Source organism: Calypte anna, chromosome 2, assembly GCF_003957555.1.
Source record: "Calypte anna isolate BGI_N300 chromosome 2, bCalAnn1_v1.p, whole genome shotgun sequence".
In the NCBI taxonomy this organism is placed as follows: domain Eukaryota; kingdom Metazoa; phylum Chordata; class Aves; order Apodiformes; family Trochilidae; genus Calypte; species Calypte anna.
This window is the reverse complement of record NC_044245.1, coordinates 23,828,438-24,110,533: the sequence shown is the minus strand read 5'-3', so window position 1 is coordinate 24,110,533 and position 282,096 is coordinate 23,828,438. Positions and strand designations below refer to the sequence as shown.

The following is a 282,096-nucleotide window of genomic DNA, read 5'->3' as shown; positions in this document are numbered from 1 at the left end:
TTCGAAACAGCAGATGAGGACAGTTAGAAAACAAGATTCCATTTGAAATTCTTTTCAAGTGTATCTGACAGACACAGCCAAATGAGAAAAGGTTTTAGAAGCAAGATGAATGAGAAAAAAAGTTTAGGAAAGGCCCAAAAAGTGTTTTATCTTAGTGAGAAAAGATACTGAGAAAGATTAAGTAATTCTTCTAGTATGCAGAAAAAATTCTTCTAACAAAAGGGGCTGTGATCTTTTCTCCATCTCTGGTAATATAAAGAAAGGGAAAGGCATACTTATTATATACAGGAGGACAATAAAGATGGGAAAAGTGCTGGAGGTGGAGTCCTGTGAGGAGCAGCTGAGGACTCTGGGTATGTCTACTTTGGAGAAAAGGAGGCTGAGGGGCAACCTCATTGTCCTCTACAAGGAGGGGCCCTTCCTGAGGAAGGGAAGTGGAGAGGGAGGTGCTGATCTCTTCACCCTGGGGTCCAGTGCTAAGATATATGGGAATGGTTCAAAGCTCTTCCAGGGGAGGTTTAGACTGGACATTAGTAGGACATTAGCTCTTTATTACATGTTTTAATTTTTGTCAGCCCTGAACTGGTCAGGTAGTTGGACTAAATGATCACTGTAGGTCTCTTCCAACTGAAATAGTCTACTTTTTTCTGTTTTGTTCTAATGTTATGCTATCACAGAATCACCGAATTGCCATGGTTGGAGAGGACCTCTTAGATCATTAAGTCCAACCATTAACCCAGAACAAAACACTATAATGCTATGCTATTCTATACCAAATAGCTTGGCTCTTCTGAGAAGTCTGCAGGTTCTTTGCCATGAGAGACCTGGTACTGCAGCTTCCTTCTGTTATCTGACCCCCCAAGTGCCTCAGACACTTCAGACACAGATGTTCAGTGCTGGCCACATAGCTGAGGGAGAGCCTGAGTAACACATGTTGATCCAGCCCCTCAAGCATCCTTGCTGCCTGTCTGCACTTCTACCAGTACTCAAGCAAGCTAATTCATCTAGGTTAGCACAACCTGCAGTCATAGCAGCATGTATCTTTACAAAAATACTACTGAGTTTCCTCACCCATCTCCATATGCCTGACAGCAGAGGAAAGGTACAGAGAGGGCCAGTTGTCAATCATACATATTTAGGAAATCAGGGGAAAAAAAGTATTCAAGAAACACCTCTGCTCTGACTTTATCATTAAAGGATATTATCTGTTTAGGAGCTCCACCACAAAGAATCAGAAAAAATTGTAAATGTGTAGTGGTGAGCTTACTGTGTTGGTCAAAGGTTGGACTGGATGATTTTGAAGGTCTCTTCCAACCAAAGACAGTCTGCCATTCTGTGAATATGAATAAGGGCTGTGATGTATAATTTTATCACAAAAGACATAAATAAAGAGGGAAATTGTGAGAGTGGGAAAGGAGCTGCATATTTAGTAGAGAGGCAGCTAACTAGGTTAACAGCCTTTTTAAGTAGTCAGTTACCTTATGAAAGATAAGCAAGGAGCAAGGCAAGTAAGGAGCAATCCGAGCCATTTTGTAGTTACCTATTAGAGCCTTCCCATACTTTGGCTGACATTGCAGAACACAAAAGAACATTCATAACAATTTCAGCTCTGTTGTTTGTGTAGATTTTGATAGCCTGCAAATGCACATGTCCTGAAAAGTATGTGGTTTTCAGCATCTGCCACTCCTTCCACTGGTATGCTCTGGCAAGCAGGTAACCTCACAGAAAGTTGGCCAGATCTCATCTGTTTACAGACTAAGATGACACACAATAGAGTGCTCCAGGTCCTGGGACCAGCTCACCGCACAATCATACAAGGCAGGAGAAGAGATCAGAATAGGAAGAAAGTTGATACTGCTTCAAACCCCACTTAGATCACAACCTGCTGGCAAATATCAGGTTAAGATCCATCTGTTAAATATTGGTGTGGGGAAGGAATGGCTGTCACATCAGCCCATACAGCACAGTTCAATGAACTCAGTATCATGCCCTACAATCAGGAAACAGACAGCAATTTAAGAAAATGAAACTAACACCCATGGAGTGGCTCAGCAGATAACTGGCACACAATAATCAGAGGAGGACATCTGCTCTTTACACGAGCACTAAAATTATGTAAAAACAGGCTTATGCTGGCAGAGGTTCCCTCAGGCTGTGAGCTCATCAGAGTGCACAACTGAGCAAGGCTGGTGTGAGTCCCTATATGAACATCAATTCTGCTGGCTGATAAACCAAGATCTACATGGAAATGAGCTATGCTGACCTGCCTACTGCTTCTAAAACACTAGCAGCTCCTGCTGTCTCTGGACAGGTTGCTATAAGCATTACAGTGCTCGAAAGTCTCATCCCTGGGGAAAAGGATCCTTGCACTTCTCTCAACTTTCCCTATTCAGCAGCCAAGTATTTAAGTGCGTGCCAAGGAACTTCCTGTGGACCTGTGACAGTATGAAGAAATCCACAAAAAATACAATATAGTGATTACTGTATAGGTATTTTTCACCTATATTCATTTTCATTTCCTTTCTTTAAAGAGAAACCTCAGGAAGCACAGCCATAGAAGGAAGGAGGGTGATATGCAGAAGTTTAGTGAAAGAATAGAAGGGAGGTTGATGGGCAGAGGAAATAGCCAGTCATATCAGCATCAGGAAAATACAAGCCTATGTGATTAATAAGTCTTTTTTAAAGAAAATGTGAGAGGTTATTACCACAATAGACAAAGAGGTTATTTGCCTCTTGAAAGAAAAGGCTTTGAAGGCTTCTGTGTGACCTCACCACCTAAAAACCAGAGATGTTTCTGGAACAGATGATATCGTAGGTATCAATAGGACAGCAAGGAGAAACAATATAAAAAATGTCTGTTTAGTAATTTATGGAACAGAGTAGAGAAATTTGATAAATGTTACAAAATCAGAGGAAACAGCGGATGCTGCACTTTATGGCACTTGATGATGTGCTGAGACAAAGACAGTATTATTATTCCTTATAACTTCTCATACCAGAGTGCTTAAAATAATGTCAGATCTGCACAGTAGCCTGGAAAAAAGATGTTTTTATTTCATCACATCAAGCATTAGTTTCTATAAGTTGGCTTTGACATGATAATACATGGGATCGTTTAATGTACAGCTTTACCATTCTATCTGCAGAGGATGTATTCCTAAGAAGTGCAGCCATTAGGGATTCAGCAGGTAATAATTCCATTTTTCAGGCAAGATTTTGTGCAGTGACAGACAGATGCATGCCAGGACTTAAGAAACACACATAGCTAAAGTACATGAGCAAGCATATAAGGATAGAAAGAAAGAGTACTATGACGAGCATCAACAGCTGGAAGAGATGCTGGCTTTTCTACAGCTGGCTTTACGGTGGCTGGAGATGCTGTTTGCTTTCTAAAATTTGCAGTACCTCACACAGTTGTTCTCAGAACAGAAATTCTGAAGGATTATATTGGGTTGGACTTGGCTGGCTGCCAGGTGCCCACCCAGTCACCCACTCACTCCCTTCATTCAGCAGGATGAGGGAGAAAAGAAGATGCTTACATTTGTGGATCACGAAAAAGACAGGGAGAGAACTTACTAATTACCATTATGAGCAAAACAGACATGACTTGGGAAAAAATAATTTATTTTATTTCCAGTTAAATAGAGTTAGATGTCAGGTGACAAGGAAGAAAACTAAAGTATATTTACTCCATTTTCTCAGATTCAATTTTTCTTTTCCTTTCCCAGTTCTTCCACCTCCTCTCTCTGCCACTCCAAGCAGCACAGGGGAATGGGAAATGGGGGCCTGTGGTCAGTTCATAACAGTTTGGTCAGTCCATGGATGTTCCTTTCGGTTGCTATCTTCTGTGCTCCTCACACATTTCTCCTGTCCCAGCTTGAGTCCTTCCTACAGGGTGCAGACTTTCATGAACTGCTCCAGTGTGAGTCCTACACAATGCAAGGATTTTCAGTCTCTTCATCTGTGGGACACAAAACTGCTAAGTTGAGCACACTTGCTGACATTCTTCGAAATAAATGTGTTTTAATGGTCACCATTGTCTTCCTCAGACGTCTCCTGTTTGTCACAGCTTTTCATGACAGTGAAGGGCAAGCAATGAAAGAACAGGGTCAGTGGAGTACAATAATATAAGATCAATGTCAGTAGTGTGAAATATGGGAAGCAAAAGCAGTCAATAGCAGCAAAATAAAGCTTGTTCACTGGGCACTGGAGTACACTGCCTAAGGGAAAACTTTTCTGGAGTAAACTATCTACAGAACTATACTATATACACTTCAAATCGAAGTAGTTGTTTGGTCCAAAGAAGGAGACAAGGAATAAATGCATTTGCAGTGTGGAGTATCAAGCAACCAAGATGAAGAGCAAGTCAGTAACCCTGATTATGCAAAATTATTAAAGAATAGTCACATTTCTCAAAAGCATCTCTTGTATAGTTTCCCCTTTTCTGTCATTCCAGGAATGTTCTCTGGTTTAAGATCTTATGTCTAATTAATTGCATTTTTTTAGCCAAGTATTGCTCAGACAGTATTTCCTAATTTCTCAGGTTTCTTGATAGTAGCTCCAGACAGTGCTGTGCAAATGTTTTAATAAAGGCATCCTAAACAGAATTCTTCCATTAATTTCCTAGCAGACCGCTGATTTCCCCAATAGAAAGTTAGGAAGAGGCAGACTAGAAGAAACTGTGGTGGTTGAAAGAGAAAGCAAAAGGAGATAAGAGCACTAGAGCCTCCCAAACACCCTACACCTGTCTCCTCCTACTTCTCTGCAACACCCAGCTTCTGTCTAGCTCAGTCTACAGCATTTGGCCATCATGCTGGAAGGGTAATCTAGAAGCATGCGAGAAAGGTAAGTAATGATACGTATTCTCTAGCAGGCACTGTCATTTCTGTTCTCTAGAGATGGGTGTTTCCATGGGGTAAAACAGATCATATGTCTGTCAGTGGTCTTTCCTTCTTACTATTTCTGATCATAGACTTCTATGAGAAGGTTATCCACTAGTTTTAGCGTTTTGGGTTTTTTTCACATACTTTTAGACTGGCTGTTCAGCTGAATTTTAGCTGTTTGGTTTCCTGTTTGAACAACATACGCGTATTGAACAGCTATAGGAATAAAACTGCAACCAATAAAACCAACTCGTTCATTGGTTGGTTTGTTTTTTTGGGGGGGCTTTTTGAGACATTAATTTTAAATGTAAAATAATCTATAATCTGCTAAAATAAGCTTTTCCGAATCTCTTAAATGTCTACATGAAAGGTGTCTATGAGATTATGGGAAATTATCTAAATCATTTCTCCTCAGAGAAGCAATTCTGCAGAAATAATATAATAAAGTTGTTGTGTTTGGAAAAGGACATTTTTAAAGTATTTCAGCCAGCCAGAATCATTAACTAGCCAGTAACATGAAACACAGAAACAGCGAATCACAGAAACACAGCCTCAAGTCTAGGAAACGAAACTATCTCAGTCTGGAGAGTTTGGTCTCAGTTTCATTAAGGATCTGAAAACTCTGAAACAGGTAGTAATATTTTTAAAGATATGTTTCATTTTATGTTAGGAGTAAATTGCACCTCTGTTAGAAAGTATAAGTTTGATAGGAATTTAAACTGTACTTTAACTTTGCCAGGTTGAACACTGTCTCTGAGAAGAAATACTTTAGTTTCAGTTTCTTTTCTCAGCGATTGGGTACTGTGGGTGGAGTTTCTGGTGAATACAATAGCTATTTCAGTCATGGAATAAGAATATTGGGCATCTACCCCCCTGGACCCTCAATTTTTGACAATATGTTTGTACCATAGTGGCATTTAAAGACCTAGAAACTAGTTTTGCTGTAAGTGAAGGGGAAAGGCTGTTAAGACAAAATGCAACTGCAGCTTCTGTAACCCACAGCCCCACATTTCTTCTCAGCTCTCATGGTTCATTAATTAAATCAGGAGTCAGCTTGGCCTGTAGCACAAGACAGGACAGCTGTTTTCCTGCACTAGCTCTAAGAAACCTTTGCTATTGCTTCTCACTAAAGTTTGCAGTTTAGAAAGTTAAAGAGTGGGTTGAGGAAAGCATGCCACTAAGGTGGTTTAAATAAACAAATGTTCTTTCAGAAAAAAAAAAATCACAGAAAATATCTAAGTAGTCATTTTGTCTCAGGAGCACATCTATGAATAAGAAAATGTGAGTGGAGGAGGCCATTACTACTACTGCACCAACTGTAGTTTGGTGCAATTCCATGAAGTAAAAAATTCAGATGAATGAATAAACTTCTCCCAAAGGGAGTGAGAGGATAAAGTTAGACAATATTAAGGGGACTTATTTGGTTGTATTCTACTTTTTTATTTAAAGTTTTTGCAAAATATCCACATTTACTAAGACCAAGTGAGCTGTAAGATGTTCTTCCTATCACTTATCTCCACAAATGCTGCTGAACTATTTACTTTTGTTTAACTTAAGAAATCTTTGTGAATGTAAAAGGTACTGAAAAGGTAATAAGGAAAAGATTTTCACTTCATTTGCAATAGCAGGATCTAGGTAACCATAGTAGTATCTTTCCACCCCAATATATGTTTGCAGCATTGTTCAAGCAAATTCTATGCCTAACTGTATCTAAGGGTAAAAAAAAGAAAGGGTGGATTTCTTTGTGCAGTTAATTTTTCTTCTTCACCAAACCAGAAACTTAAGGAGAGCTATTTGTGACATGTACACAACATGATGGGTGATCAGCTGGCTGAAAGATTGGACTCAAAGTATCACAGTAAATGCAGTAATATCTGGCTGGTGGTCAGTCACTAGTGATGTTCTTCAGGGCTCAGAAGATGCCTCACCTGAAGTACTGTGTGTAGTTTAGGGGTCCTCCATATAAGGATATAAAATATTAGAATATGTCCAAAGAAGACAAACAAAGATGGTCAAAGGACTAGAGGTCATGACTTACTAGAAGCAGCTTAGAAGAAGATGAGACTGAGAAGTAACATCATGGGTGTCTACAAAGTCCTCGTGGTGGGGAGCAGAGAGGGTGATGCTGATCTCTTCTGTCTGGTGTCCAGTGACAGGGCAGGGGAGAATGGATTAAAGCTGAGTTAGGGGAAGTTCAGATTGGATATTAGGAAAAAATTCTTCACCAAGATGGTGATCAATCACTAGAACAACCTCCCCAGTGAAAAGGTCACAGCCTCAAGCCAGTCAGTGCTCAAAAAGTGTTTGGGCAATGCTTGTAGATGTATGGTTTAACTTCTAGGTTTTCCTATGAGGAGTCTGGAGCAGGACTCAATGATCCTACTGGGTGTTCTCCAACTCAGGATATTCTATGAATCTGAATTTTTTTCTTACTATTGGATGGCCAATACAATTACAAATAGGTGTCCAAGTGACTAGAGATAGTTATCAGTCACAAATTTTGTGCAGTATCAGCTACAGAAAAAGTTTTAAAAACAGGATTCAAATAAAATAACTATATTAAAAATACATCTCTTATAAGTAGTTAATGCCTTACAAATATCTTACTTCACGCTCTCACAGTGTCCCCTAATTGAACTGTGGTGTTCCATGCAGCAGATTAATTAATTAAGCACTAATAATTAAATTAATGGCTGATAACAGCAAGGAAAATAAAAACTGTGTTTTCAGTTAGTAAGCTATTATAAATCACTTGTTTACTAATTTTGTGATTTTTTTCATTAAAGAATGGAAAACTTAAGCACTGAAAAGCATGAGAAATCATATTTATGTAAACCTCTTAAACAGTGGACAAAAGAAGAAGTCAAACAATGGGCAATTGAAGTGGTCAAGATAGACCACCAATATGCAGAAATCCTGTTTAATCAAAAGGTGACTGGTTGTTCTTTGAAAGAGATAACTAAAGCAGATTTGGTGGCAATGGGCATACCTTATGGGACTGCTCTTCAAATAATGTATTTCTTGAAACAGCATGACATTCTACCAAAAGTTTCAAATCAGACCATGGAACAAGAAGACACTGCAGAGTGCCTCGATGGAGAAGGAGAAGACAGAGAAATTGAGAAGAAAGAGAGCAAGAAGAAACACGATTTATTTAATTCCAGTACACTGCAGGATTCTAAGACAGAGCCCACTGTAAGAGAAAAAGCATTCAAGTCCATTGACAAAGAGAATGGATCAGAAGATACGCTGTCAAGCAGTCGGGACCCAACTGGAAAGATGTGTATGCCATATCCTTTTGACAGTTTCAGTGATGGTACTCGATACATACAGTACAATATTCTTAAAGTGCCTGAAACAGGACCATCTAATCTCATTGATCCAGCACATGAATTCAAATTACTTACCAACACAGACAAGGCAGCAGAAGATGACATCCTGAAGAAATTTACCAATGACACCTTTAAATTTGCTGCAGCCTGCATGAACTCCCGCACAAATGGGACCATTCATTTTGGAGTACGTGACAATCCACACGGACAAATTGAAGGAATAAAAGTTACCAGTAGAAATAGCTACGTTGATCAATTGGATAAATCATTCAAAGACTACTTCAATAAGGATTACGTCAATATTGCACGAGATTGCATCAGACAACCTAGATTTGTGGAAGTATTATTACAAAATGGAGATCCATCACATACATTTGTCATTGAAGTGGATGTGGTTCCCAAATATCACAAATGTGACACAAAGTATTTCTCTACCAGGACATACAGTTATAAAAAAAAGTGTTGGCAAAAAACTGTCTTCATCCGGGATGGAGCTAGTTCCAGAAATATTTATGGCCAAAAAGAATTTGAAACTTTTAAAAGCAGCTTGTCATCTTTAGCAACTTCTCGTAAAAAAGCAGAGGAAGAATATAACTTGAAGCAACACAGGCCAGTACTTGAAGGATTTAAGCTATCTAGGCTGCTCACGGGTAACAAAGACTCACTAGATGACTCTTACTATGACTACTACATTTTGGTAACAAACAAGTGCCACCCAAGTCAAATTTCTCACTTAGACTTTTTACAGGAAATAAAATGGTTTGCTGTGCTTGACTTTGATTCTGAATCAGAAAAAAATGGTGTGCTCAAGATTTACCAAAAAAATCAAAATGCCAAAATTCACTTCCCATATCATTATGAAAATGAAGTGGGATCAGTTTCTGAACAAGCTGAAAAGCTGAAACTGTATCAGGAGACCAACTGGATTTTTTGCAATGGTAGATCAGACTTCACAGGCAATACTGAACCACCACTAGATCCTTCTTCATGGCAACGAGACAGAGCTGCTAGTGTCAGAAAAATGATTTCATTTCTTTCACACAAAGATGTAAAGCAGAGTGGAAAGGTTTTAACAGTGTTTCTTTTGCTTTCGAAAGTAGAAGACCAGGCGGATCCCCTTATTGAGACATTTGTGACATTTTACCAAGAATTAAAGGGACTAGATTACTTGACCTGCATTTGCATTGGTCCAGATACATACCAGCTTTGGAAAGATCTTCTGAAAGCTAGAGGCATTAGTGAGGAAGCACTTTCAGACAAGTGTGTTTCTAATTTAAGCCTGGAAATGGTAAATGGTACCATCATAAAATTAAACTCAATGACACAGTCTTCTGAAAGACTTCTTCCCTCTATCGGTCTTTCTACCATTCTTCTAAAGAAGGAAGAAAACTCCATGGCAGCATTGGAAATACTCTGTGTAAATGAGTGCAAAGACACAGAAATAGAGAAGGATGAAGAAAAATTTAAAAATTTCATGAAAGAGCGGGAAGAAAATTTTTATCGAGGTGGTAAAGTATCATGGTGGAATTTCTATTTTTCTTCTGAAAAATATACTTTAGATTTTGTCATAAGAGACAGTTATGAAAAGCTTGAGCACCTAATTGTCTCTTCATCTAGCAAAGCTAATGAGTCTCCTGTAAAAATTGTCAACCTTTACCACCATCCAGGCTGTGGCGGGACAACATTAGCTATGCATATCCTTTGGAATCTCCGGGCGAAATTCAGATGTGCTGTTCTGAAAAGCAAAGCAAGTGATTTGGGAACACAGCTGACAACTTTGCTCACGTGTGGAGCAGACAATAACACAGGCTATTTACCAGTGTTACTCCTTGTGGATGATTTTGAAGAGCAAGAAAATGTCAATTCTCTGCAGAAAGATATTGAGGTGGCTATAACAGAAAAATACATTCCATATGTAGAGCCTTTAGTGATCATTCTAAACTGTATGAGATCTCAGAATCCTGATGAAAGTTCAACAATCAACTTACTGAACAGTGTTTCTTTAAAACATGAGCTTTCTGGAAAAGAGCAAAGGGCTTTTGATCAGAAACTAAAATCTATTGAAAAGGAACATCCACAGGCTGATGATTTCTATTCATTTATGATTATGAAGGAAAACTTTGACCCACAATACATCGAAAGAGTGGTAAAAAGTACCTTGCATAATTTAGATACTGCATCTAAACCAGTACGGCTTGTTTGCTATCTCACACTGCTAAACTCATATGTGAAAACGTCTGCAGTTTCAATATCATTATGTGAAGCATTCTTAGGAATTAATTCTCAAGAGATTGGCTGCAGTAAAGATAAATTGATAGAAAAGATGAGAATTTGTTCCAACATTCTAATATATGATCAGGTATGTGAATACCCAAGATGCAAATGTCTTCGTATCGTTCACCCACTGATAGCATCTCAATGCCTAACAGAATTGAAACTAACCTATGACTTGCCTAAAAGTGAAATTACATTGCAGTTATTGAAAGAAGACTTATTTTACAAGACCTCATTAGAGCAAGACAAACTTATTCGTGATATACAAACCCTGCTGATTACTAGACAGCGCAAGGAACATGGCAATGAGACAGACACATTATTTTCCTCCTTAATTGAGGCAATTCATAAGGAAGAGAAGTGTAGTAAAGTGCAATGTGTATTAAAACAAGCATCTGAGAGATTTGAGGAAAATGGTTTCATTTGCCAAGCCTTAGCAAGATACTTCTACATTAAAGAAAGAAATTTTGACTCTGCATTATTTTGGGCTAAAGAAGCCAAACGAAGAGCACAACACAATTCATACATATCAGATACACTAGGTCAAGTCTTTAAAAGTAAGCTAAGAAACTACGTAGAGTTTGAGCGAAAGAGTGCAGCCCTAACACCTGAAAAACTGAAATATTTGCTAGAATTTGCTAAGAATGCTTCACAGGCTTTCAGAGAATCTCAGCGGCAAGCTGAATATGAACAAAAATGAGCCACTTGAAGCACCATAACCTTAAAAAAAAGATTAAACCGTACAATACTGCTGGGTATCAGGGAGAGATAGAAAACTGGTCTTTATGTTATTGATGTCCTTTGCCAAGTTCCTTTTTTCAGCAAAAAAGGCTTACTGTGTAGAAAAAAATTGACAAAGCATCTATCAGGAAGTAATATTTTGAATGCAGATGACCCTCACAGACAAAGTGAAATGTTCAAGGTGCTTGAACATTATTCCAGCTTTCTATGTCATTTGCAATCACAGTTGAAAAGATCATTTGACTTTATTGAAGACTACTTTGTGTTTTTCAAAACAAAGAACAAAGAAAAAGAAATTGTGGAAGCAAAAATATACCAGAAGGCTCAAGAATGTTTTACCAAATACAAAGAAATATTTTGTAATTTTGATTTTGAGCAGCTGAAAAGTAAACAGATGTCAAAGCTGTCCATGTCTCAGCATATAGAAGCATACAGAGAAGCTGTGGAGGCTTCCAAAGCAGACTCCTTTTCTGGAATTTTGAAATACCTCCACAGAAATCACAAAAATGCTGATGGAGAAGTAGAAGACATTGTAAAAGCTTATACATTTTTGTGTGAGGAGAATGAACAAGCAACTCTGAAAGACAAACTGAATTTTATTTTGGCAAATATTGTTCTGAATTGCATTAAACCTAACTCCACTACTTTACATACTTCTAATAAGTTGGAAAGTCTGCTTCGAAGAATTCTACAGCAAGTGGAACAAACTTCACAATGTATAGAGCCTTTCTTTCTAGCCTCCTTACTGTTCTGGCCTCGGAACAGGAAACAATTAAATGAAGATTCCAAGAAAATGGAAACTTATATCCGATGCTTAAGGGAATCTTTCAAAGAGCTATATGGAACCCTCCGCTGTTCCAGGCACCCTATGGCTCTTTTCTATCTGGCAAAAGGAAGTGATCTGAACAGATTTGTTCACAAAGGAAAAATAGACCAGCTTTTTCACTCACTTTCAGAACACCAACTCAATTATCTCTGGCAGAGTGGAGATATCTGGAAGGAACAAGCTGTTCAAGATCTTTTGCTTCCTTTGGATGGCAGAGCTGAGGGTAAGGTTATCTACATTAGACTATGGCAGCAATGAAATCTTTAGGATACCAGCACACCCTGTTCCTTCGTACCTTCTGAAAAAAGGCCCTAACATAGAAAGAGTGTCTTTTTACCTTGGGTTTTCCATTAATGGGCACTCCCTTGCGTACAATATACAAAGCCCTGAAACATAAACCAGTAACCTATTGCAGTTTCCTCAGCTACCAAGGTTTTTCAGGGCAAATGATATACTCTGGGTTTGGGGGGGTGGGATGGTGGGCTAGGTTGGGTTTTTTTAGTCAAACAATTGCAAGTTGACAAACAATCAGGCTGTCTGTTTATATTTCCATTCCTCAATGTGGTAGTCTTTCTGTGCCATGCGAGAACTGGCTCTCTTGCGTCAATCCAAACTGCCAATTTGGGCAGCCAGTCAAGATGGAAATCGTTGTGCAGCCAATCCTGTCAGCTCCCGGGTCACTACTATTCAAAGTTATTGGGCTGATAACAATATATGAAAGCATTAAAATAATTTTTTTTTTTTAACTCTAAAAATAATATTTTGAAATGTATATTTAGATACCATCAACTTTTAAGAACACTGTTTTCTTTATAGCTTTTTGCCATAGTTTGTAATGAAAGATGTTAACTATGATTAACTTTCTATGATTTTATATCATTTATATATATGATTTTATATCATTTTATATCATTTTCTATGATTTTATACCTTTCTCTAAGTACTGCACGAAACAAGGAATATACTGTTAGGAAAATATGTATCATTAAATGTTTCCTTGATGCCCCATTGTACCTTGCTGTCATCTTGGCACAAGGGAGAGTAGAAAGCTACTTAGTTGCAAAAACAGCTTTTTTCTCTTTTTATTCGTATGTGCTTGGATAATATAGTGTATTTCTATATGTGGCTTCCATTATTAGCCAACCTGTACATCTGGTGGAAGGACTGAAGCACTGGCAGGGCTGTGTGATTATTAATGTATTATTTAATGTGTATTATTTAAAGACACCACTACTTTCTGTAAAAGCATGCTCTATTTGATATTTAGTGTACTTATTAAATAGATTTTATTCTTTTGTGGTGTGTTTGCTTATGCTTTTCATTAAATTGATCCAGTTTGGTCATTCCGTTCCTCAGTGACTCTGTCAGTCACATCTCCTAAGAACCGCAAGGATTTTTATGTGATCAAAGTCAGCTGAGATGTTTAGAGTTGCACACTGGGCACACCCAGCAGGGTATGGGGGCTGTGGGATGCCCCTTGGTAGGAGGCCATGCTCCAGCACCTCAATGAGCACCTTATCACCCACCAAACCTTTGTCATTCAGGGCAACCAGACAAGTTTAAGAAAGAGAAGCAGCTGTGAGGGGCAGGTAAAATGGCGGAGGAGATGCTGTTGGAGACATTTGGAGGGGGACATTGTTGGGGCATGTCTGAAGACACACTTCTTGGAAGGGGTGACCTATATCAGGTCTGGGACAACTTTGGGGGGCTGCAGCCCATGGGCAACCCATACCAGGGCCAGGGACACCCCTTAGGGGACTCGCAGCTCACGGGGGCAACCCACACCAGAGGCAGGGAACACCCACTTAGGGACTGCAGCCCAGGGTAACCCACGACCAGGGAAGGAACACCCCTTAGGGATTTGCAGGCCCGATGGGTAACCCACACCAGGGCATGGACACCCCTTAGGGACTGCAGGCCCCATTGGGTAACCCACACCAGGGAAGGGACACCCCTTCAGGGGATTGCAGCCCATGAGGTACCCACACCAGGACGGTAAGCACTTCTTTGGAAAGGAGCAGAAGAGAAGCAGAAGAAAGGAAGGCAGAAGCTAAGGAGCAGCAAAATTTTAAACACCCACACACTTGACATAGACCTCACTTCCACTGGGCAGGCTCATGTCCTCAGCAAGAAGATGGGGAAAGGACTGGGCAAAGGGCGAAATAAACAGGAGGTTCGCTTGCTAGGAAAGGGAGAAGAGAGAAGTGGCTTGATGAGAGTGTTAGGCTGGAAGGGAAAGAAAAGCATTTCCCATGAATGTTTGCCTAGTTTTTGTCTTCTTGGTTTCTCAATACCCAGATTTAGCAATAAATGTTTATGTTTAATTGGCAATAAATGAAGTGAAAATTCTCCAAGCTGAGGCTGTTTTTGCCAACAATGCATGTACCTTTACTAATAAACCTTAGGATCTGGCACCAGTATATTACATGATAGACACTGCACAATATGGTTGTGTAAGTTCACAGGAGTACAGATTTTATCATTTACTGTATATATGGCTGTTTGTTATAAAATCTGTAATTTTTATCAGAAGTAGCTCATAATTGATACAGATATTTGATAGCATCCTTAATTGCTCAGTGTGAAACTGTATTTGATTATACATATTCACACCAAAGGGCTGGTAGAATTGCTTTCAACAAGTATTTCCATTTACTTTGCAAGACCAATTTTCATCACTTACAGCATGGTTAATCTTTGTGCTTGAAAAAAAGCTAGGTCTTCCATGCCAAATATCTTCCTCAGACATATTTGTGTTACTTAAAGTGCCAAAGGGCTGGTAGCTTTCCAAGTGTGAGGTCAAGAAAAAATATTTGTACAGCCCATTTTAAACAACTCTACCAGCTTTTCCCAGCATGCTCAGGAATTATTTGTAGAGGTGTTTTGAAAAAGGGTTTTACCTTCTGGTAGGAGAAAAAAGGTAGGGTGTGAGGGTAAATTTCTCTCCCCACAAGTCTATTTGTATCAGGGTGCAGGGCCTGAAAGGATTGACATTTAAGTGTGGGCAGATGCCAACAGAGTCTATCACAGATGGAAGCCCAAAAAGCTGCAGGTCTGGGCTGTGGTGGAGAAGTCACAGCTAAGAGCTCAGCCCTGCACTGTCAGTGCTGAATGTAGAAACCTGGAGGAGATGAGTGGTACAACCTGATTGAGGAAGAGCCAAAGGACAGTTCTGCAGGAAGGGGGAGAGGCAGGGAGGCCCAGGAAAGATGTTTGATTTTACAGACAATTGTGCAAAGGCAGTTGGATGACATCTCACCTTAAGGAGACAAAGCCAAAGTTTCCTCTTCCTTGTATATTCCCTAAACCAAAGTGATACAAAAAGATAGATTATCAAGTGATCTAGTGCCCCAACATATAGATTAGCAAATTCTGCACCATGTGTTTTCTTTGTTGAGATTTCTTGGAGACTGTTACTGCCATGTGTGTTTATCATGACAGACATTTTTGTTAAAATTTCCTCTCCCACCAGTCAGATATTTTACTAGCTCAAACCTCAAAAGGAGAAAACCAGACACAAAACAGACCCTCAATAATCATTAGATTTCTCTCTTGAATCATGACATTTTAAAAAATATATGGGTTTAATCTACTTTTTTGGCTTGAAGGTACTCAGGAGGTAACTGATGAACCAAGCGTGTAACAAATTACTTGTGTCAGGCTGTAGCCATGGAGGTTCTCTGTCAGTAATAAAAAACCAAAAAACAGCGCTTGAGGCCTTGTCAAGCTCAGGATACAAAAGGGAGAGGAGAGGAGAGGGAGAGGAGAGGAGAGGAGAGGAGAGGAGAGGAGAGGAGAGGAGAGAGAGGAGAGGAGAGGAGAGGAGAGGAGAGGAGAGGAGAGGAAGAGGAGAGGAGAGGAGAGGAGAGGAGAGGAGGAGGAGAGGAGAGGAGAGGAGAGGGAGAGGTGAGGAGAGGGAGAGGTGGGGAGAGGAGAGGAGAGGAGAGGAGAGGAGAGGAGAGGGAGAGGAGAGGAGAGGAAGAGGAGAGGAGAGGAGAGGAGAGAGAGGAGAGGGAGAGGAGAGGAGAGGAGAGGAGAGGAGAGGAGAGGAGAGGAGAGGAGAGGGAGAGGAGAGGAGAGGAGAGGAGAGGAGAGGAGAGGAGAGGAGAGGAGAGGAGAGGAGAGGAGAGGAGAGGATGAGGAGAGAGAGGAGAGGAGAGGAGAGGAGAGGAGAGGAGAGGAGAGGAGAGGAGAGGAGAGGAGAGGAGAGGAGAGGCTCTCTCCACAGTCTGTCGGCTGCGCGGTCAAGCGTCCAGCAGGGCGCACTGCGTGCCCCGCTGTAGTCGCGCTTGCGTTCTCCGCCATGCGGGGCTCTCTCTGCGGGGATTCTGCGGGGGACTCTGAGAGGTCAGCGGGGCTCTGTGGGTTCATCTCCCCCCGCTGCCAAACGTGTCCCGCTGAACGGTCAGAGGCCAAGGGGAAGGGGCTGGCTGCCATCCCTGGTGCCAGCGGGGAGAGGAAGGGCGCTTTGGTGGCAGTAGGAAGAGGCCACGGATTCTGCGTGAGAGAATAAGGAAAACGTCAGGCACATTGGTGCGGGGATCACCTCAGGCGCAGTCCCACAGATGTGGGGAAATTGATCCAGAAGCCACGCAAGAGCAACCGCAAGCAAAATCCATCCGAGTGTGACTTTGTGGGGCCTTTTTTACCTCCTCACTCCTAGGTCACAGACCCACACCAGGGCTGATCACCAGCAGAGTCATAAGATGACCACGGGACCTGTCCAAGGGTATCACCTTGCTGCCACTTTCTTGAGCAGATGCAACAGGTAACGATGGGGTTGCAGTGAGCAACCTGGGGTCTGTCAAACCAAAAAACACCTACACTGCAGTCTTTCACACAGAGGCCCAACGCAGGCAGCAGTGTGGGCAAGAGTTAATGCATCCTGAGTGAAAAAAAAGGCAGGAGAAAAAGTGTCTGGGCTCAGCTGGAGGGAACTAACCTGGGGGACTGATGAAAGCCAGCAGCACGGGAGTTTCTAACTTTGGGCTGATCCCAGCTAGAACCACAAACCCACCCTCCAGCGAAGAGAGTATTGGGCAGCGACAAATCCATATTGCCTCAAATTGAGGACTGCTGCAGAAGGCTTTTTCTGGTTTCCTTTTTCCTGCCGGAACCACAAACCTTCAGTTTATGTAACCTGTCACAAGACAGCTTCTGACTTCCTCTTCATAGGTACTCGCTTATTCCTGACTGATGCTTGAAAAGATCAGAATGAAAAGATGCTCTTACCCCTTACACAGCCACTGTGTTCCCCGAGACGAGCTTAGGCTCCACCACTTCTTGCTGAGCTAAACTGTAGCACCAGCTTCAGTGCAGCTGTGGCTGCACTGCAGGTAGATTGATGGACAAACTTGAAATACCAGAGAATGCAGTAACACGAATTAGTAATGATAATAATGAGAAAGAGTGAGAATCAAGCAAGAAAAAATTCTGTCCTCTTTCTAGCTTCCTGCCTTCAACAATAATTAAATCTCTTAACTCGGAAATGAGAAAAGAGCACGAACTGACTGTTCTAATTCAAGCAGTCAAGACAGATCCAGTTTATCCATATGGTGGGATGTGTGTGCTCTAATGAGACAAAACATAGGAAGAGTTACAAAAATACTTCAGACATGATCAATATTATGAGTGTGATATTGCATGATTAACCACCTCATGATAGTCTGACCAGTGGACTGCAGAGCAAAGGAACATAAGAAACAACAGGTGAGATCTTTTCTAAATTTCTTATTGGCAGTAATGTATAGGATTTCAAAATAATGATGATCCCTGGCCACAGGGATCATTTGGGTGTTACATGTTGGTATATGGACATGCCAAGTAGAAGGCAAAGTAGAGCAGGAATGAGATTCTTGTTAGAAGGAGAAACAAAATGGTGTTTTAAAGTCCTGCCTGGTTAAGCTGCTTGTAACAAGTCTTGCAAGCTGGGTTTCTACAGAAGAACAAGAAAATATAACTTATCTATATAGGTAAGTTTCTTTAGCCTGCAGTTGTCAGGAAAAGGCAAGTATCAAACAAAACAAATAGAGCATAATAACAAAGAGAGTTCATCTTTTTTGAGAATGAGCTGAAATGTCAAGGATTTAGGCTCTACAGTATGCTGATTAGACACACCAATGCGTGAACTTTCCCTCCCAGAACCATCCATCTTTATTATCACTGCCTGGAGATGGTTCTGTGTCAACTTTGCATCTGCATCAGTAACTCATTCTGTTCAGCCATCTGTTCCACAGACATCAAACTGTTAAGAAGCCCCAGTACAGCACAATCTAGTCCAGTAACACAGAAACAGAAAAGAAAAGATCTCATTACCATTTGAATTCACAGGCTCTCCTGTGGTAGACATACAATATTTTTTTATATTGACATGAACATGGTAATTTGGTAAGTAAATTTTATGCTATAAAAAAGGGGATTAAAAACAAACAATGTGCAACAGCTATGTTCAGAGGCAAAATAATTATTGGGTTAAACTAGGATTTGAGATTCTTTCTCACTTCACAGTCTTTAACTGAGTTAAGAAAACATTCCACTAACTATGATGACTATTATAACTTGCCATTTTAACTACTGAAGAGTTCACCATTAAGCTGTAGTCTGAATGAGATAGGTTTTGGTTTAGTTTTTAGTTTGTTTTCTATTCAAATCCGTATATGATAGAAATTTAGGATTTTTTATTTCAGTTACTGAAAATTCCATGTTGGCTGCCTTAATTAATGTGTCCCAAGAGCTTGTAAAGTTATAACTGCCTATTTCAGTGGCTTTAGTATTTTTCCTAGGTTTTTAGCACTATAGAGCTGGGATAATTAAGGGCCAGGGAGGTGGATTCTACACTGGCCTGTAAATCTTCAACAGAACTGGTGCTGAAGTTTCAATAACAAAATCATTATTGTGAATGATTACTGAGCCAGAGAAAACCATTGATTGACATTCAGATTCTTAACTGAATTTGCAGATGCTGCAAAGTGAGAAGATTTGGTGGGAGGTCTGCAAGAGGCATTGAGACCAGATCTTACCCTCACATTTTCAGACAGCTCTCCTACAGGGGAGCACTGCACTGCTTTTGGGCTCAGGGAGAGAGGGACTACAGATTCATGGGGGAGCAACATTCTCAAGCCTTGTTCAAAGGAAAATGAACACTGTTTAAAACAATAACCCCTTTGGCTAACTTTATGAAGATTTTGCTACCACAGCTCAAGTATTTTCAGTACTTAAAGGCTTTTATTTCTTTAAAAGGTAATGCTTCTAGGAGAGAGGCAAAGATTCTGCTTATACATTGACCCTGGGTACTCTTTAATATAATAATCTGTTGTGACATTATCTCCAGTGAAGGGATACATTTGCAACCCTATAGCATGCATCCCATTAGATATACTATACTCTAAGCCACGCATTCAAGTCTATTATGTTCTAAAGGTTAAACACAACCTCTCTGTTTTTACATGATACTCTGATCTGCTCACACAGTAATAGTGCACAAAACCTGAAACTCGCTCAGCCTTGTTGCATATCTTTCATTTCACCTCTATATTTGTTTTATGTAGCTCTCCCCAAGCTGCCTCCTGGAAAGAAATGCACCAGACAGAGAAATACACCAGTCCTCAACAGAGCTGTGGTCTCTAAGGAAACTCATGCATTAATTAAGGAATAGTATAATGGGCATGGTTTTGTTTTGTTAACCAGTACCCCAAGGAGCATTGTTTCACTTATTTTACTCCTCCCCTCACTAGCAAAAATCAGGATGTTTCTGTTAACTGTCATGTAGATATTTTCAAAACAATACTTAGGAGATAAAATTTTGTCTTTTGAAATAGCAAGCAAATTGGCACATGTATCAGCTTCTGTAGTAATTTGGCACTGTCTTCTCTGGTTACTGGTTCTTTGCCTTTTCCTCAAAATGTTCTAGTATTGAAGCCAACACCCATTGCCACACACTGGGTCTGTTTGGCAGCTGCAGGACCCAGATGCCAGCCACTGGAATGCATTTTATGTACCAATGTCTCTGCCTGTGGCTTGGTTTCCTGTCCAGCCTTTAGCAAAGTGTCTTCTTTGGACTCATCTGGCTCCAGTGCTTGCTGCTCTTGCAGCTGTGGAACTGAAGTAAAAGGAATTTACAGATGAGCTGTTTCACCATTCCATGAACTGTGTGCCTGCACTAGATCCTGGCAAGATACGTACACTGAGTCCCTTAGCCTGTGAAAAGGTGATGTCCCACTTGTCTCTTCATTGTGGGAGACCAAGTGAGTGGACTGACAGGGGTCTGAAAGGGCAGAGCACTCTGGTAAGCCTAACAGGTATTTCTTGAAATTAGGCATGGAAACCACCATCCACTGAACACCCAAGAAAGGCAAACATGCAAGAAAATCAATTTTTTCTATGAAGCATCTATTTCAAGTTCCTTTTAGCTAAGTCTCCTGAAAAGCACAATATTGGCATAACACTTATATAGACTTCCATCACTCTCCTCAGTAATAAGAGTGATGATCTAGGCATAGGTTTATATATACTACTCACAAGGATTAAATATATATATATATATATATACACACATATATAAGATAAAAAGAAAACCCACCTAGTCAAGTAAGCTGTCTCACTGTCTGCATTGTCTGGAGATATTTAAACAATACTTAAGCAAATTTAAACAAGAAGACTGTATTTTCTATTATATATCACAGATGATCAGTTTATGCTGCATGCACAAGTACAGCTTATTACCCTATGTTATCCACTGAGTATCTTTATGTAGGATAGTTATTAATATTTTGTATTTTGCAGGGCTTCCACTCTTAACTCTTTGGTTGTAACATTCCACTGTGGTTTCTCTGCTACAGGACCCTCCCAATACCATCTAGACTTTCACATTTGTCTGGAAAGATGAAAGTTCACTGAAGACATTCCAGGCAGAACACTAGAGGTGTGTTTTGTTACATGCCCAAAATACTGTGATTGACATAGCTGCAGTTAAATGCATCCAACTCCTCTAGAGAAACATACCCAGCTTCTCTTAAAAAGCTACAGTAAGAGAATGTTGAAGTATCAGATACTGAAATACACACCAAGCTGAGACTGAATTGCAGCCACTGACAGAAATATATTTAGATATATACAACACCACAGGGAATAATTTTACACCCCTTAGTGTACTTGCTTTGGTGTATACAAGGGTAAAGTCATAGAAGAGTAATCTCTCAACTTCACAGATTGTATTTAAAAATGGTTGTAACATGTAAAAGTGTACAGTTAGTCAACCACCTCCTCTTCTGAATTGTGTTTAAGATCAAGTACATTGACCACAGAGGAAAACACACCTAATACATACACTTTTAGGAATTGTTTACACACATAGGAATGAACATGATATTACTATATGCTCATCTGGAAGGAGTCCTCTAGGAAAAATATATGAATTTAATTTACAGCCTTTAGATAATATTGTGCAAACTGGTAACCAAATATTATGGAACTGTCTTAGCACTGATACAGCTGTGTCTTGTAACTGTATTTACTTCAATGCTGTAATTTCTGATGGCACTGATGATGTCACTGAAAGCACTATTATCTACTGGTGGTATAAGTAATGTTTGTGCAGATTTCTCAGTACACTTTTTTCAGGAAGTAATTTTTTAAATTAACATTAAAGTATAAAATTCTGCAGTATGGTAATATTTGGTTAGGACTCTCTGAGATCTTATTCTAAGTGAGAGTTCCATTCCTGATGTTTAAGCTGGGGTGTAATAAAATACAGAGTCTTACAAAACAGTAATAAGCATTGCTAGAAGAGGATAAAGGTTCAGTGAAATGACAAGAGCTTAGTGAAAAACTTCAAGGGAAGATAACAAATGTGGAAATGATGAAACAGATAATTCATTGTAGGTAAGTCAAGGAAATCAAATTACATCTGCATAATGATGTTCTATAAGTCAGCCATGAAAACTTATATATTATAAACTAAAAAAAAAAAAAAATCCACTCCATTTTTAGCACTAGTTGAAAAGAGAGCAAGAAATTAAGTCCATCTAAGAAAAACAGTGAGTGTAAAACAGCATTTTAATGTCACAGAGAATCAGTTTTACCTCTCCAGCCTGAGTGTTAAGATCACACGAGCTCAAAACCAATATGGCAAACATAACTTGATTTCTACTCTGTCATTAATTCTTACTAAGGCAGAGGACGATTTCAACACAAAAGCTGACTGAAAACTTTGAGACAACTTAGTTTAGGGAGAATGGATATTTGATAAGGGGAAGTGTAAAGAATTATTTTGAAGAGAAAGCCATTTAGGCATCTGTATTTTGCTTCTTTTATCTCAAAGAGTAAAACAACTAAAATTAGTAGTGAAGAATTAGAATCAGTGGGTGACATTCTGAAGTGGGTGACATTAGAATCAGTGGGTGACTATCTGAAGTGTGCTATTGGAATGGCCACTGAGACAGAAATCCTTGTAGCATTTTTTATAAAATGGCTCAAACATTTTTTTGTATCATATAGATGTTCTCTATGAGGTTAAGCAAGAAAAAATCTGTCAGACATATCCACCTTTAGTGTGTAAGAACCACATAAGCTAGCTGTGGGATACATTCATCTGAAAGGCCTGTTATGACACAGCTCTCAATGATGAATGTTCCCCTTCTGTAAAATTAATTTTCAAGATATTCAAGTATATGCCCATCATCCCGAAACTGTTTATCAAGGATTATGTTATATGTTTTCACTTCACTCATTTAAATTCCTGAAAAGGAAAAGTCTAGGTCTGTGTGAATAGAAGCTTCTTTTCAACAGATAAAAGTGAGATTTAATGTAAAGCTACTTGTGAGGGCATAAATCCTGCTTGTAGCCTGTGCCAATTGATTACCCAATCATTTCCCTTAGACAGAAAAAAAAAAATAATAAGTCCAGCAAAATCCTGATAAATTTTGGGGAACTTTGTTGAGTGATTTGCCAGTGACAGGAGTGTTAAACTTTTCATTGCATTAGCTTGTTGAGGTTTGACAGCCTTAGGTTCCTTCTCACTATGATATTTCACCTGTTCTTAGAGCCTAGTGCATCTTGACTTGTATAGAGACAAATGACACATGGGTCCAGTACTTTAAGCAGCAGGTGGGAAATAAAGTGGAGAAACTATAGAAATGTTATAGAGAAAGGCTAGGATTAAGTAACAGTCATATTCTCTTGGTTTCTGGTATTAAGAAAGCCCATCTCATAAGCAGGCCTACTTAGTATTTTAAACATATACTTCTGAGCAACTGATACTTATGTTTCAGTGAGTGGTACCCTGATATCATACCATGAGTGAGATGGAAAACAGTTTCTTTTCTGTTTGAGAATTACTGTAGAATTCACTGTGACATTTTCTAATGAGTATATGGAGTGGAGGTCTGGACTTGTCTGGCAATTTTATCAACACAGTGGTTCAACCAGTTTAAGAGGGCTGATTTACAATTCCACTTAACACTTCCTTACTTACAGTCTTGTTTCATTTCAGTAATGTGAAGTCGTCCTGCCATTCACACATTTGAAAGAGTAAAACAAAATCCTACCTTCAGGGAATGTTAGAATGGAGACTCTGGGGTCTCCCTTCCCTAGTTTTAAATCTGTCTAGTTGCATTCCTTCAGTGGTTTCATGTAGTTGTAATTATTTGAACTAGTAAGATTTAAAAAACAGGCAAAGCACTTTAAAGATATACATCTGCTTTGCAAGTATGAAGGAAGAGTCTTCTTTACGTGTCATATACAGTAAAAATCAAAGTAGATACATTTCTTTTTCATACCTATTTTTCATACAAATTACAGAGGCATACACTAGTGGTCAAATTTGAAGATGAAATGTTGTGTTTATTCTAAATGATGGACATGAAGGATCTCAGCTCATCTTCTACTAAAGTAAAATTTGCTCATAATCCTTGAACAAATTCTCCTTCCCTATTAAACAACACAACTATCCATTAGCAGTTGTATCTGCATGCAATGTAGATGGTCAGAGACATCATATACGTGGTGTACCTATGTATACAGTTTTATGCTATGTGGATAGATATTGTGCATACATACAGTATTATCATGATAGATGTGTGTACAATGTCTTGGTGCTATTAGTAAGCAAGGACAAAACATATCCTTTAAGTTGTGTAATGAAGGAATGATATAACATGGTGAATAGGAAATCTGTCATACTTCCAGCAAAGTCAGTTGCAGCAAGACAGCTTGCATCCATCTCCTGTTTCTCAGAGGCAGCAGCAACAGTGGGAGTAAATCTTCTAGAAAGTCTCTATAGGCAAAGATTACATTCCCCTTCTTCCTGCCTATCCCCATTCATTTTTCTCCACACTACTTAGACAAATTACTTTTCCCTTTAAAATGTCATTTCATCCAGTCCAGAACTGAACCTTTACTGATTTTGCATCTTCTCTGACATTGTCACTCTGGAACTTTCTGCTGAGTGTGCAAGCGTATGCATGTGTTTGCATATGTGCAACTGTCAGAAACGTTCCTTTATATTTCTTATGTTAATGAAGCTTTGAGACAAATTACTCTTGAAAAGAAGGAGCTTCATCTAACTGCAGTCTTTTAGAGCCCTGCATAGTTTTTACAATTTGCAGGAACATGCAGTATGCCCATAATTTTCTTCTTTCATTGAAGAATATTGCATAGTGTTTGTGTTTACTAGCGTTCACAACTCAGGCAGCAATTCAAAACAAAATGCAAAGGCAACTAATATGTTACCAGAGAAAAGAATATAGAGAAGTTAAACAGTTAATTTTTAGTCGGCACAAATCACATTTCCATCAAGTGCAAGCAGTCAGCTGTTATTGTAGGTCACTAAGATACAATGAATTATTTTCTGCAGTTCGTGGAAAACATTAGGCAGCTGTAATAAAGTCAATGGTATTTCCTTCCTTACTGAAACATTACTTCAGCAAAACCTCTTGTTTTGTTAAAACACAGTTTTATGCTTGATAAAATATCATTGATTTCTTCTTTTTATTATTTTTTGTTCGTTTGTTTGTTTCTCCTCTTGATAACTGCAGAGAGAGAAAACACTGAGGGAAAAATATGAGATGAATGATGATTGATCTAATCTAAAAAGGCTATAAATGGAGGGGGGAGGGAGCACTTCAGTGGCCTCTATATAACATAGATCTTCAGTACAAGGAACATACCACAACATAAATGTATTTTTAAGACATTAAAACTTTACTTAAATAAAAGCTAGAGTATTTCATATTATAGTTTATCACATTTATTTTTCCTTATGTACTTATCTGTAGTTATATGTACGAACAATGTTACGTGTTTCAGTGTTTATCTTACTATATAAACATCTGTTTAAACACTGCATAACATATCTTTAATAAGGCTCTTTATGTCAGACAGTCATGCATCTTCTACTCTTGTTTTCTTTTAAGATCTGATGAGCCTGAAGAATTCCAGGCTTACTGGAAATTCTGAGTGAATCAGTTAAAAGGTGGTAAGTTTTCTTTTGGGACACTGATCAGTGATTTATCTCTCAGAACACTGTGAAATGAAAAACAATAGACCTTGACAGTACATTTGCAAAAACTGGTCAGCCAGCTGGGTGTGCACTGTGAGGGAAACACTTTTACTTTCTACAGAGAAACAGCAGCCTCAGTGTTTCAAAAATTTGCACAGCCCTATGGACTGGCTCACAAGCAGTAGCAGCTGGATCTTAAATTAGGTACCCACATGTTAGTAAGCAAACTAACATTACAACAGAGGAATGAGAAAATTGTAGAAATTAGTGAGGGGCATATTTGGATGGGAAGTTATAGCTGGACAGGGAAACAGCATGGATAAAACCTGCAGACCTTTGCAAGTGTTGTATTAACAATTGGCATTCTTTCTTTTTTTAACATTGTTATCACTGTATCAGTATGATAGAGTTTCCTTACCCTTGTCTTGATCAAAATACTTGAGCTATTTCAGATGTATGTCCAACTAAATATGAGTTTGGAAATGCCAGATCACACAGGCATTCTTTCTAAAAATTCAGGAGTAATATCCTTGATCCTGGAGAGCTAGGAATGGCTTGTAAAGGTTTTTAAAGTTCATATTGCTGGAGTTGAAAGATGGTGACCACATCATAAGAAAAGGTATTAATATATCTCTCTCTAGAGAAATGGGTCATATTTGTGCCTAGGGAAAAAAATTACCTAGCCTAGGACCGTTTTTTTCTCCACCCATTTGCACTGTCATAGCATGGTGGCTTTCAGGAGATTTATCCAACAGCAAGGAGCCTATATTTTAAGGAGTTAATTCACTTGGCATTGCACTTATCTCTGGTTTATGTTTGGCTGTGAATAGCCTGTCATCCCCAGACTAGTAAAACAAAGCAACTGGTGAAAATTGTAGAAACTGTGAGGTATCTACCACCCAACTGAACTATCTCAGAGACTTCCTGGGTTGCTGCTAACCTGAATGTGTGGATTTGCAGTCAGCAGGTAGGTAACCCAGCTTCTAGTTCAATCAGCAAGATTTATGTGTCTCGACAGTTGCAGCATTTTTTAAGCCCTTACTTCCAGCCTACTTGAGACCCTTAGGTATTTTTTAATATCAGTTCTCAACTTCTTATCTCACCCTAGTGAAACAAGACCTTCCATCCATCACACATCACAGCTTTTCTCCATCTCAGCTGCTTTGTGACAATCAGCTCTTCGAAGAAGAGCTCTCTCTTAGTCTGTTTGCACAGTTTTCAACACCCACCCTGGCTAGTGAACTCTATCATATCCATGATCAGGTCTCCACTTGGCAACTTTTTAGCATTGGGAATACTGGGTAGAGCCATGGCTGTCTACCTGTAAGATAAACTCAAGCATGGCATAGCTGCAGAGAAGGACTGGAATGGTCTGAAAAGGAAAAGAATGAAGCACAGAGAATGGCTAACTCAAGTTAGCAAAACAATGGTTGATATTCCAAACAGGAAAAACAGGAATACAAAACTGAGGGGGAAATCATGGAAACTGGAGGACAATGCAGCCTCCTTTTGGAAATTTTTATTTTCTGACTACCTCTCTCATTAACATTCAACTGCATGTTTTAGAGTGGGACTGGTTAATTTAGAAAGAGTTTAAAAATGTGAGTAGTGCTGGACTAGACATGCATGAGGAGCAGCAGTGAGACAGGGGTAAATCTGTGTACACATCACATTCAGATATGCTTTTTTCCAGTCTTTTTTTCTCACTGCTGAAATGTTCATTCCCTATTACCAGAGTTCTGTTCATGTTCTACAAAGTGATAGTGGCAAGTGGCTTACTATATCTTGATGCTGCTTTCTGAGTGTGGTTCCCAATCTTACATATTTTACAGGGCCTTGCATGTATATATGATGAAGTTAACAAAACCAAACATACTTTTGCATGATTTTTCTGCTCTGGGGTATGTTTGTTGTTTTGGGTTTTTTTAACTATATACTTTTATATCATCTTATTGAGCACTGAGGATATGAATACAGCTTGCTGCAATTTCCTAGAATGAAAACCATAGGAGGTTTGTCTATCAGCAGAGCAAACAATTCAATTGAAGTGTCCCATTTTAAGGCTGGAGAACAGGAGCACACTTCAGCCCAGTACTGAAGTCTGCATGGGCAAACCTGTACCATCCTGCACCACAGAGCAAGCCTGCAGAGGTACAATTCCAGCTCTCTTGGCACACTTGACAAAGCTGTGCCTTGGTAGTACATTATTTGATGCATTAGCTGCACAAAAAGTTGCTTATCTTTAACCAAACATTTCCAGAATATAGGTAAGGGATAATAACTAAAGCAATGGTTAGAACTATTTAGTTAAGATAGGTCAACATGGGAGTTACCTGCCTTTAATTACTACTAATTTTTCACCTGCATTCTGAAAAACTCCTACAGAGGGGTTTTCTGATCTTCTACGGAACCCCTACTCCAAAATAAGACCCTGTCTGTGCCATAGCTTTAGCACCGAGCAGACCCACAAAAAGCAGTGAAATTTAGCAAAGAAAACAACCCCAAATGCTGGTAACAAAGTGGTAATAGACTGTAAAAGACAGGTCTGAAGCTTGTGATAACGAGCTTTATTTGCCAATGAATGTGCCTCCATTCTTCTATTGAGAGCATTTCTACATCAGAACCTTATCTTTCCTGCAGTTAAATCGAGCAACTCATTGTCTCATCAGGGTTAAGATCACAAGAGATCATTAGTTCATACAGTCTAATCAGTACATCCCAGACCACTGCCTTTGACTCATTCACTGCTGTTGTCTATCTTGGTTTCAGCTAAACTCTAAGCAGACATCTGACTGTTCTTCAGACAAGAGATTTCTCCATTTCCCCTTTAGTAGTTTTTTTCCCCGTTTAGCTTATGCTTTTATTAGTCTGTCTCATCTTTATTCTAAGTCATTTTTCATCCTTGTGATAACATAATGAATTGTGGATTCCTCTTGTACATTCTTGTACATTATTCTCAGGCAGCTTGTAATAACCTTGCATGACCTCCAGTTTCTGCATATTTTTAAAGCAGCTAACACCACAAATGGGTTTTATTTAAGCTAAGGAGAAGCACCTACAGAGTGCCAGACAGCCACCTTCAAGCTATTATAGCTATTTTAAGATGCCTTCAATAATTACAAGTATCACCTTAAGAAAACTCATTTCTATTAACTATGAAAGCCATGTAGAAACTAATATGGAGAAGTCTAATGGAGAAACTAATATGAAGAAGACTGTGAGTGTGTGTGAAGTGAGACAAATTCCACTGCAGGGCTGTACATAGTATCATAAAGTCTGCCACACCAACGCAATTCACAGCAGTGCCATCATCCTTCTAGTCCTGCTCAATACTCTAAATAATAAATGTATCCAAGGATGGATGTATCACAGCAGGTGTTGGTATGAAACTGTAACTTCTGAGTGTTTCTGCTTGAATAGACATTGTAGATTTCCAGTCCTGACTTAGTTAAGCATATCAGCAAGATAAGGTAGAGGGGAAAGTATTGTCTTCTTTATTAGGACAGCTAAACTGGCCTTTTCCATATGAAATTTTCTTTGTGGTTGCCCAGATAGAAGGTGATGTTGTCAGGCCTTCTACTTCCAGGTAAGTCTTCTATTTAGCTGTATTAAAATGTGTCTTGCTGGGATGAGATAAGCTTAATGCTCATAACATGATTATATTAGTATGGTGCTGAATAACGTAATAATGACAGAACGAGGATCCAGGGGAAAATATGTTCTGATTTGTCAATTACTTTTTAAAATGCTTGTTAAACTTGTTCATAAATTGGTTTACTGAATGAGGCACTGAAGAGTTGCAATGCCCAGCAGGGTGCCAGGTAAGACTTAAACATCTTCTGAATTACATTGTTTCACCTGACAAATTACCTTTACAAAGCAAAGTTGTAATTTTGTTTAAAAATGGCAACAGTTTAGTGTAAAAGACTCAACTTGATACAGTCTCAAGATCCTCAGGAGAAAAACCGAAAAAGTGTAAAACATGCTTCTTCAGCCTAAACAGCCCCAACTCTCTCAGCCTGTCTTCATAGGAAAGGTACTCTAACCCTCTGATAATCTTCCTGACGCTCCTCTGGACTTGCTCCAACAGCTCCATGTCCTTCCTGTGCTCAGGGATCCAATATTAGGCACAGTACTTCAGGTGGGGTCTCAGAGCACAGGGGGATAATCACCTCCATTGACTTGCCAGCCATGCTTCTCTTGATGCAGTTGGTTGATATAGTTGGTTTTCCAGACTGCAAGTACACATTGCTGGCTCATGCTGATCTTTCCATCAAGCAACAATACCCCAACTTAATATTTATAGGAAGGAGATCTATGTCTGTGGAGAAGAGACAGTTTTAGGTCGATTGGTGGGGAAGGGAATGTGCATTCCAGAAGATTATGGGCACTAAAGATATAAAAAACATTAAGGAAAAATCTTGTATATCTAAATATTTTAAATAAAATTATCAAGGAAGACCTGAACTTTTGACTGAGGCAGGAAAATGACTGAAAGGCAACAGGCATGGAAATAGGTGAAATTCTGAAATTAAAATGTAAAAATTCACTGGAATTAGGAGAGGTTCCTGGAAACTATAGTATTTTTATCAGTTCATACTTCCAAGACTCACACAGATGAACTGGGAGCAGTAGATCACTGGACTTAAGAAGGATATAAGAAAATCTTGGAAACAGTCTTAAACAACATGGTAGATGGAAGAGGTGGATTACCACAGCTTCTGCCTCCTGTGGCCTGAGCTAAAAGATTTTCATCATCATTGCAGTAGTGTTTAAGCAACTAGAAATACAGTGCTTTTGCACACATTTTTGCACAACTGAGTATACTGCTGAGGTCTTAGGGAAATATCCTCAGAAGATGTAATGAAAAATGGAGAGCTTGTAACTATACTGAGGTCACCATTTCCTTACTCCAGTGAGAGAACAGTTCATACCATCTGGTATTACATATATGCTGAACAGAGTATCTTATGTTCAAAACTGACATCAAACAGTGATTCCTTTAACAGACTGACCATGTTCTTTCACCATGGAAATTTAAAAACTTCCTCATAAATATTTATCACTCTTCCAATCTGAACCTCTGAAATAGCTGCTGCAAAGAAACTTGTTGGCCTTGCCTACTAAGTCCACAGTATTTGGATTAGTTTGCCTCTTTTTATGTCACCCCTCCACTCCATATGGTGCATCAAAGATGCCAACCTTTGTTTTCCATTTTTCTGCCTCTCACAAATCTGTTTTCCGTGCTTTCCTCCCTGGTGTTTCCAGTGCATAATCTTCATAAGCTTTGTTCCTCAGAAGGGTCAACAGGACCTTTATTTTCTGCGCTGTAACTCCACAAGACCTCTTTGCAGAACTATTTCTGTATCCGAAATTAACTAAATAGTTGAAAACATCAAACCCAAGGGACTGTTTAGAAGTCTCTTTGCCTTTAGTTTTAGAAAGACATTTTCATAATTGACATTGGCAAGATTTATTTAGTTGCTATATGGCAACTTGTTTGGTTTTTTTTCCGTCAGACTACCCAGTCAGTCTTTACAACAGGGCACCTTCTCTGTTTTTTGTCTAGTATTCATGAAAAAAAATGTCTGTTTTAGAAAATAGCTATGAGAAATAAAGAAATCCTCAACTATAATAACCCCAGAAAAATGCAGGCTCAGTCATTTATATGGAAGCCATAGAAAGAGCAGTAATTTAAAGCCTTCAGTTCCAAATGTGGTTTTTCAGACTTCCTGAATTACAGTTTGCCCTGAGCACTACACAGTATCTGAACATTACTTGAAATCATTGTTACAAATTTATCTTTGGCCAAATTTTGTGAGTGGAGTTAGGCCAGATATTGAGTTGGCTCTGTGTTTGTAGTCCTGGCCTTCCTGGAACAGAAGTTTAACACCATAACAATTTCTATTAAAGTCTTGGATTTATCTTAGTCATGTTCAAAAGAATCAAGGGGCAGCTATTTCTCTGAAATAAGAAATAATTGAAATTACCATTAAAATTTCTTCCTACCAAATATAAGCACAGCGTAAGGGTTTTGTGGGGTTTATGCCAGTTAATGCTGTTGACTTCTGTGAAAGATAGTTTTAAAAACCATTCCCTTAACTATCAAAGTGAAGTTACACTGAAGACTCTATTATACTAAAATTTCTCTGAGACACAGGTATTACTGGCTTACTTACTTCCTAGAATATTTATTGATCACTGTTGACATTATAGCAGAAAATTTGATTATTTTTGTATATGATTATATTTGAAATTGTGTCCCTTTTCTATCTTTAACCTTACCACTTGAGGAGTTTTCACTCACTGCCATAGAATCAATATTTTATCTATAAGATGTAATGCTAATTCTAGTACTCGATATTTTAACTTAAAAATAAATTACATTATTAAAAAAGAAAAAGAGATCTTAACCTTACATTGCATTTCAGTAGAGAAGCTGAGAAAGATGGCTAAATCTAAGTCTCTCCAGCCATGTGAATTGTTGTTCAGTTTGACAATGCAAAGGCAAGCTGAGAAAACTGTCTCTCAAAATCTTATGCCATAACAACTGGCAGCTGAATTTTAGGGAATTATTCTTTAATTTAGTATAATAGAATCCATTTCCTAAAATTTCTGTGGACATCGTTCTTCTAGTCATAGCCAAATAAATGAAAATATTCCCTTTTTTATTCTCACATGAATATTGATCTGAAAGTGAATTTGTGTCCTTTGTGGTTGCTGTGAAGTTGTACGCATTAGAGTTTTGTTGGGATTATTTTTTAGTTATTTGTATTCATTCACAAGATCTTTGTTTTCTCAACAGCCAGTGAGAAACAGATTTTCTGGCAAAACTGTCAGAAGTTGCAATTGACTTTTCCAGGTAGGGCTACAGGGTTTCAAATGCAGAGTTTTCTAGGGAATTTCTTCAATGTTGGTCTCTTAAAAACATAGTATTACATTTTGGTTTAAAGCAAGAATTCAGCCAATGCTTGCTGATGTCTATTGATCTATTAATTATGTCTATTTGTAGTGAAATGAGGCAACCAGGTGCCACCAATTCCCAGGTAGTGGCATGAGCTTGTGTTAAGCCACCTGTGCCTGATTAGGGCGGGCCCCCACTGCACATGAGCAGGATTAGGGGTCCAATAAAAGGTGAGGCTCAAAACCACAGGCTCAGCTCATTCCTGAGCAAGCCAGCAGAGAGGTCAGTTGCTCTTGGAGCAATAGCACTGATCCAGACTAGTCAACCCTGAGGGCTATAAGCTTAGAGCTCTACTTGTGAGTCTCTGCTGGAACACCTGGTTGGACCTTGAAGCGCCGTTCCCTAAAAGAGGTTTGTTCTTAACATCTATTAGTACAAGAAATTCTAGGACAGCATTTAGTAGTAGAAACTCAGCAAATATCCAACATCATGCTCAGAGAGCATTCAGTTAAGCAGCAATTTGAGCTTGTTATTCTAGCACAGCTTTCTTAGTCTACATATGCTGCGCCTTTTCCAGGCCATTCTTAAGCAGCACTGTTCTGTATTATCTTAAACAGCATTTGAAGCATCCAGCCAACCAGTGAGCTGAACCACAAAAGCCATGATATAATTTGTTGTCACATTTTGCCTTCAAATGCCAGCACTTTTATGGAGGATGAAGAAGTGTGAGATTAAAAACTGATCACACACATCACTGTTTCAATTAACCATTCACAAAATAACCACTGTGATGTTGAGCGTATTCATCCTACTTCTGTGAATGACCTTCAGGGTCATTTGTTTTCTCAGTCACCATTGACAATAGCCACTTCTGTTACAGAAGTACTGTGTGGCTTTGGCTTTTTGGTGTGATGCAGTTGGATGTAAACCCAAATCAGATAGGAAGAAAATAACATGCAGCTTTTTGTAAGCTTGTATCACATCTCTCCAACAGCAAGTCACACTGGACCTCTACAAATCACCATCACCTTAGACAGGAGTGAAACTTTCAACCAGAGAGACTTCTGGCACTGGAAACAACAGAATAATTGGTAAAAGGAGCAAACTGCCATCCTCCAAAATGCAACTTTTCAAATGCAGTCAGTTGGTTATAGGAAGGATTAGACTTTTAATCTTCAACTATTTTTAACTCATCCTTATTACAATAAAGCTGAATTGCACTGAATACTGTGTACAGTTCTGGGCCCCTCAGTTTAGGAAGGAGATTGAGATGCTAGAGCAGGTGCAGAGGAGGATAACAAGGTTGGTGAAGGGACTCCAGCACCAGTCCTGTGAGGAAGGGCTGAGGGAGCTGGGGGCATTCAGTCTGGAGAAGAGGAGGCTCAGGGGAGACCTCATCACTCTCTACAACTCCCTGAAAGGAGGTTGGAGCCAAGGGGGGGTCGGTCTCTTCTCCCAAGAAGCTACTGGTAAGACAAGAGGGCATGGAGTTAAGCTCTGCCAGGGAAGGTTTAGGTTGGATATTAGGAAAAAACTTTTTACCGAGAGGGTGATCAGGCATTGGAATGGGCTGCCCAGGGAGGTGGCAGATTCTCTGTCCCTGGAGGTTTTTTTATAAGAGACTGATATGGCACTCAGTGCCATGGTCTGGTAACCACAGTGGAAGTGGATCAGGGGTTGGGCTTGATGATCTCAGAGGTGCTTTCCAACCTGGCTGACTGTGTGGTTCTGAATTGCAAAATCCCAGTAATCTTTTCATAAAGGATTTCAGGTTTGTAGTATGTCTTCTAACTGCATATAACACTTTTACTGCTATACCTAAAACCAGGTGTAGCACATTCCATTCAGGTCTGTAGCATATGTATAATACTCATTAATTATTTGTTTGCTTTATAATCTCTTTATGAATGTTCCCTTTTATGCAATACATGAACAAACCGAAGACCGGATCAGAAAGTTTACATTTCTGCTCTGTCATGGGTTATGTTTGAAGAATTGGATGTGACATGCAATTTTCAAGATCTTTTTAGCAGAATTTTGCAGTTGTTTTTTCCACCTCTTTCTGCTGCTTGCTGCTTTTATCTTCTCTTTTCTGTGTCCATTTCACTTCCTTTTCATTCCTGTCTCCACATCCCCTTCCCACTCAGTTCTAAAAGATGCTAGACAGAGGGACAGTGAAAGAGTTTGGAAAGATTTTTGTCAATAGACAACTGGGTTGTTGTTTATACTTGTAATTCTTGAGCTAGTGTCTACAACTTGATCTTGCAGAATCTTAGACACTGTCTCCCAGATAGCAGTTGGTATTCAGCTGTGTTTCAGTACATACAAGAGGACAATTGCTTTTTTTACTCAAGTTAAAAATAGGACTTGGTTGCATTCCCTGATAATGACAGTCACTCTGGAAACAGGCAGACAGGTGAAAATGAAGGGGCACTATCTCTGCCCTCTTCGCATTTGCTGCATCCTCTGTGTTCCTTTTGTAGACTTGTGTCCATCTACATCACTTTCTATAATCCATTCTAAGTCAGATCAAGTAAAGCAAAATAATCCAGAAATGGCAGGTTGACTGCCACATGCTACAGTAGAAAGCTCTAACATGATGAAAAACACCAGAGCATTTTCAGTCGGGATCATTGTTTCTTTGCAGAAAGAAAGTCAATATATATTATTCAACCCATACATTCAGAGTAACTCAAAGCAGTTGTATTCAGGATTTGTGTGAGGATAGCCAAGGTCATAACTGGGATTTTTCTGCCATATTTGTAGTAATTATTTTCATACAATTGCAGTCAATTTCTGGTGTGAAGATCGCTTCCTCTCCCCCAAAAATAAAAAAAAAAATCTTTCTGCAATTATCCTCTCAGCTGTGGATGGAGATCTGCCAGCTGAAGTTCATAGATTTTACTCAGATACGACACAGAGGAATTCTGAGCCTAGTTGTGTGACTGGGCATGTGGTTTAAAATTAGTAATAAACACATAACAGGACACGAGTCAGTTCCCACTGAGATAGGGACTAGAGAGAAAAAAAACACCGAGTGATAACATTTAAATAAAACTCCAAATGGAAAGATGTCACCCTTCTCTTCCACAAAGTCCCACATCTAGTTTTCAAATTCTGGTCTCTGAAACTTTTGGGTCTGATTCTGTGCTTTAGTTCTAATAGCAAGGAAACAGAAAAAATAGAAGTTCATAGGTACTCCCATGTTCATTTATAGTTCCTTTATACTCCCGTGCACATTTATTATTTGAGTCTAGATTTTGAACCAAAAAGCCAAAAATGGACAAATATTGCCATCATATGCAGTCCCGGTCACTGAATTCTATTTAAATCATGGAGAAGAAAATTAATTGGTTATTGTTGGATTCTTTGCAGTTCAATGTGTCCCAAACTGCACTGAGATGATGTCAGAAAATGCTACATTTTTTCCCAATTATGAGATGAATTATGGGGAACTAGTTTACTGCAGCCAGAACTGCTGAAACAATTATTTTGTCTGATACACTGTTGTCCAGCCAGAAAACACAGGTGCTTTGTTTATAAGCATTTGTTTCAAGTGCTGTGTTTCCAGGTTATATTGGCCATCTCTCATTCTATTCAGATTTTAAACAAAATTACCATATGTTGAGAAATATCTGAAGAATTCAATCTTCCACTCTTTTCTCTTCTAAAAACAGATGAAAGGAAAAGCTAGAATGCTCAAACAACTGGTAATGTCTGTGGTGGCCAGGGTAAATTTCTGTCTGACTGTTTAGAAGACAGTACAGTGTTTTAATAATATTTAACTCTTCAGCTCTTTTAAATATGAGATGTGAATTGCATGTGCTTCAGATTGACTCACAAGCTCCTTAAATGGGTGACATCATTTTGTCAGAGGACCTTCAGCTCTGTCCTGGCCACTGCAACCCAGAGAATGAGAATTCCAGTTAGAGTTACAGCAGAGATGAACTTTGAACTCAATGATGACTCAGATTTTTTCAAATCAGCAAATTCAGTTTCCTTAAAAATGTTTTTTATGGTCATTAAATTAATTCAAATCTTCATAATTTCTTGTTATTTTTTGGTTTTGTTTTTTTTTTTTAAATGCCATTTTGATTTTTCATTAGCTTCAAGCCATCCGTAGATGAGATGACTGGGTTGGGTTCATCCATTTTAAGGATTCACTTTTCTCATCCAGTTATGTCATCCTGAATCATGCCTTAGTAGAATATTTAGGGAATTAAATAATCGTGTTTTCAAAACCAAAATCATTTAATCATTTAAAAACAGGCAGCAAGTACCTCCTGGTGTCTTCCTATATAAGGAACATTGGACCAAGTCCTATGCCTGTATAAATCAGAACTCATCAGAATATAATCTCTGGCTTTTATCTGTAGAACCATCTCATCATTCCAAATCATCCCAAATATCAGAAGAACTCAGACAGCGAGCTTGTTATCTCTACAAGCAGATGGTGACTGCTGAGGATGCAGGCTACAGTCTGAGATGCCATTTTCCTGCCTCACAGAGAAAGTGAGACTCTAACATCTAAAGACACAGTAAAGAAAAGATAAAACCTCTAGATTCAGCATTCTTCTACACCTTCTTTATTCTCTATCTATAAGGAGTGAAAATCTCTCAGAAAAAAAGTCTATGACCCATAAGTGTTTCTCCAAAGAACATCCTGTCCTTCTTGCTGAATAATGCACAGGATTAGTTCCACTGTACCTGGGGAGGAGACAATATCCTAGTCAATTAAGAGATACTGAGATGAGGTGAGGGTGTTTTTTATTGTCTTCTGCAGCCTTGCTTTAAAAAAAATAGTTAATTGTCTAGTTGCTTTTTACCCATGTTTTATTTTTATCTTCCTGTGACTCCAAATGGGCTGTATATTTTCCTAAAACTGCACCATTAATGGAAATAACATGGAAAACTTCTGATCATCCCTTCTCTATCTGCCCAGACCTTCCTGATTCCCATTTTACTCTGTGTAAGAGGTAATCCCATTTTACTTGCCTCAAATTTTCCATCCTGTTGTAATGAGAAACATGTTGAGTACCAACCATGTAGTCAGTAAAAAAACATATATCTGTAGAGAAAGGAACCTCTTCTATAAATTTCACACTGATGCTGAAATCCTGATTTTACTAATATCTGTGAGAGGTGAGGAACTGAAATCTGGGATGTAAAGCTGGAAATTTGCACCAAGAAAAAGAAAAATATGTTTTTTCTACAAACAGGAAAACAGAATGATCTCCGTTCAAAATAAGGACCTAGGTATCCAAAGCTTTCCTCCTTGTATTTTTCCTGTTCTAAACAGGGTGTGTCTTAGTCTCACTGAGTAATAATTCGATCAGTTTTGGAAGAAACTAAAGTCAGAGATTTTTCTGATCCCTCCCTGAAAATACGGTGGCTGAAATAAATAATCATGACAATCATTGGCAACGTTCCTCAAGGGGGCATTCTAATACATTATTTATGCTGTTCACATAGGATAAGAGAAAACCATCAGGGTATTGGTTCAAATACTCACATTAAGTTCAGAGTAATTAATTTTTCTACTAAGAGTGTAAATTATTAGGGGAAAAAAGAATAAACTGGAAAAAAAATGTAAAATGTGTACAAACCATATAATCAAAGCCCAAATATTGAAATTATGGTGGCAGAACTGTACTCTTTTCGGATTTTGTCGAAAGAAAAACTGCATGAGTTACTGGATTACAGTTTTACCTCTAATAAAACTGTGTTGATCATGGATAAGGAAACAATTTAATATTAAGACATTAGAAATATTCTTCTATAGACCCCACAGATAAAGTACAGAAGACCACAGTTTATTTATATTAATAGAATGTCCATGTCTAAAAGAAGACAAAAATACCTTTCAAATGAGAACATAGCAGAAAAAATAGGGATGCAATTAAATCTAATAAAAGTAGGAAAATTTCAGACTATATAGGATCCCAGAGAAAATAAATTAGGTTTATAAATTAGTGCTAAATGGCTCTTCTTAGAAAAATTAGCAAATTAGTGTTGAATGTTTTATCTTTACAACTAAAATAAGAAAAATATTCCTAAAATAATTCTAAACACTGGAGGTACATGAGAGGTATTTGCGTAAACAAATGACCACTGTCATAAATAAATGCAGTGTCCAACCTATGAGAAGAGAATTTTGCAGTTTTGAAATTGTCCTCAGGAACTTTATTGATCCCAGCCAAGTAGAATTAATTGATAGTAACTTGTTCTCTGGTATGGTGAAACAGATATATAAGGAAAAAAAAAAAAAAAAGCATAACCCATAACTGTTGTCTCTTGATCCTAAAGAGCAGTTTGAATAAGTCAGCTTGAAGTTTGTCTTCTACATTTTGCAGTGGATACAGCATCTTATGTTGACCAGTTTCTCACAAGAGCTTCATTCATAGGATTTGACTTCTTTATAACAAGCATATTCATGTCTATCTGCAAAGAGGCTACTACTGAACCCTTTAGTCCCTATATAAAAACATGCCAAAAACACCAGTTCCTCATTATCTTATTTTATATCTCCATCTTTGCATAGAATTACTGAACAGGAAATTAGCAATACCCTTACAGCTTTGATTAAAAAAGTGAGTGTTCATTTAAAGGGTGAACACAGGCCAACAACACTTAAGAAAGTAGAACAAATGTTCCCACAGCTCTGGCTATTTACAAATTAGTTGAGCTGCATTAGACTTTCTAGCAGTCTCCAGTACTTGAAAGTATGGATTTCCACTCAGGTTGGAACAATTTAAGGTATCTGGTTTCTCAAAAATGATAAATATTGACTAATTTCAGTTGGGTTTAGGCAATTGCAATAAAAAAAATAACAACATCTCTTAAGGCCAAAGGTATCATGAGGTAAATACTTTCCATTTCATGGGACTGATTCCGTTTTGCAGTAGAACTGCACCTAGCTAATTGAAAACATCCTGAGTAAGCTGAAATCAAAGTTCTTTTCATACCTCTTTACAAGTTCTGCACTATTACATGAGGAAGGTTACACGGCAGAAGAACTGACCAGAAACATTGGATGTGTCAGCTCCACTGTATGTATCCAATGCTATTTTACAATAGTTTTGTGCTTGCAAGTGCTTAGGAAATTAAAGTGGATAATCCTTGCCTTTCATATGTGTTCCTGTACACTTACTTGAAGGGTTCCTAAGAAATAACTCCACAAAATCTAACAATACCTTCAGAAAGTCTTCAGGCTACTCAGGAGTCCTTAAGAAAGTCCTTTCCTGGGTGACCTACGTTGGGTGATGCTGCTCTGGCAAGGGGGGTGGACTCAATGATGTTTTGAGATCCTTTCCAACCCCTAACAGTCTGTGATTCTGTGATTAAGTTATCCTTGGATGAATAGGTATATTTTCTACTAAAAATTCTAATGACTTGGAAAAAATAAGCCAAATGTCAGCTGGATCTCCTGCATTACAAATTCCCAGCCATTTTTGAACTGGTAGTCAGGATAAGGGAGGACTCTGCTTTGAGGAATACCAGAACCAGAGCAGAACCAACCTCAGAATTAAGCAGCAGCTTAATTGGACATAGCAGATGTACTTGCAGCTATTGTATAATACACCAGACAAACAGCCTGCAACTGCCATTGAATAGAGAAAAACAACCCAACTTTTCTTTTAAAAAAAAAAAATTGACTCTTCAGAGAAGTTTCTGAACTTGGTGCATTTTCTGATGGTCTTTTGTTGCCATTTCAAAAGAAATACCTAGTAAATTATTAACATAAATAGACTTTTTTCATCAAATACACTCAGTATAACAAAGGTCTAAGATCATTACATTCTCCTGAGAAAGCATCACTCCTGAAATCTAGAACTATACTGCATAATGCACACTACCAGCCAGACTCAGTCATAATTTGCTTTCTTAGAATACCCCAATGAGTGCAGCTAGTCTGAATTAAACCAAACAGTTCCATATATGAAGATAGCAATTGGACCCAATGCATCTTCTCTTCCCAGCCTTCTCACATAAACGTTTTATATACAATTCTGAACTTTTTAAAATCACAATCTTTGCTAATTTTGAATACCACAGTTCTTCTGCAGTGTTTTAGCTTCAGCCCTGCTGAAACACTACTGGCATGATAGGATGAGAGCTGCTTTGGTTAATGTACAGGTGAGGAATTCTGTCTTTTCTGAGGCCTTTTAAATATACATGGTAAATTGCATATCTGTACTACACAGTGCAATGTCACCCAAGAATAAGGAATAAAGAGATCACATGGTTGGGAAATACATAATCCAATAATAGGGACTAGACTGCAGAGTCCTCCCCTCTGCTTTAATTCCAAGAAATACACATGAATAAAAATTTCCATGGGCTGTGCTTGGAGCCTGCTCTGTGGCAGGTAACATCATACAGCGTCAGAGGGTCATCATCAATGAACCTAAATGAAGAACGCAGTATATAACAAAGAGTCTTTTGAGATGCTCTGAGGAGGCAGTGTGAATTATAACTTCAGGTTCTTGCAGGAGAGAACTTCACTGTCTCCACTAGACTAACAGTTTTCCAGGTATAAAATACCACTATGTGACTGTATCTCAGGAGTTAGAATGATTGTGAAGTTGCTCAGGAAAGTTAAAATAATGCTTTTTCTTTTGTTGTATAACTTGGGGTTTTATCTAGACCTGTGTGCTAGAACTAAAAAACTTTGTATTCATCTAGCAATTAGTAAGATTGAAGGTATATTATTACTCTTTCAGGCCCTATCATGCAATACATTTAGTTTCATGTCAGACCTTCAAAACCAGTGACAATGAAGCTTGTCATAATTAGAGCAAATACCAGTCATGTCTGGCTAAACACCTCTTCATTCCAAAAGTAAGACCATGTTCTGAGCACAGAGATCCAGCGTTGCAAGTTATTCCTGTCCTAGTTCTATGCAGAAAACGTGTCTTGTTCTAAAACATAGCAACTGCATTTAGCAGAGCTTGCAAGACAAGTGCTGAAGGAGATGTAGCATTTAGTCAATGTAGAGAAGCTTAAATACATTTAAATTGAAAGTATGAAATTATTTTTTGTCTGTGTGTGGTTTTGTCAGCTTTGCAAAAGTGGCTACAGCTTCAAAATTCACACTGGTAAATTTGCTACTCAGCTCCATAAAGAAACCACAGCATGATGTAACACTGCATGACTTGACTGGGAGCTGAACACAATGGACTAATTGCTAAATGCCAGTTCAATAAATGTGAGAAGAGGGCACAAACCAGGAGGCCAGCTACAGATATTTGTCTTGAAATGTTTGATGCTTTTGCTTTATGTTTCTTTAACAAATATGAAGTTACCTTAGGACAAAACATTTTCAGGAAGAATAACCTAGAGCTAGTGAGCAAGAAGGGAAATTCAGAACGCATCTTTTTAAAATAAGCATCAGACAACTGACATAATGACAAGACCCAAAGACCTCTTAGTCACACCTACACTAACTCTTCTTTTTTCATCTGTCAAGGCTCTCAGGCTACTGAGATGAAAAATGTGACAGTAAGTGTTCTACTTGCAAAAAAAAAAAAAAAAAGAAATAAGGATGAGAGAAGTCTCTATCTAGTGCCTCTCCTCTTTCTAGGGTACTTCTTGCTGTTCTTAGAGAATGAATCAAAGAAGTCTATCTCCCTGCCTGTGCTGAGGAAATTTTTATTAATACTCAAAGAATGAATGAGAAGAGAGTTTAAAAAACTTTAAGTCTGAGGGAATGGGAAGAGCTGACTTCAGTCTCGTGGGATTTTTTAGATAGCCTCTGAATCTGTCACCACAGATTATGTAGTTTAGGAACCTGATCAGAGCAAACTGTCACTTCCCTTCTACCAACATGGTGATGTCTTTTGCCTGAAGAGGGAGGTCTAGGTCTGGTCCCTGTCTATGCCTTGTCCTAATACAGATTTTGTGAGCAATTACATCATGAACACAAACTGAAGAACACAGAAGTGCTCTACGAACCTCTGCTGGATATAGCCATAGTACAATTTTTGTTTTAGAGAATTTCACCAGAAACACAAAGGTTTTGTTTTGGTTTTTGTTTTTAAATGTCCCTAAATTGCCTAGTGCAATTTAGGCAAATGTTCATTTAATATTAACCAAACTAAAAAATCATCCAAACTAGTTGTCATGCATGATTTTTTTCACATGCTTGAGATATCCTAGATAGAAGGAATTTCCTTCCAAAGGTTGTCACTCCTGTCCAGGGAGTCAAAGGTGCTTTGATAACCAAAATCATGTTAAATAAACCTACCCATGACAGCTGAGACATAGGCCAGTGAATCCAATAGAAAGATTGGTGAAAACAGATAAAGTCAGCAGGGCTGCTGAAATTTAACCATCTGGCCTAAGTTTTCATGGTTAATTTTAAGAGCAAGGCTGTTCAGCATCTTGCAAAACCATTACTTGTTTTACACCTAAATCATACGTAAAACTGTAAGTACATAAATATTTATGTGCTGAAGAAAGATCAGGTCATAAAGACTTACAAGAAGTGCTGGAGCCCAGCTGTCAAAAACTCCTGCTGAGCTAACCATCTGTCTATAATCACATATCTATCCATTTTCTGTCTGTAATTACACGTCTGTCAATGGCCCCCTCATCCCAAAAGCAGACTTCAAAGACTTCAGGTTTTCCCCTGCATAATCTGATCTTCTCTTTGCTTCCTCCTTCTCCTCTCTTCCCCTCCCCATGTAACTCTGGGTACTTTGATTAGTTCTGCTTTTTATTTCTTATTTTGGATTATTACACTGAGGACATAGAAATGGAGAATCTGTATTTACACTGAGGAAAGAAGAGCCTTCTGAGGATGCCAAGACAGTATTTATTGGTAAGGTGACATTTTCATGGCTTCTGCTTGCCTTCTGCTTACAAAAGTACTGCTAAGAAACCAATTGGGCTTATATGAAATGACAGTATTTTAAGCAGTTTTCTAGGGTCCTGTTACATTTTATTATTGCTTTATGAATCCTCAGATTCACTGAGACAGAAATGTAAAGGTAACAAATTAGTGCTACATAAAGGTGATCCAGGCTGTGAACAGTTGTTAGTAATTCATGTAATAATAATTCCAGTGCTGACAGGAGGTTATGCCTTATCTGATTAGAATTAAGGGAAAGTGTGGACAGCAATCAAATAAAATCAAACATATGTTGATTTATTGTTACTTAAAATATACACTGTGTGGAGACAGGATCTTCCAGAGTCTTTTTCTTTTCCACCTGGTAATCTTTAGCTTGCTCAGTCAGTGTAGGGTGCATGTATCTCCAGTACATCATTAATACAGATGCCAGAAAAAAAGCTGAGCTTCAAGCATCTACCACATTTTCTCAGTCTCTTACCAGTAGTAAGGAAGCAAGCCCAGGGCTATTTTATGCCTCCCATAAGACTCCTGATGGCTTGTCCCCTGTCTCCTGAGTTTTTAAAAGAAACTGAGGTAAACTCTGTTTCCTAATGATTTGTGTTGGATTCATCCTGAGAAATCCCAGTTCCGTGCCTGCCACTTGGATTGTGAGCAGTGCCAGAATTTCTCTGATCTAGATCCACACCCTTCATTAGCTCCAGTCCTCATTTTTAATGACTTTTATTAGCCCATGCATGAAATTGCTACAAACATTATTCTGTCTTCTTCCATATCTTCAGCTTGTGTTCCTCCTTCTTTTTAGGGCCCCCTAACATTTCTAAGAGACACTTCAACATTTCTAAAAGATGTTCTGAGAACTCAAAGAGCTGAGAAATAAGGAAAAAATACTGACATCTAATTCGTTGCAGAAGAGCATCTAGCCTCTAGCAGTAAAGCATAAGAAGCCAAGTAAAACCTAGAATGGCAGAGTGTTTTGTTTAGGATAAAATGCTGGAGTAAGTACAGATAAGAGCTTCAACATGCGGTAATATGCTGAAAAGCAATCCTGTTAAAAGGGTTCATTCACCCTTGTAGTTGTGCAGCTCTTCAGTCCTCCTTAGGAGATATGGAATATAAGGTTATGTTGTGTACAACTGAAAAGATTCCTGTCCTTCTACTCATTTATTCTAGGAAGAAAAATAGGAGAGAAGACATTTATTCCATTCTTTACTTAGAGCTCCTCTTCAGCAATTAGAGGGAGGTGCACATGCTTGTTCCAAATTAATTCCACTTTTACCCAACTGATGTGTTAAAATGAAGCTTTTTAGAACTAGGCACTGAAAAGTCAGTCTGGGAATTGAAAACCGTATAGCCTCATGTAGAAGGAACACCATCTTCCACAGCTGAATGACAATTTTTTTGGTTCATGGTGAAGCTACAAAATTATATTCATGTATTAAAAAGTTGGTAAAAACACTGTATGATTTACAGCACATCTATAGCAAAAGCAATTGGTTCCTGCTATACCTGCTAAACCTTTCCCTCCTATTGGACTTGAGGATTATGGAATAATATTAGAGAAAGTGACAGCTAGGAGTAAGTGTGAGCTTGTGTTAAGCCCACCTGTGCCTGATTAGGGCAGGCCCCCACTGCACATGAGCAGGATTAGGGGGCCAATAAAAGTTGAGCTTCCAAACACAGGCTCAGCTCAGTCCTGAGCAAGCCAGCAGAGAGGATGGTTGAATTTGGAGCAGTAGCACCGAGCCAGGCTACCCAATCCTGAGGGCAACCAACTCAGGGCACTGTTTATGCACTTCTGCTGGAACACCTGTTGGACCTTGGAGCGCTGTGACCTAAGAGAGGTTCATCTTGCAACACCACCTCCTGGAGTTACCCGTGTTTTTGCATTGACTGTAGGTCTAGGTGCCTGACTGGTACAGCTCTGAAATGGCTAGAATTAGGCATAATAAATTGAATCAGTGAGAGGTCAGATTCATTGCTGCTGCTCAGGGAGAGGAAACTCACCTAATTTTTTGCAGTTTTATCTTATGATGATTAGCTGTTTTGACCCCACTCCGTCTACCCAGAAGAAAACCAAACAGATAAAATCCCCAAATGTGCCTGTGTAGCAGTATGAATAAAGAGGTATTCAGAATGTAAAGGGCTCTGCACAAATACTCCTTGCAATATTCACTCAGCTCTGCTGATGTCTATGTATACCTATACTGACTACATGAGTCAGTAAATTTTTCCATGTGATGTTGTTAACATCCCTCAAGCCTGAATGGCAGGGGTATCTCTGAGGAGTAAACACAGATCAATTTCCATGTCTGCTTTTTTGGGTTTTGACACAGAGAGGACTGCCAGAAAATATGGGGTAGTTCTGGTTTTTGTGATGTGGACACTTGAACTGACACATGTATTTAATGTTGCTGCTTTGTGCTCATTAGCTACCAATAACTTTCCATCAGTGTTGCACTGTTCTACACTCAATACTGCAAGCAGGAGGAGAAAGTCCACAGTCCTTCACGGATTTTTGAAGCAATTCTACTTCCAGTCAATAGCCATTCACCATAGGAAAAAATTGATCTGTGCAAAGAATTGATTTTACTACAAAGAAACTGAAAAACTGAATGTCCTTATTTGCAAAAAGTTTGTGTTTGCATTTACTTGCATAAATATCACTTTGGCTTTAATCAAATAGCCAAACTTTGTCTAGGCATCCGTCTGTATTTTTGTCACAAATTAATGGAAAATGCAAACCACATAAAAACAAGACACTGAAAACTTTAGTCTGCTTTTTCAGATTAACCAAAAGAAAAGGTTTGGTTTTTTTTCCTCTTACATTATACACTCTAGTTCAGTTTAGGTTGGTGGAGAAACAAAATTGTTTTCCAAAAGAGTGAAGAAAAATAATCAAGGCCTAAAAATCATGATATTCGTATTAATTGGACACTCTATTAAAACAGGGTTTTTCTCCAAATCTTTATGGTCCCAGATCTACTTCACATTTCACCTCATTCCTTGCTCTCTCTCTCCATGGAAAGACCTCAAAGGTTTTAAAGGAGTTTGTTCAAATACTCTGCATTAGAACCACTGGGTGAAGAAAAATGAGCCCTTCTGGAGTGCTTTGTGAACTATGCTCATATTGGAGCAGCTGATTTAATATCTGCAGCTGCTGCTAACAGACAAACCTGCTCTCCTTTGTAACTTCATTTTACTGTATGTCAAACCTCAACTGCAAATATTTTATTTTCTTTTTTAATAATCAAGTGCAATCTGATATACCTGAACAGCAGCATTTTATTGCCACTTTATCAGCCAGGGTTACTTTGAAGTGATACTGGTGACCAAGATAATTTGCCAGATCAAAATGGTTATAATTGTTCACTTCTTTAATCAAGTACTAAAACAAAACATGTAATTGTATTGCCAGTGATATATCATTAACAAAACATTTTGTTGCTATGCACTTCTTTCTGCCTTATTAATGGTTCTTTTCCATCTCAGATTAGCAATAAGCCATTCAAGCAAATCTTGCATACTTGAGATATTAAACATAGTAAATCTACTTGGCAGATACATCTTTGTTGCTTTTATGTATTTTTCATTGACAGCTATTTCCAGTTTAAGTCTCTCAGAGTCATCATACTGCAGGTAGGTCATCGTGGGCTTTTGCAAAATGTTCCAGGCAGCAATGGACATTGTGCTTTCACTTCCCTCTGTGATTTGACTGTCATACTGCAGGGTTTCTGTTTGAAACATAGCAAGGGCAGAAGCATGTTTGTTTCTCTAAAATTTTGAACCATTGGGATTTTTGAAATTTACCCTGTGTGCACTCAGAAAACCCCAAAGCACAGTTCAGGCAGCTATCTAGGTTGCTTCTCTGCATTTTCAAGTCACGTTTCCCAACATTTCAGAGAGGAGAGGAGAGGAGAGGAGAGGAGAGGAGAGGAGAGGAGAGGAGAGGAGAGGAGAGGAGAGGAGAGGAGAGGAGAGGAGAGGAGAGGAGAGGAGAGGAGAGGAGAGGAGAGGAGAGGAGAGGAGAGGAGAGGAGAGGAGAGGAGAGGAGGAGGAGAGGAGAGGAGAGGAGAGGAGAGGAGAGGAGAGGAGAGGAGAGGAGGAGGAGGAGAGGAGAGGAGAGGAGAGGAGAGGAGAGGAGAGGAGAGGAGAGGAGAGGAGGAGCTCATCACAATATAAATAAAATATGTATTTTTTAATACTCCTGTCACTGAAAAGTACCAACAATAACTGAAGGATTTACACAGAAGAAAACCAGGTCTTTGTCCAGAGCAGCCAGCAATCTGAAGTAGGTGTTTGTATATGCTGGGGATTACAGGCAAGCAAAGTAAGCAAACACTGAATTACCAAAAGAAGGAGAATTAAATAACATAGCTCATTAATTCTGCAGTCTTTACTTTGTTACAGTTCACTATTAATTTTCTCTTGTTGGTTATGTAGGCTGGTGTATGGGAGACCTCTGCTAAGGCTATGTTTTGAGAAGGTTTAAGTGTGGAGAATTACTGGTAGCTCAGGGCTTTAATGACCTAGAGAATGACATTCACATCATGAGTGTCTAGAACTCTCTTCAGTGTTGGGGAAATGGGAAGAACTGGTTCACTGTTGAGATTCATTCTGAAAGTTCATTCTGTGTGTTCAATTGTGCGTGTTCATGACTATCCAAAATCTGCACGATTTCAACCCACTGCTTTTGAGTGGTGCTCACTGCTGAATTTTGAAGTCTGTACAAAGACAACAGAGTAGGCTGTCAATTCTTATTATGATTCATGTCATTCTAACTGATTAATTCAGCGAAACATGGCATAATCAGAGCAGGCTAGACATATGTCAGCAAAACAACATTTGTGAAAAACACAGGACAGCCCCAGCTTTACCCTGGCTCAGGGGTTTTGTTTTTGAAGGGGGCTGAGAGAGCTTTCCTGCCTTCCTTATTTTCCTGGTTCTGTTTCACCAAAATAGGAAGCAAATCAGTCTCTCTCCAGCGTGATGGCTATAATGAAAAATAAGAATTTCTTGTATATAATAAATTTGATTTTATCTGTCTCAATCTTCCTTTCAAGACAGGTACAAGGCATTCCTTTTCTTAAAGTTAACTTTGAACAGGGACAAAAGCAAAGAAGCCTCAGCAGCCTGCTAAACTCCTTTCCCACATTCTTCTTTCCTTCCTATCCATAGCTTACACAGGGTGATATCAAAGGTGACAGCTCCTGGAATTTTGCAACTAAATGTTTCTAACATAGGACCATCTCTTTCATTTCCAAGGTTGAAAAAGAACTTTTTTTTTTCAGATTTCTTTCCATGCAAGGGAAAATATTGTTTTAAACACAAAAGTTTTATAATGAGATGTGTCCTCTTTGCTTCTGCCTATGGTAGACAACCATCACAAACACATGGCTTGAGCACTTGTTTCCTAAGAGCAAAGTGTAGGTTTTACTGATAAGGAGAGTATCTTGTCATCAGGAATTACTCTGGATCTTTCCTTTACTGCTTTAGATGTATTTTTTGACTTTTTAAAAAGGAATAAGGTTGGAATGTTAATAGCAATTGTAAGCATTTAAAAAAAAAGGAGAAACAAGAGAGAAATCTGTGACTAATTGAGCAAAAAGGTGTTTGAGGCTATTTGTAGTAACGTAAAAGCAGGATTCCAAATAACAACATGAAACCTCATACATATGTTATTTTTGATAGAATAAATGAGAAAAGTGGACAGATTTTTTGTTCCATATCTTCATTTGCTGAATCACTCTCAAAAAAAGAACTATCTTGGATAAAGATAAAAAATCAGAAATGTTAAAAGTATCGAGAGGCTATGAAATTAGCATAAGAATTTAGAGTATGAATTCCTTTCAAAGTCTCAGCTAAAGCTTCTTGCCATGATATTTTGAAAGACTGGAACCTAAGAACTGGCAAGCTGTTTGAAGACTAAAATACTTATTAATATTATGGCAAGAAGTTTTTCTGTGATTCTGATGACCAGCCTCTCACCTCACCTAGGCTGAAACAAGTTTATCTATTAAATCTTGCCCTTGTCACTTCCTAAAATGTGCACAATGTTCCAAAATGTATGCAGAGGAACAGCAGAAGGGGAGAGAAAAGGAAAAGGGGCATCCTATCATATAGGACACAAGAAAAATACTTGCTGACCTCAGGCTGGGTTATCAAACAAATCTCTCAAGGTAAAAGAAGCCCACTGTCTAATGCTGTAGTGCTTTCAGCCTGCCTAAGATGCTTGAAGAATTGTGAAATGAAAGTTCTCTCACTTCTAAGGCAACAAGAACAGCAGCTTCCATTCATGAGAATGGAAAAGACTTTGGTCCAGGGCCTAATATCCCCTGAAGGTTAGGATATACAGAGCTGAGCTCTGTCTCTTCCAAAGGCCACTCAGCAGACAGGGACAAGGGCACTGATGGAGAACTCTCTTCTTAACATTAGCCATATGGATGGACATTTCTGTAAGATACTAGGCACATATTCAAAATATCCAACTTTTGTCATAACTGAAATAACTGAACTACAACTTAATTACCGTTGTTTAATCTCAGTTCTAACTTCTGGACGAAGTTCTGCTCATCTAAGATCTAAATTGCCCTCTAAAGATTCCTAGGTCTTTCTGGGACAGGAAGCTTAGCCTGGTCTCCTACCTTAAGTCTAAGGTTAGATCCCAAAAGTCCAGTCCAGAACCCACAGACATTCACTTTTGCTCATGGAAAATGATCCAGAAATTGGCCATCATTGGCTACTTTACTCTACATTAAGAGCTATAGAAACAATGTTGGTTCTCTTTCTCTTTTCCTTATGGTTTCCTTCTTTTAAAATGAGCTTTAAAATGTCATATTTTTAAATTAGTTTTTAAAAGATCTCTTATTTATAGTGCTTGCTTTGTTAAGTCAGAACTCCAAAACTTTTGACAGCCATTTGTCCTTTGTATACCACAAACAGCAGACAAACTGTGCTGTGCAGTATTTAACATATTTGGTGCTCTTCAGGTATGAAGCACTGCAATGAATTCTGAGCAGTTCCTGCTTACCTTTCTGGTATGTTAACTAAAGCCATGCTTTATTTCTTTTGGAGTTTTGTTTCAGCAGGTGTATGTTCCTTATTTGAGCAAAGAACGTTTTTCCAATCATTTTTATGGTTCCTTCTTTGAAGGTGACTTCCTGGAGATAGAACCTATTGCAAAGAATGATTCACGGGGTCCTTGACAGTCACTAACAATTAAAGTTACTGATAGAAAACTGATGTGGTCAGAAGATGAAAGAGCTGTTTCTTCATTTTCCTGGGATCTCCAGGTCTTTTGCTTTTATTGAGCCCCTATATTCCTTGTATTCCTTCTTACATCTCAGAATTACAACTCTGAGGTCAGTTTGTTGCTTTTTAAAATAAGATAGTATAATTTAAGCAAAAAATTACCTCTGAGTAACATTTTCAGAAGCAAGTCAGTCACTTTGGAGCCTAAAAGGAAGGATGTCAAAGGCTCAAGAGACATAGAGGATACTCCTATTAAATTTCACGTACCTAACTAACTTTAGTCATTTCTTAATAGTGCAAGGGGAAAAGGCGAAACTCCACAGGGACTCCACAGAACTTATGTTTGTATATTGACCTACACAGTGTTCCCTGTTTATGGATGCAATTATTTTAGTTTAAACTTCCTAAGGGAAGTGAACTAGGTGAACTTAGACTTTAGCTACCCAGAATCTAGACTTTCCCAAATAAACCTCACAGTGACCTCTGCTTTTAAAATTTAAGGGAACGATTTAGGAACTTGTTTAGACTGAATTCAATATTGGAGTTTAACAAATTTTAAAACCTAAAAAAAATATTTTTAATTCTACACCGTAGCCAGTCTTTAGAAGTATTTGTTTTTTAACATTTAATTTCAGGGAGAGTTTGTAATCTCTGTTCTTGGTCAGATTTTGAGATATGTTAAGACTGTATAATTTAGCTTAGTGAAAAAATTATTGCAGTGTTTAAAATCTAATCTGTTAGGTTTTAGTAGGTTTTTAAGCTTAGCAGTTGAACATCATGGATGAAAAAAATCCACATATTTCAAATACAGGTCTTAACTAATTTCAGACCTTACAGTATCTGGAAAGCAGCTCTTGAGCTTCCCCCTGAGGTGCTGGGAGTTGCGGCAATAGATTTATCTCACCATCCATGAAACTAAGAAAAATAAAAAACTAAGTTACAGAGCATGGCAGTGAATGTAATAAAGGGAAGAAGGAATTGATTTATGAGGGAAAAAATTTTTAATAAATAGAGCAGGAAGGAAGAACTTCATGTAAACCAAAATGGAATCAAGCTGCTGACACTAAGAATAAAAAAGTTCAAATGGAATTTTTTTAGGGTTTGAAGGAAAGCTGGCAGGTGAAGATTTTGGAATGCTCCATCTTCCAGATATGAAGTTAGAAAATGCTGTATCCTTGACTAAAAGATAGAATAGAAGTTGATACAACTAAAAAAGGAAACAGGGAAGATCAGGTACAAGTTTTGTTTAAGCAGAGGATGTAAAAACAGACAAGTGGGCTGACAAGAAGCTTACATGCATCTCAATATACATGCTTCTTAGAAGTCTAAAAATATCTGGGTGAACTGGAATACTAGATTATAAATGAAGACACTAAAATAGGAGGTAGTAGAGAGAAATTGGTGAAAGTGATGAGGCAATGAAATATTGAATCAGGGCTATCCCACCAGTCATCCAGCTCAGAGAGTGACAATGACTGTGACATACCAAGGGAGACAATGGGGCAAAACCCACAGTAATAACTAGAGAGTTCATTTATGTACATATAGACTGAGTAAAGATCTCAGAAGGTTGCAGTACAGAGTTTGAATGGTTTTTTTACCCTCCTAGATCAATAAGTTAGCAATTCGTAAAAGACAAGGCAACTCTTGATGTATTGCTGATCTGTGCAAAGAAAACCAGTGAAGAATCCACCAGGTAGGAGGGGTAACAACATTCTTTAGTTAAGGATGCTTCTTACAGCAAGAGTCAAAATATGTTAACCTCTTCAGTATCATTTAATTTCATTAAATTGAGAGCACTTTATATTTAAAAGTTAAAACCATAATCTAAAATGCTTGCATATGTCATGCACATTGTTTTCAGTCCCAAGAGCCTTTTGAAAACCCAACAGACTCTCCCCCCCAAATCATGTTTAAACTCTAGAGGAGAATTTCATAACTTTAAAGAGAGTAGTTTTCCCTTAAAAAGCAGAAGTTGTGTTTTGGTAAAGAAAGTCTTAGAAAATATAAGATTTAGGCAGTTAACTGTAAATCCATAATAAAGCAGGCCAGGTAATAGTCTGGTAATATTCCTATTCTGTGGAATAACTAATTTTGCAGATAATAATGGCTAATAAAAACTTTTTCAAACATACCAGAAGCAGACTGTCAAAGAACACTGTCAAAGACTGTCAGACTCTGCCAAATAGGTGATTAGAATTTAAAAGAAGAACTGCAGAATGATACAGCCATGGCAAAATTGCTAAATGAGTTATTGCATTGATATTCATCACAAAGAGCCTTAGGGAGAATCCACACAGCCTTTCTTCAGAAGAGCTTGAGGGACTGTATCAAATTGACGTGTCAGCAGAAGAGGTTTCAAACAAATCTATCCAATAAGCAGGAACAAATCACCAGAACCAGATGTTCTAAAGGAACTCAGATTTGAAGTTGCTGAACTGGCAGATTTGATGTGCTATTTAGCCATGTCATCACTTAAGTTCCACTAATACCAAACTAAATTAAAGGAACTAAAGCTGGCCAATATACTGCAATTTTTAAAGGGGTTTTAGTAAAGATTCTAACACCTTTTTCTTCTGTACCAGAAAAGGGGTATAAAAATATAAAATCATTGTGTTGGATTATATTAGAAGAGATTAGAAGAGGCTTTAACACAACTTTTGTGGGAAAATCCCACCTCTCCAGGCCATTGAAGATTTCTGCAGGACTCCATGTTAGAAAAGCATTGGTGGTTGACGTGGCTTCAGTGGATTTCCAAAGATTTTTGGACAATGCTCCTAGAAGGAAATATTTACAAATGTCATTGGAAGAAGGTCATGAATCAAAAAGTAGTTAGCAATCAGGGGTCAGAAGTTTGAGTGAACAGTCAGTCTTTACTACATCCAGAGCCTCTAGAGAGTTGTATTACTAAGAGGAACAAAGAAGGCTGTCATGATACCACTAGATAAAGTAACTGCACTAAAAATCACACTGTAAAGAGAAAACTTGAGTCCCTTTTGGTTAGTTCCCTGAAAGCATTGGATCCATGCCTAAGATTGATCAAAAAAAGAAAATACATGCTGGTAAATAAATCAATAATACTTGGGGTAACAATTATGCTAATATAAGATGAGTTTGTGCACAAAAAACTGAGAATTATTATCGTTTTGGAAAGCCTTTTCTAAACTTTTATGAAAGAACGAAAATAGGCACAGGGATACAACACTGAAAGCCAGAGGTAGAGAAAGGCATCTAAACATGGAGAGATTGCACACATTTGAGCATTTAGATCTAGTAAAGAATGATTAATGGAGGACAGAGTAGGAGGGTAGTGAAAGGAAAGGATCAACTTACTCATTTACACCTATGTCAAGAATAAGAAATCACCAGACAGCAGATCTAAAACAAACAAGAGGAACTCAAAGGAGATAATTTCATCAATGTCCATGAGCATTTTAAATACCAAGCCTGAGTGTCTTCAACTAGCCTTAGCAGAAAATCTGTGATGAAAAGACATCATGTGGCTGAAAAATTCTCCAAAGCACAGATTTCCAAAAGCAACAGTCCCGTGAACCGTATCTACCCATAGTCCCCCATTGTTCTCTTATTTTCCATTGTCATTTAGCTTTGGTCATGGGTTTAGTGAGACCATTGATTAACCCAATGTCCTGATGTTTTTTCTGAGGGATCTCCACACACTAGAACTCAGTTATATATTCTTCATTGCCTTGCATCTTTCAGGCAAAACTTGCTCACTAGTGACATTCTATGCAGCCTATAAACCCACAAGTGGGTTTATAGATTGGCTTGGTGAAGGCCAAAAGAAGGAAGAAGGTCTCCAAAGTCAGCAGCTGCATTTTCAAGAAATGATGCTTCCACTATAGATTTTTCTCATAAATTCATTGAAGCCAGGGCTGCTTTCTGCTTCTTTCCTGTAGGGGCCCTAATCCTGAAAAACAAGAAGGCATCAATGTAACTCCTCAAGGTACAGAGAGATGTCTCTGCTCCTCCTGCTCCCAAATGATGGTGCAGTTAGGAGTTCTGTTTCCCAGGCCTTAGCTCAGAGCTGACTGTCATCCTCTGCCATGGCAGGACTGCTTGGTGACTCCGAATGTTGCTGAAGAAGCAGAAGTACATAGAGTCAAACCTAAAACCAGACTCTGCTGAGCATTTTGTATATCAAACATGAACTTTTCTTCTTTTAACCAATCTACTCTGCCTCCAAGGAAGTGTATTATTCTGTTTTACTTTTGGCCTTCTTTCACTGGCTGACCTCCCCCTAATTAAGCCAACCCACTGGAGGGCCAGCATCTTACAGCTTCTAAGACATGCACGGCCAGAAAGCCATGTGTCTTTTCTGCTTGATCTGATCTTACAATGAGAAGAAAAAGATTACAAACGAGCAAAAGTCTCTCCCAAGAGAGAAGGGAGAAAATCCAGCTGCTGGCAGGCACGCAGCAGAGCAGGAGCACACTCCCCTTTGCCTTCATCCTGGGCCTCTGAGAGAAGACTCAGAGTGGTCCCTGCAGAGCTTGCATGGACACCAGAGTCCACCCAGCACAAACTCACTGCCACTCCCACTCTGCAGACACAGAGCAACAGCACTGGGGTGTTTCATGAATAACTGCTACGTTACATGATGGTGATTTTTTTTATGTCTATGTCAAAAAATATTGGAGAGAATCTGTTTAAATAATTGAACTAAGTCATGCAGCACTGAGAACAGCTGAAATTACAGGGCACCAGGTTTCGTGTTGGCACTTCTGCCAACATGTGTTGGAGAGAAAGTATTTCTAGCTATCTTCATACAAAGAAAAATCCAAATATAGACACAATAAATGGGTCATCTTTGATTTGCTTGTTTCGATTTAGGAAGTGATAATAAATCTAGAAGCCAAAGTACCATTTTTACTAGATTCTGCCAGTATCATGGTCTGGGCATACTCATATTTGAGTATGGATGCAGACTGATGTTTTCCTGTCAAATATAACTTTGGTCCTGTACTTTTAATCAGCTTGTCCAGGGAAGACAAAGAAAAACCCCCTTTTCATGTCGATGTACCTGTTTCAATGAGTCATGGCTTTGTCCCATTATTTAATCTCTGCTCTTATCTTTATCACAACCATGGAATAATTCTTGCAGAACCAAGTAAATTCCTGGTTTGCCTATGTATTTAAAGTACATAAAGCCACTGAGAAATTTATGTACTAATTATAGCAAGCACATTCTCCAATACTTCTCTAAATACAACAGATAAAGAAAGGATATACCTTTTGCTTGAAATAAGCATTCAATGTTTCAGACCATTTCAAAACTGTATTTCTTCTCCAGAAACAACGTGCTTTTGTGCCAGCTCCTAAATAACCATACGTTTCTTTTTTATAAACCTTGATGAATATTTGGCCAAGATGCTGTATCTATTGGCTTCTACCTTTGAGCAGAAATGAAAAAAAAAGTGTACACTGGGCAAAATGGAAAAAAAGATCACATGAAGCCTAATGTTGTGTTTTGCATTTTATGTGAGGGAAGCCTTGTGTTCATGGTGTTGCTGTTTTCAGTGTTTTTAATCTTAAAGTGGCTGATCAATTTAAGGTAAGTGACAGGCATTTGGCCTAGTTCCCAGGCTCTGCTTTCCTCCAGAAAAAAAAAGGATTCAGTCAGACACACAGACAAGAGGCATCATCGGTGGCTCTCACATTCCAAGCATTTTAGCACAGATTAAGTTGGAATGGTTTTACTGTTTACTGAAATCTCCTAGGTGTTGCATTTTATCCCCCTCTGGCTGTGGTTATCCAGGTTGAGCTTCTCAGGTCAGGACCTTCATAAGAAAAATGGCTTGCAGAGCCTCAAAGGCAAATACACAGCACAGGTCAAGACTCCTTATTAAAATGCAATTTCAGCAGCTTATTGCAAAATGTAAGTCCCCAGACAACAGGTAATTTAGCAGAGAGCTTTTTTCCTAAAGCTTGCAGCAAGGCAAGAGCTGTTTTACATGCATTCCAGAGGAAAAAGCGAAGATAATCTTCTTAACAAGGACAAAACCTCAGCACTCTGTGTGTCTGGAAATAACCAGCAGATAATTAAGTGTTATTTTTAGCCTTTCCCCCCCTCTTTTAGGGGCAATAAAGTATAGTTTTCGGTGTCTCATAGTAAATTCAAATTTGGGTTTATTATACACTTGTTAATATTTATTAGGTCCTTTTAAGAGCTTGTGTCTTCAAACAAAAACTTCTTATAAATATGAGTTACATGTTTTAAGATAGTCACTCATTTTGGAAACACTCACGGCCAGATTTCTGGAGTTATTAGGGTGACAAATTATCCCAGGCTTCCTAGAATTGCAAAGGGCCCTATGTGGGAGAGTCCACACTACTCACACTCATAGGAGTTATAAGATGCACAACCATTTCCATAATTAGGATCAGAGGTATGAGTGTGAGTATAAGACAGTTGTTGGCTGTTTTCTTACTGAAACCTTTATAGTTTTGCTCCTCACCTACTCCTCTTTTTCAAAAAAATTCTTTATTTTATTTTATTTTTCCCAGTTAATTATGCATTTGAAATTAAACTGATCACCAGATTGAAATGGCCAGTATTTTTCTGCCCAAAAGTGAGCTGGTGGCTTTGGAAAATTAAGCAGAACCAGAGGGTGAAAAAATGAAAAAATAGGGGGTACACATTTACACATTTTTTTGTATGAGTGAAGACATTTCTCATATATATACTCTAGACAATTTATATAAACAGTTTCTCTTGAAAATATCAGTCTTTCCACAGCTTGGGTTTGTTTTAATGACCCCTAATAACAGATTTGAAGGCATTCTGTTCCTTGGATGATATATTGAAGAATAATGCTCCAGATGTATACAAAGCATGCATGTACATGTCAGTGATTTGACTGAGCTGAAGTGACCCTGCTGGGTGGCTCTGGAGTCCCAGCCTCACAGAAACATTCTGGGAGGTATCAGAGCATTTCAGCCAGGTGCAAGCACCTTTCCTAAAAGCATCATTAGGTAGTCAAAGCCTCAGTTATTAATGCCTTTTCTCCCCAAAAGCAGGGCGTAACTTCAACCCTTGGTTAATTAAGCAAGTGGAATTACAAGGGGATACAAGTCTTTAGCTAGGAGGTGATGAAATGCTGGTGCAATGGGAGTTTGTGAAGGCTCAGGTAGCCATCCAGAGCTGTGTGGAGGCCATGCACACCGAGAGGCAGAGAATGAGTTAAGCAGCCCCTAGGAGGGGCAGGAAGCTGAGCAGCTGTATGCAATTGCAGCTGCTGCTATAAAAAGGCTTTGCCTTAGAGGATAGGGAGTCACACTAGAAGGGAAGGAAATTCTTCTTGTGAACTTAGTTCAATTTTGAAGGGAAGGAAGTGGGTTCCTGATGATTGGGTCCAGGGTCTCTGAAATTCAGATCTTTCAAGTATCCGGCAGGTTGGATAGATTTGTTTGGTCATTGGGTTTTGCTTGAAATAGGGGTTGTCTAGCCAAGGTGTTCCAAGGTTTTTTCTATGCTCCTGATTAGCAGAAAGTTGTTGAATATAAATATAAAATATGAATATAAAATATAACACACTTATCTGTCTACTGCTGTGCAGAAGGCCAGTGCTGACCCTTCTGCCGTAGGAGATCATTTTCTTATGGTACTCTGCTTATGATGTCTGTAAAAGAGAAGTAGGTTTAGGTAGAACAGGAAAGGGTATAAGATGCTGACTGGATGAACTTACAGCAACACTCTCCCAGAGCAAGGCTACCCTTGATAGAGGGTTCAGCTGTAAAAGGAAGGAAGCATCTTCCTGGCAGTCCTTGAGGAAATTACTTAACCCTTCAGGGGATGAGAGCATAGGAAAAAGGCTGCTTTATATAGCACAATAAATACTCTCATGCGTATAGAGAAGTTTTAAAAAGGCAGTCTTTAGACCTGACATTGATTTATTCCATATGTTGCTGTCCTCTTCCTCCTCACAGCATTTGTATAAAGTCTTCTGTGAGTGAAAACCTCAGGTCAGCATGGACTAGTAGTATAAGCAGATATTTTTTTACCCCAATAAAATATATTATCATATTAGCAGAAACTACAGGTAGATGCTTTCATTTCTGTTTTTAAGGTGAAGGTGTGAGTGCAGATCAAAAAAAAAACAAAACCAAAAAAACCCCCAAAACACTGGTATGGGTAAATGCAAATGGGTAGACTTCTGACCATGATGCCACAGTTGAGTTGCTGCAGGTAGAAAACTGCAGGTATATCATGTCACAGAAACCCCTTAGCCATTCTTGCTTTCCTCTGCTGGCTCTACAGGCTGTCTGGCTCTTACTTTCCTTTGGCCAGTCTGTGGAAAACAAAGAGGGTTTTATTAACCAAGATTGCACACCTCAGGAATGGTTTGTACTTTGCCAAACTAATCATAGCAAAGTGTCACAAGATTTGATTTGTCCTGACAGACTAATCCAGGCTCCTGAGAGACAGAAGGAAAAAAGTAGCCCAAAAGGAGTAGGACAAATAAGATCCAAAGAGGAACTAGGGCAAATTGTGCTGAAGGGTGCAAAAGAAAGTGCAAGTCTGATATGCATTTGTATTTGAGATCCTCTGATACCAGTAGAGAGTGTAATAGAGTCCAGCACAAATGAGACACTGATCTTTGCCTCTCAGATTTCTTGGTCTGTAAGTGTTCACACATAGCTTTCTCAGAGAGAGTTTTAGAAGTCTGAGCTCCTTTCTCTTCTGCCATATATTAATCAGCAGATAATTGTACCTCCAAGGTCACATGAAATGGCTGTGGCTGAACCTCCTTGTACAAAGGCACAATATAATGGTAAATCCAATTGCATCTTTATGGTGTGCAGGGGATGTCCCAGTTTTACTGGCACCATGAATGGCACATGGCATGGTGGTTGTCATTTAAGTAGATAAAAGCAACTGACTGGAAGTTTTGGTTCCTTCGTTCTTCAAGCCCAGATCTTGAGATAGGGCACATTCAAAAGAATTTTTTGAAGAAGGCTCCTCTGTTTGTTTGCTCAGGAGTTGTCTGCACAAAGCTCTTCTGTGCCTAAAGGACTGTCTGGTGACCTTTGTTTAGTACAAGCATGCAACTGGGATGTCATGGATAGGAAGACATTGCTAATCAGTGAAACTGTTACACATCCCACATGAATACAGTATTTGCCCCATATATAAAGTAAAATATGAGTTAATGTATTTTCTTAGTTTTATTGTGTTCAATCAGCTTATTTCTGGGCATACAAAATTGTTCTAGTTAAACTTATTGCTGTACAAATGTCAAGAACATGAGGAAAAATAATTTTGCCCTTAATTCACATCCTACTTTCATCCAAATTAGCATTCATCTGTGGACAGCCTTGAGAAACTCTGCCTAATATTCCTATATTGTGGAATGATTGCGCTTAATAAATTATTATTTAGAGAGGAGTGGAAGCCTACACTCTCTTAAAATTATTTATTCTTTTTGGTGGTGTTTAGGGTATGCAGGTTATGCTGAGGTATCATGCTGTCTTGCAGACTTCATCTGAAGTTACAGGCTTGGTGAATGATACCAACAAAACAAATATTAGGTCAGACAAATGCTTTAATGGATTGCTTAACAGAATAGCAGAATAGCTGCCAAAAGTTTTTCATCTAATCCCCAGTTAGGTAATTTATTACTATTTATTTCTTGCAAGAACATCATGATTAAAGAGGATACTCTCATTTGAATTGTGTAGTTCAGTCACTCATTTGAAGAAAGCCAAAAAAAATGGGATTGTTGATTGCTAATAACTGAAGTAATCTCCCTAGCTGTTGGCATGGCAGGCAGTTTTCTTTTTACTTAACCCAAAATTTTCTACAGGGAAATCCTATGGAAGTTCTCTTTCTTCTGAGAGCTTGCTAGGAGCAATGCTCTCTGGACATCTGGATTGCAATCATGTAATCAGAAGGTGATTTAAATCTTTACCAAGCTCCTGTATTATTTCAAATTAGTGTGTGGCACCCCCCTCAGAGGTAGCCCAGAACATAATGCACTGTGTTTGAAATCTAAACCCATGATTCATTTCATAACCTAAACCAACATTTTAGCAATTGCCTTTGCTCTCACAAGGTCTCTATGATTGGTCACAAATAATTATATCCATATTTGAATCTATATTTTGAAACATAGATGCCTCTTACAGGCAGTTTTCCATTAGTTTTGTTTTGAGGCTATGTATCCTGACATTTTTTATGCTGCAGGTCACAATGCACACTTTCACAGGAATCCATGAAGTGTTTGAGTAAGATTGGTTTTAGAAACACATGTTGATTTTCTGAGTAAATAATACTTACCATATTTTTAAGAGAAGGTATTATATTAGAAGGAGTTTTGTGTGAAGAGGAGGATAGGAGGAAAGGTTCAAATGCTCACATGCTTGAAAGTAAATTAAATAGGATATTTGTTAATTAACTTCCACACCAAAAAGCTGGGAGAGTAACTGTGAATTTCAGATGTTAGTTTCGTTTTACTGTAACTGGACCACATATTGCATCAACTTTTCCAGACAAAATTTAGCGGCCAAAATCTTAAGACTCCTGCACTTAGCTAATTCATTCAGTGGATAATTTCCAAGTAAGTTTTTATCTATTAAAAAAAAAAATAATGAATTTCCCTAGAGTATTCATAAAACCTTCTGTAGATCCCACCTGTCTGTAGTTCCTGTCTTCATTGTTTTCCTTTTTCCTCTTTCTTTTTTCTTTTTTTTTTTTTTTTTTTACAGCTGAGTTTTTACAGTTTAATACAAAATCAGGGGGAAGGGAGATAAAAAGAGAGAAAGAAGGAGAAAGAGAAAAGTAAAGGAATGAAAGAAAGAGAAAAAAGAGAAAAAAAAAAAAAAGGAAAGCATTGTGAAATTTTTAAGGTATCTGATAAGACCCATTTTCTCAACAATTATATTTATTGAGTCTAATTCATCCTTTATCTAGTTCAATGGACACTAGCTAGGAAATTTTCAAAGGATGGAGCTACTATTGGGTGCTATAAAATGACCTTGCTGAAGTTCTTTTACAGACCAGTTTAATAATATCTCATTGCTATTTCTGTTATTACAAACAGAATGTTATCTTTATGGTCACCATTTATCTGCAGAAAAATACAGATGCAGCTGATGTCATCTGGGTATCTGTCTGAGTGGATGGTAGATGCCTGAATCTAAAAATCAGATAATTACTTCTTTCTTTCACTGTCCCCATTCCTTTATTCTGCCCTCTTCTAATAATAGCACAATTCAGAAAATATTGGTAAATATGCTTCATTTAAAATTTAAGTCTAAAAAACCTAAAAATAGATAATTCATCCTTTTTCCTGCCCTGACATTTTGCAGATTTGTACAACACACTCAGTAGCCTGCTGGTGAACTGAATCATAAATGAAGATGTCAGAATTGTCATGTGCTCGTTTTCCTCTAAGTGACATTTTCTTGATCTTTAAAAAATTGATCGTCTGTTGTGTAGAGCTGGGATTTATCTAGCTGGTTGATCTTGGTCAGGCAGTCTTGAAAGGAAATGGACGAAAAAGAAAAAAAAAGTAAAAAAAAAAAAGCCAAAAAGTTATGAGTAGCATAAAGAAACAAAACCTTTCGTTTCCTAATGTCATTAATGCAGACAGAGAGCTTTAGGAGTGCTGGTTAGATTAAAGACTCCATGCCACTGTCCATGGGAGCATGGCTGCATTTTGTCCAAATCTCCATCTCTTGATGTATCTAAATAAAAAATAGACTTTTTAGTGAAAATTACAGTATTGTCAAAACCAAGGCATTACGTTCAGCACAGGTAGTGCGATGCAGGTACTCTGATGCAGGTAGTGAGAGTGAAAAGCTTACGTTATTTCCTTTTCATGTCTTATCAAACCCTTTTGAAAGATAAAAGAAAAGATAAAAATAAATGTTATGAGTTGAAATCACAGATGCAAATTCTCAGTTGAATTCTTGTACCATTGCTGGAGGTGATTGAATACCAGAAATTACAACTATTTTTGGATAAACATATGAAAAGTCATAGTTAATAAAGCACCTTTTGTCTGACTATGCCTTTGCAAAGGAATACACAGAATTACAATAAAATGTATTTCCATTATTTGTCAGCAACTAATGTTAACCATTGTGATTTGGGTGTGTAGGAATATTAAATGCAATACTATCTTACCCCATTGTTACAAGTTGTAATAAAACTTGCCTGTTGTTCAAGACACAGGCAAAATACTGGCAAAGATGTGATCAGCTCTGGTAAGGTGTCCTTTGTGTATGAATTTACCTTTACAGTCCTCTAGTACAGAGTGAAAAGATGTATAACAGAGGGCAACTATTCTCAGAGACATAGTGAGTTTTAAAGTTGAATATGATTTTAACCCTGAAGAACACAAAACTTTTAAAGGCACCCAACTGAAATATTAAAAGTTCTCAAGGATTCCTCTGAGATAGGATCTATTGCCCTGTGCAACGCTACACCAAAACTATGAAAAATTTGAAGTGCATTTCTGACAAAGAAAACGAAGCAGTGTTATAGCCAGACTGGAATTCAACATTGCAGGAGGTAGTTGCAAGACTGCTACAGATGGATTTTACAAAAGGTTTGCTCATTAGTTGTTTTTTCATTAACATTGGTAGCTATACAACCCAACCCTCTTATAAGAGTGTACAAACTTCCTATCTCAGGGCTAAGGAAATCAAGACAAAACCTCCCTGCATACGTAGTTTTTAGCAGTGACAAGCAATGCATAGTTGGGAAGGTTCTTAAACTACTAAATTTAGTGACAGCTTGCAAAACTGATACTTTTCTACCTTTAAACATGCTCCTGAGGCCAGAGCACCTGTGTAAATTGCTGCAGCAGTAGCTCTCAGAGTTCTCCAAGCTGGACTCACCATGAATCTGACCTGAGTCTTCACACTGTCCCTGTGTTGTAGTACAACTGTTTATGAAACAGCAGAGTTCTTAAGAAAGTAAATTTAGACTTCATAGGAATTGAATATCTTTTTTTCAGAGCTGTTGCAATGCAGAAATAAACAGTATATTATTACAACCTGGTTATGTGTTATGATAGACATATTCATCTAGAGATGATTGCAGCGGTGGAAAATACAGGTTGAAGGGAAGGGTAAAAGATAAGTAGACGTACTGCTTAAACTGAAACTCATTTGAGTCAAGAACACTTTGTTCTCTATTAATATCAAGCAAATCAGGCAATGCAGAGGGAATTTGCGGTGAAAATGATCCTTTTCAGTCTATATTTCATGGTTCTCTGCAAGGAGGGGTTCCCTCTTTTCTTTTATTTTAAATCAATGTCTTTTATAGCAGTTATTTTGTCCCTGTTCCCCCCACTGAAACAACAATATGGGTTTCAGTTTATCCCACTGGGAGCCCAGCAGCCTGGAAGTGAGGTGATGGGTTATCTGTGTAACTTCTTGGCAATTCCAGTGAGGACAAAAGTTCTCCATCAAGCTAGAAAGATGCATTCAATGAGCAGGGAGGCCAAAACAAGCCAACAAACATCAGCCATTTCAGTCCCTCAGCATGATTTGTTGGGCTTTAGTATTACAGAGAAAAAGAGTGGATCTGGTACATGATGTCTGGCAGAAAGAATACTGACCAGATTTTCAGAGATGGCTACAGCTCCTACAGACTCCTGTGGGAGAGATAATCACCCACATTCCAGAAAACCTGGCCAGCAATTAACTGTAAATATTCCTACAGTATAAGATGCTTTTTAAAATTATTTTTAAGGCACTTTTTAATATACTTTAAGATTTATCAAATCTGGGAAGGAGCTTCTGAGGAAAAAGAACCTGCAAGCTTGATCTTTTAGCTGCCATGTTAAGTGGAAAAAAATGAAGTCTGTAGCTCTTTCTGTACATATATGAAGAACTTTGGGAGTGAGGAGCAGTGTCTCACCCAGAACTTAATTTTTCCTCAAGCAACCACCTTTTTTCTGGGTGGGTTTTTTTATGACCAGAGAAACAAAATGTATTGGCATAGCTAAGTCAAATACACACCTTTGCTCTGCTGTGGCTCTGGGCCATTCCCTCTTTGATTTGACTAGTTTTGTAGTTATTATTATGTTTTTCAATCAAAATAAAGTTCTTTCCAACTTCAAAGAACAGATTTACATCTTCTAGGCTTCAAGATGGTTTGTTATGGTCTACTGAAGTCACTGTGGGAAAAGCCATATTTAAGATACAGAAATATTTCTGTCCCAGTTCAACTGTTAATAATGACTGAATCAGAGGAGCTGTAGAGGGATATTGGTTTATTAATTTACAGGATCTAATGCATTACAGCTAAGACATTCATCATATCTAACATACAGCATATTGTACATTTTCTAATAACTAAGAGAACACTCCTGTTCTTTTTAAATTGCTTTTAACATGACACATAAAAAATACCAGACTTTTCTTGGGTTATCAGATTCTGGTCTTCTGTAGGGCTAAAATGAGATTTCTCCTATTTCCCCAATATTTCATGTTTTTATTTTTGTGCACTGAATTCATCATTCAGTTAACAGAAGTTATATTATTCCAGTACCAATAGAAAACTACTAGTCCAGAGCCAGGAGAGGGAGCCTAGAGAGCAAAATATTTTTATTATTTATTTGGTACCAACTGGTTTGGTTTTGGGGGTTTTTGTTGTTGTTGTTGTTGTTGTTTTGTTGTTTTTGTTTTGTTTTGGTTTTGTTATGCTATATTGTTGGGTTTTTTAAAAATAATTGTTCCACAATAGATCTGCATAGGGGCATAGAAATGGGGATAATTGGAATTGTCCTCCTCAGGTTTCACTGTTATGCATCGATCCAGCTGCTCTGGATTCCATCAGAGACACAGACGATTCCCTGGAGCTGTATTTGTGACTCCAGAGGCACAGATTGCTATTTTGTGTGGTGGGAGCCAATGTTGCCCCTCTAAGAAACAAATATCTTTATACTAAATGTGAAGCTAACTAAAACAGTTTTTCCTCTGTCTTGGCACCATTAAGACATCAGTATCAATCAAGAGAGAAGAAGAGGTAGATGGAAAGAAGCAGGCAAGTGAGATGTGGGTTTGTAGGTACAGGTAGGAACTAAGAACAAAGTCTTTCTTTTAATCAATTTATTTTCATTCATTTGTTTTCATGAACAAATGATAGAGGTTGCTTTGGAGAGTCTGTGAATATCCTTGGAGATATTCAGAAGTCTGGCCATGGTCCTGGGCAGTTAGCTCTGGGTGACCCTGCTGGAGCAGGGATGTTGGAACTGCTGACCTCAAAAGGTACCTTTCTACCTCAGCCATCTTGTGGATATAATAAGAATTAACTTTACTTTGCAGACATAATTTATATTTAATTTAAAATAAAAGGTAAGTATTGTTATTCTCAACTTGTATTGGTTTATGGTTTTTACTATCTTTACTATCTAAATTATGTTCAGCCTTCTCTTGCTTTTTATTTAGTTTTAATTTCTCTACTTAGTTTCCTTAGATCTCAGATCTCAAAATGCCACTAGAATGATTCTCTGGCAGTATTTCTGACCCAAATGAAAATGCAGAACACCTAGAAATCTCTTAATTCTTCCATATTGCAGGGAGATTTTTAGATCAAAAGGATTGAGAAAGAATATGGCCCAACTCTATAGCAAGACCCACCTGGAAAATAGCTTCTCTCTCAAGCTGATCACAGATTGTGATACCAACGTCAACTGTATTTCAGATGGTCAAAGAAACTGACCTCATGATTTAATACAATTTTTTTTGTGTTTCCTAAACTATGTTTTTTAAATTACTACAATACTTTGCAATATCATCAAATTTTGCAAGACTATCTCTTATCAAGAACTGTTAACCTGTTTCACAAAAAAAACCCAAAAAGCCTGATTGAATCAATTTTATGAAAGTCTGGTTTCTACACCACTGACAAAAGGCTCGAGCTGTGGGTCCCTCTGGTTTAAAGGCTCTTCTTAATTAAATAAGGCCTGTTTCAGTCAAAAATATCAACAAAAAATTAAATGATTCTTAACCTAATTCATACAGGTTATTGTAACTCACACTTTTTACGGGAATAGGCACAAATCAAAATAACTTCTCTTCATACATTAGATGGAGCCAACTTTTGAGTTGTGCTCATTCCAGCTCTTCCTGCAGTCAATGGGTCAGCCTGAAATGTAGTCAGTACATAGCTTTGCCCATAGAGTGCTAGTATTCAGCTACCTTTTTTGGCATGCTCTAAGGGAAAGTATTTTTTCCTGTTTTTTAACATTAATCACTCACCCCTGTAAAAACCAAACAAACTCAAAAGGAACGGAGAGTCCTGGCATCCGTTTCAAAAGGTAGTTTGTGGACTAGGAGCTAAAAGCAAGCCTTTGATAAGAAACAAACCATGCTGCTTTAAAAGAATGTTTAATATAATAGTATATTTCCTGTAATTCATAATCCCTACTTCCTTGAGTCTCAAGTTTTCCTTTGCATTTTATAATTCTCATTTTCCCTTCTGGGGTTCATGAAAGAAGATACCTTGTATCATTATTTCTCTTTAATTAAAATCAGGAACAGCCCAGAAATGAGAGATACACAAAAGGCCAAGGGGACATAGCACTATGGAAGGTTTTGTGCACAGGATCCCAGAGACTACTCTGAGCAGCCTAATTTTAGGCATTTAAAAAATCTCTTTAGCTTTGGACAATTTTCAGACTGAAGCCACTAGTAGCAATTTTTTTTGCTCTGGTGTAGTGATGCCTCCTTTGTTTTTTGATGTTTAAAAATTTCCTGTGGCCAAACTTACCCTCAGAGTTTCTCAGCACAGTCTTCTTACTGATACCAGAGGTATCAGGCTTAGGGTCCAGTGTGTGATGATAAGTTTCCAAAACTGAACTACTTAAGTTAGTTTACCATTTAGCCACAGTTTAGCCAAAAAATGAACTCGTTGTTTTTAATTGCCACTCCCCACTCCAGCTTGCAGCCCACAGAGCACTCAGGGTGGTTTTTAGTTAGGTACAGTTCCCTTGAGAAAAGGCAGGTTCTCCTACACCAAGGAGGGCATTCATCTCACCTTAATTAATTAACTCATATCAGACAGCAATCTGCAATTATAGAAATAACATTCTGAAGGTGCCTCTGCCTGATGAAAATGGTCTTTGCTTGTGTGGCAGGGAATGATCAGCTCCCAAGCTCTCACGTTTGCATAACCATGGCAAATTCCTTGTTAACTTGTGTATCTGCTGTGGTGGAATACATCTTAGAGGTCTATTCTTACTCCTTTACATATCAAAATCCTTACTTATTTAATAATGATATTTATTTATATTGCATTTTCAATCCATATGAGGAAACTGAGATTTAAGGAAATTCACATTTTTCCTCCATGTCAGTTGTTATGCAGTTCCAAAGCCTATTTCAAAAAGGTCTTTAAGCTCAGTGGACTTCAACAGACCTTTTTTACCTTATGATAGCAGCCTGGCTCTCCTGTTCCATTTTTTTTTCTCATACGTTTACCCATGGGTTCAGCTTTCACAGTTGCAGGCTTTTAAATAATATGATACAGTTCTCCTGTGATATTGTTTCCAGTTGGAAGACAGATAATCATTTGCTCAATTCTATATGCCAGATTCCTGATCTGGTATGGATGTACTGCAGGAATCTTGTTTAGGCTTCTTCTGTTGCAAAGTAAATTGCTAAATTCACAGTAACCTTGTTAATTTACTTTAAAATTATAAATTTACAGATTCATTGAAATGGGTAAACTTAGCAGCAAACCAGAAAATCCATAGTTTTCAAGAGCAATGTATATATTCCCTTCTGCTAAGGGGCCTAAATAAAAATCAGTTTCCAAACATCCGAAGTCCAGTGCATGAGAAGATAAAGTCATTTCATGTCAGTTATTTTTGCTGATCTTTTAGTACCATGATGGATATTCAGAATAACTACTTTGTAGTTTCATTTTAAGTTTGTACATCAGTTATTACCCTCCAGCAACAGTCAGTTGTGTGCTAATCTGATGTGTGTGGCACTGACAGCTTACTTTGCTGAGTCAAATTTCTTGTTGTGTAGCTGATAAGCAATAACCACAGTTACTGGTTTCAGTCCTGTGTTTTTTCTGGGCTGAGTCATTAAGAGTTGATATAAGGTAAGGAAACAATGAGCCTATTGCAGCATTCTTAAATTTGTTCTTTTGCATGATGGGCAAAAATTTTGTTGATGCATAATATGTGAAATTAATCCATAATCTTTACCCTCATTTCTCTTTCTTCTGATGCATGAATAAGTCCTCAACCCATTATGGTGAAATAAAACATGACTTTGGAAGGAGGAGCCTCAATTTAGACATCTAAATAATAGACCTGTTTGGTTTTTTTAATCTTTCTGGTCCTTCAAAGATTCTGAGTTCCCAGTAACTCCCCTGGAAGCTCAAGCAAGCTGTTGGATGGACTTTTGAAAACCGGATATCCTATTTGCATGCTTTTCTCTCTTGAACATTAAACATTTTTTTTTAGAGGAGCTGTCACATATGATACAAAAAGCTGTCAGTTTTGATGGATCCCAGTGTCTGTAGATTTCCAGCTACCTCTTCCTTCTCTCTTTCTTATGGTAGTTCCTACTTAAAAAAAGATAAACATTTAAACCATCATAAGTATAAATACATATTGCCCTATAAAGCAACTGGTGGTTCAAACCTAAAAGGGACTGAGCCTCTTTTAGAGGTGCAAGAGCCTTGACATTCTTTTGCCTTCAGTGAATGGGAGTTCAGCTCCTCCTTACAGTCTGAGACTCCCCTGAGCACAATTGTCTGGCAGGCTGAACCCAGACTCTTCAAAAATTATTCCTTTTACTCTTGTGCATCAATGCTGCGCTCTGTATGAAGTGAAAGAGTCTTTGAACTACACAAGTACCTCTTCCTCTGCTCTCCTGTCACCATGCTGTAGTTTCTGATACTTAGGGATAGTTTGTGTTTGGGTAATGAGAACAGGATCTATGTTCTGGAAAGCATGTAAATATGCTAGAGAAATGCTAAAACAGTGGCAAGGCATCACTAAGACCACTAAGAGTCGAAAATCTTTCTTTAGAGGAAAGACTGAAGGAGCTGGGTCTCTTCAGCTTGGAGGAGTATGATGGGTGACCTCATTAATGTTTATAAATATGTAAAGGGTGAGTGCTGGGAGGATAAAGCCAGGCTCTTTTCAGTTATGTCCAATGATAGGACAAGGGGCAGCAGGTACAAGCTTGAGGAGGTTCTACATAAATATAAGGAAAAACATTTTCACTGTGAAGGTGACAAAGCACTAGAACAGACTGCTCAGGGAAGTTGTGGAGTCTCCTTCTCTGGAGATGTTCAATACCTGCCTGACACCTGCCGTAGATGACCCTGCTCTGGTAGGGGGTGTTCAACTAGATGATCTTTCAAGGTCCCTTCCAACTCCTAACTTTCTGTGATTTCCATGATAAGACAATGTATGGAAGGAAGACCTCAATATATTAATAAATGCTTTTATTCAACAAGCCTGGTATGTAGCAAAATGTCTGTGGCCTCTCTGACTGCTTTGCCCACACCAGAAGAAAACTTCTGGCAGGGAGGGATCATTGTGATGGCCCTGCAAGGGCTACCAGGTGGATGAGCAAACTGGACATCCTGCAACGCACATCTCTGGTGCCTGTGTCTTCCCTCCCCTCCCCTCCCCTCCCCTCCCCTCCCCTCCCCTCCCCTCCTCTCCCCTCCCTCTCCTCCCTCCTCTCCCCTTCCCTTCCTTCCTCCCTTCCCTTCCCTTCCCTTCCCTTCCCTTCCCTTCCCTTCCCTTCCCTTCCCTTCCCTTCCCTTCCCTTCCTTCCCTTCCCTTCCCTTCCCTTCCCTTCCCTCCCTTCCCTTCCCTTCCCTTCCCTTCCTTCCCTTCCCTTCCCTTCCCTTCCCTTCCCTTCCCTTCCCTTCCCTTCCCTTCCCTTCCCTTCCCCCTTCCCCACATCTGGATCCAACTCAGGCCTGCAGAGTCCTGTCCTAGCTCATCCCTTAGTCCCGACACTCCCTTCCCTGTAGCAGGATCAGCTTGCTTGTGGATCAAGGAGGCAAAATTCAGTTTTTCCTCTACTGTCTCTGCCTTCCACTAGTCTTTTTTTCTCCATTTGCTTACCCATACATTTCATGCAGTGTCTTTACTGAGTGTAACAGTTTTGCGAGGCTTCATAGTGTCTCTGTAGAATACATCAAGGTTAGGTATGACCAATGGTTGTCTGGTTCTCAAATCTCACTGCATCTCTATCCAAAACCCAAAATCTAATAGTTTTCATGTGTTTCCCAGTTCTCCATAACTCAGGTGTCTGCCTCAACTTTTCTAATAACAACACTGGAGGGAAACATTGATCTTCTATTGCTTTCTCAACTGAAGTATGGCCAAGAAGAGAGGTCAGGGGATGCATTCTTTGACGATGCAAAGAATGGTAAGAACATCTCCCATGTTATCCCAGGCTTTTAAACTGCTTTTAAAACAACAAAGAAAAAGATTCATATTTCCCAAGGAGATGGAAGCTGATAGAAGGAACCTATTTTCTGTGGTGCCATATGATTTTTTTCCCTTTAGGCATCAATTCAAAAGAAAAGACAATCTTACACAATGTGTTTGTCTTTTAGCCACTGCATGTTCATGCAATAAAAAAGTCAAAATTGCACTGTGATTCTTATCTTGCAATAAATTCTTTGGATAATTAGTCTCTGATAAACAGTGGTTCAAGCATGGGAAAGTAGTCTACAATAAGTATAACACCGTTAGTTTTTAGCTGCAGCAATCTGGTTTCCTCTGAATGGCAGGTGTTACAGCAAAGCTGTCACTTCAAGGACTGTGGAAAAAATATGTAAACGTACACTTGGAAAGAAACCAGTCTTCTGGTTTCTTCTTCTGCCTTCACAAAAACTAATGAGAAGCTGTTGTTCTCTATTGATTTGTAAAATTACTATCTTAATGACTTTCGTACTGTATTACACTAGACATTGATGAAAACAGATGTATCCTCAAATGCACAAATCTGAATTACGGAATTCATTGTACTTCACTATAGGCAGTAGGAGAGTAGGAATTTTCAGGACTGTGATTATAAATCTGGAAATCCAAATTCCTTGCAAGTTCCTTTTTGATGCATTAGTCTTTCCTGGAATTGAGCTGTATGTAAGAATAAACTGAAACATTCAGTCATAGAATCAGTATGGAGAGATTCACTTCTCAACTGTGCCAAAGGGTAGATCTGGTTGATGTTTTCAGATATGATCTAAAAACAGACCAGGGAAGTTTAGTCAGTGAAGTAGAGAGACTCTAGAAACATTTCAATAAAAGCTGCTCTTACACCAATGATGCATAGGCTGGATGAAGCAGGCTATATACACCTATGTCCTCTATTGATGTCTTCTGGTTTATTTTTTCTCTAAGTACTCATATGTGCAGTAATTTTTGGCACAGCAATCCTTTCAAGAAATAATAAAAAAAAATAATTAAATAGTTAATGTTAGAAATCTCAGAACTGTGTCTAAGCTGATCAGCAGTGAGGAAACCCAGTAAGTCACTGGGTTGTGTCTCTCTGTCCTGGTGGGAAGGTGCCACAGGTCCTGTCCAGCCCACAATTCTGGGTTTACTTTCAGCAGAAAGTGGGGCATAGAGAACAGGGAAAGTAGGAGAAAGAGAGAGTTGTACACACCCTGGTCTTGCCCTGACATGGTGTACTGAAGCACTCCCAGATCTCTCAGTCTCGAAGGAAACCAAGTATTTGGTACAATTTTGTTCACAACTTCATCATTAGCAAATCTGATTTCAATGTATTTATCACAAAACAGGCAATTATACAGTTTAAACCTCAGGTAATTAATTTGCCTTTTACTATCATGTGTTTTTAATACTTTGTTTTGTCAGCAATGTTAGGTCTTGTTCAGAGCAAAATATTTGAGCTGTGTGCGTACACGCATGTGCACCTCTGTACTCCCACGCTTGAAAGGTGATGCAATTCCCCATTGAAGTTTAAGGTATTCTTAGCTAGGAAGAGATAAATAATGGTTTTACTTGACTATCATAAATAATATCGGTGTACTCTTGTGTAGGACCCTTCACAGGCTTTGCCCTGTGAGAAACAAAAATAGAGGACTCACATTAGCAATGGCTGGGCTGGCTCACACACTGTTTATTTGCTCAGCTTTATGTGCTAACAGGGAAGGCAAGACTAGGAAGTTGAACTTTGGGGGTTTAATCCCTAGTTTTAGGAATGAAACAATATTCTTTATCTTGAAAAAGTTATAATAGAGCAAGGAACTGTTATTATTATGCTTAAACTCTTCTCCTAAACAGACATTATTAACCACTGTTGGAGACTGCCCTACAGAGATCTTTGTTCTGACGCAGGGTAGCTGTTGTTGGTTTGGTTTTAATTGGCTGTTGCCATTATCTGGTTTCCAAAATCCCATGTTTAGCTCCTCTGCTTGGTATAGAAATTAGAAATGTGCCGGGTCCTGCACTTTGGCCACAACAACCCCATGCAGCGCTACAGGCTGGGGACAGAGTGGCTGGAGAGCAGCCAGACAGAAAAGGACCTGGGAATCTGGATTGACAAGAAGCTGAACATGAGCCAGCAGTGTGCCCAGGTAGCCAAGAAGGCCAATGGCATCCTGGCCTGTATCAGGAACAGCGTGGCCAGCAGGACCAAGGAAGTGATTCTGCTCCTGTACTCAGCCCTGGTGAGGCCACACCTCGAGTCCTGTGTCCAGTTTTGGGCCTCTCAGTTTAGGAAGGATATTGAGGTCCTGGAGCGGGTCCAAAGGAGGGCAGCCAGGCTGGTGAAGGGACTCCAGCACAAGTCCTATGAGGAGAGGCTGAGGGAGCTGGGGTTGTTCAGCCTGGAGAAGAGGAGGCTCAGGGGAGACCTCATCACTCTCTCCAACTCCCTGAAAGGAGGGTGTAGCCAGGTGGGGGTTGGTCTCTTTTCCCAGGCAGCTCTCAGCAAGACAAGAGGGCATGGTCTTAAGTTGTACCAGGGGAGGTTTAGGTTGGATATTAGAAAGAATTTCTTTACCGAGAGGGTGATCCGGCATTGGAATGGGCTGCCCAGGGAAGTAGTGGATTCTCCATCTCTGGAGATATTTAAAAAGAGACTGGATGTGGCACTCAGTGCCATGGTCTGGTAACTGCAGCAGTAGTGGATCAAGGGTTGGACTCGATGATCTCTGAGGTCCCTTCCAACCCACCCAATTCTATGATTCTATGATTCTATGATTCTATGATCCTGACATCAGTGTTGGCTTGGAAGAACTATTGTGCATTGCACACTCAGAGCTGACCATCCTATAACAGGGGTTGTACAAGTAGGGAATACGGGCAGGCATCCATTGTACATAATCCACTGCATAATTACATTTGATAGAAGTTTTCTGGTATGTGTTGATAATAAACAGCTCATATACTTATGAATCTGAAAAAGAGTTAGTGGATGTTCAGCATTATTTTCCCACGTTGTTTCCATACTGTAGTATCACATTACATTTATGAGAGTATTGCAGCCTTAAGGAATACGTTATTCCTGTGGACAAGTAAGGATATTTATGTAAGTAACATTGATTGATTTTAAGAGAAGTTATGCGTGTAAATCCATATGCAATGAGAACATATTATACTCTACAGAATACTGGCAGATTGGCTTTAATCCTGAAAACACCTGCCCACTTCTCTGTTTGAGAAGCTGATTTTCCTTTAAAATAGCAGAGAACATTTGATAGTCACTGCTGTCTGCATGACTTCAGCATATATTGAATGTGAAGTAAAATAAAACTAATAACAGTGACAATTTGCATTTAATAGCATTGTATTTCTAAGCCTATGTTATGGGCAACATTAAAGAATAGTTTGCCAGAAGCAAGCAGTCCCTTCCCTATGGCACTAGGGTGAGATGAAGAAACCATGCAGTCTCCATAACACTCAGAAAAGCAACTGTTCCTTCAACATTACATAGGTATAACTTCAGAGAGATAAGAAAAATGTAGTCAATTTTGTAGGCATTTTAATATATATTGTGTATAAATATATGTCTTTATCTAATAGAGGTTCTAATTTAAGTGCATGAGTTTTTGAGATGTTGGGGTAGGTAAGTATATTGACATCAGTTCCCAACATTCACAGCACTGCCCTTGTCACTTATGACAGTTTATACCCCATTGCCACCACTGCGTGCTTAATACAAGTAAATTACACTGGCTGGTACAATTTATTGTCATTACTACTAATATTGCTTGCTCCTAAAGTTTTGCCTTCCTTCTTATGCCAGCCTTCTAAAGCATGGAACTGCATAAGGCAGAAAAGTTTTCCCCTTTCCAAATCATTGCTTTGTATTTAGCAGCTAACAGAGGTGGGTGCACTGATGTGACACTGTAGGCAGAATGATCAGCATTAAACAATTGCTATTAAATGTCAGAGAAGAGCTACCTACAGGGTGTCCACGTTCCCAGGGTTTTTCTAGAATATATAAAATTACTTTCTTATTCAAAATGCTATGCATTTTTGACAGCTGTTGATGCTTAAAGACTATTGCTGCCTTTGTACTCAGGAACAGTACCTAATCAGAAATGCATACAACCAGATGGGGGATGAGCTCAGAATGACCTAGTCCATCCCAGATCAGGGATCAGTCCATCCCAGGAGCAGGATTAGATCATTTCCAAATGATGTTTGCCTCTTGTGGTTGCCTGACCCTGCTTACTTAACTGTGTGCTTGTCTTTAGAAAGAGGTTCTAATGTTTAAAATAGATCTCTGATGTAACCTAAGCCAATTGTTTCTTGATACAGATCAATAAACAGCACAGATCTGATAGACTCCTACAAATCAATTGATGATACCATGTAACTCCCAGTTATTTCTACGTACTAAAACATGATAGCAGTTTTATACTATCCGGTTTTTCTGCTGTCAAATGCTATGTAATTTCAACTTACTTTTCTTTACATTTATTTTTACAGACTGACCCCAGAGATTGTATGTAATCCTATTTCTATTTGATTTATTGGCTAAATGTTTGTTAACTTCCAATGATATCATACTTTGGGCATGTTCCTATCTCATACACCAGTTTTTCTAGCCCACTGTGACAAATGCTACTGCATTTTTCACTAAGCAGGAACAAAAATGCAATTTTTCTCCAAAACTGGACTATACAGATGGCATGCTGGGGTTCTGGGTGAACTGGCAATTTCCAGATCAAGTTTACTTCATTTCCAAGAGCAGGACTAAAAAGGCTTAGTGGCCACCCACTGAATAAACGCTGTGTGGGCTCTGGGATAAGGTTGGTTCTTTCTGTGTGACAGAAGGAAACCCACAACTGGAACACGTTTAAGAACTTGGTCCATACATTATCTGCGTTCAAAGTCTGCTCCTTTCTGTGAAACACTAACAGAAGAAAAATGTATAAAATCTTTTTTCAGTCACTGTTACCAACAGATAACATTATGTTTATGTGGGGTCAGATCAGCTGAGTAAAGTCTTATTTTCTGTGGTAGACTTTCCTGATCACAACTAAAATATTATTAGTAATTTTTTTAAAACCTGAATGATACAAAAAGTTTAGGACAAAACCCCAAACCAAAGAGGGTTTTCTTTGAAAGTTTCCACTCACAACATCTTTTTTCACAGCTGAAGAACTGTCTCTGCTTCTCTTCTACAGTGAATGGAAAACAGAGATTAATAATAAGCATTTTACAAAAGGCATGAAGAAAAAAATATATGGCCATGCACTGAATATAAATGCATAGATATAAATAAATGCACCTGAAGCACATGTAAAAGCTACTAAAATGAGTAAAGAGAGCAGAAAGGAAGAAGGTGTAATCTTACCCATGGCAAATACTGCTATAAAGAAGTGTAGCATGTAATGCCAATGAACAGTGACTGCAAATTAGGGAAAACACTTGAAAGAAAATAAACACAGGTCCTTTCTCTACTGTGTCACTCAGTTGCTGGCTATTGCCAACTTCAGGGTGGCAAATAATTCTGCCCCTAAGAGCCCCTTTAAAAAAATCTTTGTCTTGAGGCCAAAACAGATACCCCTCTGCTTAGCACTCAGCTGTAAGGAAAAGTGCCAGCAAGAGACCACAGATGGGAGGTGGCACTGGTTCCTCAGGAGTATCACCTTGTGTTGCATGCTATGGGGTCCTGCGATGGGCTGGCAGTGCCAGTCTCAGCAGGTACTTCCCTGCTGTCACTCCTGTCACGGATTTGGATTAAGCAGCTTCCACAGCAGCACAGCCTGGCTGCGAGTCCCATGGCATAAAATGTGCCATCAGGACCCCACCACCTCAGACACTGTCTGCAGTATGCGTGCCACGGTTTATCTACCCCTGTGCTACATCATAGGATCAGGGCTCCAGAAACTTCCATCTCATTGCTCAACTTTATCCCTGCTGATCTGCAGCCTGATTTCCAGAAAATCTTTCCCTTTCTCTGTCCTTCCATTTCCCTGGCTCTGACTGCAAGCGGTTTGGTGCAGAGGCTACATTTAGCATGATGCTTCATAGCATGGAGTGCAAGAGGACACCCAGTTCCTAGCTAGAGCTTTGAGAGAATCATGCCAATACAAATAGTAAATTGGGGGGGTTTTGATAGGTAGGCGTACACAGGTATACATTTTGCACTTGATCTTCCATTCCATAATAATCCCCAGAAGTCAACTTTCTTGAAAAAAGCCAGTGAAGTGTGCTGGCTCTTGCCTTAAGAGCTGGATAAGAAAATATGACTGATGGATTCACTTAGGTTCATTCCTTGGATTTTTTCAGACTACTGGAGTCAACAGGCTTGCAGTAGTTGTAGGCATGCTTTTCAATATGGCACATGGTTTGGCCACTTCTTCAACTGGTAATGACTAAAGCATACACAAAGAAATGTGAGGAAAGATGTGTATGCTTAAATGCCTAACATTATGTTATGGTTTTTTGTACTAAGAAACAAAAGCCCCACAGTGTAGCTTTTTACTGTAACAGCAGAAAGATACCATTTGTAAAACATAATATTACCTGCTATAAACAAAGGCTCTGATTGAAAGAAAAATAAATCAAACAATCATACTGTAACTGGCTTAGATACCTTCATCACTGCCAATTATGCAGTGGCTGCATACATTTTACATGGATTAGACAATATTTTCTCTCACTTGAATTAGGTAAAACATTGTGTGAATGTTAATGAATTATTTTCCTGTAAATGTGCTTTAGATTTTTTTGGTAATCTCTTTTGACTGTCTAAGAAGGTACATCAGGAATGAACCACTAAAAGGAGCTTTAAAATGTTTAGTATATTATATATACTTATATATATATATATACATATATTCATTTATACTTTCACACATAAACCACAACTTATTATAGGTGAAAATATTCTTTTCCCAAGTTCAGCATGAGGTGTGATATCTGAAATATATTTTCAGGAATAGTTTTCTAGGGAGCATAAATACTAATTGTTTATAAAACTGCTTTCAGGTTGCTAGTGGAAATTTCTAAAACCCCATAATTTACACTACCATTTTAAAACAAATTTTGTGGGTTCTAAATATTCATATTCATGATAGCTGACTGATGTCTCTCTACTACAACAATAGTTCAGGTGTTTTCTTGAGGACTAATGCTCAGAAAAATTAGTTTAAACTCATAATAACTGAGACTGAAGATGGAACTTAACTAAAAAAATCCCGACAATAACACCATAATCAAAGCAAACTATTTTCCAAAAGCCTTATGAAAAGCTGTACTTTGAAAAGGCAGTTTCATGCTGTTTTGTAGAACACTTCTTGTAAGAGTAAACTGTGAATCCCCAGCAAAACCTCAGCTGTTCCCAAAACACAGATAAAATACACAGAGCAAAACTATACACTGTGTCTCATCCTTTCTAAGCATCTTAATCTATTCATCACACTTCTTGGTATTGCACATCACTACCATTTTATTTTAATCAACTGCTTTATACTCATTTAGGCAATTGCTTGTTATCCATTTCCACACCACTGCCTTATTCGTTATTTCCAGCAACATATTACAGACCCTTTTTTATGAAATTATTTCTGTACAGCATGTAACAATTTTTTTCGTTGTAATAGAGCTTAATTGGAGTTTAATTCCAATAAAAATAACACATTAGCATTTTCCTTTTCAATTACATTTCATTATAAGTTGTTTCTCTTTTTTCTATGTCACAAAAAAATACTAGAATAAAAAAATGGATTTGAAGATATTGAAAAACATATTTTCACAAAGAAAATGTTGATGGAAAATCAGAAAACAGTGATGTAGAAAGAAATTTATTTTCTTTCTTTTTTGATACACATTCCCAACTTTTTGCTTTTCCATAACAAAAAAAACCACTTTAGAATTAAGTAAGTTTAGAATGAGCAACACATGTTATTCTGAATTCATTTCATAACAATATTTAATAAGCTTCTGAAACCATTAATTTCTCAAAATAGCTGTAATTTTCTAAAAATTAAGATTCTTTCAATTACAAAAGAAATAAAGGATCTATTAATTTCTCCATGGGGATGCCTCTATTTTTTATAGTAAAATAAATTCATATTTAATTATTCTAAATCAGAACTGCTACAAGTAGAATGTTATTTTCATAACTAAAGGATTAAACATTTTTAAAGTTTTTTATGAAAAGAAAAAAACCCTTTCTTTAAAGTGTATTTTTAGTCATTTATAACTAATTCTAAAATTCATGTTGTTTGAAATTTATTGACTCTGAACTTCAAAATAAATGTAGTGGATTTTCTTTTATTAAAGAATTCTGCTGATTCAGTTAAGTAATTTCATCCTCTACAATAAATTATTTGTAATACCTTCCATTTTAGCTGCTGATTGATTTAATCATGTTTGGAAATTTCTTCCTGAAAATGCTTAACTCCTATAAAGAAAACTGAGAAAAATGGTTTAGGTGATTTTAGAGATTTGTGCAGCTTCCTCAACCTCTGCACTTTAAGAGAGACAAAAGTTTGTTTACCTGATCAACAGGTGGAGAGAAAAAAAGCAGTCACATTATATGGTTGGACTCAATGATCTTAAAGGTCTTGTCCACCCAGAACGATTCTGTAATTGTGTGGGGTTTTTTTGAAATCTCAGGCTCATATGAAGGCACATTAACATGGGGCACTTTTATGCTTTAAATTAATTCAGTTTGATAGCATGAGAATTATAATCTCCCGTGGTAATCTCTACTGACATCACCACACAGAAAGGCAAACAAAGGACTATTACATATATTCTCCTCAAAATGCTGGGAGAATATGGGATGAAAGGATAAGTTTCTGTCGTTTTTTAGAATGATAAATCAGCACATTTCAGAACAGGCAAATGTCAGAAAAGTGCAGAAGTCTCCTTTCCCCTTCATCCTGAACATGAAGCTGCACATTTACCTGGCCAAAAGACCCAGTGCCCCTCAGTCCCTTCTTGGGAACAGAGCCCACCTGGAGTTAAAACATCCAGAGATATTTAGGGGAAAGACAGCAACTAAGACTTCACTTCTCTTTCCCCAAAAATGTAGCCTTTTGCATGTAAAGGGAGACAACTCATGACCCTGGAGCCTGAGGAGGGTTTTTTGTACTGAGCTTGTTACAGCTGCCTAAATATTAAGTTTAAAAAATAAAATTTAAAAAAAAATGTAAATACTAAAAGGAGGAAAGACAGTGAGAGAGAAAAAAAAAGAAAGGAAAGAAGGAAGGAGAGGAAGGAAAATAGGGAGGGAAGAAGGGAAGAAGGGAAGAAGGGAGGAAGGAAGGAAGGAAGGAAGGAAGGAAGGAAGGAAGGAAGGAAGGAAGGAAGGAAGGAAGGAAGGAAGGAAGGAAGGAAGGAAGGAAGGAAGGAAGGAAGGAAGGAAGGAAGGAAGGAAGGAAGGAAGGAAGAAGGAAGGAAGGAGGAAGGAAGGAAGGAAGAAAGAAAGAAAGAAGAAAGAAAAGAAAAGAAAAGAAAAGAAAGAAAAGAAAAGAAAAGAAAAAGAAAAGAAAAGAAAAGAAAAGAAAAGAAAAGAAAAGAAAAGAAAAGAAAAGAGAAGGAAGAAACACAGAGATTTCTTAAACCATAAATGTTACAAAACAGATAAACAGAGATAGTGAATGTACATATAAACTTTATAATGTGATATGATTGATCATGCTTTTTTTGTTTTTTTTTTTAAGTTCAATCTGTGTATTTGAATCTCTCACACTTTCACATTTAAAGGTTACGGGGTTTGCCATTAACTTCAGCATCTAGTTCCAATCAATCAGGAGCTTCAGAATTTGTTGAGGAATTTCTGTGGCTAAACTGAAATACATTATGAGCATAAATTAAGTTCTTGCAAAGTCTGCACGGTCTCCTGCACACACGTGACACTGGTGTCCATGCCACTGGCCTTTTCCTTAAGGCATAAGTGGTACCCGCTCCCCCTTTTCCTGTGGGAGACGTCTCCCTCTGCTCTCAGTCAGTTTTCCCTCAGCAGCTCCCCAGCCTCTCACCAAGCTTCCCTAAACCTCTCAGAAATAGGGAAGGCATGTGGAATTGTCTGGGGTCAGTTTTGAAGCCATCCAATCAATTTGCTTTAGACTGTAGGATTTCATATATGCTCAGTAGCACTGTGAGTCCAGGTAGAGTAATTGGATTATATTCTGCTTCCTGATAGATCTTTTTGTTTCTACAGTATTATATATATATTTTATTTATTCTAAATAGTTGGTGCCAAGTACTCAACATATACTTCTCGAGTTATAAACACTTAGTTAAACTAAAAGGGAACCCTACCAGTTAAGCCAACCGAAGAGCCAATTCTGGAGCTGGACCATAATAATCCTTATGGCCCTGAAAAGTATGTGCTGGAGGGTACCAGCTGGGAGAACTGGGAATTGCGTACTCCAGATGTGTGTTTTCCCCCGTGAGGATGAAGTAGATCAGCATGTGGGGTTTTTTTGATATTATTCTTTCTGCTGTAAAGTTTCACTATCTGTAGGAACTGCCTCCATCCAATGTTCCCTACCCCAGCGAAAGGGATGCCGCCGTGCCCAGATCCCCCGCACACCCTGCCCGCCTAGCCCGGCCCCCTGCCCGGTGCACCTCCAGCTGCGAGCCTGTCGGGGCAAAGACTTTGCTTTGGGGGTGGAATTTGCAACTAAGTTTCTTCCCGAAAGCATTCATGGGCTCTTACTTCCTGCCGCAGCTCTGTGCTGTGAACGGAAAGTAGCAAAAAAAAAAAAAAGCACAAAAGAATGTGCGCTTTTCTGGAGAAAAAAAAATTAAAAAGAAAAAAAAAAAAAAAAAAAAAAAAAAAAAAGGGGAAAAAGGAAAAAAAAAAGAAAAAAAAAGAAAAGAAAAAAGGTTATTTCCCAGGGAGGATTAAAAAAAAAAGATAAATAAACAATAAACAAAACACCAATATATAAAAAAAAAAAAGGTTATTTCCCAGGTCCTTGCACAGTGAGCTCTTAGGAATGAGTCAGGCTTCTCAGTGCTGCCGCAGCCGGCTGAGTCCGTGTCCGTGCAGCGCGGAGTACGGCGGCGGGGCCGGGGCTGGGGCCGGGCCCTGCCGGGACCCCCCGGGGCGCCTCGCCCCGGGCCATGCCTGGCCGCGGCGCTCGCGGCGACCCTTGCGGTATGCGGCTGCCTTTGGCAGAGGCACATGAAGGATTTCATTGAGTGTGAAGACAGAGAGCAGAGACAGAAAGCAGAAGGAGGCGGCTGCAGCCTTTGTAGTCAGGGAGGAATGCGGAAATGTTGAAGCACTATGTCAAACTTTTTTGAAACGGGGTCAAGTCACATTCAGCCAGCGTGGGAAAGCAAGGGAAAAAAAAAAAAAGTTGAGGAGAGGGAAAAAAAAAAAAAAAAAAAAAAAAAAAAAGCTGCAAGCTGCTGCTGCTCCCAGGCTGAACAGAGGCCGAGGGAGCGAGCGAGGAGAGGCAGCGCAGCGCCGGAGCAGCGGCAGCACCCGGGGCCGGTGCTTAAGCCCCGCACCGGTGGCTGTGACCGGCAGGGCTGCGGTCGCGGCGCTGCAGCTCCCTGGGGGCCGCCGGCCGCGATTTTTATTTCGCGTTTTCGTTTTCCCCTGGCAGGGTGGGGGCGGGAGGAGCGGGTTGGGGGTGCCTTCTGCGAGCTGCCTTCTGCGCCAAGGTGCAGCCCGGCGGTGGCGGCAGGAGGATGAGAGCCGAGCGCGGCCGAGCCGCGGAGCAGCTACCTGTGTGGCCCGGGCGGCCGCTGCCGGGACCTGCCGGAGACATCGCCATGTGAAGGGGCAGACCCCGGGCCGGCTCTCCACCCCGCCTCGCTCAATGGGAGGTTTGTTTTAGGGAGGACTCACCCCCTCCCTCCCTTCCCCCCCCCTCCCCCCCCCCCCCGGGGCTGAGAATTATTTAGGGATCTGGTGGCGGTGGAGGCAGCCGTGGCGCACACCAGGTAACGCGAGGCGCCCATGTGCTCCGCGCACCCGGCCCAGCGGCGTGGCCCACACGCCGCCCCCCGCCCGGGCCGCGGAGCCCGGGCCGTGGAGCCCACGCCGCGCACCCCCCACCGCGGCCGGGGGCAGCTCGCCGTGCCGTACCGCGCCGCCGCTACCCTCTCGGGGTTGGCGTGGGGGCGCCCCCCGTGTCGGGGGCCGCGCAGGGGGCCGCGGGAGAGGGGGCTGCCATGCCGGGGGACCGCAGGGGGTGTCCTCAGCGTCCTGCCGAGCAGCCGAGCCTCCCCCCCCCTCCACCTCCCTCCCTTGAGAGGAAGTGGAGGGACGCGGTTCCCCGCGTGTCCCCCTCCGACACCCCCCACCGCGTGTGGGGCGCCGGCGGAGGGCAGCTCGGTGCCGAGGTGGGGGGTGGGGAGGGGGTGTTGCGGCAGCGGGGAGGGAGCGAGGGGCAGCCCCGATACCCCACCGTGACCGGGGAGGGCGAGCGGTAACTTTCCACCCGGAGCAGCGGCGGCGCCGAGGCAGGCCCGCTGTCCCCGCTGCCCCCGCCGCCACGCACCGCGCCTGGCGCTGCCCGCCGCCCGGGGGCGCCCTCGGCAGGGCCGGGGAGCGGGAGGGGAGGGGCGTGATGCGGGGCGGAGCGGAGCGGGCTGGGATGCGGGGCGGGATGCGGTGCCGTACGGGGCGGGTTGGTGTTGCTTGCGGGGCCGAACGAGGAGCTGTGTGGTGCGGGATGCGGGCGGCCCCACTGGGGAGCTCCGGAGCAGTTGTACCTCGCGGCGGCGGGGTCGAGGCTCGATGGTCAACCCACGGTGCTGCCCGGTGATGCTGCAGGTGCGGAGGGGCTCGGGGTTGGCCGCTGGACGGGGCGGTGCGGTGGCAGCTGTGGTGTTGGCATGAGAAGCCACTGAGGCAGCCTGGTGCCTCCAGCTGCATCCGCGAAAAGTGATGAGCAGTAGGCACAGGTTTCCTTCCGAAATCTATCCTTACTCGTGTTTTCATCTGCAGCTAAGGTGTAAGATCAGCATAAATGTGCAAAACAACTCTGGCTTTATGCCTGGATTCAAGTTAGGGGATCCTCAGCTAAGCAATCTGGGTAACTTTAATCCTAGCTGATAAAAATGCAACGTAGTTACCTCCAAGTTAACAGCCTTGGAGGTCCCAGTATCATTATACTAAAATGGGGCAGGGAGAAGGGAAAGGATGGATGTGGAGCTTTGAGAGGGGCGATGATTTGCCAGCAGTCCTGCGGAAAGTGTGGATGAAACTGGATGCAGGAAGCTTCTCCTCTCCAGCCTCATGCGCTTTACAGCAGAGCATGCTGTCCCCAAAGACCATCTTTCATCATGCTCTGCAAGCAGCTCCCAGTCACACATCCAGCAGTAGCTGTATCCCCGGACAAAACCTTTGCATGTTAATAAGTTTGCTAGTGTGTATGTTTTAACATTTTTGACATTTTGCTATGTACATACTTCTTCCTACAGGCACTTCGAGGCAGGAACTTGTCTCTTGTGATATGTTCATGTAGGGCTTAGCACAGGGGAGAGCAGATCAAGGCTGAAACGTCCAAATGCTATTATTTACTAATAAATAACTAATATAGCATGGAATATATTTCCAAGACTGCACCACGTGCACTAGAGAAACTTTTGAGTCCTGCAGTCCTGACATGAGTTCCTGGACAAAACTTCGTCTCACATGTGCATTGCTAGCTCTGCTATCCCCATCACCTATGGCTCACACAATTGTTATATTCATCCCTTTGCTCAGTAAAATCCCACTGCTTGTGGTTGCTCTGTAGCCATGTGTTGTAGCCTTCTGCACAGACCATGATAACTGTAGTGTTGTATCAGCCATACAGGGACATTGGTACATCTGTCACCTTGGTGTTTCACATTGTTTGCACCATGGGTTTGCTTTGCATGCAGCTATATATTAGCTTAATTTTCTCAGTTTTTGAACATTGAAAAGTAGTGAAGTGTTAAACTCACTTTTCTTGCTTGGTTTGTCCTCCAGATCTAATTTGCTTTACATAGACAATGCTCCCAAAGACTGTATGATAATTCCTGGTGGCCGAAAGAGGAGGCACGCTGGGGCCCATACAAAAGAGGAGCGAGAACAGGAGGGCAAGAGCATCCTACTGCCTCTCTGGCAGAGGTACCAAGCGTGTGGTCTGTCTGCAGCCTGAGCAAAGTACTGGTTTTCAGAAAGCAAGCGAGACCGAGAGCCAGCCCAAGGCACGTGGGACAACGGAGGAAGAGGAGTGGTGCCAGCATGGATAAGGACAGCACAAATCTGGCTGACCAGCAGTATGAATGTGTGGCTGAGATTGGGGAAGGAGCCTACGGGAAGGTGTTCAAAGCCCGAGACTTGAAGAACGGAGGCCGTTTTGTTGCGCTGAAGCGGGTACGGGTGCAGACCAGTGAGGAGGGGATGCCACTGTCCACCATTCGAGAGGTGGCAGTTTTGAGGCACCTGGAGACATTCGAGCACCCCAATGTGGTCAGGTGAGGAAGTGGGGCAAGTGTCCTGGTTGGCGGGGTCCTGGTTTTAGTACATGAATTGGGCAAGCAAGAGTTTGGGTACATAAATGGAATGGACACTAGTTTGGGTTTGTGGATGAAGAGAGCACTAAACTGTGTACATGAAGTGTGGTTTGAGGTTTCAGCAGGCCAAGGTGCTGCTTGCCAGACCTCACCTCATCCCTGTGCATTGCCTCCCACACACACAAACACCCATCTCCAGAGGCATAGGTGTGTGACTTAAGTGTTTGTGTGGATGGGCAAGGAGCCATCTATGCACTGTTTCCTCAGGCCTAAGAGAGAATGAAAAAAAAAAATTCTCCCTAATTTTGTCTCAAGTATTAGTTCTGGCAGCTACAGCTGACTTTTAGCAGCTCTCTTCATTACTGAAATGGCGAAGACCATGCAAGTGGTAGTGGAATGTGTGTTCCACCTTTTAGATGCTTTTTTAGAGAGCTGTGGATTATCCTGTTAAAGAGAAGTAACAGCTTAAGACTAAAAACTTTGCAGGTGGCTTTGATACTGATCGACTGATACTAATTCCATTGTGTGATGATGATTGTGCTACCAAGAGTGCAACAGTACAGGCATTGGACCTTGCTTGCAAAATGGTGGCAATGGCCCCTGCATGTCCTTTCTGTCACGTCTGTAGCATAAATCCCAGATAAATGACCTGTGTTTTTGAACAGATTCTCTCAATGTAAGGCTGGCTGTACCATAACCTCTGACATTTTTCTACTGCTGGAAATCTCCAGCTATAGAAAAGTGAGCATCTTTTATGAATATTAGGAACTTTAAGAAGTAATCTTCACTTTGCAGATGCCTGGGTACACAGTGATTTGACACTGGTCAGCAATTTGCTGATGGTGCTGTATTAACAAGCATATCCTGGTATTTACATCATTGTACTCACATATGGCACAGCAAAAGGAAAATATTTTATACTTCAGTAACATCAAGATTCTTTCAGTCCCAGAAAAACAGATACTCTGAAGTTAGAGGTGACCCTCAAGATGGCTAGTAGCTGATGTTGTATTTAATCCCACCATCAAGTGGCTTGGTTTACAGAGGAGCTCACACAAATTTCTTGCTTGGGAGTAGAGTGATAATTGCAAGTTCTTAAAATCTCTGAAATCCAGACCAACAATTTGTGGGAGTAAATGAGCATTTAGTTGTCCAGGTTTAGGCAGTTTTGTATTTGAAAATTGTAAACCTCATTTGGAAAGAATTCATCGTAACAATACTTAAGAATTTTTCTGCCATAGAAATTTTTCCAAATGAAGTAAAAGATTTTTTTTTAAGTGCTTTCTAATCCTGAATTCAGCAAAATCATGAAAATAAAATTCTTGTTTTCCAAAGAGCTATTTGAGGAACTGACTATGCAGCTGCAGGCTTGTTTTGCTTGGGTTAGTGCAGTGCAATCTCTACATAACATTGCATAAATACACTGAAGCTTAAAATATTTTTACAAGCTTGAATGAAAATTGATTCTCTGCAAGCACTAAGTGTTTCAACCAGCAATATGAAAATCTGGTTTCAGTATAAAAATCTCTGAAAGTGAGTTCCAGGTCCTCATCGTGGTGTCACAAAGCCTGTACCTTTTGCCATAAGCAGCACTTCGGGTGCAAGGTGTGGGTCTGTGATGTATCAGGACACTTGGGACCTTGGCTGCTCAGCTTTTTTCACAAACAGGCAGGAAAACAGAGGGAGCAATTTCAAACATCATCTCTTCTAAAATTTAAGGAATGCTATTTAAAAAGTCACCTCTGTTGTGCATGTTTTTAGTCTGTAGAGCAGATGAATCTATAAGGAGCACTTTAGAGTGAAATCATATCATGAAAGATTATTTGAAAATACTCAAATGCCCCAGTTCCATTACAAAATACTGTAGAAGAGTTTATAATTTATTGAATTTAGAGGTCTATTTTGTATTATGTAAATTTACTCAGAAAACAAAATGCTGTAAAAGAAGTTCTGCAATTTTAAGTAGCTGACGTAGCTCTACTTAATTATTGAATAAAAACATTAGTTGTTTGGGCATGCAAACTGGTATCATGGCCAGGTAACTAAAGGTACATACTGGATTAAAATGTACATAATTTTCAGAGCACTGGGATAACAACAGAAGTATTTGAAATGCTGCTCTTTTTTCATTATTTTGAGGGGATGTCTGGCATTTTTCTGACTCTTACATGCAACTAGCCTGAGAAAACTAAGTGAGAACTGCAAATATAATGTTGAATATGTTACCTCTGAGTAATGGCATGGGTGATCCACGAGGTGCTTGATGCAAACCAACAGTCATTCTGTGTGTCAGAATTTAGACATCAAACAGATGAGCCACATACACCCTGTGCTCAGCTCTGGTCCTGTGGCATCAGCTGATGGCAATGGCAGAAGTCACAGGCCACCTCAACTTATACTGAATGTCATGGTGAACTCAAGTGGTAGGTCTAAGCATCTCCAGAGACCACATTGAGGAGCTCAGCAGTCCAGGGTTTCTCCACGCAGTGGGGCTGAACATGAAGAACAGTTGGGAAAGGAAAAGACCCAGTACTTGCTAAGCACAGAGGTAGAGCTCTTCCATGGCTTTGTTGCTCACAGAGCCAGGATGCAGGACCAGCATTGCTATTGCAGCTCAGCTTTGTCATAGCAATCATAGATTTTCTTCCTCTAAAATCCTGAGGAACACTTTAGAGCCAAAACTGGTTTCCGTTACTTGGCACTGGGGAAAGGAAGGGAATTTTCTTCACAAAGAAGAAATGCCAAATAACATCGAATAATTTTAAGCAAAGTATTTATCGTATTTTTCAATACTATTACTTGCTCCTTGTGAGAGCTTTGTTTTGCATTCCTGCTCTCCAAGTCTGTCATTTGCATATCATACAATGATATGCACAGTTGCTTTTACAGTGACAGATAACGAAGCCAGGTAACACTTTATTGCAGAATCAAGCAAAATGAGGTGCAAGATAAGTGGAAGGAAGTCTAATCTTCATCAGAAAAGTGATGTTGTTGGAAGTCTCTGGACTATTAACTGTAATGGAAATAAGGACTGGAGGACTGATCTGAAATTCTGTAAGACTGTCAAAAGATAGTATACAGAAAGGCATGGAAAATATACAGGTAAAAGGATGGCTGCTATGTGCTTAAAATCCCTTCATGTTCACATTTGCCTGTGTGTAGAGTTCCTCTCCATCAGGACACCTTACTCATCTCCACAAAACAAAGTAAAAAAATAGAATCTTCAAGAGTAAATCTTACTGTGAACTCCTCTAAAATGAGGTATATTGTGGGTTGTGAAATGTCCTTTTTAACTTTTAGAATGATTAAAGTACTACTCTAGCTCACCTTTCAGGTAATAAGATGTAATGCTTTACTAAAGCTTTACTATATACAATAGTTAAATCTGTCAAAAGTTGGTCCAGCAGTCATGTAGCTTAGTGCTGTTGTGTTTGGGAGAAATGAAATACATGTAGACAAAGGACAGACTTTGCCAGGAATAAATGACATATTAGATTCAGGAAATTCCTGTGTGTAAAACTGGGAGTATTCCCTGTTGCATTATATCTGTAAAAATTCTTCTTGTGATGATAATGCTAAATTTGGCAATTTATTATGTTCATTTTATTTCTCCTGCTGGTAATCAGGTGAATAATTTTGCCCTAATGTTAATCATCCTGTGAATTTGCACTCTGGAAAGGTGATATATAAGACAGAATACTGTAATTCTTGCCATGCTTGTTTTTTAACAGTTTTCATAGTGTTAAACCTTAATCAAGTAGAGCAAACCTTCAAAGCTTTATACTTTTGCTTCCTGGCTCATAGTTTTTTGATTAACAAAATCATTTTGATTTTGATTTTTTAGTATTTTCATGGGTTAATAAGTCTTCAGTATTAAAATAACTAGAATTATATTGCATATAATAAATTAGAATATAATTTAATCTGAATTCTTAAAGATAAGTGTCAAAAATCTTATCATTTGAGCCCATCATTGCCATATAATAAGAAAAGAGAAGTTTTAGTTCTCTCCTTCCTGTTAACTTATATAATAGGTGCCCCAGCTAATTGACTTAGGTTCAACTGAGTGGTCCACCTTGCTGGAAGTATAACTCTAGTCCTAAATCTTTTTGGTAAACAGATCAGCAGGGGGAAAGCCAGTAATTAGGAGTATTTGCACAATAAAGCCACGTTCAAAGCTTTACATTATTTTCTATCCATTGAAATATAAATTAAACTGTATCCTGTCTTCTGTGGTACAGCATACTGTCACACTGTTTTTTCCCTGCTATTGCAGTCCAGAGGTCCATGCTGTTACCTCTTGGTTTTCACTTGAGAACTTGATTGAGCCCATAAACTGGTTCCTTTGACAAGGGAACCAGAGAGGGGGAAGAAGAGGCTGAGGCAGATGTGACTCCTCTATCCCCCTGTGCCTTGACATAAAGACCAGCACTTGACTCTACTCAGAGGTCCCTGAAACATATAATGGATCTGGTGCTTAAAACTTTTTATCAGTGCCACAAAATTCTTTAAGATTTAGAAGATATTAGGAAGAAATTCTTTAATTTGAGGGTGGTGAGACACTGGCACAGGTTGCCCAAGGAAGTTGTGGATGCCCCTTCCCTGGAAGTGTTCAGAGCCAGGTTGGATGGGGCTTTGAGCAGCCTGGTCTGGTGGGAGGTGTCCCTGCCTGTGGTAGGGGTGTTGGAACTACATGATCTTTAAGGTTCCTCCCAATTGGTCCAGAACCATTTTATGATTCTGTGATTCCCTGTCTAACCTGATCTTCAGAACATTTCTGTAGCAGCCCTAGTTAACTCTTTGCAAGAAAATTTGAACTTGCAGTTAGTTGTTCTGCTTTGTTCTGTTTGTTAAACTGAAATTATATGGGAATATATAGAGGGAAAATAATTAGAGGGAAATAATAATTTCAAAATGCAGTTGCTAATTTTGTTTCTCTTTCCAGTTTGTGGTGATGCTGACATTGACTGCTGGCTTTATTACTGTGCTGTTAGTAAGTTTTAAAAAAAACATTGAGGTGTTCCATTCCTGTCAAGTGAAACATTTCTGGGTTTGGGGGTGTTTGTCTCCAGTGAATTCTGTTTCCTTCCTTACTTCCTTTTTCTGCCAAGCTAATGTTAAACTGGTCTGTGGTATCATTCTTACACATCAGCAGTGTGCTGTATTGTGCGATACTTTTTTTTTTTTTTTTCCCCTATAGCACCACTCCCATGGCATCTGGCAGGTCCCTGGAGAGAAAGAAATGGTCACCTCTGCATTGCTGGGTATAGGGAGTGTCTTGCACTCAGAAATAGTAAAGTAAGATGGAGAGATGGAGTGAGGCAGAAGAAACTGAACTTGAAACTTGCCAAGATTAAAGGGATTAATGTGGCAGATGAGTCTCAGCTGGGGTAGATGAGGTGGATGAGTAATGGGAAGGAAAAACTGAATGAGCTTCAGAGTCAGTTTTAGTCTAACACAAACAGGATGGTCTTCAAGGCAGATGTGAAGACGGGAAGTGCCTTGGCGGGAGAGAGGCATTTCCAGGCTGGGGAGCAGTGGTGGATGGAGGGGAAGGGAGATGGTACCTGCACTGATCAGCCACTGCAAAGGTCTTGGGGAGGGAGGGGCTCCCTACCTGGAAATGCAAGTTCTTTGTTGACAGGAGGATAAAGGGCAATGATGTGGCCGACACTGAACAGGGTTTGGCAGTAGGTGGGATTTGGAGAAGTTTTTTGTCAGAGGACATTGTAAAGTGAGTGCACATGAATGCTGGTGCTTCATCATCTTTTTGCAACCCTGCAGTACGCAGAATGAGCACATACAGGGAAAATAAGTTATATTCTTCCTGTCCATATGAATTGTTTATTAGTAATGGATGTGATGATTTAGTTTAAATACATGTTCTGCCAGAAACAGGACAAGATAAGAGCATGTCAGGAAGGAAGGGTTGAGTATGGAATAGCATTCTAAGCCTTAGGAAATTCAGTTTCTGGAATGAGTACAAGCTTTCTCAAAAAGTATTTTATCTTATTCTGAATCTAAGCTTTTTACAAAAAAAATGTTTCCAGTCTTTGTGTGAGTAAATGTTAGTCATTTCAGATAATCTCCAGTGCTCCCTTTCTTCTTGAAGTCTGTGGATGGTTGTGTCTGTGCTGTTTTCAGAGAGATCTGGTCTTACTGGATCCTGGCCAAAATGGAAACCCAACTCATTTCACCAGAACCATTGCTGGAGACAACCTGTGACTGCCAGGCAAAGCGTCAGCATCCCTTGGGTTCATGAAATGGGTTCCAGAGTTCGAAGCTGACCTTTGAAAAGGACAGGACAGTGGATGCTCCACCCTAGCAAACAGGGGACGAAGAAGATTAATTGGGACTTTGCAGTTTGCTTCATGGTACCTACTGCTGACTGACGTGCAGACCAGGGCAGGGAGAAGGAAAGTGCTCACTTTCCAGGTGTTTGAAAAACAGCAGGCTGGAGGCTGTGATTTAGCAAGAGCTGAGTGAGCCTCTCAGGTGGGATTTAAGTAATTGTTTAAAGTGTAGCAGAGATGTAAGTGCATTATCAAATAGAAATAGCTATGATATTAAGTAGGCACTGAACTCTAAAATGCTTTTCTGAATGGAGTTCAGGGACAATATACATAGGAATATGAATCACAGATATTGATTCCCATTCATGTATTACATTAACTGAAGCCTTATTTCTAGAGATTTTTTCCATCAAATGTTAAAACAAATAGTGAAGAATAAATAATATAACTATCATGGTATAGAAATAATATGAATTTGGCATAAAGAGTGGCTATTTGTCTTTGTAGTAATGCTTAGTTGACTTACTACTGAAATAAATTTATTCTGAAAGAAAATATTTTATGAAGTTTGATAACCCTAAAGTTTATAAAGTTTATAAAGTTTGATAACCCTTAGAAGCTGCTGTTCATTCCAAAACTTTGCAGCTGTACATAGAGCATTTGGTTTTTGTTTTTTTTATGAAATGTAGCTGTTTTCCAGTTTTGCCGGACAAGCTGATTCTTAATGATCAAAAAAATTACTAAAAGATTACTGTGCCCATATATATGTGTAACAAAGCTGTTTTTTCATTTAAAAGAGAGGAAATTTCTCATCCTATATCAGTTCTTAATATATTCTTGCTATATTCTGAAAAAAAATTATTTTAAATTACACACATGATTATTTAACAGCTGTACCTTTATACTATGAAGTGTTTGTATTTAAAAAACAACCCAGTTTAGAATTTTCCGATGAGTCTTTTTTTCCATCATGTACTTTGACATTTTCCATTTGGAAAACCTCCATTTGGGAGGCTTTTGATGAGATGATAATCAAAGAGTGGAAACATTGATTTTCTGTCTATTTCAAAATACCTCGTTGCATTCAAATTATCGTATTGATTTTCCTATTTACCCCTAGCCTTTGAAAATATATTCCATCCTTAGAAGCTGTTCACAAGGAAATATTCTGCTAAATAATCCTTTTAAAATCAGTTGTATTTTCTTGATCAGAACAGGGGGTGAGTAATAAGAAAGTCTTCCATGTGATGCTATGAATGTATTTTTAGGTTTTTAGAGGATGGATCTCTGACCTGAAAAACATCCCCCATAATTTAGGACAAGGTGATGATTTTGGGTACCTAAATAGAGGTACTACAGTGTGCCTGGTAGATTTCCCATGACATACCTAACAAACAGTTACAAACTTAGCAAAAAGTGCCATACAGTTTGGAAAGTGTTCATATTAACACTGAGTGGTTATCACTCTGGATTATCATTAACAAGTGACTGATCTTTTCTTAGTAAAAGGAAATTAAAAAATAATTCATCTTCACAGGATATTTAATGACTGTATACTCAATTTTAGTGCAGATGAATCATATTGAGTTTAAATGAAACCTTTTGATTTTGGACTTTTGCAACATCAGTCAGTGAAGAATGTTACATGTTTTGACAGAAACACAGAAAGGAAGTGAGAAATATAATGGAAAAGCCTATGTGATATTTTTCCCCCCTCTCTTTTATGTGAAGGTTTGGCTAGTGTTTTAATATCTATTTGAAGTGTGGCTGCTATGATAAATAACTAAAGATATCTCTTGCTGTTTAACAATGTCAGAGAATTCCCTTCTCCCTGCAATCAATTAATTATAAACTGGGAAGTTCCAGTACTTTGTCCACTGTTTCTTAAGTTAACATATTTCTGGGAGGTTGCTGTAAATGTAGTTCCTAGCTCCACTACTGCTTTTGTTTCTCTTCAGCAGTGAGCCAGAGCTCTACTGTAGGGGTAGAATTCTATCAGGTTTTTTTCTTTTTCTTTTTTTTTTTTTTTTTTTGATGTGGTATTTTGCATACAGCTGCAGAGTAGACAGTTACCTTTGAAAAGAACATTTGGCTGGTTTAATTTGATTAGAGCAAACCACCTCAATCATTTCTTAACTAAGACCGTTTTCATTTTAACTTGGCAGTAGAAGTTGGGAATGTACTCAGGGTGCTTAAATGTTTGGGGGCGGACTCGTTTGGATACACAGCTACCACCAGAGTGAAACAACCTCAGACGACTTTGTCCACTCTGCTCCTTCCCCATAAAAAGGGAGGGCTGTAAAGCCATTGAATGTCACATTTAGCTTGCACTCACTCTTGCAAGGAATTAGACTCCTTGTGAGTATTTCTACAAAAAAATCGGAAACTGCTAATGCATGGAAATACGTAACTGTACATTTAAAAATATTTAAAACAGATATAGGATGTGAGAGCTACCACGAACTTTATCAAAAGCATTTTGGATAAATTTAAAATTAAATCCAGTATATAAATAGAAATGTGGTAGGTTTCTCATGGAGAAATTGTAGCAGTGTTAAAATTGTATCAATTTTAGTAAGTCTTGGTAAAACTTACCCATTCTCTTGCTCCTAGCTTTGACTTTCTAGCCCTTTCCTCATCATATAAATATATTATGTTTGGTTTATGCTGTATATTAAAGATTAAATTAGATTATTGAGATTGACAGTATTTTGTATTATATTTGGTATTTTGTTTTGCAGTTACCCTCATTGGTGATCAAATACATTTCCCAAAAAATCTCTTGTGGAGTTTTAGTGTATAATATCTATGTGCCTCATAGTAAATATCATCCCTTCAATAAATTATAGTCAGATGGTATTCTCCAGAAGAGATGGATTTTTAAGTGCTCTGATTTTGCAGTAATGGATCATCTTCTGGTTACTCTTTTATTATTTTCTGAAAACCAATATGCACAGTTAATTGTTCATCTTCACCAAATGGGTTATCAGGCACTGGAACAGGCTGCCCAGGGAAGTAGTGGAGTCACCATGGTTGTAGTTTATTTAAGGGCCATACAGACATCATACTCAGGGGTATAGTTTAGCTAAGAACTTGGCAGTGTGAGGCTAATGGTTGGATGTGATGATCTTGAAGGTCTTTTCCAGCCAAGGTACTTCTGTGATTCTGTGAGCTGTGAGAGCAGCCTAACAGTTGCTACTAACAGGGTTATTGCATCCACATCTTCCAGCTAATCCAAGAATGCTGATGTAAATTTAAGACTTGAGTTTCCACTAGTGGAGTTAAAGCCCCTAGAGCTGCACTGATTCAAACAGCCTTAGTTGCTCAAATCATAAATTCCTAATGTTGAGATGAACAAAACCACAATAGGACAGGCAGAAAAGGTGTCCCATCAGGCATTCACATTTGAGGCTTTACCATTCAGATTTTAGGTGCTGCAGCTATTAAGTTCACCAGACTGGCATATAAAAAGATTTCGTTCATCAGGAGTTTTTTTATTGATGTAGACTCAAGAGGTTCTGTTGACCTGTTCCTCTCCTCCTAATTACATTCCCTTTTAGCACCACAAATAATTCTTCTCTACCTTAATATGTAGCATCTGAAATATTTGATGTCTATCTCTGTTTTCACCTGAGCAATTTGTACAGTGCTGTGGTTACCTCTGAACTCGAGGTTGCATCACACTGTCATTTTAGTGCTATGCACAGCTCCCATCTTCAGGATAAAATGTTTTTGTAGATAAAATTGGAGACTTTCTGTTTGCTCTACAGCATTGAAATTTTATGTCTAACTTATTCACTACCACAGCATTAGACTCTTATGGATTTCAGGTTTCTGCAGGATGTTGAAAGTTAATGAGCTGTATTATTTTTTCTCTACTAGAAAGTAGGTTATAAGGTGAACCTTGTTTTGTTAATTTTATCTAACAGGATACTTTGCTTGTATTTGTGATCTTTATGACACGAGAGATTGAGCAGCATCTGCACTTTTAATTAGTGTGTTATTTATCCTTAGCTAACCTTTTAGATTGTTAATGGAGATAGATCTACCCACTGATCTGTGTGGTTTCGTTGCAGACATCTCTAATCAATTTGTTGCCATAGTGTTCATCCCTGTTTCTATAGAACACTGAGCAACAGGTTTTGGTGAAAGCATTAATACCTATATCCAGACAGATCTGAATCAATGACTGTAGCCTGAAAATCAAAATTAAACGTCTCATTAAACTTAAAAGATTTGGCATTCTTGGAAGAGCTCAAACAAGTTAGTACTTCTCCAGAACTGAGCACCAGTATCTCTTCACTGCACAGTATCCTGTCATCACATTGTCTTTACATTTGTAGCATCATTTAAAATTAAAAAAAAAGTTTCTTGTCATTACATAATTTTATGCTTCTTGTTAAGCATGTTGAATCTCTTCTTAAGAAATTATGGCTTTATTGCTTTAAAATTTTATTTTATCAGATTAAAGCATCTTTTTTAGACTTGATTCTTTTTTAAGAATCTTTTTTAGAGGTGGTGCATATTTCAAAAGCAAATCTTTATGCAGCAGTGGAAAAATACAAAAAGAAATGAGACTAGACCTGAAGACCATGGCAGTACAACAGTGAGAACAGTTAGGAGTTTCACAGAAGTGTCAGGTCACCCATTTGACTACAAGGTATTTGTGGCTATAGATAAAACCCAGATAGGTGAATAACACGGATGAGGTAGTCTTTTTAGAAGACATTTTAAGTATAATGAAATGTCCCAGATCAATAGGTTATTGTGATGTCTGTAAGAAAATACTTTTCAAAGGTTGATTGGTTTCTAGTAACCCAAGGTTGAGAATGGACAAAAATAGTTTAAGTCATAGAAAGAAAATGTAAATCTTCCACCATTCTCTAGATCAGTGAAAGGATATTTAGCCCATGTTTCTGGAAGAAGCTGGACAGTCATGTTTACTAAAACAATAATAAAGGATAATTTCAATCCTGGTTCATAATAGAGTGGACAAATCAGGTTTGAAGGCAAAACTTACAGGCATCATCAATGAACCAGCTGTTTCTGAAGAACAAAGAAATCATTCTCTGCATAGCCTTGCAGTAGCTGGTTTAAGAAATTATATTCAAGACACACTGTCATAGTGTCTGCAGTAATTAAATCTGGATTTTTGGGAAAGGAATGGTTCCCAAACTTGATGTAGGCTTTAGAAAAGAGATTAAGAAATAGAGGTAATCAAGAATTCAACAGTCAAGAGGAAGGACGTGAAAATACTTAGCTTTACCATAATAGTACATAAGTGGAGATTTGTATCAGCACATTTTGTCACTTGGGTCATACACTTTTCTCTGATGTGTTGCTCTGTACAGCCACTGGAAATCCTGGTTTGGATCTATAGCTTCTGCTTGGTACTAGATGTAGCAGAATAGTTTAAATACATTGATTCCTCAAACTCTCCAGAGCTGGCAAAAATTATGTGCTTTTCCTAATAGCATAGTGGGGGTTTTCTGTGAAATATATCAGCTTCAGACAATCTGTTTCCAGTTTGCACTTAGCATTAAAGTACTAAGGGGAACATGATGTAGCTGGAATGGGAGGGCATTGCCTTGTTATCCTGTACCCAGTTTTAATCTCCAGCAGAAGCCATTTTGGTCAAAACTTTTAAATCTTTTACAAGAGGGAAGGTAGCTGAAGATGGGTGTTGGAGACGTCTAGCCATGCAGCCCACAAGTGGTTTAAGGCCTTTTTCAAAGATGTCTCAGATGTAGTTTCTCCTGTGTATATTTCTGATTTCCCTTCACTGTGCCATACTGGGCTCGTAAAGGATTTGCCACTAAGTGAGCCGAGTATCTCATTATTGATCAAATTCTGGTGCTACCCATAGTTTCATTGCCTCAAATGGCTTTTGAGCAAATGTTGTGATTGTACAATTGCAATTAGTTGGGAAATTGTATTGTCTGACTTACATTTTACTCTGAATTGTCAAAAAACTGAGTTTTTTTCCAAGCATACTGAGTACTTGGAAAGCAGTGCTACCATACTTTTATCTATTGGAATTATTATTTTTTTTAATTTAAAGTTTTACTTTTCAGAAGCTTAAAACATGTCAGCCCACATTGCTCCATAGTAGTCTGCAAAATCAAAGTCAGGCAATAATGCTGGCATATTCTGCTCCATCGTTTCTTATGTTGAGTGTCTTTTGAAGCTAATTCTTTTATAGCTTGACTTACAAAGCTTGAAAACAGCTTTTTTATTATAGAATCATAGTGTATGCCGAGTTGGAAGGGACCCATCGGTATAATCGAGTCCAACTTCTGTCCTTGTGTAGGGCAGTTTGGAACTACTAAAACAATATAGTTGTAGTAAAACAAAAAAGGAGCTCTGTTCAGCTGCTTGGAAATGCCTGTTGCATATGTGTGTGCATGTGAAAAAGAACAATGAAAATTTCAAGAGTTGATTTCATTTATACCAGGTAGTTCAGAATAATTATTTTCTAACATGGTTGAGGATTTCTAGACTTGTAGGACTTCAGTTAATTTAAACTCTATGCTTTAAAAATGTCTGAACAGTTTTCTTATTTAAAGTTAATAGAAAATATTGAAAGCAAATGAGGTCAATCCAGGGAAAAAGAAATCCCAAAAGCTAATTGGTTTTTAAATGTTACATGACATTGAATATTGGAACTTAGAGCTGAAATGTCCTCTCTCTCCTAAATATAACTAAATAGTAAATTTTATTAAATGTGTTCTGGAAAGAGTAAATGAAAATTACAAAGCCTGATGTGAGTGGCAAAGAGCCCAGGCAATATACAAAGAGTAAACATGCAATGGCTTAACCTAACTGGAACAGAGCCTGCTGCAGCAGGCAATTGGGCAGGGAATGTCAATATTGAAAAGCAGCTGAACTAATTTTTTTAATAGATGGCATTTTTTTCTTCTGCTGTTCAGTACAAATATATATTTTTAAAGGCTTTAGGGAATATTCAGATTATGGACTTTGTCTTCTTTTAATATTAATCATGTTTTAAATTTTTCAAATCTTGTAAAATTTCAGCTCACTTTGGTCTTTCTTCTTTCAAGCATGAAATTACTATCCCAAAATTGCATTATTCTCTGAGTTCCAGAACTCATTCATCCCAGACCAATTCAATTTTCATACAAAAATATTGCAATATCATCTTGTCACTTTTAAATGGAGGCTCTTGTTAAAAAAAACTCTTTGAGTTCTTTAAATAATTTAACTGAAATTTTTTTAATGGGCATGATTATCATGTCTGAGAGAAGAAGGCTTAGGGAAGACCTTATTGCCATGTTTCAATACTTAAATGAGAAGCTACCAAGCAGATGGAGATATCCTTGTTACAACGACTTGCCAGAAGGGATGAGGGGTAATGGGTTCAAGTTACTCCTGGGGAGATCCCAATTGGACACTAGAAGAAAATTCTTCCCTATGGTAACAGTGGGACATTGGAATAATCTCCCCAGAATGGATTCCCCACACTGGACAGTTGTAACACTCAGCTTGACAGGGTGCTGGGCCATCTCATCTAAATTGTATTCTTACCTAAAAAGGTTGGACCACGTGATTGTTGAGGTCCCATCCATCCTACCATTCTGTGATTCTGTGATTTCTAATGATCAATGCCATTTTCACAACCTTGAAAAAGTGTTACTGAGCTTTGGAAAATCTACATCCATGTCACTTTTCTGCTTTCTGGAGCAAAATCACAGAGACAGTACTGTGCTTAGATCAGTAATCATATACCTCTGGGGCTTGCATACAGAGGCATTCATGGAAATGAAGAGTACTGTGTCTCCCTGGGTTTAGAAAAAAAAAAGAAATACTCAACTGTGTATGTTTCTCCTAAATGGACTTGAGATGGTTATTTCTTAATCAAATATTTTCATAATCCAGAGACAGATTCTTGTTTCAGAACATGTAGATGCCAGTTGTGACGTCTGAAAACCAAGACAGCCTGCATGCAAAGTAAACAAGGGAAATCATCAGAAAGTTAGACTTCTTCACAGAAAGTAACTTCAATACTGTGATAACTCAGAAAGCAGCTGAATGGACCTTTATGAGACAGATGAACTAAGTCACTTCTAAGTGGAGACAGCTGGGGTCTATTTAATATCCTGTGTAAAATGGTAGAGGTCAGCTTCCTGGAATAACTTAGGAGTTTTATTTCATGAATATCCTACTGCTGCAGGGACCTGGGGTGATCATGAGGCTCTCAAACCAAAATGGACCATAAGGAAAAGCTCCAGGGGCGCAGTTCTCATTCCAGCTTTGCAGGATGGTAGGAAACACCTTACGGCCCACGGCTGCGCATCCTCAGAAATGTCCATTGCATGGGTACTTATTAATGCAAGCAACCAGTCTCTTTTTGTTTGTTTGTTTTTTTCTTCTAATCCTGTATTCTTACATGATTTAGGCATTGAGATACTGATTGAAGATCATCAGAAAGTGACACTTTGGATAATGACTGATTCTCAAATGTAGTGACTACCCTAAATGCCTGGGTTATTTTGTGATTTGGGACCTTGTTTCCTGAATCATCTTAGCAGTGTGATGATGTCTTTCTTTCTCCTTTGCCTTTTTTCCCCTTCATGCAGCCATATCTTTACCAAGATCGTCCGTCTTCTTAATGTGTTCCCTTAATCTATAGAGTTTAATTACTCTTGACTCCTTGAGTTTCAAATCCCATTTTATTTTCTGACTCCTGCTGTTGTGTATTTGCCATGTGGGTTGAAAAAATATGTATTTGTCTTGATAGGCCAGTGCCACTACCAAGTGCTCACACTCAGAAGTTACATATTATGGCAATTGATATAATTGATAGGCCTGTGAGACCTTAATTAAAAGCCCATAGGGCAAGAAGCATAAAATTTTGTGTAACAATAGTACATAAATAATGATGCCTGATTGCTTTACATACATTTCACAATGTAAAAATTTGGCTTTTCCTTGACTACACATTAAATGGAAGCTTTAAAGAAGAACTGTGAGGGGCGCTTGTTTATCTTAGATGGAGAAAAGATGGAAATTGAAAAAATAAATAAAATAGTAGTGTGTCACTGGAACAGGCAAGCTGAGCACAGCCCAAAAAGGCTTTTTTAGACTGTGCTGATTCTGTGAGCCTGTATGGTGTGTAGGGTTGCCTGTTTAGTCAAGGGTACAAAGGCTCAAGATCATCATCTGAGGTGTCAGATGCTGTGCTATTTCTCTGAATAGGAGTGAATAGGATGGTTGTAGGGTTTGAGGATGGATTAGAGAAAAGAGTGAGGAGCAACTCCTTCAGCCCTCAATGTCTCTCGACTTATTCTTGAAATACAAATAATTGCATTAATAAAACAATTCCTGTATGGCTTGGAAAGGTTTAGAACAATTTCCTTCTCACCCAGTGTTCTTCTGAAGTGAGAAAGAGCAGATAGCTTCGGGAATGGCCTAAGAGCAGGACAGACCCGAAGTGATATTTCCTGGCAAATTAAGCCTCCACAGTTTTGCCACGAACTTGCTCTATAATCTTAAGCAATCTGTGTCCCCGGCTTTGTAAATCCATACAGTGTTTGCAAGCAGATGTGAGCCAGCCCTGTCTCCTTCCAGGCAGATGCCCGCTGGCTCTGCCCGGGCTTTGAGCTGGAAGCTGCGGAGCCTCAGGAGCCACCACAGTGCTGTCCTCATCTTCCTCAGCTCAGCCTGAGCTGACACTGGCTGCCTGGGCATCACAGAGCACGCTCTCCTTTGCTTCCAGAGGTAGATGTACTTTGTTTTCATTTGCTTAGATGTCAAAATGTTTGGGCATTCTAGGAACCAGGCCTCGTTTCGCAGGACTTATTATAGTTTGCACATTTCTTTCAGAAATGCAAAAGACTTTGTTGCAAAACAACTGAAATACAGTTTTGTCATGTATTTTTATTTGATGCACACTATAATTTACAAAATGCTTAATTCAGCTGAAAACTAACCATGCACTATAATGTAAACCCTCATCTCATGCTGCTATCAGACACCCCAAAAGAAATAGTTGCCTTTGCCCCAAAGTAATAAAACAGTTGAATAAAACTTACTTCCATCTCAAAATGCTACTAACAGCTCCTCTTTATTGCCAAACTCTGCAAGTAATCCTTTATTTGTTTACTTTTGCATATGTGTGGAAGAGTTTAAAGGAAATACTTGAAAGAGCTGTCCAGTCTGTAGAATACTTCACTCCATGTGCACTCATCTTTAAACGGATGGCTCACAGTAACATGTGAACTTGCTGAAAAATTAAGAAACCTGTGTTAGACATTTACCTGAAGAACTGGAGGATGAAAGCACCTGAGAAATAGACATTTTAAGTTTTCCTTGCATATGCTCTGATGACAGGTTAGGAAAAGAAATTATGTGATAGCCAAGGAGCATGTATGGCCACGTGTGAATGACTGGGAATGGGAAAAAGACCAGCCATGAAGCCCATATTTTTAAAAACTTGTAACATGGAAGGTCTTAAATTCTGATAAAATGTTTACAGAATTTGCATTCCAATGGAAATTAGGATCCCTTTTTATGTATCTAGTGTTTAAGAGCAATTGCCCCCTGGCTAAATTTATTAAGCCAGAAAAATCTTGTAAATTTCTACTGAAGCTTTATTAGTCCCATTTGTTTCTGTTCTGTACAAAATGAATAATAAACTCAATCCTGCAAGTTTGTCACAGGTGAAACTCCCATGCAAATGAAAAGAAATTCTGGACCTGAGCCAAAGCCAGTTAAATGCATATACTGACTTCATGAGCTTCATGTAAAGGCTCTTCTTGTGTGCAGAGCTTTATAGGATTGATCCTCATCTGCGGGGGTTGAGTGAATAGGGCAGAGGCATTTTCAGTGCTTTTTTTCTTTGTTCTTTCAACTTCTCTCTCATTTTGGTATAAGTTCCTCATTAGAAGAAATACTTTTAAATATCTTCAAAAGTCAATTAACATAATCTGGAATCCCACTGAGTAAAATTGCTTAGTTCAGGTCTTCCGGGGAAAGAGTTCTCTCTCCCAAAGTCGGTTAAATTCAAGCATTTTTGCTAAATCAGTCATCTAAGTATCTTCCATAGCTAGGAGAGGCCTCCCACTATCCCCTGAGTGATTCCACTAACCTTTTTTCCCTTGATTATGTGGAGGACATCATGACCCATTCAAAGTAATTGCCAACCCTTGGGGCAGCATCAGCTGTATCTCTCCACGGGAGCTAAGAGGAGAACTCAGTGCTCCAGGAGCACTGCAAGGCAGTTGTGTAAATGGATAATATCTGAACCATCTGGTGATGAGTAGCCAAAGACAACCACATTCAGCAGAGTTGTCAGCTTTCTTGCAAGCCTTAAATCTACTTTCTGTTTGTCCTGAATTTAAGCATTACCATAACTGTGGTTTATATATATTTATATATATATTTATATATTTTTATATATATATATATATATTTATATATCTATATATTTATATATAGATATAAATTGCTCTCTGCCACTCAGGTTTTCCTTCAGAATGCAGCTTAGTGAGAGGAATGCAATGTTTAGGTGCCTGAATCTGGCTGCCTCCCAAAATCTAGCCAAATCCTGTTTGATTTTTTTACCCATGTGAACAATTGCCTTTGTCTTCTTGATTTTTTTTGGAAATCACCTGAGTGCTATTTCCTTTTGGGCAGATGGGATGTGATTCGTGGCACGTGTAGCAATGGTGACAGCACACGGTACAGTGCCTTTGGAAGGCTGGTTGTGCTTATTATGCTCCCATCCAAGTTTTCCTGAAGTGAATGGAGGAATTACCTTTGCCTGAAGTTAATGGTGGCCCTGACATCACAGCACACAGACTTCATGGGAATACATCTGACCTGATCAAAGTCATTCCCATAGCAAGTGTAGTCCAAATGGACTGTGAATTGCATCTCTCTTTATGTCTTTTAACTTCATGCAGGACAAGCATGTATGGGAATCAACACAGTATGTAAGATGCCTTCTGAATTTTTGCTTGGTCTACTGCTGGATTTGGCAGCTGTGTTTGCCACCTAACCACCATGCTTGCATTGGAAGGGGGTGGATATATCTGGTCCATTTTCAGGAAATTTTGAACAGTTCTACTAAATCCATAAACAGATTCTTTCAACAGATATAAACATTATTTAAGAGATGTTTTCATGTGGTTTAAACATCTGATGCTAAATTGCTGTTTCCATTTGTAAGATAATAAGGACTGTTCATATCCATAACTGTTTTCTAGTCTTCAGGTAAAGACTGTGAAAGCAGTGGTTCACAGTGTGGCTCACTAAGGAATTTAAGGGAAAACAAATGTTTTTTGGAATAAATCATGAACATCTTTTTCAGAGATGTATGGCCATAATTAAGCCCTAAAGGAAGGAGGGAGTGTGGTACAGGAAAGGAGACTGAGGTGCAGAAGGAGAGCTCACAGGCAGGGCCTCAAGTTGTAGAGTTCTCACTGCATGGGTAAGAGAAGCCAGACCAGGAACCACAAACACCAACTATGATAGTAGATACAGGTTTAAACAGCATGCATTGCTCTGTCCAAGTAATGACTGAGTGTAAGGAAGAGAAAAATTATCTTTTTTGACCTTTTATCTTTAGTTCTGTGTGCAGTGTTACCTACCTTTTTTCTTTTCTTTTTCCTTCTCTGCTTTCATTTCTGAAAGATACCAGGCATATAAGGGAGAGGAAATTTCAGATGATCTATCCTACCTTAAAAATCACTTAGGTTATTTGGATGCTGGAAGTTGAGCACAATGTAAGGCTAAGGCTAGTGGATCATGCAAAGTCAAGGTTTTCTCTGTGCACTTACTACCCTAACAAAAAAATTGCATTTTTGAACTGACAGATCTAAAAACATTTCATAAAATACCACTCAAAGCTTGTGTTATGTCAACTGACTGTGCTGTCATAGCAATAAACAAACAGACTCTGTAAGAAGCTGGCACCTGATTTCCCAGGGTAATGCTTGTTTCATTCTCTTACCAAAGTTTTTCTTTGCTATAGTGTCATCTAGAGAGCCAAGAATATTGTATTTAAGAAATTATACATAATAATAAACCCAAATATAAGCAAACAGGAATGAGAATGAACCATGCATGTTTGACTGTTTTACTTCTATGTATAATTGCTTTCCGTTTAATACATGGATATACAGCATGTTACCTTTAAAAGCCTACAGATTACCTTAATTATTTCTTGAATACATTAAAACAATGTAGTTCAAAAGACTAAAAAGAATTAACTTGGTTTCCAGATTATCATCTATCTTTACTAATGCACACACTATTTATTTACTTTGTGCATATCACTATTACCAACTTAAGCCAACTTAACCTTTTAGTTTTCTACAGGCTTCTTTTTTTCTTCTTTTTTCCTGCTGTTTTTTGCTTTTGCAGTGGAATCCACAGTATTGTTGATCCATGGAAGTTTTGCCATTTTGAAAGTCAGTTCTTGATCCTTCTTTGAGAAACTCAGACTATTTGGTCCCATCTCTACCTATGAAACATCATAGAATGTATTTTCTTACAAAGCCCTAATGTGCCCGTGTCTCACCGATCACTCCAACAGTACTTTTTTTCTGAGGGTCTTAATCAAAGCTATTATTTGTGCCTGCAAAAGAATCACAGCAAGACATTTTGCAACCAGTGCTCTCTCTCCCCTCCTCATCATCATACCAGCTTTGGCCCCTGTTCAGCTGCTGCCAATACTGACCCTGCTTCCTCCAAGTGGGAGCAGCAGCAGCAGGGCTCAGGTGGATGGGCACCATTTGTCAAGCCCACTTACCTTGCTCCTTCAGTGGCTCTGACCACCAGATTTGCCCTTCAGACATACTGTTGGTCAGGCTTTGTTTGCTTTTATTCCTAAGGCTGGAAAGTTAACTAGGATTTAAACTAAACCTGAGGTTTGCATGCAGCCACCGTTCCCCGGTAGAATTGTGGCTGTAGAATAACCTGGAGGTCATTCAGGAAAAGCAGTCCCTGAACTGATCGTAAGAATCAGAACAGGAGACCTCTACAATACTTGGCTTCCCTTTTTTTTTTTTTTTAAAATAAGAGCTTATAATCAAATTTTCATTGAAATTACCACTTTAAAAACGCCTAATTAAACACATTGGGAATTGCTGTGATAATGCAAGGTTTTAAAAAAACTATGGTACAGGGTATCAAAGAGGACAGTCAGTTTTTTGCTGAGAATAATTTTATATGGAATGGGGGATTATTATGTCCATTGTTTCTTTTGCTATGTTGGCTTTGCAAATTATTTTCAAGTGTAGATAGGTTAGCTAATTAAACTACTAAAGAATGAATTATAATTTATCCTGTTGTAAAATCTTCCAAACATGGGTTTATTTAAATCTAGGAAAAGAGCTGATCAGCTTAGATTTAGATCCTGTTGGTTTGTCACAACTATAAAATCAAAATGTAAACTGAAATGTGGAGTCTGTAGCAACTAGTTTGACTGAACTACACATGAATAAAGACTAGATTTTGTTGTTTTGCATGTTGCACTGAGTACAGCTGAGAATCCAGAATAACTTCTGTGCTCCCTTCATTTGAATAAAAATCAAGACTCAGATACAAGTTTTATTTACATGTTGAGCTATTTAGGATATGTAAAAAGGAAGGTGTTCTACCATAACACTTAATATGCACATGCACTGCCAGTGAAGAGCATCTTTAATTTTTACTCTTAACTGGAAGCTTATGGAAGCTTACTGGAAGCCTTCAGTACTCTTTAACAGCAGTGTGCATGACTCTGAAAGGCAGTGTACATTTGCTTGCTCAAGGATCACATGAGAGCACTATGAATAGGTCAGACAGCTATTGCTGATCCTAAACAATCTGTCAGCAACTGTCTTTGTAACAGGCCACGTTATTTTTCTGATTTGGGGGTGACTTGGCCTGTCCCCTGCAGAGAGAATCTGACAGGCAGCTTGGGATGGCAGCAGGCAGGACTCGGAGCAGGCTCCAGCAGTCTGCTGTTTTCCCTCTAATGGCAATTGCTCAGTGTGTGGCCAGTTTGGATTTAAAATCAAGTGCAATGAGATGAAGCTGTTAATTGACTGGTGAGGAGTTAACTATTTCAAAAATTGGTGAACTGCAGGATGAGTCCTGAAAGTGAAGTTCTGCCAGGCAGGATATTGTTTGAATTACTGAGAACCATCCCTGGTTCTCACCTATTAAAAATAATATCCCTTCACAAAGAAGGTGAACAAGAAATGGCAGCATGAGGGCTAAAAAAGACAGCATGCTGCTACAAACAAAGAGGGGTGCAGAGAGTGTCTTTATCAGGCATATTTTTATTTGAAGCAAATCTCTTTTAACAACAGCATCTTTTAGTGACTTGGGTGGTATAGTGAGTAAACGTACTTGGCCTTTTCATCTTTTGGGCACAAATCATGGCTTCTGTTGCAAATGAAAATTAGATTTGGTGGTTTCATCAGAGCAGACATTTGTCTGCATCACAAAACCATTCAGTCTGGCACCAGAGCTGGTCGTGACTTGAGGGAGGCCCAGCACAGGAGAGCAGGGGTGTTGCAGGTCAGGGCTGCAGTCGGTTCTGAGCGTTGAAAGCTTGCCCAGTCAGCCCACACTATCGGACTTTAGCCAGTGCTATTTACTTTGCTTTCAAGAGCATCTATTTCTCTCTGTCACTTTTTCTGTCTCTCTTCCTCGCACACACTTAAAGAACAAAAACATCTTTTATACAGCTAAGCATTTTAAATAATTTTTCCAAGTCAGAAAGGGAAAAAGACTGGAAAAAATTACAGCACAAAGCTCAGCTTGCAGATGAACGATTGCCTTGTCATCCTAATATCCCCCTTCCTTCCCTTAAGCCTCACTTGTGAGCAGGCTATAAGCAAGAATATTGGCTGGAGTAGGTCTCCAGGACCAGACTTTCTGCTGCCTTGCTTGCATTGTGCAGTTGCTTCTTCACGGTGGCTTTTTCTGCCCTGTGCACAACAGATAATGAATGAGAGCCTGCAGAGTTGAAAACATCTATCTGCATAACATCTGCCTCTCCTAGATAAATTCATTTATTTTATCTGATGTTATGTTCTGCCCTTTTCTGCTATTTGCCTGAAAGAGGTTTCTTCTGAGGATGAGAAAGGATCTGTCTCTTGAAGCCGGAAAACCATTCAGAAAACCCAAGAAACGTAGAGAATAAGGATTTGGGATATAAAGTTTCCATAAGCAGTGTAGAGATACCAGAGCTTATTTTAATTAATCCAGTTTAACTCTAGGGATGTGACTGCTGCTGGAGGGCACTCAGGGTGGAGCAGTTCACCATGCTGCAGGCCGGACTGGACTGACACACTGCAGGGTTTCAGAACCGAGGTGTGTCAGCTGAGCACAGTGTCACACTGCAGGGTTTCAGTACCGGGGTGGGTCAGCTGAGCACGGTCAAAGTGTCTCTGCAATTATGTGGCACTCTGCCTTGGAAGCATATCCTGAGTGCTGGTGCACAGTGGTGTAGCTGCAGCTGGAATGACAAGCACATTAGGAAGGTCCTGAAGATCCCATACACTTCTGAGAATAGAACTGAGGTCTTGCATTAATGCCTGGTTTTACAATTGTTATCCAAAAGAAAACCAGACTTAAAATAGGAGATACTTTGAATTTAGCAGACTGTTTACCTGCATGAGCTCTTTTTTCATCTGAAGTTCTTCACTAAAACTCCTTCGATGGAGAAAAATCTATCCCTAAAATACCAGCTTTCAGAGGCATGGAGGACTAGGTGATTGCTGATTCAGATGAGACAAAGCAGCATGTCCTGAATAAAGAGAAGGAGCTCTGTCATACCTTTCAGTGTGTGAAGCTCTCTTTCCTATTTTGCTGTGTGGACGTGGTTCTTGTAATGCATGTGTTCCACTCCACTTGCCCAGTGATTTTCTTCATTTGAGATATGTCCTCTTTGTTGCAATACATTGGGTGTATGTGATTCCAAGTAGAAACTGGATTCTGTTAGCAGAGATTTTGCCTCCTTCAAAAGTAAGAGAGCAGAAGATATCTGATGTAGTGAAATGAGGCAACCAGGTGCCAGTAATTGCCAGGTAGTGGGCATGAGCTTGTGTTAAGCCCACCTGTGCCTGATTAGGGTGGGCCCCCATTGTGCATGAGCAGGATTAGGGGGCCAATAAAAGGTGAGGCCTAAGACACAGGCCCAGCTCAGTCCTGAGCAAGCCAGCAGAGAGGTCAGTTGCTCTTGGAGCAACAGCACCGATCCAGGGTAGTCAACCCTGAGGGCTGTAGGCTTAGAGCACTATTTGTGAGTCTCTGCTGGAACACCTGGGTGGACCTTGAAGTGCCGTGCCCTAAAAGAGGTTCGTCTTGCTACAATCTGGTATTACAGGTAGGGGGAAAACTTTTTTTTTTTCCAGGAGTACACTGTTTAACAAGTTGAGTTGAACAATGGGCTTGTTGCTGACTGGCTTCCAGAGAACAGAAGAGTCTAAGGCCGCTGCTGAAATTTGAACTCAAAGGATGCCTTACTGTCATTCTTTAATGTTTTTAGGTTGAGAGTCTGAAATTTGCTGTGCCCTTGAAAACCATGGACTCACAGGATTAACCTGAGCCAAAAGCAATGAAAGCAGAAGATATTCAGGCTCTCACAAACACATTATTTGTCAATAAACCTCAGTCATGACCTGTAATAGTCTTGTATCCCAATCTTGTCATGTTTATGTAAACACTGTCAATCACACATAATTTCTGTGCTGGTTTTCTGTCATGTGGTTAAATACATTTTGGAGTTGGGTTGAGACAATCAAACTCTTTCCATCTGTGTCTTTGTCCAGGCTTAAAAGACCTTAAGGCTGTAGCATATTATTATGCTATTGCTTACCATACCACAGTCATCTTAAACTTCTCTACTACTCATTAGTTGATGGTTCAAGTTCTCTTTCTCTTTCATGCTTAAGATAGGAAATAACTCTTCCAAGGCAGACATTGTTTCTGATAAAATTGAAGTAAATCCATGTTATTGAAGAACTGTAGAGGGCAAGGACTGTGGCTTTGTTCAGGGTTGTGGGTGACCAGCAAAGTAAAAAGCTATGTGTTCCTGTTGGATTAGTAGGACTATAAAATAACAATAAGCATTTGGATTCATTGGCAGTAAGTATATTAATTTTTTAGTCTTCCATTTGACTGTGATCTGGCTAATTTTCCAGATGTACTTACTCATCTGTTCTGACAGTAGATGAAAGAGCTGGTGTCCTACAGCTTTTCAGCTCTTACAGTCAGATTTGTTTTTTGGAGTTTCTTGCAGGTGCCTTGGGCTAGTGAGTTTATTGTCTATTGCTGCTCTCTCGGTTTGGTCTGGAAAAAAATGTTTATTCTGTTTTGTTCCACAAGTGGGTAACTTTACAGTGGTTCACAAACAGTCTCAGAAATAAATCCAGTAACAGTCCAGTCCGTAGTTGAAACAGTTTTCAAAGCAATTGGCATAACTGTGTGTTTTCTTATAAAAGCATTAAGAATGCAGACTGCATGTTTTGAAATTAAGATGAACTGAGGTTGGATTTGTCTGATTATGTGCTTTTAGAAGCTGTGGAGACTTCAAGATGAATCATGACTAGATCATCTGGTTTTCTGCATTAAGAAAAACCAAAGGTTTTTTTGCATGAAGGCAGGTATTCTGGTATGTTATAGTAAGATACTCCAGGCACTAGACACATAAAACAGAGATGTAGATGAGTAGCTGATGAGGTTTTTTTACTCTAGAGCAACTAACTGGAAAACATGTCTGTATTAAAACACAGGTACCCTGTAAGTGTCTGCTCAAGAATGTTCCTTTTCAGATGGACTTGTCAGGCTGTGTATGACTCTCAGCCAAACATCTTGTTAAATACTTGCAGGATTTCCCACAGCGGATCTTTCTTTAATCAAATAATTCAAACGTTTCTTTTGTAAGTACAATAGAAGGGCAGGGCTTGTGTTTACAAAGTACTCAGTATGGAAATCCTGTATTAATTGATGTACATTTACTTCACTTAGGACAGTGTCCACGTTGTAACTCTTTAAATAAAAGGCCTTTTGCTGTTGCCTCTTCCGCAGAGGCAATCACATGCAAAATGAATCCATCACGTCCAGAAAATCATGAGGAAATGGCTTGAGAGGTGTGCATTAGAGGCAGTAGAGATGTTCCTAGCTAAAGAAGACAGCTTTATGGATACTTTTCTCACTGTGGATGTAAAAACATAGTTTACAAGAAGTAGTTTTATCCATATGGAAACTACTAAATAAAGAGGCTTTGTCTTTCTTAATCTGTTTCCAGAATAATTAGCACAGGCAATGCCAGATGCTAGGGGCTTTGGTAATATTGCAAATTTATAGAAACTGTGCTTTAAATTACTACCTTTCTAACACAGCAGCTGTACTTTCTGTGAGTAAAAATAATTTGCTTCTACCTACTTGGTGTAGGATCCCATGTTTTCATTATTAACTGTACTACTACATGGGAAGTTTCATACAAAGCATGTATAAAAAAGAAAGAAAATATTATTATTCAGTGATAGGTGACTAGAGGTGCACTCCTCTGAGTTCCTTATTTTGATGTGCCAGAAAATGCTAGAATCAAAATAAGACACATACAGAATTAAGCAGAGAATCGGTATTTCCCTTCACAGTGAGTTAGAAATTACATGTTGCTTGTAGATTCTATACAGTGAAATCTTTTTTTCCTTTTTTTCTTGAATTATAGTTTTGCTGTAGTTGAAAAGATAATCTTGCCAGTGTATTAAGTACCTGGCAAAAAAGGTGTTTTAGAACATTTTTAGGTAAATGTAGGTCAACACAAAGGAATCATACAGTTGGAAATATTTTCCAGTGTTTATATTCAGATGTTCAGACCTGTCTGGCTCCTCTCTATTTGCATGTGTTGGGGTTATAGGCAGTCCGGCTACATTCCACATTGATTTATATAAATATATTGCAGATTATTAACCTCAAGCCAAATACCAGCAAATGTCAACTTTTCAGGAAGGTTTGTGACTTTTCACAAAACTGATTTGTTGTGTACAGGACATCTATCTTCTGTCTACACCCCATTAAGAGAATTATTAAAATAATATTATTTATCTTTATGAGAAATGTGCCCAGACATTTGTTATTATAGTCACTATGTTACCATAATAATTTAATATTAGTTAATGTGATTACAGATGAAGTACAGATCAGTCTTCTAGTTTAGGTAGAGTGACAGTCTCTCCATATTTTCAAACTCCAGTTTTCAAGTGATTACTCACTGAAAAGCTGCTTTAAGCTAAAAGGAATGTGCATAATTCTATTTTCAAAACACAGTGGCTAATAAACAATTTTTTTGTGTCTGACCAAACATTATTTAGGAAATCCTTCCAAAGTGGGACTGCAGCCTTAACTTGTTAAATCTGTTATCTCAGATAAAACATACTGTCATCATAAACCTGGATTAGTCTTCACAGATAGCTGTGCTTATTCTTATCTTCCCTTCTCTTGTGAAATATTCTGAGATTTAAGGTGAGAAGTAAAAACTCAATACAAAGTCTTTTCCTAGCCTGTTTCTCAGATGTCCTGTTAGAATGGTAGTGACCACCCAAGGCTTTGTGTGGAATCTCTTGCCTACATATAAAGCCATTCATCCTGAGACAAAAAACAAATACTACTTGATAATGTTATCAGAAATTTTGCACAAAGTAAAGAAACAGTTATTCTAAAAGGATGAAAGATTCCTGTCAAAGCCACAACTATGCTGTGATTTTGACCAAAATTACTTGTAGTAGCAGCACTAGTTTGTTGTCAATTGTAGGTTCTTCATTTTAACTTTTTCTCAGTAAGTGTATTGCTATATTATTTTAAATTTACTGACATGTAATAAAAATAGCTGTTAGTTCTCTGTCTTACTATAGAGAGGAAGGCTTAATCTTACTTGCATACTATAAAACTGAATTAATATACAAATTACTAAAGTATGTTAGCAGGGAACAAGGGTTCTTCCATCTTGGTTCTTCCATCCATGGTTTCCCACTGTGTTTTGGGAAGTAGGAATGGTACTTGAAGAACAGGGAGAGTTGTTGGTATGAGTATAGGTGTGAAACACAGACGAATGAGCAGACATTTGTGAAGAGCATAAAACGCTGATTAAAGTTGGTACAGTCGGTGAACTGGAGATGAAAAAAATCCTAATTAAAAAGATAAAACAAGAGAAAATAGAGAAATCAGATAGGAATCTGACATTATTATGAGCCCTGCAAATTATTTTTGATTTAATGTTGTTCAACAAAGCGAAATGTTAGAGAAATTTCAGTACAATTATGAGAGAAAGTGATGATGAAGAAAGCTTTGTTAGTAGTGGCATCTTGTGCACAAAGCTTTTTTCCAGACTGTATCCGGACTCTGATGGTATTTCTTGTGTCCAGGAACTTACAAGAGTAATGAGCAAAAAAATTCTGTGTCAGCCAAAGGAGATTTAATTATAAAGCTGTGTAATGGGGAACATGGGAGTTATGTAGGAAGACACTGAATGTGTACGCAAATGCCCTGTAGATTTTTTCTCAAATGTTTCACACATTTTTTTTAAATTACTGTAAGTGCTGCAGCATAGGATATGGATAAATATCAAGTCCTTTCCTGCATCTCTAGCTGCTTTGTCCAAAAAATAGTTTATTTTCATGTAATTATTTTAATTTGAACAGCTGATTAATTCTTAGTACTTAATCCTATTTCATCATTCACACATTAAAGAGTTTTGCTATTATTGATGTATCAGTAGTTATCTCATTAATAAAGAGCTCAGAGATATACTGTAAGAAGATTAAATAGACATGTATGAGCTGCCAGGTTCTTGTATACTGGTTCCCATATCCTTACCTTGTCTTTTTTTAATCTCTTCTCAGATTGTTTGATGTGTGCACTGTGTCACGGACAGACAGAGAGACCAAGTTAACATTAGTGTTTGAACACGTGGATCAAGACTTGACTACTTACTTGGATAAAGTTCCAGAGCCTGGAGTGCCTACTGAAACTATAAAGGTATTTAAGAAAAAAAGATATTGGATAATCAGAAAATGTTAGGTAGGAAGGGCAAAGAGATAAGGATGGACAAAATAAGTCCTGTGTTCCTGTCCCGTTCTCTTTGCCTTTTGTTTCCCCAAGAGGCTTCTTCCATACCAGAAACCTCCAGAAAGGTTTTTATACGTTCCATAATTTTGTCTCATATTCTGCATCTTTAAGGGAGGTTTTCTTCCCAGGATAGGAATTGCTTGCATTATCAATACAAAAATATGATACCAACTCCTCTTCTCTCCTGTGAGCCTCACATTGAAGTGCTACATTGAGGACCATACCCTGAAATAGTTGACAATATGTAGAGGCCTGGGAAGAGAAGCACAGAGACTGATGTTCCTACATTTTGACTGTGTCTGTTTAACAGTTCTTGTGCTTTTTCCTTTTTCATGAGTAGAAATATTTTATGCTTTCAGAGACAGATTGTCTTGCATTTGCATAAGTACTCTCTGAAAATATGTTGTGTCATCTTAGTATGGCAAAAATTCTCAGAAAGGAAAACATGAAGCCTCTCTGAAGTCTAGTTGTTTTAATATTTTTTTCATAACAGCTTCAAGCCTAGGAGCTGTTTGTTCTTCAGTATAAAATTAGACATAAAACTGATAAAGCTCTTGTATCAAAGTAACAAATGTAAGATATCAGTATCATTCCAGCAACATTGCTTTTTAAATGACCTTAGTGGATAAAATAATTTTTTTAAAGCGGATACAGCTTTGATTCAGTCCCAGAATTAGGCTGGAATGTATTGCTTGCATTTGAAGGGCTCTTACATGATAATGCTTTTAGGTTTCTGCTTCATTGTAGGGCTCTGAAGCTACTTAAAGGAACTGTATTTCAGTTTACACTGGGAAAATAATACACAAGGTGACTGGCACATTCTCTAAGTGTATTGAAATGGGTGGGAATTGAGTGGTCAAGCCCCTGGAATCTTAGTTTGAGATATATTTTGAGATGTTTCATTTAAAGAAAATAGAGGAGATGAGCATTGGATTTTCTAAAATCTTGTTCTAAACTTGCACTAGTAAATTCTAATACATATGCATGAATATACATTTCACAGAGGTTATATGCTGGTGAAATGGTTGAGTTTACTTTTGAAAAGCACTGTTCTGCATATGTGGTTTACTAGTTCAACACAGCTGATATATCTGATAATCTGGCATCATAACAGAGAAAAGTGAAGCCACAGAGAAACAGGGATGAGCAGTTCTGGTCTTTTATGTACAGTGCTTAAGTTGTACTGTGGCTAGTGAAATCAGTGAGTGTAAAATTCAGTTTGTGGTACATTCAGCTTTTTTTAAATGGGCTTAAATGTAAAATTGATGTTTATTTTGTCATCAGTGTTGATTTCAACATTTTCACAGTAGCTGATTTGTTATTTCCTGAATTGCTTGGCATGGGACAAAAGAGATTTCATTAAATTAAGTTGTATCCTGTTGCTTCACGATTTATGTGAAAACACGCTTTTTATGGAGGTACTTTTTCTGACAGTCAGAGCTGATCATATGAGGAAGGTTCTCAAGGCTTATTCCCATATTTCTTATTTCTATGCCTTTCTAATGATACAGTCTTTAGGGATATTCCTGGTAGAAACTGAAGCAAAGCACAGTTCTCCTGGCTGCAGGGAAATACTGCCATTTTGCAGCAACTGAGCACATAACCCAGAGCACATGCATTTTAAAATGACTAATCTGACTTTTTATAGTTTGGCTTTTGAGGTTAATATGGATTTGTGCTTCGTTTCTTTCCAGACTTGCAGACAATTTGTGTAGAGTATTTCCCCCCTCCAGTAGCACAGCACAAAACAACTGCCTGTATTGTAAAGCCATCTGTTGAAGTTCTGCACGTGTCAGCAGCATAGAGGTGCCAAATGAGCTGAGTAAGCTCTGGGTAGCTTGAAGTTGAGGGATCTAATACACCTCTGTGGCACCATGGTGTAAACTCAAGAGTTGTTAGTGGAACTTGAATGATTTAAAATTTCTATGAGAGAACTATCAGCCCCCAGAGGTCTTTTCTGAGTGACTTAACTACCATCATTACATACCATTTGGGTCAGGGAGACTCAGGAATTGTTGGTTTGGGGCATGCTGGGGTTTCTAGTTACCATCAAGGAACACATGTGACACTGGTACCATTTTTAAAATTTCCTTTATGTTTAGCAGACTGCAGTAGTTCAGGAAACCTGATTGTATCAATCACTTAAACACAGCTAAAGCTTTTGTCTTAAGCTGTTCAACAATGTCTTTCTAAGATCCTAAGCCCTGCAGCAGAAGTCACCCCAGAGGTTATTTTAGGTACATATCCACAGGTGCCCATAAAATCAAAGGAAAAGCAGTTTCCTTTTGGGGCGTTGCCTTTTAGTGAAAATACTTACCCAGGATGTAGGACAGACAGTGTTCCTCCCTGTCATCAGGAGCATGAGTGCTCCAGTCCAGTGCTGTGGTTCTAGCTCTGGCTACTGAATTCTAGGTTATTCTGGATGGGGATTCTTAAAATCTTTTCTGCTGAAGCCATTCCATTATTTTTTAATGGAGTATACTTTGGACTAGAAGGATGAAGGATATGACTGCAAATACTGAAGGACATGACATTCACCTTCGAAAGAGAACTATGTTCAAGCCCTTAATGTAATGAATATGTCTTTGTAACTACTGGACTGCAGTCCTTGCTCACCCTCTGTGGCTTCCTCTGTCAGACCTGATTAATGTATGTTCCATACAGGATGAATCAGAAACAGCGATGACAACATCTTCTTTTTCCCTCTGTACCACTCATCTCCTCCCTTCTCTTCCTGGGATACTCCTTAAGTTTAGGGCCATTTATGTGGAAATAGAAGGTATGAGTTCAGTTTCCTTAGGACACAGCTGTTGGTCTTTGGTTATTAGCAGCTGAGCCTCCTAAAGGCTTTGGTGTAGTGAAATGAGGCAACCAGGTGCCAGTAATTGCCAGGTAGTGGGCATGAGCTTGTGTCAAGCCCACCTGTGCCTGATTAGGGCAGGCCCCCACTGCGTATGAGCAGGATTAGGGGGCCAATAAAAGGTGAGGCCTGAGTCACAGACTCACCTCATTCCTGAGCAAGCCAGCAGAGAGGTCAGTTGCTCTTGGAGCAACAGCACCGATCCAGGGTAGTCAACCCTGAGGGCTGTAGGCTTAGAGCACTATTTGTGAGTCTCTGCTGGAACACCTGGTTGGACCTTGAAGTGCCGTGCCCTAAAAGAGGTTCGTCTTGCTACACTTTGGTCTTTAGGAAGTTTTGGTAGTTGACATAAGAAAGATTTAAGAAAAAAATTAGTTAAAGCATTTTGATGTGTAAATCTTTGGGACGGAAGCATGTTTAGGCTGGGTGGTCACATATAGATGTGGTGCTTATGATGTGTGGTTTTTTGATCCTAAAGGATTTGGCTATATATGGTTGTTGTAACACTAACTACATGCAAACAAGTTGATTTTGTTAATATTTATTCAAGCTATTGCAACAATATTTAGCTTTAAATTAATGTATGCACCTGACTTGGTATATAGAGCTGTAAGTTAAGTGGTTCAGAACTGGCACTTTGGGGTTTTTCTTGTCTTGTTCTGCCATGCCTAGGAATCTGTAAGAATGAGAGGAACTAACAAACCGTTCCCAGTGTTCTTTAATTTTAGTACTGAACAACATTAACCTTGTGAGGTAATGTCATTATAAGTAAACTTGTGGCTTCTTGCAATAGTTTTCCTATAACTGATCAGAACTTAGCCTGCCCAAGCTGCACATGCTTACTGGACTGTGCCTGTTTCAATGTGGCAGTCAGCAGGGAACAGGACAAAAGTCTCTGATAGAACAGGGAACAGGACAAAGGTCTTTGGTATGAGAGGTGCATATATTATCAATCATGGGATGTTAGAAGAGCAAGGAATGTCCTTCTACCCAGGTCTGTGATCTGTGAATCATCATATTCCTTCCACCCTGGAACAGTGCAGCCAAAACACAGCAAGAACAGGTCTAGGGTACATCCATTTCACTCATGTTTCCTGATTCCTCACTCAAGTGAAGGGCTTCTGTGGATATTATTCCTTTGCATAGGAAGCCAAGATCTCCATCTTAATCAGTGATTCAGATTTTGCTATTCAGATACCTACAACTTAGAAAGTACTGTGGTGAACCTGATCTCCTTTTTGTGAATTTGTCTGCTGATAGCCCAGAAATTGAATTTTAAAATATTACACATGGTCCTAGAACATTTGCATCCATGTGCATTTCCTGTGACTTACTTTACCTGCAATCAAACCAAGCAGACCCATCACATCTTTTCAAGATTCTTAGAAAATTAATATGAAGATGTTTCTCAGAAAGCAACCCAGTGTTCAGTGCTGAGAGGTGAGTCAGCAGCCATCTGCCACGGGTGAACCTTCTCAGTCGATCACGTATGAGATGTGGAGCAGATGTCACACGATTATGCAGTTCTGAAAACAGCACAAGGTATTCCAGGAAAACAGATTTGTCAGTACTGACAGTCTTCAGTGTGTGGCAATACTTCACAACATCAAAGTTAAAAGTCACTTTAAAATATGCCTATTGAAATTAGCAAGGAAGATACTAAGAGAAGAACCGTTACTAAAATTTTCTTGTCAGTGCTTTTGTGGTAGAGAAAGCAGCAAAACTTAGGAGTTGAGAGTCCACAAATAACAGTTTAGATCCCCAGCTGATACTAAGGCATAAATGCATTAGCTTCAGTGAAATTATGCCTGTTTACAGCTGCTAAGGATCTACTTCTTTATGAAGTATTTTGCAATAAATTTTGGTTTGAATCTCTATTATGAATTAAAGAAGTATTTCCACTATAAATAAATGAAAAGCAAAAGGACTAAACTGATGTGTCATTGTGAGGTAAATCTTTTTTTTTTTCCTTAAATCTGTTGCACTACTACCAGGGCTTGGACTGCTGTGTGGAAGATTTGGAGGAGAGAGAGCAGGTGCCCTGCTCAAGTGGCACACTCTGAGGGAAAGAGTAAAAAGGGAAAAAGAGTAAACACCTTTAAAAAGATGATGTTCTCCAAAAGGTAGTGGTTCCCTCTGTTGCAGGTATTGTAATTTCTTTCCCATGCCTGTAGAAAAACAGCCATATCTCTGGTGGTGCAGGTGGTGACGTATGGTCTGACCAAGGGATTAGGAAGAATGAAGAGACTGTTGAGCACCAGTTTCTACCAGATATAATGTGTTTGTACAGTTACTTCTTTAGCTTGGACCTTTTTACAGTCAGCATAGAGCCAGTTATTTTAAGTACAGTGTGTTAAATGCTCTCCAAATCCTTACCATTTCCAAATTCAAATGCAAACATTTTCAAACTGATGATATTGTATATGTCTTTTAGAATTGCTGTAGCAGAGGACTGCATAGAACTCCATTGCTTGCAAACTGAGACCTCATAAAAATGTATGGCACTCCAGTAATTTTAAATCACTCTGTCCTGACTAGGTTGATTTCAAATCATTGGAGCGCTTCACATTTTTTTTCAGTTGTTCCTGTTTGGAAAGCAGTCAAGCAACATTGTAGCATAACGCATGAAAGCAACCTGCCTGAAAAAAAAAGTCATTATGATTTTAATCTTTCAAAACAGTGATAGTGTATTAGAAATGTCACCATGAAAAGACGTCTGTCAAGGACTCTCTAAATAAACAGCTCAACTTTTCTTCTATGGCCCAAACTCTCAAGGCAGCACTACAGTCCAGTAAGGTCCTAAGGGACACATGCTTTTTGAAGTCAGAAGGAAGCCATTGTTTTCAGTAGATGGAGGGCCAGAAATCATCTTCACTCAGAAAGTCCAAGGGAATTAAGAGACTGAAGAGATTCTGAATTGTGGGCAGGGATGGAGACTGAGATTTTGGTAGAACAGAGTTTATGACCAAGTCATTGCAAAATTGCAGTATCACAAACACTGGAAGTGTAATGTTATTATCTTATAATTTCTGTTATTGGTGAAAAAAAATTCTTAGGTCCTACTGCTCTGGGTTTCCTTGGGATATTCTTAGATTGTTAGTGACACTGGGTTTCTGGTACTGGAACATCAGCATTGTAGCAATTGCTATATGAAGTACTTTGACATTGAAAGAAAGAAACTGAGCATGTGGTAGGAGTAATGCTCAAGCAGATGTAAAAGTGGGGCTAGATAGCCAGGCAGCACATCAGAGACAGTGCCATACTTTTACATAGTTAGCCAGCACCAGTTCCTTGGAGCCTTTTTGGGATACTTTCCTTTGTCCCGTGGTGGTGGTGTTCAGTCACAACTTCCTCTGCAAGGAAATGTTGCCTCAGTGATCAACAGAAGCATCACCCATCGTGTTTTCAGTCTTCATCAAAAATGAGATGCCACAGTTAAAGCAATTAAGAGGAAGGTGTTGCAGCTCGTGGTGCATGGAGAGCAGTGACAGAACAAGAGACTGAAATGCCTGGAATTACCCATGTTCTAAATTTTGCTTACAACCCATATGCTGCTTTTGACAAGTAATTCATAGGTCAGACTGCAGCAGATGTGAGATAATGAGGTGACATTCAAAGAGCCATTCTTGATTTTTATGCAGGCAGATAGGAATCACTTTCATAATAGGAGTTTCTGCACTGGAAAGAAATCAGGCCCCTAGGCCTCTGCATACCCACAGAGCTGTACTTCACCCTGAAACAAGCACACAGAGATGGGGAAGAGGAGACAGAAGGACACATTGTGACAAGGTAGATATCTGGGAAACCTGGCCAATGTATTTTTTTCACTGAACTCCAGCTCCTAAGGGCTGAACTCAGCTGATCTGGACCAAGCAGCATTGCAGCAGGATACCTTTCCCACGTCAGCCAACCCAAGTTACAGCAGCTCAGATTAGCTGTACTATAATATTCACAAAATGTTCATATTTATTCACAGCAAATACACAGCTGTAGTGTGAAATAATTCAAAAGTTGCTAGCAGACAACTCATAGTTGATAGCTGCACTATCCAATCAAATAAGGGTGTTTTTATAAAATTCTTTTTTTATATTCTTTTTATAAGAATTTATAATTATAATTTATAATTATATATAATTATACTATAATTATAATATAATTATAATTTATATTTATAATTAATTTTTATAATTCTTTTTATAAAATTTCTTTTTTTCTATTTCACCCCAGGAGAAATGTAATACTCCTGCACTAGCTGTATGTGCTGCTTTTATGCCAGTATATAGGCAGGTTATTGTATCCCACAGTAAAAATTAGTTTGAAGCATGTTAATTTAGTACTGCACTGATTTAATCAAGATATGTTTCTTTTTCTTTGTAATAGATGTATTTAGTTTATGCCAGAGGATAAAGTTCTATACAAAAGGATAGGGATGGAACTTTAATTGCATGTTCTCATATGTAGAACTTAAAATTAGCATTAAGAATTTTAAAATATTTATATATAGGCATGTAATAACACATATAATTATTATAACAGCCCTGTAACATTTGAAGAAAAAAAAATTATTGGAGCAAGTGGAAGAAAGGGAGAGAAAAAGTTAATGATCACACTGCTGTCTGTGGAGTTCAAAATAGCTGTGGGCCAGAAGAATCCAGAACTGGCAACTCAGATGCTTAGAGAACAGATAAAAGTACAGGAATACAGAAGGATTAACACCAGTTCTCCTCCTGTGCCTGCAGAGTGGTTTGGTGTATAGTGTCTTTACATGGACACATGTGAATGCATATTTCACATATGCTGCTGGTCCCCAGACTCCATCCCATAGGCTTGTATTTCAGTTAAGCTGGAATGAGGGCTGTTCCAGTCAGAGTGGGAATAAAATGGGACCCAGCAAAGACTGTGCCTCTCCCTCCTACTCTGTGTGTTGGATCAGAGATGTATGGAGATCCTCATCCCACCTGGCCCTGTAGGTACCAGAACAGGCATGGTTCCTCCCAGCTTTCTGTCCTCTGGCCATAAAGGACAGACCCTCAAAGCACCAGCCAGTGGCATCAGTCAGTTGCACTCAGCTGCTGAAGCAACCGAAGCCAAAACCCCTGACACTCAGAGAGCTTCCAGTGATTTCAACTCAATGTTCTCTATATTAATCCCATTTTTTTCCAGCCCTTTCTTCTTTCTGCCCCTCCCTTCCACCTTCATTTTTTCACCTCACTCTCAGTTTGTATTTACACTATAGCACTCTCCTGTGCTTTCCTTCCCTCCAGAACCTTTCTCTCCATCACTGTTCTTTCCATTTTTCTTATCCCCTCCTAAGTGACTCTATGCCCATAAAAGAGTAATATCATGGAAGCATCACACTGTTTCTCCACCTGGGATCTGTCTTATCCATTTTTTTTGTTCAACTTTTAATGGAAGAGGCTTTGTGGAAACCTTTGACTGTATAATGCTCACCGTAACAGGTCCTCCTTTTTGGCTGGCCTCTACACAATGCCTTGTTGAACATGAGTCATGATAATTAGATCCTACAGGAGGATTATTTGTCTAAAATAGTGCTTCTCCTCTGCTCTTTCCCCACCAGAACCACTTCACACACTTACACAACTACATCCTTTATATATCAGTGCTCTGTAATCAGCGTATGGTTCATGTTACAGGTTTCTCAGGTTTCAAAGCAAAATAAAATGACCTTTCTTCCATTTGGAGAATATCCCTCTTTTCAAGAAGCCCAAACAAAGACACATTATTATCAAACTCAAAAGCAGCTGTGAGAAGACAGAAAAATTAGAGTGGAAATATGAGTGAAGTAACAGAAATACTGTGTTGTTTGCTTTTGATGCAGCAGCAAAGGAGAATTTAGAAATTAAGATTATTAATTTATTTGTAGTTTTAATAAAGCAGACATGGGTTTGTAATATTTGCCAGTGTTGGTATTCCAGAGCACAGTTATGGGTCAGATCTTTCTGTGGTGTAACTGCTGACTTCTTTGAGTTCTCCAGGGCTGAGTGTGGTGCAATGCTATTAGCATCAGTTAGCAAACAGCCTGAACAGTTTGCAATTAAGAGCAAATTACAAAGGCTCAAGCTCCTAGATCAAATCTGTCCTTAATTTTTGTGTTGAAAGCCTTATCCAAAGACTCATGAGCATGAGTTATCTCAGTTATCATAGATACAGAACTCATATGTGTGGCAGCTATACAGTGCTACCATTTACATCCATGCTCACAAAACTTTTACATTCATGCTGGGATCTACAGTTGAACTTTCTGGCTAAACCCTAAAAGAAGCAGAGGCTTTGCTCTAGCAAAGCACTTAAGCTTCTGCTTAATTTTATGTGAACTGATTGCTCCAGCTTTAGAAAAACTGAGGTTGAAAAACTGAGAATTAGAGGCGAATCAGTTCTTATTCCTGACCTGGTGAATTCCAAGGTTAGAGCAAAGAAGAATTGAAACCGTTGTTTCCGTTGTCTCAGATTAGTCATAAACATGTGTTTTGCTTGTGTTTAAATGCTTTGTCAGGGTGAGGAAGTAGTCTTCTCTCAAAACTTATGTGTAAGCAGTGTGTGTGCCTTTGGAACCAGACCCCGACTGTTCAAAGTGTGTCATAGTTGGTCATCATAGTCAACTGACTCAGTAATGCAAAAGGGCTCTGAGGATCATAGGTTTAATGGATTGCTTTGTTGTTAGGATTTTTTTCATTAGTATCATAAATTCTGGCCACAGAATTTATCCCGTTTGCCTTTGGGAACTGTGGGCCTTGAGAATAGACATTTAAAAGAAATTGGTTTTTACCATCATGACCAGCTCATTAGAAGATAACACATTACCTCTTTATTAATGTTGAACAGTGTCTCACACCATAAGTGGCCCACTGAAATTAGTGGCTTAATTGCGAAGAAGGTTACTACTCAACAGGTTTCAGTGTTGCTAAATACATGAATTTACAAAAAGCACCATAGAAATTATAAGTATTTCTAAAACATCCTACTTCGGTCTGTGCAGTAGGAAGCTTTGCACTGTAACTTAAAAATGCCAAAAATACTTAAGAAGACATGTTAGCCATCTCTTAAGAGCATTTAATTTCCAAGCCAATAAATTCAGCTGCTGAATTTTTGTCCTTTGTTTTAGGATATGACAGTTCTGTTGCATAACTACAATTAAGGAACCTTAGAATGCTCAAAAATGTTACAATATTCTGTGGCTATAAATGTGGGGAGTCCTTTTTCATTTAATTTTACAGCAGGGAAGGGGCACTGGAATGGCAACGTGTTGCCTTTTTTTAACATGTAGTTTATGATTCATTCTAAAATATTCTTTCACTTGGAATTAACTTCAGATACTCCTGTTCTGACAAGTAGAGTGAATATTTTAGCAAGGACTTTTTAGAGAGAAATTTTGACAGTAACATACTCCTCCCTTAATGTTACAAAGGAAATGCTTGCTATCCAAAACTAGAGACCACATTTAAATGGAAAAGGTTTCAAAAGAGTACATAGGATGTTGCAAATGTACAATGCATTTAATGAAAGAGTATGGAGCTGTCTTTCATGTCTTTTAAATAAAAAATGTCTAATTTGGGATTTGAGAAAGTCAACAACAATCTCTAAACCCTATCCTTGTTATTACAATAGTATTTGGTGTATCAGTGTCATTCATAGAGAAGCAACAGGGACCAGAAAGTAAAAGACATATAAAAACATGGAGTTAAAGGAGGAGATACCATTTTACAAAGCATTTTTATTATATTTTTGCCTTGATTAGAATATATCCCTTTCTTGCTTTTTATTTGCTCACATAATTCCTGCTTATGTCTATAGGACTTATTGAAGTCATAGGAAAAGGAGAATAGAGGCCAAGCTGCGTGGGCTATAATGAACCAAAACTGCAAAGAGATGCATACTCAACAGAGTTTAAAATAAAAATAAACCACAGTTTCTTTGCTTGGTTTCTGGAGCAGAAAGTCGCAAAACAAGCAGAAAACTTTTGGTTTTTGATGAAATGGGTAGTTTATCTTCCTTACATCAACTGCCTTGAATGTTTCAGACTTTACCCTTCATTTCAATGAAAATGTTTAGACATAATTTAAAGTAAGTTTATGTGTGTGAAACCTGGGCCTTGGAAAATTTTTGGAAGTAGCTTTAGCCTTATGTTTGCATTTTGTTCTTTTGTAAATGTGGCAGAGGTAACCTTGATTTGCTAGTTAGTGGAGTCACACTTTATTGTGACAGAAAACTAAGAACAGTCCTCCAGTGAAAATAACAAAGACCTACCCCATGGTGATTGATGAGAATGTTGTACAAGTGAAATGAGCTGGAAAGTCATTATCTTGTCTTTTCCTTTGCCACAGGAAAAGCATAACAGAGAGATTTCTTCTGGTCCTGATAAGGAATCTAACGAAGCATAAGTAGAGGTTACACAGCATGGAAATGTGTTACACCCAGCTGCTCACTAGCTTGCAAAGCTGCAGTAAATAATACGGTGGCTATTTAATAAACAAAAGAAAACAGAAGTCCTTTGATAGTGACCCCTAGCCTCTCTCATTTGCCCTTCTGAAGATACAGTTTGTTTCTACTCGATTGTCATTTTGGAATAACCTAGAGTTTGATATTGTATTGCATGATTTGTTGTGTTGGGTTTTCTGTTGATAGGGGAAACAAAAGACTTCTCTTTCTGGGACCCAAGTCAGCAAAGCACAGGCACATGGTTTCCAGGTTGTCTGGATCGCAGCTACTTTCATTCTCATAGTTTTTCCATGAATGGTTACAGTGAAGATACACAAGAAGACACGTAGTTTCCTTTTACAAATTGGCTTATATTATCAATAGCATACTTTTTTGCTTGTCACAAGTTACCCTTTTGAGAAGCAATAATGCTTTGGTCACAAGCTACCTTTGTCATGTGCATCACTTGTGACACTTCTAAAAGGTATTTCATAGAAGCAGTTTGTTCTATTGATTGATTGTCTCTTTACAAGCTTACTTTGAGCATACCTTTGGCTTTATATTAAAAAGTTTGTTTTATTTAGCATTCAGGTAGGTGGAGGAATGGAGAAAATATTGTGCCTGTGAAACTTTGAAGGCAATCATCTCCCATCCCAAGAAGTGTATTGACTCTCGTGGTGTACCTTTCCCCCCATCCCCATGCCTCACACTTATCCCTCCTAAGCAGAGCTGATTATTGTCTATTGTGCTAACATTAAGAAATTAGTAGGCTCATTCCTCATTGAGTCACTAGGAGTTGAAGATTCCTTCTTTTTTTAAGAACCAGTCAAGTATTCAAAAGAAAACAAGGTGAGGTTTGTACTAATTTACACTAATGTAAATCAGAGTCATTTTGCTCAGAACTGGAGAGGCTGTGGCCCGTGGCATTTAAGAGAGACTGGGCAGATGTGTGGGACCATGACCCACCACTGCAGCCACAACAAACATCTCAGGCACATCAGTACCCCTTAGAGTTTGATATATAGCAGATCCAGGGATGAGATGCTGACACATGCTAATAGTTGGCATCTTCTGTTGATCTACATTGCTTGGTAGTTACCTGTCCTGTTGGAACCAGCAACCTGAAGAGATGGAGTTGGGATCACAGGGCCGGAAAGTGAGAGTGGTGGAAGAGGAAAGGTCTGAGCAGGATGAGGTGCAGTGAGGATGTGAAGGATCAGAACTCAAGACAGGAAAGGGTAACAGGGCACAGGAGGGGAAGAAAGAGCATAAAGGAAAACCTAGGAAATCAGAAAAGCAGAAAGTGATAGACCACATAAGTGAAAGGGAATGGGCAGCCATTCCCCTAGGTTGGTGCTGTCAGCAGACTTCTCATCCATTTTGTGGAAAGCATTTGTGTACTTGCCTGAGTCCTCTTGCAAAATCTCTTCTGTGTGCCTTGTCTGTAGGCTAAAGTCCTTGCCTGATCCACTTGTAAAGCTGTTGGTTCAAGAGCTATTGGTTTTTTAATTCAACATAATAGACTTGCAAATGAAATGCTACAGTAAATATGAAGACCTCAATCTGCTGAGTGCTTCTCAGGAACAATTTGCTTTTTTCCTATCTTAAGGATACTAAAGCATCAGTAAAATTTGCATCCTGGGGACTATTTTGATAGTTCATATGCTAGCACTGCAAACCTGTACATACAGTTCTTGGATTATGGCTGCTGGCCAACCTGGATCCAGCAGGCCACTGTCCCTTCTCAGCTCTTACTTGAAGCCCATTTCTACCCATAACTTAAGTCTAAGATGTCTTTTCTCTTGAGTATATCCTTGGTTTTCTCAAAGGTTGTTACGCTTTTGTAACTGAAAGCAAATTCTAGATCTTTGGAGTACTTAACAAACATTAACCAGTTAATCTTTGCAACACTCATGAAGTAGTTAACCATTATCCCTGAATTCATAATATGGAGCAAGAGAGTAAGCAAAGTTAAATAAACTCCTGTGACTAGAGCTCATGTAGTAACTGACTCTGATGCTGACCAGTTTCACAGCACTGACGAGTATCATGATAATTCTGCCATGCAAATACGTTGGAAGCAAAAAACCCCCCAAAAAACAAAAAAACCCAAAACTATTGAAAAGGGGCTCTTGAAAAGTGAACCACAGAGCTTCATTTATCATGTATTCACTGGAGAGGCTAGGAAGGGATTGTCTTCTTATTTTCCTCTGTGTTCACATCTAATAAAAACTGTTAACTATTTAAAAGAGTATCTAACTCAAGAGAGTGGCTGAATTTCAATGTCTGGTGTCATGCTGTCACTTTTGTCTCAGACAAGGGTGGCTACATCACTCTGAAGGTCCTGCTGGTTCTGATAGGTGTGGGAGGAGAATGGGAATATTAAAAAACAGTGGAACCAGCTCAGGTCTTTGAAAATTGATGGATAGAGTCCCAGTGACTTCACTGGGTTTTAGTGTGCCTAACATGGGGCTATCTTATTTCATAGCATGCAAGTGCTGTTCATGAATATGCTAAATTCCTAGGATTTTTTATGTAGAAAAAATTAAAATTAATTAGGCCCAGAGTCCAAACTCCACAGTAACCCAAACTGCCAATTCACAGAAATTGACTCTGCTCTCCTGTCAGGCTCTTACACAATGCCTTGAGCTCCTGTGTATCTGTAGATGTCACAAAATATATTTCCTTATATATGTCAGGAAAGGAAGCAGCCCTGTATTACAAGTTCAAACAATTTTTCTATTAAACAAAAATTGCTCAACTGAGGATGTAACTTAAAAGAAGCCACAGGAATTAGGTGCCCATGTCCTATTGATTTTTGTCCTATTGATCTGTTGTATCATATTAACTGCACTTTTTTCTGTTTGAAATAAGCATAACTTATTTTCTTGTTGCTATGCAGGTGTTTCATAAAGAACTCATGCGATTGTTACTGTTTAAAAAAAACATCTGAGAGAGAAATTAAAGGAACCGTCTTGTTGAGCCTTTTGTGTCTAGCCAAGGGTTTGACAGTTTTCAAAAAAGTCTTGGCTGAAATGTTCAAAGCTGCCTTGGCTGTAGAAGAACTGGTCATCCAAATCCCTGGGGATGCTTCTAAAGCCTCATCCTTTGTTGTTATGTATCAGCGTATAAACAAATCTCAGCCTTCTTGATGGCACACTGCAGGCAAATCCGATGAGAATTTCTGCAGAAATGTCAGTAATGTTGCCAAGGTGTTGACAGACCGTTAGGAAGAGAAGTCTGTCATAAATCTCTATGTATTTACATAATTTCAATCTTCCTCTGGACCAGAATCCATGTGGTCTAGGCTGTGACTGAGCATGTTAAGATGTTAGTCTTTGTTCTGAGGTTAACCCTTCCTGTGCTTAGGTGACAGTGTAATGCAGCCATCTTACAGGGCCTTCCCCTTCCATTAGTGTTAGCTTAAGCTAGCAGACTCCAGAAGATAAATTTACAGATCTACTCTTCTAGGAGACTTTACCTCCAAAGTCCAGACCTGTTTGTAAAGCATTTTTCTTGATGTATGTGCACAGCATTGTTTCAGCTTTCTAATCACTGACCAGCTGGCTTGTTAGTGAATAGAGCTGTGGGCCCCTTGCCACATTTCATGTGAGGTCTTGGCTGGGTGGCCAAGCAGGCAGCCTGCAGCCAGTGTCAAAGCAATTCAAGAGATATTGGCACAGCAGTGTCCCCATTAATTTCTGCTTGTCACATGCTGTCATGCAAGTTACACCAGAGAGGAAATGGCCGTTAAAAAAAAAAAAAAAAAAAAAAAAAAGTAAAAAAAAAAAGTGTATGCTTGTGGCACTTGGTCCCCTCCAGACGTTATCCCTGAGGTTAAACAAGTGGATACAATTAGCTGCTATCCACAGACAGCTGCAGGGAAGGAGAAGCAGAGATCTGGGCCCCACAGTAATGTGTCTTTCCTGTTAGAGAGCAGTAGTGGCTGTCAACATATGCCATATTTTTAACCCTTGAAGTCTGAGTAAATTCAAAAGAGCTAGTATGACCAACAGTGTCACAAAGGTGGTGGTAAATAGCTGTAGTGGTGATTGAACAAGGGTTTTGTTGGTGACATTCCTCATGCAGACCAATGAGAGCGGCTCTAGAGGAGAATTGGCTCATCAGGGGTTGATAATTTACTGTAGTTGTAGATTCTGGCAGGGAGTGAGACATTGGTTTCTGTGAATGCTTCTCGGAAGATAGCTGCATGGATGTTCTGGGTGGACAAATTTCTCTGATTACATCAGAAGAGCTTCCGCAAGCATTGCAACAAGTGATGATATGCTTAGGATGTCCCAAAATACAGCATGGGATTGCAGAAGAAAAGCCTGTGGAAAGGAAATTAGAAGGATGTCCCATGATGGGAGAAGGAAATACATACTATTACAGGCAATCAAAAATCTTTTTTAAAAACTGAAAGCATTAAGCTGTATTGAGAGGTGATAGAGATGGGGCAGTATACACAGTGGTCCAGAACAGATTGACTTAGTCTAAGTGAAAGTCTGGGTTTTACCCCAGAGGAAGGAGGCTCACTGCATCAGTCTAAGGAAGGATGACTTGCCTTGTTGAGAAACAGGATCATTAAAGACCTGGAATTACATGAAAAGTCTGTTCCAGAATCCGAACTGCATCTCTGCCCTAGCTATTCTGCTTGGACAGCCAGGGCAGCTTTTGGTAACACTGTCACATTTTCCAGTTTCTGTCAAATTGTTAAAACAAATTTCCTCTCTGATCTCTTTTAATTTGAATGAATTCTCTCTTTACCAGTATCTGGATAGAAAATGTTATGTGTTTTATTTGCATGTCCGGTAATTCCACTTTGGTGGGAATATTGGTACACTGAATCACTGAAAGCAAGTAAATAAGGCAATGATTATGTATGGTTCCTTTTAGTCATGCAAATTCCTCTCGTCAAATATGAAAAATAGCATCTGGTAAAGTAAAACTTGAAAGATCTGTGTCTCAAACTGACTTGACAGCTGTTGAGCTATATACAATGAGGAATTGATTTGGAAAGACTTACAGACACTTAAATTAGTATTGATCTGCCCAAAATTAAATGTATCCACATGTGTGACCATAAATGTGTAGGTATGTGTGTTTCCCACAGATGTTAAGTGCACACTTCATGTACTTAATTTTGTCTTTTGTTCACAACTACTGAGATCAGCATGAAAATTTGGCATTTTAAGAAACTGGTAAAACAGACATGGACTAAGACTGAAACTTTTAAAGATCACTAGCATATTAATCCAGGCCTCTCTTTTAAGGGCAGACAGAAGGTTACCCGGAACAGTTTCTTGAATACAATCAGGTGCTTCTATCTGTCTTAATCTAATCTTAATAGTGTTGTCTTTGCTGTTGGTGAGCACTGGTGTTTGGGGAGTGCTTGGAGCACTCAAATATGTGCTTGGTCAGGGACTCCTGCAGCAGTACAAATTCAGTGGTGCTGTTCTAACGCAGAAGGGACAGTCAGTTTAAGCACAGGGTCTAGAACATGTTAAACCTGCTGTGGTGGCCATGAATTTAATTCAATCTGCAAACAGGAGCATGAGGATAAAAGGAAAACAGTGCCTTGGTGTATTGAAAGCTTTTATATACATCCGTAAAATTCAGTCACAAAGTTACAACAATGCAACAGTGTTGTTAAGCCTCCAGCTTTTTCAAATACTACCGTGGACCTTTATAATTCCGTTTAAAAAGTGCATTTTTCCTTAATCTTTTGCACAGTTGTGGTACTTTTGCTTGAGACTGACATGTAATGTTCATATCACAGAATCATAGAATCATTAAGGTTGGAAAAAAACCCTTAGGATCATCAAGTCCAAACATCACCCCAACACCATCATGCTTATTAAACCATGTCCTGAAGTGCCACGTCTACACATTTTTTTAACACCTCCAGGGATGGTGACTCCACCACTCCCTGGGCAGGCTGTTCCAAAATATACAGGCAGGTCTGTACATAATAGTGACATTTGCTTTTACTAGATTGACTGTTAACTGATTAACTGATTATTGCATTACATAGTAATTTATTTAGGACTCCCTAGTCTTGGTAACCTGGCTACTTCTAATAGCAACCAAAAATAGTCTTCAAAATAGTGTTTTAGAGTGTGATCCTTCAGGTGTTGTATCTTTCAAAGTGTTATGCAGACAGTCCTAGCCATTAAAAAAACAAACAACAAAACCCCAAAATGGTGTAACTATATTCATTTCACTGTTTATACTTTTGCAGTGGACTACTGTGGATTACATTGCCTTCAGTGGGATGATTCAAAACACTAAGATGATTTATACATACATACATACATGGACACTTCTGTGAGTGGACATGTCTGTAGGGTTCTTCATCCAAACAGTGGATAACACATAATCACTTCCCTGTGCTGTGTTTTCTTTATTATAGAAGTAGTTTGAAATAGAGTAGAAACTGTTTATCAGAATATGTATTTAAATATCTATTAACCCACTCTATTAAATTATCTTTTCTAAGAATAAAATAATTTCACAAGTAAAAATAATTTGCATATATTTTACTTCATATTTAAAATATATACACAATTAATTTGGATTAATTGCTTACCTTTAGTGTAGCAGCATACAAAACACCAACAGTTATTGGACCAATGCCTTTCCTGAGCTTGGCAGCTATAAGTTTCCTACTAAAATAATACACTATTAATGATTTCGCTGTATTTTTTCTCTCTGGTCAGCATTTTAGTCTGTGAAGAGAAAATGAAAATTTTATCTTCTGCAGTAAGGTTGATGAGCATGACTAAGTGAACAGGCCATTTGGATTTCTTGTTCTGTTGTCAAACCAGTAAACGTAGTTAAACTGAACATGCTATGAAGTTCACAGTCTCTTGATAATCTGTAATTAATTGACAGCAGTAGCAGAGGGACAACTCTTACCCTGTCAGTACTTTCATGGAAAGCAATAGGACTACTCTGAGATAAACTGTTATTCAATATAAGGAAAAGCAAGAGCCCACATCATGTGTGTATATCGGGTTGGATCATTGCTAGGGGAAGTCAGAGAGCTCAGTCTCCTCCTCCCCTTTCTGGGTGGTGAGAGTAGCTTTCTCCTGAGAGAAGGAAAAGGGCAGAAGGGCAGGGATCTATCTGCCTCTTATCATGTGGCAGCTGTTCCACTGGCTGCATGGAGAAGAGCATCCTGCAGCTCCATAGGCTTCTCTGCCCCCACCATCACAGTCATGGCACTCTAGATATGCTGGTGTGATGGGTTCCCAGCTTAGTGTCAGGACAAGATTTAAAAAATAAGATCACTCCATTTAACAGGGAGTCATTACATTATTACTAATGCCTTTGGGATTCAGTGTAACAACATTAATCATGTCTTTTGCTATTCATGTATCTGTACTGTGTAATTTCTCAGGAATGCCATTGTTTTTTTGGCATTAATTAATGTTGACTGTTTGTTTCAGAGTATAACCATAGAAGTGCTGTAATTACTCTGCTTCAAAAATAGGCCCCAGAGAATGTGGAAACTCTTTAAACTTTCATTCCAGCATGTTTTAAAAACACCCTTTAAAATTAAAGCAATTTGATGGTTGGGGGTTCTGTCTAATTCTGCAGGATATGGAGGGAGCCTCATCCTACTCCTCTTCTGCTCAGAAAAGGTCCTGCTGTTCAGGGAGAGGCAGTGAGCCTTTTCATCAAACTAGCTTGACTGATTCATTACACATTGCTATCTAAAACTCATCCCCTGTGTTTACACTTGAAGTTGTCTCTTACGCAAACACTCCTACAGGAAATGTTCAGGATGAGTATCCGAACACCTGCCATCCAAAATAGGGACATTCCATTCTGCTCAGCAAAAAGAGAAAAATGAGTCACAAATAGATAGAAACTGGGTGAGGGATGAAAGTTGTGCTGCAGGTGCATGAGATACTCCACAGAGGAACAGAAGAAATGTTAGGAAATTCCACAGGATTGTTGTGTTTTACCAAATGTTATCCCAGAAATTGGTCAAGAAGAGAAAAACAGGCAGGTTAAAACCAAAACAAAACCCAAAAATACAAAACAAACAAACTAAAACAAAACATAAAAAGCTTGTGTTAGTACAAATTTAGATTCTGTTCTAGTTGATCAGTAGTGTATTGCTTGTATTTGGTGATACCACCAATTATGTTTGTGGGATTACACAGACTCACTTTCTCTGGTATTAGGAACTCAATGAGCAGCCATTCATATATGAATGTTACCTCTGGGTGCACGTGTTCTCTGAAGACATATTTGGTGTTTTCCTTCAGGTTGCATTGTGTTTTGTCCCCCTTTACAGAGACAAATTGTAGCATCTATATCTTTACCACAGTGCTGGATCAGCCTAGCCCAGCAGCCAAACTTCCACCTCACCATTCTCCCACTTCCCCCAGCTCAGCAAGGAGGCTACAGAAAATAAAGAACAAGGAGCAAGAAACCTCATGGGCTGAGATAAGACAGAGCGATTGCTTACTGCTTACCATCATGGGGAAAATAGATTCATCTTGGGGAAAATTAATTTAGAGTAATGGAAATTAAGATGGATGTTTCATTGGTAATTTGTGTGGTAGTGGGAAAAAAAAGGCAAACATTCAAAGAACACCTTCCCCTGTCTTTTTCCACACCCCACATTACGCCTGACTCCCCAGCAGCACAGGCACATGGGGTCTGAGGGGTTGTGGTTAGCCCAGAGCAGTTCCTTTCTGACGCTTCTTCCTTCCCACGTTTTCTGCCTCCTCTGACATGGGTCCTCTCCACAGCCTGCATTTCCCTTGGGAATATCCACCTTCTCCAGTGCAGGGCCTGCATGGGCTGTAGTGTGGATATCTGCTCCACAAGGGAGTACTTCTCTTCCTCTCACGGTGTTCCCTGTGCTGTTTCTCACTTGTTTTGTTCCCTCCTTCTCTTTCCCTCCAGCCTTTTCTAAAAAAATACGGCACCACCATCTTGGCTGTCAGGCCCAGCTGTGCCCTGCCATGGGTCTTGGAACTGGCTGGAACCGGCTGTGTCTGGCACGGTGCAGTTCTGGGTCTCCCCTGTCAGAGGCCCCTGCAGTCAGTCCTGGCTGCCAGCGCCTGGGCACCACCACCCCAAACAACTTTGTACTTTCTGTTTTCTTTGAGGAGACACTGGAATTATTTGGTTGGCAGCCATGCCATCCTCTTTTGGGTTAGCCAGGTGGAGTCCTCCAGAGAATCCAGTCTTAAACAGCCAGTAAGTTACTGCAGGCAACTGGCAGATATTTGAGCTGGAAGTCAAGATGGTGGGTGATGCTTTAGGGATCAGAGTGTTATTTTGAAAACCAATGACTTGGAAGAGATTTATGGATCAGAAGCTGGAGGAGGGTTAAGAAGGGTCAGTGAAGCATATGGCCAAGAGGGGATAGGACAAGGAGGAGGCAGAAGTCTGTAGGAGACCAGTGGTTTCTGCTCCTGCTGCTTCAGAGTCAGGAATGTGATCCTTGAAGCCCACCTTTGTCAGAGGCAGCAACAAGCTGCTCAGCCTAACCCAAGCCTGTCCCCATCCTCCCTGGCACCAGACAGAGAATATGCAGGACATATTTCTATTTATTATTGAGGCTCATCTCATAATATGGTATTGCTTGAAAAGTTAATTGTAATTTGGTCCTGGCATTCAGTGCTTATAAATTCAGTAAATTGATACCATATATAGTGGAACATGCCAAAGATGCAGCATTTCCATAACACATTTTGCTCCTAACTGTTTCCATTATGAGGCTTTTACAAAAGTAAAGCTACATATTTGCCTCCAAGGATAGTGTATTTGTTCATTGCATCTCAACATAGCTCAGTTTTCTACTGAATTACAGATAAAATTTTTGATTTGTACATAGAGCCCATCAAAAATGTAGCCTGAAATGGGAAAAAATTGAAAATTACCTGAAAGTAATCACGGTATCTATCATCAACTTAGGCGACAACCATTGTAGGTTTTGATATATTAGAAGCATGGGAGAAATCTCTAATCTGATCCAAAAAACGATATTTTATTATTTATGCTTGTAAACATAAAACATTGAAAAAACATCTGATAGGCGTCAGGAGAGATTTGATCATGACTCATTAGAGCTTGTTCCTCAAATCTGTTAAGGCATAAATCTTCTTGTTTGTCAAATAGAATTGATCACTTTTCTATTAACTTTTGAAATATGATTTTAACTGTAATGCCAAAGTAAGGCATGGCTGGCTGCCACAGAAAAATTCACAGGAAAACATGGACATGGAAGAAGCTAATCCTTGAGGCACATGAAGAGTCTCTTGCACTTTTTTCTAGATATTAGTAATTAAGATAATTCTGGGTAATCATCACTAATAAAAATGGATGCATTTCCGTTGGATAAATGGAATTATCCTGATTTAATTAGCTACTGATCTGGCTTGTGCATGTTTACAGCCTTAATCCAATTTGTTAGCAAAGGTTACTATCTTCTGATATTAGTTATGCTATCAAAGAAAACACACAGACCAGACTGCATGTGATGTTTCTTGCAAGTGTCTGGCAAAGACTATGTAGTGATTTTCCAAATGTAAAGCCTAATGTGTTTTGTCTAGGCTTATGTACTGCACAAAATGAATCATTCAATATTGGAGAGGAAAAAAAAAAGTTGTTTATAAGCTCTCTCTTTGGTTTGCTTTGATACTCAAAGTCTGTGCAATCAAATAACAAATTCTGAGCTGCACAGTTTGGTACGCTGTATTTAAAGAGCAGAGTAATAAGCCTTATGTGATGTGATTTTGGTTTCTATTCTTTTTCTAACTGGCTGAGAATTTAAAAAACAGGACAATAATGAATCACAAATAGCAGATTTACATCAAAGTGCCCTTCTTCCCTGCACACATGAATCTTTCAACTGTTCTTATAAGACATTTTGAACTAAAATCTGTTCATACATGTAAGTAATAGGGAGTAGCAGAAGAGCATAATGAACAGTCTAAAATGAATACTAGAGAACAGCCTGTATGGACTGAGGAAATATATAGCACTTTTTTCATAAATTTTCCTTCTTCTTGCTAAAACCTTTTAAATTTATACTTCCATGGTACACTTTTTCATGGCACACTTCATTTTTTATGTGTGAAGAGAACTTCAGTAAATTATATTAATCTTTTGAGTCATATGAGGGGAGGGAAAGATACACCAGTCTTCATTTGCAAGTATTTTCTTTTTTTACGTGTGCCTGGAAGAAGACTCTGAATTTAGAAACTGAAGATATCACTTGCAACTAGTAGAGCAGGAGTGCAGGTTCTGAGCTTGAGGAAGAAAGTGGAAACAAAACCAGTATCAATTGCAAGAAAAAAGTATTCTTGATACATTTGGTAACTGCGGGAATGACTTTACATACTTCACAGATGAGTAGGATGCAGAAATGTCACTAAAAAGGGACTTGCTGGCATCTTCTGAGTAATCCCTAAGTTTAAAAAATTGTTTTTTTATTTTGGTATTATGTCTACCTGGAATTAAAAAAACAAAACAAAACAAAAACAAACTTCCAGGAGATTTAGCTGAAAGCAAAAGTACAAGACAGAAAATCACCTTTATTCTGGCCCAAACCAGGACAAAAAAAAAAAAAAAAAAAAAAGGACCCAAATTCAGTGAAACCAAGTATATACTTAAGATAACCACATGTTTTTGGTATGGTCTTTACATCTTCAAGACAGATCCAAAGACTACTGGAATTTGATTTAAGTTACAATAGCACAGGTAATAGAGCAGAGTGTATTAATTCTACTAACTACTGAAACCTGCAGAGTTATCAATATTAGTTATCAAAACTATCAGGTCTCAGTTTTTCCTGAGGAAGCGAAGGCAATGAAAGGTATCATCTAGAGAATGGGGTTCTCAGTTTACCATGATGCTTTGGTGCTGATAATAATTAAATGCTGTCACAGCATCCATGGTCATGTCTCCATCATCAGGGTCTTCAAATAAAAACTGATTACTTCACAAGCATCTCACTGCTACTACTGTTTGGCAGAGAGAGCTATAGGCCATGTTTTATCAGAGGTTAGATTAGAGCCTCCAGCCAGAGTTTCTATACATTTTATTATTCTTTTGGTTGCTAAAACCAGGATTGGCTCACCCCCTGCTGCATGGTTTATGGGAAGGGCATACATCATCAGCAAACACAGAGATGGAGATCTGTGAACTCAAGTGAAGTGCATACAGCAAATAAACTTTTTCTTTTATCCCTTTTTTTTTTCTTATCTGCTGCAGCGGCTTCTTGTAACTGCCTGTTTTACAGGTATCATTTTCAAGTTGACAGTATCCTTCTAATTTGGAATCCAGGGGATTTCTAGTATTTAGGTTTGAGTCTGTTAGTTCATTCCTTTCATGTTACTAAGACTGATGGGAAAACATGAGTATAAGTGAAATAGTTTCTTCAGCTGGGGAAATGCCATAGATTGCATCAATATAACAAAACAGAAAGCAAAATGAGAACTGCTACTTATTATTTTTACCCTTATTTAGTGCTGAATTTGGTTCTAAAGATTATTCCTGTCCTATTCAGTAAATTCTGTACAAGAAATTTTGTCAATTAAACCTTTCCCTCTATAACATTAAACCTTGGTGAATTTGTCAGTTAGGCAGCTTTTCTTATTGAAAGAGATCTTTGTATTTGTTGGAGTGAATGATAGAATTTCACTTCACTGTGGCAGGACAAAGCATAAATTTGTGAAATGAAAAGTGGTGTACGGTTTAAAACTAAGAATAAAAACCTGCTATGGATTTTTCTTATTTGCACAGCATTCTTTTGAAGTTTTCCTGGAATTTACAGGCATGCTTTTGCTATTTCTTATACGTATGTTTACCAGTCTTTATAATTCCATCCATCAACTCAAATAATTCAACTGGAAACAATACATTAACTTGATAAGGAAACTTGTTGAAGACAGCTGGTTCTAGCAACATCCTGTTCCTTTTTTTTTTTTTAATACATATATATATATTCATATAAAATAACATATATAATATAAAATAACATATATAATATGTAGTATAATATAAAATATTATGCAATATATATACTATATAATATATAATATGTATATATTTCAAAGTCAATAGTTATTCAATTAGTTTTGCAGATTATGACAGGGAATTTACTTCTTTGCCACCTTATCTTGACAACTGCATATTGATTTCTTCTTCATATTTAGGATATGATGCTTCAGCTGTTTCGGGGACTGGATTTTCTGCATTCACATCGTGTGGTGCATCGGGACCTGAAACCCCAAAATATCCTTGTAACCAGCAGTGGGCAGATAAAGTTAGCTGACTTCGGCCTTGCACGAATCTACAGTTTTCAGATGGCTCTTACTTCAGTGGTAAGTTTCTGGAGGCTTTTCTTTTTCTTAAAATGCATCCGTGTTCTTTACTCTTCATGTTCCTGGCTTTTTATCCCATATCATAATGCTGCATCTAAGACCATCTCTGCAGTTGAAGTAACTTTCCAGACAGGTTTGAAGTTGCTGCAGTCACTTTGTACAATTAATCAATTACTGATTACTTGTTCTAAATTAAATCATTACTGGTTACTGAAGGATAAGTATGTGCTTGTGTTCTGAAACTGCATCAGTCTTGCTTATGTTTATACATTGACTTCTGCACCTTAAGCCAAACAGGTAGGGTGAAAATTTCTGCAGTACCTATTTTAAGATAAAATTCATGTTGATCCCCAGGTATCTTGCCTGAAAAAATACATAGATACTTGTGAAAATGCCACACTGTCATGCTGTGATCTTCAATCTATGTGAATGTAGGTTTGATGCTTGCTTTTATATGCTACTGAATGATTCCAAATAGGGCTGTGTTGGATCAAGTGAATCTGGCAGCCAAAATCACCACTATTTCCCAAGGCAGCTGTTTAACAGCACCTCTAGGCCCTCTACCACTATTGCACCTCACCCAGCAGTTCTCCTGGTTGTCCTTGGCTTAGACATGAGTGAATGATCAGAGAAGGTCTGGCCCTTTCCTGTGTTAATTCTGGGGGACAAGCCCTGCCAGCTCCTTGCTTTTTGACCCTGTTTCCATGCTTGCTGGCCTTGCACTCAGAATCAGCTGCTGTTAGCTTGGAACAGCATCTCTGAAGTTTTCTGAAGAGTGACCATGCTGCATGCATGTTGAGTGTCATTTGGTTTTGATGGCTGCTTGTGAATTTTTTTGTTTCCATTTTGCAATCTCAGTACCACGACTGCCATGACAGTATCACTTATGCTAAAAACAGGAAAGGGAGAAATGCTGAGAAAAGAAACTGAAAGGAGTAGTCCACTTTGCATTTTATTGTAAAAATTAGTCTGGCTCACCTTGATAAAAAGAAACCACTTCTTATAATTAATTACTGTAAGAGTCTTCACATCAATATATGATTGTATTATGACATCATGGGTTCCATCTTTAGTGTGAATGAAGGCAGGAAGCAACAGAAAATTATATCTTCATCTTGCTAAACATAAAGTATCCTTGTCACATAAACCATATGTAAACTTGTGGTTTGAATCTGATGCTTTTCATTGCTAGTAGGACATAGCCTAATCCAAAACTGAATCTCTCTGTTAAGATTAGTGAGGATTGATCATGTTGTAACTCAAAACAGAGCTTTGAAGAAAAGGAAAGAAAGGTCATTCCTGAATTGTTGTAATTTTTCATTTCCCAGCTTCAGTGAGTATTTCTATTGACCCATAAACAAAATTCTATAAGCAAAAATTGTAGTGCTGTAAGGCTTCCAGAAGGTAATTTTTAAAAGGTTCTGCATAAAATGAGGAGAAATTCATCCATGATCCTGTGGCCTGCACAGGAAGAAAAGTCAAAAGACCCAGAAATACGAGTGCATCTACTATGGCAAAAACATACCAAGACCTGCTGATAAAAGAACACTACCAGAATTGCCATGCAAAGGATGTATGTGTGTATGTTCAAGTGTCTAATACTTGCATGCTAACCATCATGTTTCAAAACCCATTAGCTGGTACCCTTAGCACTGCCATGAGCAAGAGCTGTTCAGACTAAGAGATTGTCCACATGCGAGTTTGTGCTGTGTTTATGCAAGAATTCAAATGATTTTACAGCTATTCAAAAGGGTATTAAAATAATTGAAATATTCAGGGACCAATGACAAATAAAGTATATGGGCATAGGCATGAATAATGGCTTTCACATCTACAGCTTAATGTATTACTTTTTTCTAATTAAAAAAAGCCAGATGTGGCCATGGCTTCTGTTATTTAAAAATGTCTTGGTTTTAAAACACTTAATGTTTAACACCTTCAAAATCAACTTTTGTCTGGTTATGTAGAAGCCTATAGGGGAGTGTTGCTTACAATGTGATAATAGAGTGTGGTTTTAAATCTCAGTCTTTGGTGCTCCTACAGAATGAATTCTGACTAGAAATATAGTTTACTAAGTGTGTATTAGCTGACACAGGCCATCAGTGCTACTTTTCTGTAACTTTTACCTTTGGATAGCTGCTTGGTGTGAAAATTCTTCGATTTTTTTCTTTCCTCCATTAAAAATCAGTGCAGGAAACAAAACTTCAACAAAACTCAAACCCTTCTGTTTTTTAAACATAAATATATTTATGTCTTTACTGTTCCCAAAACAGTCTAACTTGCGGTCATCAGTAAAGTTTCATTGACTAGCAGGACCCTCTTTGTATTGAGGTGTTTGCAGGAAAAAAATTGCATTATAAAAAACAGCACATATCTACACATATATCAATTCATAAAAAGCTTGCATGGATTTGCTGCAGAGTTTTACTGAAAAGTGATAGTGCAGACAGCCCAGTTACAAGAGACATTGCATGCACTATCACTGTGATCAATACAAGGGCTCAGCAGCATTTCCTCCAGAAGAGAAGTATACTGCAAGATAAACTACAAGAGTCCTCTTTTGAAGCATCAGATCACTCCCAAGATGCATCCTCATTGCTCACAAAGGAAGTCTTCAGAATTTTTGTCTTCAGGGACAAAAAGAGTTTGCCATGAAAGTAATCCAGTAAAAAGTGATCTGACCCAAGTACTCTGGCTGCTGCAAATGGTAACTTCAAAGCAGTCTTTCTCTGGTAGCCAGTTATTTCCACACTACTAAAGAATCCTTCTGGCAGATCGGTAATCCAGGCATATTGCTGTCATTTAAAGAATCCTCTTGATACTTCAGTCAGTGAATGAATAAAAGACTCAAACTAATGTTGCACAGGGTTGGGGAGAGGGGGGCAGGGTGGAGATCACTGCTCGCAGCCCAGACTGAGAACTAATACAGGTTTGAAATAACAGCATTAGAAAGAATGAGGTTGGACAGAAGTGTCTCAGATGGTGGGTTACAGGGTATGCTTTTGGTTTTGGACTCTTTCAAGTGCTGGTCTTGGCCCTTGGGGAGATTTTAATAGGCTTTGTGATAGCAGAGAAGCTCCATAGAACTCAGGAGGTGGATTGATGAGACTGTAATTTTAGAGTTTGATGGAAAAAGCAAATGAGCTATCACTTGTTCTTCCTGCTGCAGAAAAATGGGCACTTGGTTCTGATTTTCACTGAGCAAAGAAGCACGTGGCTGTCTGGAAAAGCTAAGTTATATTATGGAAAAGAAGATAGCCTGTTATCTGTTTTTGTTGACTTCTAACTGCCTTTAAAAAAAAAGGACATGAGGCTGAATCATGGCACATGAGACTGCTGTGAGATAAGGGCATGCAACTGTGATCACAGCATCCAGTGGAGCTGAGGCTTTCCAGCTTTTAAAACCTGACCAGGATCTGAGTGAAACTGGTAAAATGTTAATGCTTGTAATATGCTCATAATACTGTCTTGGAAATGTGTGCTTTACCTTAGATGGCAGCACTACTGATGTTTTCTTCACATAAGATGCTAACGAAATTGGTTTGTCTTCCTTTCAAAAAAACCCACTTGTTTTCAAATTTACTGAACCATCAGGAGAGTAAACAAATCACTTTCTCTGCTGGTACTCTTAGATTGTTGAATATTAGACTTGGCTAAATTGATGATTAAAAAATAAAGAAAAAATTTTTGCAGTTACTGTCAGAAAATAATTTTAGATTATTCTAGCATTTTATTTGAGTGCTTCTTCAGAATAAAAACTTTCCATCCATTTCTGGCAGTCACTTCAGCACAAATGTTTTACATGTCACATCATGCAGGAACTTGGATTTAATTTTGTTGGTATAGTAGCAAGGGAGCATAAAATAATTTTCACTAGCTAGGCTTACTTTGTAAAAATAAATATATAAATCAGTTACAGCAACAAAAACAACAACAACAAAAAAAAAATAAAATAGAAAGACCCTCCTCCAAAGGGCAATAAGTGCTTTCCTGTTTTCTGCCCACTGTCACATTCTAGTTTTTAAATAAATGCCACCTGTTAGTAAATAATGTGAATAGCTCTCCTCTGAGCTAACATGGTAGTTGAGAGCACAGTTAAAGGATTTTTGCTTGCGTTGCCTTGTTGGGCCAGGGTGTGTGTGTGTGTTCCTTTTTTTTTTTTTTCTTTAATGGCCACCTCTTCTCAACACTGTGCTTCCCAAAACCCCCATATTTATTTGTATGTAATACACCCTGCAGAGGCTGTTCCTATGCTGGGTATGTTCCAGTGTGTTGCAGTCTGTTGCAGTACAGCTTTAACCTGAGATCCATTGGCTGTCCCTGAATGGACCTGATTCTGCAATCTGTGCAAAGCTTGCATGTAACATCAAACACAAAAGTAGATCTATGGAAATTGTTCAAGAACCTGCCTCTGGTGAATCAAAGTTAAAATCTGGGCTGTGTTAAAGAGTGCCCTAATCGAATCAGTACGGTGACAGTAGGTTTTATCACATACATAATTTGATAAGAGTATGAATCTTCCTCCTTCTGACGGGTGGACGTGACGTTATTTTGGTATGCACTGAGCCTTCAGTGTTGTACAGAACACATCATCTTAGATCCAAGCCTTGATCTAAGGGCATTTCTTGTGGTGCATTTCTCCAGTCCACCCAAATGTCCCTGAGGAGAAAAATGAGTCATAGACAGATATCCAGAGGATCAAAATATGTGTTGCTGAGCTTGTCAGCGCTGCTGCTGAAAGGTTGTGGCTATTTAGGAATGCAGTATGATAGAATTGGTTGGCTTACGTAAGGAAAATCTGTCTTCCTTACTAACACCAAGTTCTGCATAAAAAGTCTGTGTGTCTGTCTTTGTGAAGAAAGAAGTGAATTTATCTGATATTTTCACATCTGGATAGCCTAAGAAATCTTTATTGCATCCTCCAAAGCATCCTATAGGAAAATTATTTCCATCACATAAAATGAGTCATTTATCTCCAGAGCCATCTTCGGAACAAAATCCTTATCAGCACAGTGACAGTAAAGTCTGAAGCTGACTAAAACATTTAATATATATTTACACTGACTTCACTTAGATCAGATGTTGGCTAAGAGGACTCAGATTTGTATAAAAATTACAATGAAAAAACATTGCAAAATATCACAATACTATCAAAGGGCAACAGAGAAACACAAATGGACAAAGTTAGGAAATTAGAAGTTTCATTTATTTATCTGCATTATGACCATATAAGATCAAAACTGACTTTTGTTTTTGTTGCCTATCATAAAAAAAACTTCAATGTTTTTAAGACTCATCTGGAAGAGCACTACTAGCTGTTCTCAGAGGGAGTCGGGATTTATGGCAAGGTTGTTATTTTTAGAAACATATCCTAGAGATAATATTCTAAAAGTGCTGCTTCCAGGCATAAGGAAATGTAACATTTCTACTGTTTGTGAAAGGATGGTCCTGCTTTTGATCAGACACAGACATCACTTCCTTTGTGTCAGCATTAATGGTCACACCCTTGCAGTCTGACTGAAAATGAGCTCCATAAAAAGCAGCTATTCATTTTCGGGTGGATTAATGGATGCAAATCACTGCATGGCCACATGAGTGAAAGCACTGATACACAGGGAAGGGTGAGTAGAAAGATAGTCATCTATTCAGTAGACACCATAGTCATAGATTTGTTGGAGTCAGTTATGAAACCACATCTGAAGTCCTCAGCTGAGGACTCAAATAACTAAACTAACTCAAAAGTCGGAAATGTTTTTCAAAACCTCATAATTCATGCTGACTTACGCTGTTTTGAAGATGTTAGATGAACCAGTTACTGGTTCATTTAAGGCTTGTACTGTATCTGACTTAAAAAAACTTCTAAGGGTATCTGTATCAATGTCTGAAGTATTTTTTACCCCCTCAGTACAAGGCCTGGGTTCAGGGCTCTGTGCCTCTGTTCTTTCACAGCTGATGCCACAACTTACCCTCGAGACCTGTCAGGAATGCAGAGAATGCAACCCTCATCTCTGATTCAGGCCCAGATTTATCATGAACCATAAAAAAGCCTATCTTCTAATCTTTTAAAGAAAGTAAATTATTCCATGGCAAACAAGCAAATTGACTCCACATGAGAATATTTTCTGTGCCAGAAAACTCCTTTTCAGAGCTGCAAGCATTAGAACATGTATCATGCTGAGCTGAACATGTTTTGCAGCTCTGCAGTTGCACCGGTGCAACCCTACAGAATAAATTTACCTTGTGCTGTTGAAAAAGGGAAGAAAGGTACAACTTCAAGCACAATTCATATCAGAACAAAGGGAGTTTCTTCTGAACTGGACCAAAGGTTGACTACTTGTACTATCAAAGGACAGTGTCCAACAGAAGTTGCTCAGAAAGAACCAGCTTTCAACAATCAGAAATATAGCTATTTCCGGTCCTGGAGATTGTATCTAGATAATTGCCTTTAATAATTACTGAAATACTCAATCCCCCATAAATTAATCTACTTACCTTTTGAACCATTTTTACTTTGGGCTGCAGTTAACTTCAGCATTGTAAGAAAAGCTCTTTATTTTGTTTTAAATCTGACACTTGACAAGTTTACTAAGGTTCCTCTTAATTCTGCTATTATGAGGAATTGTCTTCTTACCTGTGGGTGAAATTCAGTATTATTTTGCAGCAGTACAGTTCCATTGGTGCAAGAAAAATATATCCACTGCAATTAGGCCTTTACATATTGATGTGAAGGTAAAAGGATATGGCCTTTTTTATTTTCTCTTTATTTTCTTTCTCTTTTGCTTATGATATTGTTAGTAATGGTACAGTGCTTTTCATACAAATATCTTGCCAACAGACTTCAGGATGCAGAACAATTTATTTGGAACAGGCTATAATTAACCTGCTGAAACATGGGGAAAGGAGAAAGGTACAAAAGAGGGAAAGAAAGGCAGAAAATTAATACTGTTTATATTCTCTATACTATAAAAAAGTACCCTGCTATATGTCACCATATTTCTGTCTTCTGTTTTCATATATAAAAACATGTGGTGCATTTTCTCCACCCAGTGATTTACATCTTCTTTGTGCTATTTTTCTGTTGATTTAAGTGAGTCTGTTTTTACATCTACTCCCAGAGATAATTGAGTGGGTTGGATTTTAAAACAATTTGATTGTTTGACAAGGTCTCTCCCTGTGTATTTACAAAACTGTTCCCACATAATTTTAAACCATCCTAAAACACTAAAATAAGGCCTCAGGTTATGGTCTTATCAGAGCACACAGGGTAAGCAGGCATGGGCCTGTTTGGTATTTGAATGCAAGACAGCCAAAGGAAGAGAAGCAGAGAAAATAGCATATTCTTCTTGGAGCTCATGCTATTCCAGAGTGAAGGCAGGTGTCTGTACATGCTCTTAAGCTTAATATAATAAATGAGTCACTGACACGTTTGTGCAGTGGCAGGGCTGTATCTGTAAATTTTCTCTGTGCACTGGCCAAAGTCCTGCTGTAGAAGGTATTTCTACATGAAAATTCCCATGTAGAGGTACACCGGAGTATTAGTACTTATTCAGTGTTGCTAGTGTGGAATTCTGGAGCTTAAAAGCACAAGAGACATGAAATCATTCAGCTATTTTCTGAGTCAGGCAGCATTGTTCTCTGTTATGTCATTTTTAATGTTTTGCCCAAGGTAACTTTAAATGTGCCAAGGAATAGCAATTCCATTGCTTCCCATGGGACACTGTTCCAAAACCTCTATATAATCACTCTCAGAAGGTTTCCTTGATGTCCAGCCTTCAATTTCCCATTCTTAATTTAAATCCATTATATTCTTTGTTCTTCTAAACTGAATGGTAGCAGATGGCCAAGGCCTTCTGGTTGGTTTCCTGCATTAGAAAAATCAGTTACATATTGCTGTACAAATTTTCCCTGCAAAAAGTGAAAAGCTAATTCATATGATAAAGAGTGGAAGTATAATAGTTCTAGATTATCCATATTTCAGTAAAATGTAGGGCACCAAAAAAATTAAAGTAGATTTCTTTGGACTTCCCATCTTCTAGAATGAAGTGAATAAATGCAGAGGAAAAATATGTTTTGCCAAAAGAATTACTGAGCTACAAGGTGAAGTCCTCAGTTTTGGGGATCTTACAAATACCTTGGTAACAAGCTGGAAAGATCACAGGCAGCCTATGAGTCACTTTTTAGATGCATGAAAAGGGCAAATGGAAATTCAGACTGTTACATGTAGGGTATTTTGATAGAAATAGGAAAGTACTGAGGTTACAACACAAATGAGTTGATCAGACATCATCTGGAATACTATGAACTGATCAGTTTCTCTGTGACTGAGTGATTATTTTGGACAGAAATAGATATAGTGGAGACAAAAGTTCCAGCTAATGATAAGGGAAGGGGGTCACAATTTTCTTCAAGGCAAGAGCAATGAGACTTAATTGAAATAAAACATTAGAATAGACAGAGCTGGTATCTGAAAACATAAGGAAGGAGCCAGAGAAGGGAGAACATGAGTTAAAGAAAACAATGGTGACATGGGAAGTACTTTGTTTAAATTGGGCTTAAATAATTTTAGAATGGAAGTTAGAAAACAAATATTAATATTCTGAAGCAGGCTACAATAGGACCAATGAAGACAAGAAGTATGACTTTGAGAGAGAGCCTGAGGAACATCTGTGGTACAGTTGGCAAATCTTAATGCCTGAGGCACTCTGTCCTAGTTCTGTATCTGTATCTGCTCCTTCAAAATTTCATGTGCATTATAAAGTCAACTTTATCAAATAGATGCACTTCATGAGCTCTACCATGAATAGAAAAAGTTTTCAACAAGTCAGATGGGTTGGCATAAATATCTGAGCAAAATCATTTTCCAAAGAAAGAAATTACGAACTATTTCACTTCATTAAGCTGCCATGGAGCAAATAGAACAGTCTCATAAAACAAAGGAGGCTACAGTTAAAATAAAGGCTAGGATGAGAGTGCAGAGAATTAAAATGAGATATAAACCAGAGAGACACATCACTAATGAAGTGAAAAGACAACCTGGAAGTTTCCCAAGTAGGAATGAAAGATAAGGTAAAAATGGAATCTTCGCTGGGACAAGTTGAAAAAGTCCAGATGGAGTAGGAAGCCTGGTTGTGATGTTCCTCATCTGGAAATGGGATGAACTGGTCAAGTCACATCAGTGAATGACAACCAACATGGCTGCTGAAAACCTGATCAGAAGGCTTTCCCTGAAACAGGGGATGCCAAAGAAGCTTGGATAAACTTGGAACTGGCTAAAAGGAATAACCTGCCATGACGACTTGAGCTGAAAAATGTAAGCAGAAACGTAGGCTACTGTGGAAGTAAAGTGAACACCTGAATGTAAAAATGAATGTTACTATTTATTAGTTGTTTACACAGTATGCATCCTGCAGACTTACACATACTTTCCCAGCTCAAATAATAGAAATACTTACTGAAAATCCAAGAAAAAGCTGATTTTCAGCTTTGCACCCTATGTAAACGGTGAGGAAAAGCAACAGAAAGGAGCACTTCATACAGTCTTTCTAGGTAGCCCAGCTATGATGGTGCTTCAGAGTTTATACCCAGTCTTTGCTGTTCAGACCTGCCATAAGGCTACATATGTCAAGGACAGCCATGAATCTTTGTGGGATTGGATAATACTGAGAGCTAGGGAGAGGAAGAAGAGAGGACTCTTGTATTCTTTCAACACTCAGGTGCCACAGAGCCTGACAAGATACATTAGCTGTGACTTGGTTTTGCAGTCGTGGTAAAGCAAAACAGCCAAAGGCACTCTGGGGATCTGTAGGATTTGACAATGAAATTGACTATTCTCATATGAAAGGAATCAGAAGATGGTACAGCTACCACAGAATCTGCTTCTCTGAAACCAAACCGTTCTATTTTTAAAAGACAGTGGGAAAGGAGATTCTGAATTGATAAATTGCATTGTAGGTAAGTAGAGAAAACACTGTATTTGTTTTATAAACTAGGAAAAATTTATATCAGTGCGAAGATTAAGAAAAGAACTTGTTAAATGTAAGTGTCATGAAGGATGACTGCAGAATGCTTTTCAAAAATACAGAACCAGCCAGGACATCCTAGTATATACCAAATCTTCCAAATATATCTCAGGAAATTCCTCAGCTGGAAGTCAGACCTTGGAGGTACAAGCAGTGGCTGGAGTTTTTGTTTAGGTCAGATAGATGATTAGCAGTAGTCAAAACTGGTCTATTAAAACGGATAACTGGCTCTGTGAAACATGTAGAAAGGTCATAAATTAGATACTGGATGAGACATGCTAAAAAACTTAAGCAGGACAATTGAAAACAAAACTTCTGGTTATTCTGAAACGCACACAGAAGTTCTCCATTGTAAACTGGGAAAGCTGAGTTTGAAAAGGGAGTCTGTAAAATTCAAGTGCAAATCAGAATAGTGAAGTAGCTGATAAACTCATGATTGCCTTGGATTTTGCTGTCTCTGTAATGAATGCAAGGGAAAGTTGTCCTACAGGTACAATCTATGCAAATACCCTTTAAACTCATGATCGACATGGAGGAACTGATTTGTGGGTCTGCAGTCAGCAAGTTATTCTACTCTCTGGGGCAACTATTGTAATGACATAAGCATCTTGTAGTAGCTTTCCAGTAAAGATGAGGGGAAAAAAAAAAGATTGCATACTATTTGAAAACTCAGTATATTTTTGTTTTTAAATTTAAGATGGATTGGACACAGGATCAGATTTTCCATCATTTGCTGACCCTGAGTAGCAAAGAGAAGATGATAATAAGAAAAAACAAAACAAAGTAACAAAAAAACAAAAAACAAAACAAAAACCAAAGAAAAGTCAAATGAGCAAACCAAAATTTAAAAAAAAAAAAAGAGAGAAAAATGAAATAGAAAACAAAAACAATTAAAAACCACCATGACAAAGTATGAGCAATGAATCTAGTAAGCACAGATACAGGAGAAAACTGATGCAAAACAGGGGTGAAAGCAACCACCTGCAAGTTCATGCTGATTTTGCTCTGAGATCATGTTATGGATTTAAAAGAGGAATAACAAGAGTAGGGACTTTCTGCCTAGGAAGCAGCAGACTTTTTTTGATTTAGCAAAGATATAAATTGTACCATGTGGGCCCCATGCTAGATTGTAACCATGGAAACCTGCCATCTAAACAGCTAGTTCATTGTTGATCAAGCAGGAAAGAAGAAATGAGCATTGAAGAAATACGTAGAGATGTAGATGTGCCTTTAACAACTTCCTGGGCTTTACTCTTAGCTATGATTTTCTTCTGAGTCTGAAATTTAAAGATGAGATACAAAATTAACAAAGAGTGGGGAGAATGTGTGTGATAACCACAGGTATCAGTGAAAGAAAGAGATTCGGTTTTGATTGGTAAAGTGTTGCCCATTTTGAGATTGGGAAAACCCTATGCAAGCTAAAGGAAGAATTTTACTCAGTGGAGGGCACAGAGAAAATTGAAACAAGTGCATGATGACCATGGTTGCATGTGAAAGGGGTTTTTTCCTAGGAGAAAGACAGGTCTAGCTTGCTACAGTATCACTGAAAGCAGCACAGAAGCTACCAATGTATTTGGACCTCAGTATGGAGAAGCCATCAGTCAGTATCAGCTGTTAGCAGTGCACCATTTTTTAAATGGCAGAGGATACACAAAGCCAGGAACCCAAAAGACTTGACAGTAGCAGACATTGTGATGAATTAATTCTCCAAGCAAGTTGATATAAGGAAAAAATCTGTTAGGAATCACTTTTCCAGTCAAAGCTGGAGTTTAGCTTTTTACTTTTGTAGAAGAACAAAAGGACTGAAATCGGCATGTAATGTTCATTCTAGTAGCATATAGAAGTCTGTGTGAGCAATAGTCTGTGAACAGTAACCTATTATTGTTAAAAACCCAAAACAGTTATTGGGGATATCTGAGAAGAAGTTAAGAGGAGATTGGACAAAGTGGGGGAAACTTTAAGGGGATTTGGAAGGCTGTATGAATATACAGTGACACAGAAATGCTGTAAGTGGAATTCATCTGGCCAAGTATAGGCATCTAACTCTAGGCTACTCTACTGAGTGAGTAGCCTAGTAGTAATCAAAGGAGATCTCCTAATCAGCATCATCAGTAAACAAAGAGTTAGCTTAAAGAAGACAGTTGCCATTCATCAGATGAATCAGACTCTAAAAGTACCTACTTTTTTCCACTGACCATGAAGGATGACAAGTTCAGATGTGAACATCTACATGGCATTCAGCTCTGAAGTCAGCTGAGATGAATCTGGCCCAAGACAATCCTTATACCACTGCCATTTGGGCTCTTGCTGAGTCATAAAAAATATCACTGTCAAGGATTCCATCAAGATATGGGCAGGGCTGAGACAGCTCTGACAACTGAAGCATAAGAGCAGTGGTACTTTTTAAATAAGCCTGTAAAAGCAGTGAAGTGCTTTTCTGGAATATATAGCTGAAACAATAAGAACCACCATCCAAAATACACAACATATGCAAGGCCGGTTAGGAATCTACACTATGTGGATGAGCAGGTTTGACTGAAATCTGAATGGAAGTGCACAAGAGCCAGTGATGTCTGAGAAATATCATTGAGAGTGAGAGAAGCAAAGGGAAGTGTGTGTGCACAAATATACACACAAGTCACACACAGACATCAGTAGGAAAATAAAGAATTAAATGTTGAGAAAGCTGAGAGCTTCTGGGTGGAGTATTTGGAATCAGTCCCAGAGGAAAACTATCCTTCTGTTTGATTTTTTCAGGAAAACAGGATTTCTACACTTTTTAATGAAGCAGTACAAAAAGGAATACATTATTTCTATCCTACTCTCATGTCTTATTGCCCTTCCTTGCCTAACCTTTAAAAAGTAGTATCTGAGTCCACTATTTTGATTAAATTTTCAGGCAGAAGTTACTATAAACTAGTACAGCCCAGTACAGGATGCTGTGTCTGAAAAACATAGGATGATTTTTTTTCTATTTATACATTGTTATGTACATAGCAGAAAGATTTTGGGTGTAAGGAAATACAAAGCATAAGTCTGTGCAAAGCTTACTTCCCCTGAAAGCAAGGTATGAGCTTGAAAAATAAAGCTGCCAATGTAAAGTATCTATGGGAATACCATAAATCAGCTGAGGCTTTCTAAGGTAGTGAGAATCTCTCATAGTATCACTTAGGGCAATAATATCCAGAGAATAATTAAGTAATTTCTTTTAATCCACTGGGAGTATCAGTAGGACTGAGACAGATGCAAACTAAGCAGTAGTTTGTGATAGCATCACTTCTACTGTCTGTCCTCATGGGACCAGAAAACTAGCCCAGTGCCCTGACATAAAGCCTGGCACTTCACAGGTAATGATGAACAAAAATTTCAGTTCTTTAACAGGGTTTACTACAGTAAGCCAGTAGACTGTTCATGGAAATCCAGTTGTTTCTGAGGTTTTTTGAAGTGCTTTCTATTGCACATCATGAGTTCCTCAAGTGCAAGAAAGGAACATGGCATGGATTTGGTGTTAGAGGGGATAGAATCATGTGGAAGGTGTGCAGTTCCAGTGAAAAAAACAGATCGGAGAATCTTTGAATGTAATTTAATTTGGCACTCTGCTTTTTCAGGGGTTCTGTTTGAATCAAATACACTTTTTCTGACTATTTTTTACCATCTTCAATGTGAGTACTTGGGACAATTTCTTCTAATATTGACTAAGAGCAATAGATATTTTTTTAATGCTAATTAGAGGCACTACAGTTCTGGATACCTTGCAGATATATTACTTTTCACTGGTACTGTGATTTCAGTGACAGTACGTTTCAGAAATAGATGTAGCTGGTGCTTTTTAACACTGCCTTATTTCAATATGCATTTTCCACATTATTCTTACATATTCTGCTTTGGACTGCATCACAGGGACAGAACTAATCAGGACATTGTTAAAATGTGGAAGATAATTACTGGAAAATTTTTAAATCTTGGACTGCAGTTTAGCATGCTGGGTTGATCTGAGTGCCATGTTACATTAAGAAAAAAAAAATAACTCAAAACATGCTCAGTATAACATCTAAGCAGAGAGGATCAGAGTTAGATATGTATCTTCTTAATGTAATGGTATTTCCCTTAATTTTGTTTACATATTTATCTTCTGGCTTGATAAAATGAATACCAGCTTAATATATATTAACTTAAGTTTTACTGGGTTACATTTTCTTACAGCTATTGCAGTAGGTCATAATAAGCACATACTTCAGCTGGTATAAATCAGCATGGCTTCATCAAACTGAGCGCATTTATAAGGTGAAAAAGAGGGTCTGTCTTTAAATCAACAATGAATATTTTGCATTTTGTTAATTTTTATTCTATATTTAAATGTTATACTGTTATACTTCTTGATTTTCTTCAGCTGTCTGATACTGCTCAGACACTATTGCTCTCAAATGGCTGGGACTATTTAATTTAATAAAGACACAGCTGACACTGTGTAGATCCAGAGCTACTAAGCCATGGATAGATTTAAGTGATTTGTGACACTAAAGACATCCTGCACCTTATGTAATTTAGGCACCAGAATAATTCAATAAGGAGGGGCCTGTGCACAGTATCAATTCTTGTGGGAAAATATGCTTCAGTGACTTACTGGCACTGGTTTTGGAATGTGGCATTTAAAAGTACCTTTTTACAGTGGGAAAGAATTTGGTCAAGAATAAACAGTCTGACCTTGTTAAATGGACCAAAGTCTGCGCATAACTTCCATAAAACTAGCTTCACCAGTCTGGGAAAAAAAAAATCAATACATAAAAAATTCAACTAGTGATTCTGAAGGAAAAAAAAATTATTTCGATAGAACAGGGTGGGGAAAAACATGTTATTCAGCTCTGGACTTCTCCAGTTGTGGGAAGTTGGCTATGAGCTTTAAACATGATTCAAACCCTAATTTCAGAGGACGTTAAAAGCAGAGAGTGTCATACACTGTAGCCAGATATATTTAAGTCATATATGGGACAAGTGAGTAATTTTCAACAGAAATCAAAACCATTTGTATTACCATCAATATCTGGAAAGATAAACCCTGTGTTTGTAGTAAAACAGAGCTTATAGTTTGAGCTAAGTTTTAGTTACAAAGGTTGGCATCTCAAGCCATTGTTACTTAAGTAGAAAGAGCTTTTGATACAAGAATAAAAATGTGGAGCGAGAAAATTACTGCATTTTGGTTTTAGCTGAAGGTGAACAAGCACACTATTATTGAATCTCCATGGAATGAAACCCTAGCTTCAATGCAGTCAATGGAAAACATCCCTTTTGCTTTATTGTGGCCAGGATCTCATTCCAGGTTTTCATATTCTATCTGAAAATTACAGACACTTTCCCTGTACACATATTCAAGCTGCTCTGGAGGAGTGGAGTATATAGAGAAAAGCAATGACCTTCAGAAATGGTATTGATACAGTTTCCTGTCTGGTTCAAGGGCTTTGGACACAGACTTCCCACAGGTACTTTGTGGAACAGAGACTCTTCTTTTATCCCTAGTTTTAATAGAACAGTGCCAAAATAGCATATTAAACTCCTCAAGGCCTTGCAGATGATCCATTTTTTAATGCAAGAGTGAATTAAAAAATCTTACGGTGGTTAAAGAATATGAAGTACCATTGAAAAACGTGGTTGAGTAAGACCTTTTGAGTACATAATTTATAAGCTATTGTAGCCAGCTGAGATCCAGTAATGGCAACAGTCGCTGCTGGCGGGGAATGAGAATGTATCCATTACTGCCTGTTTATTGACTAAACTATGGAAATAGTAACATTTCCCGTTGTTATAAAATCAAAAGTGGGTAATAGTGATGCAACTGCTTAAAAAGCAGCATTAAATAACACAGATGAATCAAAGATAAAAAAATATTAGAGAGGTCCTGTATTAGACCAGAAAAAAAGAAAGCCTCTCTCAATGCAAACCCTGTTTCAGATTTTTATAGTCTGATTTTTATAGCTTCTGAACTTACCTGAGTTTCCTGAAATTCTGTCTACTCTTCTTTCTGTTTACAACTTCAGCTATATATTTACCGCTGTGGAGATTTCTTGAGGCCCTAAAGGGAGTGGAGTTCCACCCTGCTGTTGGAAGCTCCGTGCATATCCTATGTATAGGCAATTGTGGCAAATTGACTGTTTCCAACTGCTCTCATATCGAGCTGGCAGGTCTGAAAATGGGACACACTGCTAGCTCGGAATGTATGCACAGATTTCTGTAGTCTTGGACATTACCACTAACTCACAGAAAAGCAAGGACAAAAACTACAGCTGTTCTTAGAATTTACAAGCTGTGACATTTAACGTGTTTCCCAAAACTTTGAATTACTTTATTTTTTTTACTTTATGTGTACATGTCTCATTTTCCCTCTATTCTGAGCTATATTTGTCATATAAGATCTGCCTGACAGCTCCAGCCCTCACATTTTTAAAGAAATGGATTCACCATGAAGGATTAAGAGCTATTATTTTTCCTTTTCTACATCATTAGTGTGCCAGATAGTTTGCAACATCACTTTGTCTGAGAGGGTAACTGCTATGCAAATGCAGAACTTACTTTTTCTGTAGCTGATGCACTGAAAGTGTAATTTGACCCTCACACTCTTGGCAAGTAAGATGCATAGACCTTTCAAAAAAACTTGGATTCATATCAAACTGAGAAGACTATTAGACGGACTAGAAATAAAAGTATTCATGATAAGGGGGCAATAATTCTACTTATATTGAGATTTGAAGTCATGGTGTGTATTAGGCTGCTCTTCCTCCCTGGGTACTCCATTAGTAGTTCTTTCTATTATCTTGCACACCAAGGGTTGAAAAAATGATTTTTAAAACAAGACAGCTGTGGACATCTTCCCATTTAATTTTCTGTTTCAGTATTCCTTCTCAATCATCACAGCAGAGAAGCTTTCAACTTGTACCTTGAGATGTTAATATTAGATTTACGTTAAATTAATACTGTGAATAACTCAATGAACAAAAGCTGAAGTCTGAAAGATACGCATGAATATTGAATAGTCATATCTTCCAGATCTAACATTTTCTTTGAGGATTTTACATGTCATTTAGGGTCTGGAACACATTCAGAGGTATGAATACAAACTCTCAATAATTCCTGGTAGGGCACATACTAATGGAGATAAGAAGTTCTTAATCCTGGTTGAATGTTCATTCCAGGACTGAATTGTTCTTGTATGAACACTACTCTGGGTATTTCCAAAAATTAAAGTGTCTATATAAGTACCTTGTCCAAGAGAGGAGCTCAGTAGAACTCTTCCTGCATTCTTCCACCACAATCTTCCAGAAATCTCCCATTGAATGACATTATATGTATATGTATGGCATGGGCAGTATTTACACTAAAAAGGATTCCAGATTTATACAGTAGAACGCATTTGATGGGCTGTAAAATGAAGTTACAGGACAGTCCAGTCAGCTTACTCAGAGTAACCACAGATTTATGTTCTGAAATCCGGAAAGAACTTGTCTACAGTTAAGTCTTTGCTGTCATAATTCCCTGAGCAGAAATTATTTCATTTTGAGATTCTCTCATCATAGAATAGAACATAATTTTGTGGAGTTGTATTACATTTGAATCAAGATATAGTTTGTCTTTCATAGACGTTTTTTGAAGACATTTTACCATATAATGTGTGTGTATATATATATATATATTGGTAACCATTAAATTTTTTGCTGATAAATTCCTAGTTATTTCTTCCTACTCTTCCTAATTATTTTAATCAAGGATTTTAACATTGTCTCTGCTCTTCAGGGGAAGAAGATTTCTTTATGTGATTGTATTATTCTCCTTTGATACTTGTAAGCACAGGGTTTTAATCTCCCAGGAATGTAATTTAAATTCATGTAAATTACTGAGTTTTTATATTGGTATTCAAGCTTATTTGGTCAGGAAGTAAAAACGAGGAAGTCTGGAACTGTAGGAGGAGCTTGACCTCTGTTACATATTTAATGATTTGTCTTAAGTATACAGTAATAAAATTGTAATGTTCTGGCTAGAATGCAGCCCATCCTACTTTTTCTTTTAATTCAGCTTAGCACAATCCTAACATCTTTGTTTTCTGCAATTCATGTATATTTGGCAGCACATCCTTAACATTCTCTGTAGGGTATATGGAGGGAGCTAAAAGAAAGTGAGAAAGCATAAAAATACCAGAACAGTCTTTACACTGACAAGGAAAATGAGGCCATACTAAATACAATGACAAGGAATTTTTTTCATAGAATCATAGAATTGGCTGGGTTGGAAGGGACCTCAGAGATCATCGAGTCCAACCCTTGAACCACCGTTGCGGTTGCTAGACCATGGCACTGAGTGCCACATCCAGTCTTTTTTTAAATATCTCCAGGGACGGAGAATCCACCACTTCAGTGGGCAGCCCATTCCAATGACGGATCACTCTTTCCGTAAAGAAATTCTTTCTAATATCTAACCTAAACTTCCCTGGCACAACTTAAGTCCATGCCCTCTTGTCTTGTTGGAAAGTCGTTTGGTAAAAGAGCCCCAACCCCCACCTGGCTACACCCTCCTTTCAGGTAGTTGTAGAGAGCGATGAGGTCCCCCTGAGCCGCCTCTTCTTTAGGCTGAACAAACCCCAGTTCTCTCAGCCTCTCCTCGTAGGGTCTATGCTCGAGTCCCTTCACCAGCTGGTTGCCCTCCTTTGGACCTGCTCCAGGACCTCGATATCCTTCCTGAACTGGGGGGCCCAGAACTGGACACAGTACTCCAGGTGTGGCCTCACGAGGGCTGAGTACAGGGGCAGAATCACTTCCTTGGACCTGCTGGCAATGCTGTTCCGGATACAGGCCAGGATGCCATTGGCTTTCTTGGCCACCTGGGCACACTGCTGGCTCATGTTCACTTCCTGTCGATCCAGACTCCCAGGTCCCTTTCTGTCTGGCTGCTCTCCAGCCACTCTGTCCCCAGCCTGTAGCGCTGCATGGGGTTGTTGTGGCAAAGTGCAGGACCCGGCACTTGGCCGTGGTTAAACCTCATCCCGTTGGAATCAGCCCAACTCTCCAGTTCTGTCCAGGTCCCTCTGCAGAGCCCTCCTGCCTTCTAGTTGATCAACACTCCCCCCAGCTTAGTGTCGTCTGCGAATTTGCTGATGATGGACTCAATCCCCTCATCTAAATCATCAATGAAGATGTTGAACAGAACTGGGCCCAACACTGATCCCTGGGGGACACACTAGTGACCGGCCGCCAACTGGATACAGCCCCGTTCAGCACCACTCTCTGGGTTTTTGCTTGGTTGTTGGGGTTTTTTTTTTTAATTTCTTTTTGCTTTAGGCCAAGGAGTGTTTGAATTCACTTTTATTTCTAATTGCTGCTTTGCCTTCTGGACAGAACATGCTACTTTTTTTATATGCAAACAGTTTAATTTGCCACATAGCTGAAATTCTTTCCTAGTGAATGTGTGAATATTATACCCCACGTTTTGCAGTTAATATGACAAATGACATCTTTTTGTTCTATTCCCTGCTAAAGGTGATTCACAGACAGAATGATTCCAACTCAATTAAGTGCTAATTTTAAATCATAAGTAAAGACATTCCACAAGCTTTGCACGTCTTGCCCTCATTCAGATCCTGGCTTAAACATTACCTTTGTGCCACGTGAACACAACAGAAAATCTCTTGTGCTTTCTGTTCTTGTTGATGGACGGGTGCATGAAGTAATCAAAACTAATGATATCTATGTTGATCACTTGCAGACTTAACATGGCAGTATATCTGTTTAATAAAAGAAAAGTGAATGAAGTTCAGTAACATTTTCTCAGTTACCATAAAACGCATTGTATCATATGTAGGATGCCTGACTGTTTTGAGGCCTTCATCGTTGGCATGCCATGCATCTTTCTGTGAGTCCTTAATGTCTTCTTCATTCATTGAAACCAAAATCAAAATCAGGAACAAGAACGTAAACACTGCAACTTGAAAAGAGGCAGTTTCTTCCTGTACTCAAATTTCAACCTACAACTGGATCCTTTGAACAGGATGCAGCAATGAAGAGGTAAACTACTCACACAGAAGTCAATCTTCTGAAATCATCTTATATGCTAGGACCTTATAGAATCAGATGCTCTCCCTAGCAATCAAATGCACTTTTTAAGTCGTGGGAAGCAAACTTTTGTAACACATAAGCCAGTTCAGTATTGGTTCTAACCTGAGCTGAAAAAAATGGCACCATTTTTCAGAAAAGCAGATCTGACAAAACTCTGCCTATGCACCTAAGCCTGCACAGCCAAAATCCCAGCTCACAAGTATTTTGAGTCATACGCTGACATATAGTACAAAAGGGAACTTAATTAAAATGTCTATTGTGTTTTCAAATATTGAAGAATGACTTTATGCTCAATGGATTACCCCACTGATTAAGACAATGAAGCAGATCCTGCAAGGGCATATAGAAGGGAAGAATTTAATTTCTCTAATTTTATTATAATTCAGAATCTCTTCCATGTAACAGAGCAATTACTAAATAAAGTAAAAGCCCACAAACATACTAGGATCCTGAGAATTTTCCAGTTGATAGAGATAGTGGTACCTATGTCTAATGAAACTCCCCATACCTTCCGTGTCCCAAAAAGCAAATAGAAAGGATGGGGGAGGGAGGAGAATCATGAAGGGAAGTCTTTTTATTTTCTTCTTTTCACATGAAGGTTTATAATTAAAGGGGAAAGTAAATTAATTACATGAATATTAAAAGGTTACTCTTCTATTCTAACATTTGGTCACAAGTTGTCTAATGAAAAGGAATGCAGGCTGGAGGGCTGCCATGCCTTTGCTTCTTTCTGCAGAGGGCCACAGGCTGAAGCAGTGATTGTGCGTGACAGATTCTGGGAACAATGAGCCTGCGCACAGATCATCCAGATGGAGCATGCTTTTCTAAATTACACCAACAACAGGGTGGCCCACAGGCAAACAAAATAGTTAAACAATACATAATAAAGTTTTTATTTGGTATTTCCTGTGAGCCTCTGCCAGTTGCCAGGGAGTGTACTGTATTTTTCTTTTGCTGTATTAATTGTTGACCACAACTGGCAGGGACCCAAACTAGCAGGGACAGATAAGGGGGGAAAAATGGCATCTGGACACTAAAGCCTCAAGTGTACTGGAAAAAAAAAGCACAAAAAATTACAGCATATATCTGGAATTTTCCAACTAACGATGTGCGGATGTGGTAGCGCTAGGGAAAAAGAGCCAAACTGAGCCTGCTTTGTTCACTAAGAGAGGCCCCCTGTAACATTCCTTTTAGCTGTGCATATTTTGGCTTCAGTTGTGCAGTTTTAACTATATGCTGTGTATGGAGCAGCTCAGTTGTTGCTGCATTAATCTAATGATTTTGTCACAAGAAATAGAATTATGTTGATGCATATGCATTTTTGTTCTTGTGGGATATTTGAGCAGAGGCTGTATTTTAAATGTTAAATTATAGGTGTTAAGTTTTCAAAGGGAAGAAGGAGAAAATTTCATTAAGTACAACCCATCACAGCAACAGCTGCAAGGAGGAAACCCTCGGTAGCAGTGAATGCTGCCTTTTTAAACTCATCAATAAAATCAGTCCTTACAGTTATCTTGTTTAGGGAAAAGGCCACAGTATAGCATTAACTCTTGGATAAAAACAGGAGGCTTCATGAACATGCTAGTTTGATAATCTTTTCCTATTTTCTTTATAAGTGGGTGAAGTATTGGCATCTTTTTAAGTAAGGTTTGTTCTCCTGACTTACTGTAGGCAACGTAGTAAATGATTTTAGTGATTTTGATGTTACAAAGCAAAGAAGAGAAAAATAAGAGGTTGCCATTATCTTCTTCTACAGGTAAAATAGCCTTGCAGGTATTAGGCAGCCTCTCCAAAGAAGATGAAACTTGGTGTGAAGACTTATCAGTGTGTACAGAGAAGAGAACCAGCTGCACTGGGCTGTCTGTAGTTCAATGGATGGGGAAGAAATTATTGTTATGAGCTTAAGTTGTTATATATTTCTGTGGTGATTTAAATGTATTTAGACCACCTTCCTGTGACCAGTTGCCCTTGTTGCCAGACTTGTTTGCACCTCACAACTCAAATGTTCTTTCTGGCCTAAAATACTTTGTTATTTTCTTTCTTTATGTTTTTGGTTTTAGGGCCAATTTTTTTGTGATTTGTTTTAGCTGCAAAATATGGAAGTCATTTGTTCCATTATTTCTTTGTATATGAGCGGTTTTCTTCTGTAAAAAAATATACTTCAAAAATGGAATCTCTTCACTTGACATTGTATTCTGATGCATACTGGTTATCAGCAGGGATGCACCTATATATCCATCACATAGATTTCTTCACTCTGAGCTAGCAGAATATCTGTCTGTAGTGGGCGGCTGTCGCAAGTAGCTGATTAAAGCAGACAAAGGCAGGATGCATTGCCAGGGGTTTCCCAGATTCCCATTGATCTTCCGACTCACAGCCATGGCTATTACCTCCTCTCAAACCTGTATTCCCACCTCCCTTCCAGCTTAGTCTCCTCTCACTAATAGCTCTAGCTTCCACCTCAAATCCTTTGGGAAGTCTGGCCTCCCACTGGGCTCCCATTTCCCATCAGCTCAATAAGGGGACGTCTTAATCTCTTCTCCTACTCTCTTCTCTCATTGTGTCCAGCTATTTTCATCTCTGTGGCTGAGTCTGATAGTTTCCTCTTCAAACATGGGATAGACCATTTATAGAGTAACAGCCTTTCTGCACAGAGTGAAAAGCTTGAGATGCCATGATGTCCTGCTGAGCCCCCTGGAGCTGGCCCGGAGTTTGCTCATTGGAAAACAAAAAAACCAAAACAAAACCTTCTGGAAGTACAGTTAATTATACGCTGGTATAAATCCTTACTGAGCATGTGCTGGTTTTCCGATTTATGCCATGGACAAATCTGGAGCCAAATCTTACAAGGACAGCAAGACAACACCTCCTTGACATAGAGGCCAAATTCCAACCCTTGATCAAAAACATGAGAGTACCAGAGCTTCTCAAAAAGGTCACCAGAATTTAAGAAGGGCAAACGACGTATCATTCCCTAGCCTCAGTCATGGAAGCACCTGAGTGGCTTCAACGGAAATATTCCAATAAAGCTGAGTATATTCCGGTGAGATCCCGCATGGAAAATGTTACTGTAATCAGTGAATTTTTGGTGCAATTAAAAACTGCTGGAAACAGGGTCTTATACTGATAACTTCAGTAACAGAAGTTTGCATGTACTGCGTATGTGCTGCTCCCGATGGCTGTCCCCTGCCAGAAGGTGTTCTGAGAGAGTTTCAAAGGCCTCTCTCTGTTTCCTTCTGTAAAAGCCAGGGTGCAAAATCACTCAGTTTTTACTAATATACGTGCTGTTTTGTATGCATGCATCACCTTTTCATACCCGTAAAACTAACTATTGTTTATGCTACCACATGTGGAAGCTGATTCTTGTTCACTTTAAGCACCCTCTCCACATTTCCAGTCCCTAATGCATCTAGAAATGTAATTTGTTCACAATTATGGGTGTCAGTTAGGAACAAGGTGTCAAATCAATGTAAAAAGACCAGATGAAGAAAAGGATCAGATCTGTAGTGAGATGGGTATAGCTACGTACTGATAGACATGAGACTCTTCAAGTCCTGTTGAAGTCAGTGAAGTTGAGGAGCAGGTCTGTGCTTAGTAACACAAACTTACTGATACTGAAATTCCTTTCCAGATTACAGATTCGTTTTCTCTCATGAAATCATAATTTGCAACCTAGTGAAACTAGTATTCAACATAAAATGTGTACAACTTCCCTGCAAGTCAGATTAATTAGAGTAAGTTTTCCCACAAGTACATTGGTTCCTTCTCTAGCCAAAGACGAGGCAAGTCTTTTAAATTATGAAAAGAAGATGTTTTATAGATAAATTGATGATAAGTAATGTATTTTGTGCTTACATTTATGCCTCACATGTGAGCTACAACATGTGGCATTTTTCTGAACAGCATTTCCCAGTCAACTCTTGTTCATCACAGGTCCTAGAGACAGAAATGGCAGGATGGTTAACAGAGGTCATCTGCAGAAATCTACATTATTTTTTCACCTGAAGATTATACCCAAGGATTATTTTAACAAATTCTATGAATCTCCATGTAACTGATTTCAAGACACGTTTCCAGACTAACACTCTAGTTATTCAGAAGAAGCATCAGGAACCTTTTGCATTGTTGCTGATTATACTCTTACTATAATTTAAAAGATTTTAAATCCATTCTAGATTTTTCATTAGCTGTACCATTCACTCATGTTTTCCTTCTGCTATATTATTCTAATGGGTTATTTTATTCTTGTTCCAACTTCGTTTCAAGCAAGTTTCATTTTCAGGTTTTCTTGCAGTCACCAAAATAAAGTTTAAACACCATCTTTAAATCTGGTGTTTAAAGATGTTATGAAATAAAAAAACTTAAGAAGGGGGTCATTTAGACCATGTTTTGCAAAGATTCATATACAAAAACTAACTTGGTCTAAATTCAGACTGACAATATTTCTAAAAACACTTATACTGTTAGCTCTAAACACTTGGTTTCTGATCCCAATCATTAATAATTTTAACACAGAAAACATTGCTCATATATTAAAAAATGTTACTTGTTTGCTATATAAAAAAAAATCCTTTTCTTTGCAGACTGACATTTCCTAAAAATATAGATAGTATTTATTAGATGGACTTGTGTACTCTTTAGAGAACATAGGTTACTTCTAATTTCGCTTTCTAAAAATGTTTTTTTGATACTAATTCCTAAAACCTAAGGATGGATCGTAATAGAAATTATTCCACTGTCAGAAAATACCTTCCTGTAACAACCCAGAGCTTCCACTGCAATCAGTAGGAATTCCGTGTGTATTTGGAGGTAGATTGGAGCTTTTTGTGAAATGTCCAGTTGAGTTTTTTAACGCAGCATAGTAACATTAAAACTTCTTTTCATGCATGACTTTTTTATGCCTCTGAAGAATACATGTAGTCCTGTCATCTTGTGTCCCTTCTCTACTTTAAGGTTTAGGCTCTTAGACCATGCAGCAACTTCAGGGACTGTTGATGTGTCAATTCCAGCGCTGTTGGCACTTAAGCTTGGTCTCTCTACATTAGCTCTAGCTTCTGGCAGTGCTTCTCTCTTCTCTCCTCCTCAGCATCCATATAGCCACACATTGAAGGATTTCCTGACTGCATAAATGATTTTTTACAGGAATTCCTCTGAAAGTTGATTGAGTGAGGTAGGATGTTGCTGTTCCTATGTGGCTGTTAATGCTGTGGAAGTTTTCTCGACATGGCAGGCGCTCTTATTTCTTGCAGGGAATATGTAGGGAGATTCTTGTATAGAATGATTGCTTCCCAGAACAGGTCTTTGCAGGGAAAAGGTGTAGACAACCATCATGATTATGATGAGGAAATACATATAGACTATGAAACTCATTATTCCAAGGTCAGCTGGTAGTAAGATTGCTATCGCAGGAGCCACTGGCTCCCTGTCTGAGACCATTAGAACACTTAAACTAGTTCTTGAATATTAGTTCCCATTTGATATGTTTTCCTTTTTCAAGTATGGATTACATATTGTGATAACCATTTCAGAAGGCCTTTTCTTAAGTCCATTTTTATAAGGACTCTCCCTAAACAGTTAAGAGTCATGAGTGATTCATGGCAAAACCTTTTAAAGCAGTAAATCTCCATTCCCAGTGCTCCTTTGTGATGTACCTCTATTGTGCCAAAGCATTTCAGCTTGTCTTCAATTTCAAGTAGCATTCCTCTCCCGAGAAGACCCCAAGAGGAAATATTGCCACTACCAGAAAACAACATTGCTACTGTCTGGCCAGAGAGAACTTAGAGGTATCTCTGCAAACTGAGTGTTTTCTTCTCTCCTGGAGTCTCAGTATGGTCAGGAATTTCACAACCCCTGTGCCTCTAAAGTGATATCCATTGCCTGAAGCTGAGAATATTCATCTAGTAACATGCAGAGCTCAAGTAAACTCAGTTCTGAGCTGTTCAAAGTACATCTCAGTGCCACAGCTCCAGCAGCAGATGTAGAGTGGAGTCTGACAAATAGACCCATGGAAGTGGATTTGGACTCTCAGGGAGAGTGTTTCCTCTCTAAGGCCTCTGTGTACACAGTGTGCAAGGGGTTAACAGGGGAGCTACTTAGCAAACAGAGGCAGAAGGTCATTGGCAGCACCAGCAAAGACTCCTACAGCCTGCCATGGAGAGCCTTTCACCCAGCATTTCCCACCCAGGGGATTATAAACATTGGCTCAAAGCCATGGACTCAGAGAACTACTTTCAGCATATACATTTATATGTCTTAATGGAAACTGAACCATGGCAAGTTATTCCTGCATGTCCAGAGCAGGAGCTTCTGTTCAAGTTGAAGAGATGAGGGGAAGAGTCATTACTCATGCTGGAATTTGAAAACATAGAGATATGCTTGTTTAGTGGTACTTCACATGTAACATAGCTGCTGTTCTCAGGCAAACTTTCTCAACTCTCAGGAATGTGTAGAATGCTGTCACTTAATCAGAACCCAGAAGAGCTCTTTTATCTGTCATTTGTTAGTAACTAGCTATATTGTTCTTATCTCCTTGTCCTTTAGCCTGATACAGTGCCCTCAGACATAAGAACTTGTAACATGAAAGCACTCATTACCTTGAACATTCCTGTTTGTATTGTCTTAAGCTATTATCTCTTTAGCTTGAATAAGATGCTTTGTATCAATATTAAGAGAGATGTGTTGTCTATATAAGTCTGTTCTACAACATCATTTTCACAAACATTTTGTATTTTTATAGGTCTACAACCACTCTGGAGGAGAGTTCTCAGTGATCTAGAATAATTCAGATCTTTTTCATCCAACGAATACAATATGTTATCTGTAAATTATTTCCTTTGGAATCTTGCTTCTTGAAAATAGCATAAATTAATCATGCAAGCTTTAAAGTTGAGTTTAATTAGAATAAAAATAAAGCCTAGCAAGGTGTAATGTTGAACCAATGTTCCAGTTTTCCACTAAATCTTCAGATTCTTAGTATCAGTTTAGAAAATCCTCTGAGGCTCATAAGTGGAAGAAAATTTGTTCTGTATTCTTTAAAAATCTTGGGCTTCCCATTGTACTGTGAATCCTAAGTTGGCTACTGAGCAGTGTATCAAGTAGCAAGGGAGGAGATGTTTCTTTCTCCGCAGAATAATAATGCCATCTTCCAGAGTTTTTATGAGTCCCACCCATTGGAGTCATAGAGATGGAATACAATCTGCCTAGATCCAAAGCAGAATGCAGCCTCGTTAATGTAATTAATGCTTGCTTTTATTTTTATCCAGTGATGGCCTAATGTAAAATGCATACACATTCCAGAGAGCTGTATCCAGAAACTCTCCCCTCCAGCTGATTGTTCTTAAGCACTCAGCTTCTTTCAGACACAGTCTTGCCCAATGACTCATATACTCCTGGCAGAATAGTGACTTGGCTTCAGCAAAGGCAAGGAAAGTGCTATCACCCAAAAAACCATAGCCTAGTGGTCAGAGTATTTGTTTGGAGTTGGACGTGCAATTAAGTCCCCTTCAGGCTGAGTTTCCACTTTGAAATAACATAGTAACATCTGTACAAGACCATCTGTATCCTCTTCTGTGAGAACATCCAGAATATCTATGGTTATCTCTTTGCCTAAACATGCAACATATGCAGTAGAGCTTTGGCTGAAACACAGATGCTTGTTTCTCCATCACAAGCCTTTCTAGTGTGTGGGACCATATGCTCAAGACCCCACGTTCAGGACTAAGAAGAGGAATCTGATGAGTAAAGATGCCTCCAAACTCATAGCCTTGGAAAGTCAGCAGATTTGTGCCAGGGTTTTATTGGTCTTGAGTTCACAAAGCTACTCAAATGTGAGATGAAGACTCCCCTTAGTCTTTTTGTCTCTCCTATTCAGTCCTTGCTTTTGCCATGAAATTACATGTCTACAGTAGGTCGATGTCCTGCTGAGATTTACTTCATAACACAGAACATTTCTTATCATTTAAATACAAACACCTGTCCATATACTGCATGTGTATGTAGGAAGTTCATCTTCTTTTTTTTCTTGAAGTATTTAAATTTGCAAACCTCTTTGTTCATTTGATTTTGGAAAGGAAGATATTTCATAAAGGTTTGGTTTCCCAAATGTAATTTCAAGGAGACCTTGAAAGGTGTCTCATAGGAGTTTCACCTCTATGTAATAATTTACATTTTTACTTGCTTCACTTTAAAGTCATACATTTATTTAAAGCCATAGTAAAATTTACTTCATTCAATTTCAAATGTATGATACATTTGTAATGTTTAGAGTTGCCCAAATTCTTTATGCCCTGGGTGTAGGAAGGTTTAGCTTCATGTCAGCCATCATGGTGATAACAGGATTGAAATCTGCACCTTGGGAAGTAGTGAGGGAAGGTATATATCAAGAGGAACTTCTACTGCAGAGAAGCTGCCTTGTTGGCCACCCTGGATTCTCTGGGTTTTGCTGTAATACAGGAGGTTTATCTGTAAACTGTTGCTTCACATGACGTTGCTCCTTTTATTTAAAAGGGCACCTTTTATAAAAAAGCCCTTTTATATACTGTACCAGGCTACAATTAATGAAATTGGTACTTTGCCTCCAGGCCCCTACTTAGGCCTTGGTAGAGTCTGTATGACTAGGAACATAAGTTTCTACTTTCAGCAGAGCCCTCACAGGTCCATACTACTTTGGGGAAGGGGAGAGAGCTCTGTGGCTGCATAGCACTGTGTCAGGTGCTGTGGGAGCTCTCACCCTACCATGGCCTGCTGCTGGGGAAGGGTGGCAGCTCTTAGTGCCACTGGTAGATGAGTGCTTCTGGTACGAGTTAGTGGGACAGAAGTGAAGAGAGCCCCAAGTTACAAAAAGAATTTTTAACAACTGCATCTAAAATGTTGCAGAGATACAAAATTTCTCATACCACAGAAATCACAGGATTGTTATGGTTGGAAAAGACATCTAAGATTACCATGTTTGACCATTAACATCCCCCCCAAGTAAAATGAAATAATTAAAAATATATGTTATAAATATAAATACTCTAAATAATAATGTAAATCATTTTATAAAATAATGTAGTGAAATGAGGCAACCAGGTGCCACTAATTGCCAGGTAGTGGCGTGAGCTTGTGTCAAGCCCACCTGTGCTGATTAGGGCAGGCCCCCACTGCCGCATATGAGCAGGACCAGGGGGCCAATAAAAGGTGAGGTCTAGACACAGGCCCAGCTCATTCCTGAGCAGGCCAGCAGAGAGGTCAGTTGCTCTTGAGCACAGCACCAATCCCGGCTAGTCAGCTCTGAGAGCCATAGGCTTAGAGCACTACTCGTGAGTCTCTGCTGGAACACCTGGTTGGACCTTGAAGCGCTGTTCCCTAAAAGAGGTTTGTCTTGCTACAAAATAATAATAATATTTATACATACATATATATTATATCACCATACCCATTAGAGCATGTCCTGATGTGCCTCGTCTATGCAGTTTTTAAATACCTCCAGGGATGATGACTCTACTACCTCCAGGGGCAGCCCTTTCCAGCACCTGACTACTCTCTCAGTAAAAAAATTCTTCCTAATATCTAGTCTAAACCTCCCCTGGTGCAGCTTCATGCCATTTCCTCTGGTCTTGTCATTATTTACTTGAGAGAAGAGGCCAGACTCACCTCCCTGCAATCTCCTTTCAGGTAGTTGCAGAGAGCAGCAAGGTCTCCACATATATCAGCTTTATAAGTTATGCAGACAAATATAATTTTAGATTTGCCAGTCATTACACTTGTCCAATCAGACTTTCAGCATAAAAGACATTTGGAGAAAAGTTTTCAAATAGATTGATGCTGAACTTACTTTCCTTCATTACACATTCTGGATGAAAACCAGGTAACCCCTTACTCAGCAGCTAACCTGCTCATGCACATAGTACTCTGCTTGTCCTGCTGTATGAAAAAAACATACATTTCTCTAATTTATATGCCCTGATTGCTAATTGTATCCGTGCTTTCCTACTCAGCTCTGGTCATCAAATCAAAGCACAGCATTAGTTCATAAGTTGCATTCTCAAGTAAATGAAAGTGGTATCTTGTAGAATTTGTTTGCACCAAATTTCCCCTTTTTCACAGTCCCAATCTGAAAGCTTTGTTTTATTCATAGCAGGCCATAACAATTCTGGTTCCTAACAGAGCTCTGTGTTAAAGTCTGACCCAGGGTTACATTTGCCTCTAAACAGTACAGAGTATTTCTTTTTGAGAGTGACTCATTTTTTCATATCAATTTTGATTGGTCATGTTTCATTTAAAGCTTCTTAATTCTGCCTTATTTCTCATCTGGAAGCAGCTGCAGAGTCCACAGTAAATCCTCTCACCTTTAGAACTGGCAGTATTACTCCATTCTTTGAAGCAGTATTTTCTTTGTGCATCATCTGCTTTTGTTGAAGATGGTTTGAAACAGAAGCGGGTCCAGTTTCCATGGGAGAGAGGTCTGTGGTGGCCTTCTTGGTTTTACTTTATTTAAGTTTTTTTCTATTCAGAACCAAAGTCTAACACAGCACCCCAGGAAGTGGGGAGACTTTTCTATTAACTGGACTCTGGTTTTCTAGTACAATGGAAAGCTGGTCTTCATTAGAAAGCCAAACCATAAGTGGTAAGGCTCAGACTTCCTTGTCTACCCATGGTGGACTCAGGAAGAGATGAGGCAGTCATGAGGGCAGTCTCTGAGAGTCTCAGCATGGAGCTGACCATGATTTGGTCCTTGGCACAGTTTAGCTCTTCGTGTCTCCTTTCTCTGGGCATAAGTGGTGTGAGAGACTGCAGAAGAGCTGGATTCTACCTCGTCGGAATATGTTGGCTACTAGATGAGATGGGTTTATAGCTACCTAAAGACACAGAGCAGAGCAACTGGAGCAAGGCCCAAGATCTGCTATTAGAAATTCTCACTGCTCACTCAGCTGGCTAATGCCAACAGGTGACTGGCATGGGTGGAAACAGGCCAAGTGGCTGCAGCCAGATACAGAACAAGACGTGTATTCCAAGGCATAGTTGCAGGCTGCCACCTATTTAATTTAGTTTAATGCTTAATTTCTTTTGGTATCATAGAAGGAATTCTTTCTTATAGTAGAAGTTTGAGTTGATTGGCTTAAGAAGCCAATGATGTTTATTTCTTTCTGCCTTTGTGTTTGTTGAGGGATAGAATATTAGAATATGCCATTTCAGTCTCTAAATTTTATTTGATTATTGAGAGTCTTAAAGTATAACTGAAGAATGGCTGCTTTTTTTTTTCTTAGCCTGTCACTCTCAGTGTTCTCATGTATCTCTATGGGTTGCAGTATCAGCACAAGTCTCATTGCATGCAAAGCTGACCACTTCTGTAAAGAACTGGACTGTCCCATATTCCATAGAAGGCTGCTCTGCAGCTGAGAGGTTAGAGCATCATGGGTTTGGTTTTAATATACTACAAGCCCTGGCAAGTCTTTCTTTGACTTCTGTGGGCTCTGAATCAGGTAAAGCAGTGTTGCTGATATTATTTCTGCTTCTTCCTTTTCATATAAAGATAAACCACTTTTTAAGTGAAATTTCAGGTAGTCTCTCAGAAATGTTCTCTTGATGGTGTCAGCTGAGAATTGTATTAAATATTCTGCTTAATGGAAATACATTTCCTCGTATTAGTTATGTGGTAAGTTCTGAATTATCACTAATGGTTGAAAATATTACCTCATATAAGAGCCAGTTTGTCTTTGTAGTAGCTATTGCACACAGCTACTTGGTGCACAGAGACTTCTGAGGTAAAACCACTGGATGTAGGTAAACACCCTCTGCACGTGTGATGTATAAAGACACATCCACAGACACATGCGCACTCCTACTGACAGCGGATGTACCTAGAAATATTCTTCAGCAGCACCATCACGCTGGGTTATGTGGTTTTTATTTCTTCCTAGAAATAAAAAAGCAGAATTCTTGTTATTTTTGTACATAAAACATCAAAGAAATGAGTGGCTTCTTTATTTGTCAAGTTATATTACAGTGGATGCTAAATCTTGCTTTCTTCAAAGCACAGATGCTTTAGCATCAAGAAGAGATCACATTCTAAAATAACAACTTGATACTGGAGGGTACATGTGATCAAGGTTAGTGTCTTCTATAAATAGGTAATTTTTTGCTTGATGATTACCTAATGAGGTAATAGCAACAATCCTTTCACTTTTAACAAAACAATTAAGCTTGTGCCTAAAACAGAGACAAATGTGAAGAAAGAGGTAAGAGTTGCTCTTACCATGTGCACTATACCTGGTACCTATAGTACTTGAAAGGATGATGTCTTTTATATATATATAAAACCTTTTGTCAAGAAATAAAGTAGTCTCTAAGATAAACCAGAGTATTTTGGGTTACTTTTACTTTAAAAGGGAATATATTTTAACTGTTTCTATCAACAAAATATGGTCAACTTTCTCTAAGAAAGAAATGTTCTTTCCAGCCATACCTGTCTCTTTGATGGAACAGAAAACAGTTATCTAAAATTGGAATTGACACTACTCAAAAAAAATAGATTAAATAAATATAATTATTCAGGCTGATAATGTAGTGATATATACTTTCCCTGTCACATTAAGAAATAATACTAGATCTTTAGAAATAGATTAGAATACTAAGCTTGCTTTATAAATGGAGAATACTCAGCAAATTATTTAAGAATAGTGATGAAAAAATACAGTAAGACATTTAAGCAGATACACTCCCCTTCCAAATCAGGGATGAAAAGTATGTTGAAGTCATTGTACAAAGACTACAAAGCCTACTCTACTATCACCTATCTTGGCATGTTTTGGGAGGGCAGTGTCCCAGTGCTAGAGATTGCATGTGCAAGGTACTACAGGGTGCAATGAGGCATCACCCTTCTCCCCTATCCTCATCTCCTCTCACACCCCAGGCTACCCCTTCCCTTCTCCCCTGGGATTTGAGACACATGCGCGCGCACACACACACACACACACACACACACACACACACACAAAAGCTTCCCTGTATGGCATCGGTGTGCTTTGCTCCCTCAGGTCTTTGAGGCATCCCACAGGGGCAGTGTAGAATGTCCCCACTGCTGGAGCTGAGCAAATTAGGGACAGTTTGGTGCAGGAGAGGACTGGAGGCAGCCAAAGCTCTGCCCTGACAGCACAGTGCAGGGCCACCTTGGGCTGCCATGCAGGGCAAGTGTCAGAACCCATGGTCCTGCAAAAATACCATCACCTAGTAACTTAGTATCACCTAGTCTCTGAATTTTCTCTTCTGCCCTGCTCAACCCTGGTTGTCAGTCACTATTCCATGCTGCAGGCAGTGAAGCATGATTAGACATATTCTTTATTTTCCTAAGCAATTTTTAATATTACATGGAGTTCATTTTAAGTAATTCAGCACTGTCAGACCAGTGAGTCATTTTTAAGCATATTCATTTAAGAAATGTTGTTTCTTCTTTTCAGACTCTGGGGGGATTCAGCACAGTGTTGATAGCAAGTGAGAGGGATGTGTGTTAAAGGGAGGGAGACACTGTGGTGAAGATTAAAGCCCCATTTCAATCAATGTGCAAGCCCAGATTTTTAGCTGTCCTCTCCAGCTAGTGTGTGGTGATTGTGTCAAGCTTAGTTGTACAGCTGAGGAGAAATTTATACAAAGTTTGAAGGAAACAGAGCAAGTCATTTTATATTCCCAGACCTGAAGAAGCCATGCAGTAGCAGCTCCATAGTAAGACTGGAAAGATACCACCTTAAATTCTCCTGAACAGTTGGAAATTAGAGATTTTTTTGTGAAATTGGGAGGCCAGGAAGCATTAATAAGGACCTGTATTCTTCATACTGCACCATATATGCTATAGCTGTATTCCCTCGTTTTTAATTTTTAAAAAGGACAAAAATAAACGAAATAGAATAAAAAAGATGCTTTGAACATAATGTGAAAGCTCTGCTATTAAGAACTGAACAAAATAAATGAATTTAAGAACCATGTTAGGCAACTTTAAAAAAAAAAAAAGCTTAGAAATAATCATTCGTGAGGTTGAAATGCTTTAAGCAATGAAATGAGGCAGTGTCTAATGGCAAATATAATTGATGAAATCAGCACCAAAAGGAGTACAGTAAAACCACAATCAGAAAAGCACAACACTCGGAAGAAGATTTTATTTGGATCTGAGGATGCTTTGTATGAATTTAAGCGTACTGCTAATTGCTTTTGTGGCATGAATTCTATGAAAGCTAATATTCTAAAAGGTTTTATAGGCCTCTTCAAAGTCCCCTCAGAACTAATTAGAGTATAATTAATTTCATCCAGCTTTTGATGTCTGAAAGGGAGATGTCTACATGTGGGTCAGATTCTCCTCATAGAATGTAGACTGTTGCAGCATGTGTTCATCTGACCTCTACAACACACTTATGGTAAAAAAAAGAGCAGTTGCTGGGTGAGCTGAGGAGTGGGCCATGCCTCCTCCACCCCATCACCCTCCTGGATCCCCTTCTGAATCATCAGAGGTGAGGCAAGCACAGCAAAATGCCTTCTCTCTGGAGTGAAAGGAAGACCTGGGGCCACAGCATGACTCACTGGCTAGTAGATTAAAGAGTGCCAAGAAACATTCATGGGTACTGAGGCTCAATTATCTATACTGTTAAATTATTAGAATGGTTCCTGGCATGGTTTTGAGTTATGCCAACCAACTTTTCCCCAGACAGTTTCTAGGCATGGACCAAAGACCATTCCCAAGAAGCAGTTTCCATGTGGTCACCTTTTTTGGGAGGCTGGGAATTTAATAATATGGACATAGGCCACTCTGTGCCTGTTAGTCTCAGTGCCAAAGGAACACTTCCTGTCCTATTTAATTTCCTTGCCCAGACTTAGCCACTGTGTTACAGTCTGATCCTTGCTTTGTTTCAGTAGCTGTGCAACTGAGGATTGGTCTGTACTTAAAGTCTGTGGCAAACCAAAATGTAGTCATTTGTGTCTGTGTTACTCAAACCCATCCCTAAACCTCTGTCTGTCTTTGTCTTTTTTGAAATGTGTGCTGTTCAGACAGTGACTATATTTGGAAAGGGCTGTATATTGTACAGATCCATTTAAATTAAGCAGTTATCCAAAAGTGAAAATCATCTCTGTAAAGTAAATGGAAATTAAATTACACTGACACAATGCCTAGGTCTTGTGTTCACAATGCTAGCTTGCAAATGCTTTCCACTAAGTGAATCTTAGATCTTTCATAAGAAACAGGTATCATGAAGTGCAGGATTGAAGCTCCTGGGGATAGATGGTCCCAGATAGCAAAATCTGTCAGGTATAATAAGGCAGAAGGCTTTAATTTAAAATAAAGTTATCTTTCCTCGTTCAACTCTAAATGCAGATCTCTCCTTGCTTCTCACTGAGCACATTTCCTTCTTTAGGGGCCAGAAACAGACTTATTAGATTTTTAGTTTATCTTTTCTAATGCCTCTCAGACACACATTTAATGTGTTTTCATCCTGAAGCACTGCATATATTTATTGACATTTGAATAGCAGTGATCTGCTGCTACTTGCATAATTCTAATCTAATATCCTCCCATCTTATTTGGTTTGTGGAAACATAAAACATGTACTGGAAAAGGATCATAGTTACTCCTTTAGGTACGTACTCCTTCCAGTGTATGAATTAATCTTTTACTATGTAGCTTGATCTATGAAATACAAATGTCACCGGGCATCCACAGGACATGGAGGGAGAGCTGAAAAGCTGAAGGGGGAACGGAGCATTGGGAGGCAATGAGGAATGGACAGGGTGTGAAATTCTGTAGAGTTCGAAGGTGTAAAGGAGCAGATGGGGAATGTGAGGGAGGCAGAGCACATGGGAGGTAGTGGGGCAGCTGGCCATGTCCACCTGGGCATTTACACATGAGCAGCAGGAGGCTCAGCATGTTGGGTGATGCTGTCAGGGAGCCACTGGCATGTGGCAGAAAGACAAAGGCAAAGGAGAGGAGCAAGGAGGTGGGAGGGCAGCTGGAAGCAACCCAGCTGTTTGTAAGAGAGAAGCTGAAGAGGCCAGGCAGGGTGAGGAGAAGTGAGAAGAGGCACCAGGAGGGAAGCTTATTAAACGAAAGGACTAAAATGTGACATGGTCACTAAAGCCTACAACCTCTAAAATATTTCAGAGTCTTGCACTGAATTTAGGATCTCAGTCGACATGTGAGCATGAACTCCTTTTCCTACAGAGTGATCACCACATTACATGTGTGTCCAATTTTCAGGAGAGGCAGAATTTATGTGAAATATACAGATTCAGGTGCTTGCTTTTTTCATCCTAAATAGGAGACTGTACCAAACATCTCTCCATCAAGGGCTCTCTCTCTCGCTGGTGGTGTGGCTTACCTAAGCAAAACATTTTTTCATTCTAAGTCAGAACTGTGCTAAAGAGGAAGCGATGATCTAGTCATTCAGCCTCACCATATCCTGTGTTCAGAATAATTTTCATTTCTACTTATCTGCAAATGTTGATGGAATGTCCACAAATATTTTCCTGGTTTCTATGGTAAGAGAAAAAGAGTGCGAAACTCTGTGTCAAAACCACTGCATTATGTGCATCATCCTGTGCTTTTCAGGAGAAGACCCTGACCACTGGAGGAGTCATCTGTGGCATTACTTGTGTGCAAACTGACATTCAGTACATCGTGATCCCTTTCAGGTTCACATTTTGAAACACAGACTTACAAATTACAAACCAAAAAGGCTGCTTGGTCACTTCTATAATTACACAGTAATGACAGAGTATATCGAAACAGCTCAACACAGATTACGTCCTCTTTGACTATAAAGCAATCAGGCATTTTCTGGAATATAACTGTTAGACGCTGGAAATATTATTTTGGGTTTTTACAGCTTTAAGTTTCCAAATTACTCAGAACTAAAATCTCCCAGTCCCCTGTGTACGCATGCACTCTGCCAGTCAGTGGTCACGTGGGAGCAGCAGCTCACACGCTGCACGCTTCTGCAGCCTTCCAAAACCAGCACTGATTCCTCTGAGTGAGCACCCAGGGATCAGCCGTGAGCTGCAATGCTCCTGTCAGGAAAGGAGCAGCTGTCCCATGATGCATTCCCCTGGCAATATAAAGGACCTGAGTTTGGGAGCTATTCTGTCAGAATTATTCAAACTGACTCACAACCCATACATCCCCCAGTCCTTTGCCTGTGACAATGCCTTAATGTGGCAGGGTTAGTGGGACTGGGGAAAATGAAGCACTTTCTCACTCTGAGATGAGCAGTGTGAATCTTAAACCAGGAATCATGAGGTTTGGTGGTATTTCTGCAGATCAGAGGTCACACAGCTCTTGCTTCTGACACTGCTCTCAGCCACTGACAAGCAATAACAGGTTGGAATTGTTATATCTAATGTATCAAAGCTATGCTTCTTCAATAAGCTTTTACATAAACACACTGAGAGAGTAGAAGTGCAGTTCAGTTTGAGCGGTATACCTGCATCAGGAAAAATATACTTGTGCTTGAGGACAAATTCTGTCTTACTGAGATAGGGCAGCTCTAGTAAAAATCCCTGACCTGCAGTTATATTTGTCTTCTTTCCTTGGAGCAAATCTCTAAAGAAACTTCCCTACTCTCTATAAATATTTTGGAAAATATACCAGCATCACTGGGATGGTACCAAATCAGGAACAAGACAAACAGAGTTAAAGACTGCCCAACTTCCACAGAGGAATCTTGTCCTGGGGATGGGTATCTGGAATTCCAGCTTGCCAGTTCAGTACTTTGCACTATGTTATTGAACTGTTTCAAAAACAAATTTTATGAATAGAGATCAAAGTGCTTAAGAGGACTGTTAGCAAATATGACCACTTGTGCAAATATCCGTGAACCTCCCTTCAATAGCCATTCAGGAGCTCCAGAGGCTGTCAGGGCATGTAATGATTGTAATAAATGTTGTATTTGCTTTTGTTTCAGCTGGCTTTGACCAGCAAATTCAACTGATTACTCCCATTGTTATTTTTGCTCAGAAGACAATTAGATTGAATCGTTTTAAAAAAATCCCACTCTTCTTACACATATCTTTTTCCTGGTCTTGAGTTTCAAAACTCACTATCCTACTTAACCTCAATTTTAAAGGTATTTTCATTCCTATTTTTGCACTTGTTCCTGTTAAATGTTTTTGCTTTGCTTCATGCTCCTTCATAATTCTGCATCTCCTACCTTTGTGTTCATTGGAAAAACAAAACAGTAATTGTTGCAACCCTTCCCACCCCCAGATTAATTGTCAGAGGTTTAAATTATAGCACGCACTAAGAAAATATTGGTATTTAGCTAACAGCGAGCAGGAGCAGGATACTTCTTTGGCTCTGAGTTTATATTCTAGTAGCATAATAGCTCAAGACGGAAGAAGATCCTTGTGTTCTTCAGTAAATATACTGAAGATAGGGTCAGCCTCATCTGTATTTGGTCTGCTTGTGGGAAACAAAAGGATAAATATAAACCATCCCATCTCTGTTGTGGGTCCAATGTGCAGGACTCATCAAAGTACATTCATGAGGCAGTGCCAGTAAAATTCCCACTGAGTCTCTACAACATGTTGCAATATGACCACCAGGAAAAGAGCAGCTTAAAGCAGATGCTTTATGTGGCATATGTCCCTGGGAAAAAGTGTCTAGAAGTAAATTGTAGAAGTTAGTGCTAATATAACCAGTAGCACGTGGGCAGAGACAGGCAACTATAAAAATCAGGAACCTGCCAAGGATCCCTGGGCTCTGTTGCTTAGTTGAAAACTGACAGTTCTAGGTACCTACATGTGTAAGGAAACCACAATGGATGGCGATGTCAGGGGACAGCTTTGGGGAGGATTTTGACTTAATCTGTATCTAACTGAAAAAAAATAAAGTTTTGATTTCTTCATTTTCTTCTGAGAGACCTTTTGAGATAGGTCAGACATGTTCATCCAGGTTAGCCCATACCATTGAGCTAACCCAATTTGTTTTATAAACTATACAGAGTCCGAATCTCCATTGGAAGGTGCTTGGGGTCTGTACATTATAGAAGCTTCAAAGAGTTGTGGTATCCCACCAACACTCTACTCTGACATGTATTTTTGTTGTACCCTGACCTGCACTGTTCTTGACAAGAGGTGGTCTCACTTCCCAACTCATCAGCACTACAGTTATCCATACTGTAGTTTTCCATATAGAACCCTTTTCTCTGAAGTGGCCAATCCAGTTTGCCCTAATCTGTGAGATTTTACAGTTTGAATATAACTAAATGTGAGCTGTATAGACTACACTTACGAGGCTGTAATTCTATAGTAAAGCATGCTTTCTCTTATATCCCTTTTTGTTTTACAGGTTGTTACTTTGTGGTATAGAGCTCCTGAAGTTTTGCTTCAGTCCAGCTATGCAACACCAGTTGATCTTTGGAGTGTTGGCTGCATATTTGCAGAAATGTTCCGTCGAAAGTAAGAAATACAGTTTTATTTTCTTCATGTTTTTCATTTGAAAAAATGTGCAGTAATGTCTTGTGCAATACACTGGATCACACATATTGGAAAGGCTTGGTAGAATGTTTTACTCATAGCACAAAATGTAAATACCCATTGCAAATTCATACTTATTGTCATCTTTGACTCTTCTCTTGGTGGAGGCCTGCCTCAGCTCTTGGTAAAGCCTGGATGAGCATTGTAGTGTTCCTGTCACATCTGAATCCAAATGCAGATAAAAGTGAGCTAGAGAGGTTGTTGATCAATTTCAGTGAAGCTAGGTCCTCGAAAGGATTTACTCTGAGGAAATCAAGTGGTGGTCAGCAGATTCTTCTTGTTCTGGAGTTTGTGCATTGGAGGGTAAGGTGTGTGTTTGTGTTCTCCTTTTGGCATATTTGAGAACTCAGAAGGCACTGTAAAGCTCATTTCTAAAAGTAGGAAACAGAGGTAGGTCTTTTTTAAGAACAAGATTTTAGCCATAGTGTAGGGTAACAGACGTGTTAAATGTAGCTACAAAATAAAAAAGGCTTTTTTTTCCTAAAAAAGCCTTTTTTTTTTCTTCTTCTGATTTGATTAAATTGGCTATCTAAGCTGTCTGGCTACAGACATCTGGGTGCAGAGGAGTTGTGAATGTGAGAGGAACACTTGGATGCTGGTCTTTCCCCATGGAAGAATACTGATGTGGAGGTTGTTCCACATAGGGTGCAGAGCAGACCAACCCCCCAAGAACCTTAACAAAGTAAATCTGCCTCAATATTAACCCAATCAGATGCATTTTGATAGAGCTTACTGCAAAAATGTGTGGTGTTAACACCTGTGCGACCTCTGTGTAGGAACCGGGTAGTGTTTTGTAACACCCTCTGTGAAATCAAAGAATATACATAAAGAAAATGTGAAAGAAAATGATACACCGAATGGCCTGAAAACTAAAATCAGTATAATTTCCAAGGAGAAGCCATACTTCAAGGGCCTTGAGAAACAACTATTTAATTTGCAAAATGTGAAGTTCAAAATTCTATTTGAAGTCTTGCAAAATAACTTTGGGATTCTACTACTTAATAATGTTAGTATATGGAAAAATCATTTTTCTTGGGCTTCTTGCCTGGTCAAATGGCCTGGGTAGAATTATTATACTCCACCCTCTCTGTCTCTGACTCAGAAATGAGGTCAGAAAATGAGAGAAAAAAAGAATGTGGATTTTAGGACTGTCAATTAATCCCTCCATTGCAAACTTTTGAAGATTTTGCCTTATCCCATAAGCTGCCAAGTTCACAATAGCATTAAACCATTGATATTCTTTCTGATTTCAATAGCAGAGTCAACAACTTCATTTCCACATTTGCAATAAGAGTAATACAGGACAAAAAACTGAACACAGAACTTTGTTATATGCTGAAAACCTTTTTTGCTTATTTAATTTTCAGTATTCTGACAGATAAGAAATATTGCCATATACAAGCACCACCAGTTCAGTTTTATTTAGCCATTTATGATGTGTGAGCCTCGCTGACTCTCCAAATAGAAGACAGTAAATTCAATTAGAGACAATTAGGTTTTCTACTTGTTTAGAAATGCAAATATTACGTTAATATTACAGAATCAGATTTTTTTTTTTAATGGAAATGAGATCTGACTTGAAGCAGAGTTTGATAAAACCAGGACTTCTGTTATTCTTGCCAAATGCAGGGTCAGTCTGACATTCTCAGTCCTAAATTTGGGAGGCTGTCAAAAACTGTAGAGGTCAGGAATCTGCCAAGTCTGTATGTACTATGTTGTTTCATTGGAAACAATATGGCTTTCACATATTTCAGTATAGAAAGAGGCATGATCTGGAAGACTAATCTCAAGGCTCATTTCCATAACTTTAAAATGAACAGCACTGAATGCTATCTCCATGGACCGTTGTGTTGGGTTAATGTTGCAATCCTCTCTGATATATGTTGTCTTTCTGATTCTTCTGATGGATTGCAAAAGAAAACCCATGTTACTGTGACCTTGGTAGCAATAAACTGTAAAATTTTGCAAACTCCATGGATTACTTCCAAAAGATTAAATAAATGCAACAACCATTTCTGCTGGAAAGTGGTAGTGCCCTTGGGTAATCACCAATCTGCATTTCTGCTGGTGTTGATAGGATAGAAGCACAAGAGTGTATCTAAAGCTAGATAGATGTTGGTCTGACACTAAGACAACTTTTACTTTTTAGTGTTTCACTGGGTACTTGTTGCCTTTTTTCCCTACTATCTTTTGCTTTCCCTTTGAAAGATTTTAAAGCTCTGTCATTCATTTCAGTATGTTTGAGCTTGCTGGAATACAGTTTTTCAGGGTCTTACAAACACACTCAAGGGGCTGTAGATTTGGACAAGTGTTGGAGAGAGGTGAGCTCTGGTCTCACCAGAATGGTCTGGTCCCTCTTACAGATTGGCATGTCTCTAAGGGGAAGGCACCTCATCTTATTTAAATCACCCTTAATCCCAAACAGTTTGAAATAAAAGCAAACAAAGTATTTGCTTAAGAAATAGATCTGGAATACAAATGAATGTATAAAGGAATTCACAGATTCAAAAAATAAAATGTATCTATTTCTGTCTAGATACCTCTAGGGTAAAATTGAACATTCTCTCATCTTGGTTGATTCATGTGATACTTCTCAGGTGAAGACTCTGGTCCTCTTTCAGTCTGAGGTTTCTATAAAGTCACAGCTATATTTAAAACATGCACATTTTAGTTACTCTGCAGATTTATAGGTTTCTGCATATGTGAATGCACAGAGGTTGTATCCTGAAGCCTCTTGCACAGATTCCAAAAGATCCTACTTTTGTACTTACAGATCAGCAATAAATTGCTTAGTAGTCAGATGTATGTGCTATGTATGGAGAAACTATTCTGTTCTGTGCATCTTTTTCCTGTGTGTTCATGTGCACTGTTGATGAGAGCACACCCAAATAAAGCATCACTTGAAAACGTCCTTACATGATGGCTTCAGTTTTCAAATTTCCTGTCTAATTAAGAAGGTTGCAGTGACATCAAGACACATTTGGATGGACTGCCCTTATCTAACAAAAGTGTAAATGTATTTTTACAGTGACTGTTATCTTTGAGATTGGAAATCTGTGATGTATTGATAATAATAACCAGTAAGTAAAACTGTAAGGTATGCTATGGCTTGCTACTGTATCACAGAATCCTTCAGAGATACAGCTGGCAAGACTGACAAGGGCCCAGGAGGTATGGGGGCATCCTTTGGCACAGCAAGAAGATTAGTACTTTTTTTATTTTTAGGTAAAAATAAGAATTGTTTACAAAAGTTTTACTCTAAGGCTGAGTATTTTCCTTGCCATTTAGGAGGGGGGCCTGTAGCTCCCACTGAGTGCACAACTTATTAGAGAAAGGCAAACATGGGAGTAGCATCCCCTTATGTCTGTTTCCATGAAACCCTTTCAGCTGGCTCAAGCAAAGCACTGTGGATGGCTCCAAAGCAGGAAGCCATGGACCAGAGTTTTAAGGAAAAAGGGACTGTCTCTCTTCTTGGCTGAATTAGTTAATATTTAATCAAGGTGAACAAGCATGAGAGGGCAATAAGACAGAAATACGAATCTGGATGAAATGATCTATAAAAGAAATCAGGAATCAACAGTCTTGGATTCTTTTCTGAGTAGGCAATCTTGGAAAAAATGTCAAAATGTTTCAATGCCCATTCTTCAAAACCACAATCCTACACGGTTTGCATCCTGCACAGACCAGGGTGTTAGTAGGTGTGTATGTGGGACTAATGAGCCAGATATCTATATAATAATTTCAGATTTGACTATATGATAACTAAGATAACAGATTTAATTACAAAGCAAATTTAACTATAAGACTGCACAAGCAAGTTTGTCTTCCATTGTAGTAAATACAGAGCAAATATTTACTCTCAATATGGAATAAATTTTGAGAAAAGACCATCAGTTTTTGTAGCTTATGTTATATTCACAGCCCAGTCAAATGGAAGAAGTCATACATGAGAGTGGCTAATGTTGTGACTGCATGTGCAAAACTTCACAGACATTACAGATACCAATACAAACCCAAAACTTGACGGTCTTCTCCCAGAAAACCTTTTCTGATTCCCCAGTACAAAACCAAAACAATATTATCTCCATGCTCCAAGATTCATCCAGCTGGGTGGGAAATTAATTCCATACACATGGGCTTCTTACTGAGACCATCCATTTACCAACTCCATGGTGATTTAATCAGCCTGCTGTTGGTAAAATCATCAGTCCCAGAATTTTTGTAAGCTGCAGGACTGACAAATATAGCATGAGATTATTATTTATTTGTTTTAAAATATTAAATCATGTTTTTAGCAGTTGTCTCATTTTTCATCTTACTCTGCCACCTCCTAATCCATGTGAGACAGTAACTGCATTACCAACCATGCTTGAAAATTGTAGCAGCAGATAAGAGATGTGCAACTCTACTAAAATACCTGTGATGGGAGAAGTTCCCTTGTGGGCACAAACAGCAGACAGAGAGAAACAAGCTATGGGCATATAAATCATCTCTCAAAGGTATACATTTTTCCAATTAGAGGAGTTACATCATTGTGTGGAAAAGCCGTTAGCCCAGGACTTTGTTGCTCTAGGTAATGTGTGCAGATGTGATAAAATCAAAGATTAGAGCCTCGTCTGGTGAACAGGCTGTGATGTGAGCACTGTATTTGGGACCTACAAGCAGCTTTTAATCACAAAACATTTTACAGGTTTAAAAAAACCTAGCAATACGTGCAACTAGCAGTGCACAGGTATCCATTCTTAGATACAAAATTGTACATTATAGAGTAATTGCAAAGTATCTTTCACATTAAAATGTAGTAAATTTTTATTCTCCGTTCCAAACGAGCCATACGTTATTAGTAGAGCTTGAAATGCAGCCATCATATCCATTGCATGTTTACTTTTCTGTGTCAACTCCAGAACCAGGTGGAAGGATCAGTCTTGTAGAAGGAAATGGCAGACCCACCTGCCCCTGGATTCCACCTCTACTTGTGAGTGAGGGAAGAGAATTTGCCTGTGCAGCTTAAGTTGATTCTTGGTGGGATAAATATGGTAAAGTGGATGCAGAAGGACAAAGACATGTAACAGGAATACGTGTTTTTAAGCTGTCTCCAAAACCTGAAGGGGGATAGAAAAGTTTGGACTTCCATCATGGAGTGAAAAGAATAATTCTTTTTAGCTGGATTGTGTGGTGAAGTCTTGGCTTCACTGAAATCATTCTTGAAATTAACTCTGACTTCAAAGGGGATTGTGACCTCTAGAGACAGTTCAGTATGACATGGTGGCACAAAGTATGACAGAGTGGCACAAAGAGTGGCAGAGCTGATCTGTGGTAATGTGCATAGCACTTAGGTGGAGTGAGCTCTGTAAAAGATTGTGTTGGAAACTGGCAAGGAGGAGAGGGTATCACATAGTGTTGTCCCAGCTTCCATTCCTTGCAGTTCATTCAGTGATCCTGTACAAAGTTTCAGTTGTCTTATCTGTGAAATGAACCTCAACAGGTAACTTCCTAGGACTGTGAGACTTTCATTCAAAATAAGGGCTGCAGTGTGTGAAGATGTGAAGAACTTAAAGATTATTTTTAAAACTTTCAGTCAAAGAGATCAGGCTGCAAGACTCTTCTGGTCTTCATGAGACTATGCAGCACAAGCAAGGGTGTGTTCAAGCTATATTTTCAAGAAGTTAAGCCATTCTGCTTGTGTTATTGTTGTTACCTGTCTATCAAAATGCCACATACACACACACACAAAAAAGGTAGTTTCAAGGGAAATCAGGCCATTAGTATGTGAGCTACTGTATGTGAATCCTTATCCATACAAAAGGGTACATACATTTTTCACCAGCAAGCAACTAAGTGGTAACTATTAACAGAATCTACAGGTTCTCTGGAGCTTATGAATAAGGCAGACTGCTTTTATCTCAGAAAAGATCTGCAGTCCAATTCATCCCTCTGTCTCTACTTCTAACTTGCATCAGTTTCATCATGCACTCATTTGGTCTGAATTAGATATTCCTGTAGGTACTAGCCTCTCACAGGTGTAGTCTTTTAAAGTTGCACTTTTTAAAAATCAGGTATACATCTGGCAAGGTATGTTGAACAGCAGAGCTACAGGTTTGCTACTGCCTAAGCATGTTCTTCATCTGGAGAATGAAGTAGAGAGGACACTGGGCTTCAGGGCAAGTGATTCATAAAGAATTCTGGTGTTGCAAAGAATTGCTTGGAGAGTAGAAGTACTGTGTCCTCCAGACAGCCCCTGGGTCAGTCATTCCTTGTGATGAGTTGCTTTGCTGTTGAACAGTCTTGAGGAACTGACAATGAATCTGTAACCTTTGCAAATGCATACGTGACAAGAGGATTTATATCTGCTACGTGACCCTCCATTCAGACTAACAGTATGTCATCACTTAAAAATGTTTTCCATTAATGTTGTTCAATTATCCAAAGCATCGAGGGGAAGAGAAATATCTGTTATAAAGTGTGTCACCAGCAATAAACTATCATATACTGGAACATTAGCAGCAAAATTCTATGCAACTTAATATACAGCTGATTTTTTAAGTACATGTTCCTGCTGTAGCCCAAGTGCATTGGTGCAGGAACAGATGTGACTGAAGAGACTTTGGTTTGGCCAGTACCATAAGAGAGATACTACATATTCATATAACATGCCATAAAAAACCTCAGTGTGATTTATGTAGGGTAGGAAATGGAAAAATCATCAGGATTTCTGTAGAGAAGAATTCCATGTCTTACTTAAATTACTTTAGGAGTTGTTTTGCACACTGTTGTGAATTGTCACCAAACTGGGTTTTTAACTTATTGGTAGGTATATGGATATTGCAGATTAAATTCTTGTCATAAAGAACACAAGTGAAAGAAAGGCAACTCTGTCTGATAGTAATGAGGACTTGAGTTTTGTTTCACTTTTTCTGCACAGGCAAGAATAGCACCATGAACAGAATCTGAAATGAGACTTAATGAAGAGAATTTAAAATTTGAATACAGCCATGTACAAAATTGTGAGGAATACTTGTATGACATGTCTCATTTTGGATGTAGTTTAATTGTTTCTTCATATCTGATAATTTGGTCTTTACTGTTTTAAGCAGGCACCGTTGCTATACAGCAGTAGGAGTATTTAGCTTTGCCTACTAGATCCTGTGTTTCTTCATATGGTAAAGTTTCTACTTTTTCTCTAAACTTCTAGCTTTAACCCTCCTTTTTGTGCTCTGTGCTCTTATTTCTGACACATTTCTAAAATGCATTTCAAAAGCAGAGAAATAAGAGATCTGTAATATATATTCAAATCTTCTTTATATTGGAAATGAGAGAAATACAGGGAGCAGAAGAGGAATCCAGGAATCCATGAAAGAAAAAGAAAAAGAAAAAAAAAGGATGCATAACTGGCAGATTGGGTATAATAATATGGGGAAGGTATAAAAATACAAAGACAGTAGATACATCTCAGCAAAAGCAACTGAGTAAATATTGAGCCATGAATGCTGATTATAAGTTGCGTTTTCTGTATAAAGTGGCAAACGTGGTTTGAGAGAGAGGGCTGTTCTCTTTATCATGCAGCAGTTTTAAACACAGACTTTGCAATCATATTATCTGGTGTTTTCCAGTGAACCTTAAAGCAACGTATCTAGTGGGCCAAGAGCTCAGAAGTTTAATCATTCACTTGTCTGCTTGCTCACAGTTAGATTTGGTAGCAGGAAAATGAAAACAACTTTTTTTTTCCTGTTTTGACTTTGTTCTAATAAGCAAAGGTGGATGTTGCAGCTTAGAACTGTAAAAGCTACACAGCTTGATTTGCAACCTTTGAACCAAGGTACTGTACAGTTCTGGCCTGAGTTTGTTTTTGCCATTTTTGGAAATTTTCTTGTTTTGTTGCAAGAATGATTTAAGTTGCAAGTTCCATAAAAGTTCACTACAGTCCAGACCAACTGTACTGAGAGAAGGTTCCTTCCTTGGAATGATCTTGTCGGCATTCAAAATTCTGTGCCTTGCACTTTTCCTCCTTTATTCTTCTGCCATTCATGTGCATATGGATGTGTGGGAGGCTGATGGTTTTTCCAAACCAGACCTAATAAAAGAGGATTTTTTCGTCCTCTCTAGATAGGTGGCAAGCCTATTACAAAAATTTTCAAGCATTTTTTATGTTTCATGGACCCAAGCCACAATTTAGCTTATTCACCTTAATGATCTGATGGCACAACAATGACATTCTCCTTCAAACTTGACTAACAAAGGAAGACAGAACTCTGCACTTGTTCATGTTATTCCAGTTTTCAGATAAGCAGAATTGTTTTCTGTTTAATCTGACAACAGAGGCAGAACTCCCATTTGCTTTGGGCAGAGGACAAATGCAGTAGTGGAGAGAAGGGCAAACAGTCAGAATAATAACACTGTCCAGTACAAATCAGATGTAAATTTCCAAGACAGCATCACTCCCCTATTAGTGAAATACCTTGTTAGTTTTCAGCAAACATTTTCCCTTAAGTGTTTTTTAAACAATATCTTTCTAAGTGTCTACAGTTGGGCTATTGATAGCTGTTAGTCAGATCCAGTAACTGTATCGGTGTGTGGTTGGAGATGAGTGGTAAGTGAGTGCCAGGCCACATTCACTTGTGGTTTTCCTTCTAGTTTCCAGCGGTGCCAGACCTCCTGTCAGAGGAATAGATCTGTCGGAAAGGAAAACGGTTGATAAACCATAGAAACCAAAAACTGTCACTCCCATGGCAAAAAAACCCCAGAAAGGAACCTTGAGGCAGGAGTAGGAAGACTTACAGAAGTGGTGTTAGTTGTCCAAGTTTAATTTCACTGTTCTGTTCAGGTGTGGGAGCTTGTCAGACCAAGCCAAGGGACTATGGCCAGGTGGCTCCAGACTGGTAGCCAGCAGCCACACACAGCTCAAGCCCAGTGAGAGCTCACAAGGGAGCTCCCCTCCTGGAATGTTTCCTGTAGCTTCTTCGTGTGCAGGTGGCACAGCACTAGTTATAAAACTCCCTGAACATGTCAACCTTAAAAAAATATACATTCCTCAGGGGAGTCATATTCCAGTTTGTGACAATCTAAATTAGCCTGGCCAGAGGTCAGTGGAAAAGACCTTGTGGCTAGGAGAAAGACCACAACATGTCAGTCATGATGTAGATATTTGCAAGTCCTTGATATTAAGCAAGCATCATAGCATTTGTAATGGATATTTGGGAATGCAGCTGGCAGCAGAAATGCCTGGCTCCCTCATGCCAGGCTGTGCTTGGCTCAGCTGCCGGGCAGTTGTTGTGAAGGTGCACCACCTCCCTGTCTTCTGAGGCATCTCAAAGCCAAGTTTGTTCCTGGGTGCAGCCTGAGTGCTGCTTTGATGGTATCCCCAGCAGCAGATGGCTTTCAGTGGTCACTACCAGCCAGAGGACAGGAGAGAAGCAGAGTAATGTTACCCATGTCCCTTCTTCTCCACACCAGAGAGGGACAGCCAGCTGTATGCTGCCCAAAGACTTTCCTTTTGAAAGGGTCTCCTGGCTTTTTCACACAGCTTCCTTCTTCAGGATCCTAGCTAAGAGAGGCTTTGCTTTTTGGCTAGAGTTTGGCCAGGGGGAGCTCTGCATACTTTTGTTTGACTCATAACAGAACTAAATATTGTTTTTATTTACTTTTCTCTTTCATAAGAAAATGGCTACCAAAAAAGTATTTAAGCTCCCAAGTGGGTGTATGGGATCCTTCCCTGGACATGGTGCACTCTGGGGGGGGGGGGGGGGCGTAGAAACACTAGATTTTAAGTATGGCTCATGTTCTGAGCTTCTAAGTGTGGGCTTTCTTTCCAGATTGAGTGTTTAGCCAGAAATTTTGATCTGCACAGCTTTACCAAGTTTGCTGTATTTGATTGTCCAGAAAAGAAATCTAATAATTAGCTACCATCTGTCAGTTGTAGAACCAGTATGTAATAGTTCAGATGGATATAGGACAAATCTGTCTCAAATTTGTGTCTTTTCTTTTCAACAGCTTTGCCCTTCTCCATATGTAGGTGCTCACTAAAGCTGGTACATGTTCTTTATGTCTAAAAAAAAGTCATAAATCTGCATGAGAGAAGTGGCAAGTGTACCTAAAGGGAAGACATCGGCAGGAGTTTAAAAACAGCTAAGGACAGCAGAGCAGCACAGCTTTCTGAAATTTTGTACTACTTTGCACCAAATAAATAATTGGCTGTGAGAGGAGAGCCCAAAATGTCAAAGAGGGAGCAAGAAGCTTGATATTTAGATTTCTGGAAAACCATTCCTCCAAGGAAACTGTAGTGCTCAGCAGAAGCTCTCTGCTGCCTTTGTGGAAATGCTTCCCTACACTGCAGGGCTCAGGCCACTGCAGAGAACTTGCCAGCTAGCCTGAGTCTCTGCTTTGGCTGTAATTGCAGATGTCAAAGACCTAGACAGAGTCCCAATTTCAGGAGGAAGAGAGGTGGCCACAGCCTCTCCCACATGTGTGCTGACTGCCATGGAGCAGCACATGTGGTACCCACACATAGCTGGAGCCTTTGCTATCAGGTCTTATGGTTCTGGTGTTAGCAGGGTACTAAAAAAAAAAAAAAAAAAAAAAAAAAAGAGGCATGGCAGGATACAGCTCACACTGGTTCCTGTCCTTTTTTCCTTTGAAGCCACAGTTCAACTTGTCATATAAATACGTGTTGTTGCCCTGCATTTTTGTTTGCACAGTATCTGTGGCATTGCCATCACCTTTCATCATGCTCTGCTTGACCTGCTGGCATGCCAGCCCTGTACAAATGAGCCTGTGTGAAATGCAACCACTGTGGTAGGCTGACTCTGCTAGAGACAGAACCAGGATCTGACAAGTCAAGAGCTCTTGATGTCAGTATCTGACATGCTTGGCTGACCTCTTATGCTGGTGGCATGCTTCATTTTGCAGTCTTTGAAGAAACAGAAGTCTGGCTCTGCACTGTCAAGCCATATGACTTCTTCCAGAAACTCATGTATAATGTCCTCTGATTTCCTTTTATAGATGCACTGAAAGCATACCATCCAAAAGCAACTCTAAGGCAATCTCTAATGCAGTATTTCTCCTTTTACTTAAATATTCTCCATATTCATAGCTTCTCTCCTAACATATCCAGGTTTGTCAGTAGTAAGTTTTGGAATATAAACATTTGTTAAATAAGTATTTCATCCACGGCATTACTTCATTTTCACTAATTTAGTCTACTGAGCTAGAGTAAATTGGCATGAAGATTCAGTTACTATTGATTTTGACTGAGTCTGAATCAGTTACCTAAAGATAAATGACTCAATCAGCTGTATCATCCAGAATTTGACCAACTATAGTGAGTTATCAGATCTTCTTTTATTACATTATATCCATAAAATAGGTTTTATTAGTTAGTCTGTACAGCATAAACACTTTTAAACAACTGAATAATTTTTAAGTGCTCTTTATATCCAAATAATTGGAGTTCAAGCTTTCAATATTTAAAGAAGCATATGTAGCAAGAGATTTTTCAGTGATGTTGCTATCAGTAGCTATAACTTAAGCCTGTTTGGCAGTGATGAATCCTACACCATCACTGTAAGAATGAAGATATTCAGTTACAACTTGATCTCATCAGACCATTAGCAATGAAAGAGCATACACATGCAAAGTCAGAATTATATCATAGCTGGGTGTCCTACCCACTGAGGCACAAAACAAGCCTGCTTACTTCTTTCCTGCCTTGGAATCAATTTTCCTTTTCAGAAAAATAATTGCAAAAGGAGAAGTAGGTGTTGTTCATCTCATAGAAATTCTAAGAATTTTATGGTGAGAGCACTTCACCAGAAAGTGAGAGTGGAGTTTAAAGAGCACACAGAATTTTTGGTGAAATTCTGGGTCTGGCATACTCTAGACACAGCTGTATAAAAAGTAAGGCATAAAATGGTTTACCATGGAAAGAGGAAGCTGTTTCTCAGTTATTCACTTACTTCAGAAGAGAATTCTGTTTTTTTAATCCGAAGCAAATCAGATTTTTTTTCAGAAATGACAGACAACTCCATCTGGATCTTGAGGAATTCCTTGTAGTGGTCATGGAGGTGGTGAACAAGATGGTGATGTACGAAGTGTTCAAGATGTGCAGTGGCTTAAGGAGCTACAGGTGCTCAGTACTTCAGAGACTGAGGAAACATTCATTCTGCAAAGACAGAGTTGAATGCTGTTCCCACTAAAATGGTGTCAAAAGCCAATGGAGTTGTACAGTGGACAACACAGAAGGGCCATAGCTCAGTCATGACAAAGCAGAAATAGCAGCATTAAAATTGTCCTATATTCTTTTGGGAAGCTTTGAAACATACACAAATCTACAGCATAGATTGTGTTAATGCTGCAGTTGCATAGGGAAGAGGGGCACCTGAGCAGTGTCATCACCTGGAAGTTATTTTTTGGGTTTTTTTTTTTATATACAAGAAATTAACATACTTTTTGTTTTGGTTAAGATTAAAATGAGGGGGGAAATTCATGTGAAATCGGTAATAGCTGAACAGAAGTAACTGAAGAGCTCTCAATAGGGTGAACTCAGATTACTATGCACTGTCATGGGCCAATGAATATAAATATTGCAGCTTCCCTAGCCTGAGTAACAAGAGTGTATCATATGAGACAAAGTATTTCTTAGGGCAAAACTATAGCTGGTTTACCTGGCCTTCAAAAATTAGTTTTCCTTCCATGGTTACTATATATACTTGCTACCTTAAATGCTTATCTCAGAGTTTTCTGTAGGTGTTTATTAATTCATTGTAAGCCAGCACAGCTGCTAAAAATTAAAGTATTTTCTTCACACCACCTTTCTAATCCACTTTCATGTCTTTTGACACTCACTCAGCAGCTGGAGAAGAACTTTGAAGCTGAAATTTCACCTCTGCTCAACCACCAGTTGACTGTTTAGGACTGAAATGTTTTCCCTGACTTTCTTGTCTGAAGGGTTGTAATCCCCTTTCAGAGATTTTTTTTCTGACCCAGAGTGTTTTATTACAGGTGAAAGCGATGAGACTTATTAGTTGCAGTGGGGTGGCAGTTCTTCTGATGTTTCAGATTAATCTGAAAATTTAGAGAGGCTTAGTGCAACAGGTGCCATTAACACCTAATAGGGGGGCCACAGAAGTGGTTATAGATCAAAACATGTACTCAGTACCCCACAGGAGTAGCTCAAGCCCAGTTGGAGAGAAAACCCAAAGTTTCTCTTTCTTAGCTTGCTGCATTTTCCCAGAGTAAAAATTAAAAAAATGTAAAATCCCTTTTTCTTGGATTTTGTATTTTATTGAGAAATTTATCTTCTAAATTGTATAGAACATTTTGATTTCAATATTTCCCTTCAAATATGGAAATTTTACATCTGTTGGAGCTTTCTTTTCCAAAGTCTCAGCGCCCATACAAAGCCTCTGTTACCTATTATCACTGTCACTGTACGACTGTGGATGACAGAAAATACTTTGTCTTTCAGATTTTTTGTTCCTTTGCTTTTATAGTTAAATATTTGCTTTTCTGTACTTTTTCATGATTTTGTTTTATGTATCTAGAGTACAAGGTCTTTTATCTATCTATACAGTATGTTCAGCCTATGAAGCTCTTTGCATAGCATTATTGAGAAAGAAATAAAACCTGGGAAAACTAGGAACACATGCTTGTTAATTTGCTAATTATCTTCAGGCAGATTGAGTGAACGAGTACGTGCAATATATCTGGGTTTTTTGCATTAATTTGCTTCTCCTTTGATACAAAAGAATCTGAAGTAGGTAAGAGTTAGTGCATAGACTTTCAGCTGATATAAGAATTATAATATTGTTACACCTTTAGTTAAAAAGAGGTTGTCCCAAGAAAAAATAACCTAATGGCACAGATTTTTTTAGTTAAAAGCTTTACTGGGAAAGCAGTCTGATTGAAAATATATTCAGTTTGTGGAACATGAATTGGATTTTAGTTAGACAGCCTCTGACTTTATATATTCCCTTGATTAAAACTAGTTCCAGCATTAGAAGCACTTTTAGAGCAAATTCCAATTTAAAAGGGTTTTTTAGACCAGTAAATATGGTCAATGACAACAGATGAGCTTACTCAGAGGCATCTTGGCATTGTAAGAAAACTTGTGGAAATAAAAAAAATTAATTCCCTATGCCTGAAAATTGTAACTTAAATAGATTTTCACAATGAAATTTCATACAGAATACAAGAGTAGATATTTCATGTAGAATATTGCTTTCATTTCATTTGTGTAATTGATAAAGACTGGGAACTCTAGACTTAAACTCTTGTTGCTTACCTTGAAGTTTGGTCCTTTGCTGTGATACAGATGTTATAAAACCACTTCTTTAAAACACAGAATTAAAGAGCAGTTTCACACTCGGGCTGAAATTTGTCGTTTTGAAGCATTGTCTGCTAATTAGAAGCTAAATGAAAGGAGTGGTGAAAAACATCTCAGACATGGTCTGGAAGGAGGATTTAGAGTTTTTCAAGGGCAAATTTGTTCACAGGCACAAACAGCTGGAAGTGAGGCTTTTCCTGATCTCCGAATGAACACGTGCACTGCCCCTGCACAGCATCCTGCACACTTGGTTTGCATCATCATTTATGTGAGTGAACTGTGGAGGAAGGAGCCCTTTTGATTCCTTTCCTTCCACACAGGACAACCTTTATCTAATCCATAGTTCAATTAATGCCTTCAAACTCTTAAAACTGGGTTGCACAAGAAGAGCAAAGAAGCATGACAGTTTTAGAGAATTCAAGTTTAGTATGGGAACGTGAAATAGATCCATGAGAGAGAATACAGAAAACTAAATAAGTGATCCTGGGAAGAGCATCACCATATTGTATTTGTCATACCAGAGGTTCTTTCAGTATGCTATAAAAATGCAGAAGCCTGCAGCTTAGCTATACAATTAAACTTCAAACTGCTGATTGACAAGAGAGATGCAGTTTTACCATGGGCAGTGATGAGGTGGGTGCTTAACATACAAATGGTTAAATCGTATTGCTGGTAAAATCATCAGTACAAACAAGAGGAATGCTTACTTTTTTCCACTCCAAGCAGAGACCATGCACTTTTTATTTTTCCCAAGGTTAGTTATGTGTGTATTTCCAGAATTGCTTGAAATGTTCGGTCAGGTTTGTTTTTTTTTTAAATTATTTACTTATTTATTATCATGCTCCCTGAGCTAAAAGCTCTTCAAGCTCTGGTGAAATAAACCTACAAATCTTCTGGAGAAGTAAATGTCCAAGATAAGAGAACTGTGACGTGTGTGCTGAGGGAATAAGTGAAGGACACTCAATGTATCAAGGCTTTTTCATTTAAAAAGTAATATTAAATAATGAATGCCCAGGAACAGATGAGATCTGCCCACGTTAGAGCATATTCTGGTCAAAGATACAGTATCTGCACTCGTCTTTCTGAGTTTATATAAATAGATGCACATATGTGTGTGTATCCTTCTGCTGAAGCACCTTCTCTTTAATTATAAGAGGTTAGGAAACCGTATCTCACTTGACTTGATCATTGGGCTCACTGATGTCTGTCATAAAGCTCCCTTGATGTCAGTGGTGTGGGACAAGGCCCATCCCTCTGCTCCAAGGCCACCTGGAAACCTGCAGCACAATGCTTACAGGAAAAGTGTCAAGCAAATGTCAAGCACTCAGAAAAAGATTTTCCTTAGCCCTCTTCCTAAGGGAGCTTTGGTTATATTTTCTCTCATATGTGCTCTTTCTCTTGCCTTTTGCTGTATTTTTAATCAGCACCATAGGCTGGCCCCACTTGGGTCATGGAGCTGTGCCTCTGTTTAGTTTCCATTTTACTAAACTTTCCCTTTCAGTTATACATGTGAAGGGAACATGCATATCCATCTGTAAATTTCTTGTGAAAATCTTGTTGTGAAACCTTCCCAGACTGTATGTTAAAAACCCTCAGGAAGTCCAACATCTCCATGTAATACAACAATTTCCAGCAAAGTAGTGCAAATTTTTCATGATTAAAACCCCCACCAAGCAACATTCTTCTGATGAGCACTCTCAACCCCCGAGTGGATTGCCAAAGTTATGCCTTGTCTTTTTTATTGTGTTCTCTCTCACTATTAATATTCTTTTTTTTAATTTTACATTTTACTTCCTCCTGCACACGAGTGCTTTGCAGCTTGCAGCCACATTTCTGACAGCTCTGGACCTGTACATGTTCTTCAAGTTTGCACTACCAGCTGGGTGTTTCCCTTCTTGGCTTTTATCTGCACACAATTCAGAAAGCACTTTGCTTTCTTAGTTCAGGCAGAATTCACATATGTTTCTTTGTAAATAGACTGTATGTGAATTTAGGGGTCAGAATATTGTCTTTAGTTTTAGAATTCATTTACTTCATTTTAAATAGCAATGGGGAGCAAATTCAACACAGTACAGCACTGGCAGTTTGCTGTAGTTTTTCACAAACTACCTGGTTTCCTTTATTGGCTTATGTCTACATGGTGAAATGAGAAACTCCAGAGAAAATAATAATTATTGCAATTTTTTTGATGCATTAGATCTGATTCTGAGAATAGGTTAATAATGACATATCCCAAATTATCTTAGAGAGGTTATTAATGATTGTGGTATTATCCTACTTGAAGAATGATAGATTTTGAGTTTAAAAAATTGGCTGTTAAAAGACTAAGATGAGAACTTCAAGATGGCTGCTCTGTTTTCTCTCAGATTTTAGCTGCAGAGTGTTTCCTCAGCTGCAGTGTTTATCTATGTCGTATTTCTTCTTGTATGCAGGAGAAGTCTCTTGAAAGTTCTGAGCAATTTGTGATCAAGCATAATAAGCGCGACATGAAGTAACTTCTTCCTATGCTGTGCCTGGCACCCACCCACACAAAGATACTATTAAAGAGGAAGGAGAGGGAGAAGTACAAAAAATGTTTAAAATGAGAACTCCAAGTTGCACAACAGCTGAGCCAAGTTGCTTGTGACTGAAGTGGGAAACTGTCTGGAGCCTGCAATGTTGTCAGCTGTGCCCTCTTTCAGAGTAAAGTTTTAGACTGTGCCATATTTTTTTACTTATCAGAGGGGCAAATGTTTCTCATCTTTAGATAGTGATACTTTTTTTCTTCTTTTATCTTGTCTTAGTTTCTCTTTTCATACCTGCAGTACAGTCTTGTCCAGGGGATCAGCCAAAGAGAAACTGGTGGGAACAGGAGTGAGGAATCAGCTCAGGAACAATCCCTCTGAATAACGATCTCCACAGGACAGTCCAGATTGTTATTTCTAGTCATCTCATCATTCTAGTTTTAAGTCTTCTTTGGTTTTAATTCCAAAAATGAAAATATTTTCTTCCTAACAAGTAACTAAGAGTCTCACAAAATTATTTGTCAGCTATTCGTATTTTGTAACATGAAAAGAGAAAAAAAACCCACCATCATTTAAATATATCTCTTGAGTCACAGACTATGTAGCTTGGCAGGTTTTCCATGGCACAATGCAGGATTCCTTAGCAAATGTTTCTTGGCTTTAGCTTTTTTGCTTTATTCACCGTCACCTTGTTTCTCTTGTACACACTGACTTACAGATTCCTAAACTTAACTACTACAAGCTTAGCAGCTTCTAAAATTCCATGCACCATTTCCATGAAGTGCTGCTGTGTCATTTCCCTTTACATCTTTCTCTCTACTATGTCAAATTATCATGGACTTTCTCTTTCACACCTCCCCCATTTTATCCAATGCCTTCAAAGCAGCAGCTACCTGTTGTGAAATCACTGCTTTTCATTCTGACACTTCTCCTTGCCATCTCTTCAACCAGACTGTCCAAGCCTTTCTTGGCCAAAAAGCAAGTTGGACCTTTCCCATCCATGATGCTTTTTTTCATTTTAGGGAGCTTTTGTATGACTTTACTAAATGCATGTGGATTTCCAATATACTGATTTTTCACTGAAAATGTTGCATATATTCACATCAGTAGTCAAGAGATTATTCTTATTGTTCCTCTGTTAACAAGGCAAAGGATGGGGTTCCCAACTGCTGTTGTCACCACATTGAGCAAATGGACCGAATCCAGATAGTAATTATTGAAGTTACGTCTTACATATCTGGAAAGATACAAGGCTTGTCTACCCTTGTCTACCCTTGCCACCCTTTGGTGGCAATTGTATTGGCAGCACTCGAATTGTCATGATGGTTCTGCAATATGTTTTTGTTAGAAAGATAATTTCTGGACTTTTTTCCCTCTTCAGTACTGTTGTTTGGTTTTTTTCACATGACTTTTCTTCCCTGTATTAAACAACATTTTACCTGTAGTTTAATAACTCAGTGTAAGAAACGGAAAGATAGTTTCCAACAAGAATGTCACTTAAGTGGTACAAAATGCCAGCCACTATCAAGAAACCTGCAGAAATTATTTTCTGTGCCTTTATGCATGTGGGGGTTTTGTTTTTTGTTCATCACTATCTTTAATTCCAATCTTTATGAAAATTTTAATTTTTCTTCTGAAAACTTACAGACACTTCGCTTTGAAGACCAAAAGCTGAAAGTAAAGCCTAAAAGTAACATGGCCAGTTTGCCGTTAAACTTCATTTATCTCTTGGGTGTCATTGCATTGTCATTGTACATAATACTTTTAGAATTGCTTTTAAATGTCTGTGGAGTTGCACCAGGGAAAATTTTTTCATGGGGGCTTGCTTAAGAAATGTTTATATCTCAGTTTTTACTGAGTAGCACAGACATGAAACACAGTTTCTATAAAATAAAGTACCCAACCTTTCATATACCAGTATACAGTTCAGACAGATAGAAGGTGAAACTCAGCATGAAACAACAACATGAGCTGAGTATATTTCTTTGGAGAAAAGATTCATTCAGATACATGTAAGCATGAGAGCCTTTTGGACAGAAGATGAGTAGTGCAAGTCCTCTGAAACTATAAGCAGATGGTAACTGTTTCAGGATCTGTGAGGTTTTACATTACAACCGTATGTCATGATTTGTATTTGTATTTCTGTATTATCACAGAATGATTGAGATTGGAAGGGATCTCTGGAGATCATCTGGTTTAAGCTCCCACTGCTCAAGCAAGGCCACCTGGAGTTCTAGACTGCCCAGGCCCATGTTCAGGGGGCTTTTTAAATATCTCCAAGGTGGGAGACTCCACAACCTCTTTGGGTAAACTCTGGCAGTGCCCAGTAACCCTCACAGTAAAAAAGCATTTCCTTATGCTCAGAGGGAATGTCCTGCAAAGTCTGTTTGTACCCATTACTCTTGCCCTGTCACTGGGCAACACTGAAAAGAGCCTGGTTCCATCTTCTTTCCACCCTCCCTTCAGGTATTTATATATATCAAAAAAGTCCTCCTTGAGCCTTCTGTTTTCTAGGCTAAACAGTCCCAGCTCTCTCTGCCTTTACGCACATGTCAAATGCTCCAGTCCCTTAATCATTTTTGCAGCTCAGGAGCTATATGCTCTGGGTGTTGGACTGGCATGTAAAAAGGGTGATAGATTTATCCTGTGGAAATAGTCACAATGCAGATTCATAGCTAATACCTGTTTAATTGTGCAGCTGCACATTTTGTATTCAGGATCTAAGGTACCTGCTGATTGACTCAGTAGGAGTTCATTTTAGCAGTAGGGAAGTAATATGGCTCCTCCGACTCATCTGCAGATCTGTAGGCTAAGGGCATTCTGATCCTACATTAGACATGAAAGAGGTTTTCCTCCATTCAGTGGGCATGATTCCAGAGATAGAAGGTACTGGTCTAGCTCCAAGTCCTGGGGAAGGAGTGGTCAAACCAGATGGATACCTGCAGATTCCCTGTAACATTTTCCTCTTCCACCTGACTTAAAAAATCAAAGAAGTGAGAACCAAAAAAAATAGGAAACTATGTGTACACAACATCATCTGAGACATCTTGAGCAAATAGAGAAATGAAATGTCTTGTGTGCAGTCTTTTTATCCCATCTTCCCCACTCAAGTGTGTTGTTTGAAACAGCAATTATGCTGGATATCTCAGAGCATGCATTTTGTAGCAAGCAGAGTCAGGGAAGGTTGAGAGCATCAAGGAACCACACAAAAGGCAAGTGAATAGCCCTTTTCTCCATTGAAATATCCCTCTTTCCTGAGAGACATGTACATGCAGATTTTAGGAGTTCTTTGAAGTCAGAGGACACACATTTTCTGCCACAGGTGACGAATCAAGCTCCATGCCTTTCCCAAGGAAAAAAAAAGTATTCTACAAAATCAGGCTCTCAGAGTTTAACCAGTCTTACACAGATTGTCATCACAAAGTGGAGAACATATCCCCAGGTCAGGACTTCTGGATTCAGCTTGCATAAATAAACCTCAGGGAGTGAGTGGGTGAGTGAGTCAAGTGAAAGGTACAAGAACAAAGGTGAAATTCTATATTTCTTTGGCAGCTAAGTATGCTACCAGTTTAGTGATACTGGGAGAGCTCATGTCCATCCTTAAGAATAGAATTAAAAAAACAATAGGCTTGAGGTGAAGGTTTTTATGTGTACTGGATTTGCAGAGCTGGCAGTCATTAAGAAAAGTAACTAGTGCCAAAATGTGAGATGAGATCTTCATAGAGCTGCTGATTAAGTGGATCTACTTCCCCAATGATACATCCAATATTCCAATTGAACCTTCAGCCAAAATTCATGAGGCAAGTTTCATTATACTAGTGGTGCCTAGCCTGGAGTTGGCATTCTGTTGTAGTCATGATTGTGGGATGAATAGGAGGCTGAAAGATTAATTAATAGTACTTCTTTATGATGAAATATAAAGTATGTTGGAAGGTCACCTTGTACAATTATACATGCAAAAGAATTTAAATTCTTGCTTCATCATTTAGTGAATCCGAGACAGCAGCAGTGATGGGAAAAACCTCTCTGAAAAATCTCTAGAATCATTCTTGTTTTGACATGACACTGCCTAAGGTGATTTGCGAGCATGGATGACTTTGCCAAGCTTTCACATTAGTGCAAGGTTCAGCATACATTTTAAAACATTAAATCAGCTTTCTGTTTGCATGGGTAGGAATATCTGATTGCATAGGTTTTGCTGGTTTCAAGGGCCCCAATACTCTGATGCTCAAGCCAAAATTAAATACTCAGAGTATCCTTATGTTAATAATTTTAAACAGTCATTGGCAAAAAAGCCATCTGAGGTTGTCATATGGTCTGACTTCGGAAGAAATGGAGTGTATCTTGTCATATACAGTACTAGGGTTGTAGCTACCTATCACTTTGAAAATCAGTCTCAAAACATATGACAGGAGTAGACAGTCCTGTCTGAGTGTTTATCTTTGGGCTTTTTTATAGAATTGAGTATTACTGGATACCTTAAAGCTTAAAAAATTACAAAAAACACATTTTACCCCATCAGTTTTGATATGATGTTGTATAGTTTCAAATCAGACTTGAATAAATTGTTCGCTCGGTGTCCCTGTGCAAAGCAGTTTGCAGTGTAACTTGGGAGGATGTGACCTGAAGGGCAGCAAGTGTGAAGGAGACAAAATGCACGTTTAGTTCATCAAAGACCATCAGAATGTTTGCCAGTTATTGCTGGAAAATATTTCTGCTCTCTGTCTTCATGGCACAGATTTCTGCAGATATTATTGTCTAACTAAGAAATGTCACCATTTTCTGGGTCTTCTTATAGTATTTGGTGTGGGCACACAAGACAGGCAGCAGCATGGAGCTTTATTTTCTATATGAGAGTGTCAAGGTGTATAAAGCGCCATTTTTCCTAATTAACTTAAATTAGCAAAATGAGATCCAGATTCTACACCTGTGTAGGGCAATGAGAGAGGAAAGACCATAGCTGAATACTCCTTGTTCTCTCAATGTGGGTGGGAGAGGTCTTCTTCTGTGAAGAGCACCAGTGAAATGATGGGTTTGGCTACCACTGCTGTAAAGGACCTGTATCAGACAGAAGAATAGGAGTATGCAGAAAGAGACAGGAGAAGTGATGTTTCTTGATAACCAAAATCTGCCAGTGAAAACAGAGAAATACACATTTTTTGTCAAGTCACTAGGTCTCAGTTGAATAGTTTGGGAAAATATAATTGTGAGTTTACTATCCATCAACCCAAGTTAGTACCTCAGTTTGCAGTGTGTCTGAATTGTGTTTCTTTAATCTACCATTTGTTGAATGAAAATGGTATGCAGCATCTGCTACTCACAGATGCCCTCATTCCTGCCTAGATCCTTAATCATCTTTCAGTGATCTGTTGGAATGTCTTGGGAGTTTAAACATAAAATTCCACTGTAGAACACACCTTACTGAATTCAACCCAAAGATGTCAATGCAGCCATACAAATCTGAATTTCATATTTTTCTTCAGATCTATGGGGTGATTGTATTTTATAAATAATGAGCAAAAATATTTTAAATTACACTTCGAAAAGAAAAAGCGTGTACCACTTTCTGCAAGTATTTTTAGTTGCTGTTTTTTTCCAAAAACCTTTGGATGTTCAGACTATTAATTTTTTTCTTTCCTGAACATATCTTTATTGATGCAGCAGAAGTATTCCTCTCCTTCAAGGTAAATTCTGTACCATTTCACACCTCATTCTTTACAGACCTTCATAAATCCATTGTCATTTATTTGACCACTTGAACTTAGGAGCACATTTCCAATATACAATAAATTTAATTTTAAATTTATATCCATAATAATCCATCTTTAATTTTATTATGTTTTAATGAATTGCATGATGTTCACTCTGGTTTTGTCTCTCCAATTAGCTATATAAGTGTGATCTTTATAGTGAGAAATACTTTGTTAATGATACAATTCATAGGATAGTGTTAGCTGAGATAAAGTTACTAATGCTAAAGGACACAATTGTATTTTCAAAAGTAGCACAAAATATTCAAAATATGTCTCATCTATCCCCTTTTTTACGCAGTTTTTGTGGAAACTTGGAAGGTACACTGACCCATTGGATAAAACATGGAGGTGGAATAAGCGAGGCCTCCAGAAAATAACATTTTCACCCTACATTGGCAGCTGTCAATAAGAAATATAAATTTGCATTAATTAAAGCAAGTCACATCCTAAAAATATTTCTTTATTTTTTCAGACCACTCTTCCGTGGAAATTCGGATGTTGATCAGCTAGGAAAAATCTTTGAGTAAGTAATAACTAGTTGCATTATGTCAATATCTGTTTTATATTGAAATACTGTGAGATTTCTTTGCCATGTTTTTATGTAATAATGTGACGAGAACAAAGTATTCCTAGAACATATTTCCTATTGCTACTGTATGCAACTTGATATTTCCGTGTATTCTGTGTCAGAGTGGGAGGAGGAAGCAAGATGGAATATAGTTCTTCAGAACTAACAGCCATCATCAGGAAGTTATGAGACTTATGTTTTGGGGGTTTTAAATCTCTTAAACATATTGTGCCTGTACCATTCATGCATATTCATAAACAGTTGGACCCAAGGGATTCTTTTCACATAAAAAAACCCAGAGTTTTTACTTTTCAGTAATTTCTCTGTGTATTTGAGAAAACATTAGAATACTTTAAAAATAATATTAAACTGAAATCTTCTAAGACTATTACCAACTTCTTTGCAGAAAAGACTTCTGTACATAAGAAAATACTTTAGCTTTTAAAATATATTTTGTGGCCTGTTAAAATGATTAACAGTTCGTATTTTGGTCAGGAAGGTAACTGTAAGAACAGAAGGCCTGTCAGCATTTTAACATGTGCTTTGTCAGAGATTAAATAATTTGCTTTATTTGAAAACCACCGTCCATTTCTAGGAGTTTGTGATTTTCTTGTTCAGATGCATCAACTACACTGAAGAGGTAGGGAGACTCTAAACTCTCTGAGGTAGAGTAATTCTCTTCCAAAACAAGTTCTTGGTTAAAAAAAAATTACTGACTTTACCAATACAATAACTAAGTAGGATTATATCACTTATCTTGTGAAAGCTCTTCAGAGCAACAGATGTTTCTGAATTTATTATAAGAACCATTTAAATTTAAAATCTGATGTATGTATCATAGTTAGGAAATCAAACACACAGGTCTAAGAACAAATACCCATTTTTGTCTGCACCTCTGTCATTCCTTTTCATATGGAAGGGCTGCAAGCATCCAAGGATCTGGAAGAAACGAAAGAATGCAGAGACAAAAATTGAGAGAGAGGGAGAAGAAAGAAGTATTATTCTCTTGAAGATATTCCAAGGAGACGATAGTAAAATTTCTAGGGAGAAAAGCTAAAACAGAACAAATAATGAATTTCTCTGTTTAACCATTTTTCCAGTTCTCAAATCGTAACAGATCTAAGTATTTTCCTTATTTAATATGAGGTTCAAAAATTGCAGGTCTTGATTTCACACAGTTGACTTCCCTTTCCTGCATACCATACCAGTGTATGTGACTCACTTGCGTGGTTAATTTGTCATGTGCTGAATAGCTAGCCCTTCCTGCCCAATCCAGAAAAATCAGTCCTTAAAGTCACTTTTTCTTCTTCTGCCAGTTACTCCATTAGTCTTACAGTATTCTGCTTTATTAAATGAAGACAGTTTGGATGCATCCAAAGAATTTCATAATTTAAAAAGATATGTCTGTGATTTTTTGAAAGCTTTTGATTCATTTCTGACATTTAAGGACAAAAAGCAAAATTAACTGGACTATGATTAAATGCATAGCTGCTAGCAGCAGCCTCTAGCAGGGATCTTTCCATCCCTAGGGGCAGAGATTACCTGTGCAGAAAATACTTAATCGAGAAGAGAAAATGCAATGCTAATTTTAGAAAAAAATTCCTTATTACACATCTACTTAAAAGGAAAGTTTATGTTTGCTTCTTTTGTTGAGTTCTCCTGATGTAGTTCAAAAGTTTCTTTCTTGGGTTCTGGGGGGCTTATGCTAAATAGTGTTTATTTTGTGTTTTCACAGCTGGAGAACTCCCTACAGTTAGACATAGCTCTTCTTGTAGGAGGATTGTTTCTTTCTACAGTAGTGACTCATTCTCCAGAGTAATTTGGACAAAAAGTAGTTTCGGGATTTTCGTGCAATCTGGATTGATGCATTCTTTCAGATAATGGGGCTGTGGTCTACCTTTGCTTTACATGTGCGTTCTGATTTCTGTCAGGTAAAATTCCACCGCTTTTGAGGGTAAATCCCTTGGAGGTGGCCCAAAACTATTTCCTGCTTTTTCAGGACACCATCAGTGTGTGGGATGTCCTCATAGATTTCACACAATAGTTGGAGCAAACTTGTCTCTTATTGTGATCAATGGGAGGGAAAATTACTCGGTGTTTCTCAAGACCAGGCCTGAACCTTTGGCAGGAGGTGAAACACATCCAAGTCACTCCCTAACTTAGTCACCAAAATGGTAATGCTACCAGACCTGAGCGAGGGCATCTACTCAGACTTTCATTATTAAGAGTTTTGAGTACTACATGAGTGTGTAACTGAAAATGGATCTTTTTTCCACCTTTGGTCTCGTCCACCCTACCTGTCTGACAGGCTGCCTCCTTGTTTCTATTTGATAAGCTTTGCTTGTGCCTGTGCTTATTCTGCCCTCTTCATGCTCTCTCATGCAAATGTTAAAAAAAAAACTGGGACTAACAGAACACATTTGAATGGCAGGCTGAACATCGTTATTCAAAATCATTAACTTCCCCATCTTCCTGTGGTGCTATTTGTATTATATTTACACCATGTCCAGATCCCCATCATGGCTTTTACCACCGCAGCCAAGGAAGTTTCGCCATACCCCCACCGCACCTTTTATGATAAAAGTCAAATTAAATTTTTCATACACATTTAATTACCATTTCTGAAGAGTGGTGATATCTTCAGATGTAGTAAAGTTAAATTGTCCTGAGATTTTAATTGCTTTGCCCTTCTAGACATACCATTGTTTTAAGAACATATTCTTTTTCGGAGGTATTTTAGATGAGCCAAATTACAGTCTAAAATCCATGTTGGTAGATGTGGAGTAATTCCACTGAGGTAACCTATGATTTAGATCAAAGTGTTTGGCCGGTGGCCTCACACATCTCACTTAGCAATCTTAGTAAGAAAAAAGGTCAATGCTGCACCCTAGTGGCACTGGGCTTAGCGCAGCTCCACCTCTTCAGTGGTGTCTGGTCATGTTCCTGTCAGACTCTAAAAATTTATTTTCCCTGAAACCTGACAACTACTGTGTGGTCTTTTCCAGTTCCAATCCCACAAATATTAGCATCTGACTAAACCACAAAATATATGAGCCGTGATCCATTACTGGAGGATTACCTACTTTTTTATTTTGGGGGGGTTTAAACCTCAGCATGATTATTTAATAAGTATAAATATATTCTATAATTTAAAGCATAAATAAAAGTTACAAAAATAAATTAAAATGTTCTATTAAAGAGTAAAGAAAAACTAAAACACTTTTGAAAGTAAAAGCATAAAGACACTCAAGTCCCATTCCACTTTTGAATTGAGACTTTAAAACCTGTTTTGTGAAGCAAATAAATTGCTTAAAACTGAGCAACAATTACTGCACGTAGCTTTGAAGCATTATGAAACATCCCTTTTATTGCTTTACCCTCATCTTGACCCACACTCTTCTCTCAGTCCCTATTCTTGTGAATAAAGATCCTTGCATGCAATTCCCCTTTGAAACTTACTGCTTTTAATCATCCTGGAGTGACATATGTTGCACCATCCAGTCAAGAGCTGAGCAACTTTCTTCCAAAGCACTCAGCCCTTTTCAACAAAGACTCAGAAAGCTGAGACCTAGGCCAGAAAATCGCACTGGCCACAGAATGATTTCTGCCAAGCACAGAGGAACTACACTCTTCAGCCTATATTCACAGAGACCAGTGCACTACTGTACAATTAATCTAATTTAAACAAAAGTACTTAAAAACTGCCACTCAGTATATATATATAAAGAGGAAACTCCACAGATGTTCAGACCTAACATTATGTTTTTCCTTTCACAGTGTAATTGGACTCCCAGAAGAAGAGGACTGGCCTAATGATGTTGCCCTTCCAAGAAATGCTTTCACTTCCAGACCAGCACAACCTATTGAAAAATTTGTACCAGATATTGATGAACTGGGCAAAGACTTGCTTCTTGTGAGTTTCTATTTGTTGTTCTCCAAACTGTGTGACTGATAGTTCCTACTGTGCATGCAACATGCCAAGAAGCATTTATGCTTCCATTTAATAGTTATTAGAGAAAATCTCAGTAGTCAGTTCAAATCATGTAAATCTGTGAAACATCAGCACAAAGACACCATCATTGGGTCAAGAGGTGTCAAAGATGAGAATAGTTAGAGACTAGGAAAATGTGTCAGGGCACTGATTCAACTGTTCTTTAAGTATAAGACTGATGTGAGTACAAAAACTGATATACCATTTTTCATAGTATAGAGAACTCAGGATAAATCAGCAAATAGGCTGTAGAAGCAGATTACATCTGCCAGCCTTCTGATGGATGATGAAAACCTGAGATTTGGAATTCACTAATTGTTGCCTCTTAAAAATGTCAGGATTGACCAAAACAAATTGTTCTTGTACAACTGTTAACACTTAATTCAATTAAATAATCTCCATAATTATATAGATCTATTATAAAACCCAGCCCTGAAAGTTCAGACTTGGAGTAGGATACAGGAAATGGCCTTGCCTCAGTTTGTCTTTTGCTGTGCTTGTTCAAATCTAAGTTTCTTCTCTAGAAGCCTCAAAAGGATCTTGGTTCACATGGGCTCAGTAGAGAGGGCTCAGTGCAGCTCTTGAAAGACTTGCTGCACGCTTTCAGGAACAGCTATCTTTGGCCAACATTATCTCCACAGAACAGCAGATTGCCCTCTGCTGTCCTTATCACTGCAACCCCCATATGTAGTAATCTGGACTACAGCTGGACACTTGAAATGGCAGGGGTGCAATGCATCTGTTGTGCTTGCAGGCAGCCTAGAAATCGAAGCTAGACATGGGACAAAAATTAGATTCTGGGAACAAAAAGGAATAAAATCTGGCAGAGTGCTCAGTGACGGTGAGGGATGATGGGAGAGAGGAAAAAACAAATATCTCTGCCTAGGAGGTGAGCTGGGAAGAGAAGCTGCTCCTGTTCAGCAAAGAGATGAATATTAGGAGCCACAGATGAAAGGGGAAAATAAGACTGGAAGTCACAGAATTAAAATTCAGGGGTTAAGTGATAGACATTTTGATACAAGAAAAGAAAGTAGGATTAGGAAGTGGTTAGATGAGGATAATAGGAAGAATACTGCTAGAAGGTGAATAAAGGAAAAGAGAAGAACAAGGTATGAAACAAGGCTATGAGAGATTTCGTGCTGGCTGGACAAAGGCTGGGATAATGATCCAGAAAGAAGGCAAGCACAGCACAGCTGTGAAGAAGAGGGAGAAGCTGAGCATAAAAACATTAGCAGATAAAGGTTACAAAGTCAAAGACACCAACAGCTATAGAAATGATGAGCCTACTAATGAACATAAATGTTGTGGTGCCATCCATGCTTGTATAATCACAAAAAAACAGTGTATTGAACACTGAGGAAATTCAGAAGCTGTTACTGAATAGTTGCTCCATGCAGTCTAGAAGACAGATATACTGTGCATGTGAATTCAAGAAAGCCTAAATTCTGAGACTTCCTGGACTGTGAATACTTGAATTTTCTAACTTATTTTCTATTAGTTTTGGGGGTGCCATACTCATATACCATGATTTCACTGCTTGCTTTAATATGGATGGTCATCTTAGTGTGCAGCATCCACTGAGACCCTGTTATGTCTCATAGTGATCATAAATTGAAGGTGGCATGCATTAATGTGTTTATGCAATGTTAGTGCTGTTAAATGTACCTTCTAGTTAAAACCAACTTCTTTTCATACTTACAGAAATGTTTAGCATTCAATCCAGCCAAGAGAATATCTGCCTATGTTGCTCTCTCTCACCCATATTTCCATGATTTGGAGAAATGCAAGGAGAATCTGGACTCTCACATGTCATCCAGCCAAAACTCCAGTGAGGTGAACGCATCATAATGCTGACTGAAGATGAACCATAAATGAACAAGACATGTAGCTGACAAGGCCACTCTCCCATACAAACCACATAGCTGTTCTAGTGAAGATAACTATTTTGGAGGTTTTATGCACTTATCTTTTACTTTGGGATTGTGATATGCTTATCTAAGGAAATCAATGTAGTTTACTTTCATCAGAGCAACACAAGGGCCAGGGCTTTGACCTGCTCCCATTGCAGCTTTATGTTTGTTTTGGTTTTGTTTTGTTATCTACCTGGGAAAACTCCAGATGAAGAGAAGCTGCTGACCCGTTTTGCTGCCATTTTATCCTTTTAATACTGAATGCTGCCAATGTGGAGTAGGATGATCAAGTCACTGCCAAAACATGATGCAATCTCTGTAGCTGCTGAAGCATGATTTGGTACTTTTTAAATTATTCTTATGGGATCTCTTCCAGCGATATTTAAAGAATGGTATTGAAATACCAGATCTCTGCAATCCGCAGTCAACCAATACATGAGTTAATACACCTGGCTACTGTCCATTCACAGCATATACACATATATGCAGGTGCTTCCCCACTTTAAAATGTGGATGGATTATTTTATCATTTCATTGCTCTATAAAAATAACAGTGATAATGGTGATCATAATAAAGGTCTCAACTTTTAGTTTGTTCATACACAAGCGAGTTATTATCTAGCTACGTTTGTGTGCATGTTGCAAAAAACAGGTGTTTTCAAAAACTTTGAATTCTGTTCTTGAAGACTCTTTCAGTTTCCAAATGGTCAGTGTGTATTGAAATCCAGGCACATTCTATCCCTTCATTTAACCCATCATTCCCCCTTGGAAACAGCTGCAAGCATGTTATCTTTATCTCATTCTGAATAGTCTGATACTCAGCTCAAAGACATGAGCAGCGCAAATGAAAATCAGTACAGATTTTCGCCTTCAGCCTCTTCTGATTATCAGCCAAAAAGGAAAATAGAAAAAAGTATTTCCAGTTCAGAAGCAGAGACTCCTACACCTGTAACAAGCACAGATACGCATTTGTTTTTAATTGTATGCTGTATACTTCGCTGCCTTGCCTGCAACACCCCCACATGCATCACAAGTGCATGAACATTACTGTCTCAAAATCCCTCAGATGTCCTTTATTAGGAAGACATTTCCTATGCAGAAATGCATGAGCTTCTCTCCCAGCCGTGTGGGTATATAGGCACATGCTTCTCCACCAGGGTTAATATGCCATTATTGAATGTTGAAATAACTAAACAATTCACATACCTTTATAGCACAGTTATTTTAAATACTACCTTAAATTTTTATATTTAGTATTTTTACCTTAACTAAGATATATTTTCACTATTTTAAAAAGAAGCTTTTATTTTTTTAATACTGTACTGGGAAAACAAAAAAAAAAAACACAAAAAACCAACCAAACAAAAAAAGAAATATTTTAAATCCTTAAAAAGCTCTTCCCTAGCATGACTTCAGTCCATTTACCTGGATATGACTTGGGGGAAAGTATTGGTCCAACGAGTTCACTCTTACTATGATACTATAAATATACACTATTGCAGTATAACTGGTCATAAGTGAGGCAGCTAACTTTGCTTACTCCTGTGATAGTTTCTTAGGCTTCTCTCTTCCTCATCTCCATTCATCTTGACTAGCTAGACAGCATTATATCTTCATTCACAGTATGCTTTGCAGAAGCAGGTCCGTATCAGTGAGTTGAGCAATGTCATTTTTCCAGCTGTGGCATGGGAAGATGTAGCCATCCCTGGGAGGGTTTCTCTGTCCTGTGATGGAGGGGCTGTTGTGGCAAACTGCAGTGTTAACTCTGTTTCAGGTGTCTGCACTGTCTGCGACACAGTTCATGGCTAGGATAGTGAGTGGATAAAGTGAGTGGATATCTGCTTCTTGGAAAAAGCTTTTTGTTACTCTTAGAGACACAGGTATGTGACATATGATTAAACTAGCTCTGTCTTTAATAAGCCAGATATTAAAAGGACCACCAGTATGCATGCACGCAGTGGCCTGTGCTTTTCCTCATACCTAGAATGGTGCCTATGCAAAACCTACCAGCATGAACAGCCAAACTGCAAATTAAGCCTGGCAAGAGCATGCAGGAGGATTCTACACACTGAGGTACTACAAATGCATAACAGGAATTTTGGAAGCCCTATAAGCAGCAACCTGAAGGCCAGGAAGCAATCACAACATGTAACCCCCTCATCCTGGCTTTGCTTCTGTCATTCTTTCTGTTGCTGCATCCAAGGGGAATTGCAAAGCCATTGCACTGGTGTTGTCCCAGCCTTTTTCCTCCATGTGTCCATGGGCCTGAGCATGACTTAGGGTTTCACATTCACAGGAAAGGATGAGCCAGAGCAAAATTTTTGCAAACTGTCTTTAAAACTACTTAGAACAGCAAACAGACCAATAATTCAGGACAATCTTTCAAAAGTATCAAATAGAAAACTTTCCTACACACATTGGCACATTTAAAAACATTCCACGCTTGACCTAGCGCCAAATTATCATAAATACTTCATCAGGGCATTCAGCTGGTGTGGCTTTCCAGCGGCTGTCAGTGAACACTCTTAAGAGCTCTCCAACAACTTATATAGGATGAAAACAAAGGTGAGGAGAGGGTGTTTTCAAATTAGGCTCAAAACTGTCAGATGGAGACATTCATCTGTTCCCTGTTAGAAGAACTTGTATTAAGCTTAGTGAAGCAAAGGCTAGGAGAGAATGTGATTGCTGAATTTAGACACATTATTAGAGTAAAACAAGAAGGAATGAGAACACTTTAAGCCAAAGGTTAGTGTTGGCACAAAACCTAATTAGAACATGGAAATCACAGGGAAGTTAACTAATAAAGCAATGTTTCCCAGTCAGCAGTATCAGAAGAGCTCAGAGAGCAGCAGAGAAAAGCAGGAGCTGGCTGATGGAAAGAGATGCAGAACTTCTGCAGTGTGGTGCTATATGTTGTCTAGTGTAGGATCAGGTTATAAATGGGGGTATTCAGAACAGCTTGAGAAGGGCTGCATTAATGGTCATGTTCTGGAACATCCTTTCAGTGGGAATGGCAGGAATTAAAAAAAAAAACAAAGATAAGTTCTGCCCTGAGAGAGTTAGGGAAAAGATTTCTCGAATGGGGTCCTTCTGGTAGCAAGGGCCTAGATTAAAAGGACCAGGGACTTTTTAAATTACTTCCTTTACAAAATCTCTTTAGGAAGAAATTCCATTTGACATGCTATAGGCTTACTCTTATTCCAGTCTTCCCTGCCAAGCCGTGGGGCTTCACTTACACTAATAAACTGAGAAAGCTTGTTCTCTGGCTGGGCAAAGTGCTGGCACTGGCTAAAATCATGCCAGTAATCATGCTTATAATTGAACTGTACAGACAACTGTGTGACTGTGCTCGAGCTGGTTTTTTTTTACTGGTATAGCTCTACTATTTGAGCTTGTTTACTCATTGCTGCCAGGTGTGTAGGACGTAGGAATTGTATATGGGAAAAAGAAAGTACACTTTGACACACATCTTCCAGACTGATGAAAACTCTCTGAACACCCTTTAAATTAGTCTTCAGAGTGCAGTTCTTCTTACCAATAAGTGTGCCTATATGTGTCCTACTGGAGCAGTTCAACAGCAGTTAAAAACTACTGAATAACAAAATGTATATTAAAAATAACTACAGATATTTAGCTCCTGTAACACCCATAACCAGGCACTGTGCTCTTCTCAGCAGAGAACAAGATGTTCTAAATAACAGAAGGAGAAATTTCTGTCTCCCACCACTCTTTTTTTTTTAATCAGTACTACATGCTTCTGCAGGAAAAACATACCCAATAGCCAAGGAAAAAAATCACCAAAGCCAACTAGTGAATCGCTGATTTCTGAACCATAGCAATACATCTGGAGCAGCTCTTTTCTCTCTTCATCCAGTCTCCAAGCTCACTCTAGCTCTCCAGTTCTTCTCCTTTAGCTCCCATATGGAAGCAGGTGTCAGTGACACTCACAGGTGCTATTTCCATCAACATTCTTTGAAGTTTTCAATAGCTACACAGTGTCAGTGTCCTCTAAATCCCTATTACCAAGTGTTGCTTATTTAAGTCCAGCAGCCCAGAACCAATGATTAAAAATTAATCTTTTTGAGCACCTTCTTGCTTTCCCTTAGTTCTGCATACACTTATGTTGCCTCTGTGTGCTAAGTAAAATTCTAAAGACAAGGTTTGTGCATATTTCTGTGTAGGCTGTGCCCACACTCCAGGGTTTTTTTCAGCCCTTAATTCATAAATACCTTTAATTCATAAAGGTAAGTGTTAGAATACCTTTCTCTGTTGTTTCTGTCCTAAAACACACCAAAAAAACAAGGACATGATGTTTGCTAAATATTGAAATGTGGTGCTATGTGTACGGAGCCTTTTACATTAAAGAAACCAATAATTAGTAGCATTTAGGCATCATCCAGCATAGCAACTTTTGCGTGGTTTTTTACACTCTATGGTTGTTCTGGTGATTAAGAAGAAAACACTGTGCCATGCTACTTTTCACAGGTTTGCTCACTGTTTTGAGAGGCATGTTTTGTTATGCATATAATTCTCTCTGCTGTTAGGTATTAGGCCAACTTTAATAAGGAAAACAAAACATTCTGGTTTGGTCTTTTAGCCAACAAACTTGGAGCACTTAACTGACTCACAACTGAAAACACATCAGTTGTCAAATATGTATATGAATCATAAACCACACTGTTTGGTTTAAAAGGCCACATGAAATAATTATGTTCCATGACACAGCTTAATAATGGGAAGTTTATTCTAAGAACTGTTTTATAGAACCACTTTGGTAGTATTTTATATACAGTAGTTTCAGGAATAGATTGATTTTTATAAACAATGTGAATTAGAAGATATTAGGCTATTAGAGTGATTCTGTTGTGTTATGCTTGAATCTTGAACTGATCACAAGCTTGGGAACCTAACATATTTATTTTATTGCTACAAAATTGCTTCTAAATATAAAGATCTTTTTTGATGTTAACAGGATTTCACACTTCTCTTAATGTGTAAATAATTTTCTTCAAATTAGTATATTAGATAAAATGTTTTTTCCAAACTGCAGTTGTGTGGGAGAATTTGAAAAATATATTTTTACTTTCACAGAGAATATTAACCTGTTATATACTGAAATCTTTAGTAACTGACTAAGCTGTCATTTTACTTCTTCTTGATTACTAAGTATTGGAGTATACAGATTCCTTTACATGAAGAAATAATTCAGAAACAATCTCTAGAAAAGTAAACAGGATTTTATGTTTAATCTTCCAAGATTCATTTTCATATTCAGTTTTTTTGTTCAAGGACAGTTCAGGTGTGGAAAAAACCACAATTTCAACAGTCTAGCAGGCTGTACAACACAAATATGAGTTTTATTTGTGAGCTATGTGTTTTACTATGTCTCTTTGTTTTGCAGATTGTTAGATAATGGCTGTATATGATTCTAGTTTCTGGACCAGACTCTGTAACCATCAGATCCCAGTAATTTATGTAAAACAATGAGAAGCTTTCTCATTGATTTAAATGAAGTAGGTCATTAAAAGAAGAAAGATGTGGACATACAAACTGACAAATATACTTTTGCCAAGTGTTATTTCTTCCCTTCAGTTTGAAGTTTAGCAAATATTGCATACTGCTATGCAATATACAGACAATATAAGAACCATTAGGAACACTCAAGTAGTGTGCAAAAATAATACAAAAATTACTCATTCACTTATTGCAAAAAGCAGCTAAAAAAAATTGTCTTTAGCTGAAAAACTCCAAATTTTGAAACATATTTTTCCATTGAAAAATATTCCTGAAAACCATGTATATGTTCTGCATTCAGACAGTGATAGGCACCCAAGCAGAACTGAATCAAACAGGAGCTTGTTCTCAAAATAGATTCTGCAAGGTCAGGTAGCTACAGTTCTTTATGTGTTCAGAGGAAGCTGGAATCAGACAACACTGTGCTTAGATGAGCCTTCTAATTTCTGGGCAGAAAAGCCCAAGGTTGCTGTGAGTAAAGTTGCTGGAAATGTTGCTTTGACTCAAACCACGTCCTTTGAGAGCTCCTGCAATATTTGAATTTCCAGCCTTCATTGAAATACTGTGCAAAACAGCCAAGAGAAACTGAAACTCCCAACCATATAGCATTTTTTCCTTCAGAATATACTGGTGGGCTTCATCCATCCTAATGCCGATAGGAGAATTTTGCATGGCTAGAGAAAGTAAAAAGAGGTTCTCTTGGGGATATTTTGATACTGGATGATTGCTCCAGAGGAGATTTTTTGTTTCCAAAAAAGAGCAGACAAAATATATTGCCTTCTGAAAAACAAACAAGCAAAAACAAAACAAGGAAGAAACAGATGAAAAACATCTGGTGCTTAGTAAAGATTAAGAAGGAACTTTCAAGAAACTGTTAGGAAAATATTGGGATAAGGGAAAAGAAGCATATGTGAAAAATGTAAACACAAACAATATGTGTTAAATACTGATTGAAACTGATAGTTTTTCATTGACCTTGAAAATTTGGTAGGTTTTTCTGGAAGAAAAGAATCTAACTATTAACTTACTCTAATGGCCATTTTCATGTACATTTCCACTAAAGCAACCTATAGTATTTGACTGAAAGGAGAAGGGAAAGCAGGTAATTATTTCCTTTGGTATCATTTAAATGGTAATCTTCAAGTTCATTGTCCATTTTTTGAGCAAGCTAAATTTCCATACACACTATTTAGCTTCCTTCACCTTAAACCCATCCACTTGCCAGAAAGAAAAAACTTTTTCTAGTGTTTACATGGCCTCTTGCTCCCATTGGCATGCTCCTGTTAAACCATCCAAAGAGCACTGTCTCTGCCACTGAAATGAAAATGAATTTTCACAGACTGCCAGCTTCTATTGTGCAGTTACTCCTAACAAGTTTGTAATTCATGCGCTACAATATGCAGCCTTTCCTTTTATTCTATGTTTCATATGTATGTCGTGTTACACAAATCCTTAGCCTTTTTTTAAATAAAAAAGTTCATGAATGGTAGGGTCAGTTTTGAGTAGGTACATGAGGGAAGAAAACTGTGAGGTACTGCAAAGATAGAAAAAATGGGCAGAGATTAAGAGAGTTCAGGAAAGTAAATTGAATATGTGGACAAGTTACGTATAAGTGATGGGAAAAGTCTTTTCTCACGTTTTGTTTTCTCCTGTCACTCACTTTCATAGATATCAGGTGATAAAGCAAGACTATTGCACAGGAATTTAGTTTTAGATATTTATTATGACAAATCAAGTGATGAGTACCAGTGGAGTTTTTCAGCATAGCAACAGCTCTATTTTTTAAATAAGAGTTTTTAGAAGCTGGAGGTTTTTCTCTGTAGATATAAAAAAAAGTCTTATGAGACAGCTTCAGAGCAAATTAAGCTGGCCACAGAGTTTGGATGCAGACATGGAGAATGTGCAGCTGTAGTGCAAGAGTCACTGTGTCCAGTGGTGTGCAGTCCTGGTGTGCATTGGAAGCTGCCTCTTGCTGCAAATTGAAAACCCTTCGGCCATCCAAAAAGGCATGCTTTTGCGCATTAGAATTTTGACAAGTTCATCTGCATGGAGTTTTTGCTAGATTAGTCCAAGCACTTCCCCATCTTACAGGAGAAAGTCTGGGAGCCTAACAAGTCTGTCCAACACCCAGTGTAAGTGATGCTGCAGAACCATCTGCCATGGAAAAAAAAGAAATCTTTCCGTAGGTTGTACAGCAGCAGTGGAGCTTTCTGAGCTGCTGTGCCAACCTGAGACCTACCATTAACTATTGTTATGCCACCTCCAAAATTACAGAATATAAGATCTTTGTAGCATTTTTTTGTTTAGTCTGTGTGTGGGTGGCTGGGTAAGCGCTGGCATGGAGCAGGTAATTTTGTTCCTTCCATTGAGCATGAGCAACTAGGCTTGGCACAGAGATAAATTTCACAGTTCTAGGGATGGGAAACCTCTAATTCTACACAGCAGTTCTCTGGTATTTGTTACATACACATAGTTATAAATCACCCGGCTACTCAAGCTTTCCTTTCTTTATCCCGGATCATCCTATTGTTACACTGTGAAAGAAGCCCTGGGGAGTCTGCTCAGCAGTCTTTGAACACCCCGCTTCCTCTCACTGCAGTGTCTTTTTTTGTTGGTTTTTTTTGTTTGTTTGTTTGTTTTTGGTTTTGTTTTTTTTGTTAATAGAATGGTTTGAGTTGGAAGGGACCTTAAGGGACCTTAAGGATCATCTAGTTCCCAATCCCCCCTACATGGGCAGGGATACCTCCCACCAGACCAGGTTGCTCAAGGCCTCATCCAACCTGGCCTTGAACACTTCCAATGAGGGGGCAGCCACAACTTCACCACCCTCAAATTAAGGATTTCTTTCTTATATCTAAAATGTAATTACCTATCACTTGTATCTGACCCTGCTGATAATTACATGGCCACTTATGAAGCTGTGAGCTAAATTACTACATTGTGATTCTGCAGCCTCCCAGTCTGCAGGCAGACAGTGATTTGTACCATAGTTTTCCTTGGTTCTCATTAGGAACTGGGAAATAGTACAGTAGAGTATAACAAGTGTGTGCTGCTTCTACACTCCTGGGTTCAAGCAGAGATGAGTGAGAATAGATTAAATTGAGTATAATTTGTTCAATCAGCCAAAACAATTTTTTATTCAAAGACTGTTTTATTCCAGATGGATGATGATAGATCCCAAACAATCATCCTTCATTGCTGAAAGAAAAGAAAGAAAAAAAAAACAAAAACCAAGGCTCAAAATATAGCCTGAGTCTGCAGCATGCTAGTTAAATAAGAAGAGCTTCTCAATCTTTTACCAGCAAGACCCAAAATTCATCACAATTTCTTTATCTTGGAGTAACAAAGGTGGCTGTAACCATGGGTTGAAACTACAACCAGTACATCTGAAATGGGGTGCTGGCAAGACGTTTATGGATGCAAGGCTGTACAAGGCACCTTACAGAAGCTCAGTGGGGATGTGCTCATCTGAAAGTATTGATTGCCATAGTAATATTGAACTGAAGTTACCTATCATAACATGATAGACGGACTGCAGTGTGATGAGATTTAAGGGAGGCTGCAAAGATAGACCTGTCCTTTCCCTTTTCTCACTAGAGGTCTAGCAACTCAGTGGTTTTCCAACTCTGTTTTTTGATTTGATTTATTTCACCTCCACCACCACCATTGTGCAAAATAAGCTGAACAGAAAAGCATTACTTTGGTTTACCAGCTTAAAGCCAGAGCAGACCAGTGCTGTCAAAAAAAAAAATCTGATCACTGGTGGTCAATATTAAGTGAATCATTTGTCTCTGTTTAGATTCCAACAAATAGAATTCAATATCCAGGACTCCTCCCTTGCATTCAACACTGTTAAATAATCTCCCTCTCGTTCTGCTCAGTGCTCAAAATTTCTTTTCCTGGAGAATGATCTTTCCTCCTACAGCCCACTTAAGAGTCACAGCAGCGTGGGCAAAGAAAGTTTGAATGATGGCAGTGCTTTTCAGTAAGGAATAAGACCCTGTTTCAGTTTAAGCAGGGCCTGAAAGCATCTCAAGGACTCTTAGCCAGGCACCTTCCAGAGGCAAGGCAGTCATTTGTGCTAAAGCAAGAAACACATTTGAAATTACTTAAGGTAGAGAAAATATAAAGATGCCAGTTATTTTTTTCTGATTGAATCTGTTTTCTACACAAAGTTGTATGATTTTGGCACTGAAATCAAGCCCACAGGCACCCATTTATTTTTTCTTTCAGTCTTTGATTTCCTTGTGAATTCTTTTCAGGCATTCAGCTTAATGTATTTGTGGTCCGTTTCATTCCAGTTCATTTAAGTGGTCCGTATCTGCCATTGAATCTCATATGGGTTTTGTTTTTAATGTAATATTTAGCTACAGTACTTTGAACAGCTTTAAAAGTATAATGTCTTCAGATGCTCTAGTTAAAGAAAGATTATACCCTCAAAATAACATCTTATATGTTGAACTGTATTCTTTGGAAATTATGTTTATAGCTTCGGAAAGCATCACCGGGTGCTTTCGTCTGTATGTCTGTCACGTAGCAGCATGTATTTGTATTCCCTCACTATCTTCATACTCTTCAGTCTGAAAGCCCAAGTGTGCAAACATGAGTACTGTCCCTCCCCTGAGCAGTCTTACAGAGCTGAAGAGGTTTATTCATGTCACTATAGGTGCTCACAGAAAGTATTTGCAGAAAAAGGCTTTCCTGTAGTGACCGACAGTGGTTGTGGGGACACTTGGTTAAGAACTGCACCAAGACACCAGTAAAGGGCATCAGTGTTTATTGAAGATGTGGACACATTTATCTGCAACCTATTTGACATTAACATAAATTATTGCTATTATACTTCAGTATATTATTTCTTATGAAAACACACTAGTCCTGTGAAAGGTTAGTTGCCAAAAGATGTGTCGAGTCTTGCTGCTTTGCAAATGCTTTTTTGCATTTAGTAAACACTTCGGTTGTTGAAGTGAAGCTATTTTCATAGAGAGGCAGAAAGCTAGATCAGTCCCAAAAAATTATAAATAAGCTTTGTAGTGTACATTGAGTTTTGCAACTAGAGTAGTATGTGTGTTCAGATGTCATATTTTGTGCTTTAGGGTATTTTTGTTTGTTTTAATATGTAAAGAAATAAGCAGGTAACTCTGAAATGCTATTGTAGAGCTAATTTTACACATAGTGGGGGGATGTTATCTGAAAAATTAAAACTAGAAAACATTACATAGGCTGCCTTTGGCTTTACTTTGTTTGTAGCAAGTCCAGCAGGTATCTGTTGATTCCAGATGCTTAAGCCATGGGCCAAGTTTGTGTGGCATCTTGTAACTGAAGGAAGTTTTTCACAGTGATAAAGTTGCCTTTTGGGGCTTTAAGTAACTGTTGGCTAAACAGAAGCATAAAGGCAGCAAATTTAGGTGGGGGGTTTTTGTTGGTTGTTTTGGGGATTTTTTTGGTTTTTGTTTTTTGTGGGGTTTTTTGTGCATGGACAATTGCCTGAAATAGGATTGGAGGTTCGAAGTGTTTTAAATCATTTAGCCTAATTTACTCTTGTAACTCCACTGACTACAGTTAGATTAAACCAAGAATTTGACCTTGTAAGTCTACAAATTTGAGTTTCAGGCAGCTCTGGTCTATATAAAGATACTTAAGCTTGGTAAATCAGCAAGAATACTTTATAAATCGTAATGTGTAATAAGAAATCTTAGTTCTAGTAACAATTCGCTCAACATTTCTATTCATTGTCTTTTTTTCATACAAAAATTCAAAAGTGGACTTACTGGCATTGGGATATGTGGAGAACAGCATTATGCTGGTACTGAAATGTATCAGGAATAAGATTCAGTTCTTACTGCTCCAGACACTCACTCCATGTGTGCCTGCCTTACACATTACAAATCCCACTGAAGTTAACAGAAGACATTTAGAGAGTTCAGACTGTTCGTAGCTCTCACAGGATACTGGTTTCAGAATCTGCAAGATAAGTTACATTTTCAAAAGGCATTATTAAAACTTGTGTTTTCAGGTTTACAGACTGAACAGTGAGGACTTCTGAGGCACATCCAGAGTAACTTTATTAATTGATACTACATCAGATTGGAATCTATTAGTAAATAAAAATCTGTCTCAATACCTTTATTTTCAATATGATTTTACAAAAAATAACATTAAAAATACATTCAGAAAGTTAAAACAGCTTCTAATGCTGTTTTTTCTCTTTTTTTCCCCCTTTTAGTAATAAAGTCATTTGCTCTGGAGGTGTCTAGGATATGAGAATTCAAGGAAAACATGCAAAGTGGTTTCAATTTTTTTTTCATTCACCTGAGGGCATACACTCAGCTGGTGAAAATCAGCATTGGGCATATACTCAGCTGGTGAAAATCAGCATAGTCCTGTTGACTTCTACAACACTGTATCAGCCTACACCAGCAAAATAGCTGGCATGTTGACTTCTAGCATTTCAAGTCACTTTACCTACATATGTAGTAGGATTTTACTTTGCAAGGTGGAACGTTACCTAGGGTGCAAACTGTACTACCTAGGCTACCATTGATTCCTATTCACAGGACATGATTTCACTGTATCACTTCATACTTGAAATTCAAGACAGTCTTTTAATCAGGGTACAAACATGAAAAGGTGCGTGTGTTACTGTTTCTTGTAAAGGTGCATCTTTTTTTTTTTTTTTATTCTGTGTGCTTACTAGTTACTAGTCAGTGTTCTTTACATTCTTTGCATTCAGCAGTACAATCACCTATGTGTGAAACACAGTATCACCTAAAGAGGTACAGAAAAGCGTAACAGTGATTTCTTGAAATATCACTCCAAGATACTGGTTTACCTTCTCACCATCACTATGACATCAAGGGGCTACAACATGCAAACTGTGGTATATAAAATATTGCACCATTGCTATACATGAAATCTTGCAGCCTCTCTCCTGTTCTGACACAGCTGCTGATTGCCATATATGCGTTGGAAAAAAGGTGTACTTCTGCTGTACAGAGTGGCTGGGGAATAATGCAGACCCTTGGAACTCCTGGGTTCCCTCTGCAAGCTTGCAAACCAAGCCCTTAATCCCACTGCATGTCCACTTCAGGTCCCAAATCTCACCCTCCTTCTGCTTTAAGAACACCCTCAGCTGTGGCTATTTTACATTGACTGCATTGAAGTTCATGGGAGCATGCACCTTACCATATAACATATTCTTTAGCTTTTACAAGTTGTAAAGATGGTTGACTGCAAAAATAATCATGTGTCAATACAGAAAAATTAAATTAAGGCACACAGAAGGTTTTCAATATTGTATTATATCAGAATTACAGTCCTTTGGAACTGAATGTTTTGCTGCTGGCAGTGCAAGAAAAGCAAAGTTGTGTATTTATTGTTGGGTGCTGAGGGTTCAGTATGAAAATCAACATAATAAAATTTTTCACGGTGTCAACTTCCTTTTAGTTGTTCCCAAATTATTGGAAAGTAAAAAGGCAAAAACATAGTTTTGTATTTAAAACTGCTTTCCTGAAGTTTACTTCACTTTTCTAGCTATATTTTTCTTTTATCTAAAAATGTAAAATGGATACAAATGCAGTAAGTATTGTATATTAAATACAGAAAATTAGCAACATTGTTTTCTAGTTTTTGTTTGCAAACCTTTTTCTCAATACCCTGGGTGTTCTAGAAAATCAACAAATACAGAAGCAGACAAATGTAAACACATGCACACCCTCTCAAGCACCTTATCTTAGTCTTAGTCTTATAAAAATCTAACCTGATTTGTTCTGATTTCTCATTTTTTAATTACTTTATTGCTTACCTAGTATGAATTATATTTAAAAAAATAAAATTGGAGTGATTGCTTTCTTTCAAAGGCATAAAAGTTTTGCAGCTGTTGCAACACTAGCCAGTGCAGCATTACTCTGTCTTTACTGAAATCATCTTTGTTTTGGTTTAGCCAAATTATGCTCTAGTTAAGCTATAGTAGCTCTCTGACATCCATGAAATGCATTCTTTTCCCCAAGTGTTACTTGATCCAATTGTTGCACTTACTTGCACTGTATCTGGGTATTCCCAAAGACTTGCTGCTTTAATCTTCCATCTTAAGAATCTGAGCACACTTTATTGACTGCTTTTTCTTGACTGGCTGTAACTAAGACGAGTAAAATTTCTGGGTATGTAAAATAGTAACATCTGAGTTAAACACAACATGACACAACATGAAACTCTAAAAGTAGATGCATATTTTCTGTCTTCGTTTCCAAACAAAACATCCTCACCAAAAACAACTTGAATGAAGCTTCAGCTTATTGTAAAGATCATTAAATGCTCTTTAGCACAGTAGTTTCTACTAACAAGACCTCCAATGGGCTACCAGACAGGAGTGTAAAAACTATTAACTCAAGCATCCAAACAGATTTCAGCTTCTGGATGAAAGCTCTAGGCAGAAATTACTGCAGAGGTAACCAGACCACAAAGGATTTTATAACTTAAACCCAAAACTTTGTGCTGCCCCCAGAAACTATCAGGACTCATGAAAGCCCTTTACAAAAACATAGTTACATGTACTGCAGATGCAATGCAGCATTAAATAAAAACAGCAGCTACCTTTACATTATGTGACATTGCAGATTAGTCTTTAAGCACATTATAAGATTACAAGTAGCAGTCCAGCCAGGGACAGACACAAATGCAACTGCAGTGAGGCCTTTGGCTGAGCAGGTCAGCACCATCAATACCTATGTTAGCCAGACTTAAATGGGAAAAAGTCATGGAAACATTTAATAAATTGAGTAAGAGCTACCACAAGATCTGGATACTATCTGGTATCTTATCTCTGATAGTACTCAGGGTAAGATACCACAGAAGAAAATCTAATAGGCTGTGGACAATTATGAAACCAATTTTTCGTATGGGTATTTTCTTCCTAGCCCTCTGTTCTGGGTTAATGTGGTGCTGATTTCAGTAGTGAGGGAGAGGCCCCAGGTATGGCTCTTGTAAAAAGCTGCTGAAAGCTTCTCTGGGCTCCAAACTGTCCTGCCCCACCTCTGGGTGATGGTGAGGCCACCAGTGACAATGGACACACAGCTGCTATTGGTTTATTCAGAGGGAAACAAGCTGCTGTAAGAGCTCAGTGCAGAGGGGAGGAGGGGGAGAGATGGATACCAGGGATAAGAGAAATGCCAGAGCAGAGATAGCTAGGCTGGTGAGGAAGGAGGGGGAGAAGGTGCCTGAACAGAGATTTTTCCCTGCATCCCATGGTGAGGTGACAGCCGGCCCCCCACAACCCATGGAGGAGCACAGGGGAGCTGTCCCTGAAGGATCACTGTGGAGCAGACATGGTCCTGCAGCCTGTGAAGGAGCATGGTGGAGCAGAACTGGACTTGCAGCTGTGGAGGAGCCCTTGCCAGGAGAGGTGACTGAGCCCAAAGCAGCCGTGGCTCTGTGGAGCACCTGTGCTGGAGCGGTTTGCTCCTGAAGGACGGTACCTCGTGGGAGGGACTCACGTTGGAGGGGTTCATGGAGGACTCTGCTGTGAGAGGGACTCCATGCTGGACTAGAGGAAGACTGAGGAATCCTTCTCCCTGGGGAGCAAGGAGTGGCAGAAAACATCCTGTGATGAATGGACTGTAAGCCCCACTCCCTGTCCTGCTTTGTTGCTGGGGGGAGGAGGCAGAGACATCGGGAACGAAGTAATTTGGCTCCAGGAAGAAGGGAGGGGTGGTGTAAATTTTTTAAGCTCTGTTTTTTGTTTTTTCTTTGCTCTGTTTTGATTTGATTAATGATCAATTAAACTGATTTTTTTCACAAGTTGAGTCTGTTTTGCCCATGAACATAACTGGTAAGTGGAGCCCTCCCAAGTCCTTGTCTTGACCCATGAGGTTTTAGGTGATTTCCTCCTCACCATCCCAAAGAAGGTGAGGGGGACTGACCAGCCACCTGGGCCTTTGTATTGGTTAGGCCTAAGTCACAACACCCTCATCTGCACAAAGCTCCTAAAACCCAATTATAGAAGAGAAAATTGTATTATTTTTAAAAAACCATTAAGCAAAATCTAAGAACCTTGTAAGCATAAATTTTACTCTTTCCATTATTCACACAAATGTTCCCATCCTTGCCTCAAAATTATCTCATGATACTAAATGTCACATGCTTGTTAGCACCATAGAAACAAAATGCTCTTTTTAAAAGATTTAAATGCACTCTTTGTCTATCATCCACCTGCCATTTACTGATGCACAGAAAGAAAGTCTTACAAGAGATAATTCCTCATTTTGCACCTATCGGTTGTGTTTCCGTTTTTCCCCTCCTTTAACAAACAAGGTCATCTTTCAGATTTCTGTCACACCGAAGTCCTTTCTCAAAGTATTTTCATCCATTTTTAGTCATCTGATTTAGCTGGATGAGCTGTCTGGCTGAGTTCCCAAACCTCCTTTGCAGACAGGGAAGAAAAGCTAACGGAGCCTCATTAATAAAACACCCCAGCATGCCCAGCTGAGGACTCCCTCCTCCTCCTCCTCCTCACTGCCTGCACAGGGAGGAAGGGCTCCTCACCCCGGGGTTTGTGCAATGTCACCTGTCCAGGCACCAAAACTTCATGGTGCAACACATGGAATGAATAAACCCTCCTGCTCCAAATTTGGTGGTAATACTTTTGAAGAGTAATTCTGTCCTGGCAGATTCTGCAGGTGTGAAATCTTACATCTGGGAAGGACAGCCCCAAGTACCAGGATAGGTTGGGGACTGAGTTCTTGCAGAGCAGTGAAGGGGAAAGGGACCTGGGGGAGCTAGTGGATGGTCATCCTGACCACGAGCCAGCAATGTGTCCTTGTGGCCAAGAAGGCAAATGGCAGCCTACGTGACCTCCTGCAAGTGACCCTGCTCTGTCAGGGGGGTTGGACTCAATGATCTTTCGAGGTCCCCTCCAACCCCTAACTTACTGTGACCCAACATGGCTTAGGTATTGCCTGTGCTGCTGCAGCAAAGCTGAAGCCCCTGGAGACCTGCAGTGCCACCACCATGCCAGCATAGGGACAGACAGGGACAGCCGTGCTCCCACATTTGGGGGTCACTCTTGTGCCACCAAGGGCTGCACCAGCACTGGGGACAGTGCACGGGGGCATTGTGGTGGCATTTGTCACCTAAAACAGGAAAAATGGCCCAGATTTGAAGATGTATTCAGGGTGAGGACATCACCATGCTTCATAAAGGCAGTTCATCCTGTATTTAAGTAATACTCCTTTTCCTTATATATAAATTTTAGTGTGATTCATTTCTTCTGTCTTCAATGTACTTCTCCAGCATCACAGGCACCTTATTGAGAACTTCTGTCTGCTGTGTTTCCAAAGCAGCCATCCTTGTTTTAGAACTTACCAACTGCTTCCCGAGGAATTAAAGTTATTCCCTTTTGTACTATCTTGCAATTTTCAATAGTAAAAGTTACCTGCAGTTGAGCAAAGTTTACTTGCAATTCTAGTGCAGTCACTCTCTTAATTTTCTCCTAGTTCCTCATAACCTGCTCTTTGTTATACTGAATAATTTGGTACCACAAATACCTGTGGCTTCACCCATTTTTTCTACCTATTTTTCTTCATTTTTATAAGTCTAAAAACTATTGTGGAGTAATTTTTAACAGTAACATTATAATAAAAGGACATCTGAAATTCTGAGTCAATGGATCCTGGTAACTCTCAGGCTTACTTTACAATTTGCATTAACCTAATGCACCAATTAACCTGACCAGCATTATAACGATCCTTATTTTGCAGTGCAGATAGCTAGTGACTGATGAATAAGCACCTTTTTTCCTTTTTTTTTTTCTTTTTAACATTTTTTACCCAAATAGAGACCCATTTCAATTAACTCCATGCCAGGATAGGCTACTATTTCCCTTAGTCCATGCATCTATTGACAGCAAAAGGAAACACCACATGTGGTTCCACCTGTAACTGACCACCAGATACCCCAAGCGGAGAAAACCCCCTCAAAACGGAGTTCCCTCTTCTCCTGGGATGTCTGTTCCCGGCGGTTCTCCTCCGGGCTCTGTGTCCTGGCACACAAGCACAACTTTAAGGTTTTATTTCAGCCTTTAGAGATCTCCGCAGCTCCCCCCAGCCCAAGGTCGGCCCAGCGCCATTTTCCCGCCACCAGGAAGGGACGGGGTGCGGGCTCTGACACTGCCGGCCGCCTGCCCGCTCTCCCCTCACCGCCACCACGACGCTCCCCGCCATTGCCACCGCCCCAACCGACGCCCTGCACTCAAAACCCCTCCCTTTCATCGGCCCTTCCCCTTCCGAACGCCCCGACCTCCGCCTCCCGTCGCTGGCTGCGAGGCCTCGCCCCACCGCGAAGGAGCGGAGCGGCGCTGAGGCGCTTGGGGCGGCGAGGGCCGTGGAGGCGCCGCCGCGGCCCCGGCAGGCGGCGCTACGTGGCCGCCGCCATCACCGCTCCCCGCAGCTCGGCGCCTGCTGGGTTCCGAGCAGAGCCGGGGCGGCTGCGGAGCGGCTTCCCGGGTGCGAGGAACGGGCCCTGGGCTGGGCTGAGGTGACGGCGGGAGGCGGCGCAGGGCCTCGGCGGCACCATGGGGAAGCGGGACAACCGGGTGGTGAGTAACGCGGACAGCACAGCGGGGAGGCTGCTGCTTGGGCCAGGCCAGCCCGGCGGCCGTCTCTGGGATCCGCCGCAGTGGCACCTTCGAGAGGGCCTCCCCCTTCGAGCGGGAAGCTGTGGGGGGCTGGGCGCTGTCTCAGCCCGAGCAGCCGCACCGCTGCGGCGGCCTAAGCGGGCCTGTCCGGCCTTTTTCCCGTGTTCCGGTCGCCCGAGCTGGGGCGGGGGGAGGAAGGGAGAATGGGGCTGTCGCCTCTCAAGGGAGAAAAGTAGCCCCGCAATGCCGGGCCTGCGCCGCAGCGGGCGGGAGGAAAGCGAGGGCCGGGTGGTTGCGTGGAGTCGGGACGGGGGTCCGGCCCACCTCGGGCCCCCGTGCCGCCAGGCAACAAAGGGGGCCCTGCCCTGCCCTGCCCTGCGGACCCGCCCGGCCGGGGTGCGCGGCCCCGGGGGAGCAGGGCCCGGGTTGCTCCAGGCCCCACGGCGTGGGGTGGAGGGGTGGGTGTCCGCGGTGGGGGGTGTCCCGTGGCGTGAGCAGGGCATGCCCGCGTCTCTCTGGCAGAAGCTCTGATCGCCGTGTCAGATCCGGCAAGAATCGTGACTGATGCCTGCCTTGTGATCTGCTAAGCGAAGATGATTAAGATGCTGGCCTGGTCCTTACAGAAATAAAATTTTCCCAGTGGGAGTTGCAGCATTCACTGGAGTAGCTCTGATCCTTAAACTTGGCGTTCAGCTATACCTGAGCAATTTCAAATTTAGCTTTACGCAGCGCTCCACTGGCCTCGGGAGCCAGCAGTCAGAAGGCACAAAACACACTTGATTACAGCCTAACTTACCTAACTGTTACCACATTCGACCCACTTATTTTTATTTAAGATTTTTTTATACCATTTAGCCATTCACCTTAAGCTAATGTTTTATTTTGGCTTTGTAAGCTTGCAATTAATGAGTTTTCTGATTAAAAACAAGTCATAAACAAGTACTCGGATCCATCAGGGCAATGTCTTTGCTTACCTTGATGAAATAGCATGTAATAGACATAGTGGACGTATGCACTATACGCAGGGATAGCTAAGTGCTTTTAATCATTATTTTGATGCCTCAATAAAGCATCGTCTACTGAGGAAGAGTTGACAGTGTTAGGCTGCAGGACCCGAGGCTCTGTTTGAAATTTATTACCCTCTTGTGATGTTTTTGCAATCTAATTATTTTTTCTTAGTTGTCTTCTAATATGATAGTTAGGATGCACCTGCCAATGCCAGCAAATCTTTGTATTTCTATGTTCATCATGCCATGATGGCTGCTAGTAAATACAAATTACAATGCAGGAGCCTTTGCTTCTCTTCTGTGATCGTAGAGCTTTCCACCTGTTACTGCTTTCCCATGTCCCTTCTTAAATACACTATTGTTTTGACTGGTCAAATTTTCCAGTGATGGAAAATAATTTTTTTTTCACATCTGAAGGATACTTGCAAGGCAGTAACAGTTTGTATTGTTTGCCCAGAGAACCCTGGCTGACTGAAGGTGGCTTATGCTTTTCATGAGCATGGAAGCTGTACAACAAATATGTTTTAATAACTGCTTGAGCAAGCTGCCAAAAGAAGTAAATGAATGTGGAGACAAGCACTTCCTTTATTGAGAGTGCATTTCTGTGCTCTTTCTGGCCAGTGACAAGCTGCTTGGCAAAATAGTATGAATACTTGTAAGAAATGTTTATTTGCACAGTAATTATTCATAAATAAAGCTCTTTGAAATTATAAGAATATGTTTTAAGACATGAATTTCCTAATTGTGGAATATAGAGCAGTATTCAGTCATTATGTGCTTGCTGCTGGAAAGTTAAAGCAAACCACTGACTGGAGGAAGCTTCCTAGCTACTTCATTGGGGTCATTTTCAGGTAGTAGTTTTGTTGTTGGAGTGGTGTATTCATTTCAGCTTAGCTTAGGTAAGAAAGTAGCTAATTTTTTTTTAACATTGTTTATAAGAATAATTATTATGTAAAAAGCTAGAGCTTTCAAACATGAACTACTGAATGGTAACCAAAAGAGTTGACTCACTTTGTTCACTGGAGTAAGCCAAGTCAGGCATTATATTTCTGTTGCCTTCTCTAGCAGATCTAATACATTGAAATTACCTTTGTTTAATGAAAACAGTGTTCAAATACTGCTTTCTTGCATTGCTAAAGAAAATTCTTTTCCACTTGAAGCTGAATTAAAATGTAGAATTTTTGTAATATAGTAAAGTGCTAGAGTTATTAATGTGAACACGTATCTTTAGGTGGTATAAGTATACATGCACATATGTCCAGTGGTTACAAGAGAAGATGAGATCAAACTGGTCTAAATTGGTACACTTTAGTGTTACTTGCCTATGTTACTTTGCCTTTTTGTGTGGATTAAAGACACACAGCAAAGGCCCAAGAAATGGCAGCAAATGTCACCCTTAGAGTTTCAAAGTCAGCTTGAGTCATAAAATGGTCCACTTGAAAGAGTCATTGGATTGCTGCAGTGTTGTCCATCCTATCGACCACAAGCCAAATTCAGTTTGAGGAGTGCTTTCCTCCAGTCTGTGCCATCCCAGGCAGAACCTGGAGTCCCTCTTCCAGGACTAAATGTAGTCCTAAGTGAAGTCCACCAATCTGCTTGCAGTACAGTCCAGAACCCTGGCATTGCTGTGGCCACTACTTCTACAATGGGGGGAGCAGGAGGGGATGCAGCAGCAGCTTCTGACAGCTTTCACAAATGGTCACTTGCTGTGTGTGGTGGTTTCCGAATGCTTACTTTATGCCCTTGCTTTATAAAGCAGTGTTGGACATGGAAGAGCTACACATGTGGTTGAATTTTTACTTTGAATCTATAAAATGTTGTACTTTTAAATTATCTCAGATTGGGCAACCAAAGCTAGTCATTGTTTTGACTGTTGATTTTTTTCCTCCTCTCCAAACTGTGGGCAGTGAGAAGAACAGTGTGTTACGTTTGGCAAAAATAAATTGCAAAATGTTGGGATGACATAGTGATAAGATACCATAATGTAAGGGGAGACATGGATCTCCCTTTCACATGAAGCAAAATGTTATTGGTGTTGAAACTAAATTGAAGAATTTTTTGTTAAGTTAGGGTTTTCCATTAGTTACTGATATAGATTATGGATTATAGATTTTAAATTAATCTTTTATAATCTGGTTTTTTTTAGACTGACTAGGAAGAGGATAAATGGGTTGGAAAGATGAAATACTTCATAACATTGGGAGTTTGGGAATTTTAAATTTTTTTTCCTCCCTAAAATAACCTATGCCATAGGATTTTCTACATGCAGAGTTGTAGCACCACGGCTTGCTTGTTACAGCAAGAAACTTTATGCAGAATTTGTTGAATCTACTATCACAAATTTTGAGCAGAATTCTAAAGGCATAAGATCATTTGTCCCAGAGAGTAAGAGCTGAAATTATATTTTCCATATCTCAAGGAAGGTTATTTCATCAGTTGTGATACTGTACTCAGTTTGCAAAACCATTACTCAGGAAGGGAAATTATTGTAAGGAGCATGGTCTCTTTGTGAATGAGTTCTTTCTGCCACAGTATAACTCAAATTGGAATCACTTACCTGAGTCTTTCTGCCAGAATAAATCAGCTTAGTTTAGTTAAGTATTTGATGCTTTTAGAAACAAGTCAGATTTATTTTTCAGTGAGTGTAAAAAAGTTCCTGTGCAGAACAAATAAAGACAGATTTTGGCATGATAGGACAGCTGATGAACTGCATTTCTTTTTGTTATTTCATATTCAAGGCTTACATGAATCCCATAGCTATGGCCAGAGCTCGAGGTCCTGCCCAAACTTCAGGACCAACAATACAAGACTACTTGAACAGGCCAAGACCAACATGGTAAGTGGCAGTACTTGTCTGGCCTTCTGACCTTTTGAGAAAATGATTAATTTCCTCCTACTAAGATGACATGGTCCCTACCTCCCCACCACAACAGACATTAATTTCTTTTTTAAGATTCCTTGTCTCTGGCCAAGGTGTTCTTTTCTAAATACATATTCAATCTCCTTTTATAAAACTGATATAATTTGATTTTGTAAAGTATGTATCTTATTTGTGTTTAAATATTTTGGCAATAGTTTCTCAGAGCAGGAGAACATGCATCGTTTTGCCTCTTTCACAAATCCCAGTACCTAAAGCATGCAGGTATATTTCATTTTTAAACAAAGTGATCTCTAGAAAAACATTTTGCTTGTATATTTCCAGAACACAGTTTATCCTGCCCAACAAAATCATCACTGATACATTATCAGCAACTTAATTTATGTCCATTTTGCCTTCTCTTGTAAGACATTAGAGAGCAATATACCTAGTTAGCTTTAGATCTTCAGAGGGGAGGGATTTAGCTACTGTACTTAAGTTATTAGGGTTAGGCCACCGTATGCATAACATCTAAGATGCTTTCATTCTTTTTGTTTGCAGTTCAGCCAAAGCTAAACTTTAAAAAACCCTACAAAAAGTTAAGACACTTAAGAAGGTATTTTTAATTGTGAAAATTGTGATCTGCCATCTTCTTTATGTAGGGAAGAAGTGAAAGAGCAATTAGAAAAGAAAAAGAAAGGATCCAGGGCCTTGGCTGAGTTTGAAGAAAAGATGAATGAGGTTGGTAATGTTATTAGTATATTAATACTTGGTTTTTCTGATCTTATATGCTACTTTTCCTCCATTATCATTAGCAACACCAAATACCTGTAACATTTCACTTCACTCAAGCTTTTCAGGAGTAAATGTTCTGGTTTGTTTGTGTTGGAGCTATAAAGCACTTCTTTCTCTCTCATCCTAAGCTGGTTATGTTCTTTGCTGGTTCACTCCCTACTATAAATGCAGCTGTTCTGATGCTTGTGTTCAGTAGCTACTGGAGATTGCTATTACAGAAGAAAATTTCAGATATAACTCATGTTGTATACATAGGAAGAAATTAATAGATGATAAATTTAACTGTTCGTTTTTGGGTTCTGGTATCTTGGGGTAAGCTTCAAGCAGTAGTCTTCATTATTGTGTGCAAGTTTCTGTTTGAAGCATATTACTCTCCATGGCTGCTGACAGGGTGCAGTACCTCTGCTCTTGCTATGCCTTACTGCCTCAGAAGTTATACTAGCATGTGGAGGGTGATGGGGTCCTGTTCTGAAAGGATTGGTTTTGCTGTGCTCTGTGAATTTTAGCTTGATGAGTTTGGTTTTGTATTTAATCATATTCTTTTCCTTTTTTTATCTTTATTGTGAAGTAATTGAAACTAGCCTGGATAGAAGATAGGAAGGGGTTCAGGGAATTGTGAAATAGCCAAGATCTTCCTAAAGCTCCTAAGAACAAATCTCTGAATGGCTGAAAAGAGTACAAATCTCCAAATGAGCTTTTAAGTCTTCTGTTTAACTGACAGACAGGCTTTTTCTTAAAGATGTGATATTTCTAGTCTTAAAATAATTTAAAGAGAATGTGTGCCTAATAACACCCAGGCAGCTGTTACAAACCCCTCAGGTAGCTCTAGGTAGTTGTTATATCAGAGCAGACAGCCCACTGCAATTCTGTGTAAGGTGCTGCCTTGGCCATGGAAACACATAACACACAGTACTGTATCCTGACTAAGGTGCCATGGCCCTTGGCAGTGCTGTTCAGCTAATTCAGAGTATGCTGACTTGGGCATCTATGTATCATATGGTATTGCACAGGTGTAAGCTTCATTCCTGATATTTCTGTCCCTTCCACAATATGTGGATTATCTTTGCTTTGCCAATGGAATATCAATACAGCTTCATGGTGAGGAAAGGGAGGATCAGAACAATAAGTGCACAAGGGAGCAATAAGGTGTGTCTGACACAGGAAGCAGGAAAAGTCCAGGCTGAAGCTAGCAGCCTCTGAGTCTGATGCAGGGGGTTTGGATGTGTTGGAGTTCTTGAAGGGAGGATTTTAAGTAGACCTGGGGAGCTTGTGAGGGATTGGAAAGGAGAGATGAGAGACTTCTGTTTGTGCCGTGGGCATTTCTAAAAAGATGTGCATAGCAATTTAATATTCAAGTCGTTGACACTGACAAGGCACAGAACAGACACTACAGACACCCATGCACTGAAGAAGGGCCAGGAGAATTGGTCTTGAAATCTTGCTTCATGTGATTTTCAAACAAAATAGACAAAATCGCAGTTTTCTGGTAGTGTGCCTTGGCTTTCTGCAGTGACCTAGCAAGAACACTGTAATACAGAACTTAAAATACCACAATTGGTGACTTTCAAGATAAATAACAATCTCTCATATCCAAACAACTTGAACATTAGGGTGTGAGGTAACATCATATTTCAAATAGTACTAATCTTGTGTAAAATCAAATGTATTACAGACCTGGTTAACAGTGTGTGCTATTTATTTGCTGTGGGTTTTGTGAAAACTAAATAATATCAGGTAGAGGACAAGATTTTGAAAAAGCTCTCTTAAAAAATGCTCTTTGTAAATGACACTCATGTCACTGTTTCTGTTTGGTTTTGTTTTCAGAATTGGAAGAAAGAACTGGAAAAACACAGAGAGAAATTGCTGAGTGGAAGCGAGAGTTCCTCCAAAAAGAAAGAGGTAAGTTATTTTCAATTTCATACCATCTGTGTTTGGAACTGGATTTATAATTGATGCTGCCAATACCAAATGTCATAAAATTTTTTAAATCAGCATCAAAGTAAATAAACTAAATCCACAACAAAAGACCATGATACCAAAGTAACCTTTGTTTTATTCTATTTTTAAGAAAAAGAAAAAGGAAAAGAAGAAATCTAATAGGGTGAGCAAAATTTTCAGTTTTCTGAGTTTTCTTTTGCTTTAAAGTTGTTCCTAGTTGTCATTTACGTTCTCTTGGAAAGAAAGCCTAGCTGTAATTTTGAATCTATCTGTTAACTTGTCTTATTTTTGTTTGAAAGGGGTGAATTGCATTCTCTACAAGGAGAACTTTACTTCTGCTTAAAGGGAGGAATAGAGCATTAAATACAAATAATTAAACGAAAAATGTTGAAAGTCATTTTTTACAGTTTTACTTAAGAAAATAAATAAATACCAGTTTCTTGGGAGTAAAATATCACTGATAATGCTTTGCAAATGAAGAGGTTTTAAAGGAAGTGTTTGAATGGACCTTTGACAATTTGCCAGACAAAATGCTGCATCTCACAAGCTTTACTTTTTGTTGTGTTTGGTCAAGTTGTCTTCATCTTCCTCTTCTTCATCAAGCTCTGATTCTTCCAGCAGTTCATCTGATTCAGAAGATGAGGTAAGAACTACCTTATTGGATGTTTTGTTCACAAGGCTTATTTAACTCTGATTTTCATAATATATTTTAGAATATTGTTTGAGGGCTTGGTTTGCATAAAACTTAAATTTTTATGCATTTGGTACATATAATAAAGCTATGAATTTTACATACGCATGTGTTCAGTAATTTCTTTATGAACAGTGTAAATCTTGAGTGTCAGGCTTGGAAACTGGATCCATTCCTGTTATAAAATTAAATGTTTTTTCAACAGAATCCCCTATCTAATCACAAAAATGCAAACATACTGTTTTAGTTTTTAGCAAAAATCTTTGCTACAGATAATTTGTTTCTATAGCTCACATCTAAATAATAAACAGAAATCTAGAGAACCTGAATTTTTAAATATTTTCTTAAATGCAGAAGAGTTACGAAGGTCTTTTTCTAAAAGAATCAATTGTACTATACTTTATCTCTCCAGAGAACATGATAACATTTATGAATTTGGTGTTCCCTATTTTTTACATTTAATCTAAGTCTGTCATTCTAGTGAGAATAAATTTAGGGTTGTATTATTCTTTTTTCCTACAATATTTTTGCATAGGATAAAAAGCAGGGGAAGAAACGAAGGAAGAAGAAATACCGCTCTTCACGGAAATCTTCAACAAGTTCAAGTTCTGAATCCGACTCAGACAGCAAGGTAGATATCCAGATGTTTACTTGATCTTTGTTATAAAGACATAAACATTTCTGACTTTTACGTGTTGATATCTTTTTAATCTTCCAAATTTAAAGCCATGCATTCTTAGTGTAGCAATCAGGAATACACTTCCACTGGCCACCTGGCAGAAATAATTTGATCTTTAGATCAGACATCTAAATTGGATCTTTAGATTAGTATAAATTGTGATGACAAACTGTTTGCATACACCTATGAATTTTTATGCTAATGGGATTTTGAAAACTACTATGACAGAGATACCCTTACTGTTCAAACTCTGTGGAAGTATCTGCTTAACCCTTGCCTAATCAACAGAGATGGACATGGGTAGAGAATAAAGACTCCAGACTGTTACATGCCAGATGTATGATATGGTTACAGTAGCCATTGCTCATATCCTTTCCAGTGACTCTCTGCCTGTACTTCAAGTAATTCTCACACTGCTGGTTCAGGAAGTTAGCAGCTGTCAAAATTATGGCTTATTCATATTTTTCTCATTAACTGCAAGACAGAAGGAACAACTCTGTAGAATGACCTTCAACAGACAAAAAAACCCCAAAACAATGGGTTAGACTGCCTTGGCAATATTGACCTTTTTGCTGAAATAATTGTCTCATGTTTTTCTTTCTATTTAGGACAGCACAAAAAAGAAAAGGTCAAAGGAAGATTATGAAAAAGAGAAGGTATTCTTACATTTGAAGTACTTACATACGAACTGCATATTATAGGCATAATAGAACTCTGGTCTTTTGTGGGGTTTTTTGTTTGATCGTACAAAACGATTTTTGGGGTTTTTTTTGTGTTTGTTTGGTTTTTTTTGTTTTGTTTTATATTGAATGACTCAATTTACACCTATAGAAATTTTCTGTCCAAAACTACACAGTCAGAAAGTATTCAGCACCTCCAGTTTAAGGTGGACTTTTAGTTGGATTCAGCTCCTGTTTTAGTTATTGTTGCTAGTGAGAACTGCTGGATCTGCTGTTATTATGAGTATCTAAACTACTATAGTAGATCAGCTGCATTCTAGTATTTTGGGTTGTATCCTGAGCAGTTGTGCTGATGTGATGAGTCTGTGTGATTACACTGCAGTGGCATGCCTGGTAGGGCACTGGCTTGTTGCTGTAAACTAAGGGACATCAAGCACACGATGTATTTATCTAAATGTAGCCATAAATACAGATACTGTCCTTATGATGGCTGTGAAAAATTGCAAGAAAAAATGTATTAGCTTAATAAAAATTAACCTTATTCTGTCTTTTCTCTGCACAAGAAGATCCTTTCTCCTTCTTGCCACCTCACCATTTTGTACACATACCAGAGGACTTTCTTAATTCCATTATATTTAATACAGATAATCTTGTCGATTTACATTTTAGTTATTTCTACTCGAGACTTTCTTTCCAGTGACCTTTCTTATCAAATCAACCTCTACTACTCCAGTCAGCAGTGTTGACTTAGATGTACAAATTCTCCATTCTCCATTGCCTAAAGCAAATGTGTTTGGTTTCTTTTTCCTTGCTCCTGCCACCATTTCACAGTTTCCGTTTCCTACGAACTTCTTTTAACTTTGAGTAGCTTCTCTTCAAAGACCAAGTGTCTGTCATAGCCCCCAGGTTCAGCTGTAATGCTGCATTCACAGGTCTTCTGACAGCAAAATGCATCTGGGGACAAGAGATCTTCCCCTATCTGAAAATGCCTTGACTCTCAAATGGCCTGCATCATGTATATTTTTATGGGTACTTTTGGAAAAGGGTTGAGATGGCTATAAAAGACTAAATAGCTCTGCTGAGATGTGTGATCACAGCTTACAAAAAGATGATTAGCAAGTTGGGTTTTTTTTGTCAGTTTCTGGCCTTAGAAATTGAATGTAAGAAAGTAGCTTCAGTCTTAGGAACACCTTGCCTGTTGCAGAGTAAAAGAAGGGGAGGCACAGGGAGAAGTAGCTCATTCCAAGCAATATCGTGCAGCATCAAAATGCGTTAAAAAAAACCAGAAGAGTCTGTCCTTTAAATCTACAGAGATTTTATATGAAGTGTTGAAATGCAGCTAGCAGGGACAGCTTGTCCTGATTGGACACAGATACACAGGGAGTATTTTTCTTCTAATTTCATCAACAAAGCGAGAGTCTGAAGCTACAGTGTTTGCACACACTGAGACATCTTTGCTTACTCAGTAGTATTTAAAAGTGGTGAAGCACTTTATTTTCCAATGCTTACTGCTTTGTGTGTTATTATTTAAAATAAAATACTAACACAGTAGTGTTATTCCTTTCACTTTTGTGAAGCTATTGTATCTTGGTAACAAAAAAAAGGAACATGCAGAAAAATATTTCCACTAAAAATATTTTAAAAACTGGTACAGTAATTTGTTGATGATGAGTAATTAGTTTAATGTCAACAATATGTAAAATATTTCACAACCTAGAAATCTAGAAGTACTATTTCAGTCTAAGTTGAAAGCAGAAGTTTTCTAGAAAAGTTGGAAGGCCTGACTTTACTCACAAATGCATTACTTTGTGTAGGAAGGCAAAAATCACCGCAGGAAGAGGAAGAAATCTGATCGTGGTGATGGACCTTTATCATCAGAATCCTTGTCAGAATCAGATCAGACAGAGGAGGTGAGTGTGAAGCCTCAATTCCAGTTAGTATAAAGCTTATAAAGCTTTTAGCTTACTTAGTTACCTGGGTGAATGAAAGAAGTAGCTTAAATTTAGCATATTGTTGAAACTGTTCTGCTCTGTACAATTGAATTTAAGAATGCAGCTCATTCAAAGTTGTTTGTATATTTTTCTTTAATAAAAACTTTATGTAAGAGTTGTTTAGTGCAGTTCCTATCACCTATGAGTCATTTTTAATTAATTTTCTTGAAAATTTTCAACTACTTACAGGCATTTTACAGCTCAGTAAAATGAAGCTGTTTGTTGTGGTGTCTTTCACAAGTTTTCTTTCTGCTAATTGTGAATAGATTGGTAAATTTCAAGATAGCTAGATTTTTTTTGCTGTCTATTCCAGAGAATTAAAAAAATTTAAATATAATCATCTCAGTCTTTCCCTTGTAGCCTATCTACTGACAGGATTTATATTCTTGTGGGATTACAAAATATGGAAAGCTTCCAGTGTGATGTGTTTTTTCATCAAGATTTTTTACTACAGTTCTTGCTTAGTAATTTTACCACTGTATCTGCTGTTTCTTTTTCTGCTGTGTAATAAAAGTAAAGTGTGGTCCCAAATTTTGTGTTTGTAGGATAATGCATATTCTAGAATTTAAAACAGATAACAAATGTTTCTTCATGGATTATTGTTCAGTATGTTCCACTGCTACTGTGCCATCATTCATTTATATGTAACAAAAGCTCAAAGATCTATATAAAACAACATTTCCAAAGGTGCTCTCCCATTACATTTGATGTATTTTATTTTCTTAGGTGCAAGCAAAAAAGAAGAAAAATAATGAGGAAAAAGAGAAAACAGCAAGTATCCTATTTTACTCATACTGTAGTTTCGGGATGAAAACACTCTGTACTTGGTTAATTTCCACTTTCACATTTTTCAGTAATACAGATGTTTTATAGCAAAAGTCTACTGCCACATGCATCTAAATTAGCTATTTATTTACCAGCTGATATAGTTTTTTCAGTTGTTGAATCAAAGGAATTTGTCACTACCTATCTAGATATATATTATTTGATATTTATGTAAGTTTACCACTTACTGTAGCATGTATTTTGTTCTGTATCGACCTACTAGAACAACTAATATCTGAAATAGTAGGTGGGGTAGTGGTTTGCCACACAGCCATGAGTGCTGTTCTGTGGCTAGTGCTGTGTGCATTTCTTCCATGGTAAGCCCCCTGTACCAGACCATGAAAAGGGTCATAGGCTATAATTGCTGCAGCTTTTATACTAACAGAATTATTGTCCCAACAAAATTAAAAGCTGTCAGCAAACTGTTACTTTTCTCAATTTTGTTGATTTGTTTCCATTGGTAAAAGTGAGGAGAAGATTTATATTTTATTTATATCAATATATTTATTTGATTTATATTTGAGTGATTTATATAAAATGATCCAAATTTATCACATGTACTTGAGGCTCCCCAGTTAGGAGTACAGTGATTTTGAAATCTGAAATGCCAGCTGGAGATGCCTTTGTATCTTTCTATCTTCCCTGTGAGTAACAGTGTGTCTAATTAGACATCTCAGTTGTCTAGATGAGTGAGAACTAAGGGAAGGCTTACATAGTCACCTAAACATGCAACTGTACAAGTTTCAATGATACACAATGCTCATTTTCCAAGCAATTTGTTTGTTTTTTCATAATTATATAAGCTGCTTGCCATAAAATTTCTAGTGACTGATAGTGGAGGGTTTTCTTAAAATAATTGTATGTGTAGGTAATACTGTTTTGTTTATGTAATGCCACATCTATTCAAGAATTCCAGTTGAAATTCTGCTTGCAAAAAGCCAATATTGTATTTGTTAACTTCTGTATTACAACAGTCAGGTTAATAACTTCAAGACTGAATCCTGTAGTGTTAATTGAGTATATTCATGTTTACGATTGAGCTCATAATTGTTTTATTTTAAACAAGGTTCAAGTGCTGGGGATTCTAGCCAAGTGTAGTTGAACTATTTAATTTTGCACAATAAATATAAGCACTTACTTTACAATCTATAAACATTCTAGTTATTTCCAGATACGTAAGATGTCACTGCTTGTCAAAGTACTTCCTTAGTACTTTCTCAGAACTGTGTAAAGCGCTGAAAGTGATTTAAAATATTAGGAAATGTAATAGTGACAGTGGTGAGAGTTGTGAGATAGCCAGACCATGATAAAGATAAAGTGAAGGCTGCTTATAATAGTGCAAATTACTGGGTAAAATATGAATTTTCTTTTTGTGATTTCTCAGCAGGCTTTTATAGAAATCTTTTGAAATGTCTTTATAGTGATATCCTTTCTGTGCTCTTAACTTTCATTAGCAGAATTTAATAGAAGGAAGTTTTCTCGTATAATAACTTCCATCTATTTTATTCTTTCTTAGGATAAAACAAAAAAGAGAAAGAAGCACAAGAAACACGGTAAAAAGAAGAAAAAGAAGACTGCTGGTTCAAATTCAAATTCAGAATAATATTTAAAAAAACACAAGACTATCAACAGAAGTGCAATGACTAAAGGAAATTTAAACTGTGAAATGACAGCAAACTTCACCAAACTGCATGAGTTTTCCTGTGTTTTAGAACTATTCCTAAACTTTCAGTAGCCAGCCAGATGCAGCTGTGCTGGGAAAGAACATTGTTATGGCTCCTGCTTAATACATGAGGTACACCTTTTATAAAATACCAATTAGCAGTTTTAGATGTTTGAAACAGTGTGAGATGGTTCTCCAGCTGGGGTGTATAATATTGGAAAATAAGAGTTAAATTTTTTAGATAGTAAAAGTAGTCTTCTAAAGCATTAGTAATAGTCTTTATTTGTAAATCAGGACGAATAAAATCCCAGGTTCATCCTGCAGGTTAATATTATACATAAACTATTACAAGCTGGTGTCTGCTAGTGGCATTTACAAAATGGGAAAATAATGATGACATTAAAAACGCTGCCTTTGTAGAAATGTTTATTATCTGCCCCATTACTGTCTTCATGCTTATGAGAAAGGGAATGCTACTGTTTTTGCTAACTGAATAGGGTGCCTTTGCCTTTGATTCTTGCAAATCTCTGCTACTCTAAATCCTTGCAGCATCTGTGATTCTAAGGAAGCCAGAACCATGGTCAGCAGTTCTGGGCTTCTGAGCATGTGCTTCTGCATTAAGCAAGAGCAATGACATTTTGCAGTATAACTGACGTTCAAAACCTGAAGATTTTACCTCTGCTTCTTTAAAATAGTGATAGATCTTTGCTAGTAAATATGCGTATTTCATTTAATGTAATTTTGGTTTAGTTGAACACTTCTTGCAAACACTGGTAGCTTTCTTTGCTTTATCCTTAGAATTGTTTTGCATGATTTGTACCATTTTTAAATTAACAAAATACAGGTAATCATTTGTTGTAACCAGTTCTATGAGTTATGTTCCCTAGTTCTATGAATTATGTTCCATGTGCAGAGTTTCATGTTTGTATTTAGTTATTATAGTTAATTCATTGCTGTGTTTTAAGTGCACACTTGCTGAAGATATTTAGCATGTAAAAAGCAGGGTTTTGATACCTTAACAGCTTCATATTGAAGCTGATTTTACTCTAAGCAAGTTCAGTGGCAGATCTGTTACGTGATGTGTCTTGTTAGATAAAAAAAAACTACTGCCAGAATCTCATTAAAGATACTGTTTAAACAGTTTGTATTTATATTTTTGTACTTGAGGGCTACAGAATGTTGACCTAAATCATAAAGCTGTTTTACTTTAAATTAGTTGCTTTTAAAACTGGAAAAAAAAAAAAAAAAGCTTTTATAAATTACATGTGCACACAAGAAAACACAAGCAACCATTTGATTTTAGTTTTTATGTGAAATTCTCATTAGATCTTCCACTGAAGTACCCATTGCTGGGCCTCCTGTTAGCTTTTAGCTGCCCATCCATCCTCAGTGGTCAACTACAGATGGCACTTTTGATCCACCCGTTTTTCATTGTGCAGGTGCTAACTTAGAACTTACCTCTCTTGCATGTTTCGAATATTATATTGCCAAGAATTTCTAGAACCTTGAAACCCTCATTATTTGACTGCAAACCATTACTAAAAACTGAGGGAGAAAGGTGATTTTATATTGTCATTCCACAGGAAAAATTACTCTTCAAGTTAAGTTCTTGGGAAGATACAACCATTGACTTGCAACACTGTCCTTCTAAACCATAGTAAGAATATATGTTACCAGTTGTAGACACTGTTTTGTCAGTGAGGTTAAACTAAAGGCAAGATGGAGTGAACAGTAGGGGTTTGGTTTGGGGGTTTTGTTTGGTTTTGTTGGGTTTTTTTAGGTTGTGGTGGTGCGGTTTTGGTAAAAGAACTTGTAACGAACCGTAGCATAAATACTCTGTCCTGTGTGATATTTTATTTGACTTCTACACAACTACCTGCAACAGAAGAAAATAAAAATGGAAATGCCAGTCCCTGTCTTCCAAATACATAAATAAGCCAGTATGTCATTTTAATTGTCTGAATATAACTTTGTTCTGATCATCTGTGTGTGCTTGAAGTGCTGCTGTCATGCTCTGGAAGTGATGTAGCTGCTCCATGGGGTTCATCGGCAAAGCTGCTTCAGTACTGGTAGTGAAATGTTTCTGTTTCCAGTACCATAACAAATACATAGTGACTGACTCCTCTTGCATCCTCTTCTATTCCTGGAGGAAGAGTGAAGTCTGCTCACTTCAGCTTTCCTGGTTTGTACACTCTGAGTCCCTGAGGGGTGCTGTGGGTGTGAGGAGCCACTGGGCAGCCTCTTCCAGTTTGAGTAGTGGGACCAAGTAGAAAATTACCTGTGTGAAAATAAAAGCATCTTACTAGACTTGTCTTCTGACAACAGGTGAACAAATGGTATTGTCTGTAGTGGGTTTTTTTTAGCTCTTTCTTTTTTTTTTCCCAGAAACATTTTTGGAAGTTAGAAATTCAGTCATTTTCTTATATACCGCTGCCATGTTTTGTTTTTTTTTTTTGAACACATAATCAAAATTCGCCTTTGTTGTGTTGACGTCCGACCGCCGCTGTCCCCGGTCGTCCCCGCGGCCTTCCCCCCCCCCGGCCGTCCTACCCGCGTTGCCATGGCAGCGGGGCAGGGAGCCCGCAGGCCGCCGCCATGAGCAAGAGGAGGCAGCAGCAGCAGCTCTTGGACTCTCTGACCCGATCCTCCAAGCACTGTGAGTCCGAGGAGCGGATCAGCCCCCGCCAGGGTTGCGGGAGCCTTTCCCCCCCTTTATCCCCTGTGCTCCCGTGGCTCTGTGCCCACCCCCCAGGGAGGCACTGACCGCCTACCCCTTCGGAGCAGCGGGGGTTGGGGGAGGGAAGGTGGGTGCTTTAGGTGAACATCTCGGGTACATTAGCCTGGTTCTCCAAAAAGAGGTTAGGGCCAGAGCTGTCCAGGCCCTGTAGCTCCCCTGTTTCTGCCATGTGTTTTTTACCAACTGAAGTTACAGAATGTGTTCCCCTGTGTTTCCCCCGGGCAGTTAATAAAGGTGAGGTGGAATGTCTGGTCAAGCTCTTCAACAGGCTGGCGGCCGAGCCCAGCAACCACTTTGTTAATGTGGGCCTTGACCGTAACGTGTTCAAAGACGTGATGCACAGAACCTTTGGCATGACAGATGACGTGATCCTGGACAGAGGTGAGAGCAATAGGTCTAAAAAAGGTACATTATTTTAGTTTCACACATTGACTTGATGAGCATCTCAAGATAGAATATCACGATCTCATCCCTGCAAGGACAGCAAAAGAGGAGTTATACCCAGAACCTCCTATGTAAAGGATATCTTTTCTATATATGGAATAATTTTCTGTTATATTAGGGTAACTCAAGCTCTTCTTGTAAGAGGGAGAGCAGCCAGAGGCAGCTGTAATGCTATCCTCTGGCTGTTTCTATCCCAGTCACTCTTGTGTCATGACAGAAAAAGGCAGCATGGTGTGTTCTTTTCTGGTGGCATTCAGTTTGAGTGGGTAACTTCTGGAATAGAGGTGCTGTGAAGAGCGATACCTGAAGCACACCATACAGGGAGATGACAGTAATGAGTCAACCCCTTGAAAATACAGCGATCTGATAGATTTATAACGAGGAGAGCATTTGCAGTAACATGAATGATCTCTGATGTGTAGAGGAGGATGTGGAGGAGGCATGAGCCTGCTGTTCTTTTCAGTCTCAGGCTGCTAGGAGCCACCCCTTGGTTCAACTTTCTCCTGCTCTCTAGGAGGAAGGAGTATTTAAATGCCATTAAAAAAAAAACAAAAAACAAAAAAATTGTCATTTTATGCAGCAAATCAAGTGTGGTTTGGAAAATACCTTACATGGACACATTCTTTAGAATTATTTTGCAATAATTGGTACAGTGCAAAGGTGCTGCTTTCAGTTTTCAAAAGCAAACCTATTATTTTCCAATTCCAAATGCTTGGTTGGCTCTGCATGTAGAGATGTTCCTGTAGCAAACTTACTAATTAACATTCTAAAGTATGGATTATTAGTTGATGCTTTGAATTATATCTTAGATTCAAAGTGTTGTATTACAAACTGTATGAACAGTGAAGCCACAAGGTTTGAAAGTGCATGAAAGTGCAAAAAAATATCGTGGTGCATGAAAGGCAAAGGTTATTTTTCTTTATATGTATTGTTTCTAGGATTAAGTTCTCTAGATTTTTCTGAGAAAAAGACCTAGTAACTAAAAATTCTCTTCTGCATGTATATGTGCCTTAATGTAAGGAATATAGGTTTATTTGGTCCATGACTGCATGGAAGCGTACTTTCTGTAGTCATCCAAGTCAGGAAAGCAACAAATCAAACAAAATGTCTTATCCTAGCAGGACTCTGGAGTGGAAGTTCAGTAAGCTGAGGGTAAAATCCCCTTCAGTGTTATGGCCTTGAAAGATTAAAGGGGGTAATCATACCTTGATGAAAGCAGAGAAGCATCTTTAGACAAAACATATGTTTTTGTGTTTTCATGGAACTGAAGAAAATGTTTTCTGTTTGTGTTGCCCTGTTCTATAAATTTGAAATCTAACATACTTCCCAGTGTTCCGCACTTTTGATAAAGACAACAACAACTGCATCAGTGCAGTGGAATGGGTGGAAGGCTTATCAGTGTTTCTTCGGGGGACATTGGAAGAAAAGATTAAATGTAAGGTTCCTAGCAGTATTTAGAAGTAATCACTGAATTAATGACTATTAAATTACACACTGCTTTTGTTATGATGTAGTAGTTACTCTTATAAACCATCTGGTAATGGAAGAGTTTTATTCTGTATAGTTTAATACAGTGAAACTGTGTTCTGAAATTGTTTGTCTGAGACAGGTTTTTCTGTGTAAACTGTTATCAGGTGCCACCTTATTTTGTTGCTGATAAAAAATAGCATTTGAACTGAAGCTTGTTATAGAGTATGCAGTTTTGACAGAATACATGTTTTTGTATTCACACACAAAATTAAAAAGAAGCAGATGTAACCAAAGGGTTATTTTGGCTAAATAAGAGTCTTAAGCCAATGAAGACATGTGCCAGTATTCACTTACTGGCACAATGAAGACACAACAGTAGTTGCATTAATTCTAGCAGTTCTTCATCTTAGAAGCATAGATGGAAGAACTGACTGTTTGCAAAATGGTCATAAGAGCCTCTGTATCAGTGATGGAAAAAGGGGAGAAAAAATAGCAAGAACTCTAGAATTGTAAGAAGCAGAAAAAAATAGGGAATGTGGAGCATAAGGTCCAATAGAAAAGGAGAATGACAGCATGTAGTTTCCATAGCTCCCAGGTTACACCTTCAGCCATCTTTAATGCACTATATACATTTATTTGGAAGGTGGCCTGGGATTTTTCACCACCAGGTTGTGTGTCAGGATGTAATTCAGTATGTCAGTGCAACCCCAAGCATTAAAATATGCATCCCTGCTGTAAGCACTGTAGAATATACTAGTGCCTAGTGATTGACACTGTGGTCTGTCATAAGTGTATGCCAGTACAGGCATTCAGAGATTCTTCAGTTGTCTTTTCTGTGCTAGAACAGCTCATTCTTCCTTTTCCTTTACTTGTCTAATCCAGCTTCTGAAATAATGTGGATGTGTTTTGTAGGTGTGAAGTCTTTCTGAGATATATATATATATATATCTGGTCCTCACCACAGGAAATTCAGTTTCTAAACCAGAATCTTGTTTAAATTCTAAATAGACAATTTCAAAAAGTTTAGATCTGTAAGGTAGTATGGGTTTCTGTGAACTAAAGATTGTTTATTTGAACAGAAATAGGTTTTAACTATGAAGGGTAAATAGGGAATAATTTACAAGTATGTGTATAAAAATGTGATATATACATTTCATAAATATATTGTAAATGTGGCTCAGTAGATACACTGTACAACATACAATTCACATTTTCTGTTTACAGGTAGCAGCCAACTTTAATGGTGTGTGTTATAGTTTGTATGAACTTTAAATTGATTTGTCTTTCAAAAAGACTGTTTTCAGGTTTATGACCTGAATGGTGATGGATACATTTCAAGAGATGAAATGTTTCAACTGCTAAAATACTGCCTTCCTAAACAACCCTCAGAAGAAGATACTGATGAGGGAATTAAGGACTTGGTAGACATAGCACTGAAGAAAATGGCAAGTACTTCCTCACTGAGATACTTGAGTGGCTTTCAAACATTCGTTAACTGAATCTTAGAATATTGCTATGAGACAACAAAATACTTTGATTTACAGTGGCATTCTGAACCAGGAATTTAGTTACATACTTGAGATAAACAAGTCTCCTAAAGAAAACCAGAAATATAATCCAGGCCTAGTGAGTCCCAGTTCAGTATCCTCACATGAAACTGTTTGTTTATTCTGTGAATGTATTATAAACTTAATGTGTAAACAAAAGTGTGTCCATACACCCATGTGCATGCCCAGTCAAAACAAAAACCCAGTCAAAAGTGGAAAATTCCCAAGCATAAGCTGCATTTATTCCAGAGTTAGGCATCTGCAGTAGCTTTATTATTAAGTCCATGTATTTTATTAATTGATCATGAAATCTCTTTGTCCAGTTTATATATTCTAGTAGAGTAGTAACCTCAAGGTTATTAGTATAAAACCTGTCTTACTGTGAATGATCTAGGACATCCAGATCAGCCAGGGACTGTGTTTCAACATTTCATCAAATCAAGAAATACAATTTTCCCTTCTTTGGTGGTCTTCAAAAAAAATCTCACTTAAAACCAAATATTTAATTCCAACTTCTTTTATTTAAGACCATATTATACTTTTCAAACCTCCCCCCTGCACACTATCAGGTCACACTGAAAGGTCCATCTTGCTCTTAGTTCTTAACCCTGCTGGGTCTACTCTCATGCAAAAAGCAAACTGTGACTCAGCAATTGGTTCCTCTTTGGAGCACCTCCATGGACAGCTTCCCTGTAGGTTGCATCCAAAATGAATGCCCACATGTGCTAAGCAGTTGATAAGTGGGCTAGGCTAGTCCAAGCACACGATGAACATTCATCCACAAGATCTCAGTAAAGCTCTGGTACATGTTTGAAGCATGTCCAGATCTGAGTTGGCTGCTGGGCAGTCGTCCAAGTAAGATATTGCTGCCCATCTCAAAAAACTAAATAACTAATTCTTAAATATTAAAAACGCAATCTGCATTGTGTCCATCACTCAAAGGAGAAAAAATTACTTTTTAAGCAATTGCCTGGTGCAGGTACCATGGCATTGTGACCACGAATATGTCCAGTCCCGTGAGACTGTTTTCATACTTAAAGGTACTTGTAGTGAGTGTGCTCATGTTCTGCTCTTCTGTGCTGAGAAGCCACTTCTGTTTCTCTTCAGCATCCATCCAGTGGCAGGGTTTCCTGTTTGGGAATCTGTCTACATATCACCTCACCTCTGCTTTTCTGGCCATAAGAATCTGTGCTCCCTGCATATTCAACAGCTATGGTGTTTCCATGGCTTAATCTTAAAAAAAAAAAAAATTAATTGGCCACCAGTCATATCCACCCTGTATCTTCACTTATACCCCTTATTTTAAATTGTTCTAAAAAGTACTTATATTCACCAGAACATTTTTTGGTCTTTCAAGCTGCCACATCAGCAAAAACAGGAGGTTTTCAAATTTTAAATACTAAAAACACAAGGATGCTTTTTTCCAGCCACCAGAGGAATATTCTGATACGCAGAGATTCTGCAGTGCAGAAGAGGTGGGCTGGCAGCAGCATAATCCACCTTATGTTTCTGGGTGCTGTGCATGAAAAAGCCAAGGCAGAAGTATGCCTACTATAGAAACCACTAGGAGAAATTATTTACAGCTTCATTGATGGAGTGTAGGTACACTCATTATGTAAATACATTTACAGAATATATCCTAACATTTTCTTCTACTTTGGAGTCTCCTGATTTTGATTTATCCCAGTACAGCTGTGCTCGAGATTTGTTCATGCAATTCTCATCTCAGCTACTTGAAGTTTAGCTCTCTCTGGGATTCTGTCAGCAAAGCTGTATGAGACAGTTGAACTTACTCCACCTTTTATGCCTTAGTTAGAGGTAAAAAATACAGACCTTGTTTGAGCAGAAAATGAATTTTGCATGTCATCAGTCTAAAAATAGAATCCATGTCAATAAAACACCTGTTAAAATACTTCTGCTTGTAGGACAGTGATCATGATGGCAAGATTTCTTTTATGGACTTTGAAACAACAGTCAGAGATGATTATCTTCTCTTGGAAGCCTTTGGACCTTGTTTGCCAGACATAAAGGTAATCAACCTTGAGCTTAAAAAAAATAGTACTAATTATTTCTGTACTAATGTTCAGGTGATATATGTATTATGGTATTAACTGTCATTACATGGGGCCTCCTGAAGTAGACAGAGAAATGCTTTAGCTATGAGACATGCATGTGCTAAGTTCTGTCTGCCTTTCACAGCACTGTTGTTTCCTCACACAAACACTGGCACCAGGGAATCTAAGAGCACACTCCTCGATGTTTGTCTGTCCTGGGGCAGCAGTATAATAAATTACCCTCAATAAATACCCTCTCAGACTAAGGAAATGGAATCATTCTCCTGATTGCTCATTTCAAAGCTCTCCAGAAATACACCTTTAATTTTTCATCCTTCAGTGCTACTGGCAACACTGCCACCACCTTGCTTATGGCCTCTTTAGGGAGAGGCTGGTAACTTTTTGAAAAAAAATACCCTGAGGGTGATCTTCATCTATGTGTGGCAGCACTGTTGGTTTTTAATCAGATCTTATTTGGCTTCATTTGGTAGCAATACTTTTATTTTTATTGTTTCAGATGGTAATTTGAAACGCACATTTCCTCAGTGCTAAGTTCAACTGCGTAGAATGTTTCTACTCTACATTAAAGAGTAATGTAGAGTAGTAGTCAGTAACTTCTAGTAATCTGTAATATCTAGTATTCAATATTCTATTTGAACTGCATGTAATTTTTTAAATAACTGAAAGTTATGCCTTCATAAACATGTAAAAACAAAATTCTGGAAACAGAAGTTCTCCAGGACTGCTAGAAAGGCAGTAAGTTTTCAGTTGCTAGAAACCTACACTTGCTGCCAGCTCCCCTGCCTGGTGGGCTGGAGGACAGGAAGATTCTTGTAGCCATGATTGCAAAGCTGTACTGTGTCAGGTCAGCTGCAAAGCCACTGTTTCCAAAATGCCAGACTTGTCCTGCCAGACTGCAAAAGACTTTCAAAGGTTTGGGAAAACCTAGGAAATACTCTATTTTCTACTCCTGTGTAAAGCTGTTAAAAACTTCTGAACAAAACTTAAGTTCAGTGATAGCATAGACTTTTCTTCTTCAGTGTCAGTGATAAATAAGGTGCTGAATTCAGGCTCATCACAGCAAGAGGCAAAAACCTCAGCTTGTTTCTTTCTTCCACTGTTTGTGTCCTCTGTTCTGTACCCTACCCAGCTGTTAATCTTTTTACTGGGCCTCTTGTTTCACAAATAAAAGAGAACACCCACAAGCAATGAATAGATTTCAGCTATGAGCTTTACATGAAGAAAACCCGTAATTTACTAGCTTTCCCAGTGGGGTTGTGGGGGAATTTTAATTGTACCCCTTGACACAAATGAAACACTCATTTGTAGTTAAAATATATCTTTAAAAATGTAATGAACAATATATTGGATCAAGTCCTAGTACCATAAGTGGTTTTTCAAGGAGTCTGGAGAGGTGGGTTGTACACCAATTCCCCAAATACACCTGTACCAGCCCCAATCCTGTATCAACACAGGGGCAACCTTAAACCCAATGTTGGGTTGAATGCCCCAGCACCAGCTCTGCTGCCCTAAAGCATCTCCTGAGCACTCCCACTCCAGGACTGTCACAGCACAATGCTGTGGGAATTTCTTACCACTGAGGGAAATTCCACTCCTTGAAGTCATCCTAGTCTGCCAGTTGAGCTGCTTCCAGCCACCCCACATTCTACAGCTGGACCTTCTGCCCTCCATGCCAGATCATTCCCTTGTCACACATTGCTATTGATGAGCAATTACAATTTGATTTTCTCCTTCAGTTAGAACTTCGAATGTTCTGACTTGCCTCTCATTGATGACATCATTAATGCTATGAAATATGGATTTTCTAAGCTACAAAGCAAGAAGTAACCAAAGTGTAAGGATTTTCACTGCTTACATACTTCAGTTCAAATCTTATCTGACTTAATTTAAATCCTTTTTTTGAATTTTTTTTTAACAGAACACTATAGCATTTGAAGAGAAAACTTTCCAGACAACTCGTAAAGTGTAACTGAAGTGGAATACTGTTGTAAGAGCTTTTTTCTTCATGATACAGTGAAAATAGGAGAAACTTGGAACAATTACTAAGTTTCAGTATTTCTTTACTGGAAAAGCTGGGAAATAAATATAGAATTTACTTACGTTACCTAAATACAGTTCTTCCATAATTTATGAAATATGGTGTGAGGTACACAGTACAAGAGTGCAACAATAAAACATTACACTGGTTTGTTGATTCCAATAAACAAATTGATACAATTTTAGCAGGAAATTGCTTGGAAATAGAGTATAAAATTGTTCTAGTTTTTACATTAAAGGTATTTTAAACTACATCCTTTTTAAAAGGACTGTTGAAAGATGCTGCCAGCAGGATCTATATTCTTCTTCTCTGCTTTGCAAGTGGTTTGGCTGAGTTACTCTCTGGCTGTTCCACAGATGTTCTTGAAACAGAATCTGCTACCTAAATTGGGAAAAGAAAATACAGTAAACTGTAAATGCTCTTTCATGTGAGCTTCAGAGTAAGACCATGCCTGCAATGTTTGACTATTGGGAAGGATGTACTACTTATAATCACACTTGTATTGATCTTTCCTGCAGAAACAGGTAAATACCAAAGGCAGCATTAAACATGAGGTAAAATTTAGAAAACAGATGATAGCAATAACATTTTTATATTTTAACCACACAAACCAATTTGTCAGTGATAAACTGTTACACATCTTAGCACCCTCCAGCCTACCAGAGGTGTTCTCAAAGTCAGTTAGCATGCTTTTTAAACTCGGGTGTTAAGGGAGGGGGAAAAAGGGGGAAAAGAGGGAAAAAGGGGTGTCTGTTTGGCAGATATTTAAAAAACGTATTTAATATAAGGGGTGGCTACTTATCAGATTGATTGCAGATAAACTCCTTCAAATCAGTCTATTTAGTTACAGTTGAGGAAGCTTTTTAATATCTTAATTTAAATGAAGAGTTTTATCAGGAATGTTTGACCTGCTAAATAATATCCTCCATAAAAGGTTTTTTACCTTAAGACACACTTCTTGGTGTTGAATTCATGGTTCTGTACATATTTAAATGCCAGTAGAAGTGTTAAAGCAAAAAGTCAGAGTCAACTCTGACTTTATTATTTTACACTACCTTCTAATCAAAAGAAAAAATACAAGTAGAACACTGCAGTCAGCAGGACTAACTGTAAAATTATCACACCCCCCCATGTGGTAAAAATTGTAGCTTACTAAAAATCAGTTAGACCACAACATTAACAATAATGCTTCCTGAAGCACAGTGTAAGAGGTATGGAGTTGAATGCCTTGCAGTATTTTGCACTATGAGAGTTAAAACAGTAGAAGCGCTGGGCTTTAAGTGGCAAATTAACTGCTACAACTGAATAAGTGTTCAATTATCTTAGGGTCTCTATTTTTATCAATGACAAGTACATAATGTACATGTTTGACAGTACCAGTACTCTCAGAGTCCATACCTCTTTCATTTTATTTCTAATCAGTGTAGCTGACATGTTCAGTGAAGCATCATCCATATCCACTTTTGGTATTTCTGGTAGCTGGGGCCCAATAATGACTTCTGTATTGTCCACACTTGTTCCCATGAGGGAAACCTTGTTACCTTCTTCTCTCTTCCTCTTGCGTTCCTGCAGGTGAGTTGTACGAGGCAGGAACCTCCCCACTCCGTTGTCTACTGGAGCTGCTCTTGGTGGAGCACAACCTCCTGGTTGTGTATTTAGACACAGGGATGTGTTTTGACCAAAACACCCAGAAGTTTCAGCACAGCTGTCCCCATACTGGGGAAATGTCAAACTCTGATTATGATTCCCAGCGGGATACCCTGTGTTTTGGGATACTCCATGACAACTTGCAAAGCAGGATGGATCCGAGTCCCCAGCTGCCCATGACCCCGGTGTACTCCATTGAGGGTCAGGGTTCTTTGAGACAGTCTTCTGTGGTCCCTCTGCTTTCTTTAACACAAAGCAATCTTGAAAACAAAAAAGTAGCTTCACTATTTAATGTCATTATTAGTTCTAGCATGCAAGGAAAAAGCACTTAATACAATTACAGAAGCAATACCAGAGATATTTCATTCCCAGCCACCTCTCTGTTCCTAAGTAGCACCTTTCAAACAAAAGCTCCCCAGCCTAGTCCCTCTGCTGGTTTGTGGGGAATGCCTGAGCAGGTGTATTTCAGCAGTCTTGAGAATATGAGGAAAATACTTCTAATGTTGCAAATCAGTGATTTTTACCTCCAGTTATGATTTCAAGGATAGGCTGTCTTGCAACAAGTGTTTTGATGTTACAAAATCCGTGATTTTACTCATTTTACTCCCTTTAAATATCCTCATGCAATGAACGATGGTATCAAAGTATATAAGCACAAAAAAGGAGAAGCCTGTGCTTGGCCATATACTTGCTTCTCAGCTTGCCAAACCTTTGGTGCTGCCTGGGAACTCTGCAGTGCAGCAGCCTTTGTACACCCCATCTATTCACAGCATTCCTCCAGCTCTGACACAGAAGCTGGAGAAATTTGTTGAAAGGTTCTAGTTTAGTTCTTCCTTACAAACTGCCCTTTTGGGCACAATTGAATAAACTTGAGCAAGGGTGAAAAGATAATCCCAGATCTCTTGCCAGTGCCTGAAATTTCTGGTAATATTTGGGGAAAAAAAAATTGAAAATAAGGAAGTAGCTCCTTCAAGTGTAAGAAATTTAATTATTTTAGACTTAAACAAGTTGCTCTGAGAAAGACACAGCCCCCTACATATTGAGAGATGTCACCACTCTGCTGCAAAGATACTTAAAATTCACCTTTAGCTATGTATTTTTATACTGGGAGCTTCAGCCAAAATCCCACCCATGACTGAAATCCCACCACTGAAGTGAAATGCTAAGCTTCTGTAAGAAATGTAATTACAAACCTCTCTGATTCGTTGCTTTTGCTATGTATTTTCTTCTATCCTGCAACTTCTCTCTGGTTTCTTGGACTGTTTCAAATTCTGGAGCATAGCACACATGCAGCAAACTACCAAAGAAACTTCGTTCATCCATTTTTTTCTTGGCCACCCTGAAGAGAATCAAATTGTATTGACAAAACTAAGGATTTTCTTTAGCTCTCTAGAATTTAACAGATTGTAAATAAAGGTGTAAAATAGTAAGGCAGCAAGGGGCAGACACTGCCCTGTCCAATACCTTGCACACTGGAGTTTTTGGAATTTAATAAGATAAACTTCAGTAAATTGCTCTGCTGGATATTCATCTAGAGCATGATACTCTTCAATAGCACCATATAATGCAAATTGTTCCACTAATTCCTTCATAACACCTAATGCAGGGACTCCTTGTATTAGTAAATAACAAGATTCCAAGTTGATAGTATAAACCTGGAAAAAAAAAAAAAAAAAAAAAGATGAGCATTCTAAAATGTTCATATTCTTGCTCTGTTGAAAAAGCAGCAAATTTTCTGTGTTTTCTGTTCTTCCTCAAATGCTCTCTGGGTGCTGAAAATCCTCCTGTCTTCTGTTTGACTTTGGACTCTTACAGGAGTAGTGACTGCACAATTATTTGGGACATCTCTCCATCACTAAGCAAAAACTGAACTCAAGCTTCCTCCTCAATGTAGGACACAAATTAGAGGTGACTCTCCTCTGCCAGGTCAGACTCCTGCTGAATAAAATTTTTAAGTCTCTCGCCACTTTCCTTGCAAGACTGATTAGCATCCAGCTAATACAAGGCACTAACAAAATCAAGAACAAGAAACTTCAAAACCTGGCTTATTCACCAGGAAGAACAAAACAGTGCTCTGACTCCTCGAAGCAAATCATGTGTATGCAAAGCTGCATCTTGCCTACAGTGATCAAGCAGCATGTTTTTATCAAGCAGCATGTTTGTTTTTAAGACAGACAGATCAAGTTAAGATAATGCGAGGAGCAAGGTCATCCCCCAGCAGCTTGAAAAAACAGTCTACTCTTCTACTTTATATAATGACTAACATATAACACGGACTCTTTAGTTCTGTGACAGGCCACTACATACAAAAAGATCAAAGGAAGTTAATTCTGATTTTTGAAAAAAATAATTAGGCTGCATGAGCTACACATCTTTCTGCTGTACCTCGTGTGCAGCAAGCACAGGTACACGAGGGAACCACTCAGGAAACCAGCTGTCACGCTGCCATAATAAAAGATCCTCCTCTCTCAATAGGCCACACAAATTGTTCATGTGATAGCAACTTACTCCTCCCTGCTGTCTTTTTTTCAAGTCATCTCTAGAAGGTGTCCTTACGGCACAGTCAACATTAAGGGCTCTGATAAAAAGAAAATCCGCTTTTTTGTTGCTATGCTGCAGTCGAGGCCGCCGATGTGTGCCCTCCCCTGGACACCACACCAGTGCAGGGGCAGCCTTGGGCGCCCGAGTCCTGCCGAGCCCCGCAGCCCCGCTCAGCACCCTCCCCGCAGAGCTTTCCTTGCGCTCCCGTGCTGCGCGCCTGTCCGGGCGGCACACGCAGGGAACACAACCCGGGAGCCCCTAACCCGACCCGGCCCGGCCCCAGCTGCTCCTTGCGGTGTCCGGAGCCCGCGCCCCGGGGCACCTCAGCTGCAGGGAAAGAGGAAGAACCGAAAAACACCCAGAACGGCGACGCGGACTCATAGAGGGGACCAGGCGGCGACAGAGCCGCAGCAGCAGGAGCGCGGGCAGCTCATCCGGGCACCTCCCGGTCCCCGAGAAGCCGCAGGCAGCAGCAGCACCGGGGAGGCCCGGGACAGCTCCGTCCCACTCTGACACCAACTGAGAACGCGGGGCTCCGGGGCTGGGGCCGCCCCGCTTCGGTGTCTCTTCCGCAGGCTCAGACCCGCTCCGCCAGCACCGCCCGGCACCGGGTCACCCACGGGTTCCCCCCCACCCCCCCTCTCCCGTCCCCACCTTCACGGCGCGCGGCCTCCGCCCCTCCCGGTACTTGGCGCGCGACTCGCAGACCCCCAGCTGCGCGTGGTGCTTGCACGCGCCGCCCATCGCGCCGCTGCCGTCCGCCATCTTCCCCACGCCCCCCCAGGCAGGCAGCTCCAGCCGCTCGCCGAGGCAACGGCCAATCAGGTAACGGGCACAACGCTCATTGGTTCCCGCTGAGGCGCATGGCGATGACGTCATCCAGCCAGGCGGCAGTAGGCGATGCCCCCGATAGAGAAGCCAATCAGAGGCGGGGAGCGGGCACAGGGCGCATTGGCGGGGCGGGGGGAGGAGCGGGGGGAGGGGCGGGGTCAGTCCCGCGTCTGAGGGCGGCAGCTGCACAAGGGAGAATCTCGGGAAGGCCCGGCCCGGCCTGACCCGACCCGACCCGGCCCAGACGTACCCGCCCGCCTCTGAGTGGGCAGCTGTCTGCCAGGGTGCAGCTGAGCCGTGGAGCCAGGTCCGGCCGCCTGCCGGCATGTGGGGCAGCGGCAGTCCCGGCGGAGGGGGAGCTGGAGCCGCCGCCGTGACGGTCATCCTGAGCGGGACCCGGGACTGCTTCCTGCACTTGCCAACCGTGTTGGCCTCTCAGCTCCGCCTGCAGCAGGTACCGCGTCGGCTCCGCTCGGGGCCTGGGCAGAGGGACGCCTCAGTCAGAGAAGATTTATGTGTGGTTGCCGTCGTCCCCCCACCCGGCATCCCGTTGCCATGGTGACACGAAGAGCCCTCCTCCCTGCCTCTCTCCATCCCTCCCGCCACCCCACCACCAGCTGAGTGTCGCCATGGCGACAGGGCGAGCGAGCCACCCCCCGTGGCTGCGGACCCCCACGCAGGGAGACGCGGCTGCTGCGTGGCCGCAGTAACCGGGACCCCGCCCCTCACCGCTGCCGCGGGGCCCGGGGGACCCCGCAGGGACCGCGCCGCAGAGAGGGGCTGGGCTGGGGACATCTGCGGGACGGGCCGTCCCCGCGCCTCGGTAAACCCTGGAAAAGGTTGGCGCTCATCTCCCTACGCATCTGAGGTGTTTGTGTCTCTCCCAGCGCTACGTGTTTTATAGCAGTGCTCACAGGAACTCACTGGCATGGGCAGAATAACGTGTAAAATTATCGTTCGGGTAGGAGGTAAAGTGATGAATCTGAGCAGAATCCTAATTGTTGGTGTACATAAATCCTCACCATCTCTTCCCATATAGCATAGACAGGGCTCAGAGGTCTTTTATCTGCAGTAGAGATAGATACCTGTTCAAAGGTCTGTTAAGTACATGGATCTGTGAATGGACGTACACCTGAGAGTTTAAATAACTTTACATGTGTGGACACGAGCAAAGCCTGCACACATCCCTTGTGTAATGAACAGGAGTTAAGGATCTGCTGAGACCATTTGGCAGCTTGGAGGGAAAATAGCAGGAATGAGGGGGTGAGGAAGAGGAGGTGGGAGTGAAGCTCAGGAGCGGAGGTGGCGGCCACAGTGCAGGCAAATCCCAGCCAGGCCAGCCTCACCCAGCAGGGGTAACCTGTGGTGTCAGGCCAGGTTCCCAGGACTAGAAAGGGCATTTCACAAAAGTGAAGTCATCTAGACATGTAAAAACAAGCTCTTCTTTCTTTGGGGTGGCAGAAGACAGGTTGGGAGTAGAAGAGAGGCTGGTGGTGTTGCAAGATCTGGTGTGTAAATGTTTGCTTCATTTCTCCTGCAGTTTCTGAATGTCTTACAGATTGGCAGGCAAGAGAGAGGAAAAAGGAATGCCATTGCTTTAAGGTTTTACAGGGTCCTTCTGTACATAGATGGTTCTGATGGACTCCTGCTTTTACTTAACATGATCTGCAAAATTAAAATATATCATCTCCAAAATCTTGATGGAAATATTATGCTCAATGCAATTTATTGAATAAAAATGCTCAAAGGGGGATAAATTATCATGTTAAGAGAGATTACACTGAGTAAGTCATAAAAATTTAAATGGAATCAAACCCTAAATATGATTGCAGAAGGTATTACTAAGAAAATGGTCTACAAAAATCAACCATGTGTGAATATTAAGACACTCAGGGAGAGAGAAGCTTTGTCTGTGTGAATACAGGGAAGAGCTGTAATTTAAATACTATTTTTGATGAAAGGGTCTTTGAACCATTGTAGATACTCCCTGAAAATGTTTGCAGACTTGTCCCAAAGTCAATTATGTGAAATTGTTAGGATAGAGTTGAGAACAAAAACCAGAAAACATCACTATGTGTACAAGTGAATGTGTAGCATATCCACAGTGTACGTTGTCATGGTCACTTGATTTTTGTAAAAATAGTCATTTTTGAGAAAAATACAGAAAATGTAAATTGAGTGTTAAAATGTAGGATATAATCTCTTTTTAAAACTGACAAAACATATTAAGATTCTCCAGTTTGGAATCAAAGTAGCTGAGTGCTTCTGAGACGTACATTAAATCTTTTTAGTCTGAGTTTATGTAATTTGTAACTTATGTAACTTATTCTAAATATTCCCCAGCTCATGAAAGCACTCATGGATCCCGTGCAAGTGTTACAATGCATATGAAGTTCAAGCATAAGCTTACATTTTTTTCTCATTTGGGAAACAGAAATGTGTGGTTATACATTTCTGTTGAGATACTGCTTTGCAAGGCTGTAATTCAGAAAACAGGAAGATAAATTGTTTTCCTTACTTACAAGGAGTCCATAACAAATATAAATTGTTCAACAGTTGAAACCAACACACCCTTCTATGTTGAGAGCTGTGCAAACAGGTAACATGGAAAAGAATCCTAAGGGCCCTGGTTAACAAGAAGTTGGCCAGTCAGCCAGTATGCAAACCAAACACTTTACTAACATGTTGCAAGTGCTGCAAGCTCTTGTTAGGAAGTATTAATTAAAGCAGGACATGTAAAATCCAGAAAATATTTTTCATTCCTTTGATGTTTCTAATCAAATACAGTTTAGTTTGAGAGGTTGTTGTCTCATTTACCTTGTTTTATGTTAATTTTTATTGTTTCTTTGAAACTGATAGGGTCAAGCTGTGAAAGTATTGTGTGGTCACCAGGCTGCATTCCTGAGCTGGATGGAAATCAGGCACCGAGGTCACCAGGGTGAAAACATTGCAGAGATCAACAGGCAGCTGGCAGAGAAACTTGGCATTACAGATGGAGAACAGGTTTGAAAGGCAATCCTTTTTTTCTTGTTTAAATAAGGAGTATATTGCAAGATACCTGAAAAAGTAATTATTTACAAGCTAGCCATGCCCTTCTTGTTTCATGTATTGAGGCAATTATTTCATTGTGTTACTTCTCCCCCCTTTGCTATGTTGCCTCTCTCTTTGGACGTGTACTTAAATTGACCTTCTGCCCTTGGGCACTGTGTTAAACTTCTTGTAAACAGTTCTTTCATTGGATAGAAATTGAAGAGATGCCCAGGAGGCAGGCAGAGCTTTCTGACATGGGACCTAAAATCTCAATATTCAAAGGGTTTTTTTATATTAATAGGTAAAGATTTAAGTGAACAAGAGTAGAAAAGTTACTTTACCCAATGTTAGTGTGCAGTATATTCTTATACATCTGTTCTCTCATATGGAGAATGTTATGCAGCATAATAGAAGACATAAAAGAATGGGGCTCAAAACAATATATTATCTTACCTTGTTGACTTATTTACTATATTCTTTCTAGAAATGATGTCTCTATTTTCAGAACTTCAAAATTTGCTAGTTCAGTGGCAAGCTAAATGCCCTTTTTAGTTCTAGCAATCAATAGGCTTCAACAGAAGAACAGTTGACAATGGAAACCTAGGAGAACCACACCTAGCTGTTGCCTGGGAATAATCATCTGTGCAATCAAATGAATACATGAATAATTAGGTTGTGTTTCCATTGCTTTGGATTCAGAAATTACATGTTTGCTGTGTTTCATAATAATATGCTCATTTATTTACTGTGTAAGTAATATTTTGAAATATATTCCTCCCAAATTTTGCTTCAGTCTGAGAACCCAGAGGAATTTGAAGTCAATTGTTACTTTTATAAAAGCTGACATGAAATCTAAAAAAAATCTCAGAGGACAGGTGACGAGTTTTATCTCAAGAAAAACTCTGTGCTTTTCACATTCATTTCCATTTGTGGTTTTTTGAAGTCCCCAAGTATGCTCAGTGCAATCCATTTCTGTGCTTAGGGATTACTTAGTGCCACTAAGAAGCTGCATGTTCAAAGTAGGGAAAATGTGTAATGAGAGAGATGTCAGTTTTCTAGTTGAATTGAAGATGAGTCTTTTATAAATGTTTTTAAAAAAGAAATTAAACTTTTTGAAATGGTGTTACATTTTGGCAGGTATTTCTTGAACCCTGTTCCCATGTCTCCTCCTGTCAGCAAGTAGAAGTGGAACCACTCTCAGCAGATGATTGGGAAATTCTGGTAATAAACCCCTTTCCACTGTTCACATCCTTTTCTTACAGGTAACAGGGTTTCTGACACGCAAATTTTTGCACAGTGAACAATTCTTTTCAGCCCTCTAAAAATACTAAATATGTTGGGGTTTAATTGGATTTTATATTTCAAATGGAGTATTAGAAAGAGACGTAGAGTTTTTATCTTCAAACAAATGTTAAAAATGTATGCAATGTTTAATTCATGATGATATCACATTTCCCTAGGAACTGCATGCTTCCTCTCTTGAAAAACATCTTCTTGACCAGATCCGAATAGTGTTCCCTAAAGCCATCTTTCCTGTGTGGGTTGAGCAGCACACTCATGTTTACATCAAAATTGGTAAGCAGCTGTGAAGGCTCTTGCAGCACCTTGAGTGAGATAGTTTGCAAGAGTTGAATGCATTCACTGATGTGCTTTGTCCATACTCAGGAACACTTATGCCAGCAGCTCCCTACGGCAGACTAGAAACGTGCACAGAGCTGCTGATATGTCCCAAAACACGCGGCCTGGGGGAAAACACCACCAGCACACTTTCAACAGAACGTGACATCTTGCTGAAAAGCTTTGTGAAAAATAACACAGAGGAGGAAGAAACAGTGAAGGATCCTTTTGCCAAGCAGCCTTACTTAAAGCCAGGAGTCCTTGAACAGAGTAAGGCTGATGCAAACATGACGTTTGGCTCAAATGTTCTCCCAAATATATGGAATTTCATAGGGAGCGTTTTCTCTCGTACATCTGAGCAGAAACAAAAGACTTTGTGTGATAAAGATGAAATGAGCTCCTTAAAAGACAAGTGGCTGAACTTCATTCACATGGATTCCATTTTTAGAGTGTGTCAATCCCAGCCTCCCAGCGTGCAGAATGCATCTGCCACTCATGCTTTTCTGAAATTCAATGCTATTCATGTTTTTCCATGGAATTTAGAATTCACTGATTTGGATCCAAAGCCTGTAGTATCTTATGGGAAAATTCACAAGCTGCTTTCCCCAAGACGGCGTCATCAAGAAGCACAGCAAAATCTGCCTCTTGAAAAACAAAAGCATTTGACTAGTCCACCAGACAAAAATAATTCTGATGCTCATAGCAGTCAGGCATCCAGTGAAGGGTCTGTGGTTCAAATTGTTTGGAATGGATTTGAAGACCTAAAGACTGTCATAGAGTATGAACACAGTGGGGAAGCCCTACACGTTGGAAGAGTTTGGGTCAGTTTGTGCACACTTTCTTTGGGGCTTTTTATTGGATAATACTTTCTGTTTGGTAATTGTGGAACTGTTAAGATGTAGTTTTGGGATGTAGACTTCGTGTTAAGCTCTCAAGTAGAGTAGACTTCAATCAAATAATACTACTGAAGCTGTGTTTTGCTAAGCCATCTCATTATGAGCTACATTACTTACCATCATCCTCCAGGATGTACAGTGTACTTTGTGTTTCTGCATCCTTCGTATTTTTTCAACAAATGAGGAAAACTCTTCAGTGATTCTGGAGGGGATGGGGATGCATGCTTTCATCAACATCTATTGGTAGCCACTGTATTAGTGAGAATGTGAAAGTAGATACATACACACATACAGTACAGCACAGTGAGATGCTTTTCATCAGTTAGCACTTGAAATGTGCTTCAGACTCTAGGTGTCATCAAGCTGTAAAATAATGGGATCACGAATCCTAGTGCTACATGATCTTTGTGAGCTCTTTTATATAATCCTTAAAATCCATCTTAAAAAATTGCAGTAACTGTTTTCTGTATAATTTAAATTATTTTAGTCTTTAAGTATTATTTTGCAAGGTGTCACAAGTCCTGGTGTGCAGACACCACTATTTCAACTTGTTATGGTAGAACCACAGCCTTCTTGCTTTCTTTCTTTCCTGGAAGTACATGTGGGATCAACAAAAATAGATAAAATACACTCCAAGTCACTATGATTTTTACATAATAATACTACTCACAGTTTGCTTTGTTTTGTTGTTGAAAATGAGAGCAAAAGCCTGCAGTGGTCCTTCCCACTAAATATTTTGGGAAATGGAACCATTTTCAAAATGCTAGCAACCATAAAGTCTTTCAGACGTAGTAAACATTTGTGAGAAGTTATCCATTTGGATATGCATTTAAAATAACACAGAATAGTTTTCTTTTTAAAAGGATAAACTGACTAGTACAACTTAGGGAAATTTGATTTTCTCTCTGTATAATGGCCTATTTATATTTAAGTTTCTTTTTTTTTAATTAATTTTAATCAGCAAATTAAAGTAGAGTTGTTTTTTGTCCTACACTGAAAGCATTTTTAGCAGGTTTTAAGAATTCCTCACAATTCTTCTTTTTCAGCCTTTTGGGGTTTATTTAAAGAGTTGGTAGATTATCTGCTATAATTGGCACTTTCACAAAGAGAGTAAAAGGAAATTAGAAGTGTGCATGAGAGAACAAGGTTTGGATACCATCAGTTTTATAATTCTCTCAGACTGCAACCAACAAGTAGGCTGATGGTCAAATGTAGTAGTTCTAGTAGTGATGAACAAACTGATGTTACACTGTACATAGAATGACAGTTTTACTTTCTGATTTTCATATTTCTTTGCTTTTATTTTCAATATTTCAGATTCCAGATGCTCTGAGGAAAAAACTACGAATTGAAATACATTCAACAGTCCGAATTAAGTCAGTTGAATCTATACCAAAAATTCCTTTATCTCTTAGACTGCAACCCAAACAGAATTTAGTGAGTTGATGTTCTTGGTCACATATTTGTTTGTGTATTGGAAAACTGACAATGTTGCTCTAATCAAGGTTGGGGTTTCTTTTATGTTTATTTGTTTTCTTTTGTTAGATGACAGTTTGGAAACTGTCTCTCTTGTATGACATCATTCCAAAGGAATTGCTTTTTTTGAATAATTCCTGGCTTTTTCTTTTTGCTGTGTAAGTCATTTAAGTTAAGAAGATGCTATGATCTACCTAAACAAGGCTTATCTAGTAATACGTTTTTTGCACTTGGTAAATATTTCAGATAGCTCAGCATGTTATTTATAGTGATTTCTTATTTAAGAGAACTGGCAGAGGTTACAGATGATGGAGGAAAAAGAACTTCTAAATGTTGATTCCTAGTTTCCTGAAGCTATCAGGAGAATGTTATATAGTATCTTTTAAATCATAGGGTATTCTTTTATTCTCAAACTGTGCAAATTTTTGGGATTTTCCTTATTAAAAAGGAAGTTGACATCCTAAACCAGAATTGAATTTGGTTGAGAAAAGATGTGTTTTCTGTTTAATTAAGTCTCAAACATAAACAATTGCTGTCAAAACAGCAATAGTGATGAATAATAATTTTGCATCACACCTTCGTGTGCAGCACATTAGTGCTGATTCAAACCTAGCAATTATAGGTGTATACATTTAACCCCATAAAGACAAAAAAAGAATAAGCACTAAAAGAAGTATCCTTTTCATGTCTTCTTGCAGAAGAGATGCATATACTCTTCAAGCATTGCAGTGCCCAGTGAATTTCCTAAAATGAACAATTACAGTAAAATTATAATTTTTAATGTGCTGTTGAGGTTTTTGCTTCCTTTAAATGTTGATGTTCTTCTCCTCTCATGCTAAAGATTTTCCCAAGTTGTGTCATTGAATCCCTGTTTTCTGTAAGGGAGACATAGGCAGTCTTCTGAGTGAGCATTTGGGACAGTAAGAACATAGCTAGTACCAGTTCTCACAGTCTGTCAGATGTAGCTGTGGAATGATGTAATTCTTCACAATGTAACACATGCTTGTTTCTGTGTGACAAGGGACTGATTATTTCCCATGTTAGCTGCTCCTCAGAACTTGAAATACAGGATTTCCCATCATGGTAGGGCTCATGCATGATTTGTTCTTTATCCCTGATACTGTATTTTGGTTTCTTACCAACAGAGTAAGGGTTGAAGTGCATTTTTTTATTAGCTTTTCTTTTTTTCTGTTGGAGTTAAAAGAAGTATTCTGTCAGTAGTTTGCTAAAATTGTAGAAAGTAGTTATGGTTGTACATGTCTTAAATAGGCATCTCTCCCTTTCTCTCTAATTCAATTGAAGTTTTTTTAGTTCTTGAAAGAAACCTGACAAACACAGAAATATGACAGTAACTTTCATTTTCCTTTCTGAACGCTGCTTTCATGACCTTGCTTGATTCCCTCTCTTTTTAGATGGGAATTATGCTTGTGTGATAAGGTACTCAGCCAAGATATATGTGGTCTAGGCTCAATTTCTTTTCCTATTCCAATTATCTAGGTGATCTGGGGTAAGTTGTTTGATCTGTGCCTGCCTGATGAAGTTTGGTGGTGGTGCCCCCAATCTAGATGAGCCCAGGCTGCTGTGTCTTGGAAGCAGTGAGCACCCAAAATAAGTCAAAGATCAGTATTGATGCATATCTGGGGTGCTTTTTCAAACCCAGGAGCTGTGTAGTGGTCTTGGATCTGGCAATACAGATAATTAAAACAAGAATAAAACCATTTCCTTTTCCTCATATCAGTGTTCTATGGATAAAATCTGTAGAGGTGGTGGAAGATCCATCTGTTGCAAGGGCTAGACAGATGCTTTGAAGAGAGGAATTGATAGAAATTGTATTTGGCAAATAATTTTCTGTATAAATAGAACTGTGATGTCTTCTTTGAATTCTCTGCTACAATAAGAGAAACAAATGGCTCATGCATAGGAAGAAAACAATTTTACTAGCACCTTGTTTTGTTTAATTTCCCTCTTCTATTTAGCATAAAGATACACATGAAGATGATGTTAAATCTGCTTTCAGTTCTTGGCTGCAGGATTCTTCTACTGATGATCTCCCATGGATAACGACAGGCACAGACTCTATACATCTGCCTATTAAAGAAGGTGAGGGCTACACTGTCCTGTGCTGTAGCTGTGTTTAACTACCCATTATAGAATTTACTATTATTGCCCATTACTTGGGCAATGTGCCATTTAATCCCTGTATACAACATCTATTGTAACAGATCTCTTAACACAAACTGTAACTGTGGATTATTCTTTAATGATGAGCCTTTTTTATTCTTTCATTTGGGATTATATTGTAATATTTCAAAATACACTAATCTGCTTCATCTTGTGAGGAATAAAAACTGACTTTATTTGGAATTTTAATAGTTGTTCCTTGGGATTTTACAGGAATGGAGGAGTTTGTCCTTAGTGTAGTACATCCTACACACACTGAAGAAAATAAATCTGAGAATACTTTTATACTGAGTCCCAGTTTGCTGCCAAAGACTACTATACAAGTAAATATCACATAGTATCAGGTATCAAGTAATTTAAATTGTTATATTTGGTTAAAAAGATACTACGTTTTATATAAAGTATTTTGTTTTTTCCTTTTTAAGTAAATAATGTTGGTCTGATCATTAAATTACATCTACATTCTTTGTATGTTATTTTAAAGCCTGAAACGTTGGTGAGATTCCAGGCATGCCACATGTGTCACTCAGTTTCAGTCTGTATCAAACTCCCAGAAAAATCGATTAGAGCAGAGGAAAGTCAGTAGTGTTAGTGTACTTGTGCTTAGTTGTTCTTTCCCTTACACTAAACCACTGTAAAAATCATACTGTATTTGGCAGGAACTGTAGCTTCTGACAGAGATGAGACATATTCCCTATTCAAACCTACCAAGCTCACATGGCCTTCTCTTTTGTGTAGTTCTGTGTCTTCAGTCTTTCTCATGAGAATAAATATTTCTATTTAATATTAGGATTACTGTTTCCATTAGCAATTCTGGTTGAAAAAAATGGTTATGGTTATAGGAGTGGGATATAATTTTTTTTTTTTCATTTATAAACTGATAAAGATGGATTTTAATGGAGAATTAAGGTTTTTGGCTGTTTAGAACAGAATTTTTCTCCAAAATTTAGGTTTCCCAATTTAAAAAAAAAAAAAAAAGGAAAACAAGAGCTTTATTTCTACTGGCAGTTGAACAGTACAAGAAGGCTCCTCCAAATTTTGCTAGAGACTGGTTGTAAGATGCAAAAGATGTTTCTTAACAGCAGTGTCAGCATCTCCTACCAGCCTGTTCTTACCTGTGAACTTCTCTGTTACCCTGTTTGCCTGCTGGGATTTCCATACAAGCTCCCCAGTGAACTACACTGAAAAATTCCCATGGGTGAAAAAAGCCAGGTGTCTGTCAGGTTATTTTGCATCCAAATCAGATCCCTAATCTGATTCACTATTCTGCCTCCCAAGTGCTCATCCCAGCACAGCAGGACAGGGCAAAAGAGAAGGAGCTGAGTAGTTACAGGTAGGGAAAGAGAAGATAAGCCACACAGTCTGATATAAGCAACACTTTGTCTGACATCTAATCAGTGGTTGTTACATAATTGTAAACACTGGATTGTTCTTGGAAATATTTGTATCAATGCCATTTTACCAGTGTATCTGTCTTAAAAGTGCAATAAGCTTTAGCAAAGTATTCAGCAACATTTTCTGTAACAGTTCCAAAAATGGCTGATCACTTCTATACCCTTCTTCTGTAGTTATATTTAATGTAAAGTAGTAACTCTTTCTTTTGTTGTAGGTTATTTTACAGCCTCTAACTAGAGAAGCTGATGGTGACAACCAGCCACCTATGTGTGACACAGAGAGAAACCTTCCTTACCACAAACTAAGTGATTTAGGGTGAGATATTTTCATAATAGAAAACATGAAAGGGAATGGGAATTTAAAAAAAAAATGATGGAAATGTAGAATTTTGGTAAATTAAGCCAGATCTGAAAAAAAACTTCAACTTTTGGCTTGTGTCAGGTTCAGACATTATTGTGATGTATGTTGAAGGGTCATCTTTTTCTCTCAATGGTTTTAATGAGGTGCTTAGAAAACTTCCCACAACTAAAGATATTCATGTACTGACAGCTCACCACACCTGACAACAGCATTGTAGGTATCAGAACTGCCTAAGTTTCAGTTCTTATAGTTCAGTGACTCTTCCTGTGCTCAGTTGTAGGAAACACAGACCTCTATGTAGCAGTAAGGGAAACTGGTGGTGTTGGACTGGTTTTAGCTGCCATTTCCAAATGGTTGTCATATGCTATCAGTGTTGTGTAAGGCAGCTGAGCATATTATACTGAAGAGGGGATAGGTGTGATGGAGGCAGTGGTGTGGTAGGGATAGGATAGGGTACTGCAGTTGGAAGGGACCTATAATCATGTATGCCATGTGCCTTATCATCTCTCACCAAGATGTTAAAGTGTGTTATTAAGGGCATTGTACTCTTAAGTACTCTTAAGCCTTTTAATCACTGTCAGGCTTAGGGCATCATCTGCCTTCCTAGGAAACCTTCTTCAAGGTTAGGAGTATTAGAAATGAGGATTCATTCCTGCATTCTGTTTCTCCCTAAATGATTTTGTTTAAAGTTGAAATATACGACTGATAGCCTTGCTGTGTGTGGATCTAAAAGGAGCAGTGTTGTGTGTTGGAAGTCAGAGATTTAGGACTGGTGAAGGAAAAGGATGCTGTCAAATGCTCTGTGTGCATCTGTGTGCTCTGTGTTCAATTTTTTGAAATGGCTGAGGAGTTTTCTGACCCCGGCTTGCTCCATGTTTACTGATTTGTTAAATTCCTTAGTAGGCTGTTACTCAGACACTCAAGTTGATGAAGCCCCAAAATATGGTTAACTCCTGTCTTTTGAGACCTTCCTCATGCTAGGGTCGTGTAGAATTGATTAGATAACCTTTTCATCGTGGGGATGTGTGCTATGTCTGTGTGTGTCCCCTCTGTCACCACTGCAAAATAAAGGTGTTGTCTCTTCAGGTTGAAATGTCTTTAGCTTGTTCTTGAAAAGGTGATGTGCATCATAATATGTCAGCTTTGAAAGTTACACAACTTCACACTGTTTCCATCACATGTACTGGTGCTGCTCTAGGCCATTGGATGTTTTTTGTTTTGTTTTTTTTTTCTCTGCAGAGGAATGGACAACTTGGGAACATCTTGTTTTGAACATATAAGCCACAGTCTTCTGGGGCGCCCTTTGTCTCAAAAGCTGGCGGCTGTTGCTGTGGGACTGCGCAGTGGAGGGGTGCTCCTCACAGGAGGAAAGGTACACACTTCACTGCTCTTTACTTGCAGACCCTCATGGACTGTTCTCTGTAGTTACAAAGCTGGTTTTCTTAGTTTTCTTTGATACTGTGTGAATTCCAAAGAATTAAAGAACAAGATGAAAAAAGAGCAGTTAGCTGAAGAGAGTAAATCCAGTAAAATGTTAGTATACATATATATGTGTACAAGTTATAGTCACACTTTATCAATGCATATCTATGTATATATATATATATATTAATAATAGAATCATAGAATTGGCTGGGTTGGAAGGGACCTCAGAGATCATCAAGTGCAACCCTTGATCCACTACTGCTGCAGTTACCAGACCATGGCACTGAGAGCCACATCCAGTCTCTTTTTAAATATCTCCAGGGATGGAGAATCCACTACTTCCCTGGGCAGCCCATTCCAATGCCTGATCACCCTCTCCATAAAGAAATTCTTTCTAATATCTAACATAAACTTCCCCTGGCACAACTTAAGACCAACTCCCACCTGGCTACACCCTCCTTTCAGGTAGTTGTAGAGAGTGATGAGGTCTCCTCTGAGCCTCCTCTTCTCCAGGCTGAACAGCCCCAGCTCCCTCAGCCTCTCCTCATAGGGTCTGTGCTCAAGTCCCTTCACCAGCTGGGTTGCCCTCCTTTGGACCTGCTCCAGGACCTCAATATCAGTCCTAAACTGAGGGCCCAGAACTGGACACAGTACTCGAGGTGTGGCCTCATCAGGTGTGAGTACAGGGGCAGAATCACTTCCTTGGACCTGCTGGCGACACTGTTCCTGATACAGGCCAGGATGCCATTGGCCTTCTTGGCTACCTGGGCACACTGCTGGCTCATGTTCAGCTTTCTGTCAATCCAAACTCCATATGTATAATGTTAGGGGATTAGTCTACTTCATGTTTGCAGTATCATAAACACTTCTTGTCCCTGAAATGGTTGAATAAAAATAAGAATATAGTATTTTCTCCTGTATTATAACATAAAATGTCAGTGGAGTTGATATTCTTACTTTCCTGTTGCCCCCTGGGTTGATTCATTTAATGTTATATTCCACAGAAACTAAAAGGTGTCTTAACTCTGAACTCTAAGAACACTAGAACACTACCTATGGTGAATGCATCCACTATGAATTTGTTTGTACTTGTTTCCCTGTAGGGCTTTGATCTCTGCCAGGTGATATAAAGACAAAATACTTATGTACTTCTGGTGATGAATAACATCCGTGTGCATACAGCTTTCCCAGTTTCTTACCTGGTATATACTGTGACAAAAATGCCCCAGGAACAGAAGGAAATAGCTGTGTCTGTTTACATTAGCTCATGCTTTTTTTTTGTAGGGAAGTGGAAAGTCAACATTAGCAAAGGCCATCTGCAAAGAAGCGTTCGATAGACTGGATGCTTATGTGGAAGTAATTGATTGTAAAGCTCTAAGAGGTATGACAATTTTTTTTAAAATCCAAAAGGTTTGCTGTACGAAGAAGCACAACTATGAAGTTAATATATTTAGTTTGCATAAGTTTTCTAGTATTATTACTGCTTTTACAAGGATGCCCCACAATAAGTGTCTTTACCAGCTTGGTAGAAATATACCTGCCATAAGCTTATTTCACACTTTTATCAATATCAGTCCCACATACGACAACCAAATTCAAACCATACTTGCCATGTTTATTTCTAATTGTTACAAAATAGGAAGAAGTTGCAAGTTGAACTGTGTGTTTTTTCATCTGTGCTAGCTGGAACAGGTCCTATAAAATCATAAATATTAAAGGATACCTGTATCCTATAACTCAGTGAGGATCACACAGATACCACAGAAGAATTGAACAACCAGCTGAAAGCTGATTTCTGATGGCATACTTACTAACCTAGTTTATGTTGACAGTAGTTGTCTAACACTCATGATAATAAATGTTTATAAGATGAATCCTTAGGATTTTTGGAGTTCAAAATAAGTCTTTTACAAGATGAAAGAAAACAAAAAAGGCTTTTTTTCACTTTTTCATTCACTGGCTTTCTCAAATAGTCTTGGTGTTACAGAGGCAGAGAATATTCAGCTGTTTTCCTACAGAGCCTTTATGTTGTGTGGCTAAGCTCTTTTTGCTTAAGTCTCTACTAAGGTCCTTGCTCCAGAGAGAAAAGAAAAGATTGATGGAGAGCTAGATCTGTTGCTCAGAAATTCTTCCAGTTATGGGTCTGTTTGTAGCTAATTTAGGGTGCTACTGATAGTGCTGTGTTTTAACTGTCTAGAAATTAGGCCTGTAGGCTTCTGTCACTGTTAGTAAAGGTAATTAATCCCATTTTAGGACAGGTGGATTCTTCTGGTACTTTTTTGTTTGGAGATGTGGACTCCTTTCTTTCCTGATTGTTGAGTCTGGTTTAATCTCGGTACCTGGATTTTTTGAATTAAAGTTAAGCCACATGAATCAAAGCATTTTAGCATTACATGAGCAAAATATAGTCTGATTTTTTTCCTGTTATGTTTTGTCACTAAAGTTGTATTCCTGTTTTAGGAAAAAGATTAGTAAACGTAAGGAAAAGTGTGGAAGAAGCTTTTTTAGAGGCAGCATGGAGACAACCATCCATTCTTTTGATGGATGATCTCGATCACATTGTTGGAGTACCTTCTACACCAGAGCATGAGAACAGCCCTGAAATGATTCAGAGTAACAGACTTGCTTATGGTAATACTGTGCTACCTGTATCTGGATAAAAATGTAATGCAACTTAGAACTCCTTGCACCTGAATTCTGCTGTCCTGCCAAGACAATTCTATCTGATTGTTACTGCCTCTGAACCATGTGGTATTCCGTGACAGGGATTCACAAATTATGGTATGTAGACCATTTGTGGACCACTAGCTGACTCAAAATGGTCCACTCTGGAACCTGGAGTAGCCATTGCCCATGGTACATACACCACTGCTGCTGAGGGTGATGCCCGTTGTCAGTACCACTGCCAGGGGTAGAAACTTCTCAGTTCCTTTTTGTATTGTTCATGCACTCAAATACATTGAAATTGCCTAAAAATTACAATTGAATCTTTAGCTGATAATTACTGATAAGATCAATATTACAATTGACATACCATTAAAATCGCTCCTGTTTTCCAGAATTATTTACAATTACAGAAATACATCAATTTGATACTTACTGATGTTTAGAACCAACTTCATTTAGCTGAATACTGTCTTCTTTATGATCTGAGCTGGTATACTTTGTAGAATTTCTGGATTATTTTACAATGTAACAATCCACAGATTTTAAAAATAAGATTACCAATTGTAGTTTGACATCTTGCATACAGTTTCATCTTATTCCCTAAAATCTAGCCAGTGATAAGTTGCAAAATTAAATTAAATAAATATATTTGGTTTAGCTTTATTCAGCTCTCTTCATGTAAAATTCAAGCCATAGCAAAACATATCTTTCATTTCTTAGCTTAATTGAGGAGTAATTGAGCATAATTTTTTGTTCCATTTCAGTTTCATAAAATCTTACTATAATTTCTTTTTCAAAAATGTGCACTTGCAGAATTGTGTTTATTACATTATTTAAAGATATAGTGCATAGAATTGTAAAGATTATTGCTTGAAGATCTTCTTTGCATCTGTAATTTCTTAAACTTTCATATATATATTTTTTTTTCCTAGTTTGCTTATTTTCTAGGCCTAGCATCTATTTTTATTCTTATAACTTCCCTTTTTTGTTTGCATGGACAAAATAGTATTTCTGAAACTTGGATCACAGCACACACAAAAACCACCACATTTAATATCCTGTGGTACACATCATCAGTGATGTTACAAAGTTAGCTTTTAAAGAGCACTTCTGATGGCATTTTGTTAATCAAATTAATAGAAAAATAAGCATAAAATAAATCTATTAGTTTTCTATTTAAAAAAAACCCTGTAAACATAGGAATAAAACAAATATAATAAGATGTTAATTTTGCATGTCCTGATGCTAGAAATGTAGAAATGTCTGCTTTGAAATGAAGAATCTTTTGCTATTCTGCACTTCATAAAGCAATGTCTTATGTGTTTAGTTTTGAAAGATCTGATAAAAGAAGTTATTTCCATGGGGAGTCTGATTGCATTGATTGCCACGAGTCAGTCTGAACATTCCCTACATCCTTCCCTGGTTTCAGCTCAAGGAACTCACATATTTCAGTGCTTCAAATCCATCCGACCTCCAGATCAGGTAAATTCAGGTATTTATTAATTTGGTTTGAAATGTTGTTTTCCTCCTCTTCAGTCTCAAATACAATACTGTAAAAGTTGCAGAAATAGTAGGTTACACCCAAAGATGAGAAAAAATTTGGAAATTTTAAAGTTCTTTCATGATAAATAAATAAAAACCTCTGGTGTATGCATCTGTCATTATAAAGTTTTAAAAACTGAAACTAATCCAGTGAAAACTCCTAGTTGGCCCCACTCCCCTTATCTTCAAGTGGGATGAAGATGTATCCAGAGGACACTCAGTTCAATGCTAGAAGTCAGGTTGTGTAACATAGGTGAGAGGTGTGTCTCCTTGCTACCTGCAAGGGGATTCTAGAGAAGCAGCTCTGAAAAATCAAGTAAATCACCACAGTTAGGTAAATGAGATTAAACCTAAGTGTGGTTTTTCATTGCCCAGAGGAATAAGTATGTCCCTAGAATGTATGTTTTTAAATTGTTATTAATAATAAATGTTAATTTTGTGAGAAGGTTTTGGGTTGATTTTTCTGATCAATTATATCCCTCTACTTTTGAATATAGCCCATTTTGAAAAGTAAAAAGGACAGAGGGGAAAAATAGACAGTATAACTTAACTGCAGGAGAAAGCAGCACTTTGTACACCTGCAAGCCCTGATGGCATGAAATAGACATGGCAACTTGTGTATTTGACACCAGTTGTTCTGCCTGCTTGTCTTCCCTCACAGGCTTGCAAAGAAAGGCCTCTGAGGAGGGGATTCTGGGTTAGATACAGTGGAGCTTTCTGCCTCTTCCTGCAAGTCTGCCTTTACCAATTTATTATTGTTTCAATTTTATTGATGGATTTAAAATACTGTGGTGAGATAAATTTTTAACATTGTAAAACCAGTGAATTTATTGAAATAAAAAATGAGCTTTTGTTTATATTCATGCCTGATCAGTTTTTATTTGAAGGCTTGGTGACATGTAAGCATTTAAGGAAATTTTAGTACCTCGTATGTATTTACTTTTTGAGTTTCTGAAATCCATATAAATAATAATCTTAATATATACTTTCTACATAATTGTGTTTTTCAGAAGCAAAGATGTGAAATGTTGTGCTCCATTATAAAAAAGAAACTGAATTTTGATACGAAGAAGTTTCCTGATCTTGACCTCCAGTGTATTGCAAAGGAAACAGAAGGTTTTGTTGCTAGAGATTTTACGATGCTGGTTGGCCGTGCCATTCATGCCTGTGTTTCCAAGCAGAGTGCATTTCAAAAGGGTGGTATGTTGACAACAAAATCTCTTATTTCATAGTCTTGCTTTTTTAATCTGAACCTGTGGAGTGATACGAAAGTAAGAAGCCAGATTTTATTTATTATGTTTAAAATATGTTTATTACGTATCACGAGGAATTTGCTAATAGTAGGCTGTGAGTTCTTCTTTATTTGAGGACTTTTTTTTCTTTTTTTTAGCAGAATTAAATTTGTCAACTATGGATTTTCAGAAAGCTCTGAAAGATTTTACTCCCGTGGCTCTGAGAAATGTTAACCTTCATAAACCAAAGGACATGGGGTGGGACAGGATTGGTGGCTTAAAAGATGTGAAGCAAATACTCATGGATACCATCATGTTACCTGCAAAGGTACCCAGTTCTTTTAAATTACCTGCCTAAATTTTGCACATAGAATTAATAAGGAAAGAATAATTTTTAAAGTGTGACATGGCATTTGACAGAAAGATTACATGTATAATTTTATGCTACTTTTGTAGCTTCTCAGTCTTCAACTGTCCTCAGATACTGGAAAACTTCCTTTTCCCAGTTTCAAATACAAAATGCAATAGCTTCTTTTGTGCAGATCAAGTGTTGCTCTAGAATATTGGAGTATTGCCTGATCCACTCTCTTCTTCAGCTAACATCATCTTTGCTGCACTCTCTGTTGCAGGGTTTGTGATTAGGCTCTGTAAAGACAACATTCCCACCTGTCTTCTGCAGCACTTTTGCTAGAGGAGTGTTCTCTTTTGGGTGAATGTCAATCCATCAGTTCCCCACTATTTGACTTTGGCCTTTCTGCCTTGCTTAAAACTTCCAGCATTGAGATGCACCATCCATTTCCCTCTTCAGAGAAAAGACCGAGCAGCCTCAGTGATTTTAGACATTACACAGTCTTGTACTGTGTGCTTATTTAATCATATTGGTTGGTGACTTAAATGGGAATTTAGAAGTACCAATAGGGACATGATAAAGCTTGTGGTGCATTCCTATTCTGTCCTGTTTTCTCTTGGTAGAAAATGTCACTTGTTTGTATATTAAGTACTTATACAGCCCAGGAACCAACTTCAGCCCCAAGTAAATTTACAGCAGTCCAGATGATCTCTTGTGACAATAATGTGCATAAAGGAAATTAGACACGTTCTGTTTATACAAAAATGAACACTAGTTGGTGATGCTGCAGTACACTGGAGAATTATTAGATATTTTAGAATATGTCTTGTTGAAACTCTTTTCCAGTATCCAGAGTTATTTGCAAATCTGCCCATACGACAGAGATCAGGAGTCTTGCTGTATGGAGCACCTGGAACAGGAAAAACACTGTTAGCAGGAGTAGTTGCTCGGGAGAGTGGAATGAATTTCATCAGCATTAAGGTAGCAAGCTTTTGAGGATTAATTGATTCATTTTATTAACTGAATGAAATAGTTTAACATGGTATTTCTGAGTATGTGCTGGTGACACCCATTTAATATTTGGTACATCTCTGGGACATCCCATCATCTGACTTCTGGAATGTCACAGTTTTATTACTAAGATTTTTTTGTATAGTTATTCATTAGGCAGAATTATAAAATATAATTAGACATTCTTAGTTTCCTATTTTTTAATAAAAAGATCCTGGATTTTGTTTCCACTGGAAAGTGAAGAGGAACGATGCATTTTAAACATATTTTCAAAATGTGGTGCAAGCTGTTGCCTTGTGGTACTGCAGCACTTTTTCTGTTGTAGTAGAAAATTTGAAATTATTACTTTAAAATAAGTTGGAATGCTTAAAAGTTTCTTATAGCTTATCCAGACCCCTTGCACTTCTATTCAGAGATGCTACTCTCTGAATAACTCTCTGGTTACAAGAAAAGTCTTGTATGTTGGTGTTGAATATATGTTCAATCATCAGTGCTGATGTTGAAATACATATTAAAATTGATAAACATCTAATTAATATTCTTTTCTGTTTGGGATTTGTTTTTTTTTTAGGGACCAGAGCTACTCAGCAAATACATTGGTGCAAGTGAGCAAGCAGTTCGAGATATGTTTAGCAGGTTGGCTTTGTAGAGATTTTGATGTTATCAATTAATTTTATTGGTCAGAGCTCCAAGAAATAATTTTGTTGTTCTAAGGGAGAGCATCTGAAATTATCAGTTGTGCCAGACCAGGTGTTCAGATCTTGGCAAGTTCAACATGACTGTCATTATTTAAGAACTGAGAATTCAGGAATGCACTTTTAAAGGTGAACTCCATTTGCAGTGCATTGGTTCCCATCACAAAACTGTCTTGGAAAACACATGCTAAATTCCTCTCAGACAGTTCCAGTGGACAGTCAAGTGTGCTCCAGCTAGTGATGAACCCTCAGTAGATAGCATCACAGTAGGCTTGGTATTTAGGTCCTCAGTGCCAGTTTTGTTTTTGCAAATCTGCCCTTCCTGACCCAGGGCAGTGCTCACTAGTGTGAACAAACTCAAGCAGTACACAGTGTAGGCAGTCTTTGTGTTTGATGTACTTAAGCCAAGACCTCATCTGTAATAACTGGATTTTAGAGCTTTCATGTAAATTAAGTTGACAGTTGAGTTTACTTCAGAAATTATGAAGTGAGTGCAAGGCATGTCATAAATACGAGAGGTGATTGCATTGCAATCCATTTCTTCAAAACCTCTTAAATTCTACGGAAAACAGATTTTCTGTTCTGTCACTACAGAGAACTGTTCTCTGAAGCAGAAAGCAAGTACCTCTAATATTTCTAAATAGTTTTATGTGTGACCCAAAGATAAACAGGATTTAAGTACTGTCTTTTTTCCCTCTTAGAGCTCAAGCAGCTAAGCCTTGCATTATTTTTTTTGATGAGTTTGATTCCATTGCTCCTCGCCGAGGTCATGACAACACAGGAGTTACAGACCGAGTGGTCAACCAACTTTTGACTCAGTTAGATGGTGTGGAAGGCTTACAAGGTAATAATGCATCTATGTGCTTCTTTTTATGCCAAAGTGTAGCAGATGTTAATGATGTTTTTCTGCACTTTCCTAAGGGGTTTATGTGCTGGCTGCTACCAGTCGCCCAGATTTGATTGATCCTGCTTTGTTAAGGCCAGGTCGACTGGACAAATGCCTGTACTGTCCACCTCCTGATCAGGTGAGGAGACAAAACATATTATATGAGAGGCAAGGAAAAAAACCAGCATCAAACTAGTATGCTTTATTCTCTGTTTCTTAATATTTAATGGCATTTTAAACCCAGACAAAGTGGATTTGATTGCCCAGCTCCAGTTACACAACAGTGTAAATTCACTGATTTTAGTGTTCACATTTTCCCATAAAACAGGGGAAAGACAAGGCTATTTGCCACAGTCTTCAGTATCAAATCATGTTCCTGTGGATATAGCTGATTTAAAAAAGAGAAACAGAAACTAGTCTGCAGGCCAGTGGGTGCTAGTGGGTGCAGGCTAGTGTTTGTCTAGCATTAAGGACAAGTAAAATAAGAGGTTGCTTTACTGACATTTTTGTTCTCCCTTTTTTACAGAATTCACGTTATGAAATCTTAAAAGCTCTCAGTCATTCTCTGTCCTTGGCAAATGATGTGGACTTCTGGGAGCTGGCAGCAAAAACAGAGTGGTTCACAGGGGCTGACCTAAAAGCTTTATTGTACAATGCCCAGTTAGAGGCAATCCACTCTAATTTAGGTTCAGGTTTAACACAGGTAAATAAAACTAATATAAATGAAGTCTCTCCTCTTTTACTTTGATATATGTCAAAAAGGGTTAATTTTGCCCATGTTTTTTGAGCAAATTATGTTTACTATGACTTGGTTTTCTTATATTTGTATACAAAGGATTAAAATCTTAATATGTTAGAATCTTAAAATGCAAGAATAATGTAAAAAGTAGTTGACATACTTCTTAAGTAGTTTATATACTTCTGAGAAACAAGGTTTTTTTCTTTTTGAAATAGATGTTTAATGTTAAATAGATGAATAAACAAATTTGGTTTACATAAATGCTGAGGAATAGCTAGCAGATCAATAGGAGAAATCCTACTCGGAGTTTCCTAGGAGCAGCTAGTGAATTCAGTTTTGAGGCTGCACATTTTGAATGGTGGAGGAAGAAAACAGATTGTGGGCTTTGTGTAGTTTTTCCAGCAAATTGAATTTAATCTGAGGTCAGGATCCCACCCTTGGTTCATACCCCTTACGTGACTAACAAGTCCTTTCCTCTTTTAGCCACTATTCAGCCACCTCTCCTCACGTTTTTTTATGCCTGTCTTCTGGTTCTAGCTGGAAAGGAGCAGGCATGGCTTCCACTACATGGAGATCAAAGCGTGAAAAGGTTGGGTCAGGGACTCAAAAGCAAGGAGGCCTCTTGGGTTCTTTTTCCCTAGCTATTGCAAAGGAATGGGGCTCTGTGGATGCAACTCTTAGTATTGAGAGGGATCTTCAGCCTTCCCTAACAACCCCTTCACTTACAGCATCAGTAGTTACAAGGATACCTCATGATTATGTTCCATTAGAGGAGGCCATTTGTCTGAAGCAGTGGTCTCCCAAGTGGTGTGCACAAGACAATTCACTGAGGTGCAGGAAGAAAATAGTAGAGCTTCAGTACTACATATATTTATAAATTACAAATTAATAAATATGCATGTATTTGGTGCAGTGTGCTCAGAAAGTTTCCTACTGGTGGAGTGTACAGTCAAAAAGTTTTTGCAGACTGTGATTTCCACATCAGCACTTAAAATGTGTTGGCTGTGACTAAAGATGCGTACAGAAATTAAGGACTCTAAAAGTAAACTCACCAAAATCTCCTAGAGCACTTTAAACAAAGTACTAATTGCCTGAAGGGAATGGTTGAGACAGAAGTGATAGAGTTCTACAACAGAAAAGGAACATGAGGTTTCCCAACACTTGCTGTCACTGAGAGACTGAGACATTTCAAAGCAAATAAATAAAACATGAAGATTATCTCCTCAAATTATTTTTCTAGCATAAAGACAGAAAATTCTGCTTAAAGGCATTGGATTTTCACAGCAATATACTTGGAAACATACTCCTAGAGAAAGACAGATTACTAGAATAAAATTTAAATTGATCATTTCATTTCCTCTGTATCTGAAATTTTTCAGTGTACTTCAGATTGCAATTAGCTATGAGTTAACACTTTTAATTTCTTTGTCACAGGATTTTTGCTCTAGTTCTGATAGTGACTTCAGTCTCTCTTCCATGGTTTTTCTAAACCACAGCAGTGGCTCAGATGATTCAGCAACAGATGGAGATGCAGGACTAGAGCAATCTCTTATTTCTTTGGAAATGTCTGACTTGCTTCCTGAAGATCCAAGGTCCAACATGTATCGTCTTTATTTTGGAAGCTCTTATGAATCAGAGCTGGGAAATGGAACTCCTTCAGAACTGGTAAATTTCTCACTTAATATTATGAATTTTCTGAATATTATCACTAGTAAAGCAGAAAAAAACCTACACAAATCGAATGGTTTTATAAATACAATTATTAGCAGCTTTGTTCTTCAGACTCTCTTCAGCCTACATCTTATGGTCCATGGTGGGGAAAAAGAGAAAGATGTGATCAGCCAGAATAGAATAGGATTCTCTGCAGCTTTGCAGGCCTTTAATACCAAAATCCATAAATACTGCTTAATACCTTCTAATCAAACAAACTGCATTCCTACTAGATCTTACTGTCTGGTAAAACAGTCTGGTAATGGTTTGTTGCCTTCCCAAGTTTAACACTAAAATATTTTTTGACTTCTTGGTGGCTTGTTTTTTGGTGTTTTTGAACTCAGTTTTATTACCAAACTATGACCAGCCAGCTTTCAAGAACTGATTTGTAATTTTAAGGATCAATAAACATTCTTCAGTTTCCAGTGAACTGTGCATTAATGGAACATTATGACCATAGGATTGTGTAAACAACAGAAGTAAGCCTTACCTTCCATTGCTGCTCCTAAGCAGCAGAATTCCTGCTGCAGTAGCACATGGCACAGGATGCAGCAGTTCTCTGGCCAGCTGGCAGGCAGGGCTGTGCTGGTTGGGTGCTCAGCATCTGGCAGTGATCAGCTGGGCAGCTCAGACTTGGGTGCTGGGTGAGCCAAACAGGATGTGCTGCCTCTGAGCTCCTTCAGGTGAACAGGAGACTTGAGAGTCTGCATGTGATCCATGGGACATTAAGTCAAGATGTGTTGCAGGATTGCTGTTATATGTTAATTATAAAAGTTGCTAGGCTCTTGTTTTCAAAACTGTCTTGCATTGATTCTTTAGCCAAAAATAGCTTGACATTGGAGAACTAATTACTGACTGCTAAGATGCTTTTGTATGTTTTATCTTGCATTACAGATGATAGTGTTATATTAATGGATCTTTAGCTCTAGACTTCAGCAAGGCTACAAGGACTGTAAGAGATCAAAGTTGTTGAACTTGAAAGTTCACACTTATCAAGTGCAGAGAGGATTTGAAGGTGATATTTAAACTATGAGTCACTCCAAAGCTAACTACATGAACTTGTCCATATTTGTCCAGTGTACTTGTCCAAATACTTGTCCAGTATCTGAAGGAGGCCTACAGGAAAGCTGAGGAGGAACTTTTTATAAGGGCATATAGTAGTAATAGGACAAGGGGTTACAGCTTTAAACTGGAAGAGAGTAGATTTAGGTGAGACATTAGGAGGAATTTTAGTGTGAGGGTGATGAGACACTGGCAAAGGTTGCCCAGGGTTGTAGATACCCCATCCCTGGAAGTGTTGAAGGCCAGGTTGGATGGGGCTTTGAGCAACCTGGTCCAGTGGGAGGTGTCCCTGCCCATGCAGGGGGGTTGGAACTAAATGGTCTTTAGAGTCTCTTCCAACCCAAACCATTCTATGATTTCATAACCACCAATTTTCATATGTAAATAGAACAATGAACTTGGTCGACCTTTATTCTTTTTGAGAATTTTTTAAAGAATTTGAGACCACAGCAGAAATACTTAGAACTTATATACTTAGAAGCCTTATTACCAAATTAGTACTTTTCCCCAAACACTGTGGCGAAGTAACCTAAACTTTCTGTTCTAAAAGTTATATACGTGGTATATTTTTTGCAGATATTGCCAGTGAGGACAAATACTGAATGAAATTTGTAAGCTAAGTCTTAATCATGGAGTTGTTCTTCTGTATTCCTAATGAGTTAATGTATTTCTCTTTGTGGTCAATTTAGAGCTCTTTGTGTTTGTCTGGACCAAACTCCATAACTCATGATTTTACCAGTGTGAGTCAGAGAGACACAGCACCAGCACAACCTTCAGTGGTTAGAACTGCTTCTCAAGAAGACTCACTGGAAAATAACCAGGAGCAGCAAATAGAGCACCTGAGGACAGAATTAAATGCTACCAAAGCCACTTACAGAAGCAAGAATGGAGTATGGCAGTTTTTTTATTATTTAGTCTTAACACTTTTCTATTGTATTCCTTCACTGCCTGGTATTTAAATAAAGAATTTCTGCAATAATATAAAATATACTGTAACACAAGTAGAAAACAATGATACCTACTTTGAGGAGAAATATGATAGGTGTTAACATTCATAAAACTAACTACTTGTTTCTGTTTTATTAATACTGGAGGAGGCTGGAGGGGTTATGTTTGGTTTTATAATACTTTTTTTTTTTATGTTATGGGGAAGTTCCAGAGTTACTGATATTCATGACACTGTCTTGATTTCTGTGGTAACTGTTCACTGTCTGTTCATGGCTCTGTTTTCAAGGAGGACAGCACCCTTAATCAGTCAGTGCTTGCCAAGAACACTATACTTATTACTCAGTCCCACCTGATGACAGCACTTGGGGGTATAAGGCCATCCATTAGCCGAGATGACTGGAAGAGTTTTACTGAACTGTAAGTATTAACATTTTTTTGTAATTGTGTATTCACTGGAGATTCAGTGTTTTGACTTTTCTTATTCATCAGAAACATTATAGTTAGTTAATGCTGGGAATGGCGGAGTTGAATAGCTCCTGGAAGCAGCCTTTTTCAGAAATACTAAATAGCAAATATTTACCAGTGTGTTGTCTTTTATTATTTTTTAATAATGTAGGACCTAGAAATTTTAATCACAGACCAGAAAACACTTGTATTATGTTTAGAGCTATATGAGTACAAGCAAGCACCAATTCTCTGACACTCAAAGTTAGGTCCTTCCTGCTCTTGCTGAGTAGTATCCTCTCTTATTTTCAAATTGCTGGGTTTTGACTCTCTGTAGTGGTCTTTGTAGCTACTGTATTAGAGAAAAGGCAGTACTGTGCAGAAAAGAAGAATATTTCTCCTTAGACTTCGAAAAAACTGGAGTGAAGAAGCTGGAAACTGTCCTCAGCATCTTCTGTGATCACTCTAATGGGATTCTTCTGACATGAAAATTGTTAGGAATTATCTTTCTCAGCTGATACACAGATAAATGGGTCTTACAGCAGGGGAATGAGAAAAGGAAGGGACAGGAAAGGAGGAAAATAAGATATGCTTTCCAGGAGCTTATACCACCCAGTCCACTTCTGTGTCTTGTCCCATCTGCCCCCCATCAGTCCCAAAAAGTAAATAAAAGAACAAGGAGGCAGGGCAGAGAGCTCTCTTTATTATGTTTGTGGATGATGACCCCAGCTCTGGGGAGGAATGCACTCTTTGTTTCCATAAAAATACACATAAAAATGTGTAGTTCTGTGTTGCATGAGTGTGTGTCTGAAGAGGCAAATGCAAACAGCAGCATTTCATGAGAAATCACTAATATCTTTTTCTGTTTCCAGGTATGATAATTTTCAGAATCCCAAGAAGAGAAAAGGACAAGCTGGCTCAACATTCAGACCAGGACAAAAAATTACTCTAGCTTAGTAACCTCTCTTTGTTTGTAATTGCTAAACTGTAACTGGAAATTACAAATGTGATTGTATCAGATTATTTATATTCATATGGATTTATTAATGCAGCAGTTGAAGATAAGTTTCTTTTAAACTCACATGCTGTAAAGTTATATCACATTTTATTTTGAAGAAAATTGTCTTCCTTCAGATTGATATTAAATTTTTGACAGAACATTGGCTATGTTCTGCCCAGTTGTTTATCACATATTAAGACAAACCTCATTAATTGTATCTTGTTTCCTGCCATTGTTTATTATTCAGAAGAATATCAAGTAGCATTTCACAACAACTGTGTCTTCTTACCTGCATCTTTTCTTCTTGGAAAGTGTTCAGAAACATCTCTGATGATTAAAAGCTTTAGAATCCTGAAATTACCCACAACTACCTTCTTGCATGAAGATTGTTAAGGAGTTGTCTTCCTTGGCTGAGGAATGGTTAAGCAGGTTTTAGCAGAAGGGGAAAGAAGGAAGAAAAAAGAGATATTTCTCATGAGTGTATACCCCCCTTTCACAACATTTTACCAGTATGGGGAGGTTTAGTTTGCTTGTTTTTTCAGGAATATTCCTTCCCTACTGTTCACCTTCCCAAGGCAATTTGGAAACATTGATTTTTATATTTTTGATGGCCTTTCATGGTTGTTATGTGCCTTTTCACACCAGAACTGCTTTGGGCCATTGCACATTATTACCCTTGTGATCAGAGTATGTTCAGGCTTCCCCTGATCACTGCTTCAGGTACATTAGGAGCAGCAGCAGCCTTCCTCAAGCTGATCCTAAATGTTTGATTGTATGGTCCCAGCACATGTTCCAGTTTATTTCATTCCTTGCAATGTGCGATGCTATGTCAGTAATTAGAAGAACACATCCTGTTGACCACATGATTATCTTATTTACTGCTATTTGTGGCTCCTGTTCCCAGTGCCAGCAGATAGCCCAAAGAATTCTTGACTTGTATGTTTATTCTTGCAGCCTGATGCAGGTGAAGCCTGTGTATACTGCAGGCCTTGGTACACTACAAGTGTTAGGTCACACCATTTAATACCCCTGATATTCTCATTTATGCTGAGCTGTTACTTTTTGCCCATGTTTAACTCATGTTTTGTTAGGTTTTGAAACTGAAAGACCTGTTTTGCATCACTGCAAGGTTCTACTATTGTCAATACCAATATGTCATCAACATCATACTTGCTTTTTTAAAGTATGTTTGGCATTAGAGGCATTGTCTAGTTTACTTCTAACCTTGAGTTCATTTATTTTATATAATAGTATAGTTTCTTTTCTTGCTCAGCTTGTTTTAAATGTCTGTAGAGGGGAGTGTGAATAGGGTTTGAACAGATAAGCAGTTTGCTGCAAAGGAGCAAGTCATTCCCTGGCAGATGCTCCATGGTAACTCACACTTAGCAGTGGTAAAATGTAAGAAATCTGTCCTTTATCTTTTTACTCAAAGGTTCTTTTCTACAAATAGCATTTATACAAGAAGGTGGTCTTCTAGCTCTTTCCCTTGGCAAAATTGTACAAGTAAGTACATTGTGCTTTGTTACTTTTTTGTTTGGTAAAGAAATTTTCAACTACTCCAAAAACATCCAGATTTGACCAAATGAGTAGTAACATCTATTTTTTAACTTACATCTAGATAATGGATGTACCAGATTCATTAAGAATTAAAATTATTTAGAGTTCCTAGTAATGATAACCTC

The 282,096-nt window shown here is 38.8% G+C and overlaps 6 protein-coding genes across 14 annotated transcripts; 5 read left to right on the top strand and 1 right to left on the bottom strand.

Moving 5' to 3' along the window:
- Positions 1-4,770: 4,770 nt before the first annotated feature.
- Positions 4,771-12,469, top strand: LOC103528857 (sterile alpha motif domain-containing protein 9-like). Its single transcript, XM_008494264.2, is given in 5 exon segments — positions 4,771-4,845; positions 7,670-11,186; positions 11,189-11,263; positions 11,265-12,296; positions 12,298-12,469. Coding segments are annotated over 5 exon segments (4,791 nt in total). The 5' UTR covers positions 4,771-4,834; the 3' UTR covers positions 12,454-12,469.
- Positions 12,470-82,474: 70,005 nt separating this feature from the next.
- On the top strand, positions 82,475-208,412 carry CDK6 (cyclin dependent kinase 6). 4 transcript variants are annotated; one of them, XM_030445101.1, is made up of 8 exons: positions 82,475-82,807; positions 84,942-85,432; positions 113,628-113,763; positions 138,337-138,504; positions 177,921-178,030; positions 201,155-201,205; positions 205,028-205,163; positions 206,943-208,412. In XM_030445101.1, the coding sequence occupies exons 2-8, from the start codon at positions 85,200-85,202 to the stop codon at positions 207,087-207,089; spliced, it is 981 nt and encodes a 326-aa protein (XP_030300961.1). In that variant the 5' UTR covers positions 82,475-82,807; positions 84,942-85,199; the 3' UTR covers positions 207,090-208,412. The 4 variants fall into 4 exon arrangements, with proteins under 4 accessions (XP_030300961.1, XP_030300964.1, XP_030300962.1 ...); XM_030445104.1 differs by lacking the exon at positions 82,475-82,807 and adding an exon at positions 82,855-82,924; XM_030445102.1 differs by lacking the exon at positions 82,475-82,807 and adding an exon at positions 83,631-83,759.
- Positions 208,413-225,016: 16,604 nt separating this feature from the next.
- FAM133B (family with sequence similarity 133 member B) lies at positions 225,017-267,049 on the top strand. Of its 3 annotated transcripts, XR_003987191.1 has the most exons (14): positions 225,045-225,254; positions 229,039-229,136; positions 229,820-229,898; positions 231,777-231,851; positions 232,021-232,053; positions 232,465-232,533; positions 233,117-233,212; positions 233,869-233,916; positions 235,755-235,850; positions 236,658-236,702; positions 238,273-240,088; positions 250,396-250,399; positions 264,447-264,450; positions 267,036-267,049. XR_003987191.1 is itself a non-coding variant. In XM_030444756.1 (11 exons), the coding sequence occupies exons 1-11, from the start codon at positions 225,231-225,233 to the stop codon at positions 238,357-238,359; spliced, it is 750 nt and encodes a 249-aa protein (XP_030300616.1). In that variant the 5' UTR covers positions 225,017-225,230; the 3' UTR covers positions 238,360-240,684. The 3 variants fall into 3 exon arrangements, 1 of the variants encoding a protein (XP_030300616.1); XR_003987192.1 differs by lacking the exons at positions 264,447-264,450; positions 267,036-267,049 and adding an exon at positions 256,496-256,505; XM_030444756.1 differs by lacking the exons at positions 250,396-250,399; positions 264,447-264,450; positions 267,036-267,049 and having other exon boundaries at positions 225,017-225,254; positions 238,273-240,684.
- EFCAB1 (EF-hand calcium binding domain 1) lies at positions 240,955-248,661 on the top strand. Its single transcript, XM_030444758.1, has 6 exons — positions 240,955-241,075; positions 241,382-241,537; positions 242,931-243,035; positions 244,364-244,515; positions 246,543-246,647; positions 248,611-248,661. Exons 1-6 carry the CDS (start codon positions 241,015-241,017, stop codon positions 248,659-248,661), a joined length of 630 nt encoding a protein of 209 aa, XP_030300618.1. The 5' UTR covers positions 240,955-241,014.
- On the bottom strand, positions 248,739-253,694 carry RBM48 (RNA binding motif protein 48). The gene is made up of 5 exons (XM_030444755.1): positions 253,573-253,694; positions 251,842-252,032; positions 251,571-251,716; positions 250,129-250,637; positions 248,739-249,111 (listed from the first exon to the last, which is right to left on the bottom strand). Exons 1-5 carry the CDS (start codon positions 253,681-253,683, stop codon positions 249,025-249,027), a joined length of 1,044 nt encoding a protein of 347 aa, XP_030300615.1. The 5' UTR covers positions 253,684-253,694; the 3' UTR covers positions 248,739-249,024.
- On the top strand, positions 253,910-280,652 carry PEX1 (peroxisomal biogenesis factor 1). Of its 4 annotated transcripts, none has more exons than XM_030444752.1 (24): positions 253,910-254,203; positions 256,609-256,752; positions 257,917-258,000; positions 258,240-258,354; positions 258,445-259,217; positions 260,610-260,729; positions 262,745-262,868; positions 263,163-263,272; positions 264,559-264,659; positions 265,944-266,076; positions 267,414-267,510; positions 268,590-268,760; positions 270,124-270,278; positions 271,349-271,538; positions 271,732-271,898; positions 272,766-272,900; positions 273,502-273,566; positions 274,327-274,469; positions 274,547-274,650; positions 275,038-275,214; positions 276,685-276,915; positions 278,712-278,912; positions 279,257-279,387; positions 280,287-280,652. In XM_030444752.1, exons 1-24 carry the CDS (start codon positions 254,075-254,077, stop codon positions 280,369-280,371), a joined length of 3,885 nt encoding a protein of 1,294 aa, XP_030300612.1. In that variant the 5' UTR covers positions 253,910-254,074; the 3' UTR covers positions 280,372-280,652. The 4 variants fall into 4 exon arrangements, with proteins under 4 accessions (XP_030300612.1, XP_030300611.1, XP_030300614.1 ...); XM_030444751.1 differs by having other exon boundaries at positions 253,938-254,203; positions 271,729-271,898; XM_030444753.1 differs by having other exon boundaries at positions 254,121-254,588; positions 271,729-271,898.
- The last annotated feature ends 1,444 nt before the right edge of the window (positions 280,653-282,096 follow it).

Coding starts and splice junctions, on each gene's coding strand:
- CDK6 (XM_030445101.1), top strand. CDS start 85,200: ATGGATAAGGACAGCACAAATCTGGCTGACCAGCAGTATGAATGTGTG. Junction 85,433..113,627: donor GAGCACCCCAATGTGGTCAG/GTGAGGAAGTGG, acceptor ATCTCTTCTCAG/ATTGTTTGATGTGTGCACTG. Junction 201,206..205,027: donor CAGCTAGGAAAAATCTTTGA/GTAAGTAATAAC, acceptor TTCCTTTCACAG/TGTAATTGGACTCCCAGAAG.
- RBM48 (XM_030444755.1), bottom strand. CDS start 253,683: ATGGCGGACGGCAGCGGCGCGATGGGCGGCGCGTGCAAGCACCACGCG. Junction 252,033..253,572: donor GGAGGCCGCGCGCCGTGAAG/GTGGGGACGGGA, acceptor TTTTTTTTCCAG/GTTTATACTATCAACTTGGA. Junction 250,638..251,570: donor AAAAGCAACGAATCAGAGAG/GTTTGTAATTAC, acceptor TTTGTTTTCAAG/ATTGCTTTGTGTTAAAGAAA.
- FAM133B (XM_030444756.1), top strand. CDS start 225,231: ATGGGGAAGCGGGACAACCGGGTG. Junction 225,255..229,038: donor GGAAGCGGGACAACCGGGTG/GTGAGTAACGCG, acceptor TTCATATTCAAG/GCTTACATGAATCCCATAGC. Junction 232,534..233,116: donor CATCTGATTCAGAAGATGAG/GTAAGAACTACC, acceptor ATTTTTGCATAG/GATAAAAAGCAGGGGAAGAA.
- EFCAB1 (XM_030444758.1), top strand. CDS start 241,015: ATGAGCAAGAGGAGGCAGCAGCAGCAGCTCTTGGACTCTCTGACCCGA. Junction 241,538..242,930: donor TGACGTGATCCTGGACAGAG/GTGAGAGCAATA, acceptor CATACTTCCCAG/TGTTCCGCACTTTTGATAAA. Junction 243,036..244,363: donor ATTGGAAGAAAAGATTAAAT/GTAAGGTTCCTA, acceptor TCTTTCAAAAAG/ACTGTTTTCAGGTTTATGAC.
- PEX1 (XM_030444751.1), top strand. CDS start 254,075: ATGTGGGGCAGCGGCAGTCCCGGCGGAGGGGGAGCTGGAGCCGCCGCC. Junction 262,869..263,162: donor ACATCTGCCTATTAAAGAAG/GTGAGGGCTACA, acceptor GGGATTTTACAG/GAATGGAGGAGTTTGTCCTT. Junction 275,215..276,684: donor TAGGTTCAGGTTTAACACAG/GTAAATAAAACT, acceptor TCTTTGTCACAG/GATTTTTGCTCTAGTTCTGA.